General features: G+C 44.7%; 4 protein-coding genes, 1 non-coding gene and 1 pseudogene across 8 annotated transcripts in view; 4 read left to right on the forward strand and 2 right to left on the reverse strand.

Moving 5' to 3' along the window:
• Window positions 1–21,261: 21,261 nt before the first annotated feature.
• TRNAK-UUU (transfer RNA lysine (anticodon UUU)) lies at window positions 21,262–21,334 on the forward strand. Its single transcript has one exon. It is a non-coding gene; the product is annotated as a tRNA-Lys (tRNA).
• Window positions 21,335–85,124: 63,790 nt separating this feature from the next.
• Window positions 85,125–90,092, forward strand: LOC142775905 (uncharacterized). Its single transcript, XM_075878393.1, has 2 exons — window positions 85,125–87,244; window positions 87,745–90,092. The coding sequence occupies exons 1-2, from the start codon at window positions 87,017–87,019 to the stop codon at window positions 88,084–88,086; spliced, it is 570 nt and encodes a 189-aa protein (XP_075734508.1). The 5' UTR covers window positions 85,125–87,016; the 3' UTR covers window positions 88,087–90,092.
• Window positions 90,093–99,095: 9,003 nt separating this feature from the next.
• LOC119177320 (phenazine biosynthesis-like domain-containing protein) lies at window positions 99,096–120,475 on the forward strand. Of its 2 annotated transcripts, none has more exons than XM_037428786.2 (9): window positions 99,096–99,632; window positions 104,400–104,499; window positions 104,702–104,800; window positions 105,583–105,695; window positions 106,323–106,352; window positions 107,508–107,596; window positions 110,362–110,531; window positions 112,063–112,125; window positions 120,308–120,475. In XM_037428786.2, the coding sequence occupies exons 1-9, from the start codon at window positions 99,510–99,512 to the stop codon at window positions 120,421–120,423; spliced, it is 903 nt and encodes a 300-aa protein (XP_037284683.1). In that variant the 5' UTR covers window positions 99,096–99,509; the 3' UTR covers window positions 120,424–120,475. The 2 variants fall into 2 exon arrangements, with proteins under 2 accessions (XP_037284683.1, XP_075734509.1); XM_075878394.1 differs by having other exon boundaries at window positions 99,099–99,182.
• A 3,278-nt stretch (window positions 120,476–123,753) lies between these two features.
• On the reverse strand, window positions 123,754–219,716 carry LOC119177321 (NCK-interacting protein with SH3 domain). Of its 2 annotated transcripts, none has more exons than XM_037428790.2 (12): window positions 219,517–219,716; window positions 219,146–219,264; window positions 216,089–216,132; window positions 204,261–204,496; window positions 200,537–200,671; window positions 182,499–182,660; window positions 175,804–175,890; window positions 173,487–173,625; window positions 169,725–169,805; window positions 159,051–159,263; window positions 149,085–149,260; window positions 123,754–144,636 (listed from the first exon to the last, which is right to left on the reverse strand). In XM_037428790.2, the coding sequence occupies exons 1-12, from the start codon at window positions 219,703–219,705 to the stop codon at window positions 144,451–144,453; spliced, it is 1,767 nt and encodes a 588-aa protein (XP_037284687.1). In that variant the 5' UTR covers window positions 219,706–219,716; the 3' UTR covers window positions 123,754–144,450. The 2 variants fall into 2 exon arrangements, with proteins under 2 accessions (XP_037284687.1, XP_037284686.1); XM_037428789.2 differs by having other exon boundaries at window positions 219,128–219,264.
• A 34,529-nt stretch (window positions 219,717–254,245) lies between these two features.
• LOC142775162 (uncharacterized) lies at window positions 254,246–256,396 on the forward strand (annotated as a pseudogene).
• Window positions 256,397–258,787: 2,391 nt separating this feature from the next.
• The window catches only part of Inos (Inositol-3-phosphate synthase), a 79,605-nt gene continuing 50,034 nt past the window's right edge, over window positions 258,788–288,358 (reverse strand). For both annotated transcript variants that reach the window (XM_037428792.2, XM_037428791.2), the window contains 5 exons: window positions 280,150–280,436; window positions 269,982–270,288; window positions 269,546–269,772; window positions 266,549–266,872; window positions 258,788–261,993 (listed from right to left, as the gene is read on the reverse strand). In XM_037428792.2, coding sequence (XP_037284689.2) covers window positions 261,508–261,993; window positions 266,549–266,872; window positions 269,546–269,772; window positions 269,982–270,288; window positions 280,150–280,422 — 1,617 coding nt within the window. In that variant the 5' untranslated portion in view covers window positions 280,423–280,436 and the 3' untranslated portion in view covers window positions 258,788–261,507. The remainder of the gene's footprint in view (window positions 261,994–266,548; window positions 266,873–269,545; window positions 269,773–269,981; window positions 270,289–280,149; window positions 280,437–288,358) is intronic.

Genomic DNA, 288,358 nt, shown 5'->3' on the forward strand with positions numbered 1-288,358 from the left:
GAGGTAGGAAGGCTTCAGACGACGATAGATTATGCACTGATGTCACATAGGATGTATGATAAGCTCAGGGGAATGCACATAGATGAAGGTGGCTCCAGAAGTCTGGGTAGCGATCACAAACGTATCAAGCTAAGTTTTGGAAGAGGAGTGAAAGTGGGAAGGAGACAAGATGAGCAACTACAGGAAAATTTTTATCCAGAAAGGCAAATTGAAATAGCCACTAAGCAAATTGAGAAAGTAATCACGGAGGATAATAAAACAGTGTGGACATAAACGAATCTAATTAGACTTTTTGAGCTAGAGCTTGCTAAGACGCGTGACAAGTCACCCCGAAAAAGAAGACACAAACCCAAAAGTTGGTGGGATGAGGAAGTTAAGAGAGCCATAGCAAAATGTCAGGAAGCCTCTAGGGAACACAGACATGCTAAGCAGCGGCGTGAACCGACAGATGATGTTGAAAGAAAATGGGTAACCTTTCTAACCTGTAGAAGGGATGCATCCCTTCTGATCAATGAAAAGATTAGAAGGAAGGGAGCTCAGTGGCTGGCAGAAGTACATAAAAAAGATAGAAAGGCAGCTGCGAAATTTTGGAACCATCTAAACTCCCTAAGAATTGAAACGAGCCTAGAGCAGAGATTTATAACTACAGCCCAAAGTGCTAGGCTAGAATGAGACGAAGCTATTGAATATATAAGAACAAAAGTGACAGAAAAATTTCAACAAAGAATTACTTTATGCACCACAATAGACGAGGACGAATCAAGTGGTGCAATGGCTCCATTTTCACAACAAGATTGGGAAAGGGCTGAGAAAAGGGTTCCTAGTAGTACATCAACAGGCCCAGATGGCATTCCAATTAGGCTGATAAAGACATTAGGTCCGAAGTCTAAGCAGGCTTTGAGAGAGGCAGTGAGCACAATAATAATCGATGGTGAAGTTCCCGATGGATGGAAACTTAGCAGGATGAGCATGATCTATATAGGAAAGGGGGACAAAGCTGACATAAACAACTACCGTCCTATAACAGTGACATCAGTGGTCTACAGGCTGGCGATGCAGATTATAAAGGAAAGACTGCAGGCGTGGATAGAGGATGAGGGGGTGCTGGGGGAACTGCAGAATGGGTTTCGGAAATACAGGAGGTTGGAAGACAATCTGTTCTCACTGACGCAGTGCATCGAAATAGCAGAAAAGGAACACAGGCCCCTGTGGCTAGCATTTTTGGATATCAAGGGAGCATACGATAGCGTGGTTCAAGAGGAATTGTGGGGAATACTGGACACACTAGGCGTGGAACATGTAGTCACTAATCTTTTAAAGGGTATCTATAAAGGTAACAAGGTAGTTATAAAGTGGGAAAAACAGGTATCCAAGCCTGCAGAGGTAAAACGGGGGCTTAGACAGGGGTGCCCCCTGTCACCCTTATTATTCATGATGTACCTACAAGGATTAGAGGCAAAATTATAGCGAAGTGGACTGGGCTTCAACCTCTCTTTAGTAAAACAAGGAAAACTTATTGATCAGGCACTACCAGCATTAATGTACGCAGATGATATAGTGCTAATGGCCAACAACAAGGAAGATTTGCAGAGATTGATGGACATCTGCGGTAATCAGGGAGATAGGTTAGATTTTAGATTCAGTAAGGAAAAATCAGCAGTCATGATTTTCAATGACAACGAAGGTAGTGAGCTTAGAATACAGGAGGTCACGCTAGAGATAACAGATAAATACAAATATCTGGGCGTATGGATAAGCAATGGGACCGAGTATCTGAGGGAACACGAAATATACGTGACGACTAAAGGTAACAGGAATGCAGCAGTCATGAAAAATAGGGCACTGTGGAATTACAATAGGTATGATGTGAGAGGAATATGGAAAGGGGTCATGGTTCCTGGTCTGACGTTCGGCTTGCTTTAGGAGCTCACGGGAATACACCAAATCAGGGAGTTCAAGGTGATATGGGATGGACATCATTTGAGGCATGAAGCTAGCAGCAAGATAAAATTTGAGAAGCGATTGAGAGAAATGGGGGAAGAGCGTTGGGCTAGGAAGGTGTTCAGCTACTTGTACATGAAGAATGTCGATACAAAATGGAGGAAGCGAACCAGGAAGTTGACTGGTAAATACTTAGAAAACAGCAGGTGGCCAAACCAAAAAGAACTATCGGTTAAGAAGAAAGTGAAGGAAACGGAGACTGACATGTGGAGAATGGGCATGATAAAGAAGTCTGCACTAGAGATCTATCGAACGTTTAAGCAGGAAATTGCCAAGGAAAGGATCTATGATAATACTCGGGGTAGTTCTCTACTGTTTGAGGCCAGAACGGGAGTACTGCAAACCAAGACATATCAGGCCAAATACGAAGGGGTAGACACAGTATGCAGTGCGTGTGGAGAGGAAGAAGAAACTGCCGAACACTTGATATTGTTCTGTAAAGGGCTTCACCCTATAGTTCAGGATGATGGCGCAGAGTTTTTCAAAGCACTTGGGTTTAGGGACCGGGAGGGCAAAATAAACTTTAAGCGGGTAGACTTAACTAGAAGGAGGTTATCTGATTGGTGGCTAAAGTCAAGGCACGAGTGAAAATTAAACTCTTCACTGCAAAGTACGAATACTCAAACTCTTTCTTTTTTTTCCCCTTTTTTTCTTTTTCTTTTTTTCTTTTTTTCTTTTTTTTAAGGAAAAAAATATAGTTTTTGGTTCATTAGGTATTACGGCTTGGTGGCGCTAGCCACCGCCCGATCTAAAGGGTACAGCCATATCCATCCATCCATCCATCCATCCATCCATCCATCCATCCATCCATCCATCCATCCATCCATCGTCTGCTACTTTATCGCTGTTTGGACGGCGCTTAAGTAAGAATGCATTCTGTGATGAACCGCCGGCATATAGGTGACAATTTTTTTTCCCTTAGAAAGCTGATCGAGTGATCTGTTCAGTTTGGTCAAGTGTTTATTGCACACTGGTTGACCAACATGGGAATCCATACACGTATGTGATGTCGGCCTATGTGGTGTCGCGTCCGTTGAATTGCAAACCATTTCTTAATATCTTTCAATATGTTTATTTCCAAATTAATTTGATTTGTCCACATTAATCACTCACTATGAGTGTTTTGTTGGTCGAAGTATAAACACAAACGTTGAAAGTGGCTTCAGCGAACAGGTCTTGACTAGTTTCCCAATGACTAGTGCACGGCCGGGCTAGACTACACCTTTCGGTTTGGTTGCGCTGATGGCGCAACAAGCTTCCGTTAGCAGACGAAAATGCGCAGTCGTCGTGGCAAGACGTCGTCGCGGCCGTTCTGAAAGAGTTTTGCTCACAGTATATTATCGGGATTTCTTGTTGTGCTGCCGCAGAAACTTGATACTGCCTAATATTTTAGCGGTGTAAAGCAAGTACAGCATAATTACGGCTTTCTGAGCTGCCCACGATAAACGACGCTTGATAGCATAACATACGAGTATGTCCGTTAGTTGCTCGTTGGTGTACGTTCGCAATTAATTTTTAGGGGCAAAAAACACAATGTCTTGTATCTTCGCTTGTGACTGTGTTTTTCGTGCATTGAAATAAATTACAACCATGTGGCGCAATCCTGTGGCTTTTGTCTGGTTCTGTAGTCAGTTTTTTTTCATGTCAATTACATTCTTTAGCAACTTAGGCCATCAAAAAGCTGCACGTGTGACGCTTTTCTTAAGCATGTCTTCCCTCTGCTTCTTCTTGAGTTCCTCTAATGAAACCTGTTAACACAGCTGAAGCCAAAGCTTCAAGCAGAGACCGCACTTTGGGGTATCGGTGAGCACTTCGTAGTCATTACTCACGAGACTTTCTGCTGACGCATTGGGACACCATGAACACACTTTCAGCTTTTATATGTCTTCCAGAAGTTCGGTCAATTGGGCGATACCTGCATTGCCAGGCGACATGGTTACGCGATGGTGACGGCTACTAATGGTTACTGTCATTTCTTCTGTGACGGCTACACATTTCTCCATAAATAGCGCTCTCTTTTCTTTTTTGAGCACTACAAACACCCCAAGACGTCTTTTCTCGCCATTCTCAACTACTTTCGGCCAACATGCAGCAGGCAAACAAATGTTTGCTGTGTACAAAGCGAAATTATGACACCGCTCGTTACAGCACGTCGGAATTTATTTCACCGCCTTCAAGCTCAGGGCCCGGAGATAATTCTTTTCGCCGATCATATTCTGCAAAGTACCCCACTCCTATTGGGCAGCTTTCGCTTCTTTCTCGCGGGTTTTTAAAGGTAATCGGGCAAATTTGCGATATCCGTGGAACGCATATCTTCCGATAAGGTCCCCCTTTCCTCTGGTGATTTGTACCTTCTTATTATCGATGACGTGAGTGAAAGTCTTCAGCATGTCCTCGTCATGAACGTGCATATCACGCACACGTGATGAGCTAGGCAGTTTTTTATCAGCACGAGGAATAGCGTGGTTCCATACATCTCGCCGCTCAGGTACACACGGGGCACAAAAATGCCGTGGTGTCTCTCATTTCCTCTAGCCACCCGTACAGCTGGGAAAGCAACATGTGGGCATGATGAAAACACGCAACACATACAAAGCAGAACAGGGCACGTTGAAGCACGAAACTGTTCACGCAGAAAGAAGACTCCACGGAAAAAGAACGCACTGCAACATGCAGAGCCGACGGAGGTTACGGGAGTGACATGAGCGAGCATGCAGACAGTGAATTCGGATGCGACAGCAGCGCCACATTTGTCTCTGGAAGCGGCGGTACCGCGCAACATCACTCAGTTTTGCAACTTACCTAGTTCTAGAAACGTTACTTCTTACGGCCTTCGCATCAGGTAGTACATGCCTCTCGCCGCTGCTCCAAGGAAAACGCTACGACCCTGACCTTTCTTAAGCAAGATTAGAAATTAAGCAACGTAGGCTTGCTTTAGGAGGTTACGGGAATACACCAAATTAGGGAGTACAAGGTGATATGGGATACACATCATTCGAGGGCAGGGAAACTAACAGCAAGATAAAATTTGAGAAGGGATTGAGAGAAATTGGAGAGGAGCATTGGGCTAGGAAGATGTTCAGCTACTTGTACATGAGGAATGCTGATACAAATGGAGGTAGCGAACCAAAAAAAAAATGACGGGCAAATATTTAAAAAGAAGGGGGCCGAACCAATAACCACTATCGGTTAAGAGGAGGGTGAAGGAAATGTGGACCGAGATGGGGAGAATTTGCATGATTAAGAAGTCCGCACTAGATCTAGATCTATCGAATTGTTAAGCAGGAAATTGCCAAGGAAAGTATCTATGATACTTCTCGGGGTATTTGCTCTACTGTTTGAGGCCAGGACGGGAGTATTGCGAACCAAGACCTCTCGGGCCAAATACGAAGGGGTAGACATGGTATGCAGTGCGTGTGGAGAGGAGGAGGAAACTGCTGAACACTTCATAGTGTCCTGTAAAGAGCGGGACGGGAGTTCTGCAAACCATGACTAATCAGGCCAAATACGAAGGGGTAGACGTGGTATGCAGTGCGTGTGGAGAGAAGAATGAAACTGTCGAACACTTGATAATGTTTTGCAAAGGGCCCTTTACCCCCTTTAGGATGATGGCGCAGAGATTTTCAAACCACTGGCGTTTAGGGACAGGGAGGGCAAAATAGACTAGTGCGGGTCAACTTAACAAGAAGGAGGTTATCTTATTGGTGGCTAACATCAAGGCACGAGTGAAAATCCTTCACTGCAAAGTACCACTCCTCAACTTCACTATTTAAAAGAAAAAAATCTAGTTGTGGGTTCACTAAGTATTACGGCTAGGTGGCGTTAACCACCGCCCGATCTAAAGGGTACAGCCATATCAATTAATCCATCCTCCGCCGCTCCGTGCAGCGCGCTCAACGCCAGCACATGAGTTAGGGCGCGCTTGTCCACTCACCGCGAGTTGAAAAATAAGTTGCTTAATTGTTGAGGACGCACAAATGGTTTGTAGCATTGCTCAACACTGATGATGCTGGGCTTGGACCTATATAACTCTGAAGAGGGCACTTTGCTGGCAGCGTCACAAGCCCCGAAGTGCGCGCATGATCGTAGCCTTTTTGTGACAGAAAGCGCCATAACACACACCTCTCACAAGTTCGTCTGGGTACGCTGAACGCTTTCTTCAGTCTCATTCTATTGGATGCAAAAGAAACACGGCCATTTTCTTTCCTTTCTGTGCGTCTGTTGCGATTTTCTTAACCCACACGTGGTTTTTGCTTTCGCGATAATATTGGGACGCCTTTTTTGCTCCTAGTTCAGTGAAAGCGTCTTGTGAAGTTGAAGCATCTAGATCTGTTTCATTGGTCTCCGCTTTTCGCTTCCTTGATGTTTGACGTAGGGGCCAACCTCGTGCAGCAGGATCTTTGCGAGTCTTCTTTGCACTTGGAATCAAGTAGGAAGGATAGTCCTCGAAAAGAGTTGGCGCGGAGTCAGGCATACGTTATCTGGTGTGGAACGCAGGCACATAGTCTTCATCGCGCAAGTGTCTGCTGCATACAACTGTTTATGCAGACTTGTCATTGACCATGAGGTTGTCTCTCGCAAGATTCTTTTGTCACTTGGCGCAGAGCTGAGTATTGCTTGAGATTCAGTCAAAAGAAACACCGGGGCGTCTTCCCCGAACGAAACTTGTAATACGAAACCACGGAGATCGAGTGGCCGGGACGGAACGCAGCAATACACCTTCACACACCTTTTATCAATGTGCGTAATGCGCGCACTGAAGGCTGCACGACTGTCTTCTCGACTCGAGAAATCACTGTACACTGAACACTGACAAATCACCGAATAAAATGTATGTGATGTTTCGGTTCCAGCTTCATGGTTGCCAGGTTTACTTTTATCTAAAGCATTTTGCCCTCAGGGGGCACGGGGGCACTACCCTGTGTATATATTATATTAGGAGATATCAATGCGCACATAGAAGATATAGATGGAAAACTGACCCAACAGGCAAAATACTAATGGATATGTGGGAAAGGCATGATTTAGTCATTTGCAACAGCACCGAAAAATGCGAAGGGCAGATGACATGGGACGTGGGAAGGCTGCAGTCGACCATAAATTACGCAATAATGTCACATAGTATGTATGATCGGCTAAGGGTGATTAACATAGATAAATATGGGTCCAGAAGCTTAGGTAGTGATCACAAACGTATCAAGCCGAGTTTTGGAAGAAAAATAAAAATAAAACGCGGCATTACGAGCAACCACACGGTAATAGTTATTCAAAAAGGCAAATAGAAATTGCAACTAAAGAGATTGACTGAACAATCACTGAGGATACAAAAACAGAGTGGACGTACACAAATTTAACTCGATTTTTTGAGTGTGAGCTTGCTAACGTACGAGTCAAATCAACCGAGAAAAACAGACACAAACCCAAGAGCTGGTGGGATCAGGAAGTTAAGGGAGAAATGGTATGACGTCAAGAAGCCTCGAGGGAACACAGATACGCTAAATTGAGGGGTGAACCGGAAGATGATATCAAAAGAAAATGGGATAACTTTTTGAGGTGCAGAAGGGAAGCGCCCGATTTGACCAGTAACAAGATTAGAAGAAAGGGGACCCACTGGATGGCGGAAGTAAAAAAAAAGGGATAGAAAGGCTGCTGCATAGTTTTGGAACCTTCTCAATTATCTTAGTAATATTACAAGCATGAGGCAGAGGTACAAGGGGCCAGACTAGAAGGGGATGAGGCAATGGAATATACAAAAACAATGATGACAGGAAAAATTAAACACCAAGAAAACGCTGCATGCTCCGTACCAGATCAGAATGTACCAATATAAGCTCAGTGGCTCCACTGCGACAGCGAGAGATGAGAAAGGGCAGAGTAAAGAGTTCCTAATAGCACATCAACAGGCCCTGACGGCATCCCAATCATGCTAATAAATAAACTAGGACCAAACTCTAAACAACCATTAAGAGAGGCAGCGAGCAAATCAATAATGAAGGGTGAAGATCCTAATGGGTGGAAACTAAGCATGATGAGCATGATCTATAAAGAAAAGGGGGACAAAGCCGATATAAACAACTACTGTCCTATAACAGTGACACCAATAGTTAATGGCTGGTGATGCAGATAGTAAAGGAAGGACTATAGACATGGAAGGAGAATGAGGGATTGCTGGGAGAACTACAAAATGGGTTCCGTAAACGAAGGAGGTTGGAGGACAATCTGTTCTCGTTGATGCTGTGTGTTGAAATGGCGAGAAAAGAACACAGGCCCCCGTGACTGGCGTTTCTAGATATCTAGGGCCTGCCGTCGTTGAGGTCTAGATAGACAGGAGGGTGCTGAACTCTGCGTGGTGCTTTCACCCTTCCCACACAGGATTGCCCAAAAAAGTCTATTTCTCTCTCTCTCTTTTCTAGATATCAAGGGAGCTTACGATAGTGTGATTCTAGAAGACTTGTGGAGAATACTGGACATACTAGATGTGGAAGATGGAATAACTAATCTTCTAAAGAATATCTATAAAAATAACAAGGTAGTTATCAAATGGGAAGACCCGGTATTTGAACCTTTAGAGATACAATGCGGGTTTCGACAGGGATGTCCCTTGTCACCTTTGTTATTTATGCTGTATCTCCAGAGATTAGGAGCCAAATTGGAGGGGAGTCGACTCGGCTTCAGCCTATCTTTTGCCAAGCAAGGAAAACACATAGAACAGATATTAGGAGCACTGGTGTATGCAGATGATATAGTATTAATAGCCGACCACAAGGAAGATAAGCAGGCAATGATAGACATCTGTGGTAATAAGGGAGATAGGTTAAATTTGAAGTTCAGCAGAGAGAAGTCGGCAATCATGATTTTTAACGATAGCGAAGGCAGTGAGCATAAGATACAGGAAGTCCTGCTACAAAAAGTGGATAAATATAAATATTTGGGCGATATGGATAAATAACGGGGCTGAGTATCTGAGCTAGCACGAAAGTACGTAATGACCAAGGGCACCAGGAATGCAGCAGTATTGAAAAATAGGGTTCTGTGGAACTAAAGTAGGTATGTCATTGTGAGAGAGATTCGGAAAAGTGTCATGGTCTCGGGTTTGACGTTCAGCAATGTGGTCTTGTGCATAAAATCAGAAGTTCGAGCAAAATTGGAAATTAAACAACCTGGCATAGGTAGACTTGCTTTGGGAGAAACGGGAATACCCCAAATCAGGGGGTACAAGGAGACATGGGATGGACATCGTTTGAGTTCAAGGAAACTAGCAGCAAGATAGAATTTAAGGAGCGATTGAGAAAAATGGGAGAGAAGCGTTGGGCTAGGAAAGTTTTCAGTTACTTGTAGATGAAGGATGTCGATACTAAATGGAGGAAACGAACTCGAAAATTTTCAAGCAAGTATTTAGACAACAGCAGAATACCAAGCCGAAAGGAAACTTTCTGTCTCCCATTCGTGCGTTCGCTTTCTCTGGGAATCCAGTCAGTTACCCTTAAAGACCAACAGTTATTCTGCCTATGTGCTACGTGCCCAGCACATGTCTATATTCTCTTCTTGATTTAAACTATATCCTTAACACCGGCTTGGTACCTGATCTACTATGATCTCATCTTGTCTCTTAAAATTGCACCTAGCCTTTTCCTTTCCATCACCCGCTGCGTAGTCTTCTAGATAAGCTGAGCCCTCTTTCTATGCCTCCAGGTTTCTGCTCCGTAGGTAAGTACTGAAAAAATGCAGATGTTATATACTTTTCTGTTGAGGGTTAGTGGCAGATTATCATTCATGATTACTGAGTGCTTGCCGAATTTGATCCCCCCCATTCTTATTCATCTAGTTATTTCAATTTCATGGTTCGGCTCTGCGCTTACTACCTATCCTAAAGAGACGTACTCCTTTACAAATTCCAGCGTCTTTCCACCTATCGCAAAGTGTTGTTTTCTGCGGAGAGTGTTGCACATTACTTTAGCTTTGTGTATATTAACTTTTAGACCTACTTTACTGCTTTCGTGCCCAGTTCAGTTATCATGAGCTGTAATTCGTCCCCTGAGTTACTAATCAAGGCAATGTCATCAGTGAATCGCAGGTTCCTAATATACTCTCCAATAACTTTTATCCATAACTCTTCCCAATCCAGGGGCCTGAAAACATCTTGTAAACACGCGGTGAATAGCATTGTAGAGATTGTGTCTGCCTGCCTTACACCCTTATATATTAAGATCCTGTCGCTTTCTTTAGAAGCGACAGGATCCACTGTCCACTGGTGGACAGTGGATCCACTGGTGGCTGTGGATCCACTGTGTATTTATTCCAGTACGTTCATGTAGGGTTCTTAGATGACCTGATTTTGTAGTGCCTGCATTACTGTTGATGTCTCAACTGAGTGAAACGCCTTCTCATAAACTATGAGAGCTATGTAACGGGGTTGGTTGTATTCAGCGCATTTTTCTATAACCTTATTGATAGTATGAATATGTTCTATTTTGGTGTAGCCTGTACAAAATGCTATTTGTTTCTTTAGTTGATTGAACTCCTTTGTGAGCCATAATTACGTTAGCTACAATTATTTTGAATAGCTTGTAGAAAACGGATAGTAAGCTGATCGGCCAGTATTTTTTCAAGTTTCTTACATCTTCTCTCTTATGAATTAAGGTGACGTTGGCATTCTTCCAATACTCTGTAACCCTTCCTTCAATAGACGCTTCGTATATATATATATATATATATATATATATATATATATATATATATATATATATATATATATATATATATATATATATATATATATATATATATATATATGGTGGTTAATTTTTCTAACACAATTTATCCGCCACATTTATGGAGGTCTGTTGTTACCTTATCCTCCCCAGCGGCTTTGCTTCTTTGCATTTCTTATAGGAATTTCCTTACTTCTTCGATCGTTACTGGTATAATTTACAATACCTCTGAACTACTATTGTTTCCCAGGATATAATCCTGTTTTTTTTTGCTTTTGTAAAACTCCCTGTAGAATTTTTCCACCATCCCGTCTATCCTGTCCATATTGGTTATGACATTGCCTTTCTTGTTTGTCAATGCATACATCTGATTTTTACCTACGCACAAGTGTGCCTTCGGAGCTTTTAGGCTTCGGCCGCTTTTTACAGCCTGCTAAATTTTTTCTTTTTTATACTTCCTGATGTCGGCTATTTTACGCCTATTGATTACTTTGGAAAGGTCCACTAGCTCTATTTTGTCGGTTGCAGTTGATGTTTTGATAGTTTGTCTTCTTTTAATAAGGTTTTTTTGTCCCCTGAATTAGTTTGCCAGTTTTCTGGCCAGAGACTGTACTTCCGCCTTGTGTAAATATGCGGATTCGCTTAAATTAGGAAAAAATTGGGGCACCCTTATGCTTCACTTTCAAGAGTTGAATGCGATTGCAAAAACGAGACCCTAGTGCACTCTTCAAACTTTAAGTGTATACTTAGTAATAAGTTTTTTTTTACACACGCACGCCCCGCCGCGTTGGTATAGTGGCTAAGGTACTCGGCTGCTGAGTTGAAGGACGCGGAATCGAATCCCGGCCGCGGCGGCTTAATTTCCGATGGAGGCGGAAAAATTGTCGGTCCGTGTGCTCAGATTTGAGTGCACGTTATGGTGCATTCAGACGACGGATCGAATCCCGATGTGGCGGGACGGACGGCGCGTCACGTGACCTCACATCAGCGATTCCCCTCGTCCGCGACTCGTCCGCGCGGCTCGCGGATGGATGAACCCAACCTGTTTCTCACATCGGGATTCTGGCGGGGGAGAGCCGGTACTTCAGCGGGATAGCTTGGGGTCGGTGGCAACCAGTACACTTTTCGTCTGCTCGTGGCGTGTCGTCCATGGCTCGCGGACAGCTGCATGACTTGTCGGCATCATCTACGCTTGAGCATTGTTTACTTAGTTTCCGGAGCCTTTCTTCTCGGGTGATTAAATATGCAGAAACCACTTTTGGTGGTTCGGGAAATGTCGCCGCCGTCACTTAACACGCGAGATTCTTAGCCGTCATGGTGGGGAAATATTCCAACTTCTGCAACCGGCGACGTGCCGCTTCCAAAAAAAAAAAAAAAAAAAAGGCGGGAGACACGTTTAGAAGTTCTACAAGTGGGGAATAATGTAGTTGAAAGAATATCCTGCTAGCAACTCTCTTTTCTCCTGAAAGAATAACACTACTCGTTCATTTGTCACAACACGACAGACATCGCAGCCAAGCTTCGCTTGCGGGCATCCATGTTGAATACTCTCAAACCGGTCTGCTGCCAGCGGGCGCAGGTGAGCGCCGAATCTGCTGTCGAGGGTAATGCGGCTGTTTTCCCCTAGGACACCGTCCGTCGTGTGGATGCGCCTGCAGGCGGACCATCCGCGGATTAGCTGTCCGCGTCCACGACAAATCCGGATTCGGTCCGTCGTCTGAATGCACCATTAACGAAAACAGGTGGTGGAAATTTCCGGAGCCCTCCACTACGGGGTCTTTTATAATCGTATAGCGAGTTTGCTACGTAAACCACCCACACATATCAATATATTACATACTTACGCACGCAAACACACGCGCACAGTAGATTTACAAGCACGCGCGCTTGAATGGTACATAGAGGTTTTTTATCAAACGCAAGAGTCTCATGGCCTCCACGATACACGTCGCTCGCTAGCCATATCGGAGGCCATAAAAAGTGTCACAATGCCTCACAGATAGCAGCATATTATCTAGGGTTTGATGTTTGCTTGATCAATGCTTTTGAAAAGGTATATGTTTTCCTCCAGATGGACATAGTTGTCTATTTTAAGAGCTGTTTGAAAGTACTGTGTGGTTTAGCGGCGATGGCTGCACTATCCCGGCGTTTTTTGACGTAGTTTGAGGCTTCCAAATGTGCCTAAAGATCGCCGAATGGGCTCGTGTTTGTCGTGAAACCTGTCGAAGAAAATGTGTTTAAGAGGCCCTGAAACACTTGTGACAACGGGATGAATTTAGTAGAAGAGCTTATTGGCTCACGAAATCAACGCCACAAAAATTTTAGGAATCCGTCCAGCGCGAGTGGAGTTACAAATTCTTGTCGCATGCTGCATTTGCATTCTCTCTTATCTCGTCCCGAGGAAAGCGCCGAAAGCTAATCACGGGAGGGATGGCAGCTCAAACAAAAAACTATGTCACCCATGCCTCGTGACCTTGAGCACTTTTTTTCGAATGCGCGGCTCTTTCAGTGTGATCGCGCGCACACACGTGGACAGGTAGCGGCCTTCGCGGTGATCTTTGTAACGAGCTTTTTCACTCATGGACAGTTTTTCGCTGACAAGCAACAGGGCCGAGACTGCCGGCGGAATTTCATTTCTGCGGCACGAGCTCCATAACGCTCTCGCGTTAATAAAGTATCGGCCATTCCATGTACCTACTAAATCCTTCAACACACTTCCCTTCACAGAATACAAAGTCTATATTATGTAACCTTTCATGCTATGGATGCTTTTCACAGTCTACTACCGTTGTTTTTATCTCAGCTTTGCACTGTTTTAAGATAAATTTTTCCCAATATACATATTCTTCCTTTCTTTGTTTTTAAGCAAGCCTACTACATAATTGTGTATATTCTCCTTTATTTTTCTCGGTCATTTCATGATTGTCGTCTTGTCTTTTATGTTTAATATTTTTAGCAGATTTTTCGTCCCTGTGTTCTCCCTCTTCTCATTCTTTTTTTTCGGATAGTAAACTATTGTTTAATTTTATTGTTTTATTTTTGGTTGGACCTGCACAAAGACCTCATGTTTCTTCCAACGCACGGTAAATAATTGATTGAGTGATTGATTATTGGGATGACGGCTAAAGAGAGAACTTAAGATAAGGATGAAAAAAGTGTCCAGCTTGTTTCTCTTTTGTAAGACAAGCCACGCAATACGTGTGCTTAGTCACACACCACATCATGATATCGAAAACATCTGGACATTGAATTCGAAAGTTGGCTGCCGGAAGAATATAGTTTTCTTTTGCTATTTATTGCTTCATTGTGCTCTACACATGGTTTTATTTGCATTTCTCTTTGAAATTCACATGATATGTAGATCAATAAAAGCGAATATTTAACTCACCACGGTAGTCTAGTGGTCATTACGCTTCACTGCTGAACTGCAAGTCGTGTAATCGAATCGCAGCCGTGGTAACCACGTTATCGATGGAGGCGCAAACGCTTGAGGCACGTGTGCTTAAATTCAAGTGCACGTAAAACAACCCCAGGAGGTCGAAAGTGCCGGAGACTTGAGCAACGCGGTTTCTAATAATCGTATGTGTTTGAGACGCGGAACTCCAATTATTATGGAAATACAATTAACTTAGAAGGGGTAAACAATAATCCAGAAATAATAGGCCAGAAAAAAGGCACGTCCTATTTACGTCACGGGTATCTCATTTGTGGCTAATCTTGGATGTGGTATTTTCAGATAGGGGCCCGATTTCTTTCGCCGTATTATCAAGTTTATCACGCATGGCATCTTTCTTCGTTCTTCTTGTGATATCGCGCAATTTGTTCATTTTATTCGCTTCTCAAGTAAGAACGAAAATACAAAGTGTTTGCTGTAGTTATGTTTTAGTGCAAACTTCCGAGACAAGGTAGACAGAAGCCAAGCTATTACAAACTGCTTTTTGGCACGCTTCGGTGGAGGCAAAATGGTCGAAGCCGTGTACTGTTTTATGTCAAAGCACCGAAATTAACACCAGATGGTAAAAATTCCCCGAGGTGTCCCCTACGGCGTCTCTCAGAATCATATCGTAGTTTGGGGTCGTGAAACCCCAGATACTTTATTATTATTATGGAGTCTTGGTTTGGAAGACCTTTATTAGGCCCGAAGAACCGGCAGCCGACAGCTGAGATGATCGGACCAAGATGATGATGCTACGCGACAACGATGGGGATGCATGAGCCACACATGATAATGATGATAATGTACCGGTGAAGAGGATGCGTATACTAAATGCCCACATCAATTCCCCCCACGTGAAAGCGGCCAGCCTGGCCGCGGCAAGTCAAGGTGACAAAGAACGTCGCATGAAGGGCTTCATACGGGAGACATGGACGACCTCTGTAGTTCGATAACGGCGATCTGTTGGGGCTACAAGTGGCGTCACGCGATAATTCACTGGTGAAGTCTCTTCAAGAACTGTGTACGGTCCAATAAACCGAGGCTGAAATTTGTCGCACAAACCAGGTGTGCGAACAGGCGTCAAAAGGAGCACTTCGTCTCCAGGTTGGAAGAATACATCACGATGCGATTCATCATAAACTAGCTTTCTGTCTTCCTGGCGGGCTTCAGTGTTTATACGAGCTCGTTGGCGGCACTGTGCGAGTCGTGAAACGTATTCCTCTGAAGAGGATGGAGATGAATTCACTTGGCAGGTAAAGAAGGAGACGTCCAGGAAAGTAGTAGGGGAGCGTCCATAAACTAGGTAAAATGGCGAGTAGCCGGTTGTTCGCTGAATGGCCGTATTGTAGGCGAAAGTGACGAATGGGAGAACAACGTCCCAGTTTTTGTGGTCTGGTTGAATATAGGCGGCGATCATGTCAGCAAGAGTGCGGTGGAATCGCTCAGTGAGGCCGTTAGTCTGGGGATGATAACTAAAGGCAGTCTTGTGAGTTGTGCCGGAGGCCTGAAGAAGTTCGTTCACTAGTTGTGAAAGGAAGGCCCTTCCACGGTCACTGAGCAACACACGTGGAGCACCATGACGCAGTATAATGGCTCGGAGGATGAAATCGGCAATCTCAGAAGCTGAACCTGTAGTAACGGATGCCGTCTCGGCGTAGCGCGTCAAATGGTCAATGGCTGTTACTATCCACCGGTTTCCAGCAGCACTGACTGGGAGGGGGCCATAAAGATCGACGCCTACAACTTCGAATGGTGTGGCTGGGCACGGAAGAGGCTGTAGTTTACCGGCGGGAGCAGATGTTGGTAGTTTTCTACATTGGCAGGTAGTGCAGGACCCGACGTACCGAGCTACGCTAGTGGTAATGCCTGGCCAATAAAACCGACTTCGAAGGCGATCGTAGGTTTTATGGTAACCAAGGTGACCAGCAGTCGGATGGTCATGAAGTGCCCTGAGGACTTCGGAGCGAAGCGATCGGGGTAGAACGGGAACCCAGCGCTGACCGTCAGGATGGTAAATTTTGCGGTACAGCACCGAGTTGTCCAGCTTAAATTGCGAGAGCTGGCGACGGAGCCTTGCATTAGGTGGACGGGAACTGCCAGTGAGGTAGTCTATAATACGTCGACAGTATGGGTCAGCCAACTGTCGAGAAGGAAAATCGTGCGGGTCGTCCGAAGGCAGCTGGTCCATAGAGGCGAGAGAGGAAACCGCCGTAGACGTGGACTCCGAGGGCGTGTTGTGCAAATTGACGGCTGAAACCCCGAGTGGAGTCGCTGGTAGTTGGCAGCGAGAAAGAGCATCGGCGTCACTATGCTTCCTGCCACACTTGTACACGATCTCAAAATCATATTCTTGGAGGCGTAGAATCCAGCGTCCGAGGCGTCCCGACAAGTTCTTGAGTGTCGAAAGCCAACATAAAGCATGGTGGTTGGTCACAATGGTGAAATGGCGGCCATGCAGGTATGGACGAAATTTCTGTACTGACCAAACGATGGCGAGGCACTCCTGCTCGGTGATCGTGTAGTTCCTCTCGGCTGCGGAGAGGACGCGGCTGGCGTATGCAACGACTCGCTCTCGCGAAGAGTTGTCGCGTTGCAGGAGCACGGCTCCTAAACCGCGGCCGCTAGCGTCTGTGTGCAGGAAGGTCGGTGCATCATCGTGAAAATGAGCAAGTACAGGGTCGGTCGTGAGGGCACTCTTCAACCTGTCGAAAGCTGATTCACATTCCTGAGACCACTGAAAGGGCATACCGGAAGCAAGTAGCTTATGAAGTGGTGCGGCTATGGAGGCAAAGCTTTGTATGAATCGCCGAAAGTAAGAGGCGAGACCAAGGAAACTTCGCAAATCTTTTGGTTTGTCAGGGCGAGGGAAGCGAAGCACTGCAGCAGTTTTATCAGGGTCTGGGCGAATTCCGTCCTTGCTCACAATATGACCAAGTACCTTGATAGATCTGCTGGCGAAATGGCACTTTTTGGTGTTAATTTGAAGACCAGCGCCCGCAAGACAAGTCAGGACCTCGTCCAAGCGTTGCAGATGTTGAGAAAACGTCGATGAAAAGACATCAATGTCATCGAGGTAACATAGGCAAGTCTTCCACTTCAGGCCACGCAGCACGGTGTCGATCATGCGCTCAAAAGTTGCGGGCGCATTGCATAGACCGAACGGCATAACATTGAATTCGTATAGGCCGTCCGGCGTTGCAAACGCAGTTTTTTCTTTATCATCTTCGTGCATGGGGATTTGCCAATAGCCTGAACGCAAGTCGAGGCTCGAAAAGTATTCAGCACCCTGTAAGGAATCTAGGGCGTCGTCGATGCGTGGCATGGGGTATACGTCCTTTCTAGTGATCTTATTGAGTGCTCGGTAATCGACGCAAAATCGTACGGAACCGTCTTTTTTACGCACCAAAACCACTGGAGACGACCAAGGACTGGTTGAGGGTCGGATTATCTCCCGTTGCAGCATATCGTCTACGTTTTCCTCAATGATTTTTCGTTCGGCTAGGGAGACGCGGTACGGACGACGATGCACAATGGATGTTCCGTCGGTCTGAATACGATGTGCTGTAGCAGTTGTCTGACCCAGGCTGGATGAATGAACGTCAAAAGAGTTTGCATGCTTTTGCAACAAATCAAGCAGCTGCTGCTTCTGCAAGTCTGTCAAGTCCTTGTTGATGGCTGCTGTAAAGGCCGAGGAAGCAGCATGATCTCCAGGATGGCCTTTAGAGGAGGCAGGGGTAAGAGGCACGACGCACACAGGCTCCAGATCGGCAACGCAGGCGACAGTAGTGCCCCGCGGCAGTAAAATTTTATCTGGTGTGGTGTTCGTAGCAGCGAGGACAGCTGATCCATCGTTGAAGCGAGCCACACCTGATGCCAGAGCTATGCCTTTATTAAGGCAATACGGTGACGGAGTGACCAAAATGTCACCAGAGTCGACGTCGTTGGACAAAACTGTCACTAATTGATGTTCGTTTGGTGGTAACTCGATGTCTACTGCAGCGATGAGTCGAAGTGGCCTGTAGGTTTCGTCGTTGAGCAAGTGGTCCGTGTCAGTAAGATGGACGACACGTTGTGCACAGCAAATAGCCGCAGAAGCAGAGGAAAGAAAGTCCCAGCCTAAAATGAGTTCATGGGAGCACGGGGATAGCACAGCAAATTCTATATGATGAAGAATTTCGTCGATTAGTACACGGGCAGTACAGAGAGCGGAAGGGCGAATCATTGTTCCCTGGGCTGTAACCAGTGTCGGTCCATCATAAGGCGTCGTGACTTTTCGAAGACGGGCACACAAATCAGCACGAATAACAGAAAACGCAGCCCCAGTGTCCACCAAAGCATCAACGTCCACTCCCTCAACTGTGACCGCAATCATATTGTAGGGGCGCGCTGGAGGAATTGGAGTCTTGTGTTGTAATGCAGTTTGTCCTCCAAAAACTGCATCGCTTAGTTTTCCGGACGCCGATCAGAAGTAAGGGAAGCGGGCTGAAGAGGAGAAGAAGAGCGAGGGTAAGGCGACGGTGAACGGCGTCGGGTTGATCGGTGACTACTGCGCAGTTCACCCGATGCTGGCGGAGATGGAGACCGACGCGGCGGTGACGAATAACGGCGACCCTGGTACAAGGCTCCTGCGGTATAGTCCCGTTCGCGTATGTCATACCCTCGGCGCTCGTCTTGCTGGCGCTTGCGGCAAAAGCGTGCAATGTGACCACGATAGCCGCAATAATAGCACGTAGGCCGAGTCGATCGATGAGGAGGGTAGTAGCTTGCGCTAACTGCACCAGGAGAGAGAGAAGTCAGAGGGACAGGTGACGGCTCACGCGGTGGTGATGAAAAGCTCGTGGGAAAGCTTGTGGGAGGTGCGGCAGCAACCGACGCGTACGTTCGTGGCGGGGACGTCGAGCTGACGGTGTCTGGTGGTGCGGCGGCGGTGTGCGGGAACGATGGTAGAGTACGAGAGACAATGGGCTGCAGGTTGGCCATGTGGGTCATGGACGTGAGCTCTTCCCTGATGACATCCCGCAATGACGTTGAAGAAGGCTGAATGGTAGATACTGATGGTAGTGTGAATCCCATTGATTCTAATTCTTCGCGTATTATCACCCTTATCGTTTCTCGTAGGTTTGGATCAGTCGTAATACGGGCCGCGTCACTGTCCGGTTGTAGGCGCATCGACTCAAGTTCTTCGAGGCGCTGACAGGTTGTCGCAACGTCAGCAACGGTAGCCGGATTCTGGATTGCAAGGGCATTGAATGCGACGGGTCCAATGCCCTTAAGAAGCTGACGTACCTTGTCTGACTCTGTCATTGGGGTGTCAACCCGGCGGCAAAGTGAAAGGACATCCTCGATGTAGAATGTATACGACTCCCCGATGTGCTGTTTCCGAGTCGCAAGAGCTTTCCTTGCGAGAGCTGAACGGACAGCCGGTGTGCCAAAGACATGGCGAAGCTGATCTTTGAAGGCTGACCAGTCGGGGATGTCCATGAAGTGGTTGAGGAACCACGTCTTCGCGACACCCGTGAGGTAGAATGACACGTAAGCGAGTTTGTAGGTGTTATCCCACCGGTTAGCAGCGCCGACCCGTTCGAAATCGTCCAGCCATTCCTCCACATCTTCCCCGCGCATACCAGCGAAGGGATGGGGCTCACGCTGGAGGCTGTTAATGACGTGAAAAGGCGCGGCACGCGGTGGCGGAGTGGGAACGGCTGCAGCACCGACCTCTTCTTGGTGCGACATATTTCCGGACACCTGGCCCAAGCGGCGACCTGAACGTAGCTCCAGGGGGTAGAGTGGTCGAGAGGATGGCGGGGGATCCAACAGCACGCTCCACCACGTATGGAGTCTTGGTTTGGAAGACCTTTATTAGGCCCGAAGAACCGGCAGCCGACAGCTGAGATGATCGGACCAAGATGATGATGCTACGCGACAACGATGGGGATGCATGAGCCACACATGATAATGATGATAATGTACCGGTGAAGAGGATGCGTATACTAAATGCCCACATTATTAATATTGCACAAAGAAAAAAAAACAGATGTAATCCTCATAGGCATGGGTGTGATTGGGGCAGGGGGAGGCCGCCCCCCCTGGTCACCTAAGAATGGGGAGGGGCGCAAAGTGTTCCCCATACATTGACTTAACAGGGAAGGAAGCACTGCGACGAGTCGTCGCCCTTCCTGAAAGGAAAGCCTGCGCCCACCTATGCTAATCCTAGGTTCACACAAGTTAAACCACAAAAAAAAAATGAGAGAAGGCTAGTAAAGTGTTCGAAAAAGAATTCCCAGGCAACTCAAAAACACAGATTCACTGGAAATGCTCATTATGCTGAGATTTAAAATGTGATGTAAATATAGAATCTCCAATTACTCACCGGTATTTGCGTAGAAGTCAATCTCAATGGTGCGTTTCCGATGGAGGCGGAATTGTAGGCCCGTGTACTCAGACTTGGGTGCACGTTAGAGAACCCCAGGTGGTCGAAATTTCCGGAGCCCTACACTACGGCATACTTCATAATCATATGGTGGTTTTGGGACGTTACACTACACAAATCAGTGAATCAATCAAACTCAATGGAGCTGAAGGCAAAGCGATGCTGCAGTGTATAAAAAACGATATTTGAGAGCGAAACGGCAGTTTGATTCCTGCTGAATTCGAAAAGGGACATGAGATTTCATGAAATAGAATGCAAATATGTTTTAGCGAAAAACAGACTGTGTTCGCAGGGCTTCTTCAGATGCCGAGCGAACGTGGTGACGTCATCCTTGGTATGCAGCGCTGCTGAGGCGTGGCCTCCTCGCTTAGAGGTGTGCGGCACGGTCATTGTATTTGTAAGCCCAAAGATTGTTATCATGTCCTTTATAAGAACTAACGAGCGTTGATTATCAAGACAATAAAAAGCAACAGCAACAGCCATTCAAACATTCCTCTGCACAATTCGTACCTTTCTTGTGAAGCAGCAATGACCAATTCACACAAGGCAACCGAGAAGCACAGCCGAATTTTTGTACTGCAAACGCATCGACACATGCACGCCCAATCTTCTTTTGCAAACAAGCTTTCTCTCATTTTTATTTGGTTTGCCACGATGTAACGACGCAATTTTAATTTTTCGTGGCCCGGGTAGCTCAGTAGGTAGAGCGTTAGGCTTTTAACTTAGCGGTCCAGGGTTCGAGCCCTTGCTTGGGCGTCAATTTTTTCTGACTGGTATTAGTTGGTTATCTCTTTGCTTGTCTTTATAGCATGGTTTATGCCTATAGCTGGCTACCTATATACCTATATTCAGTCCAATAGGGCCAGTGGCTGCCACGTCGAGAAAGTGGGTGGGCTCTTACTATGACAGTGCGGACACTGTTGTCCACCCACTGTGCCACCTGATGAAGATTTTCAACTTGTACTAAGCTGAAAAGCGAAGATACGTAACCCCAGGGTCTCTTCATTATCGATGGCATCGAATGAAAGAGCGTATAGCGAAGGCGCGAGGGCAACGTAATCGCTGTCGTTCCCACTGTCTGCAACGGCAACATGAATCACCTCAACAGGCAATCTATCTCGGTGCAGCTCGAGGAACTGGTGCCAGGTGAAATCATCGACGTCAGAATGGAGCCCCGTAGAACATCCCATGTTTCCGCACTGCACACACTACGCGCAATGTAGCAGAGCGCGATCTGACCACCGTCCGCTCCTACCTCTCAGCAGTTACTGCAACATCGTCGCTGGCGTCATCTACGATGTTGACAAATATCCACTCCAAGCTCCGGTTTGTGCGGCCTTGTCAAGCTGGGTAATGAAGCTAACGTCATCGGTGCTTACACGTAGATTTTAAAGGCAATCAGCTTTCCGCTTTCATGCATGTGTAAAGCCAGGCCAATTCCTTCACCTTGTAAGATTTTTGGTGTCAATACTACAGCAATAAAACAACGGCATAGTATATGATCTCGATATGATGAAACAATTTATTTATTTATTTATTTATTTATTTATTTATTTGAAGATACTGCTAGCCTCACATCTGAGGCTGTTGCAGGAAAGGGAATATCTTCAAGTAGGTGTGTACGATGGTAAGGTTGAATCAGACAATGCATATGTTCTCTACATTAACTATACGAGGGCTGCTAAATGGTGGCAGTAATAAACAGCATATTAGAATGGAGATACATATTCAAAAGAACACAGTTTAAGTAGGCACTAAAATAAGTTAGGTTCGACTAGACAGTGCATATGCACTAGGCAAAAAATTATACAATTGCTACAAAAATGACAATATGACATTCAACACACTCAGTGTAAGGCCTGACAAGTACCGTATAATTCATGGGTAGCGCAATTTCCCGGCAGTAAAAAAGACACTGAGAAGTGAAACATATTATTATTGTGTAACGCAGAAATCTTGCTTGGAGATGATAATTATAAAGCATCCCCTGTTATCTTGGAGATAAAAGCTTCAGTGACGTACACTTGATAGCATCGTTTGTTAGCCCATCCCAATCTCAAATTGCTTGCAGGAAAAAAGTATACCTGAAAATGTCGTTGTGAAACCTGTATTAAGCTAAGGGCTTGGTATGTTTAGTTCGGGAACTAGTTGTATCCGAGTGTAGTAACTACGGTAGTTGTTCGCATTGATCTTCATGCTGCCATTAAGAAGAAAGAAAAGGAACTTTAGGCGAAACAGTCTGGCTCGATCTTGTATAGTGGGTAAAGTGGCTTGCTTTAATAGTTCAGTCGGAGAGTCGTGACTCACGATACTTTTTAAAGATAAACCTAAGTGCCTTTCTTTGTACACCCTCCAACTATGCTCTGTAATGTTTATGGAAGGGAAACCAACATATTAATGCACATTCCAGTGTTGATCGAATGAGTGACAAGTATGCTTGGCGTTTAGTATCTACGGATGCGCATCTAAGCGAACGTTTCAATGAGTACAAAACGGTCGGTGCTTTGTTAACAACGTATGTTACTTGCTTGTCCCATTTGAAATCTGACGAAATTATGACACCTAAATATTTATATTGTTCTACTTTCCTTAACATCTGTCCTAAATAATAGTGGAAGTTCATGGGCGTTCTTTTTTTGTCACTGTCATACAAACTGTTATATCTACGTTAGGCATCATCTACCAAGTCTGACACCACTGTGTTATATGTTCAAGGGCTCTGTTTAGAATCATCTGATCTTTGTGGCAAGTGATTTGTTTATAGATTATGTAGTCATCTGCAAACATTCTCACTGTTGCGTTACAATTGATGTGAAAATCGTTAATAAAAAGAAGAAAAAGCATAGGAGCTAGAAGGGCACCTTGTGGAACACCAGACAGCACATAGCCGTAATCCGAAGAGTGGTCTTTGTTGTGAACATACTGGCGTCTTCCAGTAAGATAACTTTTTATCCACTTGGTGATGATGTTATCTCCGAAGTAATGCGCAAGTTTCTGAAGCAACTTAGGATGGGAAAGAAGTCAAATGCTTTGGATAGATCTAAAAAAATTATATCCGTATTGCCACCTTTGTCCATTATAAGTGCTAGGTCGTGGATTGTTTCAACCAGTTGAGTAGTTGTAGACACTCCTTTCCGAAAGCCATGCTGATTCGTGACAATTAGGTTGTTTTTTTCTACGAATGATACAACGTGTTTCAGTATTAGATGTTCAAGAATTTTTCCGGCCGTACAAGAAAGCGAGATTGGTCGGTAGTTTGATGTGTTCATAAGGTCACCGGATTTGTGGATAGGAATAACCTTGGCTATTTTCCATTTCTGCGGGATTACACAAGTTTTTATTGTTTTGTTATATATGATCAGCAAGAACTTTGACATCCATTCTGTGTAGCGTATCAAAAATGCATCTGGTATGTTGTCGAGGCCACGGGATTTTTTAGGGTCTATTTCGAGTAAGAGGCAAAAAATGCCCGATTCAGTTAGGATTAAGTCGTCTAGTTTGGCAGTGTTGCATGGAAGATAACTGAGGTCGAGGTTCTTACCGTTGTCACGTGTATGTAGTAAAACAAAATAATCATTAAACTGTGTAGCCTTCAGCCGGGGTTGGGTTCCTGATCTGATATGGCTTCGAATTAAGGTATCGCCAAAACTAAGAAGGGGATTCTTTGATAAATTTACTTGAGGTTACATTCATATATTCATCCTTTGCCATTTTAAAGCAGCTTTTACTGCAAGAAAATGCTCACTTATTTTAGCCGTGCAGCCTGGTAACAATACTTTATTTGTCATTTTCCTTAATCTGGCAAGCTTTCGTTTTAGTTGTATAATTTTTCTTGTTATCCAAGGGTTTGTCTTGCGGACTGGTTTAATCTTTGTGGGAACATATTTTGATAAGCAGTGCTGAACGATTCTTTCAAAAGTTGTCCATAACTCATCTACTGAAACTGTATCATCCTGCGAGAATGAGCTAAAGGTGGAATAGGATTCATCTAGGTAGTCAAGAAGGCTCTCGTCATCGGCATTCACCCAGTCGAAAATTCGTGTACTTCCTTTATGCTTAGTCCACGCTGTGCCCAACAGCAAGAAGCATTTAGTTGCTTTGTGGTCCGATATGCCACTGACGACTTCCCATGAAATCCTGTCTTCTGCTATGCATTCGTTCACAAATATCAAGACAAGTACATTACTGCTTTTTGTTGTAACACTTGTTGGTTTTCAAATAAGTTGTCTAAGGCTAAAGTTAAAACAAAGATCAAGCAGCTCATCTGGATTATCAGTGTCAGCAGTATGATCAAGGGAATCCCATGTTACACCAGCGAAGTTGAAATCCTCCGTAAGGATTATCTTTGTAGACTGCGTGAAATGAGCTTCCATATAATTTGCTAGTACATGTAATACATCACAAGAAGCAATTGGGCCCTTGACTATTATAGGCAGTCGAATATTTAGGCGGAAATATCCAGGCTCTGAACATCGCGCCATCATAAGACATTCGGTTTTCAAACGCATTCTACTGACAACATACAGTTTCTTACTATTCGTGGGAATTATGAGCGGTGTTTTACAACATAAAAGTTAAACGCTTTAAACAGTGTGATGTAAAACGATCGCCGACAAACACTGCATGACACCGAACGATTTAGAAAAAACATTTTCTCATAACGATTTCATCCTCTAACTTTAGTTTATTAGTGAAGCAAAGTAAAAACGTCTCTAACAGATTGGCTATAGAATGTCCAAGTTTCTTCACTAGTTCACCATTTGGATGTCAGTGCGCGACATTCCAGGATATGACGCAATGAGGTCACGTCGGGTGGATGTGGAAGAAGCCGCCTAGGTGCTGACGCCGTCAAGCCATGCGGCTCAAGTAGTCGACCCGAGATAGAAGACGTGGCCGGGTTCATGACGAAGACGAAGTGCAAAGCGATGTCTGGCGCAGTCGAGAATATGCAAAACGCGAAAAATGTGCTCTGCGTGACAAATCTTAAGCGGGCATGGAAGGAGTTGCAGCTTAGCTTTAGCCGATACTTCGATCGTAATGGCGGCATGATCTCGCTCATGGCTGCCACCACCAGGAAAGTCCTGACGGCTGCAGACCATTCCGGTGTCGACTCTGCTGTATTCATGCTCTTCTCGGTGTTTCGGAGGCCCATGGCGGCTTGCAGATAGCCCCGCCTTCCGTCACTTTCTTAAGCAGGCAGAAAGCCTGCTCAAAATACTTCTCAGACGCCGAAGCCAACTTAATTGATAGCAGGACACACAAAACAATGATGATCATCATGACCCCGCAGGTATGGCACTTACCCACAAAGGGGGATGTACCAACAGCCGAATGGCAAAATACTTAAAGTAATGAACTGTGCACAAAATGGAATGCAGGCGCATTCTGCCTTCTTCGTTGCCTTTTTATTTTTCTGCTTACAAACACCAGCGCCCATAAAATATCTCATTATTTCTTCTTTTATTTCGTTGTTCCCTCAAATGTATACTTTTGAATCATCACAAACATTCTGTTTCTCAGAGAATATGTTTGTGATTGATGTTAGAATGGCCACACTTCCTAATTAGTTTCAAATGGATTGCTTTTTTCCCTTGATTGGTCCAAGGGTCAGAAAGGTGGCAGTTATGTGCGTATAATTTATAGATACATATTTATTTATACCCAGAATATGTACTCAGGAACGCTGACCAAGACGACAAAGGTGGGATAAAGAAATCTGAAGGACCAAGCGTAAGCAAAACATTACATGCGGATGACACTATTTCAGCCACAAAAAGCACGTATTACCCGAGAGTCCTTGTGTTGTATGAGAATATAAGGTGTAATCTGCGTATAGGGGAAAATCAACTAAAACAAAGCGTTTAGTGATCTCTCAGCGAAAAATAACAAAATGTTATTGTTAATGCAACAGTATAAAACTGGTATCTCTATACAAGTGTATCGCAATTACGGAAGTATAATGTAATAACGCACAAATTCCGATGCCTAATGGTCACAGCACCACACGATACACTTTCATGCATTAGAAACAACAGCACTGGTCCTTCGTGTTAATGTTACAGATCATTTGTTATTACCAGTCTTCTTAGATGTAGAATCGAGTTCAACTAGCACTGAATGATTGATTTTATTTATTTATTTATTTATTTTTTTTTCTTTATTTATAATACCCTCAGGGCCAACAAGGCATTAAAGAGGGGAGTGGGTAAATACATGAAAAATACAAATAAAGCAGTGCAATAAATACAAATAAACAATACAATAATTAAAAATAAAACAATACAATAAAAGACAGATATTATTAACATTTCTGCAGAATATTAAAAAATAGTTATTACTAAATATACAAAAACAGAAGCAATAAGCATAGGTAACAGATTTTCTTGGTTATACAATGTTAGCTAATGTTTCGTGGAAAAGTTTGAAGTCAGTAATGGTTGCGACATTCGGGGGAAGGCGGTTCCAATCATGAGATGTGCGGGGAATAAATGACTGAAAGAAAAACCTAGTGTGACATGATGCGATTCCTACCTTATTGCGATGATCAACATGGTTTGAGATGTACAGAGGCTGGAGTATCAGGTCATTATGAAGTGTAGGGTGATAGAAAATTTTATGAAACAGTGAAAGACGGGCGATTTTTCGTCGGTGAGCCAATGGAATAAGTGATAAATTATTTTTCATTGAAGTCATACTTGCAGTGCGGTTGTAGTTAGAGAGGATGAACCTAGCAGAGTTATTTTGTACTAGTTCAAGAGATGTGATGAGATTAGCATGACTGGGATCCCATATTCGAGTTTGGGGCGTATGAGAGACTTATAGAGTACTAGTTTCAAGGAAGAGGGTGCTTTGGAGAAGTTACGTCGTAAGTAGCCGAGCATGCGATTAGCATTGTTAATCACGTACTCTACATGAGTTGTCCAACTTAAGTTATTTGTGATGTGCACGCCAAGATATTTATAAGACAGGACGGAATCTAAAGGAACGTTGTTTAGGTGGTAGGTGTTATGATTCGAGTTAGTTCTTGATACGTGCATTATCTTACATTTCTTAATATTAAGTTCCATTAACCAGATATTACACCAATTAGCTATATTATTTAGGTCAGTTTGAAGTGTTTTAGTATCATCAACATTGCTGATTTCGCGGTAAATAACACAGTCATCTGCGAACAGATGTATGTTAGAAGTTATTGAAGAAGTTAGATCATTAATATATACAAGAAATAATAAAGGTCCCAACACTGAACCTTGAGGCACACCGGATTGTACTTCAGTTAGTGGTGAATGATGGTCGTTAGCAGTTACGAATTGGAAACGATTAGAGAGAAAATGTTCTATCCATTTAAGAAGGTTAGTGTCAATATTTAGCAAGCTTAGTTTTAAGAGCAGTAATTTATGGCAAACCTTGTCAAATGCTTTGCTAAAATCCAAAAAGATACTGTCAGCGCAAGATGATCGATCCAGAATTTGATGCAGATTATGAGTAAACGAAGCAAGCTGTGTCTCGCAGGAATACTGTTTTCTAAAACCATGTTGCGCTTTAGCAAAATATGAGTTAGACTCTAGAAAGTTAGCAAGGTTCGAGAAGATTACATGTTCTAATAATTTGCAGCAATTACTTGTTAGTGATATGGGTCGGTAATTAAGAGGCGAGTTTCTGGGGCCAGATTTATAGATTTGTGTGGTTTAACGTCCCAAAACCACCATATGATTATGAGAGACGCCGGAGTGGAGGGCCCTGGAAATTTCGACCGCCTGGGGTTCTTAACGTGCACCCAAATCTGAGTACACGGGCCTACAACATTTCCACCTCCATCAGAAATGTAGCCGCCACAGCCGGGACTCGATCCTGCTACGTGCGGGTCAGTAGCAGACTACCTCAGCCACCAGACCACCGTGGCAGCGGGGCACTCAACTAGCACCGATTCCAATTATTGCTAGGGCATTGCAGCTGCCTAGAAACGAACATTTTTTATTTATCTATTTATACATTTGGTGATTTATTTATTTTTCGCATACTGCCAATTATATAAAAAGTATTTCAAAAAGTACTCCAAATAAATGTATGGGAATCCCAAAAATCAAAAGAAAAATCATGCGAAAGAAGAAAACAGTGTTTTTAAATGGCAATGTTAAAGTGAAAACAAAAATCCATATAGCACATAGGAACATAATCATTGCCAAAAATGAAAAAAAAAGGTATGCAATAATATTGTAGGTGGCGGAATGAACTGAAATAAAAAAGAACCTACATTATAATGGCAGCTAGTGAAACGTTCGTAGCAGGTGGGGTGAATGCAAATTGTAATATACATTAATTGGGAGAGTGGCGAAAGGTTCGAAGTGATATGCTTGTGCATTGTCATTTTCAAGTAGGGGTAAAATTGCACTTATTTACGTGGTGTTGGTAATAGTGGAAGTCAAAGCGTTATCTTGCCTAATGGCTAGAGGGAAGAAAGGGTACCTAAAACAATCACTACGTAAACGGTATGAGTGCTTTAGTCATGATATATTGCATATGTTCAGTGGGCCAAATCTTAAGCTATCTTGCAGGAGTGGAAGTTTTAAAGAGGATAGTCTTTCTTGGGGACGTTCGACACAAAAACTTTGGTCCGTCTATCTGTACTTTTGTCTATTTGTCCACTCTTAACTGTTTTGGGCTCTCGGAACGGCAGCAGCAGATTCCCCCAAACGGCCAACCCCATCCCCAGCGCCCACCAATGTTGCTCAAGATATAGCATTCATACTTTTGCAGTTATAATTAAAAAGCAAATATTGCGCATATCTAAAACACCATAACCACATGTACATATTCTGTATGTGCATCTTTTACGACAAAAGGCATACATAAGTAATTCGTGATACCATAGCGTTGATCACGCTGCGCTGACCATGCAACGCGTGCATTAAAAAGCGAGTATATATATATTTAACGCTTTGCTATGACACGGTGCTGGCACCTACCAGTCGCCTTGCGTTCTACACCTTATCACCTCCGAGATGGGTGTGCGCCACACGCTTCGCTTTCCAAGAAAACTGCCAGATAGCACTCGTGATGCGCTCGTTTGCCTCCACTGTACGCTCAAAGCACTCCAACACAGCGCCTCCAGAATACCATTTACCAATTTTTTGCGCAGAACATTGTTGTTCTATGCTGGTAATTAACTTGTCAATGGAAACCAAGCCGTAGGAGCGTACTCCATATACTTATCGAAGGAATGTAATGTAATCTAGTAATTTAGTCTGAAGAAGTGCTTGATGATGGCGTGCAACTTTTTTTTAACATTAAGGGTCATTTGCAAGTTAGCACATATAGTTGATTGAAAAACACATTGTGGAGTATACAGTCATTTGCAAAAAGTGTTGTTCACCAGGGGAGTCTGTATATGCAATTCGTGGCGAATACCACCTCTATTGTCCGTAACACATCTATATTTTATTTCAATCTAACGGCGAGAAACCCATACATTTAGTCAAGTGCAAAATTTTGGAGACGGAAGGCTTCTTGATTTTATACATATTTATTTTTACAGTCTTATTTCTGTGAAATGCAATCAGTTGATTAATATTAATATTGCACATAGAATCGTCTGTTCCATGTTTAGACAGCTCTGATCTTTTGTCATGCAAATAAACAATTTCATCAAAATGAGCCTGTTTCAACGCTCGAATATATGATTTATTAAAGTATTAACATAATGGTAAATAACAAATTCACAGAACAGTATGGATTAGCTTACAAAAAGTTTCTAAGGTACAGAGGCTCATTCACACATCGAATGCGTAAGAACAAACATATAAACAGGAGCGCCTAAATTCGAATGGAAGAAATAATACGTGACCATACGAATCAAACCAATAGCATAGCTAACATAAAACTGAATATTTCGCCATAAAACAAATTTCCTGGTCATACAGGCCGGGAACACTGAAAATAGTAGGTGGGCCTTTTCGGATATTCTTCGTCGAGCCGATGACACTACCTCGTGAAAACGCAGCGTGCCCTGCGAGAGTTAAAAAAAAAACAAGAATGGAGCAAGGAAATGACAACAGCTTATGGGCGTCGTCAAATGTGAAGATGCTGCCCGACAGAACACATGCACAGGGCGATGGATTGACCGCAGAAAAGGATGGTGAAATATTAGAAAAGCAGCTGCTGCTAAGAGCACAATTCCCACTAAATGAAGCTAAAAAATTTCTTTTAATCACACATTTGGTTTAGGTACGACTTACCAGGTCTTAATTTTTTAAAACAAAAGCCGTCTGCGTGCCAATTACTATTATTGATGATAATATTTGTTCACCTGTTAGGTCACAAAAGCATAATTTTTAGTCAGTATTACTTATGGAGAGCCTGTTAAGTGAAAAATATCCTAGACACTTCTTACTCAATACCTTACAGCTCTATCTTATTTTGGTACTGTGCAAACCTGCAAAACAGCGAGTTGATTATACCACTCACTAAGTGTAAGTAAACTATCGTTATAAATACATACATACTAACTGTACTTTCCTGCAAATAACTTCTACTCACTTTTCCTATGAAAACTATGGCTACTTATACTTATATGCTATGGTAATTTATCATGATAAGTGAACTTAGTGCTAAACTTACTGGACATTTGTACTCTCTCTGGTTCTAAAGGTGGATAACACAAGTTGGGAAATGCCGACTAGACGATACCCACTCTGTCTCTGCACTCTGTCATTCCATCACACTGAAGCAAAAGGGAAAATACAAAGACGCTGCACCACATACCGAAAAGAAGTGTTCAGGATCCAAGCCATGTAATATAAAACATGGATACTAGAACAGGAACACTGCGTGGGAAAGCTTACTCCTTCCTCTCACCTGCTCCCCCTTCCCTTCAATATACTGAAGTACTAAAGATACGTGGGCCACTTTTTTTTTTATAGCGCACCTTTCCTATTTACATCACACCAACTGGATAGCATGTCCACTTTCAAGAACTTCGAAAGATATGACTCGGAACCTAAATTTTTCCGGATGACTCATTGATTGATTGATATGTGGGGTTTAACGTCCCAAAACCACTATATGATTATGAGAAACACCATAGTGGGGGGCTCCGGAAATTTAGACCACCTGGGGTTCTTTAACGTGCACCCTCCAGATGACTCAGCCTTTTTCAAATGTTCAGCAGAGATCAGATAATCCCTGTAATTGAAAATGCGAGAGATAGGATTTCACATGACATTAAATTACATTGATAAAGACAGCCGCAAATAATGGCTAGAAGTATGCGAGCAGATTCGGTGTGCACAACCTGTACAGTATAACCAGGGCTAATTGTTTTTTTACGAAAAAAAGACCTTAACATCTTTTAAGTATCTTGCCACAAGAGCATATTTCAATTGATTGAGTCTTTTTTTTTCTTTTTCTTTCCTTTTTTTTCAATGGTAGCAGCGAGGTTTGTCGTTCCCTCGTGTTTGCGGCGAAATGAGGACGAGGTATGGCAGGAAAACATACCCTTGGAGCTGCAAACTAGCCGGCAGATGAAACGACCAGCCCTGACTACTTCAAATTATTCCTAGTTCCTAGCATACCGCTTTTTTGTATGTTCTGTTAATTCCAAAACCTGCTTAATTGAAAGATTTCTCACGACCCCAATGACCTCGAAATAACGAAGTTTTACTGTATTGACATAAAACTTGTACGGACTGCGTGGAAGAGAAAGATGGTAACAGCAAGGCTGAGACATTTCGCCACAGTTGAGCTTCATCATTAGAGGCACCAGGAGCAGGGTAACTGAGTGCGTGTTCATGGAGACGTGTTGTGCGCGCTGCCTCCCTGGCAAATTTAAGGGTAGAATTTAAAAAAAAATCAATATGTAGCTTAGGACAACAAAATATTCAGCTGTAAACAAGGTTTATTATAATTTCAAAATAAGTATATAATTTTATAATAAACTGCACAGTTTTTATTTGTGCCATAACAATGTGTGAAGCATAGTTCGTTTAGGACAAGCTTTTTGTGCCACCAAAATTTTAAGGTTCTGCACTATTAATGGCTGATATTGATCTACATTAACGGTAGAATGAAAATAACTATCAAGAGAGTGAGTATAAGACAATTTAGTGGAGTAGAAGAAGTCGCAGCTTTGCCGCAAAGGCGAAGCAATGGACGCGATAGCAACAAATTCGAAGGTAACGCGCAGAATGGCAAGTAAATCGAAACGTTCCCCGTGTTTCTCACGCACAATTGATGCACAAAACGTACTCACAGGTCCAGATGAACGCGAATAAGTGTCTCAGTTGTTACTTTGCTGTGTCTGAAAAGTGCGCCCTTTTCGCAAGCTGAGGCTGTGCAAGGATTGCAGTAACCTTTGTGCGCCCCGTAAATCCAACAATCATTCCAATCATGCCACACGTAGTCCATGATCCTCCCCATCGGGAGATAAGGGCGCGCAAGACATCGTCTACTCCCCTCATCTATACGGGCCAATGTACGCGCTCATTGCGCCATCTTGCTGGTAATGCTGAAAACCCAGTAGTCCCCCCCCCCCCCCCCTAGATGCCAGCCAACGACTGGTAAATGGTAGATATAAATAGCTTGCCACATAAACATTGAAGGAAGTACCCTTCGGTGTCTCAGTGGTTAACGCCTCGCATTCACGGCGTGGAGGTCCCACATTCGATTTCGCACACCAGAGTATTTTTGCTGGATTTCTTCTTTTTGCATTTTCATTTATTAGATTTGTATACATATACGGTACATGAAATTGACGCCGAAGGCTAAATCAAGCGGAGAGTGTCCACATGATTTCTATCGCAATAAAATTGTAATGTGAGAGCTCTTAGAATCCTCAGAACGTACCAATCGCTTGCTTTAGGTTTGTAATAATTATACAGATGATATAAAGTGTTAAATGAGATACTTGCACACTTCACATGTTAAGGAATATGTGGACAATATCTCATTGCCATTTGACTATCATAAGTACCAAAAACATCATTTCTAAACTCAGGAAGTTTTCCAAATGTGGATCCAGAAAAAAACTAATTTTCAAGGTATAAGTCAAAGCTCATCAATGCGACAAGAATATGTATTTTAGAATCCTTTCTTCCATCGGGAGAGCTTGAAAATCAATTATTTTGAGCATGTGGCCTCAGTGAACTGTTCATGCAAATTGCAATGGCAAGCAACCAGGTGACAATCTTTAGGAGACTAGACAGTGAGCTATTTATAGTTTTTAGTAGCCACCTTACACTCTTAAAAAAAGTGAGTTTAACCCTTTGCGGTCCTCTCAGTTAGCGCACGACAACGCAACACGGCCGCAGTGGTCTGCTGTCTGGCACCGCCTGACAAATGTGTTCGTGGTTTATATTTCGTGGTTTTTTTTTTCACTGAAAGTCGCACGTATCTTTATAATACATGAAGTGCCTTCTCTTGAAGAATCAGGGAGCTTACTTTGTTGAGGTTTACTTGTCTTTACACTACGGTGCAGCACAATGTTCAGCACGGAGCCTAGAGCGTACCCACTCAAGCATGGTTCGCCGAGAAGCATGATCACGCTTTTACTGCGTGCAATTTACGGTGGTGCTTTTTGCGAAAGCGAGGACGACTGTATTGAAGGAAAGAATTACGTGCCTCCACCAGACAGTGATGACATTGATTCGACAGAAATGAGTGACGGAAATGACGACGACGGCAGTTGAGAAAACATTTTCGTTCTGCAAAACCTGAAGTAAAAACCCCAGCCGGTACCCAGAGAATCCTGTGTGTGGTATCATAAGCTGCCAAAATATCACCAAAAGAGTTACCACCTGAATGCAGGAGCGAAAAATATCGAGTCAGTTTTTCTTCCACAGTTCATGTTACTCTGTTTGATGCCAGAAACTGGGGAAATGGTATTGGACTGGTAGAGGCGGAAAGTGGGCAACAGTTTTGGACCGCAAAGGGTTAACCTACTCTCAGTTTCATTACAATTTTCAGTTTTTTTGTTGTGAAACTAGGGAAACCAAACTTACAAAAGCAAATAAAAATGAAAAATATGTAATTTTGAAAAAAAAATTGTGTTAAGAATTGCATCTCCCCTTAACAAGAGATGTGCCACACTTGCATCTCTTTAACATCAGGATAACTCAAACCTCGATATAACGAACCTAGATATAATGAATTATTGTTTATAACAACAAAGTGAAGAATGGCTCTGTCATTGATACAGTGCCACAAATGTAACTTTTTAATAAATTTTCAGATATAATGAAGTATTTTTATTGATTGATATTTGGGGTTTAACGTCTCAAAACCACCATATGATTATGAGAGACGCCGAAGTGGAGGGCTCCGAAAATTTCGACCACCTGGGGTTCTTTAACGTGCAGCCAAATCTGAGCACACGGGCCTACAACATTTTCGCCTCCCTCGGAAATTCAGCCGCCGCAGCCGGGATTCGATCCCGTGACCTGCGGGTTAGCAGCCGAGTACTTTAGCCACTAGACTACCGCGGCGGGGCATATTGAAGTATTTTCTTGACTGGTGTGATTGTAACATTGAAGTTTGAGTGTATTTCCGAAAGCAGGTTTGGAGAGCCTATTAAGCCATGCCGAACACAATCATCACTCTTCTTTTCTTTTTCCGGTCATATTTAATGTATGTATGTATGCCTAACAACAATGAGAACTGCCACGACAACCATCCTAATAAATGCAATATTAATGCCATAAAAGGGCTATTAGAGAAGCTATTGTAGGGACATCCAAATGAATTTTCCTTTGTAAAATTCTCATCTGAAATTAAGCACAGTTAAGCATATCCATTACGCTTGTCTATGTAACAAGCACCAGCGCACGCAATGAGGAAAGTGTTCAGCAATTCTAAGGCAATAGTCTGGAGATGACAATGTCTTCACAAGGCATTGTTAAATATACTTGCAATTGGGCCTCTTAAACAATGAACATGCTGCTTTGTGTTTTAGAGAAATGAACTTGTAAGTGGAAATCTGAATTCTTGGTACCAATTTTACTGCATCATTGCGTAGTCTATTAATGTAGCTCGTTCCCAGAACTTGTGGCCAGCAGATATTCAAGGCAGTCAAGTGATGGCTTGTCAAGTATGGTAGACATGAAACTTTTCGTTTTTATATTTCTGCAGATATCTTTGATGAGTTAAGTGCACAAGACCAGTGGATCGACTCCTTTAGAGGCCTCCGACTCCGTCACTGAAAGAATTTCCAGAGCACCCATTGTGGTTCACACCTCAATGCCAAGGTGCGTTGAGTGGAACCCTGTGCCACACTCACAGCTGCCGTGCCTCAAGGTAATGGTGCTTGCCAAGTGCAAAGACCTGCCTGGACAGCAGCTTACTTTTTTGCTGATAGCATGCACGCTTGTTTGTTGTACACTTGGCAGATTTGGTAGGCTTTTGCGATGCACTTACGGTGCGCACTTGAAATGCTCTTACGGTAGCACATCGCAAAAGCCAACATGAACCAAATAGTACCTTTCATTCGGTAATTGGTTGTTAATTCGAATTTAGTTATTTCAAAAACCCACTTAATTCAAAGTATTTCGGCGGTCTCATATTTTGCAATGCAAGTTTGAGCGGATAATTTGAAGAGGTGGTCAGCACAAGAACGGTCAATTCGAAAAATTTGGGTGCAGTGTGCCGACTCCCGATCCGAATTTCGCCACAAATTCGTGAAAACGGCGGCCTTATAGAGCCACCAGGCAATGTACTTAAGCAATGCTAATGGGTGGTAGCTGAAGCACCCCTGCCTCGCTACTTCCAGCACAAAATATAAAATGACTGTCTCGTGATCAGCTAAAATATGGAACTGTGGAAAACAAGACATGCTTCACTGCAATACAGCAGTGACGTGCGGCCAGCTTGTCGCATGCTTTTCGCAACGATCGCAACGTCAGCGCGTCACGATTTATCCATTCCTTCTAGAAATTTAAAGAAATAAAGGACAGTGTGAAGAAATCTGCGATATATGCAAACTTTTGAGAGCCGATTGCTCCAACAATTCACGCACTTGCACAGCTGGCGGAGGTCTTGCCTGCAACGCCTACTTCGAAAACTCCGGTGGAAAATTTCAATGATGTTTCCAGCCAAAACACATTGTGAATTTCGTCACACATCGTGACGAAATCCAAAACACATCGTGAATTTCGTTATTGAATCATCATTTCCCGAGAAAGAATAGGAGAATGATTGCATGTTTGCAATCATTCTCCTATTCGTGCGGGCTCACACAGCTACGCGCAAGCGACATGCTGCCCGTGTCACTACTGTGTTGCACGCATTTAGTTGATCACGTTTTGTTTTTTTCTGACAGCAGTTAGGCTCGGAATTCTCCCTTTTTTGCAGCAAAACTGACTAGGTATTGCTAAAAAGCATGACCCTTGGAGTCGCAAACTAGCCGGTGCAAGAAACGACCAACCTGTTAAATTTGAACAATTTTATGTTCATTGCATTGAACTTTTTGTATGTTCGGTTACTTCAAAAACCCGCTTAATTCGTTCCTCACAGTCCCAGTGACTTTGAATTAACAAGGTTTTACTGTACTTTGCCGTATGCAGCATTGTGATCTGTGCATCTTTTTGTTGTGCAATAGCTAACGCTGTCTTATGGTAGCATTATGCATTACATGTGCCTTGCAAGTGCTCTTAGGGCAATGTTTTGGGTATCTTAAGTCTTTAAATTCAGTCATAAAATACTGTTTCAACAAGCACACTTCGTAAACTTAAAGTAATTATAATATTCTGCACTTATTTAGAGCCAACATGTCATGTTTAAAGAGAACAACACAAAAAAGATAACTTGCCAACATGGAGAAGTGATACAGAGATGCTGGCAAAAATTTATTCTGAATTCACTTCCTCATTTCTGGTATTTTGTATCATTTGTACGCATTATGTATATTTATGTCCTATTCTACCCAATTCACCGCGCATTTCAGCACCGTATCTAGATAAAACACGCAGGCCAGAGTAATTCGCGGCCTAATGCGTAGCAGTGCAATGCCACTGTGAGTGTGTACACACCTTTGTGATGTTTAGGTATGGGACGATGAACCGGTATTCTGCGATCTGCCCTGCGCAGCCTTCGCGGTTTTTGAGGTGCAGATCGACATGCAGCACGCACTGGTCGTGATGGAACGTCGCGTTGAGGTGCAGTGGTCGTCGACGATGGACGAGGAGAACAGATTCTGCTGCACAAACGCGGCCAACTGCACCAGCATGCCAAACGAGATCGACGACAAGCTCATGTCCTTGTCATACGGGTGCTGAAAGGCCTCCAGGAGATTGGGAACCAACCACTGAAAAAGAGCCTTCCCGCAGGCCTTGTCGCGACTGACACTGCACCACGCATGACCAAGCTGGAAAGAAAAAAGTCCGGTACATTTTTTGTATCTTCAAGGGATGGACAACAGGCCAGAATGCGAATTTAAATCCTGGTGGGAACAGAAAAACCGTGTATAACAACGGCAGATTCGGGTGTCCTTTTCACGATCTATGGAGGATTTATATCTTCGAATCCAGGGGGGACGCGGCTTTGGGATCGCGAAAAATGGCAAAAAAAATCGATTTTTTGAAACTCAAGTTTTCAGTTTCTGGAACCCTTTTTCTATCTGGTTCCAAAATATCTACACTGAAAACCGCGCTGAAGTGCTTCGGAAAATTCGTTTCACCCGCCTAGGTAGCAAAAATGTTTCTGGAAATGGCGAGGAAACGGCGATTTTCAAAAATTTATAGCTTCGCGATGCTTGGGCCGGGAGCCGGCTTCTTGGGCTCATCGGAAAGAGAATTTCTCCGTGTTTAACTTTCTCGCCTCAGCTGGCTCCTCCCTTTAAAAACAAGCGAGCAAAAAGCAAATGTTTGAAGGTCGTTTTGAGACCCTTGATTGGCCGTGGCCGCCATGTTGCCTCAGCTCGCCTTGCCATTGGCCCGATTCTCGCTCCGGGAGACCGTCGTCTGCTGCTTGTGCGTCGCGAGGACATGGCTCTCGAAAATCGCCACATCGTGACGTGTTCACGGCTTGATAATCACTTAAGATATAACTACGCTTTAGTTACGAGCAGTAAGCGGATGCGCGATCAGGTTACCACGAGCGTCAGCGCGGTCTACGAGCGCCGCGCGTCATTGAAGTCGTCTTTAGCCCTAACTCCGCCGACTGCGGGCAGGAACGACGCGCTAGCGCATTCGTGGCGACGTGCTTCTTCGCAAACAACGAAGCTGTAAGCGGCGGCACGATCGGATTATTACGAGTGGCCGCACCAGATGCACGATCAGATTACTACGAGCGGGCGCGCGGCGGTCTACGAGTGCGGCGTGTCATCGGAGTCGGCTTTAGGCCTAACTCCGCTGACAGCGAGACTGCGGGCAGGAACGACGCGCAAGCGCACTCTTGGTGACGTGCTTCTTCGCAAGGAATGTACCACATCACTCGCTAGCTCCTCTGAATATTGTACGGGCATTTTACGCATCGGCAGCGGACAACACAGTCAAGCTCGTCACCCCCCCCCCCCCCTTAACTGCCAAGGATCGCTCGGAACAGCGGCTAGCAGTTTCGCGTGTCGTCATTCGAAAATGCGATGCCAAGTGCAGTGCGTGCCGATTTTTTGTTTTTGTAGTTACACATTTCGCGCATCGTCATCGAACGCCGCCGGCAAGTGCATTACGCGCCGGCTGCACTGTCCACGCGGCCGCGCACCCCACGGTCATATGGAATGCTGTCAGTAAGCTTTTGTGATGCGATTCAGACGTGCTTGGAGCCATGCTTGATATCGCCACGAACGTCTATGAATGTTCCGAGATTAATGAATTGCTGTAGATTAGAGTTTTCGCGACCGGCTGTAAGATGATGTGCTTCACGGCTAGAGCGGCGAAAGAGCATGTGTGAATCAGGGGCACGAATTTTTATATGCCCGTTTCGTGTCAATAATTATACTGCTAGAAATTCCCGTGCCACCAGTCTTCTGCCCATAACTTGTTATTTAGAAAGAAGGCATAGGCCGTCATGGTGTGATCCATTTTTCTGATGCAATAAACTTCTCTCCAAATGAGGGCCGAACCTCATAAGCGCGAAAATGCACGCGACAGCGACGAGCGATGCGACGTAGATCGTCTTCGCGCGATCAGTCGCTAGCGCAGGCAAACCTCATTCACGCGACGGCTTCGGCGAGCGAATTCCACTGTTGCTGGCATGAGGCCGTCTACTCGCACCAAGAAAACTGCGTAGCGAGCGGTATGCAATTTAAAAATAAGATAATTGTTGTGTAATGAAACGGAAAGTGTTTATTATTGCCTTGCAGCACTTTTTTATATGCACATGCGTAATAAACATTGCGTTATTTTTTGTTGCGCATACGTGACTCGGGCAGGGTCACGTGCACCTATGTATAGTCTTTGTCTTTTCCGGTTTTTCGCTATTGGCTGCTTGAGCCCAGCACTTCCGGGCGATGAGCGACGGTTTCCAAATCTGGAGAACCGAGCGATCGCGCGAAAATGAGCACGCGACACGTCGCGTGAACGCCCTGTTTCGTCGCTCATAGCGTCGCTCGTCGCTGTCGCGTGCATTTTCGCGCTTATGAGGTTTGGCCCTAAAAAAAAAGTTCAGTGAATATTTGTAATCTAGTACTTAATTACACTAATTACAACTCCAGCACAAAAAGTGTGTAATAATTTCAGTATATGGTTTTATTCAATTACAATCTTTTCTGTCATACCTATCACACCACTCCTTCAACCAAAGAACTTGGTTTGAAATCCATACTTGTTCTTTGTAACTCATGAAAAGGAGTAAATCATGAAAAGAAGTCAAATATCACAAGACAAACCTGAGATCACAATTTTTAGGTGTCTTAGAGACGTAAAGAAAAGTTGAAACTTTAAACGCAGCTTTCTCAATACAGTTTTTTTTTTTGACATTATGCTCAGCCCCTCCACATGGTTCAATGAAGAAATAATTTGTTTCTCGTAAAGTGTTCGTGGTATCGCTTCAAAATTTTTATGAAAGCACTGTGAGGTTAGTCTTAGTGTCTGTACCAATTTTCATCTATATCCAACGAGAAACAAAAAAGTTCATTGAAAAACGCCTGTTGAAAACTTCGACAGGCTTTTTCTCACAAGTGTGTTTTGGACATTGTGCATTGCTCGTGGAAAGAGTAGCACGAGAATGACTGGACCGATTTTGATTCTGTTTTTTCCCTGAATCCCTGAACACTGCTTGTTGGTACAGCAATCTTCAATTTCTGTTTTGTGGCCCTGTTATTTTTCTAGACGATGATTTGTCCATGCTATTGTTTCTGACAATGTGTGTCGGCAGCCATGATGATCTCTAAAAAAAAGAGAACTTATTAAAAAATTCCAAGAGTGTCATACCCTGTACCTTTCTTTTGAGTAAAGATCAACACCATTCGCAGCTTCCTGGCATGTTTTGTTGCAGCACTAGGCTTTCCACGAGCAGACCATGTAATTGGATCGTGTAGCATTGTGTAACTTGAAAACTATTGAAGCTATCATGATGAAACTGCATATTTGCCTATTCTAGACACTGATGAGTATGCATGCCAAATTTCATTGCTGTAGGTCAATAAATAAAAAAGTTTTTTTTCAATGCCACCTCCCCCCTTAAAGGTCACAAAAAGCCCACATGTCGCGCAGCTTAGTGGAAGAGCCTCGAAGCTGGATTACGGAGTTATTCACACTGCTTTACTCGGTCTGATACTTTTGGGCACACCACAGTTAGTGCTCAAAATTATTATATATTATTATCCATCTTTGCTTCATTCTGAGCTCCTTCCAAGGCAGTGGACCTGCAACACTTTTTGAGCACGGTCAGACAATGCTGCCAATCAGTAGTCGACGCTGCTGAAAATACGTGAGCCCAATACTATAGCGCAGCACAGGGCCTCGAATTCACAATAATTTCTCAGAGTCAGCTAAAGATTGCTTCCTCTCGTTTTGACAAATGACGGAACAAGCTCAAAAAAGTTACTCATCACAGCCATTGTATCAGCCATTGGCCGATTTGAGCACGGCGCGGTCGGTCGTTACTAGGCCCACCACGGGAGGCCGCGACTTGTCCATGTACGCACGTGCGATCACACGAAAAAGCTGCGCATTCAAAGAAAAAGAAAAGAGAGATAAGTGCTCAATGTCACGAGGCACACATGACGTACTTTCTTTCTCCATGTCATCCTTCCCTGTTTAATTTCCAGTGCTTTTGTCGGGACGAGAGAAGAGCGAATACGATTGCAGTGTGTGATAAATCCAACTCGGCTCGCACTGCATGGACTAAAAAATATTTTGTGGCGGTGAATTCATGAAGCAAGATGCCCCTTTACTGAATCCATTCAATGGCTACTTGAAAAAGTGTTGCAGGGTCCCTTTAAAGGCCGATACAGAATACAAATGAAATTACTGAAGAACAGAGGCTAATATATATGCGAACACATTTGCAGTGTATCTTCATCTCTGCCGAGTTTCGAAAAGTAATACTAGTCAATACCAGCTGTGAAACAAGATCACATGAACACTAAAGTCACTCACATGGTCAAGGTCAATGAAAACCAGCCTATGATAAAGCCAAGAAAATTACAGGGCATGTTAATTCTACTGTTTTAAGTAGGAGTGTGTGAATACTCGAAGTTTTGAGTGATTTTTCTCCTTATTATATTCAAGCTGAAATTTTTACTATTCGAACTTCCCAAAGACAAATGTAGTCATTGTCCAACTAAAAATGACCCCTTCAAACCTTTAGTATGCTTCACCTCAGTACATTCTTTTTTTGCGGCAAAACTGCCTTCAGCCTGAGCTACGGTCGAACTTTTCCAAGACAAATATAGCCGTCCGACTGAATGGCACGTTTTCAGATTTTTAAGCGGTTCACCACATCCGAACCGCATTGCAGCAAAGCTGCCTTTTAGGTTTGGCGAAAGTAGCAAATGTTTTGACTCAAGAAAACGCCGTTTCCAACATGGCGATGATAGATATGGCAAAGGTGGGGGGGGGGGGGGGGGCTCGATTTTGCTTTGGATTAGAAATTCGGGCAGGAAGTCCGAAAAGACGGATGAAAAAGATTTTTAGCCTCCAAAATGATAAGGCAGATTCAGAACTTCTAACTTGAAGGGAGCAACTCTTTGTCTGCCATATCAGCTGGGTTTCTACGGAAGTTAAAACAGGAGGAGAGGACGAGAAAGTAGCATCTCAGTCTTTCGCTTCTAAAGTGTTCTTGGCGACACTTTGGTTGCACCGAATCATCTACACAAATACAATTCAGCCTCTGCATTGCCTCATTCTTGATAAGACAACTATGGATACCACCCCACCAGTGCTTCATCAACCTAGCGAAAAGAAACGCTTTCATGTTGCTATATACCATGAGCAAGTACTTAGGCATCCTTTGTAATTTTCTTTCCTCGAAAATCCGATTGAAGCTACTCGAAAAAGATTCGAGAAATATTAAAATTAGAAAACCTTTCCGATTTTCCGCTGCAATTTCACATTAAACGATTCAAAAAAGATTTTAAAAATATACAAGAAATATTTTTAAAACATTCCATTCCATTTGCACTCACACTTCAACATTCGAATTTGCTTCGCCCCAAAATTTGGTGTTCACATAGCTCTACTGTAATGTTGCCATTGCAATACAGGTGTAAAGGGAATGAAAAGACAACTTGCCGCTGGCAGGAATCAAACCTGCAACGTACGAATTATGCACTCGATGCTCTTACCAAATGAGCTACGATGGTGGTGGTCCCTTCATCCAATTTGTGGGGTATTTTATGTGCATGGAAGGAGTGTTAGTACCACTCGAAGCATAGACAGCTCACATCATGCGGACACGATCGAGTAAGCCCTCGCATACAACTACCTGAAGTTTGCCGGAACAAGATTTTTGCTACAAATGAGTGGAGAGGATTTCGAAAGCTCATGTCTTTGTTTAAGACAATGTTTGTGAATACTGGCAGAAATCGAAGCCACCAAGAAAGTACACGAGATGTTAATACATCCAAACCTTATTATAACAATGTTGCATCTTACATGAAAATAAGTTTGCTATATCAAAAAATCCGTTATAAAGGTCTATTCCTAGCACTATATCTATTCCAACTTTTCTTCTTTTACTTCGTTATAACTGACTATTCGTTATATCTGGGTTCGTTATATCGATATTTGAGTGTTGTACTGTTTAAACTCTTTCAGCGAACTGGGAGCGCGGAAACATGCACAAGAGACGCAGAAGAACCACGCAGCCCGATAGCTCACACGTGCTGTGTGGCTCTTCTCTGTTTGTTGCGTGTTCCTGCGCTCCCAGTTCGCTAAACGAATACGAATTACCAACTAGGCCACCTTTCTATACTGTTTTAAGTGTACCGTAGAAATTCTGACAGAGACGTAAACAATGATGATGGTACATGGTGTTTTTTGGCGCAAGGGCCATTTGATGGCCAGAGCGCCAGTTCATGGGACAAGGAATGTGGACAATGATTGTGATTAGCGGCTGTATAAGGGCCATAAAATTCCTCGCAGTAAGGCGGGTAAAATCATACAAGTAATAAAATCATGACTATGCTGTGAAAGGTGTGCATGGTGTGAATAGGTGACAAAAGTTGGTGATAATGAAAAACGATGGTGGACATGTATGGCATTAGCACAAGTACCTCACTCGTTCATACCCTTGCGTCCAAGGGCCGTGAGGCAAGTGCTTTCCTGTGTAGCCACCGCAGCAAAAACCTCGCTGGAGAGGTCGTGCTACGGAATGCCCGGGTATATGATATGAAAACTATGAATTTCTTTTAAAAACGCTAATGATGATTTTTAACTAAAAAGGGGTTCCCTACCGACGAACATTGCAGGGTGTAAAGGTATATGTTGTCGGTAGGGTAATGGAAAGTGTTGTCTTCTTAGAGTGTCTAACTGTTTACATTGGATTAAAACATGAAGAACGGTTAATGCCCCACCACATTTATCACACAATGGTGGATCACCACCGGACAAAAGATGTGTGTGTGTCGTGCATGTGTGTCCTATCCTGAGTCTTGTTAGTGTTACCTCTGTTAGACGTGATTTTGATACTGGTGGCCAATGGCCAAGGTGTGGCTTGATAACGTGTAGTTTGTTTTGTGTGTGTGTATCCCACTTGCTCTGCCAGTAGTCCCTGAGCTTTCGTTTGAGAGACGGCTTAAGATCAAGGGCCGGGATTGATATGGGTGTAATGGCGGTGCTTTCGCGGACGGATGCAGCAAGCTGATCCGCCATGACGTTGCCTTGAATCTCAGGGTGCCCTGGCACCCAGCACACTACAACATGTTGGTTGAGTGTGTAGAGTGTGCATAAAATGGAGTAAAGTGAAACGAGGACAGGGTTTTTTTGTTTTTTAAGACTGTGCAGAGCCGTTACCACACTGAGGGAGTCTGTATAAATTACCGCTTTTTGTATTTGTAATTGTTTGATGTGTTTAGCTGCCACAAGTGTCGCGTAAGCTTCCGCTGTGAAGATACTTGTGCCTGGATGTAGAGGGCCAGCATCCGAAAAGAATGGGCCGACAGCAGCGTAGAACACAGAGGAGTTAGACTTGGAGGCATCTGTAAAGAACTCGGGACGTGTGTATTTGTGTTGAAGATCCAGGAAGTATGTTCGGATATGGGCTATAGGTGCATGTTTTGTTACTTCTAGGAAAGACACATCGCAGTCTATAGTCTGCCATTGCCACGGTGGCGGGTATACTACACGAGCCATTAAACTGTGTTCGAGTGACACTCCAGTGTCCTGTTATGAATTTGCTCTGTCGCGATGGTAGCGGTGGCGAAGAGCGGCGAGCAGTCGAGCGGGCTTCGCTGAAGCCTTAGCCCCAAGGTGAAACAGGGAGGCAATCCGTTTGGAAAACAGCAACAAAAGTAGCGTTTACTATCGCAGGTTGTCGTTTTACAGAGCCGGCCAGCACGACAACGTCGGCTGGGGCAAAATCTCCTAACATGGGGCCGGCTCGGCCTTAAATAGCGTCCTTGGTCCATTCTCTCGGACCAGTTCTCGGGCTCGGAGGGGGAGATGTAGCCATACCCGGAACTGCAAAGTGGCCCGGCGGAGGAAACGACGTTATCCCCGGACTGCACGGTTCTCCTGCACAGAAGGCGGCGCTGGGAGGGGGGGGGGGGAGACAGTTCGTCGAAACAGGGCTCGATCTCGTGAGACGTGCTGCCGAACGAGGAACATGTCGATGGCACAACAGCACCCCCGCCGCCAGACAATGCATCCGGAGTTTCGAGCAGTCAGCGCGGCTCGGAAGGAGGGATGCTGGTTGACCGTCGGTAGCCGTTCCGCTCTCTCCGCCTGTTGAGATTTCCATAGGCCTGCAGAGGTTCACTGGAACGACGGAGTCGAACACAAAGCCGAACCACTCTGGCCAAAGCAAGCACCCTCCAAATGCTGATCAAATCGCCAGACCAACAGGAACCAAATGTTTCCTCGAGATTACGCTGGGCTAACAAATAGCATCACGAGCAACGAATCTCGGGAGGAATACACAATGCGGACACACCTTTAGCTAAGTGTCAGTGCATGACACCGCTAAACCAAACAGAATTTTTTTTCTTTTTTTTGTGAGCGATTCTCGATTGTGACCCGGGCAGATTAGGGACGATCGAAGCTGCCGAGGTTAACTCAATTTGGCCCCGAATCTACAATTTAGAATACCAAGCAATCCTGAATCACGCCCATTGGCGTCGCCTGCAAGCGTCAGATTGTTAAACATAACAAAGTTTGTCATCCTACCAGCAATCATTCAATGCGCGCCGCCAACAATCATCACGACAAGAGATAACACGCTCGATAAGGTAAGAAAGTAACACTAAATTTTAAACTTGCGCGCGTTACACAAAACAAAGTGAAAATTAACCTACACTGACACGCTTACCAACACGTAATGCCAAACAAAGAAGGTATTTTAAATAGGGCTTTTACTCAGCCTTATCTGTTAAAATATTATACATTAACTGTTACCTTTGAAATATTATGAAAACAAAATTAATCAAACAAACATATCAATAATATCTGCTTCTGCGACAAAAGTAAAACTTACAAAAATTTAGATCCATTTCTTGCTCGTCGGCAGAAGACAAAACTAGAAAAAGTTGTTCTCAAAATTAAATACAAAAAATACACTTTTCGTATTAGCGAGGCGGCTTTCTCTCAAGCGAACTCTGGGGAGTCGCGCACTCCACAGCTTCTGAGGGTTGCGGTCTGGACAAAAGGACGACGCATCAACCTGTTCGCCGAACTCAGTAGCAGCGACTTTTGACCCGCAGCCGCTGAACTCGAGGAAAGGGGCATCTGCACTGCATCGTTTACGCCACCCGTTCGACCAGTAACCCTTCCTCCACGGTGGGGAACAACCGCCTTTGTTACAACTCAGGCGTGCGCGATGCTTTCCCTTGTGGTTGCCTCTACGCAGCACCAAAATTGATGAGACCAGGCGAAGATCTCGGCGTCCGAATTTTCCTGAAAGTCGGTTTTTCTTGACGCGCTTCCCGCCTAATGTCGATCCTCGTGATGGTCTGAGCTTCAAACATTTCCCAGAGGGCCCTGTCGCGATCCTACGCCTAGCCGTGAACATGGCGTCTCGACGAATGATGTCATGGCACCTAACAGCAGTTTTAGTACTCTTGGCGCCCGTCGTCTTTACCACGTTACGCTTACGCCGACGCCTCTTTCTGTCGGGACTTCTCGCAATACTGGCAGCCTCGACACACTTACTTCCAAGTGTGCTGCCTTTGACAAGTACTCCCGAAGTTCCACACTGGTTATCTAGCTTATCCTCGGGCCCGTTGCTTGCTGCCTCTGCTTGGGACAGAACGGGAGTCCCGATGCCTTTAAAAGCAACTAACTCGCCTAAAGAGCTTTCGATCGGTGGGGGTTTATCGCTGTCGTGGTTAGCCCTTGTTCTCTGCCCTTCGAAGTCAGCCTCGTGCTCTCTTTTAAGAGCTTTATTCTGTAGCGCTTTATCTCGCGCATCCTGCTCAATATTCTGTCGACAGGCGTCAACCTGTAGCGCCTTACGACTCGACTTGTCAAACTCTTTTTGATGCGATGCATCTGGATCATGTGTGCTGTGAAGCGGCTCCGTCTCTAGCGCTTCGCGATGTGCCTCGGCGTCCTTAACCGTGCGATGGGCCTCGGCCCCTAACTCCTCGCGGTGCACCTCAGCGTCATGCTCTCTCTGGTGCACTTCGGCGGCTTGTGCTTCGCGACGGGCCTCAGCCTCCATAGCTTTTCGAAATGCCTTATCTTTACGCGCTTCTCGACGCGCTTCTAGTTCTAGCGCTCTTCGGCGAGCCTCGTTTTCACGCGCCTCCAACTCCATCGCCTTACGCCGCGCCTCATCTCGCTCTCTCTGACGCACGTTGGCGTCCTGCGCTTTGCGATGGGTCTCAATTTCTAGCGCTTTGCTGCACGCTTCAGCGCTGTACTTGTATGCTCGACTTTCACAGTCGGCAGTACTCATAGCAGCAAAGTGGCGGAACAAAACGTGTTTAATCCTATCAAAGTCATGCGCTTCCTCGGCGGATAAGCACCCCAAAACGCTTGCGACTTTGCACGGAAGCAACGTGGCAAGCTTTTCCCACCATAAGTCTCGCCCAACACCAACATCGTCGCAGACCTCTTCAAAATTAACGAGAAAAGACACGATGTTCTCGTCCATTCTGAAGAGTTCAAGTCGGTATTGTGCTCGTTGCCACTTAATCGCTTCAATTTGACGATCAAGCTCCTTCATTCTGAGAGTATGCTCTCTCCTTTTGCGATTCTCTTCGGCCTTCCATTGTTCGTGCCTTTGAGCTTCTTCGGCCTTCTGCTTTTGCTCACAAATAAGCTCCCAAAACTCGTCAGCTTCCTCGGCCGTCACATTCTCTGCCCGTATCACCTCGAGAATCGCTTCCCTTGTTTTAGAGGACCCGGCGGAAATCCCCATGGCTCCACAAATTTCAAGGAGGTCCTGCACCGGGTACTGCTCCATCGCGATCTCGTCCCTCGTGATGCTCTACTACTGATATTCACCGTACTTTAAAACTAATCTCGTGGTTTAAAGTGTGTGAATATTAAATTATAACCAACAAAACAAGTCAAAACACTCTCCTAACATCTGCCTGTGCTAGAGAGGTCTGGCGAAATGAACAGTAAATGTTGGGCACTCACCCAACCAAAGTAGCCGACGATGGTCCAACTCGTGGCTGCCATCGAACAGTGTCAGGCCTTCAGGGATCCGGTCCAACTTGTCAATGTTGAGATCCGGGGTTGCTTGTCCCAGCTTGCCGAACGATGAGAACAGGGTAGCGTATCGCAGCGTAGCCAAACGCTATCACGGCGGTCGTCCTCGTGCTCGGAGATCCGATCCAACTTTTCAGCCGCCGAGATCGGGGTAGCGGGTCCCAGAGCAGCAAAACGTTGAGGACAGAGGTCTGATCCGGCGTGCCAAACGTAGGATATCGTATCCCGTAGCTGCCAACCACTGTTATGAATTTGCTCTGTCGCGATGGTAGCGGTGGCGAAGAGCGGCGAGCAGTCGAGCGGGCTTCGCTGAAGCCTTAGCCCCAAGGTGAAACAGGGAGGCAATCCGTTTGGAAAACAGCAACAAAAGTAGCGTTTACTATCGCAGGTTGTCGTTTTACAGAGCCGGCCAGCACGACAACGTCGGCTGGGGCAAAATCTCCTAACATGGGGCCGGCTCGGCCTTAAATAGCGTCCTTGGTCCATTCTCTCGGACCAGTTCTCGGGCTCGGAGGGGGAGATGTAGCCATACCCGGAACTGCAAAGTGGCCCGGCGGAGGAAACGACGTTATCCCCGGACTGCACGGTTCTCCTGCACAGAAGGCGGCGCTGGGAGGGGGGGGGGAGACAGTTCGTCGAAACAGGGCTTGATCTCGTGAGACGTGCTGCCGAACGAGGAACATGTCGATGGCACAACAGTCCTTAGATAGACCCTTCAGGTGAACTGAGAAGGGCTGCCTCATCGAAGGCCTGTTTTAAAATAGAATGGAGCTCGACAAATCATTAATAGTAGAGTATGAGGGGTGCCTCTTGTTTGCTTTCACCTTAAGGAAATATACAAAGGACATGTAAGTTTTTTGCAGATGAAGCGACCACTCATTTGACTCAACGTAAAGGCTTTCTACGGGGCTGGTGGGAAAAGCACCCGTAGAAAGGCGGATGCCCAAATGGTGCACGGGATCCAGTATCTTCAAAGCACTTTGAGTCGCAGACTGATAAACAACGGCCCCATAATCTAAGCGGGTGCGAATGAGGCTTCTATACAGGTTCATGAGGCATTTCCTGTCACTACCCCACGTAGTATGTGACAACACTTTTATAACATTCATGGCTTTTAAACATTTTGTTTTTAAATACTTTATGTGGGGTACGAAGGTCAACTTGTTGTGCAAGATTAAGCCTAGGAATTTATGCTCCGTATTGACAGACAAACGCTGACCATTCTGTTCAATGTCGGGTTCTGAGTGCATGCCTCTCTTTCGGGAGAACAAGACACACGTGCTTTTTCCTGGGTTCAGCCGGAATCCGTTTTCCTCTGCCCATTTGGAGACCTTGTTTAAACCTAACTGAACCTGCCGCTCACACATTGCTAGGTTGCATGACTTAAAGTCAAGCTGGACGTCATCGACATATGTGGAATAGAACATGTTGCGGGAGATGGACAGGTGCAAGGAATTCATTTTAATAATAAAAAGTGTACAGCTAAGTACACCACCTTGCGGTACTCCCGTTTCTTGCACAAATGTTTGCGAGAGAATATTGCCCACACGGACACGGAATTTCCGATTGGACAAGTAACTCTCGATTATGGAAAGCATTCTACCGCGCACACCCAGGTGAGACAAGTCTCTTAATATGCCAAAACGCCATGTTGTATCGTAAGCCTTCTCGATATCGAGAAAAACTGAGAGGAAGTATTGTTTGTGGACGAAAGCGTCTCGGATCTGTGCCTCGATACGTACCAGATGGTCGGTAATGGATCTACCCTCTCGAAACCCACACTGAAATTGGTCGAGCAGATTTTGTGTTTCAAGGAAATGTAAAAGTCGGTGGTTTGTCATTTTTTCAAAAAGTTTACAAAGTCAGCTGGTTAGTGCAATGGGCTTATAACTCGAAACCGAGGAAGGGTCCTTGCTCTTTTCAAAATAGGTATAACAATAGCCTCTTTCCAGGAAGCAGGGATGGTGCCTGAAATCTAGATAGCATTGTATAGAGAGAGTACAGTTTTTCGCGTTTTGATCGGCAGGTTTTTCAACATTTCATATGTGACACAATCGTAGCCTGGGGCAGAATTTCTGCAAGAGTTCAGTGATGTTTGTAGCTCAGCTAAGTTGAAAGGTTGGTTTTATGCCTCGTAATTTGTGCACTTGAATTCTAGTTTCTGCTTTTCTATCTTTGCTTTGTATCTTTGGAAAGCTTCAGTGTAGTGTGACGAGCTAGACACCTGCTCGTAGTGTGCACCGAGGAAGTTCGCTTGATCTTCCAGGCTGTCACCCTGTGTGTTTACGAGTGGGAGTGAGTGTACTTGTCTTCCTGCTACTTTACGAACCATGTTCCAGACTTTAGCCTCTTGTGTATATGAATTTATTCCTTATAAAAACTTGTGCCAGCTTTCTTTTCTGGCCTGCCGACGCGTTCTCCTGCCTCGAGACTTTATTTTCTTAAAGCTCTCAAGGTTTTCCGCTGTCGGCGAGTTCCGCAGCAACCTCCATGCCCTGTTCTGTTCCTTTCGCGCATTCTGACACTCAGTGTTTCACCATGGGACGTGTCGTTTGCCGGGCAGTCCAGATGTTTGTGGAATGCACTTGGCTGCTGCGTCAGTAAGAAAAGCCGTGAAGTTCTTCCCAGCTTCATCTATGCCTAATCCGCATATGTCGGTCCAACTTAAGTGTGTAATCTTTTGAAATTGTTCCCAGTCAGCTTTGTTTACCAACCATTTGGGAACATGTGGCGGACATTCATATATTATTTGTGTACTCAACACTAAAGGAAAATGGTCACTTCCGTATGGATTATTTATGACTTTCCACTGAAGTAATAGTACAAGTGAAGGAGATGCGATACTGAGGTATATGGAGGAGTAAGTATTGTTTGCAAGGTTATAATATGTTGCCTCTTTCCTATTCAACAGACAAGCACCTGATGAAAAGAGGAACTGTTCGATGAGACAACCTCGTGCATCACATCGACAGTCACCCCATAAACCACTGTGCGCATTCAGGTCCCCTAGAACTAGATAAGGTTCTGGTAACTCATCTATTAAAGATTGGAAATCATGTTTTTCCAGGCGGTGTTGCGGCGGTATGTATAGAGAGCAGATGGTGACGAGCTTATTCAATAGAACTGCTCGAACAGCCACTGCCTCTAGGGATGTTAGTAGTGGTAGATGACTACATGCTACTCCTCGATTAACGATAATGGCAACACCACCAGATGACGCCACAGCATCATCTCTGTCCTTTCGGAAGACAACATATTGACGCAAAAATTTTGTATTCTTGGATTTCAAGTGTGTTTCCTGTACACACAGCACTTTTGGAGAATGTTTGTGTAGAAGTTCTCGGACATCGTCGAGGTTTCGAAGTAGTCCTCTGACGTTCCATTGTATAATTTGTGTCTCCATTATGGGAATAAACAAGTGCTGTGTCTACAAAATGAGTGTGGCTGGTGTCTAAAGAGAGAAGTGACTTATCTTACAGAGCCTTTAGAAGGCCCTGTAATTACCGTTTTGTCTTTTTTACAGCGGTCGAGGGAACCCCGCCGCTCCTTTGGCGCAGTCTGCGCCGGTGCGTTGATGTGTCCATCACCTCAGGAGAGACGACAGATAATGTTGTTTTCGTTGTAGGCTTCGTCGTGACAGACGGAGCCTTTGACCTCACCGGGCTCGAGGTCGAGGGGACCTCTTTAGTTTGTGTGGTGCCCTGGCTGCTGCCAAGGTTCACAGGGGCCTTCGGTGGGGCTGTATTCAAGGAGGGTGGAGCAGCCGAGGCTGCTCCCCACATGGAGGCTTGTGGCGTTTGCCTCGGCACCCTGGGCGTGGTACAAGGCATTGCCGAAAACCGAAGTGGTGCTGACCCCCCTCGCACCACTTCTGCATACGATGTGTTCCCAGCAAAATGTGTTCGATGTGTTCCCAGCAAACGCGCTGCCGCGCTTCACGGAAGCTTATGTTCAATTTAAACTTTGTATTAATAATTTCTTTTTCCATTTTTCCAGGTCACGCATGACCTGGAATATGCAGGATGGTCACCCTCACAGTTCGCGCAATGGACTTGTAGATGGCAGTCATCGTCAGCGGTATGACCTTTGGTGCCGCATTTCGCGCAGGTAAGCTGTCCTCGGCAGCTCTGGGAGCCGTGCCCGAACCTCTGACACTTAAAGCACCGCCGCGGGTTGGGTATGTATGGTATAACTGGCAGTTTAAGATATCCTGTTGCTATTTCAGTGGGGAGGGTGCTAGATGCGAAAGCGAGTATGATGTGCTTCGTTGGGATTTCCTTATTTTCTATTCTTATTTCTATACGCTGCACCTGAATGACATTTTCCTCTTTCCAGCCTGTTAGAAGTTCATCATCAGAGAGGTCCATCAGGTCTCCATCTGATACAACACCCTTCACTGTGTTGATGGTTCGATGTGGTGTGATTGTGATAGGCTGATCTCCAAATGCTGTGAGTTTATGTAGTCTTTGGTACTGTGCGTTGTCTTTTACTTCAAGTAACACGTCACCACTGGCGGTCTTTGTGGCCTTGTAGCCTGTGCCCTGCGTTTCTATAAGGCATTTCGATACAAGGAAAGGTGAAATGTTTCTAGCTTTCTTTTCTGTACTTTCACAGTGGATAATGTGGTATTTTGGGAAGCTTTCTTTTTTGTTCGGGAGAAATTCAAGAATTGCATCGGTGTGCCACCTCTTGGAGGGGCGATTAGTGGTGACAGGGCTAGGGGTTCCCACTAATTTGATAGCTTTTTCGGCGGCCATGCCAGCCACCCACCACCGAGCCCAACAAGGGGGACGCTGCGAGACGCGAAGGAGGCGCAAGCGCCAGCCGTACATGGCCGCTATAACCTAATATATCTATCCAAGGTTGGATATTTACACTAGGTTAACCCTTGCCGCCAGGAAAAATTGGAAGTAAAATGAAGTGAGGAGAATACAGGAAAGATGTAAAGTGAGAACAAAAGACGAAGATGTAGGGAGAGAGAGATAGGAAAAGGCGACGGCCAATTTCCCCTGGGTGGGTCAGCCCAGGGGTGCCGTCTACGTGAAGCCGGGGCCAAAGGGGTGTGTTGCCTCTGCCGGGGGGCCTTAAAGGTCCAATCACCTAGCGTCGGCTCAACCCCCAGGATCCTCTTTTCCCCGGACACGGCAAAGCCACGCACGGCTAGGCGTGGGAGGGAGTAGAAACTCCCCCGTTAGCTCGGGTCCGTGGTGTCGCTACACACCAAACGCCTACTTGCGCAGGCGCCCCTGCGGGGGAGACGTAAACAAAGTAAAGGTGTTATTGTGTCACAAACGGAGCAATGAACTCATACCTGACGATATTTTGTCACCGGGCCAAACCAGACAACGCCGGGCCACTCTGTAGTGCAGTCTATGTGATAAATCGCCTACTCGTGAAGGTACTTGACCGCTTTACGGTACAACTCGCGGAAGGAAAATGTCGCATCGCCATCTACCAGCGGAGTATGTTCGCTGAAGAATGTCCGATAGGCATCCAGGAACTCGTCGTGACCTTCTCTGCCATCCGGTGGGTTCCACCAGAGTTGGAGCTTCAGCTGATCGTAGCTCGTAGGCATGCTGCATAACATCAAAGACTTTTTAAAACAACGGAGGGACCGTCTTATGGTCAGTTTCGACAAGTTTCAGTTATTTTAAAGTGCACCAAATGGGCTGAACATGAGTATCTGCATTCGACTCGCAATTCCACTGCATATCAGGTGTAGGAAGAGCAGTGTCATGCTTTGAAGCAGACAACTATCACCCCTGAGCTAACATTTCCTTCACTAATAGTTTTGAGTCGATGAAAATTGTGCCCAGTGCACAAGGTAGCAAGAAGCTAGCACTGACTAAAATTGTATGGCTTTGTTTACGTTCAACAAGAGCATCAACCTTGAGTTTCCACAGCGTAAATACACCTGTCACAGCCGAAGCGCTGCATACTCCCAAGGACGGAGCGTCATGCATGGTGCCATGCCACGCTCTGCACCCCACCGGTCACTTTGAGCGGGAACACAAAAAAAGAAACATCCCCGCCCGTACGACATCCAGCGGATGCAAGAACGAGCACAGCACCGAAAGTAGGGCAGCCGTGAAAAGAAACTGTAGAGAATACCTGTTGCCATCCCGGACCATATTGCCGCGCTGTCACTCCGCGCGGCCGCAACGTGAAGGGCCAGAAATATATTCTACGTTGAAGTTGCTGTCAACGTTCAAAAGCTCGTCCGCCGGTGCATCGAGTTTCGCAGAACCGCGCCGCATGACGTTGCAGCACATGGCGCCAACGCCATCGAGGCAACAACGCGGCTAACGTAAGGCACAGAACACCTACCAGTTTTGCGCCAGAAAGCACCTATGTCATGTAGGAAGCATTTTTCCTTGCTCCATGAACTATGCCCATGTGACGCCGACGGCCCATGCCGACGGCGCTTTGAAATGCCCCGCGCAGTGTAAATGCGAACAAAAACACACACGCACGCACACGACGTGTTTTCACTCGGGAGATGACGCTAGTTGTTTCCACGCCCATACGCGGGTTTTTTTATAGCCTTCGAGATAGTAAGCGCAAACACGCCGTGCCATAAAGCTTTTTACCATACAACACTAATAAACTCTTATACAATACTATTGTATAAACTTTTATACAATACTATTGGATAAAATTTTATGTGCCTTGCATTCCTTGTCATCTCAAAGGGCTCAGTGTGTTTGAAGCCTCCAAGATAACAAACGCAGCGTGTTTTTTCTGGGTTTCTCGCACTCCCCAACAAAATTATTGAGTATAGTATCACTACAGTGCACTAGACTTCACTATCGTATCACCTCCAAGGAGGTTCTACAGAATCTTGGAGTGGCAGTCCGGCCGCCGCCAACGAAAGCAAGTGAAGCCACCTGCGGCCATATTGCTAAAGGAAAAACAGGGCGAAACCGCCATTGACAGCAATGGAATACGCGCGTTTTGCGCGTCAGTTTGCAGTTATACAATAAAAAAAATGAGATGGAAACCAGTTTTAGGTTACACCAATAAATAATTGCCTTTTCTCGTTCATGAAACAAATTATTTCATGCGCCCATTAGCAGCTGCACGCTTTCAGATCAGTCTGTTGTCGAAGGGTGCTTCGCATATTGAGCTTTCTGGCGAACTATTTCGGGACAAAAGGGTTAGTATATATTGGGTGTTTTAAGAAATGTGCCTGCAGTTACTCAAGATCAAGGGTAACGTGACATCTGCTCGCTTTTCTTATATATGTGCTCGTGTGTGTGTCGGCAGATTACCAAAGAATATATATATATAAGGATGTTGAAATAAATCTAAAATTAGAAAAGAGAGGCAATTAAGTAAACTGGGAGTCACGAGTAATTTTTCTAGAGTTATTGAATTAACAGGCGCATCCAAAACCGCAGAACTGATGTCACGTGCAACCGACGAACTGCAGGAGACGTACCCCAAATGAACCAGTCATAGGAACAATTGCAGTGGCGTTAGTTATGCATAATATTTATCAATTTCCGTTGGCGACGTGTGTTGTCATGGTGTGACGCAGGTTCTTGTTGCTGATTTGTTTCTCCTCTGCTTAGCCTCGGAGATTTCTACTAATAAGGACAAAGCCGTTCGTTCCACAAACAACACCTAAACATTTACTGCAGAACTAAAGAAAAAACTTAACAAAAACGACAAAAATGAGTATCTGGCTAAAAGCTGGCTTCAGAAGTAAAACAAACGTCTAAAGCCCCGAAAATGTCGGCTGAAAGTCACAGCTACATGTTACAGTTCTAACGCGGTGATTCGGCGGAGCAGGGAAGACAGCAAGTTCGATCTTACCAGAACGTTGCTGCTTGAATGGTGGCGACAGCGTGTACCGATGCTTCAGCTCCCAGCAGCAGCCTTCCTTTAGCCTGGTTCGCCTCGAACTGCTAACTCTCTTGCCCTTCGGGATTGGCTTGCCCTGGGGCACACTTGTCTCGTCCTAATTGGTCCTTAAAAACTTCGTGGTGACCAGCCATTGGCCCTTGTTTCTTTTATGACTTGGATACATGCGCTCCGCGCTCTCACGCGCACCGGTCCTCGACGTCGTCGTTGTTGTTCAGGTGACGCGGCACGTGCACTCGGTCATCTTTTGATTGCGCGCACTTTTCAAGCATTCAAAATAACGCGCACCAGTCGCATCACCATCGCATCACACATAGCAAGCGCAGCCTTTAGGAGCCTAGAAACGAGGTAGCTTGATGTTTGATATAACACCACTCACTCACTTTGGCAACTTCGTCTATCGGTGTTTTGGTTTCGGTTTCGTCGGCAAGATAGAACGAATTTCGAACGTGTCTCATGTTGTTTTATACGCAATTGCTTATTTTTGTGACTACATTCTATTGAAGCTACGTCAAGGAGGTAGAAACTAACAGGTTTTTGCAGATGCGCTCAGAAATCAGGAAAAATCAAAGGTGCACTGCCAGACCGCAGTCTGGTTGTCTGCCCCGTTATGTCGAAGCAGCATTCTTCGAAGTGAATAGAACAGAGGTGGTCACCGTACGTAGCCCTCCAACTATTTATTCTAACAGCACCTTCCCAGGCAGAACGCAGCAACCATATATCTTTCGAAAACTTGCAACACGGAGAATCACGGCATGGAATCGTTATCTACGTATTTGAATTCCTCGATAAACATGGACCAAATTTGATATTCACTCGTCAAGAAAAATATGCATGCACGCCCTTATTCTTGCCTTGTAAGACAATACCAGAAAACTTGGAAATAAAAGGACATTCAGACGTCCTACTCGTTCCAATGTTTGATACGTGCAGCCACAGACGACAAGTCCTTTGTCCATAAACTTAAAACTCAGGAACAACGTCGTGTAAGCGAGCATTTAAAGCTTCAGTTACCTTCTGTACAGCTATACGCATGTATTACACGCATGCGCACCTTTGATATTGTTTCTAATTTAACAAAATACGCGAAAAAGTAGGCGATCGTGAGCGAACGAAGCGAGAATACTTACACGTAAAAAGTGGTCAGGCGTCTTCTTGACGTGATTTGTGCCACCATAAGCAACTCATGAAGTCACCATGGCCTTGTAAAATCATTAACTGCTTTACAAAAGCATGTTACGGTATCCAGCGGCCACTGTGTGGGCGGAGGTACGAAGCGCACTTTGTCGTCTGCTTCAGAGTCTTTCCTTTTCCAATTAGGCGGCGCCGGCGTCACTTATGCATATGCTTATTGGTATAGTCAACGACTCCTAGATTTCTTTTGCCTGCTGGTTTAGCGGCGGTCACTGGGGAAGCGGTGGTCTTCGGAAATATGGTGGTGACGCTACTCAAGTAGGAATGTGTTCAAAAATGTTTTTAGGTTTTTGGAGCTTATATGCAACAAAAATAACGTAAGACATTTTTAAAAGGCGTAAACGTAATTATAATTAACCCTACATAAGTGACACCATCATTCAGCAAGCAACTTTTTCAATACAAGGCGCGTCTCCGAAATTAGTAGTAAACGCCAAAATTGCTGATCTCAAAGGCCAAGTACAAAAACATTCACCCCTACGTAGGCAGCGTCTTCATAGATGACGGGCGTTTCGCGCTCATGCGGCAGGCAAGAAAAATCTAGGAGGCGTTGGTATAGTGTACTAGAATATGCTAGAATACTATACTTATAACGGCGCACCTCAGAGTTTCCCACAATACTTAATAGAGGGAACTCTGGCGCTAGTGTCTATGGGAGTTGCAACACACGGCGCTTTAACGAGCTTGGGAACGATGGGTAGTACACACATTTGACAAATTTTCGTACTTCTGGCTTGCTTCTGGCTCCGTGTGTGTTCGTGTGGCTTGGAGCTGTTTTTTCACGAAAACATAAATTAGCAAATGTTCACCGTTTGTGCTTCACAACCTTATTTTTTTTAAACCTACTATTTTGAATCAAGTCACTAAGTTCGAAAGGTTTCGTTCTTTCTTTCAAAACAAAACCGTAACCAGTAATAAACGAAGCCGCAAGTACGATTCGCCGCCCGCAAGTAGGAAGACTAGGCAAATGTGTGTGTACTGCCCCGCCGCGGTGGTCTAGTGGCTAAGGTACTCGGCTGCTGACCCGCAGGTCGCGGGTTCGATTCCCGGCTGCGGCGGCTGCATTTCCGATAGAGGCGGAAATGTTGTAGGCCCGTGTGCTCAGATTTGGGTGCACGTTAAAGAACCCCAGGTGGTCGAAATTTCCGGAGCCCTCCACTACGGCGACTCTCATAATCATATGGTGGTTTTGGGACGTTAAACCCCACATATCAATCAAATGTGTGTACTGCCCCCACGGAGAAAGGAAAGGTAAGGAAAGGGCATGCCCAGCCGGCGCAAGGCGTAAAAAATGTGGCGGAAATTACGTCACGCGCTGCCATATTCACTGGGCACAATGGCGGCGTTTTGTTATTATTGATGTAGTGAAATGTGGCACAGTTCAGGCGGTCCAGTGGCGGTGTGCGCGTTTTCATGGGCCTCGCACCTAACCGTGGCGTACTGCAGGTGTTCGACAGCATCCATTCTTTGTGCCGCATTGTTAGCTACGCGATTTTCCTCCGGTGGTGGTTGTAACCAGGTGTCTGAACTAGAAAGCACGGAACGAGCACGCGTATACGTACTCCGAATTTGCAGCGTCTGTCAAAATTATGCTGAAAAGCCATCATAGAAGATAGTGACTGTGCTCAAGAATTTGTTCAATGAATACCTTGCAGGTTAGTAACAATTATGCGGTGTTGCTTCTTATGACAATGGACGATGCATTTGCGGTCCACAGGCCCTTATGAAGACTGCAATCTAATCTTGCTTTTCATGTTCCTGTACTGTTACCACATGCTTCTGTGCATTAAAGTTCCTGTTCTGCTTCACTTAAGATGCTCCCTCTTTGCAATATTGTCTCGCTCTCCGCAATATCGTCTGTATTGTTGTAAAACTCGTTAAAATGTCTACCCTCCCTGCACAAGGTAACTAGTTGCACCTCCCTAGATGCGCGTGCTTGTGCATTCAGAAGCTGGCAAAGCCGTTCAAACGATGTTGACCAAGTGATGTCGACCTTTTCTCACGCATTCCTTCGGCTAACTTTCCCACCTTTCGCCCTAACGCGATCCTGGTCTCCGTTCTCCGTAGCTACTAGTGTGCGTGAATCACACTGGAGACGTGTTCCCACGCACTTTCGGGTGGTCTTCGCTGCTTTCGCCCTAATGAAATCATGGCCTTTGGGATATCCGTAGGAACCAGTGCGCGTCGGACAAAAGAGGGGCGAAAACAAAGAGACCGGCGTAAACTCAATGGGCTGCCACGCACACAAGCTCCACCGACGCCGACTTTACTGACATAATTACGGACCTCCGGGTTTATTGCAGGGAAGACATTTTTTCTTTTTTTATCGTTGTGTCTAGCCCACAGCCGAAATTTTATAAAGCCTAAAGAGAATTGCAAAAGGGAAAAAAAGTGATCTGAAAGAAGCTGTACGAATTTCGGTGCCTGGTTCGTCACACGGCAATGTCCGAAATATCATCTTTATTTTCAAAGAACGCATCATATAAAAAAAAAAAGCTTAACGTGCAACTTGCCGTGTTTATCGTAAACGTCGGCAGTGCAAGAGTACAACAGCCATACGCAGAGATTTCGTCAACCGTATCGCGGCAAGACAGCGTGTTGAAATCCGTTCCGTTGGTTTCGAATAGCACCGGCACACGCAGCGCGCAGGCCACGTGCTTTTTGAGACAGAGAGGGAGTCACGCCTTCTGCTTTGCATTCATATGTAAACAAGAGAGGAGAATTTGCCCAGTCAATATGGCCGACCTCCGGCTTCATCGCGGCTTCACAACGAGTGACGTCAGGGCCTCTCCTTACCTTTCCTTCCTCCGTGACTACCCATCATTCCCGTGGTCGCTGAACAATCGCAGCGCCAGTGTGCCCTCTAGTTAATTTTGGGAAACTCTAAGGGGCGCACCTTCACTCCAAAAGACAGGTGGCGTTACCTATAACCTGTTCATCTGCTACTCTTTCGCTGTTTGGACGGCGCTTAAGTAAGAATGCATTATAAAGTCATTATAAAGTCTAAGAACGAAATAGACTTTATAATGACTGCACACCCAGGAATCGTGCAGGATGTGGAAGTGGTTGGCAAAGTACGATGCAGTGACCATGCAGTGACGATGCAGTGACCAAGACCATTATGGTCTCGAATTCGCCTAGACTTGAAGAAGAAACGACAGAAACTGATACGCAAGAAGCCAATCAATGAGCTAGCACTGAGAGGGAAAGTACAGGAATTCAGAGTGTCACTGCAGAACAGGTACTCGGCTCTTAGTGAGGAAACCAACCTTAGTGTAGATACAATGAATGATAATCTGACGAGTATCATTACGGAGTGTGCAGTGGAAGTTGGAGGCAGGGTAGTTAGACAGGACACTGGCAAGCTTTCCCAGGAAACGAAGAACCTAATTAAGAAGCGTCAAATCATGAAAGTGTCAAGTAAAACAGACAAAATAGAACTGGCAGAGCTTTCGAAGTTGATTAATAGACGTAAAGTGTGCGATGTAAGAAGGTATAACATGGAGAATTGAACACGCTCTGAAAAACGGAGGAAGCGTCAAAGCACTGAAGAGGAAACTTGGGATACGCAAAAGTCGTATGTATGCACTAAGGAACAAGGAAGGCAAAATAACTACCAATAGGGATAGAATAGTTAAAATAGCGGAGGAGTCTTACAGAGATCTGTACAGTAGCTGAGACAACCACGACCTTAATACTATAAGAACTAGCAGTAACCCAGATGACAACCCACCAGTAATGATAGAAGAAGTCAGAAAAGCTTTGGAGAGCATGCAAAAAGGCAAAGCTGCTGGTGAGGATCAGGTAACATCAGATCTGCTGAAAGATGGAGGACAGATTGTGTTAGAAAAACTAGCCACCCTGTTTATGAGGTGTCTCCTGACGGGAAGGGTACCAGAGTCTTGGAAGAACGCTAACATCATCTTGATACATAAGAAAGGAGATGACAAGGACTTGAAGAATTACAGACCGATCAGCTTGCTCTCTGTAGTATACAAGCTATTTACAAAGGTAATTGCTAAGAGAGTAAAGAAAACATTACAATTTAATCAACCAAAGGAACAAGCAGGATTTCGAACAGGCTACTCAACAATTGACCACATTCATACTATCAATCAGGTAATAGAGAAATGCTCAGAGTATAACCAACCACTATACCTTCATAGATTGCGAGAAGGCGTTTGATTCAGTAGAAATATCAGCCGTCATGCAGACACATCGGAATCAGGGCATAGATGAAGTATATATAAACATTGTTGAAGAAATCTACAGGGGATCAACTGCTACCATAGTGCTTCATAAAGAAAGCAACAGAATACCAATCAAGAAGGGTGTAAGGCAGGGGGACACAATCTCCCCAATGCTATTTACCGCGTGCTTACAGGAGATTTTCAGAAGCCTAGAATGGGAACAGTTAGGGATAAGAGTTCATGGAGAATACCTTAGTAACCTGCGCTTCGCCGATGACATTGCATTGCTGAGTAACTCGGGGGACGAATTGCAACTCATGATTACGGAGTTAGACAAGGAGAGCAGAAAGGTTGGTCTTAAAATTAATCTGCAGAAAACGAAAGTAATGCACAACAACCTCGGAAAGGTGCAGCGCTTCGAGATAGGTAATAGTGCACTTGAAGTTGTAAAAGACTATGTCTACTTAGGGCAGGTAATAACCGCAGAGCCGAACCGCGAGATTGAAGTAACTAGAAGAATAAGAATGGGGTGGAGCACATTCGGCAAGCACTCTCAAATTATGACAGGTAGATTGCCACTATCCCTCAAGAGGAAGGTATATAACAGCTGTATCTTGCCGGTACTTAGCTACGGAGCAGAAACCTTGAGACTTACAAACAGGGTTCAGTTTAAATTGAGGACGACGCAGCGAGCAATGGAAAGAAAAATGGTAGGCGTAACCTTAAGAGACAAGAAAAGAGCAGAGTGGGTTAGGGGACAAACGGGGGTTAAGGATATCATAGTTGAAATAAAGAAGAGGAAATGGACATGGGCCGGGCATGTAGCGCGTAGACAGGAGAACCGCTGGTCATTAAGGGTAAATAACTGGATTCCCAGAGAAGGGAAGCGGGTTAGGGGGAGACAGAAGGTTAGGTGGGCAGATGAGATTCAGAGGTTTGCGGGTATAAATTGGCAGCAGCAAGCACAGGACCGGGTTAACTGGCGGAACATGGGAGAGGCCTTTGTCCTGCAGTGGACGTAGTCAGGCTGATGATGATGATGAAGAAGAAGAAGAAGAAGAAGAAGAAGAAGAAGAAGAAGAAGAAGAAGAAGAAGAAGAAGAAGAAGAAGAAGAAGAAGAAGAAGAAGAAGAAGAAGAAGAAGAAGAAGAAGATGATGGTGATGATGATGATGATGATGATGATGAAGAAGTAAGAATGCATTCTTTGATGAACCGCCGGCATATAGGTGACAATTTTTTTTCCTTAGAAAGCTGATCGAGTAATCTGTTCAGCGTGGTCAAGTGTTTATTGCACACTGGTCGACCAACATGGGAATTCATACACGTATGTGATGTCCGCCTATGTGGTGTCGAGTCCGTTGAATTGCAAACCATTTCTTAATATCTTTCAATATGTTTATTTGCAAATTATTTTTATTTGTCCACAATAATCACTCACTATGAGTGCTTTGTTGGTCGAAGTATGAACACAAACGTTGAAAGTGGCTTCAGCGAACAGGTCTTGACTAGTTTTCCCATGACTAGTGCACGGCGGGGCTAGACTACACCTGCGCGCATGCTTCTTACCAAAGTTTATAGAACTAGGTAAGCTGCAAAACTCCCCGCGTCAGACGACCCGTCACACGGCGCCGAGTCAACTTTCGGTTTGGTTGCGCTGACGGCGCAACAAGCTTCCGCTAGCAGGCGAAAATGGGCAGTCGTAGGGGCAAGACGCCGTGGCGGCCGTTCTGAAAGAGCTTTGCACACAGTATATTATCGGGATTTCTTGTTGTGCTGCCGCAGAAACTTGATACTGCTTAATATTTTAGTGGTGTAAGGCAAATACAGCATAATTATGGCTTTCTGAGCTGCCCACGATAAACGACGCTTGATAGCATAACATACGAGTCTGTCCGTTAGTTGCTCGTTGGTGTACGTTCGCAATTAATTTTTAGGGGCAAAAAAAAAACAATGTCTTGTATCTTCGCTTGTGACTGTGTTTTTCGTGCATTGAATTAAATTACAACCATGTGGCGCAATCCCGTGGCTTTTGTCTGGTTTTGTAGTCATTTTTTTCATGTCAATTACATTCTTTAGCAACTTAGGCCATCTAAAAACTGCACGTGTGGCGCTTTTCTTAAGCATGTCTTCCCTCTGCTTCTTCTTGAGTTACTCTAATGAAACCTGTTAACACAGCTGAAGCCAAAGCTTCAAGCAGAGACCGCACTTTGGGGTATCGGTGAGCACTTCGTAGTCATTACTCACGAGACTTTCTGCTGACGCATTGGGACACCATGAACACACTTTCAGCTTTTATATGTCTTCCAGAAGTTCGGTCAATTGGGCGATACCTGCATTGCCAGGCGACATGGTTACGCGATGGTGACGGCTACTAATGGTTACTGTCATTTCTTCTGTGACGGCTACACAATTCTCCACAAATAGCGCTCTCTTTTCTTTTTTGAGCACTACAAACACCCCAAGACGTCTTTTCTCGCCATTCTCAACTACTTTCGGCCAACATGCAGCAGGCAAACAAACGTTTGCTGTGTACAAAGCGAAATTATGACACCGCTCGTTGCAGCACGTCGGAATTTATTTCACCGCCTTCAAGCTCAGGGCTCGGAGATAATTCTTTTTCGCCGATCATATTCTGCAAAGTACCCCACTCCTATTGGGCAGCTTTCGCTTCTTTCTCGCGGGTTTTTAAAGGTAATCGGGCAAATTTGCCATATCCGTGGAACGAATATCTTCCGATAAGGTCCCCCTTTCCTCTGGTGACATGTACCTTCTTATTATCGATGACGTGAGTGAAAGTCTTCAGCATGTCCTCGTCATGAACGTGCATATCACGCACACGTGATGTGCTGGGCAGTTTTTTATCAGCACCAGTAATAGCGTGGTCCCATACATCTCGCTGCTCAGGTACACACGGGGCACAAAAATGTCGTGGTGTCTCTCATTTCCTCTAGCCACCCGTACATCCGGGAACGAAACATGTGGGCATGATGAAAACACGCAACACATACAAAAGCAGAACAGCGCCCGCTGAAGCACAAAACTGTTCGCGCAAAAAGAAGACTCCACGGATAAAGACGCACTGCAAGATGCAGAGCCGACGGAGGTTACGGGAGTGACATGAGCGAGCATGCAGTGAGTGAATACGGACGCGACAGCAGCGCCACATTTGTCTCTGGAAGCGGCGGCACCGCGCAACATCGCTCAGTTTTGCAACTTTCCTAGTTCTAGAAACGTTACTTCTGACGGCCTTCGCATCAGGTAGTACATGCCTCTAATCGCTGCTCCGAGGAAAACGCTATGACCTTGGCCTTCCTTAAGCAAGATTAGAAATTAAGCAACATAGGCTTGCTTTAGGAGCTCACGGGAATACACCAAATTAGGGAATACAAGGTGATATGGGATGGACGTCATTCGAGGGCAGGGAAACTAGCAGCAAGAGAAAACTTGAGAAGCGATTGAGAGAAATGGGCGAGGAGCATTGGGCCAGGAAGATGTTCAGCTACTTGTACATGAGGAATGTCGATACAAAATGGAGGAAGCGAACAAAAAAATGACGGACAAATATTTAAAAAGAAGGGGGCCTAACCAATAACCACTATCGGTTAAGAGGAGGGTGAAGGAAACGGGGACCGAAATGGGGAGAATTCGCATGATTAAGAAGTCCGCACTAGATCTAGATCTATCGAGTTGTTAAGCAGGAAATTGCCAAGGAAAGGATCCATGATACTTCTCGGGGCATTTTCTCTACTGTTTGAGGCCAGGACGGGAGTATTGCGAACCAAGACCTTCGGGACAAATACGAAGGAGTAGACTTGGTATGCAGTGCGTGTGGAGAGGAGGGGGAAACTACCGAATACTTCATAGTGTCCTGTAAAGAGCGGGACGGGAGTATTGCAAACCATGAGTTATCGACGAACCTATTTTTTGGGAGCAACACACTGACTACTGTGAACTGAACTTCCGAAAGCTTTAGGCATGATGAAGAAGGGTATGAATTTTGCCCAGTCCAATAGAACTGTGTAGTATACATTGCTTTGTTCATAGAGCACATGCGTTAATTTTCATCTCGCATGCGTCATTTGTCAGAGAAACCACGGTATAAGCTTATTGCAATGGACGAAAAACGCTCAACGAGTGATTGCGAAGATGCCGTGTTATGCACACACATCGTTGGATTTTAACGCAGAATTTGAATGAATTTGAAGACAATTTATGCAAAGTTGAGCTATTATCGACCATTCAGTTTCAAGTCGCTAGAACACGCATACTGTGAGAACACATTCAACTTTGCAGTACAACACTTTTTTACGTGTCTTAAAGCGCACAGAGTTAGGCATATACCGCAATTGCGCACGACTACAGTTTGCAGATAAGGAAGTCTAGTGTTTTTTCGGTGTTTAATAAGTTTCACCTGACAATTGAGAGCTTGCATGTGCTTTTGAGCGATCGGTTGTCAATACTTTTTTCATAATGCTTGTGATCGACTGGCGTTTCGCTTCATTGTTTACATAATGCATGTAGTTTCGGCCATATGAAGCCACACACACACCACTGCGCCTTGTCTCTTAAGGCCACGTAATGGGTGCATAGATAGTTCAAAAAGGTTTCCTGCCTTCTTAAGTGTTCGAAGTATGCACTAGGAACAGCATATCGCTATCTTACTTAACTCTTAAAGGCGACGCTTTAGGGTTCCCTAATTTTCTCTCCTTTTACGGCTGCATCTCATGTGCAATGCGTTGTGTTTTACGTGGTGAATAAACAAAATTTTTCGGGGTTCTCTGATTTTTCTCTCCTTTTACGGCCACATCTCATGAACAATATTTTTTGTGTTTTGTGTGGCGAATAAAACAACTTCATTTTCACTATAAACATCCTTGATTGATAGATATGTGGGGTTTAACGTCCCAAAACCACCATATGATTATGAGAGACACCGTAGAAAATAAACATCCTGCCATTTATATTATACCGAAAAGTACAGCGTAACTTCTTTGATGTGTTTCCTCATACAACAAGTGGACGAAGAATTCCGCAGTTGGATGAATTGTGTGTTGGTTCGGTCCTGGGTGAGGGAGGGGGGATGGCTTAGCCTAATAAGGTAGATCGGCCACGAATGTCAAAGAGGTATAGGTGTTGTTATGAAAAGGTAGTAAAAAAAAGGAAAGAGCTACGCGTTAAACGTATAGCTTAAACATGCGAAATATAAGAGTCGTCATCTTGGTTTTTCTTGGAACGTTATTTATAGGTTTCCCATTTATTAAAACTTGTATGTTACAAATTCAAGTGTCTTATTTAGGAAGTTTGGCCAGATTTCATCGTTTTTAAGTACAAAAACTTCTTACAATGTTATCATGGCAGTCTTTTTTATTCTCTTATAAAATTACATATGATCACTTGATGCCATATGTATTCTCGGACAGCGACATGGTGCGGACGCCCTCGAATTTCGTGACTGACTTCTCGAAGGAATCGGACTGTTTTGTTAATAACTTTCCATGAAAGGAAGCTCAGATCACTACTCAAACATTCTCGTTTTTACAAGTTTTATTTATGGCTTCCTCAGTTTCTATTCCTTTTTCTTTCACTTCACAACTTCTACTTGCGCGCAATTCCGGACCATTCCATCGCATTGATTTGAGCCAAGGCGCACCTCCACTCTTCTAGTACCCACCCGTTAAATGAATCCCAGGCATATTAACACAAATGCACTAAGTTGGAGGCGATGTTTTTGAAGGGGGCTTTTACAGGACTTTTTTATTTTCATGGAATGCCACAACATTCTGTTCCATGGTGTCTGGTTGATTACAGTCACAACATTCAGAGAATGAGCGAAAGCGGGCATGCGTGAACAAAATCTTCGTGGTGTAATTTTTCAACGAAGTTTTGTTAATAAAACTTTAGTGCTGAAACATGCGCTGTGCCATGAAAACCTAATGTGTTCAATGTTTGAGCTGCTTAGATCTGATGTTTGGGCATGTTCCTCTTGAATGCAGAATTTTCGATATTGTGTGATAATAATATATTGTCACGTAAATTGAGACGGGATATAGCTGTTCGCGAGTGTATTGGTACCGATAAACACGGAGCACAGCACGCACAGCGGGCGAGCCTGTCCACTTTTTTGTTGCCGTTTTCTGATCACTAATATGTCAGCTACGTTGCATTACCCCCGGCGATAAAAGGGCCGTCTCGGTGAATATTAGGTACGGTCTTCAGAAGGCAGGTGGTAGGGTTTCAGCCTGCTGACGTGCACTACGTCACTAGGCGTGGTTGCCGGCGGGGTGGTTTCAGATGCATGAGTGATCTCATACGAGACGTCGGTTACCTGGTGGACGATACGGTGAGGACCCACGTACTTAGATAATAATTTTTTTGATATTCCAACTCAATGAACTGGACAGCATAGGTGAACGAGAGTACTAGGTGAGAAGGAAACGTCGACATGCTGGCTGTCGTATTGGGTGGCTTGCGAAGCCGACAGTCTAGAGCGGGTGATCTGACGTGCGTGGTCGACACGAGCAATAGCGTCGCGTGCATATTCGGTTGACGGGATTGTAGTGGTCGGAAGTAGGGTGTTCAATGATAATGTCGGATCGCGGCCATAGAGCAAATAAAAGGGTGAATAACCAGAAGTGTCATGACACGAAGAATTGTACGCGAAGGTCACATGAGGTAGCGCCAGATCCCAGTCATAGTGGTCGAAGAACACATACATTGTGGGCATGTCCGTGAGGGTGCGATTTAGGCGCTCGGTGAGGCCGTTTGTCTGTGGATCGTATGAAGTTGTCAACTTGTGCTGCGTCGAGAAAGAGCGCAGGAGATCGTCGATTACTCATGAAAAAACGCGCGGCCGCGATCTGTGAGCGATTTGCGAGGAGCGCCATGGTGCAAGATTACATCGTGGAGCAAAAAGTCCGCTACGTCAGCAGCGGAGCTAATGGGGAGTACTCGAGTAATGGTATACTTATTTGCATAGTCTATAGCAACAGCAACCCACTTGTTGCCCGAGCTTGGCACAGGAAAGGGACCAAGAAGATATATACCAACGCGGTAGAAAGTTTTGGTGGGGATGGAGATTGGTTGAAGAAGTCCAGTCGGGGGCGCAGTAGGTCGCTTCCTACGTTGGTATTTATCGCAGGATGAGACGTAACCGCGAACGGACCTAGCGAGACCACGCCAAAAGAAGCGGCGACGAACATGGTCGTACGTGCGAGCTACACCCAGAAGGCCAGCTACGGGGAACGGGAGTAGCGGTGACGAAGGGGAGTGAGTGGGGAGAGGCTCGTCAGAAGGCGGCGAGTAGAAGTTGGACCGTGCAGCGGGTGGACGCCGAAAAGTGGTAGGGTGCATATCACTAGAGTAGCTCGGGCGTGGTAATAACATGCCTAGGTTGATAACAGGAAAAGCAGATAGGCTGAACATCAGGGGCTCGCCATTCCATAGGGTACCGGAAAGGCATTGTTGGAGGAGATCGGCTCGCGTTACCTGAGGAGCAATGGCGTGCTTCAGGGTCAGCCAGGAGACACGCTGATGGTAGACCGAGATTAGCAATCTCCTGCCTCACCACGGCTTGAATAAAGGCTACCGATGGCTGAAATAGTTCAGTGGCTTGTGCTGCGAAAACAGGCTGTTGAATGGGAGCTCAACAGGTAGCTTCAAGTTACCGACTAACGACTCGGGTGACGTGGTCATAGGTTGGTGGCTGGCGAGAGGCTTCACACGACGAAGTGGCGGCCGTGTTGGGCAGTCGTGTGAATCTCTACATGATACGATGGCTCTTGGTGTGTTAACCACCGCCACTCTTCTATGATTTCATCGACGCTGGCAACGTTATTGTAAACAAGCAGTTTGAAAGCATCGTCTGCAATGCCTTTGAGAAAATGCGATACCTTCTCTTCACTAAGAGCCGAGTACCTGTTCTGCAGCGACACTCTGAATTCCTGTACTTTACCTCTCAGTGCTAGCTGATTGATTGGCTTCTTGCGTATCAGTTTCTGTCGTTCCTTCTTCAAGTCTAGGTGAATTCGAGACCGTACCATTCTATGGTCACTGCATCGTACCTTGCCAATCACTTCCACATCCTGCACGATTCCAGGGTGTGCACTCATTATAAAGTCTATTTAGTTCTTATTTTCGCCATTAGGGCTCCTTCATGTCCACTTGCGGTTTCCTCGTTTTCGATAGAAGCTATTCAAAATCCGTTAATTATTGCGTTCTTCGGATTCTACTAGTAGCTCTCCTCTGCCGTTTTAGTACCGACTCCATAATCTCCTACTGCCTTGTCTCCATCCTACTACTTCTCTACCTTTGAATTAAGGCTCCCATCAGTATAGTATACTGTGTTTTTACCTACTCATCGCCGATTCCACGTCTTCATAGAAGCTTTCAACTGAAGCGTCATGATGGCTGGATGTAGGCGCGTAAGCCTGTACCACCTTCATCTTGTATCTCTTATTCAGTTTAATTACGATGCCTACCACCCTTTCATTAATGCTATAGTATTCCTCTATGTTGCCAGCTATGTTTCTGTTAATTAGGAACCCCACTCTCAGTTTTCTTCTGTCAGCCAAGCCCCGGTAGCAAAGGACGTGGCTATTCTGTAGCACCGTATAGGCCTCATCTGTCCTCCTAACCTAAGTGAGCTCTATTATATCCCATTTAACACCTTCTAGTTCCTCGAATATTACAGCTAGACTTTCTTCACTAGCTAAGGTTCTAGGGTTAAACATTTCCAAGTTCCGGTTCTAATGGCAGCTTGTCCGGATCCAGAGATTCTAAGCACCCTCTGCTGCGTTGCAGATCTGACCACCGCTGTGGTCAGTTGCTTCGCAGCTGCTGGGGACTGAGGGCCGTGAGTTATTTGACGTATGCATGTGGGAGATAGTGGCCAGATACTGCACCAGGGTGGCCAATTCTTCTCTGGTTAGGCAGTGCGTTCCCGGTGGTGGTTACTGGTGAGGCCGCACCCCAGTCCTCTTTATGCAGTTTCATCACCACGCGGATTTTTTTTATCCGGTTGGGAACTTGGGAACTGCATGGCACCGGGATTTGAACTATAAACCTTTTGCATGCGAGGCGGATGCTCTAACCACTACGCCATCGCCGCCTTACCTTAGCGTAGATACAATTAATGATAATCTGACGAGTATCATCACGGAGTGTGCAGTGGAAGTTGGAGACACCGTAGTTAGACAGGACACTGGCAAGCTTTCCCAGGAAACGAAGAACCTAATTAGGAAGCGTCATATCATGAAAGTTACAAGTACAACAGACAAAATAGAACTGGCAGAGCTTTCGAAGTTGATTAATAGGCGTAAGGTATGCGATGTAAGAAGGTATAACATGAAGAGAATCGAACACGCTCTGAAAAACGGAGGAAGTGTCAGAGCCGTGAAGAGGAAACTTAGGATAGGCAAAAATCGGATGTATGCACTAAGGGACAAAGAAGGCAAAATAAGTACAAGTATAGATAGGATAGTTAAAATAGCGGAGGAGTTTTACAGAGATCTGTAGAGTAGCCTGGACAACCACGACCTTAATACTTTAATAACTAGCAGTAACCCAGATGACACCTCACCAGTAATGATAGAATATGTCAGAAAAGCTTTGGAGAGCATGCAAAGAGGCAAAGCTGCTGATGAGGATCAGGTAACATCAGATCTGCTGAAAGATGTAGGACATATTGTGTTAGAAAAACTAGCCACCCTGTTTACAAGGTGTCTCCTGACGGGAAGAGTACCAGAGTCTTGGAAGAACCCTAACATCATCTTAATACATAAGAAAGGAGACGACAAGGACTTGAAGAATCACAGGCTGATCAGCTTGCTCTCTATAGTATACAAGCTATTTACAAAGGTAATTGCTAACAGAGTAAAGAAAACATTAGAATTCAATCAACCAAAGGAACAAGCAGGATTTCGAACAGGCTATATACTCAACAATTGACCACATTCATACTATCAATCAGGTAATAGAGAAATGCTCAGAATATAACCAACCACTATACATAGCCTTCATATTACGAGCAGCCGTTTGATTCAGTAGAAATATCAGCCGTCATGCAGACACTGCGGAATCAGGGCGTCGATGAAGTATATATAAACATCCTGGAATAAATCTACGGGGGATCAACTGCTACCATAGTGCTTCATAAAGAAAGCAACAGAATACCAATTAAGAACGGTGTAAGGCAGGGGGATACAATCTCCCCAATGCTGTTTACCGCGTGCTTGCAAGAGGTTTTCAGAAGCCTAGAATGCGAACAGTTAGGGATAAGAGTTAATGGAGTGTACCTTAGTAACCTGCGCTTCGCCGATGACATTGCATTGCTGAGTAACTCAGGGGACGAACTGCAACTCATGATTACGAAGTTAGACAAGGAGAGCAGAAAGGTGGGTCTTAAAATTAATCTGCAGAAAACGAAAGTAATGTCAACAACCTCGGAAAAGAGCAGCGCTTCGAGATAGGTAATAGTGCACTACAAGTTGTAAAAGACTATGTCTACTTAGGGCAGGTAATAACCACGGAGCCGAACCACGAGATTGAAGTAACTAGAAGAATAAGAATGGGGTGGAGCACATTTGGCAAGCACTCTCAAATTATGACAGGTAGATTGTCACTATCCCTCAAGAGGAAAGTATATAACAGCTGTATCTTGCCGGTACTTAGCTACGGAGCAGAAACCTTGAGACTTGCAAAGAGTGTTCAGCTTAAATTGAGGACGACGCAGCGAGCAATGGAAAGGAAAATGGTAGGTGTAACCTTAAGAGACAAGAATAGAGCAGAGTGGATTAGGGAACAAACGGGGGTTAAGGATATCATAGTTGAAATCAAGAAGAGGAAATGGACATGGACCGGGCATGTAGCGTGTAGACAGGATAACCGCTGGTCATCAAGGGTAACTAACTGGATTCCCAGAGAAGGGAAGCGGGTTAGGGGGAGACAGAAGGTTAGGTGGGCAGATGAGATTAAGAAGTTTGCGGGTATAAATTGGCAGCAGCAAGCACAGGACCGGGTTAACTGGCGGAACATGGGGGAGGCCTTTGTCCTGCAGTGGACGTAGTCAGGCTGATGATAATGATGATGACGATAATTATGATGATGATGATGATAATTACGATGATGATGATGATGATAAAGATGATGATACCTTCTCAGTCTCGGCCATGTGTTCGTCAACTTGGTGGCAAAGGGCGATGACTTCGTGAATATAAGCCCCGTACAATTCGGTAGACGTCTGTGCCCAAGTAGCCAACTGATTTCGCGCAGTCATCTGCCGTGCTGCGGTGTTGCAGAAAAGGCCACGAATCTTCTCTTTGAAAGTGTCCCTGCTGGTAATCTCGGCTTCGTGCGACTCGAACCACGCCCGTGGTGAACCATATTGGTGAAAAAGCACGTTGGAGAGCTTGAGTTTTGGGTCCCTTCTATAGCCCGCGTTGATTCGTTCATACACGTTAAGTCGCTTTTCAACATCGAAGCCATCCCGCCCAGAAAATACGCCAGGATCACAAGCAGGAGGTAGGACAACGTAGGTAGGAGTCACAGAAAAGGCGGGTGGTGAAGACAATGTTCCTTGAACATGTGACATGGTTGAACCCGTGACGATACGTCCAATGTAGAGCTTCGTGATGGGTATAGGGAAGATCCAGCAGCTCCAACAAAAATATCCAGTAAAATGAAAGGACACGTGACTATTGGCGAGTGTATTAACACCGATTAGGACGGAGCACAGCACACACGACGGGAAAGACTGTCCACTTTTTTGTTGTCTTCTTCGGATCGCAGATATGTTAGCTACGTAGCAATATCAAGAGAGATTTAGAACTTCAACAACTATATCTTTAAGTGACGCTGGCACTCGTCTTTCCGCCATCAATTTAATGCTCTAACGTGTGACAAGGCACGCATACCAAAATGACAAGATATACAGGCGTGAGCAAAAGTGTGCAGACCACGGGATCCGAATAAAGTTACTGTATATGCCACCTTTAGGTAGCAGAGTTGCACCACTGTTCCCCGCGTGTCGCTCACTCCGCCTGTAGGAGTTCAGCGCCCCTATTCAGCGGGCGCCATCAAATGGTCTGAGGTAGGTCATTTGCACAGCAGAGGAGCCAACTCTACGCAGACAATTGCATATGCTTCACAGATTGCGGACAGCTCAAACGTGGTTGACATCGGCTACTGTTTTTGTTCTCAGCCCGCTTCTTGGGTAGTGCAACTATGTGGTAGCAAGTGCATTCTGTGTTGAATTGTGCTACGTACAATCCCTATGTCACAGAACGAGCGCTAAAAATAGGCGCGCCGCAAATTCTTGCGGTAACGCGCGGAAGAAACGCCGCGAAGTCACAAGAAACAAAAAAAGGGAAAGAAAAAAATTGCCCGCAGCTTCCCTCGGGGGAACACTGAGGAGGATGCGGACCATATAATTGGTTAACGGGGTGTTAAAGTGCGACTTACTTGGGTCGATGGCTAAATTGGTTAACGTGGTTGTGAAATGGGGTGTTAAATTGCGACTTACTTGGGTCGATGGCTAAATTGGTTAACGTGGTTGTAGGAGGGGGTGTTAAATGAGTGAACACGTACACACGTATGCGAAAGGGCGGCGCTGGTCGAAGGGACGTCGATCATTGTGTTTGTGGATTCGTTGGAATTCATTTCACCGCGACCTTGGACGTCGACGCGCCGTACAAACCAACCGACGAGCGGCAACTGAGCGAGCGAGCGCCGACCTTGAGTATATATACAGCACGACGGCGCATGCACTGTCAGCTGTTGAATGTTCTCGAAGCGCGACGCCACATGCGCGTCCACTGGAGAATCAGGAGAATTGTAGATGTCGAACGCGGTGTGTAGAGGAGGAAAAGTGCACAGATGGTGGAGGAGTGAAGCGCGCGCGGTGTGTAGAGGAGGAAGGGATGCACAGATGGTGGAAGAGTGGGCGACGGCGCGACGGCGCATGCGCGCGCGTCAGCTGTCGAATGTTCGAGAAGCGGTGCGGACGGCGCACTACAAGGCGCGAGTATAAGATGCTCCGCATCTAAAAGAAAACAAACGGCCAAGGCTCCCCGGGCGCGCGCTCTCCCCGCAGAAGCGTGGCTTCCTCGACGAACCTCCTCACCCCACAACGGCGGCCGAGCAAGCCCGCGATTTTTCTAGAACGAAGGAGGCGTGGTCACGCCGAGATGAGTCATCCGACGCGGAGGGCAGTCGAACCGTTTCGCGCCTCTCCCCAGCCTTCGTTGCGCATCGCGCCGACGAAATGAGGAGAACTTTCTGGAAGGTGGCGCGGAACGTATTTAATCGAGCAGCCGAGACGAGAAATCAGGAGGAGACGGAAGTGAGCGCCAGAGCGCGTAGGGATTCCGCCGTGTAGTCGGCGAAGTTTTGGTCCGAAGGGACGAGGCCGGGGGTGAAGAGGATTTCCACCTGAGGGGTGACGACTCGAGCTACCGGCAAGAGTGTGTGTTTACCGCTATTGAGCGAGGACGCGTGGCAACAGCTGCGGGTGTGAAGCCGACGTGTTCCGGCGAAGAAGTTTGAAGCTTGGAGAGTGGCCTATTGAAGACGGGAGGGTTCCTGGAAGAGAAACTCCGGCGAGGTTTCCTGGAAGAGAAACTTCGAAGGTTGCGGAACGACAACAACCCGGGACTTTGAGTGAGTGATTCTCGGAAGAGTATCATCTAGACTTTGGTTCCAAGAACTTTGGACTGAATAGGTTTTCTATCTCTTTAGTCTTTAAGTGTCTTGGTTGTTCAATGCATGCGACTGCATTGTAGTGCGTATTGTTGTCCGTGTCCGTTGTTTCAAGTGTGGCTGATTGTATTGTGTAGTACGTTGATTGATTGGGTTGATTGGTGACATATTGTATGCAACTATTGTGGAGTGTGCATTTTTGTGTATTGTTTTCGATCTGCAATTATTGAGAATATAATTTGTTTGTTTATCAACTCTCGGCTCTGACTTGTTCTTTGGGCCACAGCCGGCGTCCGCTGGCGCACCAAAAAGGACCACTTCTAAATTGTCCACGCTTTCGTGGTGCGGTTCGGGGGGCCAATACTTCGGCCCTTGGAATTTGCCCGGCGATCGCCTCCCTAATTAACGGGACTGGTGTGACAAATAATTCTGGCGTCCGCGACAGGACCCTTTGGTGCACAGTGTGTCCAAAGTAGTGAGAAAGAGCCTCGAGTTGTGATAGTGCTATCGGAACGATTTTGTGTGTTGTTCAGTGTTCTCGTTAACGAGTGCAGGGGAGTGTTCCGAAAGACTGATTTAGGCAGATACTTTTTATACGCGGCAAGACTATTTGTGAGACACCATGGATCTCGAAAAGTTAGTTGCTCTTGGTGAGAAGATGGGTCTTGCTGGCGCCGAACTACGGAAATGGGTAAGCCAGAAGGAGAAGGAGGCGGTGGAGAGAGAGCGGTTGGCAGCTGAGAGGGCCAAGGAAGAAAAAGCAGCTGAGTTGGAGAGAGAGAGGTTGGCAGCTGCGAGAGAGAAGGAAGAAAGAGAGGCAAAGGAGCGACAGCTGAAGGAAGAAAGAGAGCAACAATTGAAGTTGGAGCTGGAGAGAGAAAAGTTGGCAGCTGAAAGGGCGAAGGAAGAAAGAGAGCAGCAATTGAAGTTAGAGCTGGAGAGAGAGAAGTTGGCAGCCAAAAGGGCGAGAGAGGAAAGAGAAGCGAGGGAGCGACAGCTGAAAGAAGAAAGAGAAGCGGAGATGGCTGAAAGGGAACGGCAGCGGCAGCACGAGATGGAACTCGAGCGGCTCCGTTTGCAACAGCGAAGCGAAACTCCCGTCCAAGCTAGAGTTGAAAGCAGCGAACGGGAAGATCACGGCTTCCGCTTGAACCCAAGCAAGCTGCTCGTAGCGTTTGATGAAAGGAAGGACGACCTTGACGCGTACCTTCACCGATTTGAGACGATTGCGAAGAGCCAGAATTGGCCGGAACATCAATGGGCAACTGCTTTGAGTACTTGCTTGAGTGGTGAAGCGCTCAGTGTGTACGGCAGGCTGACGCCGACCGATGCAGCCAACTACGCAAAGGTGAAAGCTGCTTTGTTGAAGCGATTTAGATTCACTGTGGAAGGATTCCGGGACAGATTTAGGAGAGGAAAGCCAGCTGATGGGGAGACGGCTACGCAGTATGCCGCCCGACTTTGCCATTATTTCGACAAATGGATTGAACTTTCAGGGACAGCGCAGGAGTACGATGAACTTAGAGAGCTCCTAATTAGAGAACAATTTCTTACTAGTTGCCACCCAAGCCTGTCGCTGTATTTGAAAGAGAGGAAGGCTGAGTCACTTGAAGGAATGCTTGAATTGGCTGATCAATTCTTGGAAGCGCAAGGTGGAACTAATTTGGCCAAGGTCAAGATGGATTGTCCCGATGATTCGAAGAAATTGGCTCCCGAAGAAAAGAAGCGTGCACCAGAGAGCATTCCGCGATGTTTTTCTGTGCAATCGAGTGGGTCATCGCGCGAAAAACTGTCGAACGATCTTTACGAGCCCTACGGCAGTAAAATGTTTTAAGTGTGGTCAGACTGGGCACAAAGCAGACGCATGTCGAAACGGAGCGAGTCAAACTCACCAGGTATCCTGTGTGCTAACAGCACCGAAATCCGATAATAATGCTGTCACCGACGGATTTGTAGAGTTGAAGAATGGGGAGAAAATTCCTATTGTGGGTGCTGTAATGTCAAAACAGCCAACCGGTGTTACGAAAGGAATGCCAACGCTGCCTGGAAAAGTTGCGGGCAAAAAGATTACGGTGTTAAGAGATACCGGCAGCTCCACTGTTATCGTGCGGAGAAACTTGGTAGGGGAAAGCGAGTTAACAGGCAGAACGAAACCGGTTTGCCTAATTGATCGCACGGTTCGGATGCTTCCCGAAGCAGAAATTGATGTCGAAACCCCGTACTTGAGCGGGAAGGTTACTGCTTTATGCATGACGACCCCCCTGTATGACCTTGTCATCGGGAACATCGACGGGGCGCGAGGGCCAAGTGATCCAGAATGTTTGGGAGAAGACCCGAAGATAGAGCCCTCGCCAACACAGCGGCCGCGAGATACAGTGGAGGAACATCCCGTGACGGATCTCACTAGAGCCCAAGGTGAAGCTGCGGCGCAAGAGACAGCGAAGGAGAAGACGATCGTGTCGAATAAGTTCGCGGGCCGAGCAACCGGACTTACGTCGGCACGACCTCAACCGACCGACAGTGTAAAGGAGACGGAGTTGGCCAGCCGGGCAAAATGTAGAGGCATGATCAAGCGGGTAAATAAACAGACAGGACCCGTCGAATGTAATGACGCGTTAATGGTGTCGGAAGAGACAACGATGGCTGAGACGACGCCTCAGATATCGTCGTTGGAAAGGGCTCGCCGAAAAAGAACGTGGAAACACAAGAAAAGATCGAGCGAGCACCGCAAGAAAGGGCGCAAGCGCCGCTCAAAGTACACAGGATAAGTGTTTAAGTCGAATCAGAATGTGTTTGGCAGTGCTGAGTGCCATATGTTGTGTTAGTGTTGTGTTATCCTGTGTCACAAGTGTCGAAGTGTCTGTGCTGTGATGTGATGTATAGTGTTGTATAATTGTTGTAAAGACAGAACCTTGTACGTTTGTATTGTTTGGAATGTGTGATGAAGCGTTGTACTCATGTACCTGCGGTTATATTACATGTGTGTGAGATTGAATGTAATGTCCAATCGTATTGAGTGATATATTGTGAATGTGAAGTGTCATGAGCGACTGATGGTGTTACAGTCTGTGAGAGTGTGTGGTGACTGTTCGCGCTCGTTTGTGTGGTTTTGAATATTATGAGATAATATTCTTAAAGTGGGGGGCAGTGTCACAGAACGAGCGCTAAAAATAGGCGCGCCGCAAATTCTTGCGGTAACGCGCGGAAGAAACGCCGCGAAGTCACAAGAAACAAAAAAAGGGAAAGAAAAAGAAAACAAACGGCCAAGGCTCCCCGGGCGCGCGCTCTCCCCGCAGAAGCGTGGCTTCCTCGACGAACCTCCTCACCCCACAACGGCGGCCGAGCAAGCCCGCGATTTTTCTAGAACGAAGGAGGCGTGGTCACGCCGAGATGAGTCATCCGACGCGGAGGGCAGTCGAACCGTTTCGCGCCTCTCCCCAGCCTTCGTTGCGCATCGCGCCGACGAAATGAGGAGAACTTTCTGGTAGGTGGCGCGGAACGTATTTAATCGAGCAGCCGAGACGAGAAATCAGGAGGAGACGGAAGTGAGCGCCAGAGCGCGTAGGGATTCCGCCGTGTAGTCGGCGAAGTTTTGGTCCGAAGGGACGAGGCCGGGGGTGAAGAGGATTTCCACCTGAGGGGTGACGACTCGAGCTACCGGCAAGAGTGTGTGTTTACCGCTATTGAGCGAGGACGCGTGGCAACAGCTGCGGGTGTGAAGCCGACGTGTTCCGGCGAAGAAGTTTGAAGCTTGGAGAGTGGCCTATTGAAGACGGGAGGGTTCCTGGAAGAGAAACTCCGGCGAGGTTTCCTGGAAGAGAAACTTCGAAGGCTGCGGAACGACAACAACGCGGGACTTTGAGTGAGTGATTCTCGGAAGAGTATCATCTAGACTTTGGTTCCAAGAACTTTGGACTGAATAGGTTTTCTATCTCTTTAGTCTTTAAGTGTCTTGGTTGTTCAATGCATGCGACTGCATTGTAATGCGTATTGTTGTCCGTGTCCGTTGTTTCAAGTGTGGCTGATTGTATTGTGTAGTACGTTGATTGATTGGGTTGATTGGTGACATATTGTATGCAACTATTGTGGAGTGTGCATTTTTGTGTATTGTTTTCGATCTGCCATTATTGAGAATATATTTTGTTTGTTTATCAACTCTCGGCTCTGACTTGTTCTTTGGGCCACAGCCGGCGTCCGCTGGCGCACCAAAAAGGACCACTTCTAAATTGTCCACGCTTTCGTGGTGCGGTTCGGGGGGCCAATACTTCGGCCCTTGGAATTTGCCCGGCGATCGCCTCCCTAATTAACGGGACTGGTGTGACACCCTATGATTGGGCGCGGGTGCACCGGGTGTTGGTTTAGAAGATTAGTGTTCGATGAAGGAGGAACAGACGCTTGGCTTCTTTTTATCCATTACCAGCACTGCAAAGCTTGCTCAATTTGTGTTACCCACAGATGCAGTAAATACGTCATACAGGCAGAACAGGTCAGCATGGGTTGGCTGCATACGTCTAAATTGGTCTCATGATTAAAATCTTAAAAATAAAGAGAGCATAGGTCAAACAAGAGTTATCCGAATGGGCTAGGTGTTGCATCAAGGACGTGAACTTAATTCAGCTTTGAAGTCTTAAGAGCAAGGAATGTTGAACACGACAGCGTTGTTGAAGAAAGATTGGCATATCTTGAGCTGTCGTGAGTCGCGATTGTAATATGAGCGTAATACGAGAGCCGTGCGTAACATGGTCATCGCATGGCCACTCTCGATTGTTATCCGGCTTGTTTGAGTAGAAGACGATAAACTATAGCTCGCTTCCTCACACAGTTAACGAATGAGTCAAACGGAACAAAAAACTAATCAAAACTGGTTCGATCACGATCAAAAGTGCAACAAAAATTTCATATCTGTAAAGGTGAACAACAGCGGTAAAGACGAAGCTAATGTATGCCCCACCGCGATGGTCTAGTGGCTAATGTACTCGGCTGCTGACTCACAGGTCGCGAGATGGAATCCCGGCTGCGGCGGCTGCATTTCCGATGGAGGCGGACATGTTGTAGGCCCATGTGCTCAGATTTGGGTGCACGATAAAAAACCCCAGGTGGTCTAAATTTTTGGAGCCCTGCACTACGGCGTCCCGCATAACCATATGGTGGTTTTGGGACATTAAACCCCACATGTCAATCAATCATAGCGAAGCTAATGTGTGATCAACTATAAATATATATCTCAACGATTCAACCATCCGACGCACTTTGTTTCATTATTACATATGAAGAGCGTAACTATAAAGCCAAGGCTTCTAGGTGTGACCGAAGAACCTAAGTTTGGCTCATATCTTCCTAAAATAGAAAAAGCAAATCAACAAATAAAGACGCAAGTACTCTGAAGCACACGCGCTGCTCCTACGCGAGTGATGACTAGCTTTCCCGCAAGACACTTAAACCCAAGCTAGCGTACATCTGCTACCTAAAATCTGCTACCTAAAAGTAGCAGATACAGTAACTCTATGGCCAAAGGTATCTACGTGCAATCTAGCGAGAAGACGCCCGCTGCGGAGTGCATGCGCATCTCGCCATATCGGTTGGCCAGTGATGTCGCTATTTTTTACGTAGTTATGGCGCTCCTAGCCAAAACGAAAACTGGTTGTCGCTTTCTTTGCTTTATCATATTGTGCTGTTTTTTTATTGCGATAACAATGATATGGACACTCTCAGCTGAATTTTGCTGCCGGCATCGCTATCACTTACCGTATGTGTACACGTATCTACATATATGAAAACGCAAGAAAGAAAATAATAATCCAGAGAAAGGCTCAGCACATGGCCTCGAACGTCGGACCTCTGAATTGTGAGTGCGCGGCACTAGCCACTGAGCCACTAAGGAGCATTCGTTTGAAAGTTTAAAGGGCAAGCAATATACATCTACTACTTACTGCTGGTAATGGGCATCTCAGGGGGAACTATCGTGTTTTCTGCATTACCAGCAAGATGGTGCAATGAGCGTGCCTCGCCACATTGTCACTACATAGGGGCGCGCGCTCTCATACCCACGCGTACTTTGCACAACGGAGAGGGGGCAGAGGGGACGCTCACTCGTGCGCTTGCTTTATCTAGCGGTTGGGACAATCGTACGCCTTGGCTAGCCTTTTGCTTTCACCGAAACAATTATGTTGTAGTTAGCGGTCGTATAAAGGTCACTACAATCGTTGCCATTCTTCGTTTGCAAAAAGGGTGCGCTTTTCAGGCACAGCAAAGTAATAGCTCAGAAGCTCATGCGTGATCAACTCCACCTGTGATGGCGTTTCGTGCGTCATTTGTACGCGAGAAACGTGGGGAGAGTTTCGATATTCCTGACATTCTACGCGTGAGCTTACCATTTCTTGCTATCACATTCACAGCTTTGCCTTTGCGGCAAATATAAAAAAAAAGCTGTGTTTTGTTCTTCTTTAAATCACCGGAAAAGCCGTTAATCGTTTCCATAAGCTTCGCTGGGGTAGAAAGGCGTTGCCTATACTCATGCTGGTTTAAAAGATGTAGTTTTCCCCCTAAAATAGGTACATAAGACTGCTTTATTACGCTCGGATAGCGTAACGCGAAGACACGTCGCTAGGGACAATAATTTATGATTTGGTGTTCGTTACCAATCTATCCGTCGTGATGACAAACATGATTTGAAAACTATGTTTCTGTCACCATGATAGCGGTAAAAGCAGCATTTACTTGATTGAAAAAACAAATAAAAAACAGGTTTACTTGTTCTGTGTTGACTGCATATTCAACTGCGCAAACGTTAGAGACAAAATAGATAATTACATCAGTAGATTGTAATAGTCATGCAGGGAAAGAGAAAACGAAACTTCATGACTGTTCCAAAGGACAAGAAATACGCGAGCACTTGGTCGCCAGTCATGTCGCTATTTCTAACGTGGATCGAGTTCTTACCAATGATCGAGTAGCTACATTGTAGCCGTAAGCTAATGCACCTGTTTGATCAATGAAGCAGAGCACCCATCTGTTTCATAAATGAGAAGCTGACCATTTATACGCCAGACGTATACTCATAAATGTTTTTGTTCCGCCTACTGCTTCATTGCAAAAAGAAGTTTTTCTGGTAGTAAACGACCAGTTACCAGTTCTCGTCATGAACAGAAAATAATATTTCTGCGTAGGTGTCCTTTTTTACGTTATTTAACACGTGCTGACTGATTCAGGAAACGCAATACAATACTCGCATCTTTGCCATTCTTCACGGGAAACCTATGCACTGCATGCTTCTATACGAATAATGGTCAGTTCCGGTAAATGAAATTCCCTTGCGGTAACTTCATTATTTCCTATTATTAGTTCCTCATTGTTTGTGGTAGTTTTTCCGTGAATTCAAGATTCAAGGATCTCCGTCACCTTCTGAGCTTCTCAATTGTCGCATGAAGCTGCAGAAAATCTGCGGTACTGCTTTTTCTTTAAATTTGTTCTACTGCTCGCTTTTTATAAGGTCTTGCCGCTTTATAGCTGTGAGAATTTCGTCGATGACACCATGACAATTCAATGTTCACAATCTCCTGCTTTCAAGCTTTGTGATATGTGGAGATAGGTTTGCACAAGGCTTACCTACTATGCACAACCGTGTAGGGATGCGACGTCATCCACTGCCGCTGCGTGCGAAGACGTTGCGGCCGGGTTCGTCGTTTTCTCCGGCACGGCGGAGAAACCACGCACGAGGCAGGATAACAACAACAACGGGTTTATTAACCCAAGATGCAGCACAGTGGGACAATCACGGGCTTGCAGGCCGTATAGGAAACTCCGCAAGACCGAGCAAGTACGCTTGCCTAGGGCGCTACGACTCCCGCACAAGGGCCGAAGTCGAATGCTCGAACGAGAAGCCGCTGCTAAGCAGCGCGTCAACCTCTCGTGGAGGCCTGAGAGCATCTGGTGGTGGTGGTAGTGGTTAGAATGAAGAGGAAAAAGGCACCTAATTTCTGCCGGCCTTCAGGCGACACGGCGCAGTGCCTTATAAGGGTGGGGGGAAGGAGGGATAAAAAGAATAGAAGGAAAATAGACCGAGAAGAAGACAGCCAAGCGAGAGAAAAAAGAAGGAGATAGGAAAGTGGGGATCCGGTCGAAGCAGTCCAAGGGCGGGGTGCCACAATGCGAGAGCTGCACGGCGTCAGGAGACCGCGGAGGGCGAACCAGTCGGCGGGAGCCACGCTGATGTCTGAGATCGCGGGGGCACAACCATCCAGCTTGATATCCTGCGAGCGAATCCAGCATCTGCCGTGACGAGCGAATCGTCGGGCGCAACACAGCTCGTAGGAGAGGAGGCTATCACGCGCGCCCAATGGGAAATGGCGCTGCGCTGTGACGGAGGCCCGCGCAGCACACCAGCGTAGCGTGCCCGGACATGCCAGCGCGGGAAGAAGCCGACGGTTGACTGGCCCAAACCAAGAGGCGCCCTGGCAGCCATCTTGGCGGATGCCGGTGCTTATGCGCGCCTGGGCTACGCTGGTGGCGCGCGTGCGGCAGCTGGGGAATGAGGCGCCAGGTAGGAGGGCACTCTCGATTCCCACAGATAATGCCGGAAAGGGAGGTTTGCACGTTAAGATCGTGGTTTAATTTTTTAGAGATGCCACCGCGTAGCCTTTCTGTGCTTCAAGGAGGAACTTCCACGCCTTTTTAACGAAGTATTCCTTGACTTCAACATCGCCTCAGTCCAGTAGCACCATTTACCCGTGTCGTAACAATGATTACACTCCGTGCACTTCTCGGTCCCGATCACTGGTAGTAATTCGTTGAAGGCCAAGCATACGCTACTTTCTTGAAAAAATGTTGCTTTCAGAATTGACCTTGACAGGTCAACATCGAAATTAAAACAAATGCAGAGGGTCGCGGGATTGAATCTCGGCTGCGGCGGCTGCACTTTCGATGGAGGCGTAAATGTTGTAGGCCCGTGTGATCAGATTTGGGTGCACGTAACGAACCCCAGGTAGTCGTAATTACAGGAGCGCTCCTCTATGGCGTCTCTCATAATCATGTGGTGGTTTTCGGACGTTAAGCCTCACATATCAACTACTCACCAAAAGAAATGCAGTGGACCCGGATGGGCAGCAATGAGAATGCAATCGATCATGAGCCTCTGCAAGGGGATCCGAAAGGGGCACTTGAACCCCCCCCCCCCTTTTTAATCAAACCATACGGTACCCACATGCAAGAGAGTGCTGCTTTAAAACACCAAAACAATTTTCACCAACCTGACAAAAGTATGAAAAGACGATGATTCAGGTAAGGCATTTCAGCTATTGTCACCGCTGCAGAATGAAAGTTTCCGTGTTATAACATTAGTAGAAAGTTCACTTTGAGAGCATTTCGTTGATAAAGTTTGTGAGTTATGTCTTTGCGTCGAGCTGTATAAATTATAGCGATTATATTGTCGGTGCAGCAGCCTATGACAGTGTCGGCGTATCCGAGGTGATGATTATGCAGAGCTAAATAAAGCCTGACGTTCGGACACTTAAAAACAGTACTATTACACAAATATTCATGCAAAGACTTTGTGCGCCATTACCATGGCCTCATTTCTGATGGTTTACTACGAAATGGTGATACGGACAACTAAACATGGTGTCCTAAGTGATGAAAGGTAACTATAATAACTGCTGGGGTTTAACGTTCAAAAACCATGCTGATTCTGAGAGATGCCGAAGTCGAGGGTTCTGATAATTTTGACCTACTAGGGTTCATTAACGTGCGCCTAAATCAGAAAACGTGGGGCTCAAGCATTTTGCCTCCCTCGAGAAGTGCGGCCACCGTGGCCTTGATTTGATTCCGCGACCTTCGGGCCAGCAGTCGAGCACCATAACCAGTTGACCACCAATGCGAGTAAAGTGGAGAAAAAAGTTGCAAACACAAGCAACGTAGAGTCGCTAGTAATATGAAGAAGAAAACAAGGTTGACGAAGAGTGACGACGTCCCATAGTTTTTGTTCATCAAAACGTGTTTTTGAAGTTATCGTTGAAGGTCACCACTGGCAGTCTTTCTCAATTTCCCATAATGGGTATGTGTCATAAATTTGAACCAAGAAACCAACGGGGAAATTCCCCATTGGCCCACTAGATGTCCTGTTGGTCCCCTTAGCGGTGCCCTCGTGGTGCGCTTTTATTGAACTACGCGCACGAAGCGCATGACCAAGAACACTGGGACTGCCTGACAAGTGTATCCGCAGAAGCCACATACAATCGACCACCCAACGCCAGCTAGCTTCAATGAGAGGTCCTCTAAAGGCTGGTGCACACCGGCGACTAGCAACGGTCGCAAAGCGACTGCGTTGGCCAGTCGCTTCTTGACCGATTTTTCAGTCGCGCGACTGCAGTCGCAAAGCTGCTTAACCAATCAGCGATGCTCAATTTTTTTTTCATTGCGCTGGCTTCCTGCCGCCAGATACAAACGAGTGCGTTCCTCTAGGTCTGTGGCACCATGGCCACCACGGAATACTTGGCTTGGAGATGGCGGGCCGCAGCAACTCGAGCAAATTGTCGAATTTACGTGGTGGCATTCGCAAGAAGCTAAACACCGTCAAAGTAAAGAGAAAATAAATTATGCACTGTCTTTTCCCCGTATTCGGAAACTTTTTTTTGTCTTGAACTTGACTTGTCAGCGCATTCAACGCAGCGTGTTTGGAAGGCGTTTGTACTTCATATGCCTTGGCAACGACTTAAGACTCCACGTTCGAGACGCATTTGTGCTGCATTGTAGGCTGTGGCAAGTCAAGAGAAATTTAAGGATGGTTTCTGAATACGTACGACTCTCGGAAATACTCCTCGTCGTGTCAGCGCAGCTCTGAAGGCAGGCGGCTTGCATGGCCGGTCAATTCCCGCGATCGAAAGGATGGTCACATCCACTATGGGCTTTTTTTTTCTTTGGAGGCATCTGTGATGCCAGCGCTGACACCATGGCACAGTGCATCAGCACCATGAAATTGTCTTGTTCTTCGCTTGAATCGAACTTGACGCTGTTGGGAACGCTGTGCGAGAACGGACTCAGCTGGCGGCGATCAGCTGATCGCGCCGGTCTCAGGAGTTCTCGCTCATAACGAGATCCGGACGTGACTCTCCGGTTTTGCGACTTCCGGTCGCTCGCATGCAGCCTCTGTCGGTGTGAACATCAGTCGCTTTTTGGTCGCCAGTCGCGAATGGTCGCGCGACCGCTGCTAGTCGCCGGTGTGCACCAGCCTTAAGGCTACGGAAGCAGCGGCAACAGGGTATGCCGTGCATTCCGGGAGAACCAGGAACATGTGGCCACGATCGAGGGAGGCTGTGTTCTGAAATGACGGGTCCCTGGGACGACAGCCAGACAACTCCGTCAGGGTACCATGCACGCGCCTTCAACGCTAGCTTCACTGCAGCACGCACCACCTCATGCCCTCGCAGCCGTCCACTGGCCCGCACCACCCAGGCAACATATTCCTGGCCGTGGCAACGCCACCTGATTGTGAGAGCATTGACTTGATGAAGTCTCTATTTTTTTACTCGATCGTAGGCCCCGCATCTCATAGAAAACCTAGTGCAGTCGCATTGTTTTTCTCTACGTAAGCTTTGCTTAATAATTGAGTAAGAAGTTTGAAGCGATTTATACAGTAAATGCGCCCATCCATCTGTGGCGTTACGTCTTCGGGAATTCCACGTGACGAGAACTGTGGTAGAGTTTCGGTTCCGGATGCAGATACGGTTTTCTGGCCGCCAGGGGGGTTCACATATGTATATATTAACATGCTTGTGCACGTAAAGGGGTTTTCTGCTTGGTTACCGGCTGCTGCATGCGTCTTGATGACCGGCGCTTCGGCGCCGGGCTCCGTATTCTAGGTGCGTCGCGTCCGACGAACGATACTACGACGCGTAGATGTCGTCTGTATCCCGCTGGTATATCGCATTTTGCCATAAAATCTGCATCTCGTTCAAAGCTCTAAATCAACGTATTCCTTGTCACCACAGGTTTTAAGAAGCTGGCACAACTATGCCGTCTTGGTTGTAGGCCTGATGAGTGGTGCGGCTTCCGCACTGGAGGTCAAACCAACCAAGTCTACGGTGAAGTCTTCCTCTGGAGCACTAGTACATGGCAAGGTTGTCATGCCCACGCCGGTAAACGTTACGGACGCAAAGGTTGCACCTCGGCATGGGCATTCCACTGGTCGCCTGCCGCAATCAAAGCGAGAGCACCAGCAGCATCCCATCCAGACGACCTTCTCCAGCGTCACCGGAACACCTTCGAGAGATCTTGGTTCACTGAGTGTTCTTACGTCATCTGTGGCGCTGCGAAATGCAGGAGGTTACTAGAGGTTCTCAATCGGAAACCTCAAAAGTCCCCGTTTCTACCTCCGAACCGAGAGCCAAATCCTGTTCTGGCCCAGGACGACGCACACAGGGAGACCGGCACATACGTTACCACGACAGCATCGTCAGAGTTCATCAGAAACGTCTCACTGGCAAGCACCTGAGCTGACCGACATGCCAAGTTCAACGCTTCGTATTCGGCCGCTAATTTGACGTAAATGCAATTATTATTATGATTTGTATGAAATATACTCGCTTTTCAAAACGATTCAGTATTTTCGAGTGCCTAGGAGCGTTATTGTCAGCCTTGTAATGCTGAATTTTCGCCTATGTTTATTCGCATCTGTTTGTATTGACTTCAGTATAATATTTATAGTCTTCTTTATTACATTGTGAGATGCATAGCCAAAAAGCCTCATGTTGAAATATCTTAGTTGTTGACGGTGCTCTGTTGTATTGTGACCTTATGGTACTGGGCAGTACAACAGTTTTACCGCACTGTCTGCAATAAAGCATGCAGTGTTTAAGTGCTTGGATGAGAAATTACAAATAATAACATATCTATCAGACCATTTTTTCAGCATTTACTGGCCGTAGTCACGCGATCCAGATAACAAGCAATGCAGTTGTACCCGCCACAGAGACTCTCTAGTGCAGTTAACAATGCGAGTGAGCTCTCGTTCGAATTGTGGTGGTGGTAGCGGTAAGAACAAGGCGCCTAAATTCTGCACACGATAGGGAGTATGGTGCAGCGCCCATTGAACCTGTATCTTGCATTTATTTGTCATTTGGTGTATATGAACAGTCGGGAGTTCACTGTATATCTACTGGTTCACCGGAATGTTTCCGTTTTTAGCGCCTTCCAAACTCTCTTTCCCTGTCTCAATTATATCTAGAACTCACCAAACAGTGCGATTACTTTTGTTGGCAAAATGTCATTTCTTGTGCAAACACAAAAGTTCTAGCAATGCATGATGTTGCAGGAAGTAGTACCCTGCGCCGTTGTGGTCGCAAGGAAAATAAAGAATACCCCAATGGTATCCCCAATCAAAATAAAATATATTATCAGCACTTGCTAAGCATCACACTTGTTCAGAGCCATCTCTGGATATTTGTGTGGCCGAGTAAACTCACCTCCGAGAAAAGCTCTCAGTAACCCTTTAAGGAAACGAATACGTTAAAGAACCCCAGGTGGTCAAAATTTCCGGAGCCCTACACTACGGCGTCTCTCATAATCAAATAGTGGTTTTGGCACGTTAAACCCCACAAATAAATCAATCAATCAATGAAGGAAACGAATGCCGCACGATTACTTTCGGCGCATCCAGGGCAGAGGCATTAGTTAAGCTAAACAATCCCTCGAAAGAGGCTGCATCCTTCTGCATTTTCACGTCGCACAAAACTGAACCGCAGTTCGACCGGGAGAAGTTCAGTCGTATCACTGAAAAAAAAAAAAACCCAGTCTCAATATTTACATGCGTCGTCACGACTAGTAAAGGAACCCGCCGTTGCGCTGTCATAAGCGATGACACTGGCCACAACATCGCCCACACATGTTACGCTCTCGTAAAGGTGCACAAGTGGCTCGAGAGTGTTGCTCCCTTGCATGCACATGTCACGTACGTCAGTGATGCTGCCCCGAGCCTTTTAAGAACAAATACCAGCTCCACGAACTTCCAGCGAGCAAATACGCCCCAGTGCATTGGCTATATATTTTTTTGCAGTGGGTCACGGCAAGAATGCTTGCGATAGAATTGGGGGTGTTTTTAAGCATCACGAAACTGGATTAATTTATATGTGGGGTTTAAGGTCCCAAAATTACGATATGAATATGAGGGATGCCGTAGTAGATGGCTCCAGAAATTTGGCCACCTGGGGTTCTTTAACGTGCACCCAAATCTGAGCAAACAGGCCTTCACTATTTCCGCCTCCATTGAAAATGCTGCCGCTGCAGCCGGGATTTGATTCCGCGACCTGCGGGTCAGCAGCCAAGTACCTTAGCCACTAGAACACCGCGGCCGGGCCATGAAACCTTACATGACATTCGCAGGTCCACCACATCAGTTATTAAATGTGCGAAAGATATGGTAGATGTCTTCAGTACAAAGCTACAGAATGCGACGCTGATTCACTTTCTAAGTGCTGACTTGAAAGCCTTCAAGGGAATTAAAACAAAGCTGTGGCAAGCTATCCGTCCCGTCAATGGCATTCAGTTGTGACACATGTGACAGTGGACGCGCGTCGCCAAGAGCACCATGATTTGCTTGTTGCAGGAACAGCCGAATCAGCAAGGAAGAAAGTGCCAGAATAGACGCTGCTTTTCAACCACGTACATCAGCAAAAGGTGCGCATAAAGCAGAGATATTCCACAGCAGTGCTTCTCCAGCTCCAAATGATTCTACGGAATGAAAAACATTAATTGCACAACGAGGTAAATATTGAAATATTTTCGAGCGACTTCCATGTCTCGTGCACAGAAACAAGAATCATTATTAGGAACAACGGCAGTCATAAATGCAAAAAAAAGAAAACATGACAATGAAGGTCACCTCTCATATAGCTCTCATTAAGGGTAAAAATGACAGCATATCCACGGGGTGAATGATGGAAAAATGGGTGAAGCTGGGTCCGCAACGAGAGGCCGCTTCGGCCTCCCGTTGTAGTACTGCAAGGTCCTCGCGGCGCGCTTCTGCATCGCGCGCCCGCATGTCGGGGTCCCTCCTTCGAGCGCGAGCCGCTGCCGCCCTGCGCGCGCGCTGCTCAGCAGCCTAGTCCATCTTCCGTCGCCGAGCCTCTGAATGTGCGCGCGGGCGATAGCGGCGCTTTTATGGTACTATATAGCGCCCCCTGACGTACGGCACCGCCGAAGAACACGTTATCGTAGTCACGCGATCGTCTCTCTCTCCTTCCATACTTGCGACGTTATTTCTTCTTTTCTACAAGTAACGCCATCTATTGTCGTGCCATTTGCATTTTTCAACGTATATTAGAAGTGCCGCCCTCTATGGCCAGTTTAAGAATTAACGAGGGGGCGGTCACCCTCAACGGAGACGCACAAGCCACGCCATAAGGAGCTTTGCCCCTAAAAGGGTCGTGAACTCGAACTCTTGTGAATGGTACCTGGATTTACACAGCTGTTCACGACGGTCACCCCGTGGGTGCCTCTAATAACACAAGGTGCCCGCCCCCCAGGCCGCACGTAACCAAAATCACAAGGTTGCTTCACCAGGAGCAAGAAACATACAACAGCTTCAGAGACGTTCGTGACTGTCAATTTTGTCTGTCTGTGACTTCTGACTCTGAATTGCTGTGCACGCAGGGGTAAATTAGCAGTTCCTTCCGAGAGCCCGTCTCGACACATTTCTAGTAGTATTACGATGAGTTTCTACGCCAGGACTCAAACTATACTACGCGAGCACACACGCATATGTACTAATTTGCACTTAAAGACAATTCTTTCGTTTTCTCGGTGAAGATGCCGTCCCTTGAGCACAATAAAAACTTGACGACCTAAAAATATTGATAATGACAGCTATTTATTGCTTGCTCGATGTGGCGGTTTTTCAGTTTACGTAATTTTTGTCAATTTTGTTTCTTTGTAACTCCGTTATCACAAAAATAATGCAACATTATTTTACAGATTAGGTTTGAGCGTGCCTTTGGGTTTAATTCTGAAGAGCTTGAAGAAAACCAGAGATTGTGTTTTTGTTATGAGTGTTCTTCAAAATTTTGCCTTTTCAGAGACATGCCCTCAGTTAAACGTTTCTACTTAAGGAATACAAAACAAAATTTTGACACCCATATTTTCAGCCAAATTGATAGATTCGGCCCTGAAACAATAACGACCACCTTCAATCCAGGCAGAAATTACGGGAAAATATTGAATATATTGTGTCTTTCACAAGCTGCCGCGTCTAGCAGCCGTGCCGTGAACTAAAGAAGGTGACGTTGGGTGGCGCCACACACATTCGAAACGGGCCAGTCAACAACGTCAGCCGTCGCCCGCGTCTCTCGACTCACTCGATTGCCACTTCAGTTCCCAAAATTGGTATGAACAGTAACAGCAGCGAACAATGCTTCCGACTGGGGCAATGCATCAGCTCTTTTGTGGAAGGTAAAAGTGGGATGAAAGGGGAGGTGGAGAAAAAGAAGAGGGGGACAATAACACGCGCATACTGCATGCTCCTCGGTGGGTGTGACGTCATGGCTCGTGAGGCCTGCGGACGATTCATCAAAAATACAACCAACTGTTGAAAAATTTGGGAAATGTATAAACTCCGTTTATCAAAAGAGTGATGTCTTTCCAAGTAGAATTTTCAAGTTTCGTCAGTTTTTCCTATTCTTGTTCAGTATCCCTTTAACATTTGACGTTACTCCCAGCAATTACGTTCTGCAAATTGTTAGCCTAGCATAGGACAATTCTCTCGAAATTTTTTGGAAGTCTGTGTTTCCACAGAGAACCACGTTCCTGTGTAGGGCCGTACGCTCCTTTAAGGTCAGTAGAAATTTGCCTGGAGACAACACCCTCGATCTCCGTTTTCTTGCCGAGCGCCCTACACCGGGCGTATACGCTGGGTGTGGGACGCTCGGTAATGTGTTTTTCAGAATACACAAATAGCGCTACAGTAGGTACATTGTAACTACGGAAGAAATAAACAGACAGAAAAGAGCGCTGTCAACAATGATTTAACAGCGGCGAGGTGTACATGTATAGGTGAAAAAAGAGAACGGGCATGCAATTAGTCCTTATTGTTTATTGCTTCCGTAGTTGCGCTGTAAATGCTTCTAGGTTGCGCTGTTCGTATATTCAGTTCTACCAACTTTCCCAAGTTTCCAAGCTTCATAATGTGTTTTCATTTTTGCAGTAATTTTTAGGGGTGTCACATCGGTCGTCTGAATGAACGCGTTTAGTTCTTCAACAGCAGTTTGTTCTGGAAAAAAAAATGTCCTACTGAGATCCTTCCGGAGACTCAGCGGCGATCACTTTGAAGCGGTTGAAGACGTTCTGGCACCAAATGTTAGTTTCTGCTTCTGCCATGCGCTTTCTTTCCTAAACATTCAAATCTTCCACACTTCGAAATTTCCGCTTGTAGGCAATGTTCTTCTTATGACACTTTAGATAATCAGCGCAAATTGTTCGCTTTGAGTTCCGCAACGTAGCCACGAATCTCAGGGGAGTGCTATACACGCACGTGCACTCACGTTCGTTGACTAGCAGAGGATTGCCGGGTTGTGGATGACGAAGGGAAGTGAAAACCCACGTTCTCTAAGGAATTCGACCATTCTGAAGTGAGCTAAGCTGTTTTCTTTTTGTGTTCTTTATTTTTAGGGAGCTGGTGAGCACGGTCGGAATTCAGATGCACCACTTGTGCCGCCTCGCACCTTCTGCGTTATCAGATTGCCACCACGCCATGGGAAGCGATAAATATCCAGCGGTATATCCTCTAGAGCCACATTCTTCATGAGATGCACGAAGGCTTGCCTTAGCAAAAGACCTTGAAAGCTATTATTGCGAAGCATATGACTCAGCATTGCGGCATGCTCAGTGGCTGGGATCCATGAGCAAGTTTTTGGGAAATGCTTAAAAAAACGTAGTTAAAATTTGCTTTTGAATACCACCTGTTCCTGTGATTTCATGACCGATCCGTCATTTATCATCATCCACAAACACTTTCATAACCTGAAAATATTGATAATCACAACTATTGCTTCCTGCTCGCTTGATGCCGCGGTTACTCTGTTTGCGTCATTTTTACCACTTTTCGTGCTTTGTAACTCCGTTCTCACAAAAATAATGGTACATGTTTTTACAGATTAAGTTAGAGCACGTGCTTTGGTGCTCTTGAATCTCTGGAAAGCTTGAATAAAATCGAAGATGGCTTTTTTTTTTTTTTGCAAACGGTCTTCAAAATATTGCATTTTCAGAGACATGTCCTCAGTCGAATGTTTCTGCTTCACGTTTGACGTCACTCTCAGCAATTACGTTCGGCAAATTTGTTGACCTAGCATGTGACAATGCTCTCGAATTTTTTGTGGGAAGTCTTACATTTATAGGCGCGGAGAGTATATATATATATATATATATATATATATATATATATATATATATATAGAGAGAGAGAGAGAGAGAGAGAGAGAGAGATTTATTGAGCAGTTTGCCAATTTCGCATTTTTTTTCGCCAGAAATTACAGTGCTAAAACTGCACTGTAATAATGGTTTTTCAAAGAAAAATATTCTTAGTATGTGGCCTGAATGTTTTACACCTACGCTACTGCATGCAGTTTTTTTTATCTCATCGAAACCTCATTTTCGCGAAATTCGAAAGAAGCAGGAACAGCTCAGAGGACACTTGCTATTTTTTTAAGAAATTCTTTTTCACTAAAGCAAAAATGGTTTTGTGGTTTGGGGAGCTCGAAAACAATGTGCGTTTTTTTTTTTTAGAATTAAAGAGGGTCGGCGGACACGCACCGACGCTCTTGTCTGACAGCCGCTAGAAATTAAACTGCAACACATATCTGAACCACCTAGTTGCCGTATTAGCACGAATAATTTGTTGTTATTTTTCGGGAATCCTCCATCACTTAGTCTCACTAACGTAAAAAAAAAAGTAGCCACTATGCACTCATCAGTTTCAAAGTAACTTATAAATTATTAGTCTGGGGAACCACAACGCATATGAATAACGATGTACTTACTACAATGCAAGAGAAAATATAATATTCTTTCGAAAAGTACCGGAAAAAATTACAACCTTTGGCCACTGTTGCACGTTTGCTCAAATATACTACGCTCAGGGTTAATAGCGAACACTAGTTCATGATGTTACAAGTAATTCGATATAAAACGCTATATGAAGAAATGCGCCCCGCATGACCGCACTATACTGCATACGAAAGCCTTAACTAAGCCGCCACAATAAAAAATAAACCGTTGCCTCACGTTTTCAAAATCTTACATGTAAATTGAACATTGAAGTTAGTAGTTGGGCCTTTATTAACAAAGAAATATTTCATTATTAGCAGGTGGTGTACAGCAAGTGGATTTTCATGTCTGAACCAACGTTTAAATATTCATGGGTTTACATTCTGATTATCAAGTAAAGTACTTTCGATGCATCCTCTTCCATTCTTCTTTTACTTTTCGTTTTTGTGTTTTTGTTTCTTCGTTTCGCCAAAGTGTATGTATGTATGTATGTATGTATGTATGTATGTATGTATGTATGTATGTATGTATGTATGTATGTATGTATGTATGTATGTATGTATGTATGTATGTATGTATGTATGTATGTATGTATGTATGTATGTATGTGTGTCACGGCACGCAATTCGGGTGAGGCCCCGCCGATCCAACATCGACGTGCGGCAGACTCGCAGGCTTCCACTTTACGCTTCGGCCTGGGACGCCTGAAAGGCCTCGAAGTGGCACATTTCAAATTTATTTGCAGGTTGGCTGACCCGTATGGGGTTGCACGTGTGGTGATGTGTGGGCCTGACCGACGCACTCATGGAGCAGACACAGAGTTTGATTACACATAAACAAGCATTTAATTAAAACAGGGGCCAAGGCAGGAGATTACAAAAATAACAGTGATGAATAACACTGATGCGCGATGGAAAGAACAGCTATGTAACAAACTATGCTCTAAAAGAACACTTCAAGAGGTACAACCAAAAGACAAACACGCGGAATATTAATAAAATAACAACAAGATGGAAATCATACAAGAGGATTACAAGGAAATAGTTACAGAATGATCATTGGTCACACCTTTGAATTTCTATGTGCGTCGCAGCGCACACAACTACGCATATCTAAAAAAAAAGCTGGTTAAAACAATTTAACAGCTTTAAAAAAGTCACAATAAAAAGTTCCATACGGACCAGGCCAGCTCTTGGTGCACGTAGGGGAGTTGACGGGTGCCGCTGAAGGTCTCGCCGGATCGGTAGACGACGAGGGTGCCCGGAATCGCAGCCGTCTCAATACGTTGCGCGGGTCACTCCATGCTCGTCGCCCACGCGAGACTCACGACACCGACGACCGCACTTGTTGCTGGCTGTACGTCAACTGCCTATTCCGATGCAGTCCAAACCTCTTCAGGGGCGTACACGTGACCCCGTCTCATCTGGGGGTAATTTTCCTTTTTTAGATTGCCGGTGCCCCTTTCGGTACAGGTGCAGGGAAGACGAGCCGGCGCCACGCTGGGTCGTTAGTCGCCGGATGTCGTCCCCCGAACACAAAAGCGCCCCTCTTTGGAAGATGGGGCCCGCGGATAATCCGAAAATTGGAGTCGTTTGTGACAATGTATGTATGTATGTATGTATGTATGTATGTATGTATGTATGTATGTATGTATGTATGTATGTAAGGCGTCATTTTCCTTGCCCGGTCATCATCGTCATTTTCCTCACCTTATTAGCCATTACGCCACACTTCTCGCGCAGCTAATGCTAATCCTAGAGGTGCGAGCAAGTGTAGAACGAGCTATATATATATATATATATATATATATATATATATATATATATATATATATATATATATATATATATATATATATATATATATATATATATATATATATATATATATATATATATACGGAAAAACGAGCCCTTAGGTATACACTTCTTTTCCTTAAGGCATGAACACACTAGCGGCGCCGCGCTCTGCCGTGCGCCGCTCGCGAGGCGCCGCTTTTCTCTCTTTCTCCCGCCGAGCGTCGAGGAATTTCTGCCGCCGACTCAATCGCTCCTTGCGCTATTTCTGCCGCCGATGGATGGATGGATGTGGCTGTACCCTTTAGATCAGGCGGCGGCTAACGCCACCTAGCCGTAATACTTAGTGAACTAACCATTACATTTATCTTTTTTTTCCTTTAAATAATGAAGTTGAGGATTCGTACTTCGCAGTGAAGGGTTTAATTTTCACTCGTGCCTTGACTTTAGCCACCAATCAGATAACCTCCTTCTAGTTAAGTCTACCCGCTTAAAGTCTATTTTGCCCTCGCTGTCCCTAAATCCCAGTGCTTTGAAAACTCTGCACCATCCTCCTGAACTATAGGGTGAAGCCCTTTACAGAACATTATCAAGTGTTCGGCAGTTTCTTCTTCCTCTCCACACGCACTGCATACTGCGTCTACCCCTTCGTATTTGGCCCGATAGTCTTGGTTGGCACTACTCCCGTCCTGGCCTCAAACAGTAAAGAACTACCCCGAGTATTATCATAGATCCTTTCCTTGGCAATCTCCTGCTTAAAAGTTCGATAGATCTCTAGTGCGGACTTCTTAATCATGCCCATTTTCCACATGTCAGTCTCCGTTTCCTTCACTTTCTTCTTAACCGATAGTTCTTTTCGGCTTGGCCACCTGCTGTTTTCTAAGTATTTACCAGTCAACTTCCTGGTTCGCTTCCTCCATTTCGTATCGACATTCTTCATGTACAAGTAGCTGAAAACCTTCCTAGCCCAACGCTCTTCCCCCATTTCTCTCAATCGCTTCTCAAATTTCATCTTGCTGCTAGCTTCTCTGCCCTCAAATGATGTCTATCCCATATCACCTTGTACTCCCTGATTTGGTGTATTCCCGTGAGCTCCTAAAGCAAGCCTACCTATTCCACGTTGCTTAATTTCTAATCTTGCTTGAACTTCTGATCTCATGCACAAGACCGCATTGCCGAACGTCAGTCCAGGAACCATCACCCCTTTCCATATTCCTCTCACAACATCATACCTATTGTAATTCCACAGTGCCCTATTTTTCATGACTACTGCATTCCTGTTACCTTTAGTCGTCACGTATATTTCGTGTTCCCTCAGATACTCGGTCCCATTGCTTATCCATACGCCCAGATATTTGTATTTACCTGTTATCTCTAGCGTGACCTCCTGTATTCTAAGCTCACTACCTTCGTTGTCATTGAAAATCATGACTGCTGATTTTTCCTTACTGAATCTAAAATCTAACCTATCTCCCTCATTACCGCAGATGTCCATCAATCTCTGCAAATCTTCCTTGTTGTTGGCCATTAGCACTATATCATCTGCGTACATTAATGCTGGTAGTGCCTGATCAATAAGTTTTCCTTGTTTGACTAAAGAGAGGTTGAAGCCCAGTCCACTTCCCTCTAAATTTGCCTCTAATCCTTGTAGTACATCGCCGCCGCCCAAGCAAAGCGCCAATCAGCGACGTGCGCGGTAGTCGCCATAGCAACGCACGGAGCTTGTTTTTTTTTTTTTTTTCCGGCTGTCATTTTTCTCACGCCGTCGTTTTTTGAAGCACGCACCATGGACACCGAACGCTTTTTAGAGGAGATTAGACACTACCCTTTCTTATACGACAAAACGATGCCCGATTACAAAGATATCGAAGCAAAAATGAACACATGGGATCTTATAGGATCTATGTTTTGATTGACAGGTAAGTGGCGATTGCGTGGCTCATTGCATGTTGAGCGCGAATGAATTGTATGTTTTATTCACTCACTTGTGCAGGAACACAGGCCATGCTGAAGTTTAAAAATATTAGAGACAGGTGGATGAAGCTCGTGTCGGAAGTCGAGGCGAACACTCGGAGCGGTGCGCCAGGCAATAATGGCAAAATTAAGTGGCCCCTGTTCTCAATTATTGACAGCATGCTGAGGCAGACACCTCACTATGCGGAAAAGTAAGTGATCAATGACGTGCCGTTTCATATTGCAGCGCACGCCGGATACCTGTTTCATGCCTTCAGTATCTCTGTACCTCCAAAGCGGATGCACCCAATATCTTCGCGGCGCATTTCGAGAGCGGCGACGCTGAAGCGACAGCAGACACGCCATCACGGTAACGTTGAGCGTTGCGCGGAGATCGTCGTCGCCTGCCATTCTTCGGACGATTGCACCGTAAAGTCGGAGAGCTCAGACCCAACGCTTCCTTGAACAGGAGGCGTTGCCAGAACGGACGACGAAAAAGCGCGCGAAATCTCGCGAGCTGCGAGACCGCTCGAGACTGTTGTCACGTGACTCCCGCAGATGTGGCCAGCGTGCCGCTTTCCACCGCTCGGCTGCGAAGACGCTCGTCATGCCGCGGCGGCACGCTTCCCGCTAGTGTGGGTTGATGAGTTAAGTGTGACTCTGGGACAAAGCGTTTCGGCGCCGCGTCTCCTTCCTATCTGACAACGGCTCCCGCTAGTGTGCTCGTACCCTTATATATATGTATATTGTTTCCTCCATCGTTGCAGTGATAGGCAGACGCAAGTCATAAACCAAGCATTCACTGCCGCCTCACTTTTTCTCTTTGGTGCCCCGATAAGCAGCAGCATGCGTCTTAGCACAGGCGATTGAGCGTATCTTTACAACCGATTCGGAACAACAAGCATTGGTCACGTTGTTCGCAGTAGGGCGATACTGCATCGTCTCGGTCACAGCAACTCTGCCTGATTCTGTACATGAGCCGGAGAATGGAAGCGGTTCTGCGCTCTTTGCGATTTCCTTTGTTCACTGTGGATGCTTTTACAAGGACTCCATTTTCGGGCAACCCGGCGGCCGTGGTGTTTCTGAAAGAAGACAGTGTACGTGCGCTTTTTTTCGATTTGTGCTTTCTTGATGAACGTACAGTCCTGGTAAAAAGTTCCCAGGTCACGCTTTCTTAGAAAAACATGGGATGGTGGCCTGGGAACTTTTGACCGCCCCTGTACATACGAAGTATCAACGCTCAAAGTTACCCTTTTTCTTAATATATTTACAACCTGCCTCTCTATACACTTTTCGTATATTGGAAACAGATGTTTCATTCAGCAATATAATTAGAAGCACTGCATAGTCAATGGGGAGCAGAATTATAATAGCGGTCTTTAAAGATTTAGTGGCTCTTCTACGCAAGGAAAGCGGAAAAATACACACCACGAAGAAAGGGAACAGGCCAAAGGGCACAATCTCTGTCGCGTCATTTCCTGTATGCTTAACAGAAGCAAACTCCAGGTGTTAGACTGGGAAAAGTTGTAAAAGCGTGGATCAATGTCGAATATCCTAGCAACTTGCTGTTTGCAGATAACATTAATTTCAGTGAAGTAGTGTTGGTAAAGACTAGCAACAAACGGGTTAGTGCTGCAGATTAACAAGCAGAAAGTAATGCTACATATAAATGGAATAGGGCTTCATAGACTCATGGTTACTAGTCAGCGCCTAAAAATTTTCAAGAGTAGGTCTATGTATGTCAATTATAGCATGAATTGAAGGCGCGAATTACTGAGCTATATGTCAATTTTAGTCGGGTGACGGTGACCTGAAAACTAAATATGAGGGAGAATAAAAACAAGTCACAGCGCATACGGCGGATATATCACCAAGTCGCGCCCAGCAGCTTACCCTAGTTCCTTAAAAAAGAAAAAGTATGACTAGTAAATGATCTTGACAATGGTCGATGGCAGAAGCATATGTTTCACATTACTAGCACCCTCCGCCACTTCATTTGAGGCAATCGGAACCTCTGGTAGGTGCTGCTGCTATAAAGCAAGGAAAATTACACGTATAAAATGGTGTTACCTGACGCAAGACCGCGGTGCAGAAAAACCTTCGTGTATCGATGCGCATAAAGAGGTAAAAAGGCGAGGGGATATAATAATGAAAATGAGCTGGAAACATTTTTGTTGTTGTTAGTGTGCGGTGGTGTTGAAAGAACAACGTATCCCTTCGTCATGGAATTTCCGATGCACTGTATGGATAAGAAATAAACGCTGCAAAATATACGGTGTTTGGTAATATGTACCTCTATGTTCCCAACTCTGTGATTAGGTCTAACTCGTTGTACTATCACGTACTATATATTTGAGCCGCAACGTGCAATCCAGGGCCGAAATGACACCTCCGAAAAAAAGGGGGAGAGGTTGGCGCTATTCGCCTATGGAGAAGCTATCGCTACATAGTGGTACAAAAAAAAAAACTTCTAAAAGCGATACGTCATTACGAAGCAGGTAGTGCAATGGGCTAATTAAAGGGGTTGGAGCTACTCGACGGGCCAACATATCATAGCTTCGCGTAGCAGATGGCGGATAACTGTGTACGCCCACCCCAGGATTTGCCTGGTGCTCTCCACTTCTCGAAAGCGTCGCTATACGGTCATGACCAACGTTACAACACGACCGCAACCACTTGCATGTAATAAATGTTCTACTTGTGACCCGCCAGTTTCAAAAAACGTGTGTGAAAGCAAGCGAACCCAAGCAATGTTTTATTTCCCCCATAGCGGTGTGAGGTCTTCTTGGGGGACCGAAAAAAAAACCAAAAAAACGAAACAAGTCTACCGAGAGGATTTAGCAACTGGTGAAACTAATTGTATGTGCATGGGGGATTATCATAATTTAGATCGCTCGTAAAAACACTTTGCAGTAAAACTAGATGTCTCACGCGCCTCTCAAAGAAAGAAGTTCCGTTTGATAAAATGACGAATGTGAGAGATTCTACTTCAAATCGGTACTCAGAATCTCGGCTGACTGTGTTCTACGCGTGTACACGAGACTCACATTTACTTTTCGAACTGAATACCGGCGCTTCAAAGTCGAAACAAGTGCAGTCTTGCATCAGAAGTGTCCTTAAGCATCAGGCAGAGAGGAGCGACACGTTGCGCGTTACTGCAGCGACACATCCTAACTGTCTGAAGTAAATTCACATTACTGAAAAGGAAGCACTTGCATTTCTGGAGGTGATTCAGAACTTCCACACGCATAAAAAGAAGCTACTAAGTTTATAGGTTTACTCTGTTCACCGAAGAACAGGCCTTCACTCATCATTTGAATATGACCCAAACTAAAGGACGTGTCGCCAATCGAGTGGACTACTTGCAGCCGTTTAATTTTACCATCACTCGGCGACCTGTACCCTTTAGAATCAATGAAGATAATTTGTCAAGAATTATGTTACAAAAAACATCGAACGATCGATCGGAAGAACTTTATGAAATAAAATGTGGAAAGGCACCGAAGAACTGATTTTTATTGAAGGTCGAAATTAAGTTCAGCCAATGCTTAATTGCAGAATATTTTGTTTGTACTACGATAGCCCAGATTCTGAACGACACCACAGATTTTTTCTTACATAAAACAAACTAGCAAATAAAGTTAAGTGACCTCACATGACGGAAGACATCAATCGGTACATTCATTATTGCCTAGCGTGTCGATCCCACAAAGTCAAATATAAGCAGACTATAAAGACGCCATGATAATATTTTGTGGTTCGAATGTGCAAGTCAGAGGTGTGCACCAAAATTTTGCTGACCTAAACAAGAAATAAAGTTAGACGTTTTCTTCTGTGGATCGATGAATGCACCACACCAGGATGGTCGTGACATGAGCAGAAAAAGAAGGTGCGAATAGTGTAATTCCTTTCCTCGAAAGAGTGATGCGTAGGACTACCTGGGTGACCATATCTGACGACGGCTTAGCGTTTAATAATAAAAAAGTAACAAGATGGGCTGTAAATTGCAACAAACCAATCAACTTCTGTGCGCCATACAATCCTGCAGCGATAGGCTTGCCGAATGGATCATACGAGACGTGAAACAGTGCAGTAGTATGAACGATGGTTTCCCTTGTAGATGAAAAGCTCTGCAAAGAGAGCTATAAAAATTTTATATCGCTCCTTTTATATGCTCCTTATCGCACAACTTTGGGTGCAGTCCATAGTTTGCTTCGGCAGGAGAAACCTCTATTCTGCAGGCAGACCGTCATTGGGAAATTTCAGAAAATCTCAAGATTGTCGAGGAGGGGAAACAAAAAATTGGCAGATCCCACGTACAGTGGGAATCAATTCAATCGACACAAATTTTAAAAACGTTGGTACGTGGCAGTGGAAAGGGTGCGCCAAAAATTTGCTGAGAAGTTAGAACCCTTGAGTTAACCTCCCCCCCCCCCCTTGTCTAAGCCCCTGGAAACAATATGTTGGGTGCAGTAACCTTTGGGTGGGGCTGGGTGGGAAGGGGGATATTATTCTAATCGACTGAGAAGAAAAAGGCGACGACTTTAGCCTTCCTGTCGTTCTAGACAAGGTTATAGGGGACCGCCTGGCTTATCACTCTTTCTATTTGCTTGTATAGAAATTTTTATTGCTTTTTCATTCCACTTGAAGTAGGCATGCTCTTTTTTTTTTTTCATGACTGCGCACTATTTAGCCTGTGCTTGTTCAACGGCATCCTTCACATACTCCTTGATTTGATGTACATGCGCGTGAGGTAAACGTAGGCTGAAGTCACCGTTCATTTTCCCGAATGCTCCCAGGTTTTTTTTTATGAAAAAAAAAAATGATTTGCCTTCAACACGAGCCAAACACACATATCTCTACAGTACGCCATCATAATGAGCTAAGGCTGCTAACTCTTGAAGGAAGCGTAAAAATTGTTCCATTTCCGAGTACCACACTCTATTAGAGAGAGAAAGACCTAGTGGTATAATTCGACAAGCGACCTATGTGCGCCTTTTATTATACTGGACATGTATTCAGTTGAAGTTTGTGAGCTATGCATAGCCGCTGTTTGGGTGGCTAGACGATGTCCGTTCCGAACGTTTCACTGCTTACATAACGAAACATTGTCCCTCAAATATACGCGAAGCTTTGTAGTGCTGTAGAATGATTAAATTAATCAAAAACGTTGTTTTGTCCAGTCTATGCGTGGCATTGAAGACAGTCCAGACCTATTTAACTGGCGCTATTTTCATGGTGTCCTTTCCTGTTTTAAGTTCATTCCATCGCATTTCGTGTGAAGCCTGTACCACTGCAGTAATAATGATATCTAGGCTTTGACGTTCCAAAACCTACATATGATTATGAGACATGCCGCAGTGGAGGGCTCCTGAAATTTTGATCACCTGGTGTTCTTTAACGTGCATTGACACCGCATAGTACACGGGCCTCAACCATTTCACCTCCATCAAAATGTGACTGCCACAGCCGGGATCAAACCCGCGACCTTCGGGCAAGCATCCGAGCACCCTAGCCCCTGTTCCACCAAGGTGTTAGGTACACATTTAAAATTAATAACGCCCTACATTGTATCGCGATGTTATTGTTACACCGCAGTGACGTATTACTGAAAATAACAGATACTAGCACAAATATCTTGGAGCACAAAGAAATGAATGTAAGTTCTCTCATGTGCGTGGGCTTCAATTACCAACCTGTGGCAAAGCGCAGAATGAAAGGAAAACAGGAAACATCTTGTACTGGGCAATATTTTGGTGGTTCGATATATACGAAACTAGTATGGACTCGTTATATCACCTTATGCGACCAAATTTATATCTTTGAAGCATAAAGCTGTTCAATGCAAACCAATTATCCTGCAGGCAATCGATGACCATCGTAAGCAGTTGATCGCTGCGGAGATGAGACACTCCGAGACTGCCTTTGTGTCCAAGCGAAACGTCCTGGATGAGTTTGAAAAATGTAAGTCAAAAAGGTGCTTTTTCAGTTTCTTTGAAATACTAGAAAAACGAGAGAAAGAAAAGTTCAACACCACGCAGAGCGCACTGTACAAGGACGACTGCTATAGACAAGACAATAAATTCCAGTTGTTAGCCCCACAATGTTGTGTGTTTTACATACACGTGTCTTCTGCTATACACGTGCATCACCTGTTCTATTTCAGCGTCTTGCTTCAACCTCCGCTGGTTTACACCCAAAAACGAAGTGCCACTGTGCGGCCACGCAACACTAGCGACGGCAGCCGCCATCTTTGCTGAGTGGGGTTCGTTTATTCATTATATGGTCAATGAACATAGATGTAAAACAGTCATTCTATATTATGCTGTGTTGTCAAACAGAGTTACAGCGAAAAAATAAATAGATCAGAATACAATTACTTCTCCATTTCAACACGTTGCTCATTATGGCAACCACAAAGAAAAACATAAAAAGTACTACTGCGCCAATTTCTATACGGTTGTCGCTTTTTGTCGAGTCTTTGTGTACAAAAGCAGCTAACTCATACCGCTAAACATTAGCTGCAGCTAAACATAAAGTTATAAGTTTGCCTACGCCTATCACACCCGAAACGCGCTGAACGAAAATGTCTCAAAATGCATATCTGTCTATAAGAACACTTTGTGGTGGCGCTAAACCTTATTAACATGTATAAAAATAATATCGCATGTGCTTAAAATTTATGCGTAACACAATAGCACAACATAAAGTCTATGAGAATACACTGCATGTCACTTATTTAGGAAAATCTGTACCAGTGCAATACTTTTGTCAACGGCACTCATGAACGCAAGATAAGCAAGACTTAATTCATGTGAAGAATAATAATAGTCACAGAAAATTCATGCGAAATACTGCTTAATTACCATAGTACAGGCTCTAAAAAAGAAACCTTCGTACATCACGTATTCGCACATCATTGGGCTGCGACATTTAAATGAAACAACGTTCAATATCACGCAGGTTCATACGTATTGCCCTCATCTGGCCTGAACGACGCCGGGATATTAGTCGTCCAAATGTTGCTTACGAAGTGATCCTTTGCAGGAAATGCGTCTCCGGAACTGCAGTTCCACACCAAGAGCGGTGTGCTGAAAGCCTCAAGGGAGCCAAATGGTATCTTCGTCCTTGATTTGCCAGCAAGGTCTTCGGTGGCAGTGGTGTGTCTCCACGAATGCATCACAACGAATGGCTTGTCGTTGTTGATTATTCTCTTGCTTGATTCACTTTTTTTGGTCACGATAGAATAAAAGATTTTGCATCAGACGCATTGTACAGATAAAGCTTTGTTGGATGCATTGACAATAATGTCCACAGTCAAAAGTTTTCTTTTTTGAGTGAGTAACAAAAACAGCGAACCGATTATAGCAGATGGTGTCACAGAAACTTCAAAAAATGACAGTTTTAGCAAATGCAGTCAACGCGGGGACGGGGATATAAAGGGTGAACAATGTGAGTGGTCGATGATTAAATTTATTAGCGTGTAAGAGATATGCGCGAACCCAGAAAATATATGAACACATTATATTTAGTGTTGGCGAAATCACTCTGACCTTACTGCTCACTCCGACTAATTACTAACCAATTAGATGCGCACGTGCATAAACAGGGAATCTGCATGCGTGTACATCTCTTGAAATACCTAACGAATACTTCGGTGCATCCGGAATGGCTTTTCGTGTCTTTTTCTACCAGAGTTGATATGCGAGTGGCAGTGCAAACATTGCCCTTTTTCTTTCCTATTCCGCATGTCACCACCACTCACGCGGCCGCTCCTGCGCTGATAGCAAGAGGAAGATTACCGGAACCTTCTGGATGTGAGCATAATCACTTTGACATTGTCGCATTGTCGCCAAAGCCATCGGGTTATGGAAATGTATATGCACCATGTTAATAAACTAAACACCTTTATGTGAGTGATAACAAATGTGTTCTTAGAGCCTGCATCTATATATATATATATATATATATATATATATATATATATATATATATATATATATATATATATATATATATATATATATATATATATATATGTATATATATATATATATTAAACACGAACATCTTCAATTTAATTATTTAGTTATAGAAACTTGTTTCGTGGTAGTGGCACAAGAGAGCAGGTACATTCAGCCAGGAAACTCCGGAACGAAAGAAAACAGGAGAGAAAAGGGAAAGGCAGGGACACCAACCAGTTTATCATAACCGGTATGCTACCCTACACAGGGGAGAGAAATAAGGAATGGTGGTTTAAAATAAGAGTAATGAAAGAGAAAGGAAGCACGCGCGCATGCACACACAACGTCACAGAGAAGAACCGCAGCTGTGTACAGTGTGCGGTATTATTATAAGCCCGCAGCTGCTCGTGCAAGCGTGTCATTCATAGAATTTTTAACAGTGCCTTGGTTGCTGCAATTCTCGATAACGTTTCGGGATGGCGTTAGCGGATAATTATTAACGACATTTGTCTATTGTCAAGACGCGCAAGAGTGATTGCGAGCGATCGTCTCTGCACAGCGTAGCAAGGACAGTCGCAGAAGATAATCTGCAAAATCTCCTCAATACTGCAGACGTTCCAAAGAGCGATGTCGGTCATCCGAAAAAAAAAAAGTGTGTGAAAGCCACTTCTAATCATAACTGGCATAGAAGAGTAGCTTTCCTTTGGCGGAGTCCAGGTGGTACTGGAACTTTACGCGGTGTCGCTGATAGTTTTGACAATATACTTGCGTTGAGCGTGGAGTTCGCGATGTCATTTATGATCTTTTGGAGTATGACCGACACATCAGACTTTGAAATGGGCATGGCCTCTTCTTTAGTAAGATGAAATTATGTAAATACTGTGTTGATCATTGTATTTACCACGCACGCGTTTTTCGTATAGGGTCAGTAGGAAATCATACAAAAATGGCAACATATGTCTCTATAACCGTATAGTTTATTTATACGGAGTACCCATTATTTCGCAGGCCGTGGTCGGTGACACCCCCGTGGCCGAAGTGCTCTACTCGGCCGATGCGAAGAAGCTCGTTGTGCGTCTAAAAGACTCCTGCACCAGGTAAATGGCCAGCCAACCACCACGACAATCTAGTGGTTATGGCACTTGACTGCTGAACCAAAGGTTGCGGGATAGAATGACGGCCCCAGTTCGATGGAGGCAGAAGGCGAAATGCATGCGAATTTGGATTCAGGTTCCCGTTAAAAAACCGCAGGTTGTTGAAATTGCTGGAGCTATCCACTGCGTTGTCTCTGATAATAATATCGTGGATTTGGGACGTAAAGCATTAACTATCATTATATAACTTTCTTCTAGCCCTAGCTTCAGCCGCAGCAGTGTACTCATTATAGGTACAACTGCATACATACGTTATGCAAAATCAACCAATAATTGAATATTCAAATTATGTTGGAACGTGAGTTCACAAGCTACACATGTGCAACAGTCCCCCCACCCCTCTCCATGCTTACAGGTTCCAGAAGAGTGAAAGTAATTTTGCCGGAACTTCCTTGTAATTGATCGCTTCAAACAACAACAGTATCTCCTTTCCCAAGATAATATATGCGTTACAGCGCATTCGCTTTCTCTCTAGTTTCTCACTAAAGAAAAAGCTCCTAGTGATCACGCCTGCAGTCTCCCAGTTCCTGCCTAAGCTTTCTAGATTTTTAAACAACGGCATGCATTTACTCGTTCATATGGTAGCATGAAACAAAAAAGAACGCAATACACGCAGAATCGGTCTGTACCCATGTTTCTTTCACGCTCACTAATCTCAAGTGCTTCCTGTTTTCATGCAGTACTTATTTTCTTGTTAATAATTATTATTGGTACCACTGTCTAATATGACGCCGTAATGTTTCTGGTGGAGCAGCCGTTGAAAGGAAAGGTGCAAAAGATTCAGTGGAATTAGACAAAATTACGTAGTCCTGCGCTGCACTGCTATATATATAGATAAAGGATATAAGGGATAAGGGACTAGATTACTAGCGTCATTACTTTGTCCTTGACGCAAATTATAAGTAGAAGAGCCTGTCGGTACATAGCTTGGAAAATCCGTGAAGCTATACGTGAACAATGCGTTGCATGCACATTACTCGACGATCACACATGCCAGAAAGTGTGCTCACCGAATTTTCTCCTCTTGTGTGCGCGTCCTTCAAGGCTGGGTTTGTCAATGCGTGCATGTAATTCCGCTGGATGTCACACTCGAATATTCTCTGTTGCCTTCTGCAATGGTAAGTGGACACATTTCGTGGCAGAGGTTCTTCCAAAGGCAAGAAGCAGCGCACGTCATTAAAAAATAGGCACGCAATGTACGTTTAATAACATCACGATTTTCAAAAGACTTTGATCTATTAGCGGTTTATGTAAATAATAAGTTTATAAGGTTTGGAGTGGACGTTGATCGAGTTTAAACCAATGCAGTAGAAGAAGCGATAAACGCACCAGGAGGATGAGGGACACGCAAGTTCACAATAGAATGTTGTCAGGTTTAAGTTCGTGCGTTATAAAATATAAAATTGTTATATTTATAGTATAAATTGATGCATTTTAAGTGCCTACCCAACGCGCGAAATTGCGTTAAACTAAAATTATATATAAGTCAATAAACCTAAAGAATCCATGTTCGAAAGTGGTAGTAAAATGTTGGATGTGCTCTGAAATGACCCTGAAGCCACTAGTGATTGAGTTGTACTGCTGGCAAGGAAAATGATGAAAACTTTCTTATTAACAAACTTGTGATGTAGTAACACCGGTCGACTGGAATAAGCAGCGAAATGCCAAATTGTCGCTGAAGTAGAACGCTATTTATGGACGACACGAATTTTAGTGAACGGGTTCCTTCCAGAGTAGCATATATAGACTTTCGTTCATTTCCTGGGGACGCTCTAAACGAGTATGGTTTGTTGGCTCCCGAATCGGTAAGTGGGTACATTTCATGGCAAAGGTGCTGCCAAGGATAATGCCAAACGCGTCATGCAAGTAAGGAGATCACAATGTTTCGTGTGCCTTTATGTCTCTCTACAATTTCAATAGATTATACAATTATTCTAGTTATCTTGTGGTTCTATTTTCTTGTCATAAAGATGAGAAGTATAACACTACAACATGAATCACTCACACACTCCCTCACGCACTCGCTGACTCTCTAATGCATCTCCCCCTCCCCCACACAATAGCTTGAAGGGTTTGATTCTTGGCCAAGGCGGCCACTTTACGCCTTTTGATAGGCATGCAGTGCAAAAGCACACGTACTTTTTTTAGGCGCATGTTGAGAAATCCCAGGCACTCAAGATTTATGTGGGGCCCTTTACTAAAGCGTGCCTGTTAATCACATCGTAGTTTTGGCATGGGAAGCTCCAGAATTTCTTTTCTTTCTTTAGAAAAAAATATTGCGCATATGATAATCTGCGCACACAATGCGAACACTGCTAATGGGTGCGCTTGTGTGAAACGATGAGGATATTAGGTACGAAAAGGGACACTGTGGAACGTCAGCTCTACAGCGGGACGCTATTTTTCGTAAGGGAGTGTGTTAGTGAGACAGTTCTATCATCTTGAGCAAGGGGAATGACAGGTTGTCCGAATGATTAAAATGCTAAGGGAGTTGAAGTTTCGGCCAAAGTCATTTTTTACATCATGTTTTCTTTACTACCCTGCATGTGGTTGTTTGCACAGGAAACCTTAATCTGTAACATTTCAACAATTTTCCATTTGTACTATTGACATACAGTGCTTGCGCCAGCTTCTGTTAACCTTCTCATTTATTTGCACTACCACAGCATGCATGGAAGAGCAAGCGCAAAATACATGTGGTCGCGCAGGTCCACCCTTGAAGCCCTGAGCCCGAACCCCGAGAGAATGCTGCGCTCCGAGAGTGGCGGCGGAGTGCTAGGCGTCGCGGTCACTCTTCGCGGAGGCAGTCTTGACGATTACGACTTCGTTTCTCGTTACTTCAGTCCCTGGAACGGCATCCCCGAAGACCCCGTCACCGGTAAGTGTCTCAGCTCTGGCGTAAATGGACACTAAATTAAAATGACAATTTACGTCAAAGTAAAAGCTCAATGTATGACAACGTCTAAAATGAGGATATTATCAAGAAGAGTGCCCTACTTACCGAGAAATTAAGGTAAATGCACGAGAACACGTGTACCGTAGTAGGACATTCTCAAAATGATCCTGATTACGTCAGAGTTGCAGCCTATATTTAATCACTAGTATTCGAACTAGCTGCACTGAACAAACAACCTTCCGTGCATCAATAAATGTAATAAAATTCTGCTTGTTCACTTCTGCTTGATTCATGGACCGCTGGACGTTACTACTGGGAATGACGCGAGTGGTTCGAAAGTTAAATCTTCGCCTGGTAAAACTAAAAACTCTTGATCTTGGGAAAGTAACGACACTTTCCTCCACGCGCGCGTTTCCTCCTCTATTTTCCTCGCCCGCTTGGCATGCGCGCGGCCCGCTGAGCCATTTTTTGCGGAAGCTGCGGCGAGTGTGCCGCAGAATTTAATGGAGGCGGTTTATTTGCGGCAGCTTGCGCACCACAGTAGTGCTGAAATTTTTTAATGGTGATAATAAAATTAAGAATACTGAGGCAACCGTTTATTAAAAAATAAGCTTCTTCCAAAGGTCGTATAAGTGGGGCATGCTGATTAAATAAAAGTTTTTATGAGGAGTTCTACAATGCGGATGCTTTTCTGCCGTGATAACATGCTGTATGTTTTGCATCTGATGTAGTTAAACTTGTGGAATGTCCGTCTGAGTTCGGATTTTTTCTCGTGCTTGTGCGCCAGTATACGACACAGGTACTTACAGCGTCACATATTGCAATGACTTCGCGGATGCTGGATCGTTTAGCCTTGTGTTTATCTTCTCGCCGTGAAAGTAGCTTTACGCAGTGGTTTCCAAACTGAAAAAGAGCTTTAAGCAAAGTCAATACGATTAAATGTCGCCAAGAGCGACTCATCCACCATATTTACAGAAACACAAGAAAAGATTAATCAGAGCTGTGTTTTCACGTTTGTTTTTTCAAAAAAAAACTAGCGATCGGGTTACTTGTGAGTGGAAAAACTCTGCACCAGGATTGACATCATACTGTGCGCGTCCATAGCGACCAAAAAATCCTATCCGTACTGACTTCTCCTGGTCAGACGTACTCATGTGACACTGATATAAAACATAATATAGTATTTATTGGGGAATAGAAGACATATGCTAATGCAGGCGTGACCAAAACAGTTATGGCCATGGTCTCTGTGCAGTGCTATAGCTTTTTCACCGTGCTATAGCTTTGCCCGGCCACTCCCCTCCCCGAAAAATGTAAAAGCTACGCTCCGGCTTTTCGATATAAACTACAATCATCGCTTGCCTGCATTACTTTCACGTCTTCTGCTTGAATCTGCAAACCTTCTTTGTTTGAGTGGCCTTGAATTATTTAGCGGGCGGAGGTGTTGAGTAGTTATCATCAAAGCTGTCCGACCAGAACATGTCAACCACGTTTTCCCCTCCTAAATCTGCAGGGTCTGCTCACGCTGTTCTGGGACCCTACTGGGCAGCTGTTCTGGGAAAAGAAAAGCTGAATGGTACGTGCACCTATCCACGCTTTCGGCTAACTCACGTGTCGTATTGCGCCTTATGAATCGAAACAGTTTCCTTAATACGAAGCTAAAGTTTCAATTATGTTGCGTAAGTTAGGTCAAATTGAAGGAGTTAGAACTTATCTGCTAGTAAGCTCTCTCTACTGTCTCTTATGACCTTCTAGCGATTAATGAACTTTACATGTGAAGAGCGAGGGCGTATAAGGTTAGATTATTATTTTGGGCCGTAGACTTTCGAAAAATTACCTACAGTAAGAGACACGTTGTTACTGTGAAACTCAAAGCATGCGGAGCACTGGTTATCTTATTTAGAGAACTTCACTTACAAGCAAAGTTCACTACTGTACTGTACGGTACTTAATCTACTCATGAAATATTCATGAAGTTGCTGAAAGTTTTAAACGCCAGTACGGTAAAGATAAATGGCCTTAAATATTTTAAACACGCGAAGGTCATTAAAAAAAGGGAGGATGGCAAAGATAAGTTGCGTCTGGCAATGGCGAATGAAGTGTCGTTTAAGCTGTATTCATGCGACGGACATGATTGCGGACAGATCAGTCACGTGACAGATTACGTGATTGGGATCCATCCGCAGCCATCATACACACGACAGGGTAGAGTTCACGCTACAAACGAGCATTTAGGTATTGCTACCCGAGGATCCCAATAGCGATTTGGGCTTCCTTCGTTTCACGAATCGTTCAGTGCCAACTAAAGCGGGGACGCGGAAAAGGGTGATGCATGGTGACCTAGTACGCAATCCCCAGGGTCGAATCGCGATTTCGTCCGTCGTGTGAATACAGCTCTATGGGCATGATATCGAATAATCTCGAACGTCTACACTTAGGATATTTGATTGATATGTGGGGTTTAATGTCCCAAAACCCCCCTATGGTTATGAGAAACGCCGTAGTGGAGGGCTCCGGAAATTTTGACCACCTGGGGTTCTTTAACATGCACCCAAATCTGAGCACATGGGCCTACAACATTTCTGCCTCGATCAGAAATGCAGCCGCCGCAGCCGGGATTCGATCCCGCGACCTGCGGGTCAGCAGCCGAGTACCTTAGCCACTAGACCACCGTGGCGGGGCTTGGGATAAATCATTCCATGATGCAAACCAGTACGTGGCAAGCGATCGTACATACTTATATCCTGAAAAACCCTAAAAACAACTAAAGCAAATTATCATTTATTTATATCATTAATTGTTAGGTAAGACCATGTATCTTCGTCATTAAAAGCCAAACACGAAGCCATAAAGAGTCCTGCAGGCCATCGACTACTTTATAATTCTTTCCCTTTGGACTATGAGTGGCTTATTAGAGAAATCTATGAAGCCTACACTATGAGTATATATTACTCCCGAAAAGACACGTGATTTTTCTAAACGCTAACCATACAGCATTTTGAATATTTTGTCATAGCCAAAATAACCAACGTTGGAACAAAAATAAAGAAACCATTACGTCTTGAAACTGTGACTTTTTTCACATCTTTTTTTTTGCTCGTGCGAACTCCGCAAAGTCGAAGTGGACTAGCCCCTCACGCACTCAAATGCTTTTTTTTTTATTCACGCGAACACTGCGAAGAGACAAAGTCGGTGCGATTCGCGTCTTTGAAAACGCCTTTTAAACATGAGGCAAGGACCCTTCATATTTCATTTCTTCTTTTGTGCAACGCAATTCAAACTCGGCTAATAAAATATAGCATTAAGATAAGCGCAATCTAAATTTTCATGATGTTGGTTTGCACCATAGCGCCATATTGGAGCGCACAGGCAGACTCGCACTACTGCCCTTTGCGAATTACATTATGCAACGTAGGTATTGCGGCCACTGCGGAAAGCCTCGACAAGTCCATTTGCCGGCTAGGTGCTCTCACAACCAACCACTTCAACCATCAACGCGTGCATGCGCATTAAAAAAGAGAGAATTTGTGCGACTTTAAAAAAAAGTCTGTTCCGATCGCCACTATGGAGTAGCAATGAATGCGATAGCAACAACTTGGAATGTGACGCTGAGAACGGCAAGCTGATTGAAAAGTACAGCGCACTGCTCTCGCAAAAATGACGCACGAAAACAACATACACAGGACGAGAGCAAACTAGCAACGTTTACTGCTCGACACTTAACGCGCTGTTTAGACAAAAACTTCGCACGAAACGTAATCACAAGTACACATGAGTGCAAACTAAGTGTCCCAGTTCTTATACTTTCTTGTGTATGAAAAGCACGTTCTTTTCACAAACGGGGCCTGTGCAGCGAAATGAAGCGACCTTTGTGGGCCAGGCAACTAACGCATTCGTTTCGGTGAAAGCCGAAGGCACACGATTCTCCCCATTAAACGCGCGTGCACAAGCATTTAACCCCCCCCCCCCTCTCATTCGCGGGAAAAAGTACGCGTGGGAGATAAGCGCGCGTTGGCCCATCATGAAGAGTTAGGTGCCGAGCACGGGCGGCTTTTTATACGCGAAACCTGTGTAGCGCTGTCCCTCCATCCGCACCACTCCCCTCGCCACAGGTGTCGGAGCGGCGCCAAGTAGCTCACGCCTTCCTAGCAGTGTGCAGTGACGCCTCTCTACCTCGCCTTCCGCACGCTCGCCGCCTGTCAGCTCTCTCTCTCTCCTCCCCCTCTTCAACGCTCGAGTCCACTCCTCACGTGGGCATCATCTCAACCATAAAGCCCGCTTTACTCACCCGCGCCACCTTTCTTTATCTGTCGGTGAGAAGAAGCCGTGAGCCGGCGGGTGCGAGTGCCTCGAGATTCTCACGGCGCCGGCAATGTTGACCACGCGCCACTGCTTGCCGCGCGATCGCGCCGACGGGCGGGACGCCGTCACGGAATGCTTCCTTCTAGTGTGCGCGTACTTTTCCCGTTTGTCGCCGGCGTTGCGAAGGTTAGTGAAGCCAATCGTGCTCGTGAATGGCGACGTCCACATCAACGAGGCGCGAGCCAGGGAAACCAAACGCAAGTGTTGGCAGAGGAAGGCCAGCGACACCAACAAGGTGCGAGTCGAGAACACCGATCGCATTCGAGAATACAGATGACGTGTGAGTAACACCGATGAGACGTGAGCCAAGGAAGCCGAGAGCAAGCGTCTTCAACGCGTCCCGCCTCCCATGCCTTTGCGTTTCAAACAAACGTTTACTCGAGTAAATGCTACACCAAGTTTCGGCTCAAACCGTCCTTCCAGTACCCGCGTCGACGCCCGTTTCAACCAGGTCAACGTCGTGCCCACAGCTGCTTCTTCGCATTCCATCAAGGTTGCCTTAGGGTAGAGTATCCATAGTTTTATTTTCTTTGTTGATTTTCAATATAAATAGATACGTACAGATATACGGTGAATGTCGGCGGCGGCAACGGCGAAAAACCAGCCGAAACTTTATATAATCACCATCTCAATAATAGTACGGTACTAGATTTTCTAGGCGCTCACCTAGAAAATCTAGTGCCTCGATCATACCGTATTTCATACGCTGAAACATTGCATGTTGTGATGTGGGGTCTCGATGTGACGAGCGCTCCACACTCTTGGAGTGAACGGACACAGCAGACACGGTCGGAACAAACCAAAGCAACAGAGACATTTATTTAACTACAATCAGAAACGACGATATCATCAGCCGAATTACTATACCATCAATCGTGATCGACACGCTAAGACATCCTTACAGAATATTAACTAACACTCAACAACATGACAAACAAGGCGTTGTCGCTAACGCCTGACTCGCCACAATGGCCCCTGGCAGACGGCCCGCGGTGCCGTGCACCTAGGTCTCACTGCGAGAGACAACCGCCCGCGTCAAACGCCACCAGCGAAAGAGGCCAGCTAATTTCTATTGCGCCACCACCAAGGCTTGCCGCCAGGTGTCACCGCCAGCACTACGCACTAACCATGATGATGATGGTTGTGACAAATGGTTGGATAGATGGATGGATTTATCCGGATGTGCCCTTTAAATCGGGCGGTGGCTCACGCCACCTAGCCATAAAGTTAAGTACCATTACTGTGTGTTGAGGATTGATTTTCACTCGCGCCTCGATTGTAGCCACCAATCAGTTAGCCTCCTCCGGGTTATTTCAACCCATTTAAAGTCTATTTTGCCTTCACTGTCCCTAAACTTCATTGCTTAGAAAAATTCGGCGCCATTATCATCGACTATAGGGCAGAGCCCTTTACAGAACATTATCAAATGTTCAGCCGTTTCCTCCTCCTCTCCATACGCACTACATACCGTGTCTGTGGCTTCGTATTTTGCTCGGTACTTCCTGGTCTGTAATACTCCCATTCTAGCCTCAAAGAGCAGAGAACTACCCCGAGAATTATCATAGACCTTTCCTTTGCAATTTCCTGCTTAAAGGTTCGATAGGTCTCCAGTGATAATTTCATAAGCATTCCCATTTTCCACATGTACCTCTCTGTTTCCTTCACCTTCTTCTTAACCGATGTTTCCTTTTGGCTTGGTATTCTGCCGTTGTCTAAATATTTGCTTGACAATTTTCGAGTTGGCTTTTTCCATTTAGTATCAACATTCTATATGTACAAGTAGCTGAAAGCTTTCCTAGCCCAATGCTCCTCTCCAATTTTTCTCAATCGCTCCTCAAATTTTATCTTGCTGCTAGCTTCCCTGCACTCAAACAATGTCCATCCCATGTCTCCCTGTACCCCCTGATTTGGGGTACTCCCGTGTGCTCCCAAAGCAAGCCTACCTATTCTACATTGCTTAATTTCCAATCTTGCTCGAACTTGTGATATCATGCACAAGACCACATTACCGAACGTCGAACCCGGGACTATGACACCTTTCCAAATCCATCTCACGTCATACCTATTGTAATTCCACACTGCCCTATTTTTCATTACAGCTGCATTCCTGCTGCCCTTAGTCATTGTGTATCTTTCGTGCTCCTTTAAATACTCAACCCCATTATTTATCCATACGCTCAAATATTTGTATTTATCCACGATTTCTAGCGTGACTTCCAGTATCTTATGCTCACTACTTTTGTTATCATTAAAAATCATGATTGCTGATTTTTCCCTGTTGAACTTCAAATTTAACCTATCTCCTTCATTGCACAGATGTCTATCAATCTCTGCAGATCTTCCTTGTTGTCAGCTATTAATACTATATCATCTGCATACATCAATGCTGGTAATGACTGTTCAATGTGTTTTTCTTGCTTGGAAAAAGAGAGGCTGAAGCCGAGTCGACTCCTCTCTAATTTGGCTTCTAGTTCTGGAGATACAGCATAAATAACAAAGGTGACAAGGAACGTCCCTGTCGAAGCCCGGGTTGTATCTCTGTAGGTTCAGATACCTGCTCTTCCCATTTGACAGCTGCCTTGTTACTTTTATAGATATCTTTTAGAAGATTAGCTAATCCATCTTCAACATCTAGTGTGTCCAATATTCCCCACAAGTCTTCTTGAATCACACTATCACAAACTTCCTTAATATCTAGAAATGCCAGCCACAGAAGCCTGTGTTTTTTTTCCGCTATTTCAATACACTGCATCAATGCAAACAAGTTGTCCTCCAACCTCCTTCGTTTACAGAACCCATTTTGTAGTTCTCTCAGCACCCCCTCATTTTCAACCATGTCTGTAGGAGGCTTCCCGACGTCTTACTATGGCTCTCTTAACTTCCTCGTCCCACCAGCTCTTGGGTTTGTGTCTGCTTTACTATCTGCATCAACAGCCTGTAAACTACTGATGTCACTGTTATAGGACAGTAGTTGTTTATATCAGCTTTGTCCCCCTTTCCTTTATAGATCATGCTCATCCTGCTTTGTTTCCACCCGTTGGGAGCTTCACCCTCTATTATTGCTTTGCTCGCTGCCTCTCTAAATGTTTGCTAAGTGTTTGGTCCTAGCTTTTGTATTAACATAACAGGGATGTCATCAGGGCCTGTTGATGTGCTATAATAGGAACTCTTTTCTCTGCCCTTTCCCATTATTGTTGTCTCTGTGGAGCCACTGAGCTAACTGGTCCATCCTCCTCTGGTACAGAGCATGCAGTGCTTTCTTGGTGTTTAAATTTTTCTATCATCATTGTTTTTATATATTCCATTGCCTCATCCCCTTCTAGTCTGATCCCTTGAACTCTAGTTATAAACCTCTGTTTCATGCTTGTCTTAATTATTACTCAGAGAATTGAGATTGTTCCAAAACTTTGCAGCTGCCTCTCTATCCTTTTTGTTTACTTCCACCATCCATTGGGTCCCCTTTCTTCTAATCTTTTCACTGATCAAATCAGATGCTTCCCTTCTGCAGCTCAAAACGTTATCTCATTTCCTTTTGACATCATCTTCCGATTCAACCCTCTGTTTGACCTACCTGTGTTCCCTGGAGGCTTCTTGATGTCTTACTATGGCTCTCTTAACTTCCTCATCCCACCAGCTCTTGGGTTTGCGTCTGCTTGTCCCAGTTGATTTGATTCATACCTTAGCAAGCTCTAACTCAAACAATCGAGTTAGATTTATGTACGTCCACTCTGTTTTAGTATCCTCGGTGATTATTTTCTCAATATCTTTAGTTGCTATTTCTATTTGCCTTTCTGAATAAATATTACCGTGTGGTTGCTCGTAATGCCGCCTTTCCAATTTCATTTCTCTTCCAAAACTCAGCTTGATATGTTTGTGATCACTACCTAAGCTTCTGGGCCCATATTTATCTATGTTCATTACCCTTAGCCAATGATACAACCTATGTGACATTATTGCATAATCTATCATCGACTGCACCCTTCCCACCTCCCAAACCAAATCCCACAAGCACAACGCTACCTATCGCTCAATAGTTGTGATCCCGAAATACAGCTTCTGTTTGGGACACACGTGCCACGCGGCGCAAACAACTTTACAGGGGGTGTCAAAACCCCCACAATGTTCAGTAAAGTATACTTTACTGAACATTCAATGTATCAACGTATGAGATACGGAACTAATGTGACATCTGTCGTGGTAGAGAGGATGTGCTTGAGGGGACCGTGTTTGAGTCTGCAGTGTCAGCTTGGTTTCAGCTGTTCTAGCTCTCGGCACTACTCCATATTTTCTTGTCTCACAGAAGTGATTGCAATGCTGCACTCAATGCTATGAAGCAGGCGTGCTCCCAACAAAGCAGCCACAATATTAACACCCCCAGATCAATCGGGCCACGACAGACGTAAAAGATTGACAACAGCTATTTAATATTAGTTGAATGTACTGAACGTAGTTGAAGGTTTGAGAGCATTGGGTATGCACTTGTGCAACAGAATAATCCACAATAATATATACAGATAGATCAGGTGGCACTGTTTATATTTTCATAAATAGGCAAAAGGAATGACGTCTGAACGAGAAAAGATAGCTGCTTCTAGCTCAACTGGTCATCCTGTTAGTGGCCAGTTGAGTTTTAACTGGAACCGACTGCTAACTGGAACCAGTTGCAACAGGAATCAACAGGGACCAGTTAAGTTGTAACTCGTACCAGTTGCTAACTGGAACTAGTTAGTTCCCAACTGAGACCAACTGATAGCAGTTAATACCAATTTTCACATGGAGATATGTCAAATTGTATAAGTGCTCCAAGCAGTATCTAAATTACTGCTTGGAAACGCGGCTAGGCCTAACTCCGCTCACGACGCCGATGTATACGCGACGTATTCGAACTTTGCAAACAAAAACATCGTGCTAAGGCACATCTGAAAGCAAAGAAGCCCCTATGTGCTTCGTTTCAAAAAACAAATCGAATCGTCTGCTGGCTGCTTGAAACTGTCGATGACCATTTTGTGCATAAGGGACACGAGCGACCGCTCGGAGCACCGGTCCATGGAAGTGGCTACAAGTTTCAGACGTAGGCATCTCAAAATGCAAGCACCCAATTTATCGTCACTATGTAAATTTTTTGTTATTATATATCATTATATTTATTTTGCAGAAGTTGGAATACTTCCAATAGTAAAAATTTCAGTGTGAATAGAATCATGCAACGCTATTCGAAAAATATTCGGAAGCTCGAATGAATATTCGCCCACCCTTAGTAAAAATCAAGTAAACATATGTCCTTGGAAAGAGCTATATCGGAGGACTCTGTTAATCAGCCCTTTTGTGTGTAATGAGTTGCGGTTGCATATGTGCAGCTGTAGCTCATACGCTAGCACTAATTTTTTATCACACAGCTCGCCAAGCTTCAGCACGTGGTGGCGACCTTTATCTACGCATCCCAGCTGGTGGACAGCGACTTCAAGTTGGAGGACATGCTTCCGTGGTTCTCCGAGGAGAACTACTCGTGTGAGCTATATGTACGGCCTTGGCGAAAAGACTGAAATACAGACATTTTGCAACAACGTGGTCATGCTTTCTTTCTCAAGTTACCTTGTGAAACTTTAAAAGGCCCCTTGATTGATTAAACTTGGCTATCATTAAACATGTCTTATGCACATGCAGAAATAAGGTCAGCACCAGAAATAAGGTCAGAACTCACCCCTTAAAACCTGTCCTTAACTTTCTAGAATAGATAGGTGCATTGCACATGCACAGTATTTTTTTAACCCCCACCTAAACACAGCCACTCTGGCTGGAAATTAATCTTCTACTTTATGTTTTGTACTATAACGCCATAGTCATTAAAAAAGCATGGTAGGCAAAGGTTTGATGCAACTCATGCAGTACTCAGCCCAATAACAAATGCTTGTGCTTAATTAGCTTGCTCATGGTGAATTCCTCGAAAGATCACAAAACGTTGTATATTTGATGTCTACGATTTCCCCGATGATTTTTTATATCATGCTCATATGACTGAATCACACAAAATCACAATTTGTAGCGAGAACTACTGCCAACAAGCTTTGAGTAATTGACACATTTTAAACGCTGTTGATCGCATATGGTTTGAAAATACAGAATTTTGAGCCAAAACCAAACCTCTTGGCAACTGTTTTCTAGAACATCATCATCTTTCCTGAAAAGACCTTGCCTGTTATCTTATCCTTTCACTTCTGGCTTAGCATGACATGAGATATATAGAGAAAATACACTGATCTGCATCCGAAAATAATTTGTCCCAACCAAGCAGATAAAAGAAAATGAGGGCACGACTGGAAAGGCTGACGGATATCGAACACAGAGCAAAGCTGTAAACTACTCAGATGCTGTTAATTCAAATGGTCGTTTTCTTTGCAGAACAATTTCCACTAACTGAAATGCCTTACACTTATTTTGCAAGCATCATAAAAGAAAAAAATGTGTTACTGTATTATCTTGTAACAAGAAATGCCCTTTTGCTGCCTTTACCCAGTGGCAACAACACTCTGAAAACACGTTTTAAAATTAGAAATTTTGTTCTGATGAATATGATACGTGTTTTTCCAGAATAACATTGAGCAGTGCTCTGAGATCAGTTCGAATAATTTTGACTAAGATTGAAAGGTGTTCTTTTACAATGTTTTCAACTGACCAACCTTTTTTCATGTTTCGATAGTAAAATTCAGTACGTCAAATATTACTAGACACAACACAAATGTATATGCTTATTATTCACATAGAGACTTATTCGTGTCCGAAATCAACAAAGTTTCAAGAACGCTGCATTTCTAGAGAATTTTTAAAAACATTTAGATTGCTCAGACTGAATATCTTATCAGCAATTTTTTCTTTACTAGTATTTGTCCAACGAATAAACCTATTTGTAATATTTAGCTTGTGTCACTGTTAGCAATGTCTCGAAAAAGTTGCAGTTTTACCTCAAGGGTGAAGCAATGAATGCAGTAGAAACAGATTGAGGCTGGCACCTAGCTCTTATGAATCCTATGTCACACAACAGTACAAAACGCTGGCGTAAGAAAATATGGCCCCTCCACGTGTTGAGAGCGCAGCATGAATAAGGAGATACGAGCGACCCACTCATGGCTGCCTGCCGAGATAGCACGCCAACAATGGCATCCGCGCCAGTAGGTCAGAGTTGCTGCTCAAGGAGCCCCCCCCACTACCTCGTGTCTTTTCATACGGGCGGGGAGATCTTACTGCATGCACCCTATGAGCGACGCAGATGGGCTGGCTTATTTGCTCTCTGCTTCAGACGCGTCGCCCCTGCTCGTGCGCTGTTACCCGTGGGTAGAATGTGCAATGCACTGGGGGATCTCATCGATTTCGACTTTATATGAGACATGACAATTATGGAAACAATCTGTCGAGACTGTCCATATAATTGATATCGCAATAATATACGAAAACATACTCTTTGTAAAATCACTGTCATCTGGTGACACTTGTCAATTTTTCCTGTGTTGAAAAATTTTCCATTGTGATAGCAATTACATATATGGACACTCTCTGCTGGATTTTGCTGTCAACGTCGGTGTCACTCACTGTATATATATATATATATATATATATGAAAAGGCAAGAAATAAAAAAAAAACCAGAAAAAGACTCCGGCGTGCGGAATCGAACTTGGGACCTTTGAGACGAGAGTGCGAAACGTTAACCACTGAGCTACGAAAAGCACGTCCCTCAATGTTCAAACGGCCAGCTATTTATATCTACCACTTACCCCTGGTGAAAGGCATCTCGGGGGGGGGGGGGGGGGCAACTATTGTGTTTTCATCATTACCAGCAAGATGGCGCAATAAGCGTGCCTTGCCACACCATCACAACTCAGTGGCACGCACTCTCATCTCCTACGCGTACTTTGCCCCGCAGAGAGGAGGGGGTAGACGCTCGATGGTGCATACTTGTGGTGGGGAGGATCGCACATCTTGGCTGGCCTTTGGGTTTTCCCAAAACGATTCTGTTGAAGTTACCAGGTGCACAAATGTTACTGCAATCGTTACACAGTCTCCATTTGTGAAAAGAGTGCCTTTTTCAGGCACAGTGAAGTAACCAACTGAGACGCTTATTCGTGTTCTTCTGTACCTGTGAGTACGTTTCGTGCGTTTATTAGGCGTAAGAAATGCAAGCCCCGTTTCGATCTGCTTGCCATTCTGTGCGTGACCTTCTAATTTGTTGCTATCGCGTTCATTGCTTTGCCATTGCAGCAAAGCTGTGACATTTCCTCATGTGAAAAAATATTTGTGATATCACGCTATTCTGTCATTTGGGCATGATATACAATATTATCAGGAAAATCGGGCACATCAAATGTACGAAGTTTTGTGATTTTTCGAGGAATCGACCATATTCATCGCAAATATTCACCTCACCAGCTCTCTAAAAGAGAAGTGCATCATTGCATATTTGCCACCAAATTGTATATGAAAGAAAATTACATATGTGTGGCATTTTATTAAATGAACATCTACACTCAATAAAATGGTTAGGTAAAACTTACTTTGAACACATAGTATGCACACTTGGCACATGAAACAAACATATGAAAGCAAGCTATGCAATAGATGAGTGAACATTTGACATGTATAATTTTGGGTGCATGCACCACCTCTTTTCCAATCTTGCCAAAAGAAAATTGGAGAGAAAAAAAATGCTGTTTCCGAAGTACTTGATTTTCTGGGAACCTTGCTACGAAACATTGAATCATGTACAAGGACTTACAGCAACTAGACAAAGTGTCATGAAATACCACATAATACAATATCTCAGGTAGCAACATGATACCTACAACTTTGAATATCTTTCTAATAAATACTCTTTATTGCAGCACTTTACTACACTGTAAAACGGATATAGTGATGAGTGTGCCAATACACAAGGCTTGACATGAACACTTGTAGACTGATTACTGGTGAACTGAACATAATATGAACACCCAAAAAAAAGCAGACCGTTCAAATAGTGTTACTCAAATGACAGGCAAATTGCATAATAAATGAGCAGCACACTTGTGCAACATCACTGCTTGGGATATCCATGGTGATTTACACGCAACCACTCACACAAGATATACCAGAAGACTAGAATAAAGCATCACATACTCTTTTTCCAACAAAAGCCTCCTAAAAGTGAGTAAGGCATCCATCATTCATTCATGCTGCAAGAAAAAGTGCTTTTATATGTCAGTACTAAAGAACAAATCAGTAGGAATCAGAAAGCAAATGATTGATTTTAGTCAATAGTGGCACTATCATAAAAAATCTTTGGGCTAAAGCTACATATTTTGAGATTTAGAATACTGCAAATTTTATACATGGGTGTTTAGGCTTCTATGGGGATTATAGTTAGGTAATTTACAGCATGAGAAATGCATTTTGTAAGGTACTGTAAAAAGCTAACTACATAAGCCACATAAAACTGAAAAGCCATGACATGACAAAAATGCATAACAGTAAAAATATAAATGTCCAAATAGCATTAAAAAATGAAGGTAGTCATTCATATACACTGTGAAGAGAAAGAAAAGAAACCAAGTTCTTCAGATATGTTAGCACAGTACCTACAAGAAAAGTGGAAGTAGACTGCAGCCTTATCACGAGAAAGGTGTAATAATAAGAGTGGTATATTGATAGGTATGTGGGGTTTAACATCCTAAAGCCACCAGATGATTATGAGAGACGCCGCAGTGGAGGACTCCGGAAATTTTGACCACCTGCGGTTGTTTAACGTGTACCCAAATCTGAGGACACGGGCCTACAGCATTTCCGCCTGCATCGAAAATGCGGCCACCGAAAATCCCGCGACCTGCAGGTCAGCAGCCGAGTACCTTAGCCACTAGACCAGCGCGGCGGGGGCTAAGAGTGGTATAGATGTTGTAGTTCTTCAGTGCTCACTTGAACAGCATTTAATAAATTTGACTTTATGGCAACGACAAACTACAAAGCGGTATGCCAGTTCACAATAACCTGTTATTTGCACAGTGGCATGCCATCGCAGGTAATTATGTATCTGCCAATTACACAGTGGCATAATATTTCACAATTACCTGTGTGCCACTACACAGTGGCACACAGTTAAACAGTGGCAATGCCATATCACAATTACAAAAACTTTATGAAACACAGTGTGTGACCACAACGTGCTCGAATTCACAGCACCTAATGTATGCACATATAGTCTGAGCTTCTTGCAGAAAATCCAGATAACCTAAACAAATTAGTGAGCTCTATAAGAGCATCAGGATATTTACTTTGGCCAGTTCCACTAGGCTTTCGTCATGTTCACAAAGGTATCATCATATTCATAAAGCAGCTATGCATCATAGCAGAACAAGTATCTGAATGCAGGTGAAGAGCCTGGTCTGTGTACACACTAGATACTAGTCAGTGTACACTAGTTAGCTGCAGCAGTGTTTCCCAGAAGTAACGTCACATACTCTCACCTACAGCATCTTTCTGCAGCAATGCTGCAGTTGTGCCACCACAGGCAAGCTTTATTATTCACCAAAAATATGAGAAGTGGTACGCGTAACATCATTATTTCATGCCAAGCATAACCAAAATGACAATTTTAAAATTATGAAAAAGCAACGACAATAAATGCCATAAATAATAAAATTATTCTACTCATACCTGTCAGACAAAATGTCCAACACCTTAGTTCCTTCACGAAAAGAGTGCTCGAAATTCGAGCTGATCTAGGCGTGCTACAATGACACAAAAGAAGACGTGCCAAGTGGTGTGAAAAAGCAATTACATTATTCCACAGACTAGGCATAGTTTAATGAAACCACATGTTAGGTACAATAATTGGCCGAAAAGTGAGCATATCCAATAACGAATTTCATCACAGGTCTTTAAAAGCTTTTTCTATTCTCTATGAAATGAGCTTGAGAGGCATGTAAAGTAAAACGGCTCAATTTTCCATTCTGTGCATTATTAAGTAGTGTGGCTGCTGTAAACTCTACTTTTCATGGATTCAAAATTAAATGCAATATTTGCACAGGAAAAAAGGTATTAAAGTCAATCGACTTGTATTTAACAGTCCTAAGCAGTCTGAAAGGTAGCACGTCTGTGCAATACAAAAACAACACCGAAACTTCATCTAGTACCCATACTCTACACACGGTATACATGCTTATTTTTAATTTCTTGGCTGTTCTATTTTGGTACTATGACTGATGCCAACACCAGATGTGTCTGCAATGCTGGGCTAGGATGGGCTGACTGAGGTCACTGTTGCCCCTAGGTCTTCACTGAACTGTCTAAGTGGGATAATGTGGAAAGAATAAAAAGTTGGGCAAAGATACGAACAAAAAAAAAGTACAAGAGTTGGGTTAAAACTGGCTAGGCTTTATCTGCCTGGACGATTTCATAACACGAGACAATCTCTTGCACCAATTGATAGCAGAGTATAGATGTAGCTTTCATACACAAGTATGACAAGCGAAATTTTATGCTTTTAGCTGCTTAATGAAAACGAGAGTAAGTGAACATTCAGTGTTGTTAACCCTAATGATAAATATTGATTACTAAATCTAGTGGCTACAATAAAAAATTCTATATTCACAACAAGTGTAGAGGAATGCAAGATAAGTTTATGAAGCCTGATGATAAGGCCCTATGAGCTTAGCAAGCCTGCTTTCTTCTATTATGTCAGTCCTCACTATTCCCTTCCCTGAAAGATCCACAAGCCAATTCTCCCAGGCCAATCACTCGCCTCACCCCTTCCCAGTTGGCATGACACACTATCAACATTAAGCTAGTGTTGTGATCCTTCTGGCACAGCAAGATAGAACATCAGAGCTGAAGTTTTGCTAATGTGGGCTGCACAGTGCTAGTATCACATAAATTGAATAGATGGCGACTTGAATCATGGCGCAAGCACAGATGCACTGAAGGTTGCATGGTGGTGTCAATGACACTCTTGTGCGCTAGCCTCACAAAGATGAATGAGGTGACAAAGGTGCCCTTGCTATGACTGCACATTTTGCCAATTGATCCAGGTAGTCTTATGTGAAAAAGACAAAGGAAGTGACTTTACTGCCTTTTTTTTTTTCAATGCAGTTGTGTTGGCTGAGGTGCCTCCTATGTTTTCCTTACTTTATGACCACATTACAATGTCAAGCGGTCTCAGTGATAGTACACAGTTTTATGAACTTTTGGCACACCTGAAGTACAGAAAATTATTACCGCTAACAAAGTGACAGTGTTAAAAAAGTGCTTGGAAGGGTGCTTTCAACCACAATGGAACACTATATCACTCGGCTTGTGCGTTAGCTATTGAACACCGGAATCCAGCCCAAGTGGGCAAAGCCTATGTCAATCTAATAAATTCATCACTACTGCAGCTAAATTGATAAAATAATGCCTAAAAACAAGTGGAAACCTGCAAGGGGGCATCCTCTCTCATCGATAAAGGCATGCTAGCAAGATTTTCAAAGAAAAGCAGGAAACACAAGACAAACTAAGCAAACAAACCACCAATAGTTGTGATTTAATACGTGGGGTTTAACATCCCAAACTATCAATACGTAGTTGTGTCAATCTTACTTGCTTGTTTTGCCCTGAATCTCACTCAGTTTCGATAATACAAAAATAAGCTAACCCATTTCCTCCCTCCTCAAACCAAGCCGTTGCAGCATTTCATTTACACTTGAAAAGAGGATCACACATGCACATATGCACAAAAATGTACAAAGCTTGGATATGACATTTTACAGCACGTCACACGGACACTAATGCCGCAATCTTATAAAATAAGTAAATATGAACAAAAATGAAAGTTCATTTCTTTACCTGAAATTATCACAGGGCTGATAAATGTTGTAACTGTGTGCAAACGAGTGGCTAAGGAAAGTGCACTGACACTACCAGAATTAATGTGAGAGTTTCTAGCACTTGTTGTAGTAGCTATGTAACCGTGCCCACGTGTGTGTAGGTAGCACATAAATTTTAAAATATGCCTGTACTTGTTACATGACCAAGTTTTGATTAATGGAATTCAATGATTAAAAATAAAACGAGTATCAGGAGAGATCCTGGATGGCAGTTTTCCAGGTTAGTTTGGACTACCAGAGGCTCTGAAATGTGTACCAAAAGTCTTGCATGTGAATATGCCTGTATTCTGCTCTCCATGCCCCATGAACTTGTGTTGGGAAGCGGAATCCTGCTACCATTGAGATACTGCAGAGTGTGAACAGATCAAATTACAACATTGTTCTAAATGTGATCTGATGCCAACCTATCCAACAGGGTTGCTCTTTAGTTAATACCATGTTTTAATAAATAAATTAACCTGGTTCACCAAGCATGCTGTTGCCATTATATAGTATGTAAAAATAAACAATGCTGTTCCTTGAGAGAAAGTGTGGTCTGTTTGTTTTTGCCATAATTTGTTGCAATAACACAAGGTACCATTTTGTGATTAGGCTGATAGGGGTACATGTGGGTTGATGGGACCCAAGTATATAAATGGTTCGCTTGGCTGGGACCTTCTACAGTGCCTGTAGATATGTCCAGAACATTGATTGATATGTGGGGTTTAACGTCCCAAAACCACCATATGATTATGAGAGACGCCGTAGTGGAGGGCTCCGGAAATTTTGACCACCTGGGGTTCTTTAACGTGCACCCAAATCTGAGTACACGGGCCTACAACATTTCCGCCTCCATCGGAAATGCAGCCGCCGCAGCCGGGATTCGAACCCGCGACCTGCGGGTCAGCAGCTATGTCCAGAACAGCACCCCAAGCAGTGTATATTGTGCGGCAGTTATGATACAATATTGAAGTATGAGGCATGAAATTAGGTCAGAAAGTAGGAGAAGAATATTTTACAGTCATAAATAAAACTAACATATAGATAGTTATCGAATGTATTAATACAACAACACCCCTTCCTATGGAGTCTAAGTGCCTACTAAACTTAAAGTCCTATTCAACCAATCATTGAGCTTATCAGTAAATAGAAACACCGGACTACACATTTTATTACAGGGAATATGATGAATAAACTCTGCCATCTAAAACTGACATGTATTAGTCTGCCTGTACGTCAAAGTCTGCCTTATAAACATGGCTCCGAGCTAGACGCAACATGGTGCAAGAGATGGCACAAGTGTATCATGCATGCTTACATTTTTTCCCCTTTGACCATAAAATTTACTCATGTTTACTTGAGTACTCTGCATTAAAATGTTTTTTTTTCATATTTTAGGGCCCCAAGAAGACAGTGCACATGTTATGTCAAAATTTCCAAAATAAGTCCTCAGTAACATCTATGAAGGACACAGCAATCGATGCATCCATTCTAACCTCATTCCATAAATATTAATTGAGAAATACGCCAACTATAATCTAAATAAATACTAACTCTTTGAGAAAAAGGCAGCAAGTGCCTTTATGGCTAACACAGAGGATTCATATCTGTCAATAAAGAGCTCTGCCATGATAGAAAAGGTTGCTGCAAGAACCAGCTCATTTAGGCTGAGGCATTTTGCATCTACAGCAAGTGGAATCCTTTCTGCCAGTCGTGCATTGGGCATGGCTGTGATTGACTCTGAACACCTCATAATAATTGTTGGGGTTTAACAACCAAAAACGACCATATGATTATGAGAGAAGCTGTAGTAGAGGGCTCCCAAAATTTCGACTACCTGGGGTTATTTAACTGTACTGGGTGTGGCACTGACACACCCTCATTTGAGGGAAATTGGCTTGCAGAGATGTCAAGACACAGGTGATGCACTTATAGGATAGGCTCAACGGGTGCGATCCACTCAGAGGCAAGAGTGAAAACACACACACGCGCACACACACACACAACGCCAGTTTTTTTCGACACATTACTTGCCTCTCCAAGCTGCCTTGCAAGTGGCACTGCTGTTATCTCTTATTACGATGCTGTGGGGCAGTGCAGAATGTGCCGAAATATGTCATGGCACAAATTATGCAGGTATGGTAACTTAGAACGCTTTGCTCTAAAGGTTAAAAAAATTGAAGATAAACATAACCTTGGCAGCATTGTTTAGTGAAGGAAAGTCTTGTGTAGTTTGAATGTAGCCCACCATATCCATATGAACAAATCAACACTTTTTAATTAGCTCCGACCATTCTTTTTTTAATATCCAAGGAAACATACAAGATGACCACAGCAGTCTCAATTTTTACCAGTTATTGCGTATTCATCAGCCTGTCTAAAACATGTAAAGCTTGATCATAGTACCATCAACGTGACTGAAACATGATGCAGACATGCTTTCATGAAACAAAATTTTGCCCAATGGGCATTCATGTTACAGGCTGCACATGAAAAACATGCTTTAGGCAACTCCCATGTCCAACCAACACTATGGTAGCAAATGGCATGGCTACACCACATAGGATCCAATGCTGATACGAAATGTTTTTGGTACTGGCCTGCCTTTTGCTCGAGTTCATGCTGTAGAAAATGGTTTGAAACAGACTATAGGTTTAATGACTTTTGTTGTGACACCTGACCAGCTGAGGCTCATTACTGAAGTGGTATATTAATTTTAATCTAATTTTTGAAATAGCAGCAAATGAGGTCTAAAATAAAATTCAAAGTAACTGTAGATATGAATATAATGAAAGGAAGGCATAGGGTTACCTCTTTATTTATATATAGGGCTGCCTTGATTCGAAGCCAAACAATCTCACCTTTAATGCTTGGTAGGAAAAAGAAAAGATATTTCTGTGAATGCACAGCCGTTCCATTGGCTTTACCCATCAGAAATCAGCTGAAACGTGGAAGTGCGCAGCAGTCTTATCCCACTAGATAGCAATGTAGAGATTCTATAGATGATGCAAGTCTGATGTATTTCGTCATTGTGGAAAGGAAAAAGAATTCCATCGCAGCAATGATGGCAGTGTGTAGGTGATTCAGAACAAACACTTTCTCCCAGTGTGCATGTACTAACAGATAATTATTTGCGCATTCCGATGCCTAGCATACAGTCCATGAAACTGCATTTACATTACACCAAATAACACCTTCAGCATGCATGCCAAAAGGTAGGTGACATAGACAAATATGGTAGTAGTCTCAAGTGACAATTCTGGGATATATAATTATTTTTGAAATATTTTGTATAGCTCAGCATCAAACATGTCAGTGTATATGGCACACAACTTTTCTTGTGCTGTGCCAAGCTTACCATTATCCCATAGTATCAGCACCTATGCACCAACATATTTGGTGCCAAGTTTTGCAAAACGAAAAGTTTTTCACTAAATCCCTGAATGAGAACATTTGAGTATACTACTTCAGTGAATCAGCAGAACTCTAACTACATAGATCTTTGAGATATTAGTGAACAGGGGGTGTGTGCTGGAGCTGACATTTCAACAAGTGGACTTTCCTTTTTAAAGTCTGGAACTTAAAAAAGACATGCCCACAAGTCAAAACTGTAGCAAAATTATGTAGCTGGTCTAACAACCATGAAGCCGGCATTAGTTATAAAATATCGGAGGTTCCATCAATAAACTACTTGTTCAGGGTCTCTTGTGTCCGCCTATCGACGCATGGTGTCAGAAGTACAAGCCAAGTGTCCAGCCAGCTGAAACCCCACCATGGAAGCGTTGCCGCCGCCTGAGTGTCTGGTGCATTCCAAAGCTCCAGCAGAAAACTGGACGACATTCTGCCAATGAATGGAGCTGTATTTCAAGGCTACAACAACGACACCGAATTGGACGACGGCCCAGAAAGTAGCAATCTTTCTTCACGTTGCAGGTCAGGAAGCAATCAATGTTTTTAACACCTTTCTACTGACGAATGAGCAACGTGAAGACTATGATGCTACTGTGCAGAAGTTTGCAGAATACTGCAGTTCAAAATGAAATGAAACATACAAACGCTATGTCTTAAAAATACACGTGCAACTTGAGGACGAGTCATTTAAGCAATTCTTGAGGGATGTTCAGCTGAAGTCCCAGTATTGAAACTTTGTAGAGCTAAAGAATTCAATGGTTTGAGACCAACTGGTGTGCAGCATGAAAGACAACAAATTGAGAGTAAGACTTCTGCGAGAGTGGAACCTCATGCTAGAAAAAGAAATCGAGTGCTGTAAAACAGCCGAAATTGTTGAAAGCCAAAACCAAGCTTGGGAACACAGCTCAGCTCAGCTCAATGTTGTATGGAAAAAAGAACATGAACCAAAGAGCTCATCAAAGAAAAAGAATGCCTGTACTGTGGACAAAAACATACCTCAAGAATGTGCCCAGCTAGGGGCAAAATGTGCGGCGTCTGCCACAAAAAGAATTATTTTGCAGCTTGGTGCAAGGCATGAAAGAGTGTTCAGCAAATCGAGTATCACAATGCGCAACACGAACAAACCAACGAATCCGATGACGAGTTTCAAGTTCTAGTGGTGAGCGTCAAGGATATATCAAGAAACTTGGAATGGTAAGTCGCCACAAAGCTAGCTAACCATGATGCAACGCTAAAGGTGGACACAGGCAAGCAGGCCAACCTTCTTCCTCACTCTATGGTTCGCAAGCTGGGCAAGAAAGCAACCACTCGACCTTCAGCAATGTTATTGACAGGCTACGACGGTGGCATAATCAAGCATTTTGGAGTCGTCACTTTGCTGCTAAGAATCACTGATTTGCAAGCCAACGGACTTTTTCGTCGCTAAGAAAGGTAAGCAAGCCCTGTTGGGGCTGGACATTTGTGAACGCTTCGGTCTGATTTCAAGGGCACAGTGCCTGCAGGTTCAAGGGTATCTGGAGTACAGGACCATAAGAGAATTTCCATGACTGTTTTGCACTCTGGGATGCTTGAAGGAAACCTGCAGCCTATGCCTGAGAAGGGTCAACGCCAGTTGCGTTGCTAGCGTTTCAGGTTCCACACTCCATTCGAGAGCCACAGCGAGCTGAACTTGCACGCATGAAATGACATGGCATCATTAAAAAGGTAGAGGAGCCCTCTGACTGGGTAAGTCTTCTAATCATTGTCCTCAAAAAGAACAGTGGTTGGCACATTTGCATGGACCCTCGGCATGTTAATCGTTGCTTACAGGGGCCCTCTAACACTTTTCAACCTCCCATTTTTTACTCGTGGACTGCATAGACTGACGCACGGACAAATTAGTACAACAAGAATGGCAGCGACAGCGGCACGCAGTACGAAGTTATTCAATTTAAAATATTCAAAATACAAGAAAAAAATTTCTACCCTCGACTCGAATTTCGCGGGGTGACATGACCAAATTTCACTCTCTGCTGTGACGTTGCAGGGGACCTCCAATGACATAGGCTGAAAGCTCCTACATAGAGGAAGCTCGTACACCATTGTTGCCTGTTCAGTCAAACTGTTTATGACCCTGTTGCTACAGCAACAGGCAACATGGTGCCTGGCGATGCCATTTTGTTTAGGCGGTCGTAGTTGGGTGAGGCTGGTAAAAATGAACCTCCCCGACTTGTCAGAACTCGAGCAGGTCCTTTTGCGTCGGAGCGAGGCTTTACGCATCCTGTGATAGGCTGCGCTCATTTCCACCCGCGTAGTTCTAGCGAGCGCCACTGTGCGCCAACGCAGTCGGCAGCAATGAGGTGACACAATCAAAATACTAAATGATTTGATATCGGTGCTTAGACCTATGCTAAAATTATACTCGTCTATGCAAAGCACATACAAGAAATAGGTGCTTCAAAAGTGTTGGAGGGCCCCTTTATAACAGGAGTACTATCAACTCCCCTCCCAAGATGAAATTGAGTCAGAGCTGGCGGAACCCAAAGTGTTCAGCAAACTAGACGCTAAATGTGGATTATACGAGATTCTGCTTGACAAAGCGTCGTCAGAAATTTGCACATTCGGAACTCCGTATGGATGCTACCATTTTCTAAAGCTCCCGTTCAGAACACGAACGGCAAGTGAAGAGTTTCAGATGGCAATGAATAACATGGTCAATGGACATTCTGTCGCATTTTAAATCTGCTAAATACCACTATATATAAAAAATGAAGCAAAAATCGAAGAATAAATTTTACTCTACGTACCTACTCCACATCTGCTACCAGAAAAAAGTAATGAAACCAATATGCAAATCAACATGACACTAACAAGATGGGGGGAGAGGGGGCAGTAATAAAAAGTCCTTTAGTTTTACAGACCAATCATTAAAGAAGAAGTTTAAATCAACAGAAAACTCCTACCCTATCAACTGACAGGGAAGCAAGACCTCCAAGACAGCTCCATTAAGCTACACATCACAAGATTCGTCACTGGAGATTAACTAAATCAAACATGTTAGCAGCAAGATCAACATTGCACACCAAACTAAGAGTTTTTTTTTTTTTTTTGTCTAGTTCGACTGGGAGTGGAGTCTGCTTCTCCTACACAATCTTCCCCCTCAAAATTTCACATGGCTCTGCTCTGTTAATTTTTCTTTTCTAACTGGCATTGCCTGCCATATTTTATGGTGTGGGCCAAAGATTTGTTTGTTCTTACCTTACAATAAAGAATTTAAGAATTTTAGATGGATTAAAAGGAACGCGCGTCTACATTGACAATGTGCTTGTCTGGGGCAGAATGCAGGAAGAACATAACAAGCATCTCCGGGGAGTTTTAAAGGCAGTGCAAGCCTTCAACCATGAAACATGCATTTTCAGTGCTGAGGAAGTATACTTTCTGAGTGACCTAATTTCGAAAGATTTCACCAAACCAGATGCACAGTTGGTCAAGTGCTTTGCTAACATGCCACTGCAAGCTTCGAAGCAAGGAGTGCGAAACCTGCTAGGTGCTGCAAATTATTTTAGCAGGTTTATACTAAACTTGTCTGAGAGGACTAGGAACTTATGCGTACTGCTATAACGCGATCATTCGTTTGGATGAGTGCACATGATAAAGAATTGAAAGAATTGTGTGACCTGTAATCAACTGGGCCTGTGCTCGTGCTTTTTGATCCATCAAAACCATTGAAAGTAACTGCGTACTCTTCTAGCTTTGCGCTAGGCCCTGCCCTTCTAAAGCTTCATAACAAGAACTGGTGTCCAGTTGCCTATGCTTCAGGGTCCTTATCAGACGCAGAGTCAAGATATGCCCAAATATAAAAAGAAGCACTTGGAATAACAAACGCATGTGAAAGATTCCGTGATTTCATAATTGGCTTCTACACGATAGTTGAAATAGATCACCGACCCTTGCTTGCAGTTGCCCACAAGAACTTGCAAGACATGCCACCTCACTTACAGTGTTTTTTCTTGTTTTAAATGCTTCACATCGATCACATTCTTGCAGCTGCTAACCGATCCCTCGGGATGTTAAATCGTAATCTGCGTCGTGCTCCTACGCATGTGAAAAAACTGGCGTATATTACCCTTATCCGCCCGAAAATTGACTATGCTTCAGCCATATGGGATCCGGATCAAGCATACATCATTGATTACAGAATCCCTGTAGAACCATGCTGCTCGTTTCATTTGTTCTGACTACTCTCGTTTCACAAGTGTCATAGCCTTAAGAGCTTGTTCTGGTCTTGTCAACCTTTCTCTTCGTTGAAAACTTGCTCGCTTATCTCTTTTTCATAAAATCTATCGTCATCCATTGCTTCATGACGATCTTTTTCAGCTGCCCTTATCAAACTTTCCTCGCCGCGATCACCCTTTGAAGGTCAGACACATCACATGCCGCACCTCATTATTCACTAAATCGTTCATATTAAAAACCATCAGTGAATGGAACCAGCTGCCTCGAACTACCGCAATAGAACGAAACACTTCAAAATTTAATGAACTTTAAAAAATTGCTAACGAAGTTGAGCGTTTCGTGCTGTTCTCAATACCTCACTTCATTTTCTTTTTGTGGTCAATCATTATGTAACTATGTTATTTTTAGTTATGTTTCCACTTATTTCTTTTTCTATATTTCCAACAGACGTCGGGTTATTGTGTTGCTTTTTTCATTATGCATATGATATGTTTTTATGCTTGCAAACTTTTTTTTTTAATGTGTATTCATTGCATTAATTTCTTCTACCCCCCCCCCCATGTAATACCCTCCCAGTGAGGGCCTTTTTAGGGGTTTCTTGAAATAAAAAAATTAATAAATTTGACATTTCGCTACAGTACATTTCTGGAAAGGACTTTCCAGGAATGTACTGTTCGGATGGCTGACACTCTGTCCATAATAGCAGACAGCGACGACAGTGCAAATGAACATAACACTGATGACGTCCCAATCCATGCGACCTCAGTGCTGCACAGCCTCGAAAACCCAGCGATGATGAACCGCCCAGCAAAAGAGACAAAGGCAGACAACGAACTAATGAGAGTGATCGAGGCTTTGGAAAGTGGCCAAGGAGCTATAGGGCCTTTAGCACCTTTCAAAGAGGAGCTGATAGGCATTAGTGGCATACTCCTTAGAGAATCAAAGGTCGTAATTCCAAAGAAGCTCACAAGAGAGATGCTACAACATGTTCATGAAGAGCACTTGGAGATAGCCAAATGCAAAGGTATGGCAAGGCTACTGATGTTCTGGTGGCATGTGTGTGCAAATAGCAGAAATGGTACAGAAATGTCCAACGTGCCAACGATTTGCTTACCGGCAGCCTGATGAACCACTGTTACCAATGGGCCATTCCCCCTTCTCTACCTTAGATCCGTGGAGGAGTTGACCTCTTTCAACACGCCAGTAAAACATACCTTGTGGTATATTATGCGTACTCCAACTACCCTGAATGGTAGCTTTTTTCACAAACTATGAGCCGCCATGCAATTGATCAACTTGTACTGATCTTTACGTGCCCCGGCATTCCACTCTAAGTATGCACAGATGGCAACCCACAGTTTGTTTCACATGAATTTGGCTCCTCTGCCAGAAAATGTGAGTTCAGGCACATAATTTCCGGGGTTCCCTCGTTCAAATGGCCTAGCAGAAAAGGGAGGCGACTAATGAAGCACCTGCTCAAAAAGACTTTGTTTGCGAAAGAAGATTCATGGATTGGTTTTCTAAATTACAGGATGGCACTAATGGAAGATGGGAAAGCACTGTGTGAGCTGCTGATGGGCAGAAAGCTGAGGGGATGACTGCCAGATTTTGCTGAATGTCGGGCTCCTGAGGTCAAGAAACACACACAAGAAAGACGATCAAAGCATCCGCTTCCACCATTAAGCAAGAAGGATCAAGTAAGAATTTTAGGAAAAGATGGCTGGACTACAAAAGCGTCGGTCAAAAAACCGCTTGTAGAAGATGGAGGTTGCCTTCGTCAAAATCGCCAACACTTGCTGAAGACCCCAGAAGATTTTAGCAAACGTCATACATATAAAGACGACTGGGAAGATGTTGCAGCAGCCCAGCCAGAAAATATGTGGTGTGCTCCATACCCGGGCGAGCCACAAAGTGGACAATGACAGGACAGCGGCCACTTTGAATTTTCACCAGAACATGACTTCGTGGTCTTTATCAGCCTCACAGAAAGCAGAAATGCGTCAGGGACTCCTTCGGAACTCTCCGTGGCAATAGGGCCCTTAGGCTCAGCGATCGAGGATGACCAGCCACCCTTCAGCGAAAAAACTGGTGTTCGCCGTAGTGCGAGGTCTAGAAAAGGGCCCTCTCGTCTCGCCTACGGAAAAGACTTGGAGCAGGTTCCTTAATTTCATATTGTTTTGTTTTTGTGTACCTATACAGGAACAGAAATGTATCAGAATTGTGTAGCTGGTCTAACAACAATGAACCAGGCATTAGATATAAAAGATCAGACGCTACATCAATAAACTACTTTTGTTCTGAGTCTCTTGTGTCCGCCTATCAGTTCCGGTACACACACCCTGTTTATGAATTTCTCATCGGAAGCTTCAATCTTCCCCTTCTTGCTTTTTTTTCTAATACATAACGCTTTGGGTTTCACATTGGTCTTAGTCTTACTGTGTTATCATGAACTGAAACACAAAAGTTCCAACTAGTTGAAGTTTCAGGGCTACTGGTTTGCTAAGTTCAGGAAGTATTTGCTAGAGTGTATGTACTTGGCCCATACTTGCATGCTAACCAAACTGTGGTGAAAAAAGACTAAATACCAATGCGAAAGTACTGCATCAACCAGTTCACATACGATTGTCATCATCGTGCCATTCACACCCCATGCCATATGCAGTGGTTGACTCTCACTGTTTAATTGTGGATGGAAGGCAAGTGCATAATGTATATCACAAAAGCCTTTTCTATCCAACGATTATCAGATCAATGGCATTTCACTATAAAATATGGGATATGCTTTAACTGCATTCAGTACTAGAAAACAAGAAGATACCTAGATTAGAGAACCAACTTTCCTTCTAAGAGTTGCCTTAAGAGCAGCACTAATATATGGAATGCACCAGCCAAATAATCAGTGCAGTCTCATACTAACACAACAAACCTTCAGTTTCGAAAATCAGCAATCTAACAAAAAATTTCACATGTTCGTTGTCAATGTTGAGTGAACTGCACTAGCTCTTCACATACGTGAGACCGATAATCAGCTGGATTACTCTAATCGACAGTCATGAACTGCATGATAAAAAGCCAGGAGATGTCACATGAACAACAGTTTCACTAAATAACTTTATAAATAATTCCTTTTGGAGGAATTGAAGCCAAACTCTAAATTCATATCTATCTAGTAGAAATCTTGTTCTGAGCATGAGTAATGAGAAATATGTCCCACAAATCCACGAAGAAATGCGTTAATTTACCACTGAACACCTGTCGCTGATAGTTTTGCATAGTACTGATATGATGAACATATTTCTTGTGAATCTGGGACCATCACAGTGCAGTTTTAGTACATGTCTGCCTCCTTATGTAATTAAGCCAATGTTAGAGATATGCATTATGCATAGCATGTAATCACTAACCTATCTTTCAACTAAAAGAAATGCGTGCTATTTATGAGTACACATTAGCGGTGTACAAAAACTGGGTGAAGTGCACAGTGGCATCACAAGTCAGACTGGCTCTTGTGAAAGACAGTTCTAGGTGCACTATCGTTGTGCTTAAAGAGAAGTTGGACAGCTTCATAAAACGAAAAGCAGAACAATTTTTAATTTTTGGTAATCCTACAAATCTGCAATTGATTTCGAGGTTGACTCTTAAAGACTAGCCAACGTATGGCTCGGCCAGGGCAGTAATGTTAGAGACTACACAATTGCTTTTGAAACTGTGCAAAGCCACTGTTGCATGACAGAAATTGGCTAAGTGTAAAATTTTATTCTGACTCCTAAAATGTCATAGAAACAGGAAAAATTAGTTCATTCTACTGCAAAGAAGCTAATAAAGTTCGAACTTTGACAAATATTCTGCAAAAAAAAAGGTTTAATTACTACTGATGTTTAACAGCAGAATGCTATTGCTATCAACTATTTCCCCAATTTGTATGTAGTTGTATAATAAATGGCTGATCTAGCTACAGACTGGAAAGCTTCACCTGCGGTTATTCTATAAAAGTTATGTTTTTTATTTCATAATAATATGAGATTTATAGACATTAAAGGTATGATGTCGGCACTAAACGTATTAGTGAAGTGATCTTTCAGTGTAGCCCCTTTAAGATATGCATATTTCAAGCAACAAGCCATTTTTTGATTCTTAAAAATATACTACTGAAAGCAATACCACAAGGCACTGCATCACATAAATGAAAGCAAATCTGAACTTGTATTTCAAATGGTTACTAATAGCAGCAACATAGGGTAATTCATAATCAACTGTCTGACATTGAATGACTGGATGTCTGAACTGCAATATTGTAATGGCGATTCAATGTTGAATAGTCTATTTGTAGTCCAGTTTGCCACAATGTAAGTATGGCACTCGTGTGTGAAACCATGTTGCGATTAAAATTTTCAAGGAAAAGAAGAGGTATGAACATTACCATATTTACTTGCGTAATCCTCACACTCGCATAATTCTCGCACCCCTTACATCGCCCAAGAAAAATACGATTTTTTTTTCCTCGAGTAATTATCGCACCTCCGAAAGCTGCCGCAATAAAGTCGTCTGCTCGTTCCAGCCACTGATGATGATAGCGCGAGCTATCTGGCGCCATCTCTTAAGCACCAAGCATACTATTGCACGGAGAATCAATTCAATCCAAGCCAAGCCGAAGTGGCCAGTGCACGGTGCGGCGTGTTTTGTTTGTTGTGTCAGTAATCTTGGCACGTTACGAGGCGATACTGAAGCTACACGGCTGCTTCAAGTTGCAAGTGATGGATCATGCACTAAACAACAGCAACAGGGCCGCCGGTAGGCCCTTCGGAGCCTACGAGTTTCGTGTTCGCTACTGGTGATGTCAGCTGAAAGCCACCAAGACGCGTTGGGTCTGTCGCGTGCCTAAAACCGGGATTGATGGTAAACTTTATTTCTTCAGAAGAAAACTGCGGACGATTTTGTTAAATAGCCATCAGTCCAATACTGACATCCTACGCTTATCTTTTGAGGGCTTCTGTTCTGCGACAAACGCTACCGCTACGCCCGCAACGCCCACAAGCTTTGCGTGCGGTATTCGAATTCTCGACTATTTGCTTCCACTTTTTGTGTCTCAAATAAATCTTGTCTTGTGTTGAACCTCTGCTTTTATTGTTGAGGTAAGTTCTAATTAGTACTTCTTAAAGCTTGCTGTAAGTTGCTGGTGTGAAAATCCCGATTTGCGGCCACTTTCGTTTTCTTTTTCGCTCTTTACCTTTTCGTGGAAAGTTTTCCCCGCGTAATTCTCGCACCCCCGACTTTGCATCGGTTTTCCGGCAAAAAAAGTGCGAGGATTATGCGAGTAAATACGGTAAATGGTAAAACTATATGCTTGCAAGAGGTATTTTGACAAAATCTAAGAGGTCTTCTACAACTACTAGTACTACAAATGGATAAGCACCATCTTATACTTTGCTGTAAAGATATATAGCAAGAAAAGCTTCAAATTCCATGGCTTTGTATGCACATAGTCACTACTGGGTAACATATATACTATTTTTCTTGATTTCAAAGTTATCATGAGTGCATTAATTGGTCACAACTGATGCAGATATAGTACAAAGGGATATAGTAAAGAGAAAAATGCATGCATAGACAAAAAAAAAAGAGGAAATGCTGTTGGACAGATAAAACAATATCTACGATTTCCCACTCTGAAATGTTCTAACATAAGTTTTTTTTTGTCACACATCAAAGATAAAGCTGCACAATACCTCATACTACTTATGAATTGCCTTCTCTAACCAAGACCTACAAATCAAACAACCATGTGGTTCTCAGAGCAGGTATGAGTGTTCCGTTGGGCAAGTCGGTACATAGCTTTAACGAAACCATTGTGGAGCAAACTGACTGCAAATAATTGAAAAAACAAAAAGACAGCAGGCCCCTATCCTGTCTTCTTGGTTTATTTTTGTTTTTTACAGCAAAGCTGTTTTGGTCACACTGGCTTGTACTGCCAGTGTGGCCTTAATGAAATCTACTTTACAACTTCCTGATCTGGCCACTAGAAGAACAGTTTTTCATCTGTCACTCTTCCAAAAATTTTCTTCCGTAATCAAGCACTTAGAAAGGAATTAATCGAAAGCCTGCATATTTTTCATCTCGTGTTGACCACCTGAATAAAGTAGCCATTCCCTTTTGCCGCACCAGCTATTTATGGAATCTTTTCTTTCAAAGACAGGCAGGGATTGGAACCGCCTTCCCCCCTCCATTGCTGCCACTAAGGATCAAGGGCTGGTCAATTCAGCAGTTTCAAAACACTTTATGGTGCGACTGTAGGCTACTGTTCCCTGCCTACTCTTGTCTTTTTTTTTGTACTTTTTCCCTATTACGATTTGTATTTCCTTCAATGCTGTTATTTCAAGTTTTGCCGCTTTCATATTGTGCCCACCCCCTGTGTAACACCCTCTGTGTCTTGAGGGTATACTAATAAATAAATAAATAGATAAATAAACTATAGCGGTAGTTTATGGCATAGTAGTTGCTCGCCACCGCCGGTGTCCGAAATCCATATTAGGCAAAATGAGGTAAAACTAACTAAATAAAAAATACCAAGGACAGAACAGAATTTGAACATGGACTCCCTGTGTGAATACTGTGCCTGCCAACTACATTGCAAAGTGACCCTAGACGGGCTTCATGTCTGGCAAGGAATTGCGTTAATACTATTTGTAATAAAGCATTTTAGAACATCAAAGGAACAATGAGGCTTCACACAATGTGAATTGTGTAACAAGTAAGTGATCAAATTCTCTAACCCATTACAAAAGCCTCAGGCAAAATTCTTCATCATCATCAACAACAGCACCAACAAAATACACATAATTTCTACACACAAAGCCATAAAGACATAATTTCTACACATAATACATATAAAGAATGACGAAGAGCAGCATAGTGCACAAAAATTATAATGAATAATGGCATATTGAGTACTCTGCAAGGGTGCTTGTAGCAGTTACCTAAAGAGTCTTAAAAAAAAGTGGGGGACCCTTAAAAGGACCCTCAAGAGAAACAATGACTTGGTTTAGATTGACAAAGTACACTATCAGAAGTCTAATGTCATGTTTCACTATCATAAGTTCATTATTAGTGGAGAAAATCAACGTTGAAGTTTCCTTCTTAAATTTTGTGCCCAAATCTCCGTGCGTGAAATCAGAAATTTCAAAATGTATTGTTGGTATTTTCGCGACATTGGTGCGATTAAATTTTCTGAAACTTCTTATGCTGGGTCTATAGCACCCACAGATGACAATGTACTTCATTTCTATCGATTATAAGCTACGTAGGATTCAGTAGACACTTTCAAAATTTATGACGTTACGGTGTTTGGTGGGGCAATATCAAGGTGGAGTCTCCCCCTGCATTTTCTATTCGTGCATTTTCTCACTTACCAAGCATCGGGATGTGCTAGGAGTGGTGTTTTCAGGACAGTGAATTTGTACTTCACTAATATAGTTGAACCATTATATAAAAGGCCTACTCCTGGCAACAATTCTTTTCTTTTATATGAAATGTCCCTTATAAGCAAGTTACCATGTATGCATGTTCTTATGAACTGGTATTTTACTGTAGGCACACTGGTGTCTCTTATATCAGTGTCTCTTGTAAAGGAGTTCGAGTGTACGCGAAAAATCGTTTTGCTCTTTAGTGTCCCTTCAAGCTTCGCCTTTACGAACTCAACACGATAGTGATACCCTGTTTTTAATGCGTACTTCAAACCCTTTGTTATTCCAGAAATTGTGGATTACTACAATGTAATCAATAAAGCTGAAAGCGACTTGTGTCAGTGAAGCTTCTGCACACGGCTGCATTCTGTGTAATAAGTAGCATGCTTTAACCCACGAGAAATTATTCACATGAAATGTTTTTGAACTTTTTATGCACCCACTAAGTGGTCTTAACGGAATACTTGCAGCAACTTGTCTGCTCTAAGTAATAAGGGAGGGGCAGCTTTAAACCATTAAGTCGTTATAATGACCATATGTTCTCACAACTGATCGCTTGTATCACGCAATATTACATGCGTACTTTTCTAAAGCCTGTATGCAGGACACGTGTGTTTGTAATGCATGAAAGTTATTCCACTGCATTTCCTGGCAGAGGATGTTATTTTCACTGTACTTGCAAGCAGACATGCAGCTGTGTTGTAGAACACTTGCCTGCCACGCAAATGACCTGGATTCGATCCTCACTCAGATTCAAATATTTTAGATAATTTTTTATTTGCATCACACAGAAGAAGCTAATTTTTGGCTTACAACTAACAATGTCAATGCCAACACCTAAATTTCTGCAAAACAACCTCTTTAACGCTCTCGCCTTATAAGGCTCTAGAAAGGCCGCTTTTCGAGCTTTCATGGTGACTATGCTGTGCATAAATTGCAGGCTTGGCAGTTTTTTTTTCCTTGTTTCTCAGTTTGTGCGACAATTTTTTCGTTAATAAGATATGAGGCATGGCTATAATGCAAGAGACTTGCTCGAGTATTTTACCAAATTTAAGTAGGCCAGTTAAACAATGAACATGCCATAAACTAAACACACAAAGCCTGCCACACGCAACACCATCATAAAAAAAAAGAGAACAAACTGAAAGCACCAAACTTGAAGCTCCTGCATTACCGCACACTGCACAATATTCTCTCAATTTTTTTGACCAATCAGTTCACTCATTAAAGAGAAAACATCCCTGCATCAAATATTAAAAAAAAGAAAAGTATAAATAAATTGGAAATTGTGGAAAGGGCAGATAGGGGTAGGTTCTGACAATGTTTGGTCCCTCAAAAAAATAATAATATCATTAAAAATAAATAAATAAATAAAATAAAAGCAGCCCAGTTGAAAAAAGAACAGAAGAAAGAGCATTTAGGTGAAAGTTCTGGTACAAGCACTTACTGACTGCGTGCAATGCATAACAAAGGACATGAAGGACAATCCAACTATGTTAAAACAAACGAAAAGTTGGGGCCCATAAAATTGCAGCCCCAACAATAGGCTTGCCAAAAGACTTCGAAGATGCCCTGCAAAGTGGTTGGTGGCTCAGTCTGTACGAAACCACTGAGGCCAGTTCATCTGAATGCGACGCACGATTTCCTTTTCTTCAGCTGATGACTCATCATGTGTGAGTGCACCCTCAAAACAGCGACGAAGCTCTGCTTGACGATGACCTTCATATTGTGTAGAACCAAGTAGATGCTCCACCAAGGAAAGATACAGAAGTCTTCGCTGCAAGAGAGAAAGGCATGTTTACAATTGATTGATTGATTGATTAATATGTGGTGTTTTAACAATCCAAAACCACTATATAATTATGAGAGACGCCATAGTGGAGGGCTCCAGAAATTTCAACAACCTGGGTTTCTTTCATGTGCACCAAAGTCTGAGCACACGGGCCTACAGCATTTTTGCCTCCATAGAAAATGGCAAGTCTACAACATTACCTTTCTATAACATAAACAAGACAGTGCCATGCCTATATTATTGCTGTATTTCAACAAATGTGTAAGAAAAAGAAAAAAAGAATTTACAAAAGCAAATAGCATGAGGGCACAGTTCTCACTAGTGATGACTTATCTTCCCGTGAATGAAGTGGCAGGTCTGTTAAGGGACTCATTTCTTTGTTAAACACAACCAAATGAATCCAACAAGGAATTAAGCCTAAAAAGCATAGGTGAGATTATTGGATTTTTTTTTTTGAACTGCAGTGCTGTAGACGACATACATTGAAATGAATTGAAGTGGGCAAGAAGTTCGGGAGCACACTAAAGCTTTGATTTCAAAAACGGATTCATTAGCGAATTCCGGCCCTGTTCGCATTACCTTTTCAAGCGCTAGCCTAGCTTTGCTTCTTGGTGGACACCTCAATCATGCTGCATGGACAGAAATGTGTGTGTGCATAACAGTGGCTGTTTCAAGCTATTCTAGAATGCTCATTGAAAGTACAGTTGAGAAAATCCCACTACACATATGCAAGGCAACATATGCCTACTTGCACCCCTTCACACTTAGTTGATGCTAGTGCTAATAATGATGATTACGCACATCTCAGTGCTATGAAATGGATGGGCGTATAAACCCCTCGATAATTGTACAATTTCTATGTCTCGACGCCTACTGCAATTCTACCCTTCTGCCAATCCATATTACACGCTTTAATGACGCCTCACATTACATGGAATTAGTATAGTGCTTTTTTTTTTTTTTAAAACAGTTTGAACCATGGGAGTGGCTCTGTGGTAGAAAAGATGCTTGCCCCACAGAAGTCTCATGTTCGATTCCCACTCGAACAGAAGACTTGTATTATATATTTATTTGCATCTATATCGAATTTTCGCTGACATGCTACGCTGATGTTTCGCTCACAACCAATGATGCCAATGCCGGCACTGGAATTTCTGCTAAACAAGCTTTTCAACACTTTCACGTTAAAACACCTTTTCTGTTTGTGTGGCCCGAGCCCACGACCTTCGAATTATGCATCCGATGCTCTACCAATAGAGCCATGATAGAGCATGTTTCCCCATCTACTTTGCTGTGCCTTTCTATGAGTATAATCCTTTGGAGGGTTAGCAAGCAAAAATTGTATCCAAAGCGGCGAGTGCGGAACACTCTATTTGCCAGAGGGCGTCACATGGTACATGATCTTTGCAGGAGGTGGCAGCTGACCAATAAATCCTCGCATGCAATGTAAAAGCATCACATCTACTGGCACAAGGCACTCCCTATGAAACAATGAAATTAGGGAAATTCTTCATGCGCTTGTTTATTTCTTGACACCACCACATGAATGCAACACACAATTACTAAAGCATGTAATTCAAAGATTACGGATTCAGGCACTACCGACGAAAAGAGTGTTCTTTCGTCTACTTCAGATTTCAATTCACGGTTTAATTACTATGCTACAGTTCAAAGAAAAAAAATACGAATAATGTTCTCTGTGCTTTCTTTGGCATGATTGTCTGTTAGAATCGATTGCTTATATTTTCCCAATGAGCATTTTTTTTACTCTTAAGTATTATCGCACAGAGCAAAATATTCAAGAAAAAGGTTTTTTTAGGGCAACACCAGCGATTGGCCAACAAACCTGTCCAGCATAAGATCCCCATGCCCATGGCCTGCGTGAAACACTATTACTATAGAAGTGTTCCAGCCTCTCTACTGTAATTGTGCCCTCTTTGAACTGGGCCATAATAGAAGGGACGTACTCACTAGTGCCAGTAGCTAGGGTGGGAGTGTTTGTGTGTTTCTGGTGAAAGAAGGAGAGCCTGGCCGACGAAAAGAAACAGCAGTGGCCGGCAAACCTTTAAAGTTGTGTGGGCGTTCCTTTTTCTTCGGCGTGTTATATAAATAAGCTTGTGTTGTTTAAACACCGGGTTTTGTTTTACTGTAGTTTATTCATTTTAGGCTACGGCTAGGCAGTTCATCAGGAGATTTCTGCGATGATAAAACTTTGAAGACTGGTCAGAAATCCAGGGTCTCCCAGCCCAATCAGGAGAGATGGCAAGAATGAATAAAGAACAGCAAGACCAAGGTGGGATTTCTGTCTGCCCTTATGCAAGTTTTTAACAATATCTTTTGAATTATTGGATGTGATTTAGGCAAGCATAGATTTATTGCAGGCAAAGCCAGCATGTTGTCTAGAGATATACTAGAACTTGGCTTTCAAGGCTGCACTGTGAGAGAAGGAAGGGGGCCAAAAAGAAAGAACGATGAGGAGACCAGGAAGTAGAGATGAATGTACACAACAACATCACATATTGCACCACATTTCCTGGTACATAGGATGCATATTTTTTCTAAAGTTTTCACCGGTGCATTTTATACAAAGCTATGTGCTTCTTACATATGCAAGAAGTCATGCAATCTTGAGTTACCAATGAATGTGTATATATTTTATTTGCAAGTATGATAAACTTTGCAAGGCAGTGTTCGTGAAGAGATGTTTATGTATTTAATCTTGTTATAACAATGAACCGAATCTAGTCTCAGATGGATACTTGCTGATGAAGCAGTATGGTGACCAAGGAGATTATTTTGCTATTTCGAACTGTTCCCTCTTAAATCAGGCATTAAACCCTCAAAACTGATGCAATAAAAAAAATAGGGCAACCTACTGCTTGTTAGTTACATCCCTCAGGACTAATAATAAAGCTTGATAAACCAACCAGAATGTTTTATTGTAATATTGTAGTGACCACAATCAACCAGCCACAAAAATTATTGCAATAGTTTGTTGGCATCATCATCAGTTTCCTTGTGAGACTTCTCAGCTGTCCAGAACTATAGTTGCGGCTTCCAGCTTCTCGTTGCCATTTACCTTTTGTATGTTTGTATTCTGATATTAAATATGCAGTGCATTCGTTGCTTAAGTATTCCTTCCAAGGCTTATAATGCCGTATAGGAAATTGATTGATATGTGGGGTTTAACGTCCCAAAACCACTATATGATTATGAGAGACGCCGTAGTGGAGGGCTCCGGAAATTTAGACCACCTGGGGTTCTTTAACGTGCACCCAAATCTGAGCACACGGGCCTACAACATTTCCGCCTCCATCGGAAAATGCCGTGTAGGAAAAGCCAGCAATATGCTTCAAGGTGCTTACAACACCACGTGAGAGTTACTCATAGGCCAACAATGGCAACACAGAGATGCTGCCTACTGAAGCATCAGAACGTTTGGCAGCGCACTGGAGGATGCGGCTTTGACTGAAGTAAAATATAATATTGGTTTTATACGCCTTAGAATAGCGTTATTTACAAGTTTTATCCTGCTGCTTATGCATATTAAATGCCATGCGGGACTATACATTTTGCAATGAATGTAGTTAGCCTGCGCCATGATGTTTTATCACGTTGAAATCATGATGACAGAGCTAGACGTAAGTGAGTCTTACACAGAGGTGTGTCTTATATATCATTCTTTCCTGCACAAATCTTGAAAAGTAGGGTGTGTGTCTTATTCAAAGGTGCTGGTTATATACTGGAAAATACGGCACAGTGGTCTAAATTTCCTATGATGGCCTCCAAGACCCAAATCCTTTAAATGATCCAAAGCAGCATTTGTGGCTGTTATTGCTGCCATGAGATCGCCTTACAGACCCGAGTAGTACACACTCATAATGCTGGCTGGCATTCTAATGCCTCAAGTGTATGTCTCTTTGAGATAAGCAGGCCAATCACAAATAACATGCTGCAGGATTTCAGGCACCTGGCAATGACCTACATGTTCACATATCATATTTGTTTATCACATCTTCAATGAACAAAGGCAATGTAAAAACAAATTCAGGGGTCTGAGGTATCAACATGAGAGAAGGGAACAAAAGAATGAGCCAGAAGGTGACATAATAATGAAGTACTGAGGAGCTTAATGTTGGTGCTAAATTTCTTGGTACCATTGCTAATACAAAATTCTACTGGAGATGCACAGCCAAGCATACTCAAATGTTTTGAAACAAACACAGCTGATGACTTCCTAAGCAAGAACTAATTGTCAACTATGCATTTGAGAACAAAGAAGCCAATAGCAAACAATAGAAAAAGCTTGCATTGTCTGGTAGAGTGCGCTTTTTTTTTGGCCTTATGCATTCTATGCAAAGGCTGTTTCACGCTGATCCAGCCAAAATGTGCATGCAAAATGCAGGTCTACAGTGTGCCAATCTATAGCGTACCTTATCACCAGGTGGCAGGTCACTTAGCTGTCTGGCTACAATGTCCACCAAGACAGCAACATCATTCAAGTAGAAAAGTTCTGCTGTTGTGCTGTCAGAAAAGAGCTCAGCAAGCATCTTCAACACTGAATTAGGAACTCCAGTAACCTCATGTGTTAGCACTCGAGCAGGGTCATCTGCAGACATCAAGAAAACAAAAAAATGCAAACTATGCTCCTTGTGCAGGCAATATCGTATCAGAAAGGTCAAATAGCTTAAACGAATAGTGATGGCCTTTGAAGGGGCTGAGCAACACTTTTTCAACACAGTCAGAAAATGCTGCTACTGCTGAGAATATGCGAGCCAAATGTTATAGCGCAGCACGCAGCCTGGCTTTCACAAGTACAGTAGAACCATTTTACATGAGACACAGATGCAAGAGGCACATGGGGTATAAAAGACACCAGTGTGCCTACACTAAAATAGGCGTTGAATGGAAAATGACATGTGGTCCCCTGCTTATAAGAGGCATCTTATATAAGAGACAAGAATAGCTCCCCAGTGTGTGTCTATTATAAAGTGGTTCAGCTGCAATTCTCCAAGTCAGTTATACATTGTTCTCTCTTCTCTCAAAAAGTAATGCCATAAACCCATAGTCCATGGCCATAGGCTGATTTCAGCATAGTGAGCTTTCACTGCCACTGCAACATGCTGCGACGTGCCTGTGTGCACACTCGAAATCACACTGAAAATAAGCTGCATGCTTCAAGAAGAAAAAAAAGGAGAGAGAAGAAAGAATGTGGATGTAGCTTTCTGCCCAATTGTCATCCCCCTCCTAAATGGCCTTTAGCATGCTTGCTCATATGAAAGAAGAGAGAAAGCACTTGAAGAGTGAGATAAACTTTTGTGCTCTCCTTGTATTTGATGGATTCTAAAAATTTTGTGGCAGTTAATTCATGAGGTAATAGTCTCACTTATTGAAACCATTTAATGGTTACTTGGTAAAAGTGTTACAGGGCCTCTTTAAGGGCACCGTGAGGCAAATTGAGAATTTAATTTTAACTGCTGTGGTAGCACAGATACCAGAGTCCTCAAGATGCTTCAATTCTAATAACAATGTTTGCAACAGAGTTTAATACTGTAATCTGTTCCACATAAGTGTCTTCCTTGCTAATTAACCAGTATGAAACAGCGATTTTTGGTCATGAACGCTAGCAGATATCTTCTTAATTTTCAATGGCTGACAAGCCAGTACAAGCCTCATTTGTTTATTGTTTACATAAAAAGCTTATTTTTAACAATTAGTAATAGCAGTTAAAAATGTCACATATGACATAAAAATCCATTCTAGTTCTTGAGATGGACTATTCTCCTGGGTGGAAGGTACAGAGTGAAGGCACAGATGTTTGTTGCATGTTGTAAATGCTTTGTCTCTTGTCTCATATCAAAGAGTGTGCTCAAAAATAAGCAGGGAGGGATGGCATGGGGTTAGGAAGCTACATCGCGTACAAATCACAACTTGGTGCACTTTTTTTTTTTCAAATGCACAGTCTACATTCAGTGTGATCGTGAGCACGCAGGTGAGCAACTGGGGGCACCCAGCAGCGACCACATTAACTAAAATCCCGTAATATCTCAAGCAAGCCCCCCCCCCCCCCCCCCCCTGCATTAAAAGACAAACCTGAATTGGAGGGGGAGGGGTCCTTGCTCGGTCACCGGTGAAAATTTATGTTGGCGGCGGCGAAAGAGCCTTCAAGAAGAATGCACACCTGTGCTTCTAAGGAAATGCTTTACCGAATATGCATGCAATACTGCTTTTACAAAACTGTATGAAATCTTCATGTGTATTTCACGTGTTATGACAAGGCTTGTGCGAATATTTGAATGCTACGAATATTCGGGCAAACATTACTGTACTAGTTGAATTCACTTCGCTTCTAATTTAAATTACAAAGATTTCGAAGTATTCGAAAGGAATGCATGTGTAAATGTATAATAAGGTGGCAGTTCCACTAGCGTCATCTTGCCAGTAATGCCGAAAACGACCCAAGACGCTGCCACTAAGTCGGGAATAGAAGGACAACGATTCAGAGGTCGAACTCCCGAACTTGTGCTGGCCCGTCACACTGGATTAGGAGACGGAAAGTAGGCTGTCACAGTTTGGAGAAATGAGGCATTCAGCTGGGGCTCTTTTTCCCTTCCCTTCAACACCTCTATTTTTGCCTCTAAATCCCGTGCGCACTTGTCCTCGCCCCCTGCGGCGCCGTGCCTTTCATGCGAGGAACAATGGCACTTCAAATCGCTCAAGTTTACTTTTGGTTTGCAGGCTGTCGACCAGTCCTGCCTCAGTGACCAGCTGCCCTCCATGACAATGAGTGCCGCAATGCGCGGCTGGTTTCCAAATTCTCTGGCGTGAGTCACATCACAATCGAACCATGAGACATTCTATGGTATACATGTGTAAATTATCCCTCGCTGTACCTTACTTCTGCCTCATTCAATGATGGCCATCTTTCAGTTGTGATAATGTTCAGACAGACAGTGGTCATCATAAAGAAATCACCTTTTCTTTTTATCTTTTTGTGTGTAGTTTCTCCAGTTAGCAGCCACTCATTCCTATCACTCTCTACTACGCCACCAATGATAACTGTCTCTCGAAGAAGATCCCTCAACTGAAACACACACGGGAAAGGGCAGGGATAAAAAGGTAACAGAGTAAGGAAAACACGCAAAAGGGGGAGGGGGACTGCCCTGCCACCCTTATGACACCCAAACTTGTGCAGATGCCCCAAACTGGTTGAGGAGGGAGCGTGAAAAGTGCCACGATCTGGTGAAATGAAGTGCTGAGAAGGGGCTTTTTTTTTTTGTTGTTGCTTTCAAGGCCAAACCTCTCTTCTTCTCTAGAAATCGCCACTCACTTTTCCTCTACTGAGAATTTCACACTGCAAACCACTCACGTAGGCTGCCTGGCCAGCTAGCTACCCTCCGTGACAAATAGTGCCGGAATGCAACGTTCAGTGACGACCTCTATCGCGGATGTTACATCACAAACGAACCATAAGACGTTACATTCTTCCGTGCGCATGTGTAAATGATCCCCTCTGTCCCTGTCCTTTACTCTTACCTCATTTACTGATGGCCCCTATTCAGTCACATTCTGAGCTAAGCAGCGCTCATCACATCAAACTGTGGATTTTCTTTTCTCTATTTTCTACCACCCTCTATCCTGTAACACACCCCGACACAAATGATCTATTCACTAAAGATTTATTTCTTTAGAGAAAAAATTGAGGCAGCCAAAAACATGTAAATAGAATGCCATATTTATGAAGTAATCACCAGGTCTATATATATATATATATATATATATATATATATATATATATATATATATATAGCGAAAGTGGCACCATAGCACACAGGAAGCAGCACGCTTGATGCATGGCAGCATGTTTTTCCGGGTTACATATATTTACAACAGTTTGGAAAACATTATGGCAGCACCTTGGAAGCCTTCATCACCAGAAATATGCAAAGTAAAAAAAAAAACACGCTTGGGCGCGTCTTATTTTCTTGGTATTCCTGCAGCTACTCGGAAAATAATGTAGTCAACTCGGCCTTTTTTCTCCGCTGAAGCTTACGATGGCATGAAAATTCTAGCTTTCAAGGATGTTTTGGAGCAGTTTGGAACAATCTTTAAAAGTTTTTATGCTTCCGGAGAAGCTTGGCGCAAGAAAACGGAAATGTATAAGAAATGCACAATATGCACATCTGTCTCGTCCCTGCCAGATGTTACTTAGCCAACATTACCTGACACTTGAAACTTGACCCATACCTCGCATTCTTTCATCTTCCACCCACACTTGTATTTCTTTTATAAGTTTTAGTGAAAAAGCTACAGGACTACAGTCGAAACCCACAATAACAAAATCGCCGGGGAAACTGAAAAATTTAGTTTTCGCAAAAATTTCATTGCCGTGAGTATGAGAATAAAAACAGTGATATGGCCAGCAGAACGAAAATTTATTGCCAGATGTCGGTCCACTTACTGTGCCGACTCTTGCCATGCAACAACTTCAAAGCTCTCCCTTCGCACTGGAAAAAGTGGTCCATTGCTACGTCGTCGTCATGTGTGCCGAAGAAGGAGCAAAGGTTGTCCAGCACATCCAAAACAACCCATGGGTTGGGTTTCTCCGCGTGTGCCTCTTCTTGGTCCTCGGTGTCGTCAGCTTCGTGCACGCTTTCGATAATGGCCTTGTTGGTCACTTCCTCGTACACGACTACGTAATCATCGGCGTGAACGAACGCATCAACGGTGAGTTTATCTGGGATGTCGATGGCTCGAAGTTCCCCCCAGGCGTTGGTCAGGGATAGAGGCACTGCACCACCACCACTCTCGCCGTCAAGTGTGCCTTCGTCCAAATCTTCGTCTGGAGAGGCCGAAGCGCAATCCGTACATGATGCTTGCACGGTGGTACTGAAGCCCGTGTGCTTGAAGCAGTTCTCAATCAGCGACGGGGATGTTGCAACCCATGCGGCGGCCACCATCTCAAAAGCCACGCACAAGTTGACTTCGGTGGGACGCTTGTGGCGGAGGTTGAGCAGCAGACATGGGATCAACCTTTCCCTGTAGGCGCATTTGAAGCTCCGAATTATGCCTCGGTCGAGAGGCTGCAGAACGAAAGTGCAGTTCGGTGGAAAAAAAACCAAGCGCACGTTCGTGAGCTCCATCTCGTCGATGTGGTGGGCGCTACAGTTGTCTAAAAAAAGGGCCACCGACCTGCCTGCCTTGTGCATGTCGGCATTGAACGCCTCGACCCAGCTGGAAAAAAGAGCGAGAGACATCCACGCCTTCTTGTTTGCGGTGTACTGAACGGGTAGCGAGCGGCGGTTTCCTTTAAAGACCGGGGCTTCTCGCTCCAGCCGATGACAAGGAGTGGCCGCTTGTCTGTGCCATCCATAGTGCAGCACAACAAAATGGTAACGCATTGCTTGCTGTGCTTGCCCCCGTGGCACTTCTGGCCTTTCAAGTCCAGAGTCTTTGACGGGAGCATCTGAAAGAACAGCCCCATCTCGTCCGCGTTGTATACGTCGCAAAGCTCGTACTGGTTCAGTACTTCTTTGTTGGTCAGCAGCCATGACGAAGTTGTTACCGGGTCAACGCTTGCGACTTCTCCGGAAATCGCCTTGGACACGATGTCATGCTGGGCTTCAAAGCGATCCTACCAGCCAACGCTCGCTCGAAACTGGTCGTGCCCGAGGATGCTGGCAAAGTCCAGTGCCTTCTGCTGTAGAATTTTTCCTGACAGTGGCACTCTGTTGGCACGCTGTTCACAAAACCACGCGAAGACCACTTTATCGACGCCCAGAAAGGCCGCCACAGCCACTGTCTTGTTCTGCGCACGTGCGTCATTATCAAGCACAGCGAGAATGGCATCTTTGCCCTTCAATATGGTCGAAAGCGAGCTGCACACAATTCCATACTCTTCGGCAATATCCTTCTTCTTCCTACAATTTTCAACTTCGGCAATGATGGCAGCCTTATCGTGAAGCGACAGAAACTTCCGCTCTTTGGCGGGTGGGGACATCTTAGCAAGAGCCGATGTGCCGGTAGCCACTTACAGTACTTTCACGCAAATAGACACACACAACAAAACCCGCGGCGCTCACGTGTGTGAGGCTATGGAAGTGACGAAATGACGGAAACAATGCAGAATGGGATTGTGTCGCCACCTAACGGTGTCGCTGCAAGGCTGCTTAACATGATGATGATATTGTTACTGTTCTTTTTTTTTTCCCCGCGGTCAACAGAGATTCCGCTTCCGGCGTCAAGCTTTTCTCAGGCGCCATTGTAACCTCATCTCCATTTCGCCACCAGTTCCAGTCTTCTCTTCGTCATTTTGATTTATTCCAACTGTTGGTGTTGCTTCGGCCTGTTGAGCTCATCCGACGGCGCCATCTGCACTCCAGCATGATCATTTGCCATCACCTGCTGTAGTGTGGCCAGGCATGTTGCCGGACACAGACCCCATCGCCGATTTAAGGGGGCAGACTGCTCTTTGGGAACAAAAAGTGACAAAAAAATTCATTTTTTAAAATTGACATATTTGGCTACTGCAAGTATTTTTCTATCTCTCTGCAAATTTTCACGCACCAGGAAATAGTAATTTTTTGTAATGTCATTTTAACTGTCCAGATTCTTGGTGCTGTTAACATTCAGAACCTGCAAAAAAATGGGGAATCGACTTAAAGGCTTCTTTATATTTCGCCAGCCCCTTTGTCTAAAGCTCTACTACCAATTTATGAACGCCTTCATGAGGATTGCAAAACATGCGCACCATGATTGTTGCTTTTTGAAAAAACTGTGTTTTCAGTTTTTTCCATTTTTCTCGAAAAAGTAAATTTGTGACTATTCAATTTTGACGCCTCAATATCTCTGCAGCTAGGGCAGGTACAACAATAATTCTCTTTGCAGTGGAAACCTGTATGTGTGTAGAATGCAAGTATGGGAGCAGAATTTAAAGCACATGCCTTTTAATTATTTACTAATCAAAATTGTAACACAATTCCAACTGCTTTTGAAAATTTATAGTTCATTTTGCTGCAAAATAACCAATAAAGGCCTAAAAACAAAAACCTCTTCCATACTTTCACTCTATAGTCACTAGTCTATGTTGGCATATCCTAAATATCACTTTTAATTAAGCACTTTTTTTTCTATGGTGGCCTTAAACAATAGGGGGTGAACTTAAGTTATCTCAGGAACAAAGGGAGTTACAGGAAATCTAATTAAATATTTGAAATCAGCAGAAAAAACTGCATAACCCTGTGCAGTTTTATCAATATCACTGAAAAAATAAACAAAACATGTCTAAGACCAGTCTGCCCCCTTAAGTAAACAAAAATGGCGGTACTCATGCTAGCGCGGCAAAAGCAGACGTTTACAGATTTTGAGTGCGCATGACACGCACATGAGCATATTTTCGATAGTTAACCTTTGATAGGAGGGTAAAATAAGGCCCGCACCATGGTAGAAAATTCGTTAATGTGGGATCGCTGTCGAAAAACATTTCGTTTCCTTGAGATACATAGTACATGGGCTTCTATGAATGTTTGCCGAGGATCCGGAAATATTTCATTGCCGCGGGGATTTCGTAATCGTGAGGTTTCATTATCGCGGGTTTCGACTGTATCTCCATTTTCTGATAGCTTACAAGTCTTCATTCCACATTAATGACGAGCTCTGGAGGTGCTGCCCAGCTTTTGCCTAATTTGCCCGTGAATTTGGCATAAGCCCCTGAAATTGCACTGCTAGAAAGCAAGTGCAGCTGCGGACTGCATTGATCATGAAAGTGGTACTTCCATATCTGGCAGCTTATAGCCATAATAGGATAATGAAACTGGAAAAATAATAGGTTCTTTATTTCATTCCCATCTAGTTCCAATTTTGTAAGAACTTTCCTTTGCGTGCAACAGCGTCTCTGCTTACTTTAGCATCCAATAAGCGCTAGTAGCAAGAAAAACAATCCAAAGCCAAACAGCATTCCAGGGCAGCATCAAAAAATGAAACAGCCTATATTTTTTCAAGTGCCCAACTTCAGAAAACTTGAAAGAGTATGGAAGAAAGAGTCAGAAGGGGAGCCAGCACAGCGCTATAGCTAGTTGCCTAATGCAGTGGGGAAATGAGCTGTGCAAAGTTTGTAAAACCCCATTTCAAAAATGAAATTTTGAGTCACTTGAATGTTGTTATAGGTTGGTTTAACTGTGTCCCCTTTTGATATAACAATGTTCAAGTGTAGCAGAATAAAGTTTTGTGATTAGCAGCGTACTTGCAACTCAGTCATCATATTATGGTAAGAATGGCTGTACATTAGTTGAAAACAACTTGATCCACTTGTGGCACTACTATTTCATTTGTGTTTCCTTTAGTCATAAGAAATATTCCTAAAATACGAATGTAGTCATCACATACGTCATAAAATCCTGGCAGCAATAAAAAAATTTGAGATTTATTTAGCCATATCAACGATTTTCCAATACTTAGTTATATCAAATGTCAAATTTATTACAAGAATGTCCCATGTACCTTACCGTATAAACCGGACTTTAGGTCATGTGGGAATATAGGTCGACTCCCCAAGTTCAGGTTACCGAAAAAAAAAAAAGGAAAACAACCCAAAATTGCCGAACGACATTCATTTGCGAATTGGGCGCACCACACCCCGATCGTTGGAGCTCCCCCCAACCACCATCGCAACTGTTCTAATTTGTCAGACCAGGCACCACTGTTTTCTGAAGACGAGAGTTCGTGGCTGGCCGCCTCCCACAGTGCATTGTCTTCCGTGCCATACAGCGAGTTGCTAATGGAACATTTCTTAAAAGCATTTTCCACCATGAAATCTGGCAAGGAACGCCACGCGAAAAGCACCCAGCCACAAACAGTCGCAAGCGAAGCCTCTGTAGGCGGCCTGTCGATGTCTTTGGGTTGTCGCTGGACATCCACTTTTGGTACTCCAGCCGCACTCGGTCCTTCAACGGCTTGTTTAGCACAATGTCGATCGGTTGGAGGGTGGACGTCATACCACCTGGTATCATGGTGAGGTCCGTTTTTCCATCGCCCAGTGCGCGCTTCACAGCGTCAGTTAAGTTACCACAAAACGCATTTAACACCAGCATGCTGCAAAGATGCAGCAGTGTACCTGGCTGACGGTTCCAGACTACTCATATCCATTCGAGCATCATGGCCTCGTCTATGTATCCCTTTTTGTTGACGTGAACGACAACACCGGGGGGGAACACTTCCTTCGGCATTGTCTTATGTTTGAAAATGATGAAGGGCGGAAGCTTTCTAGCATCTGCCATGCATGCCAGCATGACGGTGAAGTGCGAGTGCTCGTTGCTAGTGGACAACAGCTTCATATCCTCGGCGCCGCCCTGCATGACCATGGTCGATGAAGGCATGTCAAATTACACAGGGGTCTCATCGGCATTGTCAATCTGCCCCATCATGTAGTTGTTCTGCTCCCGAAGCCGGTTCACGAAGCCCTGAAAGTTTATAAGCTTGCCCTCGAACTTGTCTGGAAACTTCTGACAGATGGATGTGCGCCACCGGAAAGAAAATTCTTTGCGTCTCATGAATCGACGCACCCAAGAGTTTGGAACATGAAACTCTTCTCTTGTGAGCCCAGCTTCGTGAGCGAGTTCCACAGCTTTCTTGCGAATGGTATACACGATTACTGGCAGCGAGCATGCATGAACTTCTCACACAAAGTTCCCTAGCGTATCCTCCAGCTGCGGATGAAGCGCACTTCGCCCACGAAATGACATTTTCAGAGGATTGCACATATGCAGCTTCCCTTTCTGCACCCTCCAATAGTGCGCACTTTTTTCTGATACACCAAAGCGGCGCTGAGCATCCATATTCCCATTCGCTTCTGCCAACTCAGCAACCTCTAGTTTAAACTCAGCTGAGTACTGCCTTCTCGTACCACTACTCATATTCAGTGAATGAAAAAAAAGACCACTAAAAATGAAACACAATGTCAAGCGGAGCGAGAAGTTAGAACAGATCGGAGGCAAATCACGAACACACAAAAAACAGACAAGAGAGAAAAAAAAAACACCCTGCTATTGGATTTGAATGTGAATATGGCCGTGTCCAGCTTCTCATGCACATGCAAGCCACATGTTGCCAGACAGCGGTGCACTGTCGGCTAGACACCGCTATATAAGAAGAGAGGTGACCTTAGCTTGTTGTTTTATTGAAAATATCTATACTTATATTCTGGTTTATACGGTACTTGCAAAACATTAAAGTGTAATTTCCTTACAATATGTGCAAATACAGTTTTTTCTTTTTACTTGTCGTATGGGCTACAAACATGCTAGAAGTATGTGCATGAAAATGCAAGGACACAGAAACTGTCCTTTTAGATTGTGCCACCTACACCAAGGTGGCTGTGGCAGTGCAGGGCACAGAAGACTCACCTTCTCGGTTGACCAGAAGCATGAGCCGTTCAGTTAGAGCCCGGGCATCCTTGCGGGTTGCCAGCGTCCGAAGAACAAAGTTGCCCGCTTCAGACTGAAGATGCAGATTGAGAGAGAGTAGTGTGCCCAGTGAAAGTTCTGCTACTTCTTCCTCTATTTCAGCAGATTCGATTGTGTCCAGCAGAAATCTCACAAACTGTTCACCCACATGCTCTGCACGAAAAGTCAGGAAAGTTAATTAAAGGTCAAATATCAGTAGAGATGCCCACACCTTAATGTACTAAACTTGATAAATTTGTCAACAAGAGACCAGTATTCCACACATCTTGCAAGGCCTACCTAGTGTCTCAAATTTTGATGCCACACTCAATCCCCACACTACTTTCTCAGTAAGGAGTCCTTTTATGATCACTTGGAACATACCTGTTGTAGTCTACACATGAAATGTTTTACTGATGTTCAGTTTGCTTTTAGCCAGAATCATTGTTTGATCACTGAAACTGCATTAAAATATACTTTTGAGACTGGTATGAAATGTGCCTAGCTTTAAAGATTGCCGACTCCTCATATTTTTTTAACAAAGCTTTAAAATACACTTTGGGATAATTATCAGTAATGAAATGTTACTCCTTTCTTGCTCCAGTATTAGCCTTCTATTTGCTGGTGTTACTGTACTGAAAACTGAAACCATCAAGCTTCCCAGAGCTATGTCTATAATGTTTGCCTCTCAACAGCCTCTAAACAGCTCCACGTTATCGGAATGCAATTGGATGACGGTTTGGACAACGAGAAAACGGTAACTGTAGAGAAATAATCAGTTATTAAAAAAAAGTTTTCAATTACATTATTAACCCCTTCAAACGTCACCTATTAGGAACTATCTGTAGATACGTCAAATTGTCACAGCATGATTTTAAAACCCTCAATATTCTATAACAACAAGAATACTTTTATTATTTGTGTGTTTTCTAGCAGTTAATTGAAATTAAGCTTCAATTAAATATCTACTTATCCTGATGACATTTATGTTTGGTTCTTGCATATATAGAATCAAATCCCAGAGTAGATACATAGGGCAAATTGGTTTCTGGTTTTGTTGATATTTAGAAGAGAAAAAATATATATTTCAAGGTGGCTCCAGGGAAACGCCATGTCGTACGACTCGTCGACCATGCTTTGCTTTCGGAAAAGCGATTATATGCAATATTACGGTGAAAAGTGAAGTTAAATGAAGACACGTTTATTAGGCAGGAGGCTCATTTTATCTAAACCTCATTGTATCTTGCACTTTTTAGCCCCTAGTTGACACAACTAGCAAAAACAGGTGATGCACACAATTGTGTACAAAGCGTCTGAAAGGGTTAAAGCCTGCAGTTACCCTTTCACATGTAAAGCATAATCTATTTTTTTCTTTCTTATAAAATCACCATTTCACCTTCAATGTGCTTTTATGCAATATGTACAATTTGAATCTAATTTGTTTTTTGGTCCCTTATTTAGTGTGTAGGAATGATATTCTAGATCTAGAGTAACTAGAGCTGTAAGAATTTTTTTTTAACATAAAGCCCAACCTGTGTACTATCACTAAGTGCTGAGAGCAGAATTTGAGTTTAATGCATGTATCTTTTTTAATGAGTCCTTCTTTTTAATGGCAGCTATCGTACCAACATTGAGTTTTGATTGTTTGCAGAATGATTAGTAATAATACAATTTAAAAACTGTCTACAGCACTGTACTTATTACATAATATAGTATCTATCTATACAATAATATTCTTTTTCTACTGAGCTGTGCTTTTTCTACCATCTATAGTAACAAAAGAATGACAGCTCTGTTCTTCTGAACTTGTTGAACAACAAGGAAAATTGTTACGTACCTGAAATCAATACAAAAAGCTTAACAAGTTTTAGTTTTATCAGGTTTGGCCTTAAAGCATAAAAGATTTCTCTACAACCAATGGCTATTAACGATTGGTTTTCACCTGAATATCATAGTACATGTCACTTTGTGCCCCTACAAGCAGGCAAGTGGAGGCACTGCTTATCAATGACATGGCAAATTTTGTAGTACTCCAGCCTTTTAGATGTGTGAGTCATGATGAAAACCTTAACAACTAAACATACTAAAGCAATTGTGATGGGCATGCATTTTTGCATGCCCATCATAATTGATCGTGAAAATCAAGATAACCTACAGAATGTTGTAAATATCTAGAGCCATGGTGCTAGCTACTATTTCTCTTTTCCACTCTTTACTTGATGGTGTAACACACATGATGATTTTGCAATCATTTGGAAGTTTAGTTCGTTTGAACTGCAATAATAAATTAATATTTTTTGATGCAACCATGATCTGCAGGCACACAGCTAGGATATTTTTTTTTCCAGGAGTTCCAAAACTCCACCAGTGCGCACCAAGACCTTTCAAGCACTACTCACCCCCTACCCCACCACACTTACTCACACTTACAAGAAACATACTGTTAAGTTAGGTGAGCAGAATGCTCAATTAAATATAGCATTTAACATATGCTTTCATTCTGATGCTTAATATGCTTTGACATATTGCAGAAATACAGGGTAGATGGCTAGCTAAACAAATAAAATACAGTTCCATTTTTTAATGCACTACACAAATGCAAAAATCAAGCTGCTCGGAATATCATGCAAACACCCAAGACAAGCAACAATATCCAACGACAGTGAGGTCTAAAGCTCTACTATGAGTTTTCTATTCAATGTTACTATGGATGTGGTTACAGATTTAGTGGATGAAAAATTATGTATTGAGAAGACATCATTGCAATTCCAGCACACCATTCTCCTATACCTACATGTTTTTGACAGTTGATAAATTGTGCAGTTCTACAGGCCATATTAAATGAGGCAAGCTGTAAGGAAGACACTATATTCCATTCTGTCTACACAAGGTTCTACAAAGTGCTGCTAAACCTAGTAAAGTGCTGCTAAACCTAGTAAAGCAAGTGGTTTTACACTTTGAGCTCATAAAAGCATTGCCACTGCACCAAGTATCGAACCTGTGCTCTTCCACTCAGCTTTGCCATGACAAAGCTACAGAGATATCACGACAGGTGCTGCATAGCAGTCGTAAATACATGTGTAACTATTACAGCAAATCCCCGTATTGAGATACAGATGCACGTTGAACTGCCCCAGCTAGACAAAATTAAAATAAAATCTCCCAGCGTGCCTCATAATTGCATTCACGTTTCAGCATGTGAAATTCCACATCCAAACCACATCAAACCGCAACCAGTTTTGGCCCAATAAAAGATAAATTAGGTAAATGAAATGACATCCAAAAAATATTTATGAGCTACCATACCTGTAAACTAATTGATTGATTGATTTGTGGGGTTTAACCTCCCAAAACCACCATATGATTATGAGAGACGCTACCTGTAAGCTAACAAACAGCAGAGGATGGAATAAATTATTACATAAGTTGTTTTTCGAAGACGTTGTGCAACACTTTTTCATGTAGGCATGGCATAATGAATTAACTAAAGAAGCTTACTACTTTACGAATCCACTTTTATAATCTGTCCAGCACAATCAGAGTTACAATAATTTGTCACACGCTGCAATTGCATTCACTGTTCTTTCGTCCCGACGAAAGTGCTCAAAGCTAGGCAAAGGGGATGGCACGGGGAAATAAATACTTCACGCATGCCTCGTGATCTTGAGCACTTTTTTTTTTTCTTCGAATACGCGGCTTTTCAGTGTGATCGTGTGCGTGCATAGACAAATCGTGGCTTTTTTCAGTGACCTGAGTAACGACTAAGTGCGCCATGCTCAAATCAATTAATGGCTGATACAATGACTGTGACAAGTCATTTTTAAGCCTGTATCGTCATTTGTTGAGAAAAGAGAAAACCATTTGTAGCTGACTTTGAGAATTTATTGTGAATTTCAGGATGCGTGCTGCTCTATGATATATAGCTCGCGCTTTCTTGGCAATCTTTACTACCATCGACAGTGTTTTCTGACCATGCTAAAAGTGTTGCAGGGCCTCTTTAATTCATGAATTTTACATGTTTTTTACAGCAAGTGGTAGTGTGTCCCAAAAAATGAGGGATAAGCAATGTACGTCGCCTGCTCTGGGTAAAATGATTTTCTTATTTATTAGGGAACGTAGGACTTCAAAACTTTTTTTACTATCCTGATCAATTCTGACGGAACTTGCAGAGATTATGAATGCTTGTAAGCTAATTTAAAATAATCAATCACTTTTCTTTCTATGATAAGTAGTTTCCAAGATATCACATACTGCTACTTCTTCGTTTAAGGCCTAATGAGCTAATTAACCATAACCTACACAGCAATGTAAAACCCAGAGAATCTATCTAAGATGTTCATAGTGTGTTGTAAAGTATGAACCATTGATTTAGGCCATTTCCTAGCAAAGTTACGAGCTGGTTGAACCAGCTTTAATTTAGAACATTTTTCTCATGAAAGTAATATATGACAAAATGTACCTTACAATGCATATCATCTGAAAAATATATTGCTACTAGCCATTGATTTACTAAAAGGTAGGGTGCACAGAAAGGTTGCAAATAGATGTACAAAGACGTCAGGAACGTGCAAAGGCTCTCAGTGAGAACTTAGGCAAGGCATGTTTTAAATTGGGTGACAAAGACGGAACAAATGGAGGAACACATATACAAACATAAGCATAGAATTTACAACGAGTGGGAAATGCTCCGCCTATGTGTGTGTGAATGTGTTCCTCCCTTCGTCTGGTCTTCATCGTGCAGTTTAAAGCATAAGCGAAAACTTGTCTTTTTGGCTGATTTTTGGTCTTAAAAGTGCCACACACCCCCTTAAAAATGTCGTGAACGAACCCTCAAGCTTGGTGAGAAAACACATCCTGCAGATAATAAACAATAGTGCTATGAACATCTAAGCCATGCAGTTTTGCAGGGTGAAGAGAGTGTATAAGTGAAGTGCAAAGTTGTCAATTTCTTAAAGGGCCCCTCCCCAGCCTCTTAAAATACAAAAAACAAGTGCATTATCCTCTCTTGGTGTTTATCGTTTTTCTGGCACACTGTGTGCTGCAAGAACAGTGATTCCTGTGATGTCTATATCATACAAACTCTCGAGAGGTTCATATATGCGAAACATCAGGTGTGCATTGTCTTCTGCACTGATTTGCCATGCACTCGCCCATCCGTTCTTTGTTGTCTCACATGACTATCAGGCGCAGTCAACTGAATTCACAAGCTGAGCTAACAGCATGTATTTGGCAAGAGGGAAATCTTGATAGCTTCAATGCTTAGTGCCGATATTGTAGATGCACTTTCAAGAAATAAGTGACAAGGAAGAGATATCACCTGTAGGAAGAATAGCGAAAGTGACAAGGACATCACTCCCTCGTCTTTAAACGCGGGGCGGTGAAGGGCTCTTCAAGCACCCTCTTTTCATACCTAGGCTTATGCCCACTCTCTTCAGGGCCTCTGGCACCTGCTGCTTGATGTTGACAAGTAGATAGCAAGCTGTTGGCAAAGCTGACTGAAATCAAGAGTGGTGTTTGATTCCATTTTACTTCTTACTACAGAGTATCGCCACGGTGCAGCACTCCATAGTCTCCTAACATTACCCAGTGGGCCACACTACCTCACAGAAGTCGCAACAGGAGAAACCAATTGGGTTTCATCACGTGCGCTGACGTAACTTCTTTCCTCCATGCCACTCCTCCCTGCTTAGCGTCTAGTGCTCGTCAAGATGAAAGATGAAAAAAAAAAAACAAAAAAACAACTTCAAGACCAGGACAAACTCCTGCAACTATGTGTTTTTGAGAATTTTGTTTGGCAATAGACTGGTAAGGCCATAAACTTTGATACTGAGTTCATTCAATGATTATTCTGAAAAGTGGTTTATGCCCTTTTAATGCAAACGTGGTGACATTCATATTTACTAGAGAACATTGTGGCAATGAGTTATCACATTGTGAATGATTGCTTAAGTTAAAACTGTTTTTTTAAGCAATCCAAAAAAGTCAAATTATAATGCAACATTTCTTTTTCTTGCAGGCATTGTCATAAAAAAGTGGAGCATCACACTTTTGCAGTTTATTAAGACATAATCTGATGTGGCACACCTGTCAGTGGTCATATTTCTACTGAGCCTGTTACCATGCCTTTATAATTTTCACATGCTGATGTGTGTAGGAATTATACAGTCGATTCCGCATATATAAAACGCGGATACAGTGCAGTCCACTTATAACGATACCACATATAACGATATATCGGTTATAACGATGGGTCGACTTAACAGTCTCATTTTATGCATTGGGGCTATGGGGGAAAAAACCATAAACGATATGTTATCCACCGCATATCGGATACAACGATGAAAAGTTTGCCGTGGACGGCATGTTTCATTCAGAATAATCGTAACATTTAGATCGATAAGTTCTTCTGAAACGAACTATGCCGAGACAAGACGAAAAGTTAGCGTAGGCGAGTACGTATCTGCCGCCACTGCAGGACAGCGCCGGCAGCGCGTCCCGGCCGTTCAAAAAGCCGAGGAGAGCATCGCGACTTGGCGCGACGCGCTACAGATGGCGCCAGCTGTGTCACGTTTTGCGCCTCGCCGCGCGTCGACCGCGGAGAGGCTGAGAGAATTTAAAAAAAAAAAATGCGAAAAGCAAAGCGCCGCGCTCCGCGGCTCCCCGCCTTCTACAACGGCGAGCCGGCAAGCTACTCGTAGCTTGCCGAACGAAAGCGGGAAAGAGAGAGAAAATAAAAAAAGCGAAAAGCAAAGCGGCGCGGCGGCATGGGGGCGGGGCCTCGTTGGCATTCCGGCTGTGTACCTCTGGCTGTGCTTTCTTCCTCCCACTGCTCCCACCCCGTCGGTCAGTCTCTCTTCCTCAGCGAACCCGTGATGCGTTCTTCGGCGTAAGAAATAAAGTCTTGTTTTTGACATCCTACTATCTACAATATTTATTAATTGGTGAAAATAGCAAAATGAAGCCTGGAGCTACAAAAGGTACGTCCGGCGACGATTTTTTGGCGGCAGTCCAGATATAACGATCACCGGTTATAACGATCATATTTTTAGGTTTTCTCGATATCGTTATAAGTGGACTGCACTTTTATATCGAATTATTGCCTACATCAAACAGTTGAAAAATCCCCTTGAATTTCCCATGCAAAAGTACGGGACTGGTGCACTCATATATTGAACTCCCACACAGCAGAACATCCATTATATTGAACACTGTGCTGCGCAGAAGCTCCGAGAGTGCATTTTTGCCAACAAATAGCGATTGTTTTTCGGTCGCGTTTTAACACGTTGCAATCCCTTCCAACGCGTAGGTGATCAAAAACAACCATCGCGTTGATCTGGTTTGTTGCGTGAGGCTTGTGAGTGCACTGGTATGCTTTATGTGCCATCAGCATGTTTTAACGTGCGGGCATAGTGTTCTTCGATAAACCGATCGCGGAGGGCATAAAAATGAGCATGCAAAGTGACTCGGCGATCTCGTTGCAATGCCCGCATTACCTGCCTGGTGTGTTTGCACACGTTGGCATGTGGGCCTGAAAAGCATCGCTTTAGAAATGTGCAACCTCGTGGTGTATTTTGGTGTTTCCGGCTTAAGAACGCGTATTTCGGAGGCTACATTTTTTTTCTAGCTTTTCACGCCAGAACAGCAGCTGCTTGCTGTAAAGCCACAAGTGACATCGCCATCGCCAACATGTCGATGATAAGGGCTTGCTCTTTTATTTGTAAACAGCGTTGTCTTCTGTGGCTTGTGGACTGGTTGGCTCGTTCCTGATATCCTCATTTGGGAGTCGAACTGAACTTTGACCCACTCGTAGCAATAAAATTTAAGACTGCTGCTTGGAGCAACGTTGCATAAGGCACCGGCGTAAACTGTTTTGCGCTTTGGTGCCAGGTGCAGACTTCAAGTATGTCGTGATCGCTGACAACTGCTTGCAATGCCTCGTGTTTTCGAGCACCATCTCGAACAGCAAGTGACTTCATCCGTGCAGATGAAGTAGCTGTTTCTGCCAGTATTGATGCAAAGATCTTAGTTGATGTCAGTGCTGGCTGCAGAGATATACAACCTGTGCGGTTTCCGCTGCTAAGCAACCTTTTTACCCCACTAATGAGCCTGCATCAGTGTTCAGCACCAATCAACGCTGATATTGAAGATGATTGGAACTTGGCGGCGCACAAGAAGCCAGACAAGTTTACAGGCTATTTTTATGCGAAATTAAGCGGGGTAACTTGCAAATTTCACACCTTGTTCTTTATTATACTGCGAGTGAATCATGTTAGTGCTTGTTACAATTTCCAAGAACTGTTTTAAGGGCTGGAAAGTCTTAATAGAAGCCCTATATACGCATATTTTATATTTCGAATTATCAATATATTGAACTACCGGAATTACTCGAATCTAACGTGCACCTTTTTTCCGGTTAAGCGAGTTCATAAATTGCATGCGCGTTAGAATCTAGTACGAAAAAAAAAATGAATACTGTCACTCTATTGCCATCGGCATTTCAAAAATGGCCGCCCCCTACGTGCATCGGCATGGCGCGTCAGCCATTTCTGTCATTGTGTTTCCCATGTGCGGCACTTCGTACATGTGCTGAGGAGTTCATCATCTTGTAGTGCATTAACATTGACGGCATGGAAGGGCCGACTCCAACGACTCAACAAGTGCACCATGATGCTGCTCTTAAAAGAAAAGTGATCGCGTGTGTAGAACCAGACGAAAATCGGGCCGCATCGCGGTCGTTCAGAGTTCCCGAAACGTGCGTGCGGGACTGGCAGAAACAAAAGCAGAAGATTGTCGACAGCAAAGCTTCACGTAAAGGCTTCAGTAGACCACAGCAGGGTTGGTTTCCGCAAATTGAAGAGCTGGTCGCCGAGTATGTGCTTGAGCAGCGAGCGGCACAGCGGCGCGTGACGACAGAACTGCTCTAAGTGCGGGCTATGCAGTTAACCTTAGAAGAAGGGGTAACGCGGAGCCAGTTCAAAGCGAGCAGGTGCTGGCTAACAAACTGTATGAAGAGGAAAGGTTTTTCCCTCCGAAGGCGAACGGGCATATGCGAAAAGTTGCCGGAGGAGTACGAAGAAAAGCTTCACAGTTTTCAGAGGTTCATCCTAAACTTGGGGCACAACAACGGCTACCTGCTTGGGCAAAACGGGAATGCCGATCAGACGCCTCTTTACTTCGACATGCCTGGCACCACAATCGTCGAGAAGAAGAGGGCGAAGTAAGTTCGCGTGCTGACATCGGGCCACGAAAAGCTAGAGTGACGGCCATGCTCTGTTGGACGTCAGAAGGGCACAAGCTCCCCCGTACCTGATATTTAAACAGAGGACGCTCCCGAAAGAAGTCGTTTTCCCGAGTGGTGTGATCGTGCCGGCCAACGAGAAAGGTTGGATGACGACGGACCTGGTCGCCGATTGGATCCATCACGTCTGGCGGAAGCGGCCTGGCGCCGGTTTGCGCCTACGAGTGATGCTCGTGCTCGACGCGTTCAGGCGCCATCTCGACCAGCGGATTAAGGACAAGCTCGCTGCGTGCAATACGGACCTTGTAGTTTTACCTGGTGTCATGACGTCACAACTTCAACTGCTAGATGTCTGCCTGAACAAGCCGGTGAAGGACAAGATTCGGGCACTTTACACCAACTGGCTGATGAATGGACGACATGATTTCACGCCAGGCAACAGGACGAAGTTGCCTGGCGTGAAACAACAAGACTTCGCTACAAGACTTCGCTGCATGGGTGAAGGACGCGTGGTGTGCAACACCATCAGCCATGGTGATTAAGGCATTCAAGAAATGTGGCATCTCGAACGCCATGGACGGTACCGAGGATGAGATGCTTTAGGACGTTGACAGCGATAAGGAGTTGCCCGACAGCAACGAGGACTGACCTATTACGCTACTTAACGCCGCCGTAGTGGTCACAGTTTTAGCTGCAGAGCCGGCTGTTTGACTTTGTGTTTTATCTTTCGAAATTTCAGTGCGTCAAAATCCAAATGCTTAGTCTCCATATGCGAAGGTTGACTCCTACGGACTTTTTTTTTTTTCTTCTTTTCTCTTCTGTCGCAGAGAATGGGTGAGCGTTACAATCGATGTCTTACTTTTTTTTTTTCGTCATGGAAACTGGGTGCGCGTTACAATCAAGGGCGCGGTAGAGTCGAGTAAATACAGTATTTCGTCATGCCCTTTGAGGTCAATATATCCGGGATCGACTGTACTACACTTACGCAGAAGCAATCATCATTAATAGACCTGTACTTGCACATGTTGCAAAGGTGGAAAATTTTTTGCAACACATCATGGTGCCAGCCCCACTGCAAGTTTAGCAGGTAAAAGTAACTTTACCATTACGGAAAGTTATTCTGGGTTGTTTTACCCAAAAGGCACACAAAAATCACTACGGTGTTACAAGCATTAAGCCAAGTTTCTATAGAAACTGGGCTGAAGATTTGCCACAAAAATGCTTGAGTGATCATGTAGCAGACCTGATGTGGATACTACATGTTACTGAAGCCATAGTATATACTGTATGCTCCAAAGTTGTTCCAAGGCCCTTGTGTAATCAGATATCTTTGATGGACGTACTTAAATGCATTCCAGCATTATAAAATAAACAAATGTAAGATAAACAGGACATACCATAGACACTATTTGGTGGTTTCTCTCCAGTAGAAAAAATGACAGTGAGGAGAAGAGCTGTATACTTCATTCTTTCTATGTCTGTAACACAGTAACCAGAAAAAAAGTAAGGAAAGTGTGACAAATGAAACAGTGAAGCACAGATCACTTAATTTAAAGACTATCTGAGGAGAGTGAATTAGGGGGTTCTCTAAGTATGTGTAAATGTACAATCACTTCACAATCAAAGTAAAAAAGATGCTACTAAGAAGTTCTTCACAATTTTTGGAAGTCAAGACTTACAATGCAAACTCTCTTCTGCATCTACTTTATTGAAAAGCATTGCACCCTGTTCAGAAATTGATTCAACACACTAAAGTTCACTTCTTAAACTTATATATCACACAATGTCTGCCACTCTGTCCAAGAACGCACTAGAAAGCATTGAGTATACTTCTCAAATAAGTGGCATCATGTTTCATCTTGTACATTACAAACTTCATTACGACAAAGTGCTTGCTGTAAATCGTTGCCTCAGATTTTCATTACTTTGTTCTAGTGTAGATGTATGTAAGTGTGCATACCACTAGTTTCAACTTTAAAAATCTCATCACTGCTATAAATTAGGGGTCTGTGAATACCTGAAGGCTCCAGATAAGTAAAATAGCGTAATTTTCAATTCGATATTCAAATCTTGCCAGTTTTCACAAATGTGCAATTAATGATGCAAATATCTGCTTCAATCATCACCACAGTATTAAATATTTCAATAAATTTGATTCTGATCCTTCCATTCACATTTTACTTGAATTAAAAAAAATGACTGCTATTTGCATACACCTGGGTTGAAATGGTTACATGGGTGCCAGTGATAAAACTACTGAATCCGGTGTGGTGTAGTACTGGCTTGTAACCTAGAAAACTTGAGGAAACAGTACACATAATCAAAATGCAAACTTAAGAAGTTGAAAGTGACCTGTGCCACTGAAGGGCGCGCAGAAATTCAAGATTTAGTGATGAATACCATTTTCTGCTGTGATTTCTAACAGCTTCATGTTAGCAGAACTAGTCCGGTCAAAAAAATTTTTTTTATGGCAACTATATTAGCTGCCACTCTGTTACATGTCCAAATGAGTTTGGCTGTGCACACAAATGAATGGGCGCTTGGACCAGTCAGCCATGAACAACAGCATTTTTGCCAAGTTTGTCTAAGTGTTTACAAAGTGATACAGTACTACAGAGAACTGTAATATTATAGTGAGGAAGTAGGTGTTACCGAACATCCACAGTGCTACCTAGAATGCAAGTGACATGCTTTTTGCAATACTGTGCAATACCCATATAATACAAAGCAGGCAAATACATACCTGATTAAAAATAAAATTTCTAGACCCAATGCAGCAGTGAAACAGTGAACAATATCTAATAGGCAACTATTAATTAAGATGTAGACAGCATTACAAAGACATTTCCAATCCTTCTCATCCGTGAATTCTTACTATGCAAAACCTTTCCAGCTGTGAAAGAAAAATTGCTTGAATTTATTTCTGCTCGCTAAACGAACAAGTTTCAGCTGTAATCAGTGGTACAAATTTCAAGTCGTACTAATACCTCACGTGACCTAGTAAGTTTCGTGAAAGCACTATTCTACTTTATCATACAGTTTACCTGTGGTTCGCTTCTTATAAATGCTGCGTTACCGCAAGTGCAACTTAGTCTGGGCATTATTCTGCAAAAAGCTCAAATTTAGGAAAAAACCCGAATAATGAGCACTTCAATCACATAAAAATTTTGATGTGATATAAATGGACACACAGTGATATACTATCCTTTGTCATTAGGGTATTTGAATAAGACACTAAAGTCAAATAACAATGTTCGTCAGAGTGACATTTTAAATGACAATATTATCAAGAACAGTGCCCTACTTACCAAGTAATTAAGGTAAATACATGAGAACAGATGCACCACAGTAGGACATTCTCAAAATGATCCCTATGACGTCAGAGTTACAGCTTACAATTAATAACTAGTAATCCAACTAGCTGCACGAAATAAAAAAAACCTTCCATGCATCAAAAAACATAATAAAATGCTGCTTGTTCGTTTCTGTTTGATTCATGGAAAAAAGAACCACCGAACGTTTTTTATGGGGAATTGCGTGAGTGGTTCAAAAGTTCAGTTTTCGCTTGGTTAAACTGGACAGGTCGTGCTATCTACCATGGGGCCCAGTTGAATCGAGCACGTCTGCCACCGCAGAGCCAATGGCAGAAAAGTGTTAATGGCTGTTGTTGCTGCTGACGCTCCCGCTGCTTTCATTTTGCTGCTACTAGTGTCGCGCAGCCGCACAGTAAAGCCGGGTAACACAATGCACAGCAATAGCGACATGAGACGTTCTGTTTGAGGCGGGTAAATTAAAGTGCGCTAACCCTATGCAGTCCATTAAAACGCAATTTTATTTCAAAGTAAGCCCTTCATTGGCATAACAATAACACTACGAGGCTTCTAGACTGCTATTTCAACAATCAACGTCAACTTAATAGTTGCCTTTAGTGTCCCTTTAAAACATAGCCAAGACTCAATCTAATGAACATGGGCATTATAACAAGTTATTGGACATACCGTAGTTACTCGCATAATCCTCTCACTTTTTTTGCCGTAAAAACGATGCAAAGTTGGGGGGTTCGAGAATTACGGGGGGAAAACTTTCCACGAAAACGTACAGAGCGAAAAAGAAAACAAAGTGGCCGCAAATCGAGATTCTCACACCAGCAATTAACAGCAAGCTTTAAGAAGTACTAATTAAAACTTATCTCAACAAGAAAAAATAAAAACAGAGGTTCAACACAAGGCAAGATTTATTTGAGAGACGAAAAGTGGAAGCAAATGGTCGAGAATTAGAATGCCATACACAAAGCTTGTGGGCGTTGCGGGCGTAGCGGTATGGTTCGTCGCACAACAGGAGCCCTCAAAAGGTAAGCGTAGGACGTCAATATTGGGCTGATAGCTATTTAACAGAATCGTACGCAGTTTCCTTCTGAAGAAATAAAGTTTACCATCAATCCCAGCTTTAGGCATACGGCAGGCCTAATGCGTCTTGGTGGCTTTCAGCTGCCGTCACCAATAGCGAACACAAAACTCGTAGACAAATGGCGGCCCTGTTGCCGTTGTTTAGTGCATGATTTATCACTTGCAACTTGAAGCAGCCATGTAGCTTCAGTATCGCCCCATAACGTGTCAAAATTACCGACACAACATACAAAACACCGCAACGCGCAGTGGCCACTTCGGCTTGGCTTAGATTGAATTGAAAATCTGTTCAATGGTACACTTGATGCTTAAGAGATGGCGCGCGCTATCATCATCTCTGGCTGGAACGAGCAGACGACTTTATTGCTGCAGTTTTTGGGGGTGCGATAATTAGTCGAAGAAAAAAAGAAATCGTATTTTTGTTGGGCGATGTGGGGGGTGCGAGAATTATGCGAGTGCGAGGATTACGCGAGTAATTATGGTAATGAAGTGAATACAAGGTGTTTCAGACGTAACAAACTGTAGGTTGGCTGTGAAAAAATTAAATACATATTGCCAATATTAGCGTGTAATGAATATATAAGCTTACAATGAACATTGCACACGAACTTCTATGTAGTTTGTGACAATACTTGTTACATCATCATGTGCAGCAAGGCAAAATGCTGTTTGTCAGCTTTTCATGCCCGACATTATGTGTCAAGTTTGGTAATATACAAGTGGCAAATAGCGATTAAAAAGGTGTTTTCTGACCATCAGTGTTTGATTGAAGGTCTCGTGCCAGCTCCATGGGTAGCACTGAATGCAACAGCAGTGAGACCACCTGTAGGTCCAGCTCACACAGGGTTAGGAACACTCTCAGCATCCACACACGCAATGAAGCTCGTGGTTCCTGCAAACACCTACCTGTCAGTTCAAAAGGGAAGGAGTCGAGCCTCATAGGTAGCTTTGATACATATGTATCACAGAGGCCCTGGGCATGCACTTAGCCATAAATCATTAGCCAGCTAAATCATACAGCTACTTGAAACTAAACCGCCAATGCATACATTTTACTCCGAGAGAGAGAAAGCAAATTTATTCGAAGGCCGAGAGTGGCCAGTATTGCTTGCTTTAAAGGGGTGCCGACACAAAAAGTTTGGCCTCACGTTTTTTTTTTTTTTTTGCTGCAACGTGTTATTGGAAGCCTGTTAGTCAAAACATGGTACATCATTTGAAGCAGCGTGCGACAGTTATTACAGTCGAAACCCGCTATAACGAAACTGACGGGGCGCAAAAAAAAATTTTGTTGAAGTGAAAATTTCATTCTAGCGAAATAGAAAAAAATATATCTGAGCTGAGCTAGCAAAACAAAGGAACGTTCATTTTCAAAATTAAAAAAATGTCCGCTGCCTAATGTCCGCTGCTTCCTATTCTTTCCTAGCAGCGTCACGATGTGATTCTCACCCATGCATAGCAAGGCCATGGTAAAAAGCCTGCTGAAACAACGCCTAAAACCACTTTCGTGAATGAACTATACAGTTGCATTAACACGTTAACACCAGCTGATGTCCGCCGTCAAAAGTATCCGACAACGCCGAGATGGAGGCTGGGTATCGTGGAACGGGGACTTTTGCATTATTCTATGCCATTCTTACCATTCGTTGATTGGGGCTAGCCGATTTTGTTGATAATGCAGATGAACAGCCGCTCTGATTAGTTACCACACTGGCCAAGCGCGAACATAATGATAAGCATCGGAAAAGGCATAGTGTCGCGGTAGTACCCAGCAGCTGCGAGAAGGAAATCATGAACTGAGCAACTGAGCTTCAGCTTCGGATCTTCTATGGCTCAAAAGCAAGCCAGTGGTAAAACAAAAGCAGGGCAGTCTCATTGCCATCGCTATCAAGCAATGGCGGCGCCCATGCTTGCTGAACAGCGATAGTATAGCGGCGGTTTCTGGTGGTGCCAACACGCGTTTCAGACTTCGTTGACGCATTTTAAGGCTCTGAAAATGTATCTAAATGTTAAAGGTTGGGTTTGCTGCATAGCAATAAGTATCCGAGCCAGGAATTGCATCGTAAAATTTCGTTGAAGCGGGACAATCGAAGAAAAAGAGTTCGTTGTGGTGACAATATTTATGCATTGAATCCTATAGACTGTTGAAGGGGAAATCGTGAATTGTTCATTGTAGTGGAAATTTCGTTGAAAGGCGTTCGTTGTAGCAAAGTTCGACTGTATTTACAGGCTTCTCATTACCGACCAGTGTCAGTTTCTATTTGAGAGAGCTCCAAAACAACGAGCCGCTGAGTGCAACTATCACCACCTAACATGTGAAACTTCCAACCCCGTCAGCACACAGAAATGTGATGCACTGCCACAAGGTTCACTTCAAGAAATCTTTTCAAACATGAACTGGGACAGCGGCGTCGCCAAACACAAAACTTTCAATGCGTGCGTCACAACTCACGAGCAGCTGTCAAGTAACAGTCCGCTGGATCAAATGTGGCAAAAAAAAAAAAAGGCACCTATGATGTCCTGATAACTTGTTGCAGCATGGTCACATGAAGGAGAGAGGGGGGTCACCAAGCGTCACCTTTAATGGCGTCAATAGCATGAGCAAGTCAATTACTCACACAAACTTCAAAATTACTTTGAAATATCTTCCAAGCTATATTCACTATTGTTATTTTGCAGATTATATACACATGTCCACGGCAATCGATCCCACAGGCTATCTTGAACAAGAAATTTTGTGTCAGTACTTTTTTAAAGTGTGCCAGTTTGATGAAGCCCATCCAATGGCATTACATGTTGATTGATAAGTGGCGTTGAACGTCCCAAAACAACCATATGATTATGAGAGATGCCGTAGTGGAGGGCTCCGAAAATTTTTACCATATGGGGTTCTTTAACGTCCACCCGAATCCGAGCACACGGGCTTACAGCATTTTCGCCTCCATCGAAAATGCAGCCACCGCAGCCGGGATTCGATCCCGTGACTTGCAAGTCAGCAGCCGAGTACCTTAGCCACTAGACCACTGCGGCGGGACTGACATTACATGTTCTGTACACCTAGATGAACACTTACCATTTGATAGTAGAGTGCTAAAGTTGAGACATAGTCATAATCATCTGCTTGCAAAACTGATCGGGAGACTCTAGGATCCGCATCAACCTGCAAAATATAATATGAGAAGCATTAAAATCAGCAAAAGCTTTACAAGAGCTACTTCGTTGACTAAAAAAAACAAAAAACAGCCCAAACTTTTTGTGCACCAATGCAAGGCCTACAAAGATAGATAAAAAAAATTACAAGAGAAATGAAAAATTATGTGTCAGCCAATGTGCCCATCTGAAAGAAGACCTTTCCCACTTCTCATAAATTGATAATTTCAACAGATGATTTGATCTCAGCTTTCATAAACATATGAATGCTGATCCACAGAATGATTGTAATCAGGATGCAGATTGTGAAATAACGAGTTTTCATTCCATAGTAATGTTTCGATGTATGGTCACACCACAGGGTTCCTCACAAGAAAGGGTTTAGTCGTGTCCAGTGCTATGTAGTTCGTGAACATACTCAAGAAAAAATAAATGAAAAATATGGGGCGAAAACAGTCATATGTAGATCACGTGTTTGATACCCCTAGTCTACAGGACCGAGTCGCCACGAGTTATGAATGCTCTCATTTTCCTCAACTACACATGCTCACCTTCAGCAGCCACACACTCAAAGTGTCACGTTTCAATCTCGTATGACTGCACAATGCAGTTGAGCCCACATATAACGGCCCCACTTAAAAAGAACTTGCGCTTAAAACGAACAATATCCGCATGACCGTGAAAATATACATTGTTTCAATGGCATAAAATCGCACTTACAACGAACGTCGTCGATCGATTACAGCGAACGGAGTCGGTGCTCTGCTGACTTCCCGGGAAACTACTTTCGACAATGGATCAGGCATCGGCGAGGTGCCCATAGATTCTTGTTGTTAAACGCCGACCCTGCCTTCACCCCCCTTTTCATCGGTTAATTGAAACAGTGGTTATTGGTCCCCTACGGTTAAACGGCACAAACTCTTAAACACAGCATATACACGCTCATGCCAAAGGTAGTCTGATAACCATGGCAACACCTCGAGATCGAGAAAAGCCAATCCAGTAGCCATTCTTGCTTGTGGCTGTGGGAGCAGAGTCGGAGGTGCGTTAGGCCTATTTGTGCGGCTAAGGGCGGTGGATCACGGTGTTATTTCAGCTCGATGGAAAGGAAGTGGCCACACTATGCACTCTCGCTTGAAAAAAAGCTGCAAATTCTTCAGGAGCTCGATCGACGCGGCTTGCCGAAGATGGAACTGGTGAAAAAATGCATCCTGAAATCGACGCTGTCGCGGATCTGGAAAGACAGAGAAATGATTGAAGGCACTGTTAAGAACGGGACCTTCACATCTAAACGGACGTGGATGCGGACGGCGCCTTATGAACAACTAGAAAAAGTTATTTTTCTGTGGTTCAGGCGTGCACGGAGTTCCAATTTGCCCATAAGGGATTGATTCTCAAGCACAAAGCTCGAGAGATCCCCATGCAAATGGGTGTTAAGAACTTTGTCTTAAGCGACGGATGGCTCAGCCGCATCATAACACGCCATGGCTTAGTCTTTAAAGGAATTTCAGGTGAGAATGGTGCAGTCAACAGGGACATTTGCACTGACTGGCAACAGAGGCGGCTTAAGAAAATTTTGACGAGCTTTGAACCACGAGACGTTTTCACCGTCGATGAGATGGGTCTTTTTTATAAGGCACTTCCATCAAAAACTCTCATCTTCAAAGGCGAAGCCTGAAGTGGAGGAAAACACAGTAAAGACCGCATCACTGTGCTGGTGGGTGCAAACATGGCAGGAGATGAAAAATTGAAGCTGTTGGTTATAGGAAAATGAAGGCAACCACGTTGTTTCAAAGGGGTTTGACACCTTCCTGTTGCGTACCACGGGAACGCAAAAGCGTGGATGACCATGGCCATTTTCGAAAACTGGCTCCGGGAGGAAGACGCAAAATTTACAAGGCAAGGCAGGAAGGTTGTCTTCATCATGAATAATTGCCCAGCCCACAGTCAGGTTCAAGGACTCCAAGTTATCACTCTGGTGTTCTTGCCAGCCAATGCAACGGCAGTGATCCAGCTGATCGATCAAGGGTTTATTCAGAACATCAAAGTTTATTACAGCAGACAATTGCTCCATCAAATGCCGCTTAAAGCAGGCAGCGGGAAATTCTACAGCACAGATTTATTGGCCGCCATCCACATTTTGGCTTGTGCTTGGGAGCAAGTGAAGGCAACAACAATACACAGATGCTTTCACCATGCTGGCTTTCAAACGCAAGAAAGCAGTACTTGATGAAGGAGAAAGCCCTGCTGATTCCGACATTGAGACACTATTCAGTCAGGTCGTGCCCTCTGCCCCTTTCACGCTGCAGGACTACGAATCAATTGATAAAAATGTTCCCACCTGTCATGAAGAGACGACTGTGGAGGAAATGATTGCCGAAGTGCAAGAGGAGGATCAACCTTCCAGCGATGAATGTGATGACAATACTGCCAATGAAGTGGTGCCACCAGACTGATCAGCTAAAGAGGCTGCTGAACTTCTTCAGCACTATTTGGAGCATTAAGCTTGTCCAGAATTTCTACCAAGTTTGTCAGACATGGGTGCGTACCCTGAGAAAAAACAAATCAATCTTGCCAAACAAACCACCCTTCACTCCTTTTTTTTTTTTCTCTTACTCATCCTCATGAGTAAGGAAAGGTTTGTGCAAATAGAATAAAGGTCTTGGTTCACTAAATAAGTGTACTTTACTTAAATGAAAATTCTGACAAATGAAACAGTTTTATGGATCCCCTTCGAGTTCCGTTTAAGAGGAGTCGACTGTACTTGTATACAATGCAGTGATGCTACTGGCTTAGGCTTCTTTGGAGTAGCCTTTGGAGCAGGCAAATATGTGTTTCGGAGCAGCAAAACTGACTTTAAGAGCAGGCATTGCTAGAAGCAATATTGAGACACATACCGTACTGCATTTATGACCGACAAATAAAAGCATGATGTGCTGCATGCTATTCAAGAATAATAAAAATATAAAACAACACAGAATGAAAAATAACATTGATGGCTAACCTGACTGTATTTAGACAAGGTGAATGATAAAATATAGTACCATAGCATTTTATTATAAAATGACTGAAGATGACATGATTATTACCAATGAGCTTGTACACACTTGCACGTAAAACCTTACACAAACCTATGTGATGGCAACTATATGCAAAAGGTATATCATCAATAGAAATAGAAGAAAATACATATTGAGTGTTGAACTCGTCGACCAGATGCTAATTAAAATACAACCCGAAACCATCAGAAACTGCATAGCATACTTTGAATCTTTTGCATAAAATTGCGTGGATGTTTCAGAGTCTGAATAGTTTTGGATACCGGGACACTGCCATATCAGTCGAAGAGTAAGAAATTAAGTGCCATCCCAAGCCCAAAAAAAGTCGCTGAACTTGCTTGCCATACAATCACCAAGCAGAACATTTCCTGGACTAGTGACCTTCACAGTTGGCTGGGTTGCCTTTGGTCGCTGCAGCACACGTGATGCGTTTTGGAAGCATTTCGTGGCAGTCTCGGTGTTCACCCAGCAACATGCATGCCAGCGACACAAATATCCGCAAATAAATCAAATGTTGGTTTTCGTACAACCAACTTTTCAGACATGCTTGAAAATTCAGATGTTCTCGCAGCACTGTCACAAAACCCATAGACGTCAGGGTATAAGAAAGTCTGAAATTTAGGACACTGAAGCCTTTCGGCATATGATTTTCCCGATTTCTACTCACATTTTAGGTATGAAACAGTAATAATTGAAGCTGCCGCCTCTCCTGCATCTATCATCTCGCAGGTTTGCAACAGCACTTTTGTGATTAAATCTGTTTGCCAATGTAGCAATGTCCGAAAGCCAGCTTTGCCACAATGCTCAAGTGCTACGGAATGAAGTAACAGAAACTCTTAGAAGGCTGCTATCACAGCGCAGTGCAGCGAAGTATTTATGGAACAGCACCGGGAAGGCTCGGACATGTGATTCTGGCAAGGCGACAAACGTACCAGTACGACTTAATTGCCGACATACCTTCATGGTAAGCATCTTCAGCTAACTACTCGGTAGTGCATGTGGCCTAGCGCAGTTGTAAGCATACTGTACACTTTAATAGGCAACAACCCAAAAGCGTCATGCCACCGCTTGGGCTGCCTCTGTGTATGAGGCCACTCAGCACATGTGCACTGCCTTCATGAACGAGAGCAGCTCACCATCGCCACGTCTGTCAGCAGTAAGGAGCGGTCAGGAATAGAGTGGACATCAAGAACACTTTCATGCATACGGTACAGCAAGTTCCCGGCAGTGACAGCGTCAGCTAAGTTGGCAATGTGCTGCGCACAACTAGGAACGTTCGGCTTCAAGCGGCGAAAAACGCAGAAAGTCGGCGAAGATTTTCGTATAGTGGTGCATCATTTGCATACACACACACACAGCGGAAACAAATGAACAAGTCGTCTGCTCTTTTACCACAGCCCTTGTGTTCAGTGTCATCGTTTCCAGACACTCCATGCAGGGTAGCCGTTAAATCAGTAACGGCTGTTTTGCACACCTTGCTGATACCGTCGGTGCTCATCACGAACCACAAATTTGCAATTGACGATTGGCATTTAATTAAGAAGTGTTTGCAGCAGGTCCTGCATGAATTCGTGAGAACCTGGGCACGCACTAAAATGCCGAATAAGGGTACTGACTGGAAGGCATCGTACAGTTTTAGCTGAGTGCATGGAACAGCTATGGGAATGAATGGCTGGCAGGCTGCGTTCACTGAGCTGCGGCGAACGCCCATTTAAATCTCTCTTTGAAAGCTATTTCTGACATGGCTGTGACAATTTGACCAGAATAGTGAAATAAAAAAGCATGAATTCTTTTTTTTTTGACGGCCCAACTTTTCAGATGATTTCGGAGACCCTAAGTAGTTTAAATAGCCAGAAGTATTGCAGCTACATCACAATAGCAATGTTTGGCCCAGTTTGGATTGGCTTGGCTCGGATGGTGTCGTACGCAGGTGCACCACGATGTCGTTCTTAATGGAGAAACCTCAGGTACCTAGTTTTGCTTCTGAAAGTTAGGAGAACACCGTAGAGTGCAGGTTGGCACATACTTGCTAAATTTGGAGGAAATGTCGCAGGATGTAGGAGCCAAAGAATTCGGGCACAGTTTGGCACAAGTAGTGCAGTGGTAGTACTACAGAATTGCTGCTATGAAACAAATGCGCTCATTTAGGGGCCCACAAATGTGTAGTAGTGCTAATCTGTAAAGCTTACCAAAAATAATATATGGATTGTTACCGTAATTACTCGAATCTAACGCGCAACTTTTTTCCGGTTAAGCGAGTTCATAAATCGCATGCGTGTTAGAATAGAGTACGAACAAAAAAATTACGGTCAATCTATTGCCATCGGCAAATCCGAAATGGCCGCCCCCTTCGTGCGTCGGCGTGGCGCGTCGGCCATTTCTGCCTATGTGTTTCCCATGTGCGGCACTTCGTACGTGTGCTGAGGAGTTCGTCATCTAGTAGTGCATTAGCATCGACGGCGTAGAAGGGCCGACTCCAAAAACTCGAGTGCACCACGATGCCGCTTTTAAAAGAAAAGTCATCGCGTGTGCAGAAACGGACAGAAATCGGGCCGCATCGCGGTCGTTCGGAGTTCCCGAACCGTGCGTGCGGGACCGGCGGAAACAAAAGCAGAAAATTGTCGACAGCAAAACTTCACGCAAAGGCTTCTGTGGACCACAGCAGGGTCGGTTTCCGCAAATTGAAGAGCTGCTCGGCGAGTATGTGCTTGAGCAGCGAGCGGCACAGCGGCCCGTGACGACAGAACTGCTCCAAGTGCGGGCTATGCAATTAGTCTTAGAAAAAGGTCTAATGCGGAGCCAGTTTAAAGCGAGCAGGTGCTGGCTAAGTAACTTTATGAAGAGGAAAGGCTTTTTCCTCCGAAGGGGAACATGCATATGCGAAAAGTTTTGCGAAGGAGTACGATGAAAAGCTTCACAGTTTTCAGAGGTTCGTCCTAAACTTGCGGCGCAACAACGGCTACCTGCTTGGGCAAATCGGGAATGCCGATCAGACGCCTCTTTACTTCGACATGCCTGGCACCACAACCGTCGAGAAGAAGAGGGTGAAGCAAGTTCGCGTGCTGACATAGGTCCACGGTAAAACTACAGTGACGGCAATGCTCTGTTACACGTCAGATGGGCACAAGCTTCGCCCGTACCTATTTAAATGGAAGACGCTCCCGAAAGAGTCGTTTTTTCGAGTGGTGTGATCGTGCGGGCCAGCGAGAGAAATGGGTGCGCGTTGCAATTGATGTCTTACGTTTTTGTTTTTTTTTTTGCGGTGGAAATCGGGTGCGCGTTACAATCGAAGGCGCGGTAGAATCGAGTAAATACGGTACTTTCCGAAGCCACGATATGATTTCATCACAAGAAAAAGCGCGAGCTCACGAGACTAGACAGACAGCTCCCATGTGCCCACGTTGTATCTTAGATGAAGCCATGCCAACCAGCTCAGATTTATACCATTTTAAAGTACACAACATAATTATATGCGGAAGAATCGGGAAATTTCAACCACCTGGTTTTCTTTAACGTGCACTGACATCGTACAGTACATAGCCTTCTATGTAAAGCTCACCAAGATGGTGTACAGCTCTTCTAGAAGACCAAGAATGAGTGCCTCATCCTCATGAATTGGCCAACTGCGTTGCTGGTCATCATTCTTACAGTGCCATAGCCTCCGAAAAATCAGCTGGAGTCGATCCCCATCTTGGCTGGACACCAATGGTTTCTCACACTCCTGCAATAAAATGATGAGAGCATCAGTAAGTCGAAACCCATTATAACAAAGTCACACTGTACACAAAAAATTTCTTTTTGTCATAAAATATTCATTATTTAAAAAAATATTTGCTAACAAGCATAGATGCAAACATCAGGAAAAAGAAAAGAAAAAAAGAACACAATCAGGGGTCTATTCTCAGATTATAATTTTTAGTAACAGTGTTGCTTTGTGTGTTACAGAATCTGAAGTGTTCAATAAATGATTCAACTACTTTCCAGTGATGTCATGTTACACTGGCATTTGGCGTTTTCGAATGTGTAACAATAGACGTGTGAATGCCTTGCATGAGTGCAGAGCAGCTCGAGTGCGTCGTTTTCGTGAGTCCCCACCGCGGTTGAATTCCGGCAGCGACGGCTGCATTTTCAATGAAGACGAAAATGATGTAGGCCCGTGTGCTCAGATTAGGGTGCACGTTAAAGAACCCCAGGTAGTCGTAATTTCCAGAGCGCTCCACTACAGTGTCTCTCATAATCATATGGTGGTTTTGTGACGTTGAACCCCACGTATCAATCAATCAATTAATCGATCAATCATTTTGGTGTGTACTGTGGCTAAGCTTGGCTCTGGCTGCCTCAGATATAAAAAGTGTCAAGCTTTGAATTTTTGTTGTGTTATGGTGTAAAGTGCAGCATAATTTTGAAAGGAGTACTGACATGAATTTTAAATATTTTTCATTGTAATTTTAAATAAGAACAAAGGTTTCAAGAGCCGAAAAAGACAACTGTGGTGTCTGGAAAAGTAGTGCATATATAAAAAGACACTTTCAGTTTGGATATTGAGGGGGTAGCTTCTCCGTGATGTCAGCATGATGTCACAGGGAGACAGCAATTCGCGACATGCTAGCAGCAAATCTGCCGTCATCATCATCATCAGCCTGACTACGTTCACTGCAGGACAAAGGCCTCTCCCATGTTTCGCCAGTTAACCCGGTCCTGTGCTTGCTGCTGCCAATTTATACCCGCAAACTTCTCAATCTCATCTGCCCACCTAACCTTCTGTCTCCCCCTAACCCGCTTCCCTACTCTGGGAATCCAGTTAGTTACCCTTAATGACCAGCGGTTATCCTGTCTACATGCTACATGCCCGGCCCATGTCCATTTCTTCTTCTTTATTTCAACTATGATATCCTTAACCCCCGTTTGTCCCCTAATCCACTCTGCTCTCTTCTTGTCTCTTTAGGTTACACCTACCATTTTTCTTTCCATTGCTCGCTGCGTCGTCCTCAATTTAAGCTGAACCCTCTGTGTAAGTCTCCAGGTTTCTGCTCCGTAGCTAAGTACCGGCAAGATACAGCTGTTATATACCTTCCTCTTGAGGGATAGTGGCAATCTACCTGTCATAATTTGAAAGTGCTTGCCGAATGTGCTCCACCCCATTCTTATTCTTCTAGTTACTTCAATCTCGTGGTTAGGCTCTGCGGTTATTACCTGCCCTAAGTAGACATAGTCTTTTACAACTTCAAGTGCACTATTACCTATCTCGAAGTGCTGCTCCTTTCCGAGGTTGTTGTACATTACTTTCGTTTTCTAAAGATTAATTTTAAGACCCACCTTTCTGCTCTCCTTGTCTAACTCCGTAATCATGAGTTGCAATTCGTCCCCTGAGTTACTCAGCAATGCAATGTCATCAACGAAGCGCAAGTTACTAAGGTATTCTCCATTAACTTTTATCCTTAACTGTTCCCATTCTAGGCTTCTGAAAACCTCCTGTAAGCAGGCGGCAAATAGCATTGGGGAGATTGTGTCCCCCTGCCTTACACCCTTCTTGATTGGTATTCTGTTGCTTTCTTTATGAAGCGCTATGGTAGCAGTTGATCCCCTGTAGATTTCTTAAAGAATGTTTATATATACTTCATCTATGCCCTGATTCCGCAGTGTCTGCATGACGGCTGATATTTCTACTGAATCAAACGCCTTCTCGTAATCTATGAAGGCTATGTATAGTGGTTGGTTATACTTTGAGCATTTCTCTATTACCTGATTGATAGTATGAATGTGGTCAATTGTTGAGTAGCCTGTTCGAAATCCTGCTTGTTCCTCTGGTTGATTGAATTCTAATGTTTTCTTTACTCTGTTAGCAATTACCTTTGTAAATAGCTTGTATACTACAGAGAGCAAGCTGATCGGCCTGTAATTCTTCAAGTCCTTGTCATCTCCTTTCTTATGTATTAAGATGATGTTAGCGTTCTTCCAAGACTCTGGTACCCTTCCCGTCAGGAGACACCTCGTAAACAGGGTGGCTAGTTTTTCTAACACAATCTGTCCTCCATATTTCAGCAGGTCTGATGTTACCTGATCCTCACCAGCAGCTTTGCCTCTTTGCATGCTCTCCAAAGCTTTTCTGACTTCTTCTATCATTACTGGTGGGGTGTCATCTGGGTTACTGCTAGTTCTTATAGTATTAAGGTTGTGGTTGTCTCGGCTACTGTACAGATCTCTGTAAAACTCCTCCGCTATTTTAACTATCCTATCCATATTGGTAGTTATTTTGCCTTCTTTGTCTCTTAGTGCATACATTCGACTTTTGCCTATCCCAAGTTTCCTTTTCACTGCTTTGACGCTTCCTCCGTTTTTCAGAGCGTGTTGAATTCTCTCCATGTTATACCTTCTTACATCGCATACCTTACGCCTATTAATCAACTTCGAAAGCTTCGCCAGTTCTATTTTGTCTGTTGTACTTGGACTTTCATGACTTGACGCTTCTTAATTAGGTTCTTCGTTTCCTGGGAAAGCTTGCCAGTGTCCTGTCTAACTACCCTGCCTCCAAGTTCCACTGCACACTCCGTAATGATACTCGTCAGTCAGATTATCATTCATTGTATCTACGCTAAGGTTGGTTTCTTCACTAAGAGCCGAGTACCTGTTCTGCAGCGACACTCTGAATTCCTGTACTTTCCCTCTCAGTGCTAGCTCATTGATTGGCTTCTTGCGTATCAGTTTCTGTCGTTCCTTCTTCAAGTCTAGGCGAATTCGAGACCGTACCATTCTATGGTCACTGCATCGTACCTTGCCAACCACTTCCACATCCTTCACGATTCCTGGGTGTGCAGTCATTATAAAGTCTATTTCGTTCTTATTTTCGCCATTAGGGCTCCTCCATGTCCACTTGCGGTTTTCTCATTTTCGGTAGAAGGTATTCAAAATCCGCAAATTATTGCGTTCTGCGAATTCTACTAGTAGCTCTCCTCTGGCGTTTCTAGTGCCGATGCCATAATCTCCTACTGCCTGGTCTCCAGCCTGCTTCTTCCCTACCTTTGCATTAAAGTCGCCCATCACTATAGTATACTGTGTTTTTACCTTACTCATTGCCGATTCCACGTCTTCATAGAAGCTTTCAACTGAAGCATCATCATGGCTGGATGTAGGCGCGTAAGCCTGTACTACCTTCATCTTGTATCTTTTATTCAGTTTAATTACAATACCTACCACCCTTTCATTAATGCTATAGTATTCCTCTATGTTGCCAGCTATGTTTCTGTGAATTAGGAACCCCACTCCCAGTTCTCTTCTGTCTGCCAAGCCCCGATAGCAAAGGACGTGCCCATTCCGTAGCACAGTATAGGCCTCATCTGTCCTCCTAACCTCATTGAGCCCTATTATATCCCATTTAACACCCTCTAGCTCCTCGAATAGTACAGCTAGACTTCCTTCACTAGATAAGGTTCTAGCGTTAAATGTTGCCAAGTTCAGGTTCCAATGGCGGCCTGTCCGGATCCAGAGATTCTTAGTACCCTCTGCTGCGTTGCAGATCTGACCGCGGCCGTGGTCAGTTGCTTCGCAGCTGCTGGGGACCGAGGGCCGTGAGTTATTTGACGTATGCATGTGGGAGGTAGTGGCCAGATACTGCACCAGGGTGGCCAATCCTTCTCTGGTGAGGGAGTGCGTTCCCGGCGGTGGTTACCGGTGAGGCCGCACCTCAGGCCTCTTAATGCAGTTCCATCAACACGCGGATTTTTTTTTTTTGATCCGGTTGGGAACTGCACGGCAACGGGATTTGAACCACGGACCTCTTGCATGCGAGGCGGATGCTCTAACCACTACGCCATCGCCACTGAGATAATGCAAACTACAGGTGCCCAACGTGGCCTCCATTTCTCGCTGAAATTAGCACAACTCACACTAAGAACATTTTGAAGCTGGTCAGGCACTTCAGCACAGCATAGCACAATTTCGGTAAACTTCATGGTTGTGGCACAGCTTGGCACAAAAATCTGCCGTCAAGTCGTGGTGAACATGAACAGCAATGAGTGCATTGTCTCCAGTGACTCCAAAAGCGACTTCTGTAATTTAAGGGGGGAGGCTACCATCGGATACCAACTTTTTTGTTTATAGAGATATCTTAATGAAATTTTCAGGATAGACTTATAGCAAAAGCATTAGAAGAACTACAAAATTTCATCAAGTTATGTTCACTGGTTTTGAAGTTACAGCAGAATATCAGGGTAGTGCACATGGTTCTCTTATTCCAGGCCTGGAGAACTTTCAAAAGGTGCTGGAACTGTGAAATTAACTATGATGATTCCTAGATTGATACTCCAGGGGGTAACAGAGCCCTTTTTTAAATTTCCTTGCTGAAAAGTTTTAGCAGACCATCAAACCTTGTGTTCGTGATTAGGATATTATCAATCAAATTTTGATTAAATATAATAAATAACACAAACAATATATTGAAAAAATGGGCTTGTCACCCCCTCAGAAATTTATTCATGTACATAATAAAAAAGACTTATGGAAATCCAATGAGTGGTTCCAGAGATATGGCTGGAATAAGCAGCCTCACTAGCCAAAAAAGTCATTTTGAGAAAACGACGTTTGAAAGTTTTGAGCACATAGGCAGTTCTAAAATGAACCTGCAGCGTAACTGGAGGTGTCCTTTGGCACTCTCTTTCTTTGCCGCCTTTCCATCTTCTCTAGGAATCGCTTCTTAGCCTTTTTCAAGCACAGAGAATCTTTCTCGGCTGCCCGTTGAATGGCCAGGTGGCCAGGTGTTAGCCCCACTGATGAAGCTAGCTCTTGGGTGGCTCTGTAGCAGCCAGCATTGTATCTTAGCACTGCATCATGCAGTGCTGTCTCCACAGCAATCAGTGACGCATGCTGCTCTTTGGGCATCAGGGACCACAGCACAGAGTGAAAGGACTCTGATGCATTCTGCGTCTTTGCTCCCAGGCAGCGTTGCAGAAGAGAAGCCTGTGAGAGCCTCTCATAAATGGGTAGAAGTGCATCTGCAACATAGCGTGGCAGCTTGTACGAATGCTTCGGAGGTGGAACACCGGTAATCTTGCTGGCATTGTGACGACACCAGGAGTCTGCACCCTCTGGGCACAAGTCGTGGTGCGGCTCCTCATCCGTCGACGTCACATGGTGGTACGATGCCATCACTGCCCGCCGCATTGCAGCCACATCATCGGAATTGTTCCGTAGGGCCCAGCCATAATAATCTGTCAACTTGTCGATGAGGGCCTTTGTCAGCCTGCCCATCCCTCCCAAAGCCTTGTCACTTTTCTGCACAAGGTTGCGAAGTGCAGTCCCCATCCTCTTCTGAACGTGGTTCAGGCATTCCTCTTTTGAAATGGGGACCAGTCCATAAACATTTTCTTGTACAAGGGCAGAGAAGGTGGCACTATCTCCATCAGACACGAGCGTTGTGCAACGGAGGTTGTGCTTCGACAGTGAGCGTGAAAAGAGGATGATAGCTGCCTCAACCTCCATTCTCCCCGATTTAGAGTCGGTGTTTTTCTGGCACACGTGATTCTCCAGCCAGCATGCATAGTCTGCGTCTCTAGGCTTTGGCCCTACTTGGCAACCAAGGCACTGATTAGACAGAACAACGGCGTCCAAGATAAGGCCCGTATGGTATTCGATAATTGCCCCGACTCCAATATGGGATGTGTGCCCACGCTTGTGCCATGTTCCATCATAACAAACTGTTATATCCCTGGTGAAATATTGATCCATTTCTTTGTAAGTGGCTTTTACAGCAGAAGCAGATTCTGCATAGAAATTTTCTATGCATTGTGTCTGCGGTTCCCTGAATTTCTTCAGGTGCTTCTGAAAGGTCTTGTGATGGAGGCCACGATGGCACACGTTCATCGCTGCCCAAAAGTCGTTGAGAGCTGTTTGTTCCTTGCCTATTTGTTTTGTTGCCATAATGGCTCTTACATTCACGTCAAAGGCCTTTGTGTCATCCTGACGAGATGAACTCCATGAGCTTGAAACTACTCCACAATGCAAGCATACTAGCTCAAGCTCTGCAGCAAGTCCAAGTTGGGTGCCTCCTCGTACCTTCATCCCAATCGCGGTGCACCGGTGGCACGGGGTCCGAGATAGCAGGTCATCTAGGGCATCCATTTGCACAAGGAAAAATTTTTCGCCTTCACTTGTAGCGGTGGCAGCTTCAAGATCGCGCTCCATTGCCTGAAATTTCCGCTCCGTCGCTGGCATAGCGCCAAGTTCTCTTTGCACAGCAGCGCGTTGTTGATCCGCCGCCTCTTTCTCCTCGCACGTCAGGAAACTTGTTCGCAAATGCACAGTTGACGACGCGATCGCACTCGAGGCCGATGAAAGAGAAGATGCGGAAGCCACTGTCGATGAGCTTGAGACACCAGGCGCACTTGTAATGACAAATTCTTGCACCGGCGGAGCAGGAGTCCCGTTGCTAGGCGCGTCGATGCGACCACTCTCTTGCGTAGATGAAGCAGAAGCTGCCCCACAGGTACCGTCGGCGCGATCACCGTCGGCGCACGTGCGAGCGGAGAGCCTCGCCGCGCGGACAAGCTTCATAGCTCGCTTCCTTGCACCGAACGATTGTAGCGTCTTCTTTTTCGTTGGGTGCATCGTGAGCGAACACAACAACGGTCTCGTATAGACGGTTGAAAATCGTCTCGTAAAGACGGTTGAAAATCGTTTCGAAGACAGTTGAAACGTGGAGAGTATGCGAACGGCTGCAATGATACACGGAAGCGAGCGGAACACAAAGACGCCGGACAGAGAAGCAGCAGACGAGCGGCCGCATCGGCCGCATTATGCGCAAGAGCGCTACGTCATCGCGCGCAGCAGCCAATGGCAGTCGCGGGCTCCCCCGCGTCCTTGGGGAGCGCGCGCTTCGCCCAATCCCAGCTGCGCGCCTCAGCCCCGGGAAACTTGAAAGCTCTCGCGAGCCCTCCAATCATGAGCGGCTTGCTCCTCTCCTGCGCTGCCGCCGGCGACGCAGGTGGCGGGGAAAGAAAGAGCAAGAATTCACAAACAAAACACCAAAATGGCGGCGCTCCGTCGAGCGGTCGAGAAACTGCGATCACGCCAAGTTGGGGTATTTTGAGCGCTCGCGCGCCGCTCGAGGGCCGCCGCGGCATGTTCTAAACTTTATTTCAAATGGTTTCGCGACGAATTAGACGTTGATATTTACAGAAAAGGTAGTTTATGACACATACTGCCCGAATATGTGGTTTGCCAAAAATCGACTTTTTCGCGATTTTTCGGTTTTCAAAGGCCGCGTCCCCCCTTAAGCTGCATGCAAGATGCAGAGTTCACAAACTTTCCACTGTCTTGACTTGCTGGCATAATGTCTATTGTGGTGGGGCTGGCCTGCTGATGCCTGCAAAAATAACTTTAAATGTAGGGTTTAACGTCCTAAAACCACCATATGATTATGAGAGACACCGTAGTGGAGGGCTCCGGAAATTTCGACCACCTGGGGTTCTTTAACGTGCACCCAAATCTGAACACACAGGCCTACAAAAATCAAAGATAATATTTTATACGTGTTAGCTGACCCCGGTGGGAGAGAGTGTTAACACTGCATAGAAAGGAGACAAAAAATGTCTGTTTCACCATGTCTCAAATCGTGTCAGTACTCCTTTAAAGAGCACATGATTGCATGAAATGCAGTTTAGCTGAGAGCTTTATCAGCTTACTCAGAGTTTAGTTGTGGTGTTTGTATGGCTGCCAATTCATCGCAGCAACATTTCTCAGCATCCGCAACATCCTCTCAACATCTCAAAATATTGTTGGTATGGGCGAGCAATACATAGTTCATATTGCTTGCAAATTAAAACTGCAATAAAACACATACTCACAAAGCAACAATCAATAAAAACACAAGGTAAGCTCACAGAAAGTTTTAGCAAAACAAATTCTGTACACCTTCACCACAGAAGAATACTAGAACCTACCGGCCATGCCCCTGAAACTCTAGACATTAGCTCCTGTCAATGGTGAAAAGGAGTGTTCATTCAATCACGCATGTCAAGAGTCCTAAAGAGCACTGTCACATAAAAGTGACATTGCATAAAACACTAGATGGCACCATGAATTTACTGGTTTAGCTCACCACACCAATTTGTGTGCATTGAATCCAAGTGTTTGGCAGTATTTCTAAAAGTGACCATCACAAAATACAGCCCAGGTACCGTAATTACTCAAATCTAACGCGCACCTTTTTTCCGGTTAAGCGAGTTCATAAATCGCATGCGCGTTAGAATCGAGTTCGAACAAAAAAATTATGGTCAATCTATTGCCATCGGCAAATCCAAAATGGCCGCCCCCTACGTGCGTCGGCATGGCGCGTCGGCCATTTCTGCCTATGTGTTTCCCATGTGCGGCACTTCGTACGTGTGCTGAAGAGTTTGTCATCTAGTAGTGCATTACCATCGACGGCGTGGAAGGGCCGACTCCAAAAACTCGAGTGCACCACGATGCCGCTTTTAAAAGAAAAGTCATCGCGTGTGCAGAAACGGACGGAAATCGGGCAGCATCGCGGTCATTCGGAGTTCCCGAAACGTGCGTGCGGGACCCGCGGAAACAAAAGCAGAAGATTGTCGACAGCAAAGCTTCACGCAAAGGCTTCAGTGGACCGCAGCAGGGTCGGTTTCTGCAAATTAAAGAGCTGCTCGGCGAGTATGTGCTTGAGCAGCGAGCGGCACAGCGGCCCGTGACGACAGAACTGCTCCAAGTGCGGGCTATGCAATTAGTCTTACAAAAAGGTCTAATGCGGAGCCAGTTTAAAGTGAGCAGGTGCTGGCTAACTAACTTTATGAAGAGGAAAGGCTTTTTCCTCCGAAGGGGAACATGCATATGCGAAAAGTTTTGTGGAGGAGTACGATGAAAAGCTTCAAAGTTTTCAGAGGTTCGTCCTAAACTTTCGGCGCAACAACGGCTACCTGCTTGGGCAAATCGGGAATGCCGATCAGACGCCTCTTTACTTCGACATGCCTGGCACCACAACCGTCGAGAAGAAAGGGGCGAAGCAAGTTCGCGTGCTGACATCGGTCCACGGTAAAACTACAGTGACGGCAATGCTCTGTTACACGTCAGATGGGCACAAGCTTCGCCCGTGCCTCAAATTTAAATGGAAGACGCTCCCGGAAGGAGTCGTTTTTTCGAGTGGTGTGATCGTGCGGGCCAGCGAGAAAAATGGGTGCGGGTTGCAATCGATGTCTTAGGTTTTTTTTTTTTTTGCGGTGGAAATCGGGTGCGCGTTACAATCGAGGGCGCGGTAGAATTGAGTAAATACGGTACATGAAAAAACAAACACATGCAAAGTGCCCTGACTGGGCAGCTAAAAAAAAAAAAAAGTCGTGGATTTCGATCAGCCATTGACATCTTCCAATGATGATTGATCAAAGCATCAGAATAATAAAGCCATACAGATCGAAACAATAGAACATACAGAACAATAAAACCATACAATCAGAGTTGCCAAATCGGATTAGCAAGTTGGCTAGCAAATTATTTCCCAACCAACCTAGGCTACAGTCTAATCATACATGCCACTGACCAGTGATGCCAACCAACCCTAACAACTTATCCAAAGACATAGGATTTCTGGAACCAACTTGGAAATTTGGTGCAATTGTGGTAATATCTAGGCATTTTTTTCTAGGAAGTAGTATTAAATGCCGTATCCATACAGCTGAAGCCATATTTTATATAATTATTCATTTCAATTGCATCTATTACACCCTTTATTATTACCTGCGACATTCGCTACTGTTAGCATCAGTCTAGATACAAGTGCATGAAAAAATGTTTCTACGGGCAAAAAAAAAAAAGAAATGAATATTCAAAGCCCATTTGATCAAAATTCATGCTATGTTGAACTTTATTAATTGAAATGCCAGCTTGACATTGACTTATTGCAAATTTTCAACAAACTTTTGTTCAAATGAGTTCAGAACATCCATCCTTGTTTCATTGAATACAGTCTTCATTCCACATTAACTCTCAATTAAGAAGAGAAATAAACAACTCTTGATACCAATTTTTAAAAAAATCTTGCTCTCACATGAAAAATTCATAACTTAAAACTGCATATTGTATTAAAAAAATCATTACATAATTGAAATCAGCACATAAACATACATAAGCCATAAACATTTAATAAAAACTGCTAAAAAATAAAAGACATGTTTACGAAGCAGGGTCCCCTAAATCCTAAACCAGCCCTTGAGCTAGGTGAAAAAAAAAAAAAAAAAACAGATCCTATAAACAGCAAACATTGCTATGACCAACTTAGCTAAATTTTGTAATTATGTGCAGAACCAAGAGTTCACAAGCAATACAGTCTAGCCCGCTTATAACAAACCTGAGCCTGACGCGACATCCGTTCGCTGTATCCCGAAGTTCGTAGTAAATGAAACCCAGCTTTTAAAAACGTTGCGAGTGAAAACACAAACTTTTTTTGCCCAAAAAGTCCGTGATGCACGTACTTCGAAAAGCAGAAGCGACAAGGGCAGTCTCGAGTTCATTTAAAACGGCAGGGTGCTCGTTCGCCGAGGCCCGTGGCATAAGCTGCATGAGGCACTGGCTCCAAAGTATCGTCATTCTCAGAATACGATTCCTCCAAATCGCTCTCGCTGTATCCCGAAGTTCGTAGTAAATGAAACTCAGCTTTTAAAAATGTTGCGAGTGAAAACACAAACTTTTTTTGCCCAAAAAGTCCGTGATGCACGTACTTCAAAAAGCAGAAGCGATAAGGGCAGTCTTGAGTTCATTTAAAACGGCAGGGTGCTCGTTCGCCGAGGCCCGTGGCATAAGCTGCATGAGGCACTGGCTCCAAAGTATCGTCATTGTCGGAATACGATTCCTCCAAACCGCTCTCGCCACATACCGTATTTACTCGCATAATCGGCGCACTCGCATAATAGGCGCACCCCTAGTTTGGTCGCGGAAAATTCGATTTTTTTAAAATTCCGCGCATAATAGGCGCACCCCGAACTTGGCCGTGATCAGAAACGATTCTACCCCCCAGTGGTACAGTTGGAACGCGGTCCCCGTACCCTGAAGAAAAAAAGAAGGCAAATCGACGAGCAAATAAAAAAAATTCGAAGTGCAACGACCTAACCAACGTATTGTCGAAATAAAACATGAAAAAAAAAAAGCGTCCATGAGCGAAAAAAAAAAACGGCTGTTCCATCAATTACTGATACCCCCCAAATCGCCGCGCTTTTTGGAGGTCACGTGTACAATGCCGGGGGCTCGATCGCCATCACCACCATCAGAGAAAAAGAAAGAAACGCCATTTTGCAAGCGGTGTGCGTATGTTGTGGTCGTGTATTGAACTTTGGTTCCACCATGGGGAAGTACGCGAGCTACACGGCTGGGTTTAAACTGAAGGCAGTGCAGTACGCGCTGGAGCACGGCAACCGGGCTGCAAGCAGGCATTTCGGCGTTGAAGAAACCAGTATTCGGTACTGGAGGGACCAAGAAGAAAAACTTAAGGCGACGAAGAAGACACGACGGGCTTTCCGCGGTGCCAAGACCGGCAGGTATCCGAACGTCGAAGAGCAACTGGTCCGGCATATACGGGAGCTACGACAAGACGGCTGTGCTATGTCGTTGGATATTGTACAGACTGAGGCGCGCAGAATAGCCCGAGCAGGGCATCGAAGCAAAAGAGTTCAAAGCCAGTTCCGGATGGACAACTCGTTTCATGCGGCGCCATGGCCTCGCACTGCGAAGGCGGACCACCTTGTGCCAGCGCTTGCCCGCAGCATATGAGGACAAAGTGGTGGACTTCCACAGTTTTGTTATAAAGCTCCGACAGCAGAAAGACTTCATTTTGTCCCAGATCGGCAACGCTGATCAGACCCCCCTTTGCTTTGATATGCCGTGGAACACGACAGTGGAGGAGAAAGGTGCACGGAGCGTCATCGTCAGAACGTCTGGCGCTGATAAACAACGATGCACCGTAATGCTGGCGGTGACAGCGGATGGGCGTAAGCTACCGCCTTACGTTATTTTTAATCGTAAGACGCTCCCAAAGGCAAAATTCCCTCAAGGCATCTACGTCAGAGTCCAGGAAAAAGGCTGGATGAGCGCGGAACTCATGGTGGATTGGGTGAAAACAGTCTGGGGTCGGCGGCCGGGTGGTCTGTTGTTGCCGTCCATGCTTGTCCTGGACAGTTTTCGTGGGCACCTAGTAGACCGCGTACGAGATGAGCTAAAGGAGCTGCGCACAGATCTGGCAGTGATTCCGGGCGGCCTCACATCGATACTGCAGCCTTTGGACGTGTCCTTGAATAAACCTTTCAAGGACAATGTTCGAAGGCTGTACACCACCTGGATGGCTGGAGGACAACATCAGCTGACTACAGGTGGTAAGATTAAGAGGCCGCCTGTGGAAATGCTGTGCGCTTGGATCGTGGAAGCGTGGCAGGCGATCTCCGACGAAGTCGTCAGGAAAAGCTTCAAGAAGACGGGTATCTCGAACGCACTGGATGCGAGTGAGGATGACATGTTGTGGGGTGCGGATGATTCGGACACCGAAAACGAATCCCCGCTCGGCGAGGATGAATGTGTCATCTCCGACTCGGACTCTGAATAGGGGAAACGAGGAACAGCTACGACTTTTGTGTAAATAAATTTTACGTGTGTGTGTGCAGTTGACGGCTCTCGCCTGTTCATTAAAAGGTACGTAGGTATGTTTGTTTTATGCTGAATTAATTGGTAAACGATAAAGTCGCCTTTTACTTGACAAGTGTGCAGATTTAAAGCGCGAAAACCGAGTTGAAAAAATTTTCGAAAATTTTACCCCGCGTAATTGGCGCACCCCTAACTTTGAGCCAGATTTTCTGAAAAAAAAAGTGCGCCTATTATGCGAGTAAATACGGTACTTCATTTAGAACGCCCTAATCCATGCACAGTTCCACAGTGTCGGCATCATTATCGGCCAAAATTGAATCGTCGCAACAGATGTTTCACCCGCTCTCTTAGGTCGAAGTCGACGACACGCTGCCACAAATCGCTGCCAGAGTGATCCTGTTCTGAAGCTTCAGGCTCGGCATCGGGCCCGACGACGAAGTAGGCCTTGCGAAAACAGTTTCGCGCGCATGTAGCCGTCATCGCCACCCACGAAATATTCGCCATCTCCACAGCTGAATGCCGGAACCCCCAAAGCAGCAAGTTGGCTGCCAGGCTGCCAGATCGTCAACAGCTATGAGCAAGCGCTCTGTAACGCGGCACCTAATGCGCGGATTACGCTCAAGCCAAGCGGTCACACTTTCGACATTTTGTTGAGCAGCAGGAAAAAGCGTGATAGTCCTCCCGTCTGCCATCATGACCACACATGCACACCAAGAGCGAGCAAGACGCGCTAACGCGAAACACATGCCAGAACGCGTGGAACAGCTCTGGGCCCGTTTCTAGTCTGAAAACGAAACTAATTCCGGCCAGCGTGGCTGGCGTCGTGGAGCGGTGAAGACGAGCGAAGGGGTTTTGATCAAGAGAGGAGAGCAGATTTGCGAGAGAAGGGCAAGCAGTTGCGATAGAGAGGGGAGGATGCGACGGGAGGGCGACCTTGAAAACCAAAACACATGGGACGGAGACAGGTTGGGTAGCTTGCTTGAAAGGTCCGGGAAACGCGCAACTCCCACGTAGAAAAACTTGAGAAAGAGTTTTTAAACTTGAAATTTGCACCGGCAGGTTTGGGCAGCCTCACCAATTTTTATATTTTGCGATTCATTCCACGCAAATTAAGAGCCGCTTTTGCGCTTCGCCACGCCTGCGGAGAGCATGCTGAGTCGAGTGCGAAGTGAGAGAGAAGTCCTAAACACAAAACGAATTGCAAGTTATCAGAGTCGGTGGGGTAGCGTATGCGCGTGCACTAGACGCAGACGATCAGATAAAGTTGGTGGCCGAGGATGTTGGCAAATGGTCTAGTCACTCCAGGCCGGCGACGTCAATGACAGTACCGGCGATCAAAAACAGGGTAGATGGCCGAATGGTCTTCAAAAGATTGGTGGCAGTATGAAAACACGGGCCTCGTCTGGCCATGGGGGGCGTGCTCAGAGTAGCGGGGAGACAACAACGGAGGGGTGTGTAACAAAAAGCGGTCGGTGAAAGCGGCAACTAGAGGGGCGCAGAGGCAAGGTCAGCGTTTAACAATAAGAATGTATGGGCACCTCGCCGATGCCTGATCCGTGGTCAAAAGTGTTTCCTGGGAAGTCAGCAGAGCGCCGACTCTGTTCACAATAACCGATCAGCAGCTCTTGGAGACGTTCGTTGTAAGTGTGATTTTGTGCCACTGAACCTATGTATATTTTCACTGTCATGCGGATTTTGTTCGTTTTAAGCGAAAGTTTGTTTTAAGTGGGGACGTTATATGTGGGCTCGACTGTAATATAACGTTGTAACTTCCTGGAGTGATCTTTCTTAATAGGAGATCTGTCCTCACTCTCTTCGAAGCTGCTGGCATTAGCTCTGTTTTATGACTTCAGAAATTGCTCAGAGTGTGGAAGCAGGGCACAACACTTTAGAGCAGAGCTGGGAGCAGCGAAACGACTCTTCTAAAGCACTTCTGAAGCAGCAAACATGTTCTTAAGCAGCTTTGGCACAACAAATAACTCTTTTGTAGTGGCATCACAACAAGAAATCTGCTGTTTAGTAGAAGAAAGAGCAAACTTTGACACAATCGCCATCCAAAAAAGACTTAAATTAGCTGACTTACTTCAAAAAATACAAATGCTAACAGAAAAATCTTTACGTGACAAGGTGCGATTCCTGTGAAAGATTCTATGAACTTCATGCGAAGCTACTGAAGTAATAGTACAAGTTCTAGTAACAATCAGGATGAAAGCACAACACAATAGCTATAAAAATCCATGTATTAGGAGGCATGAGATACAGTGAACTCCCTTTAAGACGAACTCGAAGGGACCATGAATAATTGTTCGTCTTATCAGATGTTCGTTTTATCAGAAGCACCCCCGAAAAAAGAAAAAGAATGAGGCAAGCGAAGCAAACAAAGCGCATGGAATAGAAAACGTGCGATCACAGGCTCGGCGCAGAGAATGAACTCGTTTCCTCGGCGATGGCGGCGGCAGCGACGGCGAGGTCGGAGAGGGAGAACATCCACGTGGAGAGAGCTGTGGCTGTACGACGCGAGCTCACATGTTCCCGCTGAGAAACAGCATTGGTCATGAGAGCCGCTTTCTTCGCGAATAGGGAGTCTCGGTCGTCATTTTGTTTTTTTACTTTTTCCCCTGCTTGCTTCTTCGCGGCTGATAGCTGATCTCAAAACTCTCTCGCTCTGCGGGTCGAAGTGCGGGTAATGCGCGGGCCATTCTTTTGTCGCTGCCTCCCTCCCTCCGCCGTGGCGCGAATTCACTTCGCGTCGTTGCTGCTTTTGTATTTTCTTTCCCTCCGGCCGCGGGAATACCCCCCCAAAATTGCCATAATTCCTCTGTAGAATCGCCTCGGTCTCCCGGTCTCCGCGAAAGTGTTCGTCTTAACAGAAGAGCAGGTGCAACGCTGTTCGTCTTAAGCGGATTTTTTTTGCATTGGGTCAATGGAAAACCAAACAAACGTTCTCACGTTGTTCGGCATAAGCGAGAATTCGTCTTAAACGAGTTCGTCTCAACGGGAGTTCACTGTAATAGAAAAAAATTCAGTAGTAGTTGTTACACACCAATAGTGACCAATACTGATGCAACTCATGTCTTCAATGCAGCTTAAATTAAGCACATTCAAGGTAGCTTAAAGTGACCTTCATCCCTTCATATGCTGAAAAAAAAAAAAAAAAATTCTTTATTCGGTCTAGCACACCTGGCAGGTTAGAGTTCACATCGCCAAGCAGAATGTTCCAACTCTAAAGTTTATCTATGTCTTTTGCTGTACACGCCTCAGTGATTAATACAGTAGACCAGTGGTTCTCAAAGGGGGGTCCACAAAGCCAATTCTATGATCCGCGAAACCTCAACCGCAACTTTGTCATATTAAAATTGTGAGCAATCAGGCTCATTATACTGAGGTTAAAAATATTTAGTGTTCTATAACATGAAGTTATAAATCGGGAAATACATCATTATATTGGCATATTTGTTCAATAAAAATTCATTGTACTAAAGAGGTTCAGCTGTATCAAAGTTTGACAATCCCAAAAGGTTCCGTTGAAAAGAGTTTAAAGGCATGACCACATCGAACCCACAAAGAACTGATGTATAGTACTCATGAATCGAAACAGGACAATTTAGGGCCAGTAATACACATAGTACACATGCTTCATGATTACGGAGTTAGACAAGGAGAGCAGAAAAGTAGGCCTTAAAATTAATCTGCAGAAAACGAAAGTAATGTACAACAACCTCGGAAGAGAACAGCACTTTGAGATAGGTAATAGTGCACTTGAAGTTGTAAAAGACTATGTCTACTTAGAACAGGTAATAACCGTGAAACCAAACCACGAGACTGATTTGATTGATTTGTGGGGTTTAACGTCCCAAAACCACCATATGATTATGAGAGACGCCGTAGTGGAGGGCTCCGGAAATTTCGACCACCTGGGGTTCTTTAACGTGCACCAAAATCTGACCACACGGGCCTACAACAATTCCGCCTACATCGGAAATGCAGCCGCCACAGCCGGGATTCAATCCTGCGACCGGCAGGTCAGCAGCCGAGTACCTTAGCCACTAGACCACAGCGGCGGGGCCAAACCACGAGACTGAAGTAACTGTAAGAATAAGAATGGGGTGGAGCAACTTTGGCAAGCATTCCCAAATCATGACAGGTAGATTGCCACTATCCCTCTAGAGGAAGGTATATAACAGCTGCATCTTGCCAGTACTTAGCTACGAGCGGAAACCTGGAGACTTACAAAGAGGGTTCGACTTAAATTGAAGACAATGCAGTGAGCAATGGAAAGGAAAATGGTAGGTGTAACCTTAGGAGACAAGAAAAGAGCAGAGTGGATTAGAGAACAAACCGGGGTGAAGGATATCATAGTTGAAATCAAGAAGAGAAAATGGACATGGGCCGGGCATATAGCATGTGGAAAGGATAACTGCTGGTCATTAGGGGAACTAAATGGATTCCCAGAGAAGGCAAGCGGGTTAGGGGGAGACAGAAGGTTAGCTGGGAAGATGAGATTAAGAAGTTTGCGGGTATAAATTGGCAGCAGCAAACACAGGACCGGGTTAACTGGTGGAACATGGGAGAGGCCTTTGTCCTGCAGTGGACGTAGTCAGGCTGATGATGATGATGATGAATACACACAGTACTTTCGTTTCCACCATCTTAAGTTCAGATCATATTGGTGTATTTTGAACTCGAACCTGTAGATCAGAGCCAAACTTATCGTTAATGATCATATTCATTCCTAAATGACTTGGTTTTTTTAAGAAATTGTGCACACCAGTCATTATGTTAAAAAATGTGGTGTCTCATTCGATTCCATGATAACTTTGAATGTTCTTTCGGCCTGTGAAGTTATGGTTTCCTGCTGAATTTAACAATGCCAGTAGAGGATAAAAAACACAGAGAAAAATTTTATTGACCTGCTTAGACCCTTTCATTAGATTAAGCAGCAAAATGAGAAGCTATAGAAAAAAGTAGTGAGACCTCAGCTTTGAGTACGCTTTCCAGAAGCGCTTCCCAAGGACAGGATGAGCCTGGCAAGGATGTAGAAAGGCAACGAAGCACAGCCAACACAGCCACTCGTGAAAGGCTATGGCTCAGCTGAGTCTGGCTTCGAACCTGCAGACACAAGCACTGCAATGATTACTCAGCCATTAACAATGCCTAGAAACTGACAGTTTTCTGTTGATAATGGCAATTGACAAATGCCTATGATCTAGTAGCACAGCAAAAAGGGACATATAAACATTACAGAAAAAAAGTAACACATTAAAATTACAATTACTTCAAAAAACATAACCTTCTTAAAGGTTAGACAATTATGTACCATCACTGGTAGCTACACCAAGAAATAAAGTGACAAATTTGTTATAAATAATATATTACTCCTACACTGCTCTTCTCAAAACCTATATTTTACACTACAAATGTACAGTAAATAACACGTGCTAGCCTGACTACATTACTGCATCCTCTACAGCCATTCCCACTTAGATTACGTTCAGCGAGAGTTGCCCTTCCTTATTTTCATCAACCATCTTACCATTTTTAATACTGGAAAACATCAGCAGTAACATGTAAACACAAGCTGATGCTACAGGAAGGGCACTGCTGTAATGCACGTAAACACCTTGCATACAAGATAATGTTAACTCTTTGTGAGATGAAAATAAATCTGCCAATGATTTCTGCTTTTCCTTTTCCAAAATTAAAAGCGCCACATGTAGCAACCCTCAAAAAAAAATATTTTTCATGAAAAGATATAAGAAAAACAAGTGTCCAACTGATCATTTCAGGCCACAAGCACTTGGGCCACAAGCAAAGGTGGGACACACATAGTTTATATGCCCACCTTGGGCTTCATCTTTTGATTCTCTGAGCTGATTATGGCTGTTTATGAAAGAGCTCAAAGCATTAAATGGGCTTAAAGTGGCCCTTGCCAAATGCTACAAACTCTAGGCCTTTTTGTTGCATCATCATCGATTGCCATTAGCACCTTTTTGTGTAATATTGATGTAATGTACAACAAATGTGTAATGTACAACACGTCTGTGTAATAATACTCATGGAACACACTCTTTCATCTTGTTTCAGTCGTTTAGTATTCTAACGAAGCATAAAATGTGAATTAAAATTAGTAAACTGAAGTTCAGCGTCTTTTGAAGTGTCTACACACAAACAATGTGAAAGGTACTTGCTAGGCATAATCTTTACATGACAAAGCTGAAAACATTTGTTTTCTGCTGTTTTATGCATAAAAACGATATAATTGCATAGTATGGGACTCAGAATTAATTTTAACCACCTGAGGTTATTTATGAGCAGAAGGGCATTCTTCCCATTTCAACCCCCATCAAAACACAGCCACTGTGGCTGGGGTTCGAACACACACCCTGCTGCAGCTCTTCCCGTGAAGTTATGACAAATGTACCAGAATACCATTAAACCTGCTAGTATAATGCATCTTTTTCTTAAACATTTTTCAGCAAAAAATTTGAACAGCACAAAAAAATACAGACAGATGAAAAGAGAGTTGATGCAGACAAGTGCTGTTCCCGTGCTGTTAAAATTTTCTAGACGAACTGCCAACTCGCCCTAACACTGACGTTAAATGGTTATACTTTTTGCCACAGATTTTGTTTTAGACATCACGATAAAATTTCTAGGTATGTTTTTCCTGTCCTTTTCTATTAATAATTAATATGGACGAGCTTTGTTTCGCATTTGAAATACTTCGAAGAACTTTCTGCTGGGAAGCTTGAAAGATGCACAAGTCATGCCACAGAAATTTAAATAACCAAAAAAGCACAAGCGATGCATTAGAAGCTTATATACTACAGCTATTCATGCTCATGTCTGCACTCACGGCATTGCTATGCAAGTTGTAGTCCACTTGGTCCATTATTTGAGCCACAAAGCATGCAGCTGGTCATAAAAAAAATAGAGACCTCAGCATCTAGGAGCTAGACTAAACTCAATACAAATTAGTATAAGTTTTGTAAAAAGTGTAATGAAGTATTAGTAAACAATAAAGAGAATAGCTAAGCTATAACACCAAAAACTAATTTCATACAGTAATATGTAGCTCAGTGTATAAACAGGCAATCATTCCTACACAACGATGGGCACTCAAAGAAAGGTTCACAGCTGTTTTCACTGAGCAGCAGTGGTAAACCTTCCGTGGACTTTAAAAAGGTGACACTCTTCATGACTGAGACCCCCTGCCTTCCCCCCTGGTCATTTTGCATTTTGCTGTTTCTTATGTAGATGAGGGCTCCCACCTTGGTACTGTTCTAGATCTGGCTATTCATTCTGCTAAAGTCTGCAAAAGCACTAGGCGCCATAAAATGCATAATAATAAGTGCTTCAATAACTGGATTTTAGGCCCGTGTGCTCAGATTTGGGTGCACGTTAAAGAACCCCAGGTGATCGAAATTTCCGGAGCCCTCTACTACGGCGTCTCTCATAATCATATAGTGGTTTTGGGACGTTAAACCCCACTTATCAATCAATCAATCAATGACTGGATTTTATAAAAAATATATATGACGATGATTAGCAGATAAGACACAAAAGAAATATTTCAAACTTAAAGGGCCCGTAAACCACCTCCAATATTTTTTCAAGCATTTCAAGTAAACGCAGGCATCGTGTGCAGAATGCCGTCGCGATCAATGAATCTGCGTGTGGCAGCACTACAAGCCGCCGGCGTGCCACAAATTTCAAGAAACAATCCTTTCTCCTTTTCGGGCCTTTCACGCCTCCGCGTGGCGCACCATGCCACATCTCTGGCTCACCGAGCCAAATATGCCAAATATGCTATCGAGCAAGAGCCTACGACTTCCAGTCAGTCTGCAAGCAGCTGTCCGCGCTGCTTGTTGTTCGCCGTGTTGCCTGCGTTCGTGTAACACGTGCAGGGCACAGCGTGCCCTCGTACAGGTCCATCGCGTTGGCAATTCTTTGAAGGCATGTGCGCAACTCTGCTAGGTTCCATACTCCATGATTATGGCAGCCACAGCTTGCCAACAAGCATGCATCTGACGGAGTCGACGGTTAAAGTCGCGGCGAATGGGAGGTGTGCTCGGCGAGAAAAAAAAGCAGCGTGGGAGAGGATACCAGCGGAGGAAAGCGCAGAAGAGAGCGAACGGAGGGATCGTCGCGGTTCCGATAATCAAGCGCGTGTAACTCCGCTATTACTGCACCGTTTTGAAAAATTCTCACGGCTTCATGTTCATCGTACACTTGCGCACAAGTTCCCTACAACAACTGAATTTCGACCTCTGAGTCGTATACGGGGCCTTTAAGGGTTTTGTCGCAAAAGAAAAAAGTTAAATTTAGATTCAGGATATGTGGACTGTCTATTATGCTAATGTCTACAAATGCACCACATTCCTGAAAATAGCGAAAGTTATATGAGAGTGTGTGCATGCGTGTTGATGGTTCAGAGCATGCTGCAGTATCATGTATGCTGCGGCATGCTCTGAACCACCAACACGAGGAGTGAAGGCTGATACTGGAGGTAGCATGCGAGAATTACTGGTTCACATCTAACCGTTACTCACTGTTGATGCTTCATCAAATTTGCATTTGCTCCTAGATTCGGCTTTGCAAGTTTTTGAATGAATGAAAGCACTAGTCATGAGTGACAGGTCTAAAAGATAAGATAATCATTCCATTAATTTATTTAATGAAACAAAAAATAACTGACTTGTTCAATCAATTCTGCAGCCAAGGTTGGCAGGTGAGGATCCTCTACAGCGGCAGTCAATGAGGCAGATCGCTTGCTTGGCTGGGAACGAGGGCTTGGTTCCAAAGAACAGAGGTCAGCACCAGCAAGATTTTCTGAGATCCAGTCTGAGTTGATTCGCGAGTACTCTTCCTGTAGAAAGTCACTAGGGGACTGGTGGCCCAAAGCAGTCTCTCGTGGAGTGTCCCGCAGTGGTCCTATTAGCAGAAGAATGGCACCCACTATTTTAGTACACCTACATTATTTAAGAACACAAAATCTGAGAGAAATTTGGAAGCATGTGTTTAAAATTCAATTGTTTTTTTTTTTATGTACAACGATATAATCATGAGGTCAGCTACACTGGGGGGGGGGGGGGGGGGTCCAGATCAATTTTCTATCTGGGGTTTTTTCACATGCACCTAGACCTAAGTACATAGGTGTTCTTGCATTTGAACTGATAGAAATGCAGTTGTTATGGCTGGGAATCAAGCCAATGTTCTTGAGCTTAGTAGCACAACATCATACAATTTAACTGCTGAATTTTGAGAGAATAACACTACAGCAAGCACAATTCATTTATAGGACCTATCATGATTTATATTCCCAGTCATGCCCAGAAGAAAAACTTATTGCAATTAATGACATTTCTGGTACTACCTTCCATCTGTTGATTATCGATAGCAAAGGGACATACCCTGCCATCTACTGCATTATAGAGCGTGTAGGCTGCTCACTTCACTCAACGGAGCAATGTGTTGCGGTAACTTCCAACTACAAAATATTTCGCATAAGGGCATGCAAGACCTATTGAGAATAAACAAACTCTCCCACCATGTATAGCTTTTAGTCTTCTTTAGATCTCTGTCAAATCGGTTTACATTTAAGGTATAACAAATGCGCCCTAACCTGTGAGTATTGCTTTATGCTGGTGGTCATTTTTGTAACTGCTTTTGAAAAAAAAAATTCCACTGGCTCCATAGTCTGAGAACACTGTCACATTGCGCCACAAGCCAATAAAAGCAAGCACGTGGGTTGATAATGTGTTCAATCTGTCACACCAATAGGTATGAAAAAAGTACATCAGTTTCCTGCGATTTCACATAAGGTCAGCAGCAAAGTGACTATGCAGTTCGTGCAGCAGATAAAATATGCATACAAATGCCAAGCACTTCCTTAAGTGGCACTGGTAAAAAATGGTATCTTGAACACTGAGTTAGTGCCCACCATTTACTTATAATCAGGCATGCGTTATTAGCTCATACTTGCCAATTTATCAAATAGCAGTGCAGCGAGATAAGTGCCATAGGGTCTAGCGCATGCCCATTGATATGAAGGAACTTAACATTGCTGCATATGAACAGAGCTTCTGCATTTCTACTAGGCTGCATATGCCCACAGACATACAGTCTCAGATCCAGTAGCCAAACTTAGGTCTTGCCCCATAAAGCAGAGCAGGCCATTCATGCATGCTGCACCGCATTGTATGGCACTATACTCCAATAAAATTTTCGCTACAGGGGGAACTAAAGAGTGAGCACAATCTACTACCTTCTCCTCCCTGTTAGCTCTATTGTTTCCTTAACAGCACTAAGGTGCCTTGCACTGAGCCCAAATACAATTTCTTGTATCACGTCCTCAACAAGCCATATGCTGCGAAAGTCTTAGTGCATGTAACCAACATCAAGGCACAAGTTCTGCTCTCAAAAAAGGTCGAGTGTTCAATAATGTACAAAATTTAAACATTAAGAAATGAAATGCCCTATTGAGAAAATGAGGGCAAGGGAAGATTTGGTGTGTACATGCCTTATGTACTAAGCTTCTTTCTATCGCATCGTGCAACACTCCCCTCAACTGTTTCCTTACTCCATGCTGAAATTCGGAACTTTTATCCACATGCTTAACAGCACAACACTTCAGTTGGTACAGGCAACAACGATGCCCGTGCATTCATATTCAAGCCACAATGAAATGTTGCAACGCAAAATGACAAGTCAACTTGATAAAAGATCAAATCCCCATATCATAAATGGCTGACTGCTAACAAGCCCACGAAGCAAATAGCATCCATAAATAGAAAAATAAGGGCCCCATTTTCGTATACTTGCACGTGCTGGGTTTTTCGTGTGACACTACCACCAAAATCTGTGAGTTATAAAAGCTTCATCTAATTATGTGTTTCCTATTGAATAGCTCCCCAATGGCCAATAAAAGAAGCGGTGAAGCCCTCTGAGAACACCCCCCCCCCCACACACACACAACTCCCGGCACGCACGCGTGCAGGGCCGGAGCACAGGAGAGATAGACACGTGGGGAGGTGATGTCACCATCAGGGTCGAGCTGCCACCTGGCGAGCAACTTTGAGTCGGGCCACCTGCATTGCTTTGTCATCTCAGCTTGTTTACTTTGCGGTTGTGCCTTATTTCTTCTGCAATCTGCTGCTTAGCAAGGCATGAGTTTTGCCATAGATGGATGAAAGAACTTTATTAAGGTCCTATAGGTCGTGCTAGTATCCTAGAACGAAGCGGGCTGCTTCTACCTTGGGACCGAAAGACATAGCCTTTCAGCCTCTTTGCGGGCCCATTGGACTGCCCACAATTATCCCTCTACATGAGCAAAACTGCGTCCCATCGTTCTTTAGTATTTTTCTTGTCGCTGCATAACGCGGAGCAATGCCAGAGCATATAAGCAAGATCCATGGTGTCGTGGCATTTATCGCATGTTGTAGGAACACAAAATTGATTGATTGATATGTGGGGTTTAACGTCCCAAAACCACTATATGATTATGAGAGACGTCGTAGTGGAGGGCTCAAGAAAATTTAGACCACCTGGGGTTCTTTAACGTGCACCCAAATCTGAGCATACGGGCCTACAACATTTCCGCCTCCATCAAAAATGCAGCCGCCGCAGCCGGGATTTGAACCCGCGCCCTGCGGGTCAGCAGCCGAGTACCTTAGCCACTAGACCACCGCGGCGGGGCGAACACAAAATTCCTGATAAATTCTGTTTATTAACAGCAGGTTTAGATAGGTGCTTGTTTGTAATTGCCTTAGCGTAATGGCTTGAGCTCTGTTCAGTTTACTGCCAGTTCGTAGGAATTTCTTGCCATCACACTGTTCTCTACTGATTAGAAATTTTCGCCATCCGACATTCACTAGTGCTCGTGCAAGGTTGAAGTGGGCTCGCGATGCCGAGTTACTATGCGGCATATGGCTGCCGCAGCACTTACGGTTGCGATGAGGTCGCTTTTCACAAGTTTTCTCGGGATATGAAGATAGCTGCTAAATGGGCCACTGCAGTTAAATAAAATTATTTCAAACCTACAAGATGAAGCGTGCTGTGGCGGTCGCAAATCTGCCAAATTTCGAGGCAGCAGCACTCCTCCTCTTTCCCCATTTGCACGCAGTGTGTGCGTGGCACCAATGGCGAAAACAAGTATAAAAATATATCAGTACGCATAATCGAAATCAGCTATTCTACACGACAGTCGCACGCTTCTAGCGTAGCTAATATACCATTTGCATTTTAACACATCATCACTCTAGTAATGGGCAGAATTTAGAAAAAGCGACGGTATTATAAGAAACAGAACTGCAATATATGAGCCAAACTAGTCTTGTGCAATTTTCAGTGCAGTTCAGAGCACATATCACCAATATCACCACTGCGACAAGACCGGCACTTGTCAGGTTTTTTAGGGGCGAAGCTCCTAAAAGCGGCACTCGTTCATCCTTCGTAGTCGTAGTGTGTAACGAGTGTTGATTGATTGATATGTGGGGTTTAACGTCCCAAAACTACCATATGATTATGAGAGACGCTGTAGTGGAGGGCTCCGGAAATTTCGACCACCTGGGGTTCTTTAACGTGCACCCAAATCTGAGCACACGAGCCTACAACATTTCTGCCTCCATCGGAAATGCAGCCGCCGCAGCCGGGATTCGAACCCGCGACCTGCGGGTCAGCAGCCGATTACCTTAGCCACTAGACCACCGCGGCGGGGCTGTGTAACAAGTGTTTAACAAGTGTTACATTTTGACCGACAAGGTGGTGCTGGTGGGAGATTTCTCCTATACTTTGTTGAACAATAAAAAGTTCGCGACGTGGGCGTTAACTAAAAGCCGAATGCTCCTGTCTCTCATTCCTCATTAGCAGCCATTGGCATGTACATTGAGCACTATCTGACAAGAAAGGGTTGCTACGTTATACTCACTGGGTGTAACCTATTTAGTTTTATAAAGGTTTAGCGAGCGTTGAGCCGCAGTGCCATGAATACAATGAACTAGTATATACCATGAACTCGAGGTGGTTAAAAATTGGAAGTAGATACGAAGCGCAAGCCGTAAGAAAGTAAAAGCCGAATTCTTCTGTCTCTCATTTCCCATTAGCAGCCATTGGCATGTACATTGCGCACTATCTGACAGGAAAAGGTTGCTACGTTATACTCGCTGGGCGTAACCTCCTTGGTTTTAGAAAGGTTTAGCGAGCGTTGGGCCGCAGTGCCATGAATACAGTGAACTAGTATATACCATGAACTCGAGGTGGTTAAAGGTGGGAAGTAGACTCGAAGCGCAAGCCGTAAGAAAGTATGCGTGTGCCACCTCTCGTTTAGTCCTTGAAATGTCCGCTGGATGGCGGTGCTTCTATATGGGGAATATATGATGAAAAGATGCGAGATGGTGGTACTTGGAGTGTTGAATAGATAGACGAATGGACACACAGACAGATGGATGGATGGACGCATGAACGGACACAGGGACGGTTGCACGAACAGACGCACGCACGGACGGGTGGATAGACGCATGAACGGTCACACAGACGGACGCACGGATGGACGGAAGTAAGAACGAATGGACGGACGAATGCTTCGCCCCACTCTCCATCATTCACTCCGTGAATATGCTGCCATTTGTTTTTGTTTTTTTCTCACGGTAGCATATTGATTTATCGCACGCACCTTGTTTGCAGCGAAGTACGATACTGACTGCATTAACAGCGCTGAACTCTGAGCTGTGAAATCCAGGAACAGCTGATGTTTCTGCGCGCAGCCCGCACTTAGCGCAAACCATACCAATACACAGCCAACAGCAAGTGCCGATGCTGCTGTTTTTTATCGAATCTTATATCCACTGATAAGCGCATCATTTGTCAGTTTACAACAGTGAAATTAAGCACTGGCATGCAACTTATATCAACCAGTCTATGTTTCCAACACAGGTGAAGGTGACTGGTTGAAACTTGCTTTTCTGTGCCACTTCAGTCGTCGCCCTTATTGGCTCAAACATGTATGTATGTATACAGCGAACTCCGTCTGACTTTCACAGTTTGCCATACTTACAACAACTACAACCGAATTTAACAGATCAACATGGCATTGACTGCCGCGGAGCGCAGTTAGCTGTCCTCACCTTCATGACAGTGAAGTCATGGAGCTTCGACCAATCACAGCTGCGGCGAGACTAGCGATGGCGCCCATGGTCCCTGTTGCTTGTTTTCGAAAAAATAAAGTTATTTGCGTTGGTTTATGCAAACTTCCAACTTGATTTTTGAGTTTGCCACATGAAATTACGTATATTTTTTTAAGTGCTTAAGTGTCCCTTTAATTTTGATTACATGAGGCCCACCTGAACCACTTGACATAATTTTTCTCATATTCTGAACCATCAAAATGCAGCCACCACTCTTGTGTCTTGACATAGTGTGGACACCATAACGACAGCGTAATCACAAATGATACATTACTATATTTTTTCTGCTTGGGCATGACTGTCAATGTAAGCAATATACGGTGGCAGCAAGGCTTCATAAAAAACTTGTGTCATGACTTATTTGGTTAACATTAAAGATGTGACAGTAGTGGGATTAGCCAAGAAATAGGAAACATTGAGTAAGGGTGTCATAGATATTTCGAAAAGCAAAAGTTGTCCCCTTGAGAAGTGCACTAAATTAAAAAAAAACCCAATAAAATTCTTTTCCACGGTTCTCTTTGATTCGATGGACACTTTCAGCTTTGGGTCACCTTCAATGGATAACATTTCTTTCACAAAATTTCCTCCCCTTTGAGAATATCCACAGAACTCATTTGTTGTATTTCAAGATGTCAATGTTGTATTACTATGCTAAAAAATAACACATCACATTTATCAAGACAAAAGGCACTAACAAGAAAAGGACTACTGCATTCAATGTTGAATCATTTGTGGCATATTAAGTGTTCTGCACATAACTTTCCTGGAGGATGATTTGTACATATATGTTGAAGTAGTAATTTTAAGACCGAGCTGCTGAACTCTTGTATTACGTTGAGAAAATGGGCACATTTTTATTGGTCTCACAGAAGACATTTTTAATCCTCAAATATGACCCTAGCACACATTCCAGAACAGTAAATCGTAGCACAGCCCAATAAAATGCTGTTTTAAAAAATTATGCGACAAAGCAAGCAGTTTTATCATTTTGTGGTCTTGCATAATTAAAGTGTTACCAATCTAAGAGTAGATGATGACTCTAAAGCAGTTTTGGTTTCTTATGGGATGTTACAGGCCTTTTCGGTTATTCTCTCATACACCCTCTGTGTACTCGCTCACTCTGAACAAAATTCAATCATCATCCTGCTCCTAGCCTCGTTTGCATTGTTTATATGACCTCTAACTCTATATGCCCTTTGTCGTGTCTGCAGAGTGGACCTGTTCTTGACACAATGCATTAAACACAATAACATTTTAAATATCTCTTTATGTGGCCCCTTGAAAAAGAAGTACTCATGTAAAAACACTTAAAGGGCCACTCACTAGGCCCCATACCGAATTTTAGTTAGACAGTGGATGTAATTGGGTGCCCTATGAAAAACATTTTGCCACAAAAAGTTTTCGAATCGGTTCATCACGAGCGGAGAAAACGGGTTTTTTGAAGCGGCGTGAAACGAATATGAGAGGAGGCGAACTCGAAGCACTTGCCGCTCTTCGCAAGCCAAATCTCTTCCCCACCCTCTCCAGCACCCGACCATGAGATGATGTGCGCATGAAGTGCCCAAACAAGTCCAACCCCCGAGAACGCGAGCAGCGTTGCTTTGTTGACCAGCGTTATTTTGTAGTCTTCTGCCTGTTTCTGCGGGATGGTTCGGAAACACTAGCTTAGACGTGGTAGGGTAGACGAGCACAATGAGTGCGCGAATGCGTAGGAGCGTTCCACAGCGGTCGTCTGCTCAATGCGCTGACCGCGGGGACACGAACGCATGCGAAACGCTGGCAATTAGCCTCGCATCTCGTAGCATTTCACGGGAAAAAAATAAAAGAAAAGCGTGCACAATTTTTTATTGCGTCTCATTATTTATTTCATGTTTTATTAATCTCTTAAAGCAACAAATACATAAACTAAGCATGTTGTGTTTAATTATTTTTGCCATGCCACGTGGTATACTGTTGACAACGTCAGAGCAGACTCGTCTACGTAGAGGACCAACGTCACTGCATTGCCGTGTACGTAGGGCCATTCCTACGCCTACGTCATGCCCTCATTCTCTACGCGTGCGCCAGCAGAGGGAAGGGGCAGCAGCTTTCATCTTGAAATTTGGCCCATTTCCGCGGCGCGTAGCGTTGCAAAGTTTGGCAGACGTGATCATGAACGCCTTGTCTACGCACTGCGCTTGTCAGCTCAAAATTGTCAAACCTAGTGAGTGGCCCTTTAAAGGACTTTGGATTACACTTTTCGAAGATGAACAACTTAGAAACAGGCTCAGACAAAAATTTATGTGCAGCAGAGCTCTATTCTTTTGATAGATAGAGAAATTACAAACAAGTAACTGCTTAACCGCTTGTGCCTTGCAGTGAAACGTTCCCCCCCCCCCCCCCCCTTTTTTTTTTGCCTGAAGCACATGTACAAAATAGTTTGTCTTTCCTACAAAACTGTGGTCCTCTCAAACACATTTTGCAGGTTCATCTATTTATGATCTTCTGGGGTTAGTGCCGCATTTCTAGCATAGGGTTCATTGAGAGAACATCTTTATCGTCAAGCTCAAGTAGCTTGTAAAGCAAGCTCCAATCGGTAGGAACGTTATTCAAAGCAGACGATTAATTCTAGCCTCTGCCCCACCAGCACATTTATTAACAAAGCAACAGCAGCAGTGAATCCTTTAGTCTTACTGAATCAGCTTGCCCAAAGTGCCTCCAGCCAAACAACATTTCAGGTGGTCACTGGTCACAAGACAACCAAACGTTTCTAGCTGCCCATGTAGGTTACATCAAATGACCAGTAAACATCATGACGTGAACTGAAATGCTCCTTTGATAACACATCCACAGTCATGGAGCAAGAACATTTGAGGAGGTGAAACTCCACTCGCTTGGACATCCGAATAACGACAAGGAATCGGGCACAGCAATGAGATGCCCCTCTGTCAAGAGAGTCCCCAAATGCAGAAGGTGCACCACACACTGTCCGATTAAGTTCAACAGTTCAGGGACATTTAGAACTGAGTCACTACTTTCATTTTACATGCAAGTGGGTCTATATCTTGGGCCTGCTTGCTGGCTTTCAATTCCGCAAATCAATGAGAGAAAAGGCATAACCATACAGGTAAATAACCCACATAAAATGTTTTCTAAAATGTGAGCACAGTAATTTTTTATAACATGAAATCTACACCTTACAAGTACCACATTTTCCACCAAATGATGGGACTTCTGCATGCCATTGGGTTAATATTATTGTTCTTATTACTGCTTACTTTTCATAATTTTGATGAATAGCCACTACTGGGAACCTCTAGTTTCTGCAATATTATCACTTCGGGTGTTTGACGATCAAAGGGATGCAACTAAGTTACAAAGTGCACTGAGGATGTATGGATGGATGAACTGATATGGCTGTACCCTTCAGATTGGGCGGCAGCTAACGCCACCTAGCCGTAATACTTAGTGAACCAAAAAATAGATGTATCGTTTTTTTTTCCTTTAAATAGTGAAGTTAAGGACTGGTACTTTGTAGTAAAGGGTTTAATTTTCACTCGTGCATTGATTTTAGCCACCAATCAAATAACCTCCTTCTAGTTAATTCTACCCGCTCAAAGTCTATTTTACCCTCCCTGAACTTAAACGCCAGTGCTTTGAAAAACTCTTTACCATCATCCTGAACTATATGGTGAGGCCCTTTACAGAACATTAGCAAGTGTTCGGCAGTTTAGTCCTCCTTTCCACACGCACTGCATACCGTGTCTATCCCTTCGTACTTGGTCCGATATGTCTTGGTTTGCAATACTCCCGTCCTGGCCTCAAACAGTAGAGAACTACCCGGAGTATTACCACAGATCCTTTCCTTGCCAATTTCCTGCTTAAAAGTTCGATAGACCTCTAGTGCAGTCTTTTTAATCATGCCAATTCTCTACATGTCGGTCTCCGTTGCCTTCACTTTCTTCTTAATCGATAGTTCTTTTTGGTTTGGCCACCTGCTCTTTTCTAAGTATTTACCCGTCAATTTTCTGGTTCACTTCATCCATTTTGTATCAACAATCCTCATGTACAAGTAGCTGAAAACCTTCTTAGCCCAATGCTCCTCCCCCATTTCTCTCAATCGCTTCTCAAATTTTACCTTGCTGCTAGCTTCCCTAACCTCGAATGATGTCCATCCTATGTCACCTCGTACTCCCTTATTTGGTGTATTCCTGTGCGCTCATAAAGCAAGCCTACCTATTCCTCATTGCTTAATTTCTAGTCTTGCTTGCACTTTGCACTTTGGCTATTTCTGCCATCTGTGGGCCAATTTTCAAGCTCACCGTAATAACATTATCTCTCCATGTCACTCCAACATCAGCGGTTCTCACAAATGTAGTCAGGAGTCATGAGTTTTCGAGCCTTTTCTTGGTATTGCCCAATCCTATTCTTCAAAAATCATCATTTAACTTGGGAACATTAATGGCAATGACCTTACCCCTGCAAAATCCATAGTTACCTATGAGGTGCTGCTAGACACAATGGCACCCCATCATACTTAGTCACTGATGATAATCCTGGAAAGCACTCGCCTTTGTCGAGGTGTGAAAAGTATACACAGACGGAGAGCGAGAAGGCAGCGAGTTACCAGAGTAATGCAAAGGCCCGAGAGAGCAGTAAAGGAAGACAGCCTGCAGATCGGGACAGCTTCCCCTTCAAAGGCCACCTATGCACGCATATGTACAACGAGCAAGCGAGGGACTTGTGGATGCAGCAGACTTTGTCTGCTCAAGAATTACTACTATAATAGCTCATTTCAAACCCTGTACAACCTATATTTAGGCCAGTATCTATTCACAACTGCAGCTAAAATGTCTGACACCTTTAATTATTCACATTACAGACGGCAATTGGAGAAAGTTTACAACAGACAAGATGGTATCGCAATCATTACGCATCCTGCCCATAGTAAAACATCTAATGTCAATACACCGTCACCTGCCATGCAGTGGCAAAAATCACATTCCCTTCTGGACACTGTCAGGTTAGCATCCCATTCTGTGGTGGCCTAGCAGATTCTCCTCAAATACCTTTTTTTTTTTTCAGTGTCCATGGCAGCAAATATGTGATTGATACGTGGGGTTTAACGTCCCGAAACCACCACATGATTATGAGAGACACTATAGTGGAGGGCTCCGGAAATTTTGACCACCTGGAGGTCCTTAACATGCACCCAAATCTGAGCACATGGGCCCACAAAATGTTTGCCTCTATCAAAATGCAGCCGCCGCAGCCAGGATTTGATCCCGCGACATGCGGGTCAGCAGTTGAGTATCTTAGCCACTAGACCACAGCGGCAGAGCGGTAACGGATATGTGGCAACTTTACTTATGCAACATGAGAGGAACAATGCAAGTGATTCAAAAACAAACACGAACACAATAACTGCAATAATTATGATATCAATAATAAATTTCATTATGAAGGTTTTATAAGTTATCTCCACAAGTTTACAAAAATGTTCATCATTCCTCAACTCAGTTGTGATCTTTTTTTAGCAGTCTGAGATGCAGTAGATTTTAGTACAATAGAATATAGATTTTTTCAATTTCCATCATTTGCTCACAACTTATACTTTCCATAGCGCTCACAATCAGCATCTACAAAATAGAAATCAAGCAAAGGATATTGCACAATGAAGCTCCTCATGTGGCAAATATGTAGTAGCGCACGGAATGGCAGACCTTAACGCATGTCAAACTCTAATGCTTGATTGACTGACAACCTGTACGTTCGGTGGAACAGGCGAATAACGCATAAAGCTGGTGCTTAGGCCAAGTCCTTCACAACACAATAAGGTCTCCTCTTCGTGAAACCATTCATTATCATCACAGATGAAATGTTAATGCTGTGTTATGCACTAAACCTGTTCAGCTGTATTCATTCGGAATTATAATGATACCTTTAGGCAGGTCGTGGGATCGAATCCCGGCCGTGGCGGCTGCATTTCCAATGGAGGCGGAAATGTTGTAGGCCCGTGTGCTCAGTTTTGGATGCACGTTAAAGAACCCCAGGTGGTCGAAATTTTTGGAGTCTTCCACTACGGCATCTCTCACAATCATATGGCGATTTTGGGATGTTAAACCCCACATATCCAATCAATGATACCTTTAGTTACAACCAGCAAATGATAAAGGCATCAATGGCTCAAGACACACTGTTTTCTAATTTGGTCTACAGGGCGCAAGCAACCACGTTATAGTAGGAAAGTGAAAGAGAAGTGGAAAATGCACTACAGCAGCGTGCAATGCTCTTGCCTGAGGGTAGAGTCAGGAAAAATAAACACATGCAGCTGATACTAAGTTCAGGGACAGCAATGACTAACCTTCACATGTACTTCGCAAACTCTCTTTCAGATGATGCAGTCGTCTGAAAAAGAGAGAGTTATTTTAATGGAGAGCTGGAGAAGTTTGCCTGGCTTTCAGGGTTGCCACTGGTGGCTACTTTTCACCAAATTGGCAAACTTGAGAGGCCCGTGGTAACCTGAAATTATGAATGGCGACATGGCGAACTTTTGGCGATTATCAGCTTAGGTGTCAACCGAGTTATGCATTGTATACTCAGTGTCTTCAAAAGGATGGGTGACAACATTTTTTCTATTTTAGATAGTTTTAGACCCTCCTGTAGAAGGCACAACTTAGTACGTTTGTCCTGTTTATTGTGTGTATCTCCTGCTTCACCTAGATACTGGAGGAACTGGGGCGTCTGTCAACAAACTCCCAGCAAAATTTACATCAGTAGACTGCTTCGCGAGGTGGTGGTGTTATAATGCGTTTTTTCAAGGCTTTAAGGGCTTTAAGGGCTTTAAGTTTGTTGAAAGTTTCGCTTCTGAAGTGACTAAGTGAGGGTGCATGTTCCGAACACAGCTCCAACTGTCCTGAACAGCTTGTCGACTACTTCACTGCTGTAGTATCACCTAATTTGGTGTGTAGAGTTTAAATTTGATATTAACGTACTATATGGGTGGGCCAAAAAGTCGGGTTTCTTTGGACACCCTTCTAAAACTGCGGTGAGGCGAATTGTAGTGCAAGCATGACCACGCAAAAAGCACAATGCAGGCATTGCAAGAGTTACGCAATACTTTCAAGTTTATTTTCGTTGCTTTGTAATCAAGTTTTTCGATTATTGGACTCATAATTCCACAGCAGCAAAATTCTCTAAATCAGCAGGAGGGCTATGCGCGGTGTCCCTCTCTTGCTGTCGCGACTGCTTCATCCTGTATTCGCAACAACTGGAACGATCATAAACTTCTCTTCTGAGGCAATAGCACTCAGGGGCACTGCTAGTGCATATATGCCCTTTCTGAGTTTTCCCATGGTGAAGTGGGCGATGTGACTGGCAGTGAAAAGCATCAGTATGATTTAGGGTTTTTGGGCTATATATAAATAGGAATTTCGATTATTAGGCATGCCATACATATGTAGAGTGGCAACTTTTTTGGCGAAATTTGAAGAAAAATGGCATTTTTTGGCAACATTTTGCTTATCGTGTGGCGAATTTTTCTCAAAAATCAGTGGCAACCCTGCTAGCTTTTCACCTGACATGCTATTCCAGGTAACAGACAAAATGCTTGTAATACAGGTGAGGCTGTTTTTTGTTTGTTTTTATTATTTAAAATCACGAGTTACAGTTGTATCATTGCACAACTGTATACATAGTGTTCATGTGATGTTACTTCCACCGTTGTCGCCCTCTCCCGCCATGCCCGGGTACCTCCCTGTGTACCTACGGCAGTTCGCGTGCTGCAGCGTGGTTTGTTGGGGGCTCGTCATCTGTTGCTGTGTACGATGTTGAAAGGGAAGCATTGTGGTCTTTTGTTGTCGTACTTTAACAAGCTCATTGGATCGGGAAGGCCTCGTTTGTTTACTCAATACAAGAGCAGAAAATCAAGATGTGCGACACGTATACCACGCAGCCACCGCGTACACCGGCTGCCCGCCACGACCTATGAGGGCCCATTATCTCGCTTTCACTACCAATGCCACAAATTGCGCGGCCCAAGAACAAGTGAAAGGCCAAAGTCTCTCGAGTCGCAATTTTAAGAGTGGATGAGCGAAGCGCAGCAGCTCCCATCGAAAACGAGTCATGCAGAGCTAGGCAAGTTTACAAGAGATATAATATTAATATATTGCTGCAGCCCACACCACCAAATAGCAGTGTCCCCCCCCCCCTCCCCCCAAGTGTTTTAAACAGTGCTGATATTGAGACTCGTTGATTGAAATTTGTGGAAACAGTCGAGGAAAATATTACGTAAGGCAGATAGACACTTCGCGTGATGCGTGCCGCAGTAATGCCGACCATCACTTTTTTTTTTCGCGTGTGTTTTGACGCCTTTTTTACCTTGTATTTTACTTTTTTTGTATGCTGATGTACAGTAGAGTCCCTGAAAATGATGGAGACCGTGTTGGGGAATTACTTGACTAATTTTTCAAAATCCTGACCCCCCAACTCGGACCGATCAGCTATACTTCAAAGTGAACTAATATTGTTTTGCTTCCATTTTCACAGTTTGTTTCAATGCAATACCTGAATTCCCGCGATCGCCATCACGATTTTAACCGCCTCCCTGACACGCTGATTGTGCCAGCAGTGGTCGCGGACAAGTTTGTAAGTACAGTATCTCGGTAAGCTATCTCTGTTTGCAGGTAAGTGCTTGGCTTTGGCACTTACCTGGTATGAAGTTACACCTGAAGACGCAAATATCACGGAGTTTCTTCAAGTAGTTTTTTGTAAATCCTTGCCTGCCAAACACGCCGATAACTTTTCGGAAAATTGCAATGTGCGTTCTCAATTTTAGGTAATAACTTTCGGCGAAGAAACACCCTGAAGCTCTGCTCCCTCTTCGGGGACTACTAAATCAACTTGCCTCACTAGCAGCCCTCAAACTTGCATCGTGAGGCAAAACTAAACGGGCGCAAGCACGAGGAGACAGCACGGCAGCGGTAGGCGACAGAGTCTGTAGGTACCCGGGCATGTCGGTGGCGCATTTCGGAAGTGACGAAGGGGCGCTGCGTGACGCACGTGCACACTATGTATACTTGAACAAACATTATTTGTATAAGCTATCAAATAACTTGCTTCTGTCAATATTGCAACGCTCTAAATAGTTACTTGTCTTTTCACTACCATTTCACAACGTAGCAAATAATAAATGTGCAGTGATGTGCCAAGTGGGAATGTGTAATTCTGATCTGTGGGGAGCATTTACTGAATTACCACGACAAGGTGCATGTTCGAAGCCCGAATGCTCACTTTGAATAAACGACATTATACAGGATAATTAAGCACTCAAGCGTACACGTGTGACCTCAGCGCATCAAATAAGCAGCAGTCAAGAAGTGAAGAGTGAGAAGATGGAACTTACAAAAGAGCGTTACTGTACCTAAGCGCTTTCCTCTGCAAGCTCATAAAACTAGTATTTCCTTCGTCCAGGCTTGCTGTGCTGTTCTGAAGTGCTTCGAGTGCTTTTTCCACAAGCTCCAGAAACTCTTCTCGATCGCTCTGTGGAGTGTGCAGTGCAAAAGTTTCAGCCCAAGAAGTGGTCAACAACTCAACGGACACAACTGGCTCAAGTCATACAAGCTCGAAATCATTAATAATAAAACACTTCTATTGTTCAAACTCCAAATCATGTAATGCCTCAATTAAACAAAGCGGTGCGCACTGTTTGAAAGAACATCAATAGAACAGAAAAAAAGAAAACGCGTTTCTATTGCAGAGAGTCAAATATTATGATAGTTAAAAAAAAAGTACCTCTTCTCGGAGGATGTAGGTGACCGGAACAAATCCAGCGATTCCTTTCTCGCTCACAGCATAGTACCAGTTTGGATCCTTGCATAGTTGCTCAATAACAATAAACTTTTCGTCTTGTTTAAAGCTCAACAGCCTCTTGTCTTTGCTGTCGAAGTCGTACAAAGATTTCGCCTGATAGGCAGACGCCATTGCATATGTGTGATGACAGGGTTGAGCACTGAGCCGGCGGTGGTTCGCCCACTTTAGACAAACGTACAGGGCGCCACGAAAATTTGAACAAATGTCTTATAAAACATTATTGATCTAAAAAGCATGCCTGAGTTTGAAATAATGAAGTGTACTTTTTATTCCTTTGAATATTAACTGTAGATAGTCATAAAGTTTGGTCTGGGTAGGTGTTTTGTGGTATGGTGCTCTGGCCACGCTAGACGCGTTGGCCATTTTTTTATTGGGGACACGGAGAAACTTTCTCCGTGATTGGGGACGACCACAGACCTTTCTTTCCTCCGTGGGGGACGACATATGTTGGAGATCAGCATGGAGGAAGGAAAGGGAATCAGGTTATTCCTTCCTCTATGTTGGGGATTGTTGCACTGTCGCAGAACCGTCTCCTAGCGTCTCCAGCGGCTGCATAACATGAGGTTAAGCAGCTGAGCCGCAGTTACAGTGTACTTGAAGGGGGCAATGAAGTAAACGAGGCGGCCGCGCCGTATCTCGGCTGATTCTCGGGCGGGTGACAGTAGCGGCGGCGCTGTAATCGCATGGCACTGAAGATCTCAACAGCGTATGCATTGGGAGAACGTGCGCCGTAGCCTGCGAAAGCGCGCATTTGCTCGTTTTTAGAGCGTTTAATGAGTTCCTGAGCCTTCATCAGAGTATGCACACCTGATAAGCGCCATAATGCACGAGTCAATAAGTAGGCACGCCGAAATTCCTTCGAGACATTCACTGTTTCTTGAGCCTGCCAACAACAACAACAACAAAAAAAGTACAAACGGCATTTGCACGAATCCGCCTAGCTTCTCACTCAAGCAGCGCGTTATGCTGCGCTACATCTTAAAGGGCTACTGGCGAACTACAAAGAGATAAGTATCAAAAGTGCGATTAAATCATTCGGCTGTTTTATCGGCAGTTTCTATATCTAGAGTACTGTTCTCCACATGCGCTCGATTGTTTCATGAAAAACCCGGGTATAAGTAACGTTGTCCCAACATTTATATCGGTGACGACTCAGTTATATCATGCCAGTTTTGCCGAAGATAATAATTAATGCTCTCTGAAATGCTTTCTTGTTCTAACCGCATGCTTTCGCGCTCACTTTGCTTCGTTTATGCAAGCAAGCTCCAGGAGGCCGAGCGAGGGAGCCGAGCTGACGGAGTGCCTGTACCTCCTAGTCAAGAACTGTATGCAAAAGGGGTTATCGTAAATATATTAAAAAGTACCAGTGGTATATTTATTGCCCGTTTGTTTATTTGTGTAAGTTTACTGAAACCAGTTCTCATTTTGTATCGACAGCTTAAATTGCGCTGCTTTCTAAATATTCTTTTGGCGTAACGCCATTGCAAGCCAGCAAATTTGTGATGATGTTTACTATTATAGGTGTTGTTCTTATTAAGTGTCAAAAGCGTAGGCAGGCAGCGGTGCAGTTTGTTTTGAAAAATTTAGCTTGTATATGTACGCAGTAAACACACACACACACACACACACACACACACACACACACACACACACACACACACACACACACACACACACACACACACACACACACACACACACACACACACACACACACACACACACACACACACACACACACACACACACACACACACACACAAAGGGCGCGAGAAAGGAATTGAGAAGAGGAGCAGGATGCCTAGGCTACCTGCTGGTGACTATAAGGTGTTCATTACGCCCAGAGGAGGACTATATGCGTGGCTCATCTCGGCCCGACGGAAAACAACAGGTGCATCTACAAAGCAGCTGGCATACCATTCGAGGATAGAGAGTACGAAATCTTTGCTTCTCTTCTCGATTCGGCCGAGCTCTTGGGTTTCGGTTTTCGTCTTGCCCGTATTCCCAGCATCAGCATTGGTGCCATCGCGTTCGCCATCGACGCCGCGTTCCTTGTTTTTGTCTTCGCTGCGACGGCGTCGCCTTTTGACAGTGTGCCATCCCTTTTATCTGCGGACAGAAACTGCAAAGTCAAGTATAAGTAGCCCTTCATCGTCCCAACAAGATTCAGAACATCTTGGTGGTGAGCACTCCTGATCCGAATAGGGCTGACCAGTACAGACGAATCAAGCAGATCAATGGCAGACGCAAGGTGCGCGAAGGGGCGGCGTACGAGACAGCACCCGAGGATACATCCAAGGGAGTCATCAGAGGGATTACTCTAGAGAAAACGCCAGAAAATATTATACCGGCTCTTGTTACGGCTAAAAACCCCATAGTCATCACTGCAAAAAGGCTGGGAAACACCACGAATGTCATAGTGCTCTTCAGCGGCAACTGGGTCCCGACTACCATGTGCTACGCCGGGGTCATCACACGCTGTGAGCTCTATCGGAAACAAATGGACTTTTGCAGACAGTGTAACAGGATCAGCCACAAGGGTGATGTCTGCCCCAACCCGACGGATAGACTCTACCCTGGGTGCGGTGCCTTCAATCCACACAGAGACCACACGTGCAAACCCAAATGCCGGATGTGCGGGAAGGATCATGCGACCGCGGACAGAAGCTGCAAAGTCAAGTATAAGAAGCCCTTCATCGTCAAGCAAAGACAGTGGGCCAAAACACACACACACACAAAAAACCCTAGAGACAAGTGACTTCTCCAGCAAAGGAAAAATCCTGCTCGATGTCGAGATCGAGGGGATGATGAGGGACGGGGTCCACTTCTACAGGCTCCACCCCTGTCTGGTCGTGGCCCAGGTCCGGATCAAAGTCAAGGGATTCGCCATACACGGTGAGCTGGGCGGATAAAGTACGCGGTCCGTAACCGGCTGAGACTGGGGAGTCAAACACACCAATGATGAACTCGAGAAGCTCAAAGCAGAAAATACCCAAATGAGAGAAATGATCGCACAGTTAAAATGCCAAAATTGAACAGTTTCGTGAGAGGGTACAACCAGGAAATTCGAAAAATCCACTCCTGCCATGGTAGCGAATAGCGAAATTCCAATAGGTGAGGATCGCATAGAGGTAACAACCCCCCCCCCCCCCGCTCAAACGATTGATTGATTGATTGATATGTGGGGTTTAACGTCCCAAAAGCACCTTATGATTATGAGAGACGCCGTAGTGGAGGGCTCCGGAAATTTCGACCACCTGGGGTTCTTTAACGTCCACCCATCCCCCCGCTCAAACGAAAGGCCAAACGTCGAAAGATAATAGCATCGCAAGTCCCCAGTCGAATCTCGCTGAACAGGAAAGATTAGATAATATTGAGAAGGTAGATCAAATACTAGCCACGATACAATCGTTAGTTGAGGCCACGACCAAAGCGTAAATTGATATTGCAGCACTCACCACCAGAGTCGAAACCGTAGAGCGATACACTGATAGTGCAATAACAACACGTACTCTACATGTAGGAGTCAATGTGCAACCACAGCAACAGCACTCCTCGTATAATCCAAACGCGGCGACACCGATAGCTATTATTACTTTTACCCCTCCGTCACACGCGACTTAAGGCATGGGCAGACGAGGTAAGGGACAGTTCAAAATCTGGCAATAGAATTGTAGAGAATACGGGATTAAGAACATACGTTCTCGAACACTATATTAAGCAGGGCAATAAACCGGACGTTCTTTTGCTCCAGGAAACGCATGGGCTTGCCAAGCCGGTGGGTTACCAATCCACAAGCACCGGACGGGGTGACAATGATAGAATTCTCAAGACATTAGTTAGCAGAGAACTAACGGTCGAAACCCATGACCTCGGTGTAGAACATGATTACATAATGACAGAAGTAATTCCTCGAAATTCTAGGGTGACAAGTATTTTTATATTAAACGTATATAGCAATCCGTCAAATCGGCGACAATAATTCAATAATCTCTTCAGGAAAGCGGTTGTGGTAGCGGGAGACGCTCCGCTTTTAGTGGGCGGAGACTTCAACGCTTCACACGAAGCTTGGGGCTATGGCTTGACCTCCCCTGAGGGTAAATATCTATGGCAAAGCATACAAAACGAGAACGTTAATCACTGAGCTCAGTGCAAACACGCAAATAGGTACGCGTGCCCAAAGGGACACGATGCCGGATCTCACCATGACTAAAAACGCCTTAGGTGGGACGTGGCATAACACTTTCGACGATCTGGGTAGTGATCATAGAATTCTTGTGACGACCATACCACGCGAGAATGACGCAACTCGGTCATCCAATCGAACGAAACGGCTTGTTGACTGGGACAAATTCAGAGCGATAAGACGACAGTCGTTTTCCTCGCCAACATCGGACATAAAGAGCTGTTGCGAAAGTGTAATAAGGAGCATTGTTGCCGGCCTCTAGTCATCACCCAACCTATTCTTACACTGTGCTTGAATCCGTGTCAACTCTGTAAGGCACGCGGAAATCTCTTCGCATTTCGCTAGCATCGTTGGGTTTTCGCCTTTCTAAGGGCCGCATATTCCTTCTTTACTTTCATTTGTAATGTTCTTCGGTGGCTTCCTTGAAGTAGTGTTGAAACGCGTTTATGCAAACATGGTGTATGATCCATGCTTTTTAGCTGCAGACGCTTGTCGGTTTGCGCGCAAGGCGCGTTTCATGGCAACGCCGACATCCACCACATGTGGCACTTTTCGTATGCGGAAAACGCGGCGTGCGTTTTCAACTTTAAGTGCTGGAGTGCAATTTCCGCGTTCTTTGACTAACAAATTTAGGTTTTCTATGCATTGTCAGTTGCTTCAAGAAGGCGTTTTTTTCTCTGATCGTCCTCCCGCCGATAAATATCCACAGCCGTCAGAAATCTGATAAAGGCCACCGTCACGCGTGGTTGTTTTCTCGCCGCCACTCAAGCTCAACTATATATGTAGATGTCCTCTCGCCCGGCATTGCAGCTCGCTACGATGACTAGGGCTGCCTATGTCATCGCTGCGAAACGCATGCATGTCCCTGTAGATGTGGCGTGGGACCGCGCAGTGGTCAAAGGATCTGAGGGGGTCCAAACACACTTGACAATAAAGTATTTCAGTCTGGTTTTCAAGATTTTCAAGACCCTAGATTGGAAAGAGTTAGGAATAAGACTTAATGGAGAGTATCTTAGTAACCTGCGATTCGCTGATGGCATTGCCTTGATGAGTAACTGAGGGGACGAATTACAGCTCATGATTACAAAACTGGACACAGAAAGCAGAAAAGTAGGTCTGAAAATAAATACGCACAAAACTAAAGTAATGTGTGACAGTCTCGGCCGAAAACAGCACTTTTCGATAGGTAGAAAGACGCTGGAAGTTGTAAAAAAATATGTCTACTTAGAACAGTTAGTAACCACGGAGCCGAAACACGAGAGCCAAATAACTAGAAAATAAAAATAAAGTGGATCACATTCGGCAAGCATTCTCAAATCATGAATGGTAATCTCCCACTAACCTTCAAGAGGAAAGTATGTAAAAGCTGCATCTTGCCAGTACATACCTACGGAGCAGAAACCCGGAGGCTTATAAAGAGGGTTCAGCTTAAACTTAGGACGGTGCAGCGAGAGATGAAAAGGAAAATGATATGTGTAACCTTAGGAGACAAGAAGAGAGCAGAGTGGGTCAGAGAACAAACCAGGGGTAAGGATATCATAGTTGAAATTAAGAAGAAATGTGCATGGGCCGGGCATGTAGCACGTAAAATGGATAGCCGCTGGCCGTTAAAGGGAATGTCTACCGTCGTCCATTGCTCTTCTGTTTCGTGTCGCAATAAGAAGCGTACCATGTGAAGTGTCTAACCTTGAAGCGGTTTCTGTGAAAAGTGCGTAGAAATTTTTAAAACAGCATTTTTTTCTCCGCGTTCAGTCTCCTTCCATCAGCGGGATGAATGCACACAACATTGGTCGGTGCCGGTGGAAGTCGAAATGTGAAATCCTGCGCGATTTTTGCAGCATTCATCAAGTTTTGTTTATTAATAAAATCAACACCTTTGTGGTTCTTTTAGGCAGGCACACACATTTTAGTTGTTCTCATGAGCAGCGGCGGACGCCGTGCTCGCGTTTCTCCGCCGTTTGCAGGCAGGCAAGCGATGGATGGATGGACGGATGGATATGGCTACAGTGCACTAGAAGGGGGCAGTGGGCTCACTCTCTGGCGGATGGTATGCAGAGGGGTGGCTTCAGAAATGTCACACGTTTGTGGTTCTCTGGTCTCACGAGCGGCGGCGCTGGCATCGCCATCAATGGAAGAAGTTTGGGAGGGACGTTGCGGCTGAGTCGGTTGTGAGCTGGTCAAGTCCTGCAGAGCAACACAGTTTGAGCCACGTTGTGTGGCTGTGGACATTGTTGCGCCGAGTTTTCGCCGTCAGCTTTGAGCGTTACGCACCACGCAAGATGACAGTATGCTTTATAGTTCTTACTGTAACCATGCCGCGACAACGGCAAAACCTCTGTTAGGCGCTTGGGTGTCTAACAGGCAACGTGTTCGTGAAGAGTAAGCAGGACATGTCATTAATTGGCGTCCTGAAGGATGAAAACAGGCCGAGAGAATGCGAGAAGAACCCGCACAGAGCGGACAAGCTTCTGGAAGACACCAACGCAGTTTGCGAACTCCACTTGCAACCGCGTCTGTGCATATTATTGATGGAAAAATAGTGCGCATACCTCACTCATTATCCACGCCGAGGCTGTTTTCAACTTTTTCAGCTGACCAACTTTTGTGACCGAGGAGGCCTCTTTCATCCCTCAAGTCAGCTGTACAGCTTCATAAAAAAGCTCGAGGATATTTTCACAGAATGTTTTTGCCAGAGTAAGCTACACTCTGACAGCATTATGGGCATGCAGGCAATTGTTCAGGGCAGACTCTCGATTGAAGTTGGTTGCAGTGTGCGCGCAGCTACCCTCACAGTGAAAGTAATTACTTTTTACGTTGTCACACGTCTTCATTCAATGTGAAAGGAGTGAACACTGACAATTAGGCAGGGAAGCGGCAGAGGGCCAAGTAGCTGAAGATGAGCCGTCACACATGAAGTGAATGAGATGTGTAAATCAGTGGCTAGATGGTGTACTTCAGTTCTTGCAAATGAGAGCTTCATGTCAGGAGCAGAAGCTTCGTGTGTATCTTTATTTAGTTTTTCACTATGCCGCTCTACGTATGCCTAACATACGTGTATCTGCATAATTATGATTATTAATAACCCCCAGAAAACTGTTGTGCCATGGTCTACAACTGAAGCAGAACGAAAATGATTTAAGCACTACAATTTCACTTTATAATAAAGGCGCAAACTTAGCCAGCACGCCTGCATGTTAAAGCTTTTCTAGGAAGTGAACGTGCACCGTTTTCTAATTATGTCGTGAAGGGCGGGCATAATCTTGTTGCGAATTCTTTTTAGGTTCGGTCTTCACAGCATGAACCGTACGTTTGGTCACTGTATCAAACCATATAATTTGTGGGATGCATCATCCTTTTCGACGAGGTGTTATATTCGAGGAAACACGATTTGGCCTGAACAAATTTAGTGCTTATCAGGAATACTCAACAAACTCAAGCACACACCCTCCGAAGACCCCCCCCCCCCCCCCCACACACACACACAAAAAGCGTTAACTGCGTCGCACTAGAAAGGAGAATGCACAGACTGCGCTGGCTGCCATCGGACTAATTTTCGGGAAGCTGTATCGCAAAAGAAAAGGAAAACACTGCGAAGTGAAGGCACCACAAGCTCTTAATATAATCATAAGGCAGTCAAATCATGCAAGTTTATTACAAATATCGAATAAATGCACGTTCCAACTTTTACGAGCGGCCATCGGCTAGCAGCTTCGGCAGGTGAAGCTTCCATTGAAGATGCCTGTGGCGCCATCTCTCTTATGTGACGCCAAAAGCGTCAGAGTACCTGCTGAGTAAGCCCACTGCCCTTTTCTAGTACACTGTAATATGGCTGTACCCTTTAGATCTGGCGGTGGCTAGCGCCACAAACAAGCCGTAATACCTAATGAACCAAAAAACTAGATTTATTTTTTCCCTTAAAATAGTGAGGTTGAGGATTCGTACTTTGGAGTGAAGAGTTTCATTTTCACTCGTGCCTTAACTTTAGCCACCAATCAGATAACCTCCTTCTAACTAATTCTACCCGCTTAAAGTCTAGTTTGCCCTCCCTGTCCCTAAACTCCAGTGCTTTGGAAAACTCTGCGCCATCGTTCTGAACTATAGGGTGAAGTCCTTTACAGAACATTATCAAGTGTTCGGCAATTTCTTCTTCCTCTCCACACGCACTGCATACCGCGTCTACCTCTTCGTATTTGGCCCGATATGTCTTGGTTCGCAATACTCCCGTCCTCGCCTCAAACAGTAGAAAACTACCCCGAGTATTATCATAGATTTTTTCCTTGGTAATTTTCTGCTTAAAAGTTTGATAGATCTCTAGTGCGGACTTCTTAACCATGCCAATTCTCCACATATCAGTCTCAGCTTCCTTCACCTTCTTCTTAACCGATAATTCTTTTTGGTTTGGCGCCCTGCTATTTTCTAAGTATTTACCCGTCGATTTTCTTGTTCGCGTCCTTCATTTTGTATCGACATTCTTTATGTACAAGTAGCTGACTACCTTACTAGCCCAACGCTCCTCCCCCATTTCTCTCAAGCACTTCTCAAATTTTATCTTGCTGCTAGCTTCCCTGCCCTCAAATGATGTCCATCCCATATCACCTTGTACTCCCTGATTTGGTGTATTCCTGTGAGCTCCTAAGGCAAGCCTACCTATTCCACGTTGCCTAATTTCTAATCTTGCTTCAACTTCTGATCTCATGCACAAGACCGCATTGCCGAACGTCAGACCAGGAACCATGACCCCTTTCCATATTCTTCTCACAACATCATACCTATTGTAATTCCACAGTGCCCTGTTTTTCATTACCACTGCATTCCTGTTATTTTTAGTCGTCACGTATATTTCGTGTCCCTTAGGTACTCGGCCCCATTGCTTATCTATACGCCGAGATATTTCTATTGATCTGTTATCTCTAGCGTGACCTCCTGTATTGTAAGCTCACTACCTTCATTGTCATTAAAAATCATGCCTGCTGATTTTTCCTTACTGAATCTAAAATCTAACCTACATCCCTCATTACCGCAGATGTCCACCAATCTCTGCAAATATTTCTTGTTGTCGGCCATTAGCACAATATTATCTGCGTACATCAAGGCTGGTATTGCCTGTTCAATGAGTTTGTTTGATGAAAGAGAGGTGGAAGCCCAGTCCACTTCCCTCTAATTTGGCCTCTAATCTTTGTAGGTACATCATGAATAATAATGGTGACAGGGGACACCCCTGCCTAAGCCCCCATTTGGCCTCCGCAGGCTTGGATACCTGTTTTCCTCACTTGATAATTACATTGTTACCTTTATAGATATCCTTTAAAAGATTATAGACTAGATCTTCCACGCCTAGTGTGTCCAGTATTCCTCACAATTCCTCTTGAACCACGCTATCGTACGCTCCCTTGATATCCAAAAATGCTAGCCACAGGGGCCTGTGTTCCTTTTCTGCTACTTCGATGCACTGCGTCAGTGAGAACAGATTGTCTTCCAACCTCCTGTGTTTCCGAAACCCATTTTGGAGTTCCCACAGCACCCCCTCATCCTCTACACATGCCTGCAGTCTTTCCTTTATAATCTGCATCGCCAGCCTGTAGACCACTGAGGTCACTGTTATAGGACGGTAGTTGTTTATGTCAGCTTTGTCTCCCCTTTTCTTTATAGATCATGCTCATCCTGTTAAGTTTCTATCCATCAGGAACTTCTCCATTAATTATCATTTTGCTCACTGCCTCTCTCAAAGCCTGCTTAGACTACGGACCGAATGTCTTTATCAGCATATTTGGAATGCCATCTGGGCCTGTTCATGTATTACTAGAAACCCTTTTCTCAGCCCTTTCCCACTCTCATTGTGAAAATGGAGCCATCGCGCCGCTTGATTCATCCTTGTCTATTGTGGTGGATAAAGCACTTCTTTGTTGAAATTTTCCTGTTACCCTTGTTCTTATATATTCAATAGCTTCGTCTCCTTCTAGCCTAGTACCTTGAGCGGTAGTTATAAACCTCTGCTCTAGGCTCGTCTCATTTCTTAGTGAGCTTAGATGGTTCCAAAATTTCGCAGCTGCCTTTCTATCTTTTTATGTATTTCAGCCAGCCACTGAGCTTCCTTTCTTCTAATCTTTTCATTGATCAGAAGGGGTGCATCTTTTCTACAGCTTAGAAAGATTTACCATTTTCTTTCAACATTATTTGTCGGTTCACCCCGCTGCTTAGCATGTATGTGTTCCCTAGAGGCTTCCTGACGTTTTGCTATGGCTCTCTTAACTTCCTCATCCCACCAACTTTTGGGGTTGTGTCTTCTTTACCGGGGTGACTTGTTACGTGCCTTAGCAAGCTCTAGCTCTAACAGTCTAATTAGATTTGTGTATGACCACACTGTTTTATTATCCTTAATGATTACTTCCTCAATTTGTTTAGTGGCTATTTCAATTTGCCTTTCTGAATAAAAATTTTCCTGTAGTTGCTCATCTTGTCTCTTTCCCACTTTCAATGCTCTTCCAAAACTTAGCTTGAAACGTTTGTGATCACTACCCAGACTTCACTTCCCACCTTCATCTCACTACCCACCTCATGATCACTACCCACCTTCATCTATGTGCATTCCCCTGAGCTTATCATACATCCTATGTGACATCAGTGCGTAATCTATCGTCGACTGCAGCCTTCCTACCTACCATGTTATCTGCCCTTCACACTTATCGGTACTGTTGCAAATGATCAAATCAAGCCTTTCACACATATGCATGATCGTTTTGCCTGTCCGGTCGGTATACCCATCGATATCTTCTATGTGCGCATTCATATCTCCTAGAATAAATATCTCGCACTCTCCTTCTAACTCCTGAATGTCATTTGATATACACTCTACCATTGCCTGGTTTTCCTCTCTGGCCTTTGCTCTCGTCCACAAGTACACGAAACCAAGGAGTGTCATTTGCCCTGCCACTTTTCCTTTTAGCCATAAATGTTTCTTGCACTCCTGCTTGACCCTTCGCCAGTCTGTACGTTTATGAATGAATGCCCCAATACCACCCCCATTTCTGCTGTCTTCTGTTCTATTAAAATATTCCCACGCGTAGTCCGCATTGTTAGGAGGTTGTTCCATGTCCCTGAGATGTGTTTCTATAAAATAGTATACCATCGGCTTCTCCTCCCTTAGCTGTTCTTCTATCTCGTCCAACTTCAGCCTGTTCCTACCACCCTGCATGTTAATATACCCTATGTCTGAATTGGCTCGGCGCTCGTGGCTACGTCTATTTCTGCCCCGGACTCTACCTATCTTAGATACTGGTGCCACTTTGGAATCGTATCTGTCCATACCACCTGTCACCCCGATGGGCCCGCTTGCCCCCCAAAAAAGCTACTGCGCGTCTTGCAAGTCGCCAGCCCACCTAATGACCTAGCCGCCCATCGAAGTGAATTCTGTCTCGTTGAAAACCACCTCACCTATGCACCTCTCTGTTTATTTCCACCACATCAAAGCCTTTCTCTCGACTCATCCGCCATACTTCTTGCGAACACACCACCGGCAGCGCCACTGGGCGGCTATTTGCATGCGTGAGAAAAAAAGGAAATATTACACTCTGGCGCAATCTAAAACATAAAACAGCCTCAAGTTCATAAAATACAATTCCAAGTTATACGTGCTTGTTTCTAAGCAAACTAAGTCTTCCTGCAAGGATTTCTTGTCCAGCCAATAGACTGTTAAGATTGACCACATTCGCGGTTGGGTGACACTAGTGGTCACTTCTAATCTACTTTCAACATCAAGTTAAAAATATAATTCATTTTTTTCTGGCATGAAAGCATGCTCGTTGCCGCCGATGTGATGAGCGATTTTTTCATTTGCGCCACAATCAGAATTTTTTTCCGAGTGGTACACAGTCTTTTTAGGAGTAACTGACTGGACTCCCAGAGAAGGCAAATGCACGAGGGGATACAGAAAGTTGGGTGGACCGATGACATTAAAAAGTTCGTTGGTATAACGTGACATTGGAAAGTACAGAACCGGGTTGATTGGCGGAACATGGAAGAGGCCTTTGCCCTGGAGTGGGCGTAGCCAGGCTGATGATGATGCAGTGATGTCAAAATCCCCACTCATATTTTGTGTGATGGTAATTACGAGATATTGACAACCAGTATTTACTTTAGTATAATGCCGTCTACCGAATAAAAACGGTGCAAAATGGCTTTGTACCTACATTGAGGAATAAGAATTTGTCAGCATTTGAGAACATGTTCCACTTTTTGCACCAGTCTGAAACTTTCGTGAAGGCTTTGTCGAGTGACGTTTAATCAGCTTGAGATTTAAACATGTTGTAAAGGACGCAGTGGTCCTAAAAAGTTTCATTTTGACATCGCTGGGTATTTCATTTGCAATATCATTTATATAGGTGAGGAATAATATTGAGTGCAAAACTGACCCTTGCGGCACCCCTGAAGTTACGTAAAGCGTCCCTGAGCAATACTTAGCGACCTAGTCGTGTTGATATTTATTAACAAATATGCCCGAATGAAGTAAATCAGTTTGCTTTTAATTACAATGGTGCACAGTTGGTGCAATAGGTTGTTTGTCGAAAACCTTTACGTAGTCCAAAATGTAGCATTTATCTTTGCTGTTAATCGTGAGTGAAAAATTTTGACATACAGTAAAAGCAACTGTGTCTCGGTTGACAAACCACACTGAAGCCCATGCTTAGCGTAGAATAGCGAACAATTTTATCAAAATGTGGCCAAGCCTCGGCAAATTATATGTTCAAGTATTTCAAAGCTTCTTGAGGTAAAAAAAATAATAGGTTGTGATTAGATTCACGCAAGCGATCAGTTGACTTCTGTGTTTCATTTCGTTTTCATATAACTTACCCTCAAGGCCACATGGCATAATAGAGGGGAGTGGTTACAAGTGGACAAGAAACAAAATTCAGCAAAGAAATAAGCTAGTCAACAAACGAAAGCTCCTCATTATATAACGTTGGCTGCGTAAGGACCACGTCCTCAATACAGTGTGAATGCCTCTTTCTTACTTTTGTCTCTCCCCTTCTCCCTTCCCCATTGCAGGATAGAAAACCGGATACTTGCTTTCCAGTTAACGTTTTTTTTCCTTTCTTCATACCATATATCTCTCTCTACACTATGAGCACAATACATAATAATACATAACATAATACATTGTACAGTTCGCAATACACAATAATGGGTAATTTTTTACGGAAGAGAAAGTTATTATTAATAGTTACTTCGTCCTCGGGTAGGTGACTCCAATATGCTGATGTACGAGGTATGATAATGATCGATAAAAACACTGGGAGTTGCATAATGCGATGCCCACTTTATGACGGTGGTCGATACGATGGCATACGTAATAAGGTTTAAGAATTAGTTGGTCATGAAAGGTTTTAATGAGAAAATAATTTGTGAAATGTGGCCAAACAGGATATTTTATGACGGGATGCAAGTGGAGAGGGGCCTAGGTCGGATTTCATTAAATTTATACTGGCAATGCGATTAATGTAACAGGATGAAATGGATAAAGTTATTCTCTACAAGTTCTAGTGGAGCGATCAAGTTATCGTGGTAGGGATACCACACAGAAGAGGCATATTTGAGTTCAGATCTTACTAATGTGTTATATAAGAGCTGATGGTGCTATCGAAAAGTTAGGACGTATGTAGCCTAACATGCTATTGCCATTATTAGTAATGTATTTGAGGTGAGAGAAATATGATTATCCACCAGTCTGACGGAAGAGAACACGTTGTAAGATGCGTTGGCTAAAAACGCATTATTAATGACGAACAAGTAATGCGAAGTTCACTCTGCGCAACATTCAAAAAGACTGTATGAATGTTATGGGGACCGCCAGCTTTTTTAGCGTCAATATTATGATGCAACCTAAAAATACTTTCTTGGTGTACAACAAGGCCTTGCATAGATGAAATATACCATCTGGCTTAGTAACAACAACGGTATTTTTCAGTATCGGTTGCCTCGTCAAAGACTGCCCTTGCATCAAGGAGGAGCCCATGGTTCTGAAGCAAATGGCACGAGACGACTCGACGCACAGGGAGGCAGCCGTAGTAAATCGGCGTCTGCATCGATATCGGCGCCATCGCTCGTCCTCAAAGAAGTCACATGCTCAAAAATTAGTGCCCACTCCGTTGCGACATCACTCAGTCGCGCCGTGAATGGACCCAACGCGTCCACGAAGGAAGCGAACAAGCATTTTGCTTAAGATGAATGGCCTACGCTTGCAACCCGCTTCCTTGCCAAGAAACCTCGGCAGGTCGTCATCCAATCAGATCATTCTCCAATCATGGATAATACACCAAAAACAGACGGCCATGTCATTTGGGTGCTGCGTTCCCCATTGGAAGCCATCTTATCGATGTTGGTGGACACGAAGACAGCTTCTGCTCGAAGCGCCTTTAAAGTTCTGGACTCCCTTAGCCCAGTTCCTGAATCCGTCAAAAAAGTCACAGTTTCACCAAAAGAGCGAAGCAATGAATGCAATTGCAACATATAGTCGAATGTTTTACGAAGCAAGGCGAGCATTTTAGGAGCATTATTAGTTGTAGTAAACATGCTTGCTAAGTAACGGAGTTTCCTGCGACGCGGCCACAGTAAATGACAACAACAAGGCTCGTGCGTATAGTAACGGCGTTGATACAAGAAGTGGGTCGGTTAGTCAACTCATTTCGATTTCACGTAACTCTACAAAACGCTGGTGTAAGAGAACACGGCCGCTCCGGATAGACTTTTGGCACCGTTTTTTTAAGTTGAGAGTGCAGCCCCTAGAAGCTCCGGCTCGCTGTGGGGGCGTAAGGCCTGCGCTGATCGTTGCCGGTTTTCGGTCGAGCGTCGTCAGCCAGGGAAACTTGCCAGTACCCTGAGCGCAGATAGAGAGAAGAAAAAAAATTGGCTCTGTGAAGGCTGTCAATCGCGTCATCGATGCGTGGCAGTGGATAAACATCCTCGCGAGTGATCTTATTGAGCCGTCTATAGTCCACACAGAACCGCACTGAACCGTCTTTCTTCGCACCAAGAATAGCAGGCGGTGCCCATGGACTGTCTGAGGGCCAAGTGACGTCACGTTGGAGCATATCGTCAACCTGCTCGTTATTTACCCGACGTTCAGCAGGCGACACGCGATGTGGACGTTGCCGTGATGGTGGATGGGCACTAGTGTCGGTGCGATGTGTAACAGCGGACATGCGACCGAGAGAACTTCGCCCGACATCGAAAAAAGAACGATATTCTTGCAACAGGTCCAGAAGCTGTGAACGCTGTACCGTCGTAAGGTTGTCAGCAATGAAGGGGCCAGATACATCAGCATATGACGGATCAAAAGAGGAAACAGCACTGATGGTACGCGAACTGGGACAACGCGAGTCATCGGATACGTCCAGGACTTGTGCGTCGTCGACTGATTCCACTCTGCCGAGACATTCTCCTCGAAGCAAGGTAACAATGTACGGAGATGGGTTGGTTACAAAAATAGCGGTGTTGCCCTGGGTGACTTGCACGGTCGTGAAAGGTTCTAAAAACCCTTTCCTACTACAAACACGATCGGATGGCGAAAAGAGTCTAGTTGTGTCGGAGATACCGGCGCCATGGACCGACACAGCCGTCGTTGATTTTGGAAGCACTGTTGTGTCGTCTTTCATGAGAATCTTGCTCAGTGTCGAGGGACTGTCTCCTGGCGTCAAGTGCGAGAAGGGTGAGAGTTCAATTTTGGCGGAGGCACAATGAATGACGGCGTCGTGGTGGGAGAGAAACTTCCACCCCAGGATGACGTCATGAGAGAATGCAGGAATGATGATGAATTGGGCGACATATACAGAACGTCCTGAATAACAATGCGAGCTGTGCACTATGGTGTAGAATGAATATCATGCAAACTAGCGGTACGGAGGGACAACTCAGAAAGTGGCGTTGCCAATTTTCGAAGTAAGTGGCAAAGTTTAGTACCAGTGTCATTAAGAGCCAATGCACAAACACCGTCCAAAAGCACGTAAACGACATTTGAGGGGGCTGCGTTGAACACTTTCACATCGCGATAGCGTCACAGTCGTTGCCTCGAGGACAAACACGACTAGTTTTTCTGATAGTTATAGCGCGAGAACAGAACGACAACTAAGATACAAGAAGGACACTTGTGCTCTTTGTCATCGTTCTGTTCTCGCGCTAAAACTATCATCATGTCATACCAATCAGCCCAAAGTGCCACACTTCTAGTTTTTCCGCTCATGAGCTGCCGAACATGGCCTCATGGGGGACCGGGAACGACGTCGTGGAGACGGCGACCTACGAGGAGACGGAGCTGGCCGAGACGGCGGTGGCATTGTCGGCGGTTCGTCGGAATAGAGACGGCTGAGCTGGCCAGCAACAGGCGAAATGGGGGCGGCTGTTCACGAGGGCATGTGCTACGTAGTCGGCGTAACCGCAGGCAAAGCAGATGGGCCGGTTGTTGGGAGCGCGCCATCGATTCGCCGGGATATGTCTCACCCATGTAAGAGCCGATGGACGGAACGGTGGCTGAAAAGGCTGGGCAGGCTGAAGCTGAGGCTGAGGGGTTACATTAACATACGTCGCGGGCATAGCCGCTGCAAAGGACGGACGTCGAGTGGCAGCTTCGGCGTAAGTCAGAGGATGGGTGCTGGAACGATTTGGGGCGGCCCATAGTGACCACTTGGGCGTAACTCAGGGGCGCAGGAGCCGGAGGTTGTTGGGGGTGGTGTGCAGGCATGACTTCCGCTATTTCCTCTCAATCACTTGGCGGATGGGAGAGAGAAGAATAATTGCCGATTGTTGAACAGCCGGTGGGTGGGCAAAGGGCAGGAGGGAGAATTGGCATGCGATTTCCTCACGTATGAAGGACTTGAGGTCTGCAAGCAACGCCACCAGGTCACAGCTGGCTTCCAAGCCAGCAAGTGTTGCTGCTTGTGGTGAGGAGCGACGGGTCATTGAACGCTGCCGGCGGAGCTCTTCGTAGCTCTGGCTCAGTTTGATGACTTCAGCCACTGTGCCAGGGGTTTTGGCTTGCAGCATCGTGAAGGCATCATCGTCAATGCCTTTCATGACGTTTCGAATCTAGACATACTCAGATATGTTGTGGTTGGATTTGTTGCACAAGTCCAGGACATCTTCAATATAGCTGGTGAATGACTTACCAGCCATCTGAGCACGTTCACGTAAGCGCTGCTCGGGGTGACCGAAAACGTTAATTACAGCGTTTCGGCAGGGCGGCCGAAAACGTTGAATACAGCGGTTTTAAAATCGGACTAGGTTGCAAAATCAGACGCGTAGTTGTTGTACCACAAACTCGCTACGCCCGCAAGGTAGAACACCAAGTTCGTCAACTTGCCGTCCTCGGCCCATTTGTTGGGGGCACTCACGCGTTCGTAAATGGCGAGCCAGTTCTCCACATCGGTGCCATCGGAGCCAGTGAAGATGAGTGGATCGCGAATCCTGGGGCCACCGGGACAAGGGGGTGGCATGGGAGGAGGTGTTTGCGGAGAGGCGTCGTGGGTCAAGGTAGATGACAGGGTACGTGATCAAAGCTCCAAGGGCATCAAAGAGAATGCAGCACTCTCCACAAATTAGTTGTAGTGTTTATTAGCCGGCAACCAGCGATCATACGCTATGGTGACAATCACGGCCAAACACGGACTCACAGCGCGAGTGGCGTCCTTTTTCCCAGAAAAAAAAGTTCAAGTGGTCCAATGGAAAAAATACCAATTGACATCAATTGGTTTTCAACTCATTGGAATTTCGCCACCAGTTTGAAACGTACCAATTGTAGAGAGGAAGAAGAATATGCACCGCAGTGGGTCACGCCTTTAGCGAGAGCAGCCAAGCGCGAGCGTTTTCCCCGAGTGTTGTGATTCCTGGGTCCATTGCTGCCGCCGCTTTCCGCATCAATAGACCTGCTGTGCAAGCACTACTTGCGCCAATAAACCCCGTTTCAGAGTGGTGGAGGTACGGGGTAACTCAACCTGGAACTCCGCAACAGGAAACTACCTGCCATCCCAGAAATGGCTGAAGAAAACACCCAGCAATGTACGACCCAGCCTCCGATGGTCATCGTGCCCACTGCGCTACGCGTGCGCGATCCACCTTTTTTCGACGGTACCGATGAGCAAGACGTAGAAGATTGGCTGTTGACATTTGAAAAGGTAGGCGCAAGCAACAAGTGGGACGACACATCGAAGCTGCAATATGTACCCTTTTACCTGAAAGAGGTAGCGAGTCTCTGGTTTAACAACCGCCACTCGGAATTTGCCACTTGGGGTGCTTTTAAGCTGCGCATTACCGATGTATTCGGTCGCCCCGAGGTACGCAAGCTCCGTGCCGAACACCGTCTACGGCGACGTGCACAGCTTCAGGGGAAAGGCTTCACAAGCTACATTGAGGATGTGCTCGACTTGTGCAAGTGCCTTGACCCTTCAATGATCGAAGCAGACAAGATCGAACACATCTTGAAGGGGATAGACGACGACGCCTTCTAGATGCAGCTGGCCAAGGGCCCTCGTACCGTGTCCGAACTCGCCACTCTTTGCCAGAGCTTCGAGGAGTTGCGCAAACAACAGGTCATGACACGGCGGCCAGCGGCTACCGATGAAACTCTCGTGGCAAAGACCCTAGGTGGAGACCACAACACAATCATCGCGGAAATCAAACGATATGTGCGCGAGGAGGTGGCCCGACAACTTTCGTGTCTGTCGTATCAACCGGTAACGGAACCCTCATCTGAGCGTCTCGCGCCCGCCATCAGACAGGTAATACAGGCGCAGGTCTCTAAGGCACTGCCGTCCGTCTCTCAGACAACACCTGTCACCGCGCCATTGACTTACGCTGCTGTTGCTGCTACTCCACCACGACCTCCACTTCGGCCGACTCCCTAGCCTCTACGAGTACCAACGACGCCATTTCCAGCAACACAATAGCGCTATAACGAAAACCCTTGGCGCACAGTTGACAATCGTCTGATCTTGGTTACGCATGCGGATATCCAGGTCACGTGGCGCGCTTCTGTCGCCGGCGCTTCGCAACGGGCCCGGCTGCAGCTCCGAGGTACTCTGACGACCCTTTCCCGGCCCCGTACAACGCGCAACGAGAAGTGCCCCGTCGATGCGACCGACAATCAGTGCAACGCGACCCGTCCCCATCCGAACTAGACCACCACCATGCTGCCGACTACCGACCATTCAGTCCCCGTCGCTCATCCTCACCACGCCGCTATACCGTTCTCCGTCCCCGCTGCGTCACCGACCGAACTACGCAGAGACGGAAAACTGACTGCCGCAGCTCCGGAGGCGCTAGCTGCGAAATCGTCGCATCGTAGAAGTCCTCGCCCGTCCTCCACAAACGTTCTGGAACTGTTTGTTGAAGGTCTATGAGCTCTTGCGCTTGTTGACACGGGTGCCACCGTATCTGTGATGAGCCAAAAACTCTGCCGTTCGATACGAAAAGTAACGACGATGCCTTCCGACGTATCGCTGAATACCGCGAGTGCGCAACCTATTCGACCAGTCGGAGCATGTACGGCGAGAGTAATCATTCAGGACGTCCTGTATCACATCCAGTTTCTTGTGTTGGCCACTTGTTCCCACGACGTGATACTTGGATGGGATTTTTTTTGACGCCACCATGCCGTAATTGACTGCCCTCGCGCGCAGGTGGAATTTTCTGCGTTTTCTGATGCGCCATCTACCGACAATGAGCTCACACAACTTGGCAAGCTTCTTGTTGCTTCCGACATAGATGTTCCCTCTCTTAGTGCCATCGTTGTCCCCGTCAATCGCACTGAATTGTCCGGCTCTACCGTGGTGTTCTCCGCATCTGACGTTTTCAGTCGCCGCCACGGTACGTCGCCATACGCCATTCTGCCACCTCACCAAGATACTTGCGGAATCGTCATTTGCAATCCTAGCTCATGCCCTGTCACCTTAAGAGTTCACGAAACACTGGGCTATGTTCATCCTGTTGATGACAATGTTATTGTGCCTATTGAGTCCCACGACCCTGGCCAGCAACTTCAACTGAACGCTGTTACTCCTCCTTTTACGCGGGATGACTACTCCTCGGATATCTTCGATCGTTCCATCGACAGCCAGCTTCCTCTGGATCAACGAAACCAGCTAACAACCCTTCTGCATGAATTTCGTGATTCATTTGACCTTCCTCAAAAGGCACTGAGTCAAACTAACACCGTCGCTCACACAATCTACACTGGAACGCACCCTCCTTTGCGGCAACGCCCCTACCGCGTATCACCCAAGGAACGAAGTGTAATTGCAGAGCACGTGAACTATATGCTTCAGCGTGCTGTCATCAAGCCATCTTCTAGCCCCTGGTCTTCACCTGTTGTGCTAGTGAAGAAAAAAGACGGTTCAATCGGATTTTATGTCGACTACCGGCTACTGAACAAAATTACACGAAAAGATGTGTACCCTCTTCCCCGCATCGACGACGCTATCGATTACCTACAAGGTGCCGAATTCTTTTCTTCACTGGACTAACGTTCAGGTTACTGGCAGGTTCCAATGGCAGAGTGTGACCGTACCAAAACAGTGTTCGTTACGCCGGATGGCCTATACGAATTCACGGTTATGCCATTCGGTCTGTGCAATGCACCTGCAACGTTTGAATGAATGATGGACAGCATTTTACGCGGCCTTAAATGGCAGATATGCTTATGTTACCTTGATGATGTTATCGTGTTTTCTCCTGATTTCCCTACCCATGTCGACCGTCTGCGTACAATTCTACAGTGCCTCACCAAGGCAAACCTCCAGCTTAACCGAAAGAAGTGCCGCTTCGGGGCTCGCCAACTTACTATAATTGGTCACGGTGTGTCAAAGGATGGAATTTGCCCCGACCCGGACAAACTTCGAGCCGTAGCCAACTTTCCGAAACCGACTTCACTCAAAGAACTTAGGAGCTTCATCGGCTTGTGCTCGTATTTTCGCCCTTTCATCCACAACTTTGCATCAATAATAACCCCCCTTACGCAACTACTGAATGGTCTAGCTAATCTTTCTAACTGGACCCCGGCATGTGACGAAGCCTTCCTTACACTGCACCGCCTGCTTACGTCGCCAACCATTCTACGCCATTACGACCCAAGTGCCCCCCCCCCCCCTGAAGTGCACACCGCCAGTGGCATTGGTCTGGGAGCAGTACTCGCGCAACGAAAGCCTGGTATTCCAGAGTACGTCGTCGCATATGCAAGCCACGCACTCACGAAAGCAGAAATGTATTACTCCGTAACTGAAAAAGAATGTCTCGCAATCGTTTGGGTGTTAAGCAAGTTTCGTCCTAAATTTTACGAACAGAGTTTCGACGTTGTGACAGACCACCACGCACTTTGTTGGTTGGCGTCGCTAAAATATCCTTCAGGTCGCCTTGGACGTTGGGCTCTTCGCCTACAAAAATTCGCCATTCGTGTCGTCTGCCGCCCAGGACGAAAACATTCTGATGCGGACGCCCTCTCACGATCACCAGTGAGATCCAGCGCAGACCTGCATCCGGACGCCAACTTTCCCATAGCTTCCATTTCCGTCTTAAGCATGTCGTCTGAACAGCGGAAAGACCCATGGATAAAATCGCTCGTTAACATTCTTTCCAACTCCTCAACGTCTGCGTACCCACGCGCTCTTCGCCGCCAAGCCACACATATCGAAATACAGGATGCGCAACTATACCGCAGAAACTACCACGCGGATGGTCGTAAATGGCTCTTGGTTATACCACACCACATGCGATCTGATGTCTGTGCGTATTTTCACGCCGACCCACAAAGTGTTCAAGCTGGTGTGTTAAAAACATATCACCGGGTCCGCCAGCGTTACTACTGGCGTGGTATGTACACCTTTGTACAAAAATACATTTGGTCCTGTTCATTATGCCAACGACGAAAGACAGCGGCCCATTCACCCGGATTATTACAGCCTCTACCGTGTCTGGCTCGCCTTTTCGACCGCGTTGGAATCGATCTATATGGTCCCCTTCCGTACACTGCCACTGGAAATCGATGGATCGTTGTCGCGGTCGACCATCTGACGGGGTATGCTGAAACAGCTCCACTACCTACGGCTGGTGCACGTTACGTAGCCAATTGCGTCTTGCGACGCTTCGTACTGCGTCATGGGGCACCACGTGAACTACTGAGTGATCGAGGCCGTGTCTTTTTATCTGAAGTTGTACAACAACTCCTTCGGGCATGCCGCACGGTGCACCGCACCTCTACAGCCTACCACCCGCAGACCAACGGTCTAACTGAGCGCTTCAACCGAACGCTAGGAGACATGCTCGCCATGTATGTCAATTCCGACCAATCAAACTGGGATGTTATTATTCCATTTGTGACTTATGCGTACAACACCGCGACGCAGTCAACCACAGGCTTCTCGCCTTTCTTTCTTTTATATGGGCGTGAGCCATGCTCCACCCTTGACACCATTTTGCCGTATCGTTGCGACGTCTCAGAGTTCAACCCTCTCTCTGAAATTGTGCACCACGCTGAAGAGTGTCGTCAGTTGGCCCGATCATTCACCTCGGACAAGCAAGCACTTGAAAAAGACCGCCAAGACCGCGACCAGCTAGTCGAGACTTTTGCCGTGGGCTAGCTCGTCTGGCTACGGCTGCCCTTCCACTCCCCAGGTCTGTCCTCTAAGTTTGGTCCCAAGTTTCACGGTCCTTATCGCGTGGTCGAACGTCGATCTCATGTCACATACGTGATCGGGCCGGTTACGCCATCTACAGACAGGCGACGCCTTGGTCGTGAGACTGTCCTCGTGAGTCGTCTCAAGCCCTATCACGACCCACTCCTACTCTCGTCACCTTGACTTGCCAGGACGGTTCGTCTTCGTCGCAAGGGTATTGTAGAGAGGAAGAAGATTATGTGCCGCAGTGGGTCACGCCTTTAGCGAGAGGAGCCAAGCGCGAGCGTTTGCCCCGAGGGCTGTGATTCCTGGTCCGTTGCTGCCGCCCGCTTTCCGCATCAATAGACTTGCTGTGCAAGTACTAATTGCGCCAATAAACCCCGTTTCACAATGATATATCATAGGTGAACCAGTTCATATCCAATTGGTTATAACCATTCAGACAGAACTGGTGGCTGATTAGTTGACCAATTGATGTAGGTGGGTGACCAATTGGTCATCCAACTGAAGCTCATTGGGGCCCAAATGGCTAACCAGTTAAAGTGAACTGGTGTAGAACTGGTAATCCAGTTAATCGTAAATTGTTCCCCAGTTGAATATAGGTGGCCTTCAATTGGTTAACCAAGTTGAATAGGTGTAGTCATCCAATTTAAGGTAGCTGGCGTCTAAATTATTTGCCAGTTGAGGTGAACTAGTGTCCAACTAGACGGCCAGTCTAAGGTACATGGTGTTCAATCGGTTGAGCAATTGAATAGGTGTGGTCATCCAATTGAAGGTAACTGGTGCTCGACTGGTCAGCCAGTTGAATTAGGCTGGTTACCAACTGGTCAACTGGCTGAGCGCAAATGGTCATCCATTTAAAGCAATCTGGTGCTCAACACAGAGCCTTTATTAGACAACAATAGTTCTGCGAAAATGTCGCATGCAGAGGGAGCTTTGTAGTAAAACTCCCCATTTCTGCTACTGAGGGTATTTGTAGTCAAACTGCTGCCTGTTCTGCTGCAGCTTCTGGAAAGGAGGTCACTAGTGCTCAGTGTTTTTTCTTTGTTCCGAGTTGCAACGGGAAGCATGCAGGCAGGCTGTGCTAAAGAAAAAAATATAAGACAGAGAAAAATGAGCTACATGGCTGAAGTAAAGTGGTTAATACACTAGTCTTAAACGCTGTAACTGAACGCCTTGGCACTTTCCAGATCGGGTAGTTCGAGATACTCCACACGTGGAGAATTCGTCCTAAGCGATCATGCATGCCAACATCGACAGTGCAATTCGGAGCGCGTCATTCGAGTGTTCCAGACGAGTGTGGTTACCTCTGCATGAAGGATGGAAATGTTATCGATGTAACAAGGCTTACCGCGTAGAGTAGCTCCCACACTTCATGCCTGCTACGCCCGTGCACCATGTCCGCTGCAGTCGCGAGCCAACACTAGTCAGGGTAACGAACAAAGTGTGCAAAAGGTGCTAATAATACACCAGGTAAGGTGGTTCAAAAACAAAATACTTGCCTTGATTGTGAAGAAATGGGGCTGATTCAATGGATAATGCTAACATGATCATTGCAAAGACGCTGGATATAAACACGCTGGTAAAGCTTATGACTTGTGTTCGCTGCGGTGGTGCGCTGCTGATGACGATGCTGATGGCACATGCCGCCACGCTTGCACTGTGAGCGCATGTACTTTATGAAAGCATAAAAACATGACTATTGCTTTGGTCAAAAAACAAAACAAAATTTTGTAATAAGAAATTATATTTTTAAAGTTTATTTTGACCTTACTTTATTGCTTGGAATGCAGCGTTTTCGGAAGGGTTGTTAGTACTAAACCAATGCTTGCTCAGCCGTTTTCTCATTGTGTTCTCTTATGAATAAACTGCGGCGGCTGCTCGCGGGATAAAGATGTCAAGGGGCAAAAAAAAAATGTACAGCAGTATTGTAGTAAGGTGTTTTATGATATAAAAATAGTTACAAAATTTTTACCACTTTCACTGATTGCCGATTTCACAGAACTTGCACATGGCACTCCGTAGGTTCAACCAGTTGAAAAGAACTGGTTTTAGCAGGTCAGCCAGTTGATTACTGATTTCTATTAGGTGAACCAGTTTAACACTTACAACATGAACTCTTTACAACTAGAATGTTTCCAATAAAGGGTCTTTTCTAATTGGAAAGTTTTCCAATTTGGTTGTGCTCATCCGATTGGACCAACAAGCATTCTAATTGGCAGGCCAATTGCGATCCACTGTTCCAATGGTTTGCCAATTGGGATGTGTGCAACCAATTTGACCGACAAGCATTCCAATTGGGAGACCAATGGGAAACTGGTGGGCCTATTAGAGTGACCAATCGTAACTGGGTGGTCCAATTGGTCCTCCACATTGAAGCATCACATCCCAATTGCTTTCCAATTCATTCCATTTAGGACCAATTGCTAGGAACTGGTATGACCCATTGGACCAATTCTCTTTTTTTGACTGGGTTGGGTAGCCCCACTAGAAGGTACTCGAGAGTTCAACCCATTTCAGAGTTCGGAGGCTTCGCTACATTACATATACATATACGCGAATGACGGCGGCGACAGCAAAAAGCGGCCTAGGCGGTCCATATAACTGCTATCGCAATGATAGAAATATGGCTACCCACACCTAATCCTTCCGTGAAGAAGTCAAGGCAGCGTCGGTCATCCCGTGGAACGCCGGAGGGCTGAAAGCACGTCTTTCAGATTTTAGTTAGTTTGTGTATACTAACTTGATTCCACTCATCATAATTTGTGAGCCCAATTCGCCGAAATCAACCAGGCTGTTGGGTACGAGACCGTCCCATTTTCAACAAATGGCGCGTCTAGCAAAATAATCGTTTTTGTTCGTCGTGAACTCACCTATGTTGGGTCAACCAGTGCACCTCATGACGAAAATCAATATGTATGCATAACTTTTGAAAACAAACAACTTAACGTTTAATCTAATAGGCGTGTATAGCATATCCCCTTCAAGCAACTTTGATTATAGAAGATTAGCGGATATATTGAGTGTTTGCCTTGCACCATGGTTCATCTTATGATATATCAATGCACACCAGCCTACCTGGGGAAGTACTAGGACAAATGCAAAAAGACGGGGATTAGCAAACATGACTAACAGCCATTGCCTTGCTTTGCTGAACGAGGGAAGCCCCACCGTTCTTTGAGGCGTGGCATATGGCAGCTGCTTCAATCTTGCTTTCGTCTCCAGCTCTCTCACCAGATAAGTAAAGTAGCGTGGGGTTATTAGAAACATGAGATGCGATCACATACCCATCTGCCTTACATCAAAGGCTTGTAGTCATATGGTCCACAAAAGACAATTCGAGCAATTGACTGGAGCACCTTTAAATCTGACATGAAACATGCGTGCAGCGAGAGTCTAAGATCTGGGTTGGAGGAAATAATTAGCAGTAAAAGAAAAAACACCTCTCGTACGTAGATAATGACCTCTCCCACGCTAAACGATTTTCACATAGACAAGTAGCCAGATCAACCGGACCACTCAGCAACACCGCCTGCGCTCTTTGATGTATCTCTATATGCCAAGCGGACTTCAGTGATGAGAGGCCACACTGCTTTATCGTGTGTGCTTAGGTGTGGCATTTACAAAATCGTATTCTTTCCGCATTGAAATGATTGACTGGAATGCCAGTAGTTGGGTGGAGACGCTACACCACACACTGCGTGACTGTCTGGTCTACAATGTGTAGAGACAATCACTGGTATCCATTATAGCACGCCTTGACAATAGACGAATGTCTGTTGCATCTATAAATCGGCAAAGCTTGTATAGTTCACTCAGGCTCACTCATAAAATATATTTTGAGTTTCAGAATGACTCGAACTAGGCTCACGAAAATTTCCCTGAGTCGGACTCACTCGGACTCACACTCACGAAAAAATTATTCAGCTGGTCTCACTGGGACTTAGACTCACGAAAATATTACTCACCAAGACTCAGTATGATTCAGACTCACGGCTCAATATGAGTCAGAATGAGTACAAGTGAGTCAACTCATGGGTGCGTAAGCAAAAAATTAGCTGCTTCGATTGGGATGTCAATGGTTTTTAAAACCAATATCTCACGTAATCATGTGCTCCTCTTGGTGTCGTTTGGCAAAGCATCCTCGAAAAAAATTTCTGAGGGCTTCCAAACCGGTAAAGTCACTTTTCTTGAAATAAATGGCATCATGAGAAATAATAATGAATATATTTTCTGGAAGAGTTAGTGGGGGCATGTAAAGACACCCCCTCCTACGTAATTCACGCCTCTAAATAATAAATATTGAAATGGTGTATGAACGACACTCTATTAGAATACTTGTGAGTATACGTGAGAAGAAATGTGAATCTAGGTAAGGCTGGTAGTAGAGCTGAAGATCTCTAGATATAACTTTAAGCTGGCAAAAGAACGTGAAACATACTCAGACTCACTCAAAATATATATATTTGCGTTTTGGACTCACTCAGACTCAAACTCGCCAAAATTTTCCTGAGCCGAACTCACTCGAACTCACACTCATGAAAATTTTCTTCACCCGGACTCACTAAGACTGAGACTCACGGCTTGATTTGAGTCTGAGTGAGTCCTAGTCAGTCGGCTGATGTGCGAGTTCACGGACGTATGGTTGAATCTGTTCTATCTTGTCGTCAACAAAAGACATTGCACTTGAAATTGACCAAGAAACAACGGAGATTTTTGAGGAAGACGGACCCGATAAGCCGCTGTGAGAGTGATGTCACGTTATCCATATAACACCAAGCCAGATTATTGAACTCCTCCTGACTAGGTGCTTGTGCACGCGCTGTGCGATGTGCTATCTCTCTGTCCCCTTCCTCTTCTTCTTTCAATCTCCCCCATCTTTTTCCGACGTGTAGAGAGAGAGAGAGACAGAACGAATGTAGGAAAGGTAGGGAGGTTAACTAGATTATGCATCCAGTTTGCTACCCTACACATGGAGAGGGGGAGGGGGGAGTAATTGAGAGAGAGAGAGAGAAGGATAGGCACATGTCACATAACACACACAATGCCGAGTTTCACAGGCGGTCCCTCAATGAAGTTGCTGACAAGCATCTCAGGAGGGCTCGTGTGGCTTTCTCTGCTGATGTGCTGCGCGACCAGGCTCCTAAGATCTTTGCTTCATTAAATGGCCGGTCATCGAGTCTATTCAAGGCACACTGGAGAGTCCGGCGATCTTCATCAAATTGGCCACAGTGGCACAAGAGATTTTCAATAGTCTCTATACAGTTGCAGCTTTCCCACATGGATGAATCCGCCATGCCAATGCGATGGCTGAATGACTTAGTAAACGCTACCCCAGTCCACAGCCGGCACAGCATTGTAGCGTCACGTCGAGAAATCTTGGATGGCAGTTGTTTCTGACGTAATGACTTAAGATTCGTAGGGGGATGATTGGAGTTAAGTGGAGAATTCCAGTGCGCAAGCGTGGCATTATGCGCAATGTGACGAAGTTCTCTAGCTGCGTCTACTCTTGACAAGGGTATTAACAATGTGGGTGCTCCATCGTGGGCACATCGGGCAGCATCGTTGGCGAGGTGGTTACCACTGATGCCACAGTAGCCCGGCAACCATTGTAAAACAATGTCATGCCCTTAATCAGCAGCGCGATGACAAATTTCATTAATACGATACACCATCTGGTGGTAGTTTCCACGTTGTAGACTTCGCACGCATTGAAGGGCTGCCTTGGAGTCGCAGAAAATGGCCCATCTACTAGGGGATTCTTACGTAACAAACTCCACAGCAGCTTGAAGAGCGGCGAGCTCGGATCCCGTAGATGTCATGATGTGTGATGTCTTGAATTTGACGGTGATTGATCGAGATGGTATGACAAAGGCACCTGCCGAACTTCGCAAAACCGAACCGTCCGTGTAAACATGAATTCGGTTAGCATACGACAAATGCAAGAGGTCCAGTGAGATCTGCTTGAGGGCTGCAGATGACAGGCTTGCCTTTTTAGATATCCCCGGCACTTCAAGGTGTACAGTTGGTCTTTTCATGCACCACTCTGGAGATAGTGGTACGGTTGCAGGTGAGAATCTCCACGAGATGGAATTCTGGTTAGCCCCAACAACTTTGGAAAACGCTGCCTTTGGTCTTTCTAGTGGCAAGCTAGCAAGGTGGTGGTTAGGCACTCTGGATATGTGACGGATATGTGTCCGGAGTGTGTCGACAGTTATATATGTCGTGATCGAATGGTCTTTAGCAATACCAATTGTTGCTAACGTATTAGCGCACCGAGGTAGCCCCAAGCATGTGCGGAGGACTTGGTCTTGAATGCTTTGCAGGACCCTGATGTTAGTTTTTCCGGCGTTGGAAATCACGGGCGTGCTATACCGCAAATATCCCAAAAAGAGCGCTCTGTACAGCTAAAGCATAGATGACACTGATGTGCCCCACGTTTTACCAGCGAGAAATCTCATCACGTGTGTGATAGAGCTGAGCTTCTTCTTCAAGTGCGAGATGTGAGCACTCCACGAGAGATCTCTGTCGATAATGACGCCCAGGAATCGGTGACGTCTCATATACGAAAGGTTCACGTTGTCGATAGAAACAGGATAACAGATCATGGGCTTGCGGGTAAAAGGGACTAAGGCGCACTTCTCGGTGGAAATTGTGAGGCCTCGAGCATGGAGGTACGTCGACGTTATTCTAGCTGCTTTCTGGAGCCGTGCGCGTACCTGTAGTCGTGTCACTGCTGAAGCCCACATACATATATCATCAGCGTATGTAGAGATATTGACTGATCGAGGTAGGCTTTGTACAAGGCCAATAATTGTGAGGTTAAACAGCGTAGGGCTGAGAACCCCGCCTTGTGGAACGCCACGAGCGGTGTAATGTTCAACAGTGTGGCCTTTCGCAGTAAGCACGAAGAAGGATCTCCTCTGTAGGTAGCTCCGAATCCATCGAAACATTTCTCCACCGATTCCAATGTTCGCCAAGACATCTAGGATGGCATCGTGCGTTACTTTGTCATATGCACCTTTCACATCGAGGAACATTGCAACCGAGATGCGCTTGAGGTATTTCTGTTGTTGCACAGAGGTTACGAGGTCGATGACATTATCAATAGAAGAGCGGCCTCTTCGAAAACCAGCCATGGCCTCTGGGTATATATTATAGCGTTCAAGGTACCACTCGAGGCGTGTCAGAACCATTCTTTCCATTATTTTCCCCACGCAGCTGGATAGCGCAATGGGTCAATATGATGCCAGATCAAGCGGCGACTTTCCAGATTTGAGGATTGGTACCAAGCGGCTGGATTTCCACCTTTCTGGAACGACGCCATCGTTCCATGACTGGTTGTAGCATTTTAGTAGCTGGTCTCGGCCGCGTCTTCCAAGATGGCACAAAGCAGCGTAAGTAATACCGTCCGGCCCAGGTGACGATGAACATCTGCAGGTGGCTAGAGCTGCGTCCAGTTCCTCGAGTGAGAAAAGCATATTCAGTTCAGAAACTCGTGCTACGGGAACATCCCCGAGAACTTCGTCACTCATGGTAACCACATTGCTCGCAATCCCCACGCAGAAATCTTCAGCAACGTCAACCTGCAGGCGGCCTTGATGGAGAGCCAATGTGCTGAATGGACTTTGTTGTGGAGTCGAGCCAAGACCACGCATTGTCCTCCATATATGGGACATAGGCTTGCGAGAATCGAGTGATTCACAAAATTTCTTCCACCGTTGGTCCTCCAGCTTGTTCATTCAACGTTAGATTTTCTTTTGTAGACGTCGAGCGTCTCTGAGGTCATGAATCGAATTAGTGCGCCTGTACCTCCTCTCCGCTCGCCTACGAATCGTTCGTAGTCGTTCCAGTTCCATATCAAATTCTGTACGCTTTGATGTGTATTTAAAGGCGCATGTAACCTCTTCCATCACATTTTTCATTACCTCCTCGAGGCCGCACGCGATATCATCGCATGCCTCTTCCACCTTTGCCTTGTACATTTTCCAATTAACTCTTCTGTTAGTTGATGAGGAGGAAGTTCCAAAACCTGTGACCTTCAGATACGTTGGAATATGATCACTGCCATGAGTCTCAATATCAGTGAACCGTCGCACTTGTTGGGCGAATTGCCGTGACACCAATTCAAGATCCAAGCAACTGCTATATCTCGAACCACGCAAATACGTTGGACTGCCGTAATTCATAACGTTAAGTTCGTGGCGTAAGGCGAATTCAGTAAGTTTCCGGCCTCTGGAATCGATCTTTGTGCTCCCCCAAAGCAAGTGATGAGCATTAAAATCACCAATAACAATCCAAGGTCCAGGTGTAGCGGTCAAGATGTCATGTAGTCTTTCACCATCGAACTGACCAAATGGTGAGATGTATGCGCCGATAAGTGTGAAGGCTACCTTCTTCTTTGCAACGCGGAGGCATACGTATTGATTTCCGTTATGGGGTTGCACCAAATGTGGAATGTAGGTTAAATCTGTGCGGATATATATAATTACTTTGCTGGGCTCACCACAAGTCGATGAAGTGAAGGCTTCGTAGCCCGAAAGCTTTATCGCTTTTGACAAATTTGGTTCACATATTACTAATATAGGAAATCTGTTGCGAAAAACGTAATGTCGAAAACATGAGATCCGTGATTTAAGTCCTCTGGCATTTCACTGTAAAACTGTCGCACTACGTACTTCGTCTCGGAATGAAGGCAGTGAACGAGCCATTTTGTCTATGCGAAGTTGGTAAGCACTGGACTCAGGGCATCCAATACTTGCACTGCGCATCGTGCTGTAGGCGTGTTCGTGTTGCCTATAAGCGTGCGAATGGCATTGATGAGAGATTAATCATTGTCGAAATTTCTCGGTCACGCTCTGTCGCCTAATCTTGGTGAGATGCAGAAAGTGGTGCTACCGGTGCACGTTCCAGTTTTTCTGCAGGGGTTATTCTTGAAAGTGGTGGCCATGCTTCTTCCAGAGCCTCCTTTTCAGGGGCAGCATTCTCAGTGCACGTGTTCCTTCTGTCCGGCGGTGGTGGTGAAGCCGATTCAACGAAAGGAGGCTTTACAGAAGACTTGATGCTGTGGGCAGGCTTTCTAGATGAACGTCGGTGACGAGAACAATGTCGCCTGACGACAGCAACCGCTTCTCAGTGAGTCAAACGGTCCCTCACCATTTTCTTCAAAACCGAAATCTCCTGCCTTATTTTCGGACACTCTTTTGATGTGGCGTCGTGGGGCCCTTGGCAATTCGGGCATTTATAGGTATTAGCTTTACAGTTGTCGGCAGAGTGTGGTGCACCACAACGAGAACATGTTGTAGGATTTCCACAGACGGCGCTCACATGACCAAATTTCTGACATTTCCGGCACTGAAGCGGCTTAGGGACAAATGGCCGCACAGCATGTCGGAAATGACCCACCTTAACATGTGTCGGTAGGCAATCACTCTTAAAGTCTATCTTCACACATCTCGACTTTCCTAGGCGTCACACCTGTAGTATTTGGGGCCCATCATTAGCAGGCTTAATAAGAATCGGCAAACCTTCGTTCGAGATGGTCACATCGATGTCATATATGACGCCTGTAGTTGCCTGATTTCCTAGCGGAATGATAGTGTGAACATTCATGCCGCCAAGGACGCTAACTTTGCTCAGTGAATCTAACGCTGACGCTTGAGCAACGTCCACTGCTACAACATTTTTCCGGGGATTCACTCTGATGTCCTTAATACTGTTCGGTACCAGTGCCTCGAGCTCTGAAGATACAGCTTGCCTGTTCAGCAGTCTCATGTTGATGGATGGTTGCGTAGGCAAGAATAGGATGGTGTACCTCGGCGGGCTTTGCGGGGCCCTCCCAGCAGATGCGTCCATGGATGCCCTGAGCATCCTCCGCTTTGCTTTCTGGCTCATGACGGTCACGTATTCCTCGTCGGAGCTGTCGACGCTCCCAGCAGTGTCAATGAGGGTAGCCTCGTGGTCACTGGAAAGGCAGTTTCGCTTCCTTGAGGCTGCCAGCGCTATCGCCGGCCACTCAGGTGGGCGTGCAGATGAGTCCACTTCCATCGCCACCGAAAAGGGAACTACGTTCCCTGTATAACTGCGAAAATAAGTGAAAAGTCTGAAGATGAACGGCAAACACTCAGCTACAGCAACACTTCGTCTTCTCCGACGTGTAAGGTAGCAAAGTGGCTATTCTGGACAGGTTGACCTCCCCACCTTCCCTTCTCCCTCATTCTATTCTCTCTTCAGTATCAATTATAAGCTCATCAGTTACTGCTTTAGCCTCTGAGACTTGACATTCATTAATACTACTGGATTTGCTGCAACCTATACACCTCCAAAAATTTCCTGGTGTTCCTATAGGGAGCTGACTAAAACGGTTGTAAAAAAGAGCTTCTTAGCTTTCTTTATCTCAGTTTTCAGCGCTGAGCTTAATTTGCTCGTGGCAAGTCTTGTGGCTGGCATTGCACTCTCAGAAATATAGGTGTATCTTGGAAGTAGTTCTGCCACTCAACAATAACCATGATCTGGCTTGCGCACGTTTTCTTTCGTGAAAATGTCGCGCTGGCCACTTTCCGCTCAAGAATTTCATGTCGCACTGATAACGCGTGCGCCATTTGTACTGTGAACTAACGGAACCATGTTGATAACGCGTGGAAAGTACTCGAAGTAGATGACGAATATTGTTGCGTGGCAGAAGTACTCTCCAAATACTGAATTTTTTTAGAGTGTAGCGTCTGATTCTTTTATGCTTTATTTTCATGCGGATTATCTGTCTCGTAACCCAGAGGCCCTGCTTCTTATTCTGAATCTTGTCACGAATAAATATGGCAATGACATGCAAACAGTTTGAATTTGCACCACGATCCTTTCACGTTTTCATCAAAAGCATTTCTAAATAGTCTATACACTGGACCCTCTGAAGTCTTTCCCGACAATCAATGCCTTATTTCTGCTGTAACACTTATGAAAGGACAAACTATACCAAATGCCAACTCATGGTCAGAGTATTCGGATTTGTAGGCTTCTTTTGGTGGTGTGCCTAAGTAAAAAAATAAAGTGCTGGAATTCGGATGTAAGAAAATATACTTCAATTTTTTGAAAACTTAAAGGTCGGATATATACATAGGCACATGAATTGGTTGTGAAAGGTCCTTATTTGATGTCCTTGGAATGTCCTGACTATCAGGTAACCAAAAATATTACGCATTTCAGTGAGCGCCGTTGTTTGGGAAGCACATGCAAGCCGCCTAGACACAGGCTGTCCTGGTGCGTTTCAGCACAGTATGTTTTGCCTACTGACTCCACGTACCAGCAATAGTTATGATGACGTGTGTTTAGGACATGGTGTAGTAGTTTAGGGGCTTGTAGACGACGTAGCCACTGGGAGATCCATTAGGCATCTTGGTATGGTTGTAGGACGCGTGCATTATCTTGGGAACTGCATTAGAGTTTGTTTCATTGGGCTACTCGCAAGCTGAAGCTGTCAAAATCTCTGCTCAATACACCGCTGGAAAGGTTGTGGAGTAACGGTACATGTTAGCAATATATCAGCCTTTGTCTCAGTGACACCGTAGAAAGTATGCCTACCTGAAATGAATGCTGTCGGATACCCTAAAAATGACGTACTTACTTTAAGAATATCTATACAAAGTAAAACTTTTCGGCTGATGCTGACAGTTTATTAGTGAGGTAAGAACATAAAGCTAAAATTACACAGCTGTAACTTTATCATTAAGAATTGTCGCGTATCAGCGCTTGCATTACTTTACTACAATTATGTTTGTTTAGGAGTACGCTAATGTTTTGTTTTCTTCGCGTTCAACAATGTGTACGCGACTGCCTCAAATCTTCTAAGTTTTGTTTTATTTCTTTCTTTTTTGCGTGTGTTGTGCCGTGCGAGTGTCCGTTGGTCACTCGAGGGGGCCGTCCTCCTTGTTTACGGGCAGCAGCGATCGGCGAGTCTTCCAGACCTGCGGGCGCCGGGTCAGCACAAAGGCGGCGGCCCGCTTTAATGCACCTTGCCAGTTCGGGTGCAAGAAGAGAGAAACATGTCCCTTTGTGCATCCGTGGCCTGTGGGACGTTCGACTCTGTTTCCCCGAATGGCTAAGCGACGGACCTCTACCACTGACTTCGTGGAACAATTTGTGCACGTGCGTGTATGTGTGTGTGTGGTGCGTGCGCGTTTGTGTCAGCGTGCGCGTATGTGTACTCGGATCTGTGGTCGACAGAGGAGAGCGAGAAAGCGCGGGAAGAGCCAGAGACGCAGCGAGAACGGCGAGCAGCGAACAAGAGTCTGCGAATTGCGAGCGACTAGAGCGGTTGTGCGATGTGCAGAATTGAACGGTTGCGCGAGTAATCATTGTAACCTAGTTTTTTTTAATTAAATACAGCCTTATTTTGTTTTCATTTTCTTAACAGTGCGTGAGTCGTGTGTTGTGTCTTCTATCAATTTTCACCTTTTTACGGCCATACCGGCGACACCCTAATTTTTACCAAAAGCGGGATAGAGGACGCTAACATTCATCAGAAGTGGGATTTGACCGATTTTAGAAAACGTTCGGAACGAGTTTGAAAAACCTTAGCGAGGAGTGCGATTGCGTCAGTGCGAGAACAAAGCAATGGTGGACTTCCAGTGAGCGTGCACTTCCAGAGAGCTAACATCAGCCATGCTGGACGGATCATCGCCGGGGGAGAGTGGTCACCGTGATGACGACGACTGTGCTGAGCTCACCAAGCGGGAACTTTTCGACGCTTTGCGCGAGAAAGACCGCTTGTTGGCGGACCTGCTGCGGCGGCTGCCTCAGCCCGAGTCGTCGGGGGCTCCACACCAGGCGGCCAACAACACGTTTCAGGTGATGCCCGATTTGAGCAGAAATATTCCAGACTTTTCCGGTGATGGTTGCGCGTCAGCAGCCCGGGAATGGATGGAAAGTTTGCGCCAGACGGCTACGCTTCACCGGTGGCCAACGCCATTCCTGCTCGAAACTGCCAAGTGTCACCTGGTCGGCGCCGCAAAAGATTGGTACCGTTCGAGAGCTGCCGAAATTTCATCGTGGGACGATTTCGAGCGGATGTTCGGGCGGACTTTCTACAGTCAGACACGGGCGGCGGAGCGATGGAGGCGTATGCAAGAGCGAATGCAGCAGCGAAATGAGAACAGTGCTGCGTACTTCCACGAGAAGGTGCGCCTTTGCAGAGAGGCGCACTTGGATTTCTGTGATACGAGGGAGCAGGTGCTGACCGGTCTCCGATCGCGGGAGTTATGCACGATGCTTCTGGGAAGGTCGCATGAAGACGCGGATGACCTGTTGCACGACATTCAGGAATTTGAGAGGATCGACCGCGAGCGACGAGAACGCTTCGGGACAGCGGCTGAGCGAAGAGCGACAAGCGATGCACCTCGTATGCAACCTGCACCGAAGGCACCGCTGCAGGGAGCGTCCGGGTACGACAGGCGGGACCAGCGACCACCTATCACAAATCAGAACGGTGAGCGAAAATGTTATAATTGTTTCAAATTCGGACACATTTCGCGGGATTGCCCAGAGGAAAGACGAATTGAAAAATGTCTAAAATGTGGGAAGACTGGGCATACCCAAAAACACTGCCAAGCAAAAGGCCCCAGAAATGAGACCAACGCTGTCTCTGGAGAGAAAATTGATCCTGGCGTGCTTTTGAAGCCCGTTAAATGGAATGGCAATGAGACTTTGATTGGCATGATAGACACAGGCAGTTCCGGTTGCTTACTGCGCGAATCAGCGGCGGTGCGGTGCGGAGCGGAAGTACTGGAAGATGCGACAGCTCTGTATGGTTTCGGCAGCCATGGAGTTCCAGCTGCTCGTGCGATTGGCAGGTGACGGGCCGACTTGCTGATAGATGGCGTCGTTGGCAAGAATATACAGATACTTGTTGTACCCGACGAGGCCCAGTCGGTCGATTTGCTTGTCGGTCGCACGTTTACCGAACTGCCATATGTGACCTACGCTAGGCTGGGCGGCAGCTTGCAATTCTGGCATAGAGACGAGTGCCCATTCTCACATCTCGAACCCTTCGTTTCATGTCCGAAATTACGTTTGAAAACTGCTGAAGAGACCCCACTGCAGGCCAATGTTATAAATTGGGTGAGACTGTCATCGCAGTCTAACGTCACTGGTGCAGTGCTATTCAACAACTGTGGGTGCGAAATTCTTGTTGACATGGAGGACGGAGAGGTTACTGTGCCGGTGTTTACGAGCGGAAATGATGACGTGGTTCTACGTAAAGGACAAAGACTTGGCCACGCGACAGAGGTGGACATCCCGGGTTGCGAGATGAAGGAAATAAATGAGTGCAGAAAGAAGTGCAGCGCGGCGAAGCCACAACAAATTCTGGTTACGGAGGCGCGACGGCCGATTGGGTGCGAGGAAATTAAAATGGGCCCCTCTGTAACAGAGGAGCAGCGTCGTGAGCTCGCGTGCCTCCTAAATGAGTGCCGGGATTGTTTCGCCGCCAATTTCAGCGAACTTGGCTGCACATCTGCCCTTTCGATGGACATACAGGAGATACTTGGTAGCGCACCCGTGGCTGTTCGGCCCTACCGCACGAATGCAGCAAAGCGAGAGGCTATACATGACATCGTCGGAGAGCGAAAAAAAGAGGGAATCGGAACTGAGACACATTCCGAGTATGCGAGCCCAGTCATTACTACATTGATGGTCGATACAGAGCAGCGAGATTGGGACGAAAAGCTCAGTGAGGCAGAGTGCAGCTTGAACAACGCTGTAAACAAGACGACCGGGAAGACTCCCTTCGAGATGTTACACGGTTATCGACCGGAATTTTACAGCGTGGCACTGAAGCGCTTGGTTGAATCTAAAGTGTCAGAGTGGGAGGAGCCCGGCGGGCTGCGCGAACGTGTACGGCAGCGCCTCATGAGCGAGCAGAAGAAGATGAAGGTCGCTTACGACAAGCGCCACTTCCCGGCTAAAATGTACGGTGTCGGTGACGTGGTCTTCATGACGAGGGCTCCAGAACAGACGGAAAAGCCTGCCAAAGCCCAGCCAAAATATAGGGGCCCCCTTGTAATCACGGCAGTGTTGCCAGCTGACACGTATCGAGTTGCCGACCTTGACGAAACAAGGGCGAGCCGCTTCGCGACCACTGCGCACGTGTCGCAGTTGAATTGCTGGACAACGACCAATCCGCATTCACACCTTGATGACGACGGAGAGTCTGCGGAGGAGTCGGACGCCCCCGAATGTGAGGTGCAGCGACTGAGACGTTCGGCCCGTAGCTGCGCCAAGGCCCATCCCTATGCGAGTGCGCCATAGTTGCGTTGGCGTCTGTTGAGAACTTCAGTGTGTGCCGGGATTTACCGAGTGAACTGCGCGTACTGAAACAGTTGTTTTTTTTTCTTGTCTTCTTTGACGAAGGAAACAATTCTGTTTGTGTATTGGCGTGTGGGTTTGTTTATGATTTTTTTCCATTAACGAGGACGTTAATGACTGTCAGGACGACCGAGTGTACGCGACTGCCTCAAATCTTCTAAGTTTTGTTTTATTTCTTTCTTTTTTGCGTGTGTTGTGCCGTGCGAGTGTCCGTTGGTCACTCGAGGGGGCCGTCCTCCTTGTTTACGGGCAGCAGCGATCGGCGAGTCTTCCAGACCTGCGGGCGCCGGGTCAGCACAAAGGCGGCGGCCCGCTTTAATGCACCTTGCCAGTTCGGGTGCAAGAAGAGAGAAACATGTCCCTTTGTGCATCCGTGGCCTGTGGGACGTTCGACTCTGTTTCTCCGAATGGCTAAGCGACGGACCTCTACCACTGACTTCGTGGAACAATTTGTGCACGTGCGTGTATGTGTGGTGCGTGCGCGTTTGTGTCAGCGTGCGCGTATGTGTACTCGGATCTGTGGTCGACAGAGGAGAGCGAGAAAGCGCGGGAAGAGCCAGAGACGCAGCGAGAACGGCGAGCGAACAAGAGTCTGCGAATTGCGAGCGACTAGAGCGGTTGTGCGATGTGCGGAATTGAACGGTTGCGCGAGTAATCATTGTAACCTAGTTTTTTTTAGTTAAATACAGCCTTATTTTGTTTTCATTTTCTTAACAGTGCGTGAGTCGTGTGTTGTGTCTTCTATCAATTTTCACCTTTTTACGGCCATACCGGCGACACCCTAATTTTTACCAAAAGCGGGATAGAGGACGCTAACAAATGGGACAAAGTTTTATGACTATGACATTTCAGAACAATATCTCGTACGTGTATATGCAACACAAAGTGCTGTGAATGACCAAATATTTAAGTACCGCTTATTAGCAGCCACTTTAGAGTTGTGCCGTACCATGGAAAAGATGCCCTTTTACTGTGGCACCGCTCTCAAAAACGAGGCAAGTGATGTGTTAGTTATTGTACTTTATTCATCACAATATTGGATATTGTACAAACAGGAACACATCAGACCCATGACTATTTCACATGAAACAGGTTCAGCTCATTTCTTAACTCGTCCAACATGTTACAGAACAACAGTATAAAAACATTTCTTGTCGATACAAACTGCATACCACTAAAAACATTCGACGAAGCCACCAGTATTGTACGGTGGAAAATCCACAGTCACACAGTGTGGCGTTACCCACAATGCAGACACCATTTCTCACAAACATTGCAGCACAGTAGTCACCAAGACCGACGCGTGCACAAAGAACTGAAGGTGGTTTCTTGATACAACCTGTTTTTAGTCTCAAAAAGGTCGCATTTTCGTGCAGCAAATTTCAAGAAACAATCGCTTTGACTAACGTCATGTGGTGCATATGATATATAAAGTGCGATAAAAGGCAACGATAAAACAAGATACACTAAGGTCAATCCGTGCATAAAAGAGATACTAGTACAACATCTGAAACATGAGCAAACATTTCACTAGCGCACGCGCTGCGTTCAAGTACAGGGCAGTTGTATAGCGATGGTCAAGGGACGACACAGCGCCAAATACGCAAACTGTGACATTGTCCGTTTCTCACAGGAGCTGTTGGGCCTTAACGAAGCAGCGTTTTGGAACGCAGCGATCGCTGGACATGAGCTTGCAAGCCACAGCTCGCGAATGCATGTATTGCCGAGAAAGCTCCAACTCTGGCGGAGCGGAAAGCTGCGTTGCTCATTGCCAAGCAACTCCTAGAGCCACCGGGACACCACAAAGCGTGTAAGAACGAAAAAAAGTGCATAAAGGTGACGTGATCAGATTAGAACGCATGGATTATGGTAGAAGTGCAAATAGTCGCCGCCAACAGGGTGCGGCCGAGTGTTATTGCAAGTTTAAAAGTGATGGAAGTGGCACATTTCATGCTGCAATGAAATGTCTTTTACTGCTAAAAAAAACGCCTCGCACAGGTACATGAGCGAGTTTTCACGTTGTGAATTAAAACTTGCTGATTTGAAATTTTGATGTATTGAATAAAGCTACATGACCTCTCGCATCTATATATCTATAACATACTACAGGCACACAGGTACATAAGAGGGAAATAAGGGAATAGAAAAACTTGGCTTCTTTTCCCGCAGTGAACTGCTCTGTCTTATACGGGGAAGCATAAGACGCAATGCCCTAGATTGCTGCCAAACCCTGTCATCCACACAGAGGTCAGCTATACACAGGCCTTCGCAATACGGCCCGCTGAACAAACCTTACTGCCTGCGAAGGCACACTTATATAACCTATAGCGATACGACTCTCCGCCAAAAGTACGTAGCCAACGCAGAGCATGTGTCTTCATCTATTCATGTTATCTATTGAAAAACAAGCTATCGCCATGTTAAAGCTTATTCACATCAGTGACTCACAGCAGTCACGATCGCAACTAGCCCCAAACGGTCACTGTTGTCGAAGGACGACTGCTTTGTGTCAGTCGCGCACTGTTTCTTTAAAAAAATAATTTGAACTACTGCGATTGCAAATGATTTGCATGAACCAGACACATTAGAGCAGGATGCCTGCTTGTTTTACGATATGATGCTGGTGCGAACCGGCGTGAACGAAACTTATCACGAGGAAATTTGGTGTGGTGACGGGCTGGCCTCGCATGCCGGCGTGAAATCGCTCGCACGGCTTCTGCTAATCGCCAGTGTGAATGAACGCATAGCGGGACGAGGACAAAAAAAAGAGATAAAGGCTTCAAAGAACAAGTTGAGTATATTTTTGATAAACAGAGCATGCAAAGAAAACGCCTAAAAAAAGGCAGGGTGGTGGGCTGTTCTGTTGTCACCATCTCGCATGAACTCGCCCAGCTATTCCTATAAACTTGAGTACATTCAACAATACACGCGCGCATGCAAAAAAGAAAGAAAAAATAAAAAAAATAAAGAGAGCAGCAATAAAAATAGAAAGAAAAGCGCAATTTCAAAAGCTGTTTTATCTATAAGAAATTAATGTAGCTATATACGATCAAAAACTCAGCTTCTATCAGTGCTCCGATTATTCATTCGCACCAAAGCACGATTAGGAATGACTGCGCTTACAATGTTAAAAAAACTTCCGAGATAACGACTCTCTGTGCTCGCTACGTGTATGGGAGCGCGCACGTCTGTATATATAACGGGAGGGGAAAGTGATAAGCCTTAATACTTGTTTGTCCTGACGACTACGATCATGCAACGCGCAGTAGAAAGCATTACTCATGAGAGGCAGCCTTTGTTTCAAATCAGGGCAAAACGTGCTGTAATTATGAAAGCACTTTAACCACCAGTGACTTGTTCCTGCAGATAGCTATTCAGCCAGGATCTTAACGTAGCAATAAACAGGAAGTGATATGAAATCGCAGTACATATTTGCTACATTGCCAAAATAATTAGACGTATGATAGCGGTGCATTGCCACGCGAAAAAATTGCACGTTGCGTTTTTAGGGCCCCCAAAACCACCAATGGCTGCTTTTCATTCGCGTTTTTTTTTAAGCCCGTGTTGGCGTTCGACGAACTAGCCAATAGCTGAACAGCGGCTCGCTCAGCATTCGACAATGCAGTGCCTGCCTCTTAAAAACCGTAGTTGTAAGTTCTTCCCGTGAGATCTGCAGGTCTCCGACAGTGGCTATGGCTGGCACGAGTATGGGCGAGCAGCCGCTCAGGCGATGGTGCGCACCTCATGCGGCGAACGCGCCTGCTTCTTGGAGCCGGACTCTTCGGGCACCAGGGCGCTCTTTGAGCGCTCCCAGACAGACGCATCGCTCGCCTTGAATTCAAGGTTCATGAAATGGCAAGGAGCCAGGCCTAGGCAAGCGCGCAAAACGTTGACAATGCAGCAGCGCTGCTTGAAGAGTGCGTTGACAACGGGCGCGCCAGGAGGCACGGCGGGCGCCTTGCAGAGGTACGACAGCAGAGAGAGTACGCTGTGGAAGCCCTGGAACTTGTTGCCGGCCACGCTGAACTCGATGCGTTCGCACAGCTCGGCCAGAACGAACAGGTCTATGATGAGGGGCGCTGCCAGTAGTGAATCCTCGCACGTGTTGTGCACCACTATGGTGTTGTGGCCGCCCATCATGATCTCACTTGTGTACTCATCCATAGCACGCTTGCTATCGCCCACGTATGGCACATACTTGATGACCACCTGTGATGCAACCGGAAATAAAGAAGTCATTCACCAAGTAAATCGTGAATATTATTTCCATACAACCGAGCTGACGCTCTCTTCACAACACAACGCTTCCTATTAAGTGCAAAAAAGGTAATTAATGTTAGCACTGTGAAAGAGGAAACCAGGTTGAAGTACCAATATACGGTTCCGTCATAATTCATGAGCGCAACTTCTCGCTGGAAGTTACATTGGAGGAAGCACTTCTGCAGTTTGCAGAACAGGGTGTTCAGTCAGAGTAGAATTTCTAATGCGGAGATAGCCTCATGGTAAGTTTCCGATCATGTAAATTCGAACGTGGTGATCAGTTTTAATGGCCAATATGAAGAAACATGATGCCTGCAAGCTCTAAGTCACCTTAAAGAGATAATATTTTCAGGCCAGAAAAGACGCTTTGTATGATGCAACGCGTAAGGCGGCACGTCGTATTCGCAGTTAACGTGCACAATGTCGAACGCGAAACGAGAAATGCGAGCACATTTGCCCAGATAACTGCGACGTTGACGTGATTAAAATCGCAAGAAGTGAGCAAATGCATCACTTCGCTTTTCTCTCTATTAGGATATGCGACCCGCCCCGGTGGTCTATAATGGTCATGGTGCTGATTGCACATCCGAAGATTGTGGTGCCGGATTCCGTACGCGGCGGCCGCGTTTCCGGTGGAGGCGAAAATGCATGCGGCCTGCATAGTTATATGATCGAAATTTTTGGTGCCCTCCTCTACGGCGTCCTCCATAATCGTAACCTGGTTTTGGGACGTAAAACTCAAACAATTCTTATTGTTGTTCAAAATGGTAATGCGCACCAGTACTAGACAAAAGACAAACAATAGGACGTGAATGCTAAAAAAAAAAAACGCTAGACAAATACAGAGGAGAGGTCGAGTACTCTCGCTTATCTGTTGTCTATTATTAGCGCTCCTTATCATTATAAATAAAATGTTCCCACTTTCCTAACTAGCAACATCATTGTATTAATGCGATAGCGTTAAAGAGTTGGTTTTGCGGGAATTCCGGCGTCAGCCTCGGTGGTTGTGAGAGAAGAGTTATCATCTTGCGCGTTACCAAAAAATCGGGAAACATGCGAATAAAATAAAAAGAAATTCTGTACTCGAGTCGGGAGCGAACCATGGTCATTACTGTGGCAAGTGGGTGCTCTACCACACAGCCACGCGTCTGCTTGGGAATGCATTGCAAATAACTTCCTCTGCTTGGAAATGCAGTGAAAGTAACTTTCACGCTTTACAAACACGCGCCCGACATGTGTGTACATGATTCACCCTACAACATGAACTATTGCAGTATTATTGCGTAGTACAAGCGTACATTACCATTGGTGTCAGACTGTGTTACTATAATAATGACTTCATGGTTTAAAGCCCGTCACTCACTACAAAAAAGCGCACCTATTACTGCACGTATTCTCTGAGGCCCAGTTGTGATTGCATGACAAGTTCGAAAAGATTTCATGCACTAAACCCCGTAATCACAAACGCTCATCAACTTGACTTCCACCCTTCCCTTGATAGAGTTGAGCACTGTGCCACCGCTCGGCTGAAAATGACGCTGCGCTACTCAAGAATCGCAGCCGATTATCGCTGATATGCAGTGACTTGCCGTGCCTAGAGACGGCGCTCCCATCGGCTTTCTCAAGTGAAGGTGAAGCGTTGAGTGAAGGGACGTTCTAGAATACCGGGGTAAGTCTTTTGAACTACGCGCTAACAAATATCGCTATCACGTTTACCTCTTAAAGGCGAAGCTTAACGGTCCCCTATTTTTTTTTTATCTTTGAGATGTGCGAGCTGCACAGCGCACACGAAGTGACTGTCCGTCTCGACTTGCTCGGTCTTGCTGGCACTGGAGATGACTTGCAAGATAGGGCATATGTGCCAGCTTTTGCAAGTGTCACCGCGCCGCGCAACGGCCTGACCAGTGAAGGAGACGCAGGTTTAGCCTGCAACAACGGTAGCAAGTGTCTCCGGCCAATTATTCTAGGTGGCATTGCCCCGGCTCAGACGTGTTTACCACTTCCTGCCCTCACATAGACGATGCAGCACCCTCGAGAACACTACCATCATCACCTGCCCGCGCGTGCGCAGACTGTGCTTTGAATGCCTTCTCTCGGGGGCCAGAGCATACAGTGCACCGTGCGCGATAGGCTTTTATCGCGCTTATATTTTACGCGAAACACCCAACCACAGACATTTTTTCGCTTTCAGTGTACCTATCATTGTCATAGAAAAACAAGGAAGGAAGGTATAACAGTTTGATTTTCTAAAAATTGAGTGGACATGAAATCTGCTAGGGATGCAAAAAAATTCCTAGTTTCCCATAATCGAGAGCAGCGTAACCATGAAATGGCTATACCGGCAAAACAGACCGCAACACACCATAGCGTTAACGGCAAGCGTGTTCATGCAGTTAGGCGCCATCTTTTGAAGGAGATGGCGCAGAACTCACGGATAGCTTACATTGGAAAAAACGCCGGTAATCCTTCTTAAGCGCCAAAAAGATGAGTCAAGCGTATTGTGTTCTGTTCCTAGCTGTGGAACATCGCTATTCAAAACTGCAAAAAAAAAATGCAGCGTACTGGAAGTACACCTTCAGTGAAATCGGCATCAAATACTAGGAAAAAGTCGGAACCAATATTTTTGTAACAAATTTGGGCAGCAACTATAGCGTATATATTCTGAGGTCCTGTACAAAGGGCTGGGCGCCGCCCCACCGCGGTGGTCTAGTGGCTAAGGTACTCGGCTGCTGACCCGCAGGGCGCGGGTTCGAATCCCGGCTGCGGCGGCTGCATTTCCGATGGAGGCGGAAATGTTGTAGGCCCGTGTGCTCAGATTTGGGTGCACGTTAAAGAACCCCAGGTGGTCTAAATTCCCGGAGCCCTCCACTACGGCGTCTCTCATAATCATATAGTGGTTTTGGGACGTTAAACCCCACATATCAATCAATCAATCAAAGGGCTGGGCGCCAGAAACTGCGTTTTCGTAACTTTCGACTTAGTTGCCGTATGATCTCTGTTCTTCCACCATTGCCTGGATGTTCTCGTACAAGTGCCCGGATGACTGCTCTGGCTTTTGGCTTAAAGCCCCTAAAGGTTGTCGACGACGGTAAAAACATTGCAGGCTTACAATTACGTACATTAGAGATAATGCCGGTACAGCACAACGGCATCTGCAGGGGCCACAATATTTAAACTACCAGCACCTGAACTACAAGGAAAAAACTTCCGACACATTTATGACATGGACGCATAAGAAAGTTCACTGACACCCCTGGTGCACAATATGCAGTGTGTTAGCTTTATAGTGTTCTGAACATGGCACATGAATGAAATATAATGCATGGCACAGACTGAATAAAATATAATGTGTCATAAATGTTTGTTATATACAACATAAACTTGCTTTTTGTGTTTCCGTTTTGCACAGTTTACCAGTGCTGACGTCATCGTTATTTGGTGAAACCGTTTTGTTTCAACCAACCTGGATTGGGATAATCAGGGTGAACCGTGAAAGTGCCTCAGACAGACTGGCCGACGTTTTGACAGAGGACCTATCTTTGTCAAAGGCGCCTTGTCCTTCTTGGCGTATTAGTTTTATGGGCGTTAGTAGTGACATCATCAACTGTTGGTGGCACGTGTTCCAGTTGGTAATTCGTCACTAATAACCCCCTTAAAGCTAACGCTCCAAAGATGGCAAGGCTTGCCCCGTCGAGGTTCTGTAGTGGCTAAAGTACTCGGCTGCTGACTCGCAGGTCGCGGGATCGAATCCCGCCTGCAGTGGCTGCATTTTCGATGCAGGCGGAAATGTTGCAGACCGGTGTGCTGAGATTTGGGTGCACGTTTTTAAAGAACTCCAGGTGGTCAGAATTTCCTGAGCCCTCCACTACGGAGTCTCTCATAATCAAATCGTGGTTTTGGGACGTTAAACCCCACAAATAAATCGATCAAATCAAGATGGCAAGGCGCCTCTGAAAAAGATGTCTTCCTATCGAAACATCGGCCAGCCTGTCTGAAGCACTTCCACTGTTCACCCGGATTACACCCCTACGAGTTTTTATTTGTCGGCTCCCATCTTGATTTTAGCCAACCTAGAAGCACATTTCCCCGAATAACAAGTTTTCCCGCGTTCCCCCCCCCCCCCCCCTGATACAAGTATTTCAACAATGCTATATTGCAGAGATTGCCACAAAATGTTTTCAATTGGTGTGTGCACGAGTGTCGCGATCCTGTGCCCCGCGACCAGCGTGGTTCCTCGTTTCGGACAACACAGTCTGTGTAAATGGCCACGGCGCGGCGCCACATACCGGTAGCTTTGTGAAGCTAGCAGAGGCACGCTGGTCACATATAGCTGCACTTTATCGACACAAAATTCACGTAAGATGGATTGAAAGCTCGCGCCCTCTACGTCCATGTGATACCGAAGTAGCGGAAGTTAAGCATAGTGAGCCGTAGCCTGCATAATACAACACACTAAGCGAAATTGGGTAAAACAATGAATCTGATTCAGCATTTCACTACTTACGCAATGATCTGGCTTCTCGCCCGGGGCATAAAGGATTGAGTTGCTGTCAACCATGTCGTCAACAACATTGCTTTTGCTGATTTCTTTGGATCGAAATTGGGCCGGAGCCGACAAGTTCTTGCCGTCATTGTTGCCTAGGTGGTTGTAGCTGACGATGGAGACTGGCTTGATGCCGGCTGACACCAGGAAGTCCACGAGCACGGACTTAAGTTTTGTCTGGCCAGATTTAAAGTCATCCCCAGCCAAGAAGACCTGGCGCTGCCTGGCCAGCTCCTGAAGTCCTGGTACGAGAGTATTCTGAGGGGACCCGTTGATGTAGGTGCACTGCGAGTCGAAAAAAAAAAAAACATGTTTCACTCGCAACACGGTTAATTCTATATCAGTAATGGCAGGAGAGTGTCCATGGGAGCGCTGAAGTCATTAGCGTAGCCAGGGGGGGGGGGGGGGGGACTTTGGTATTAAACCCCCCTCGCCTAGCGAAAGTTTCTTATTTTGTGGGTGTATATTGCCTGACCATGGTGCAGTCATTAACTTCTCAGCTGGTGCGGTTCGGAGCAAGCTTTCGTGAGCCTATTTCCTTCGTCTGCAAGCCTCATATAACCTGCGAAGCCGCTAAATTATGTCCCAGTGTTCCGGATTGTATACATGCGCGCACACATACAAACGCACGCAGTACATCAAAGAGGGCGGGGGATTGGAAGTGCCCCTAGTCCTTCAAAAAGATGTGCCTCACTGAGACACCACGGAGAATGAGCACCAGCCTGGTGATATTCCAAACAAAGTGCATGTGTGCTTCAACAAGAAATTAGGAGTAGGCATTAGCTAATGTTTCGAAAATCAACTCAAACAAACGATGCATGGCGGCATCAACGTTGTGCGTAATGTACACACACACACACACACACACACACACACACACACACACACACACACACACACACACACACACACACACACACACACACACACACACACACACACACACACACACACACACACACACACACACACACACACACACACACATATATATATATATATATATATATCTGCTAACGGCAAGTTATCTTTTCACCCACTTTTCTTTCTTCAAATTTACATTACACTTGGATCTAATAACTTCCCCTAGACATTCATTGGCATCACTGTCTGTTAGATCTCATTACTATTGTGTCAAAACACCAAAAAACGAGCCCTTAAAGATGCACTTCTTTATCTTATTCATTAACGAGGGTCTCGTACTGGCAGACTTGGTGCCGTTAGGTTGTATACGAGAGATTGTTGGTCACCTGCCAGCTCGTATTAAGTTGACGCGCTACGTGACGCCAAACAGGCTCATAAGAGGGTGTTCCACACTCGCCGCCATGGCTACAGATTGCGCTGACTGGCACTCCCACGTTTAAATTCACATATAAACCCGATAAAGTGACTGAGGTGGGGGGGGGGGGGGAGGGTAGCCGCCAAGGTAGCTCAGTGGTAGAACATTGAACATCTTATTGGAAGGTCGCAGGTGCGGTTCCTGCTCACGGCAAGTTATCTTTTCACCCACTTTTCTTTCTTCAAATTTACATTACAATTGAATCTAATAACTTCCCTTATACATTACTTGGCATCATTGTCAGTTAGATCTAATTATTATTGTGTCAAAACACAGAAAAACGAGACGACCCTTTAAGTATGCACTTCCTTATATATCGAACTCTACTGCAACGAACGCCGTTTCAACGAGATTTCCGCTACAACAAAAAATTCACGATTCCCCGTGAGGTGTCAATGCCTTAGTATCGTCGTAACAACGAACACTTTTTCTTCGATCGTCCCACTTCAATGAAATTTCACGATGCCATTCCAGGTTCAGATACTTATATGCTATGCAGTAAACCGAATATTTAATATTTCGATGCATTTTCAGAGCCTGAAAATGTGTAAACGAAGTCTAGAACACCCGTTGGCACCACCAGAAACCACCGCTATACCACCGCTGTTCAGCAAGAATAGGCACCGCCATTGCTAGATAGTGACGACAATGAGACTGTCCTGCTTTTGTTTTGCCATTGGCTTGCCTTTGAGCAGAGACGATCCGAAGCTGAAGCTCAGTCGCTCAGTTCATGATTTCCTTCGGGCAGCTGCTGGGTGCAACCGCGGCACGATGCCTTTTCCGATGCTTATCTTTATGTTCGCGCTTGGTCAGTGTGGTAACTAATCAGAGTGGCTGTTCGTCCGCGTTATCAATAAAATCAGCTAGCCGCAAGTGATGAATGATAAGAATGGCGTAGAATAATGCAAAAGTCGCCGCTCCACGATACCCAGCCTCCATCACGGCGTTGTCGGATACTTTTGACGGCGTACAGCTGCTCGTGTTAACGTGTTAACGTGTTAATGCAACTGTTGGGTTCGTTAACGAAAGCAGTTTTATGCGTTGTTTCAGCGTGCTTTTCACCATGGCCTCGCTATGCATGGGTAAGAGAGAATCACGTCGTGACGCTGCTGGGAAAGAATAGGAAGCAGCGGCAATTTTTTTGAGTTTTGAGAATAAACGTTCCTTTGTTTTACTAGCTCAGATCAGATATAGTTTTTTAGATTTCACTACAACGGAATTTTTGCTTCAGCGAAGTTTTTCTGCACCCCCTCAGTTTCGTTGTATATATATATATATATATATATATATATATATATATATATATATATATATATATATATATATATATATATATATATATATATATATATATATATATATTTACAGCGCTCTTTGTTTGACCCTACTGACCTAAGATTCCAAACCAAAATGTTATATTGTGGCCACCAGTACTATTTTTTAAGTCGATACTCTTCAGCTGCCCCGCTAGATATCTGTAACCTAAATATTCGATTTCCACAACTTCCACATATCACCTTCCATAACTTCCCACTTCAGAAAATTCGGAATTTCTCGAAGCCTCTAATAACGAGCTCCATGAAACAGTCAGTAAGAAAGTAAAGAGCATGTATCCTTACCCCTTCGAGGACAGCGGCTACAGCAAAGATTGTCGATGGAGACACTTCAGGATGGTTCTTTTGAATGGCGTCAAGAAGGTTTTCAGCCGTGTCATGGACGCCGTCAGTGACGTCGCAGTAGCGCTCCGTGTTGGCAGTCCACAGTACGATAGTCCTGTCCACTTTGCTCGATGCAATGAAGTCACGGATGTCAGCCTGGATGTGTTCTAGTTGTTGCTGTTTGTTTCCTGTTGAATATGAAAATAAATAGTTGTCAAATGAACAGATTGTTTCATTAAAATTCGCGTTGAATATTATCATGCTCGCTATGACGAGCACAATGAGCATTTGCACCTTCCAGTAAACAGTGCTGAAACCAAGTAGCGTGTTCCGTGATAAACTTTGGACTTCAGCGGCTTATGGATGAACCAGAACAAGTAGCTGCAGATTTGCTTACCTGCTATAATATTGTCGGCGCGGTCCTCCTGGTTGGCGGCAACAAAGGTTGGGTCAAAAATACCAGGTCGAGGATGCATCTTCTTCATGTGGGGCGCCAGCTGATCTTGAAGCTGCACATCGAGCACTTTGGCCCTGCGCATTGCCTCGGCCATGTTTAGGCTAGAAATATCCCAGCCATCAAAGACCACATCATTCGGATTCACCATGGGCAACAGGTCCTTCAACGGAACGTGCACCTCTCCCTGTGGACCGTTCCCCAAGCTGACTGTAGACGCTTGCGTGATGGACCCGTAGTAGTTGGCATACTGAAAATACGAAAACGGTAAGTTGAAGACAAACACAAGCCGCCTATATTGTATGCACTTCGTGAAGGTGCGCAATTGTGCAGTTCTTTAAACCTTGTTCACAGTATCTGTCACCTCAATAAATTTAACAAAAAATAGATTTAATAGGTACAAAACTCACAACGCTTTTTGTCACCCGTCACAGTAACTTAAGTACTATTTTGTTACGCTGCTGCATGCGAGGTCACATGCGCTGATTCGGCAGCGGCTGCCGCATCAGATCATTGTTTCGGAACATGAAAACACCAGAATTTAGGCAGCTGCGCAGTAACTGTAAAGTTAAGTGGTTCTGTCGTCTCTACAAAATGTTCTCGACTGCATTCGTCATGACCTCTCTTTAGTATATTTTTTTTTCGCTTGAGAACGGTTGAGCATGCCTTTTCAATTCCGTGTTTGGACAATTTGTATACCACGTCTTCCAATAACGACCATAAGGCCGTAATTGTTGATTTAAATGTTGCTTGTAAGCATACGACCAACGTTTAAGACTGTGCTGAATTTTGAATGCGCCGACGACACTTCTATTTTCGCTAAACTTGCAACATGCTTTGACGATTTCTTATCGAGTAGTGACCACTGCAGTATTGATAAGTTGACTAACCATTTTTACAGTATAATTAATGAATGTATAGGGCAGTTTGTTCCTCACAAGAGCATAAAACGTCATGTCAAACACCCTTGGTATACCAGGTCAATTATACAGCTTAAACGTCGTATTAAGCGACTGCGAAAGCGACGGAGGGTTCACAATAATGACGGGGAGTCCCAAATTAACTTGCTTAAATCTGAACTAAAAGCTAAAATGAGTGATGCCAGAAAGTTTTACTTTAATACCACGTTAAGCTCTTTTATGAAAAATAATCCCATTAAGTTTTGGAAATCTATCAATCCTACCATGGCCTGTCCGTCAACCTTCATGATAGATGATGTGTCCTGCTCTGATTCATCCAAAATTTCTGAAGCCTTTAATAAGTATTTCCAAACTGTATTTGGAGGTGACAATGGAACGACCCCTGACATTCGTAGCAGCCAGGAAATAGATTCGTTTCCAGCAATTGAAATTATCTACACTGGCGTTCTTAACCTTCTGTTGAATATCGACACTACTAAAGGTGCTGGGCCAGATGGCATATGAAACATGTTTTTGAAGCGTTACGCAGAATGGAATGCTCGTTATTTATCAGTAATTTTTGTTAAATCATTAGAAACAGGTATTGTGCCGACCGTTTGGAAAATCGCCAATGTAATTCCTGTGTTTGAATCGGGTAATAAGCAACTCATTTCTAACTACAGGCCTATTTCATTAACGCGTACCTGTTGCAAGTTTTTAGAGCACATAATTCATAAACATGTACTTCAGCACCTCACTGATAACAACTTATTGTCCCGTAATCAGCATGGTTTCCGCTCTGGTTTTTCTACAACTACACAGCTCATTGAATTCACTCACGACATCGCTTCGGCTCTTAATACTCGAGGACAGGTTGACGCCGTATTCATAGATTATAGAAAAGCATTTGAGTAGTATGTCACAAAAAACTTCTTACTAGACTCAGAAGTATTATTAACGATGACAAAATAATAGGCTGGATATTTGATTGGCTACGTTTGAGGTCACAATTTGTTACGTTTGAGCATGCGCAGTCATCGTCGTGTGCAGTCACTTCCGGGGTTCCACAGGGCTCGGTGCTTGGGCCCCTATTGTTCATTATTTATATAAATGATGTCACACAGGTCCGTAAGGACACACCAGTGAAGCTGCGATTGTACGCTGACGACTGCGTTTTATATACTAGCGTAAATAATGCTCATGACCAAGATGCTCTGAACAAAGTATTTTTGTCCTTTTGTGGTTGGAGCGCCACGTGGCAAATGAACATTAATTACCAAAAAACTGTTCAAATGACATTTACTAATAAAAAACAGCCGCTAAGGTTTAGTTATAGTTACAATGGACACTACCTAAACTCTGTTAATACATTCAAATATCTTGGTGTTACCTACGCTCAAAACCTAAAGTGGCACCATCACATTGAAACAATTTGCGCTAGAGCACTTCGAAAACTGGGATACATAAAACGAACACTCAAGCACTCTACCAAGGACTGCAAATTAACGGCGTATAAATCGCTCGTCCGACCATTGCTAGAGTATGTAGGGTGACCAACCTAGCGGTATGGTCACCCTATACTGCACTTGACATAAATATGCTCGAGGGCATACAGAAAAAAGCAATACGATTTATATTTGGCCGGTATGACCGCAATTTTTCTCCCTCATCTCACGCATGCTCATTGTCGTTAGAACCCCTTGCTTTCCGACGCACACTTGACCGTATCACTCTGCTACATAAGATTGTACGCAGCCGCAGTTGCATTGCAGCACCGATTACTTTTTGTGATTCAGCACGACGAACCACGCGCCGATCTCACCCACTCAACATCGTTCCCTTCCAGCCATTTGTAAATTGCTTTAAGCATTTCTTTTTTCCAGCCGTTGTTGAGATTTGGAACAACCTAGATGGTTCCCTACGCGAAAAACCAATTGAAATGTTTTTGAAAGAACTGCCTAACCATATTTTGTAATATGTTTTAAATGCTTTGTATGTTTCTTTGGTATTGCTTAATGTATGTTCGTTCCTTTTCCTAATGTACCCACTCCTGCTATGTCTTGTGTATCGAGACAGCAGTATCTGTAAATAAATAAATAAAATAAATAAATAAATAAGCTCATCATCCCTTAGCAGATTTTGACAGTGTTTACTACAGAGCATACATAGTTATTATTCGGCAAAATTGAAATAGATTGTCCTCTAAGGCGACTGTAGATTTAACGTAGCAAGTTTCAAAAATTTGTTGAAAAAAATGGGGCTAAAATTCGAAAAAACCAAAAAGTATTAAAATATTTACATCATGCTGTCATTATGGGCACGGATTTCAGTGCGTAATTTTAAAAAACTGACATTACGATCCCCATTTTCTATTCTGTTAGCAAACCTTTGATGGTGAAATTAACGAAAGTGAAGTTTTCCCATAATAATTCATCAATCTGAGTCTATTTACTGTTTCAACTTAGTTTCTTTTTAAGAACAGAAGAAAAATACTTTTTTCAATGCTTTGTGTATCACCGGAACACTATATCTACAACAGCACCACGTTTGTGAGCGAGATGTATATTATTTGGTCTCCCTAAACCAACAAAATGAAAAAGCAATACGCTATGTAGCATTCTCTTCACGATAGCGCACAATGTTAACACACATTTGCTAAATATTTTGTACGAAAGTGTACTAGGACGACTGACCAGACGCTGTGTGCCTGCTCTGTCTAGACTTATAAATTCGTTGATGAAGTCGTGAAATTGTAATATTTACTCAGACGGCCTTCCAAGGTGAACGCATCGTAACACTTTTCGGCCCTAACTTATAAATAGTCGGCTCTCTGAGTTTGGGGCTATTTAACTTCTTAGAAAAAGTTTTTTTAGAAAACAATAACTTGTATTGAGTGTATGCCACATGCGAAACAGCACGCACTCAAGCAACAGGTTCAAAGGCGAAATATTCGAGGGTTATATCTAATGGATGTATAATTAGATGCCTTAAAGGGCCCGTAAACCACCCAGAGTTCAAAATTCAGTAGGGGTGGGCAAATAGTGCAGGAGTGTACGACGAACACGGAGCCATAAGAATTTTTCTAAATGGTGCAGTAATAGCGGAGTTAGACGTGTTCGATTATTGAAACCGCTACGATCACTCCATTTGCTCTCTGCTGTGCTCCCCTCCGCTGGTATCTTCTCCGAAACCACCTCGCCCTCTCGTCGAGTGCCCCTCCCATGCCCCTCTCCACGGAGGAAGGAAAGGTAGGAGAGGCCCCGACGTCACTCTTTGTGAAGCCGCGATGAAGCCGGAAGTCGGCCATATTGGCTGGGCAAATTCTCTTCGCTTGTTTACATCCGAATGTAAAGCAGAAGGCACGACTCTCTCTCCGGCTCGGAAAGCACGTGAGCTGCGCAGCGCGTGCGTCGTGACGATCCGAAACTAATGGAACGGGGCTCATGGATGGATGGATATGGCTGTACCCTTTAGATCGGGCGGTGGCTAGTGCCACCAAGCCGTAATATTTAGTAAACCAAAAACTAGATGTATCTTTTTTTGCCTTTAAATAGTGAAGTTCAGGACTGGTACTTTGCAGTAAAGGGTTTAATTTTCACTTGTGCATTGATTTTAGCCGCCAATCAGATAACCTCCTTCTAGTTAATTCTACCCGCTTAAAGTCTATCTTGCCCTCCCTGTCCTTAAACCCCAGAGATTTGAAAAACTCTGCGCCATCATTCTGAACTATATGGTGAGGCCCTTGACAGAACATTATCAAGAGTTCGGCAGTTTAGTCCTCCTTTCCACATGCACTGCATACCATGTCTACCCCTTCGTACTTGGCCCGATATGTCTTAATTCGCAATACTCCCGTCCTGGCCTCAGACAGTAGAGAACTACCCGAGTGTTATCATAGATCCTTTCCTTGGCAATTTCCTGCTTAAAAGCTCGATAGAGCTCTAGTGCGGACTTCTTAATCATGCCAATTCTCCATATATCGGTCTCAGCTTCCTACACCTTCTTCTTAACCGATAATTCTTTTTGGTTTGGCCCCCTGCTGTTTACTAAGTATTTACCAGTCAATTTTCTGGTTCGCTTCCTCCATTTTGTATCGACAATTTTCATGTACAAGCAGCTGAATACCTTCCTAGCCCAACGCTCCTCCCCCATTTCTCTCAATTGCTTCTCAAAATTTATTTTGCTGCTAGCTTCCCTGCCCTCAAATGATGCCCATCCCATATCACCTTGTACTCCCTGATTTGGTGTATTCCCATGAGCTCCTAAGGCAAGCCTACATATTCCACGTTGCTTAATTTCTAGTTTTGCTTGAACTTCTTATCTCATGCACAAGACCGCATTGCCGAACGTCAGACCAGGAACCATGACCCCTTTCCATATTCCTCTCAACACTCTGGGCCAGCGCGACACCTTCGGCGAAATCATTTCGTCCGAGTATTAACAGCAAGTAACAGCTCTCACCGACAACGAAGCAAGTACAAGAGAACGCGCGCTAGATGCACTGACAACGCTGAGTGTTTTCACATCATTAATTCAGCAACTGCACAGACAACACGATCGGTCGTTCGCCTTTTACGGTTGCATTGCGCCACGTGGCCGACTCAGCGCCCGGCCACTGTGTCCATGTTCCGCGTGAAACTCACCGGCGTAAGAATTCTGCGACCATGGTGACTTTGAGCACGGTGCAAATGACACTTGAACGCGGTTGCTGTTACGTTGAGATTACATGCAATGCTGGTGGAGAGTATACGAAGCAGAGCCGAAAAGGTGTTTTAATACGCTCATGCAAGTTGTTACTGTACACACAGAACACGAAACTACGTATGTGCGCATGGTCCTCATTGCTTCTTGCTGGGCTCAACAGCGTCGTCCGTTGTCACAAGCAGGAGCACTGCCCAACCGTCACTGACCAACAAGGCGTTCGTCGTCGTTCCGCTTCGTCATGGTGCTTAACGCAATTTTGCTGAACACTAATTGCTTCATCAGCGTCATCCGCCGACGACACATGAATATGCACTCGTTCTACGCACTGTTGAAACTCCGAGATGGAGAAAAAAATTTGTAAACGTTGCTAAGAGTACAGTAACTGCCAGGAGAACACTGCGTAACCAATAACGCGGTGCAGAGCACGGATATTGTCTGCCACGGCTCAGCACCAGACCTGGGGAGGCACACATGCTGCCGCCAGCCGCGGCCGCTCACTGTTGGACCAGCTTCACTGCGCAACACGTAACCATAGCAACGCCGCCATTGTGCAGTGAATATGGCCACCATGATGTCATTTGCTCCACACTTTTCATGTAGCGCTCCGGCTGGGCATGCCCTCTCCTACCTTTCCTTCCTCCGTGCCCCTCTCAATATCGCGTGGCATACGTCATCGCTGACGCGCTGCTTGAAACACTGTCTACTTCCGGTTGCCGCCACTCCGGCCGTCGACTCTGTTAGTTGCGTTGCAGCTGCGTGCTTGTTGGCAAACCATGGCTGCCGTAATAGTGCATGCATGGTCTCTGCGTTATGCGCACGCCTTCAAAAGATCGCCAACGCGATGGACCAGTACTGGGACACGCCATGCCCCGTACGTGTTGCACGCACGCGGGCAACACGACGAACAACAAGAAGCAGCGCGGACAGCTGCAGAGCTTGCAGACTGACTGGAAGTCGTAGGCTCTTGCATGATGACTAATCACAGCATATTGGGCTCGGTGCGTCAGAGATATAAAACGGTGCGTCACGCGGAGGCCCGAAAGGCCCGGAAATATATGGAGGGATTGTTCTTTGGTATTTGTGGCATGCCGGCGGCTCGTAGCGCTGCCACATGTAGAATCGTTGATCACGACGGAATTCTGCATCCAATGCGTGCGTTTACTTGAAATATTTAAAAAAAACGAAGCATGTCTGAGGTGGTTTACGGGTCCTCTAAAGGGGCCTTGTCACACCTTTTCAGCCTGGTCAGAAAGCGCTTCCCCCGAGGCTTCGGAAAACATGGGAGCCGACCATTAAATCGCATTACGGGGTCAGGTCTTTACAATTCTCAAAGTTAGTTAGAAATAATTTCTTTTTCTCTTGATGAATGATGCAAACAACCCAAATGACCGCGCCATATACCCAAAGCCCACGGCCACTGGCTGCCATTATGAGCTGCATAGTTAGCGTGGCCGCCTCGGGACGCCACCATATACCAAAGCTCGAGCTAGTGATCACAGCGTGTTCGAAGGAAAAAAAAAAGTGTCCAAGGTCATAACGCGTGCTAATGATGAAACGCGTATCCTTGCCCTCTTGTTATTCCCCACTCCATGCGTTCTTTCAGCACTCTCGCTAGCACGAAAGGAGAGGGAAAGCGCTTCAAGCGTGCAACAAATCGCCATAACTCTGCTGGTACGTGGATGATTCTAAACAGTTTGGGCCGGTTTATTCGTTAGGCATTAGGCTACTTTAATGACGCCATTCGACGACTACTTGTAAAAGTGTTGCTTGTCCGATAGACACCCGAACGTCTGTGAGCGACGTATCGGCACGGTTAGGCGAACATCCGTTGTATCGCTGAATTCACAAGGATACCAGCGAATGAAACGCCCGACGCTGAAGGTTATCCCGTAATAAGCACGCCTGTGGCCCGTTTGGCCACAACTATGAAGGTTATGGTGCACTAAAAGGGATTCATTTTGGGAAGTATGCATTGCGTTAGCACTCTTCCTGGAACAGGTCACGTGTTTAGTGGTTTGAGAGTCGAGCACACGGCATCAAAGAACTACAGTGCAGTAATGTACATTGAAAATGAAATGACTGAACGAACACCGCGAGCGAGTGGTGGCGCCGCGCAAACACCAGATCATGACTCAAGAACAAGATAGAGACCGCCGCGGAAATGCAGACAGGTACAGACTATGTCTGCTTTCTGAATGACTATGTCTGCACTATGCCAAAATGAGCGAACCTGCAGAAGCAACTGTAGTCATAGCGTAGTAATAGGCACACCGTGTGTTCGTAACTACTCAAACTATGCAAATATGTTGTTTCAATTCGTGACACTGCTCAAAGTATACGGCATAAACAGATATTCACCGACTGTATAGCACGAAATCGATCGTCACGATAAGTGAGCTTACTACGGTGGTCTACTGGTTATGATGCCCGGCTGCTGGCCTGCAGGTCGCGGGATCGAATCACGGCGGCCGCATTTTCGACGAAGGCGAGAATGCTTCAGGCCCGTGTATCTAAATTTAGGTGCACGTTAAATAACCCCAGGTTGTCGAAATTTCTGAAGCCCTCGACGTCTTTCAAAATATATTTGGGACGTTAAACCTTAGCCATTATATATTCCACAATGCATGAGATCTGCCGCAATTTTCTATATTTATTATAGAATCAACAACACGTTTTGATGACACTGATACACGTTAGAACAAACGTTACAAAATGCCCTTGAGTTGCTTTACGTGCATTGAATACGAAAGCTCTGTGTGTGTTGCCTCTGTCGACATGCATGCCCCATGACCTCCTCACTTGGTCTGTGACCTTGTAACTACAGGTCCTTGCTCATGAGGTTATGCCACATTCTCTTAGTCATGAACTCAAGTGGGCCAAAGTAAATTTTGTAGGTGGGCCACGTCATCCCAATTTCGGGGGATGGACCGCAGAACTTTTTTTAAAAGTAAGCCTAACTCAGCTTTTTTTTTTGGGGGGGGGCTGAACCGGGTTTGCTTTGACACTGAAAACTGATGCAATCATTTGTTGCCTGCTTGTCGCGCCCTTTTATCATCATCCCTCGGTTAGGTTGCTTTTGGTACTATCGGATGTCGACACCACATTTCCCGCTTCATGGAGATAGATGAGTTTAACGTTGTAAAACCACCATATGATTATGAGATACACCGTTATAGTGGAGGGCTCCGGAAATTAGGATCACCTGTGGTACTTCAACATGCACCCAAATCTGAGTACGCGGGCCTACGGCATTTTTGCCCTCATCGAAAATGCAGCTGCCGCAGCCAGGATTCGATCCCGCGACCTGCGCGTCAAGAGCCGAGTACCTTGGCCATAAGACAACTGTGGTGGGGCTCCGCTTTATGGGGCACATGACTTTTTCGCATTGAAAACTTCGTAATTAAAACGACGGAAGTGTACGGATAAAGGTAGGCGCATTACATCAGCCATAATTTATTGACAAAGGCGTGCACGTACACAACTTTGTAACAGCGGTTTTCTTGTTTTAGTTCATGTTTTCCTGGATGCGGGGCGCCATCATCAGTTTTCAGCAATCACTCCGTCATTTCGGCTCAGCTCGTTAACTACTCTGAGTGCTGAGACATTTTCTTTCGTATTTGATATCTCGAGCACTGTGGCATATTTATATCTCGTGCGGCATCAATCATTTCTGATAAAATCACGTAGTCATCGAAAGCACGGCCTGTCATTACAAGTAACAGCGGGATAAGGGGAGGTTGGCGTCGTACACGCAAGCACACAAGAAAAGTATGATCTGAGAAAAACGTGATACTCTCAGATGTGAACGCATCTAAATTTGTTACTTGCGAGGCTATATGTATATTGCACTATCAAGCCTTGGCATGTGGTGATCAATTTAATTTCATTATCTGTTTGAAATCATAGCTTTTTGGCATATCGATCGATACAAAAAAATAAAAAAAAGTAATTCTCGTCACTGATGCAACATCTTGCAGTCGTGCACGGGCTCAGCTGCACATATTATTTCTTTTCATTTTTAATCTCGAAAGGTTGCCCTTGAAACTGTAAAACAAGGCATAGATACACATACCAATTTGCTTCGTGTGTAGACAGAGGAGCGCTCATAACACCCTCACATGGTGTGTGTCCTCCCGAAATAAACAACGTGAATGCTCGAGCATGGAGTGTGCATTGCACGCCTGTGTGCATCAAGAACCACGACGGTACTGTAATTTTTCGCTACTTAACCTACGGTGAACCACCCATGCTGGAAGCGCCTTTTTTCGTTTGCTATAAGAAATGTGGGAGATTGTACTAGATAAGTTTTTTTTACGTAAAATCTGTTTATACACTGGGGATATACTATATACACAATAAAATGGCATACGATGTGAACGTTGCCGCGTCACAGCATATAGGCATAATGGTTCTGACGATTCTTTTACAAGCTAATTTCACTGAAATGAGTCTATGCGAGGTCGGCATAAGCTGCTCTCTGTCAGCCCACATCACGCGATATCGCTTACCTGGATTTTGTCCTTAGTTCTCCAAGACAGGCCCAGCTTGTTGGCAAGCGTGGCGGCCACCACGGTGGTGCCGTTGTTGCCTCCCATGCCGACCAGCATGACGCCCAGCCGGGGCACGTTCCTCTTGGTGCGAAACGTCATGCGGACGTCGCGCGGTCGTACGCGGCACACGTTGCCCTCGACCATGGCCTCGGACATCGAGTACACGTAGTCAGCTTCAATCAGGTCCGCCGTGTAGCGCACCGTCGGGCTGTCAATCTCCACTTTCACCATCTCGGATGCACAATCTGCTCCGCCCGGACATACAAGCCCCGTGTTAATTAAAGTACTTGAGCCCACCAATCGCACACTGCCGCTTACTGCAGACTCGCTTAACGGGAAGAGGGCCCGGTGCCACAAAGATACGTGGACCTTCACTTCTTTTTAAATGGCATCGTGGTAAGGAGCACCGCTCCCGGTCTCAACGAGACTGCCCCACAATTAGTATTTCGGCAAGTGATTTCGAAAGATTCGAGCAAGCATGAAATGTCCAAGCTTTTCACGACTGACAGTTAACCACTCGCGACATCTGCCACACGTGTTGTAGAATAAACGGCCACTTTCCTGTTTGTTCAGCGCACTACCAAAAATGGCTGAGGCTTGTGCAAATCAGGAGGAAAATATTAATGCGTGTATACAGAAGCTGTTAACAAGCCGGTTAATCCACAGACATAGTATTCGAAGCTGGTGCAGATGTACCTTGTATGAGGCACATTGCAAGAGAATTTCATACCTGCTCCATACTGCGCTTTGTCTTTTGCAAGTGCGGTCTCTAGATGGCTGAGTTAAGATTCATTGCATGTTACATGCTGACACGAAGGCACCACATAGCAAGCAAAAGCAGTGATCGAGCATAACGTTCGATGTTACTTAGCGTGAAAGTAGTCTGCACATTCACGGAGCAAAACGTTCTTTTTAAAAGCCATATCACAACAAGTGGAATTCACAAAGGTTCTCGTGGCTAAACACATAATTTAGAGCTATTTGTGCTATCGTCTAAATGCTAATGCCAGTACAAGTTTAGAGATATTCAGTTGTGCCACAAAGAAAGCAAATCAGAATGGCTCCATGTAGGTTTTGTTTAAGAACAATGGCCACCCTGTCAAGTTAAAGGAGTTTAACATAATTAAAGATTATTAGGTGATGTTTGACGTTAGAAGTGTCAGCTACGCAATGCTTGTTATAACGTCATTGGAGAACGTCTCCATACAGAAGTCTTTCATACGTTGTTATGCGCAGAGACTGATAGCGCCCAAAACAACTTCACTATAAGTGCGGCAATTCATCGAATGGCTCATATACGAATGATGTTAGTACCAAAAGTAGCGAAAATGCAAATCATGCGTATACATTCCGGTTCGGTATACTGGGTGCACGCATTTGGTAAAAGCATTGCCATGCAAGTTGTGTAATGGTGCTAGCCGCCACTGCGCAGACTCGCAAAATACTGCCCTATATAAACCTGCCACTGTCAGACTGGCACATTAAGATTCTCGGACCACTGCAGTAATATTCGAAAACTAAAAAAAAGTTTCGCTACACGAATTGCAGAACAAAGTATCTCTGACGCGCGTTCTTCATATAATAACAGCCGACGATATTCAAGCGAGCTGCTAAGACATTCCGCAGAAGAGTGTCCAGCTACAGCCAGAGCATCGAAAACAGAGAGTTTTAGGTTTTGCGCACCCAAATTTAGGGAGCGCAAACCGCCGGGTGTACAAAAAAAAAACGCTAATCAGTATAGTATCCAAACGAACATAAGGAAAGGGTGGGGCTGTCGGTGTACGAAAAGGGCTGTTCAGGTACCCAAAGTCGTTTTCGGCACGCAAAATCTAGAACTCTCTAATTGCGGAAATGCGGATATCGAGCGCAAGTTTCATTCCTATACCAGCATACGTCCCAGTACACAAAGTTATTAAAAGATTTTGCTTAGCCTCTCTAATGAAGACCTCTCGAGTCGCGCATACGCTGGGAGCGAATGTTAGGAGTGCAACTTGTGCTTGACAACGCGTCATCACTGCAGGATCGGTTCGGTAAAAATATCGCAAAGAAATAAACCATGTAATGATAGTGCGACAGGGCTTCATGCGTTATGGTTGCTTGCTACGTTAAAAAAACTACATTGACAGGAAAGCTGTCTGAATAGATTCGCAACTTGCTCAAAGTTTTGACATACCACGTTGTCCACTTGAAATGATCCACTTGCGGTCGATGACTTGGATGGCACGCACCAGTGATGTTTAAGAGCGTTTTAAGTGTTGCATGAGTGTTATTGTAAGTTTTTTTTGTTTGTTTTACGTGACCATGTGGCTTTTTGACATGCGACCACATTACCTCATATGACCCATGTGACAACGTAAATGTGTTTGGAGACATGAAGGCCACGGCGAAAGGAAATAATAACGGGGGGCGGGGGGGGGTATGTAATTGTGCCTGATTTGCATTTTATTTCACCCTCTGCGTATGCAATTGTCACGCAAGTAAACTCTAAGTACATCATGTGCTTTTTTGGGGTCGTTATAAGTCCTTTCAAGCCCGTGGCCCATACGCCCACGGTTTTCATGCGTAGACAGCTATACAAGTTTTGGTTGAAAAGCGCGTAGTTAGTTTCCTAGAGTATATGCGTATAGCCACTGTATTGGCCATTCCGAGGCGTTTATTTTAACGTTATCAAACACTTTGGGAAAATTACTGAAAAACCACATACTAGTCATAAATAAGAACGGTTGATGCAATATTTTAAATAAACGCTCTCGTGGCGAGCCTGATTTCCCGAAACACGAAAGAATTGCATATTAAAAAAAGTCATAGCATTTGCATACCAAACGGTGGTTTGAATATGCCATGTTGGGTAGGGTTTAGGCTGATGGTTACGATAGTAGAAACCTTCGCAGACGTATCGTGTTGTGCAACAGGCTTGTGTGAGAGAAAGTAGAAATGCTTTCCGAATGAACAGGCGCTTTAGAAAAGTCGATATCATCCTGTTAAGCATCTGTGCAGCCAAATTTCGAGCAGGTGTTATTTTACACGTGTTAGGCTCCCAAACCACGGCAGCAGGTTTTATGTAGGTGCAGCAGTCCTGCTTACTCAAAAAGCTTAAAAAAGAGTCGATCATCGTGAGATGCGCATTAGTCGAGACCCTGGACGAATATAGTTACAGAGAATGCGTATAACTCGATATGCTGGTGGTTCACCACAGTGGCACCATTGCGGTGACTTAATTACTGAGCTTTCCGCCATTGTGGGTGAAGTGTGCTACTGCGAAGAAAGGGGTTTTCACGCCATTGTCAGAGTCCCCAAGTGACATGTGTAATGGAGCAAAGCATTTAGCCTTCAATGGCATATCTTAAGTGTATTGCAGTTTTCTCATGTTCTTCTTTAGAATGCACAAGTAAGCTACTTCATATTTCATGGCGAATGACATTACAAGTCACGTTATCACAAGAAAAACACATTTTTATGCAGTACATGTCTAGCATGGTCTACAGAAGTTTAGTCCTGACATAATGGCGAATGAGTATTTTTAATCTTCACTCTTACAAAGACACAGGAAAAAAAGAGTTGACACCGAAATCGTTCTCTCATCACGTAACCTCTCAATTTTCGGCTTTATTGCTGCGGGCTAAAATTGGGAAAAATCTAGAATCTCAGAAGAGTTAAATCATGTACCGCATTATGCGTGCTCATGCTTAATAACAAAGCCCACTCGTTTTATCACTCGCAAATCGCTCAGCAGCAACACCCACACTTTTTCTTGAAGGCCACTACAGCACAGAGATAACCTGGAGGACATTTCAAGTGCTGCTTCGTAAAAGGTCACTTGTTCAATACTGTTGAACATACCAACCACGTTTGGAATCCGCAATGCTGTTGCCATGGGAAGTATTTTGTGCCCAGTTTTTTGTACTTTCCCCTATTTTATTAACACAGTCTATAAAGACATGTTGCCGAACAAAACCTACAGGCTGCGCTATAATAACTTGTACGCACATATTTGTTCCCGTGCGCACGTAACGCAGTGTTTCTAAAAGATAACCACGTAACGGCTTGAAAAATTCTTTGTGGCTATCAAGGGTAGGTCACCCTACGGCGACGAGCGCACTGCTTGATCACACAGGCAGATGTCTAAAAAGAAGCCACAATAGACCGTTTTCCGCAGCTAGTTTGTCTATGCAAAACTAGATGGCGCCACCGCACCGAAGTGCTACGGCCTTCTCCTCGGTGGCGCGGCCACGATGCGGCGTGTGGCGGACGTTGCCCTGCAGCCTACGGCGAGAAACGGTGGTGGTAGTGATCCTTGAAGAAAGAAAAATGCACCTAATTTTTGTCAGCCATAAGGCGACACAGCGCAGTGCCCAAGAGAAAAAAGAAAAAAAAAGAAAGAAACGGGTGGCGCGGACTATGCGCTGCGCCCGCTTTCCTCGCCTTTAACCGAGGAATGGCGGCGGCTAATCGGCCGGCTATCGGCGATGGTGAAGAAGTGGAAAAGAGAAGGCCATTAGATTATGTGTTCAAACGTGGCAACACCCGTTCGCCGCTGCGAAAAACCGTCTCTAGTGATTGTGAGTTAATATTTGTTCAAACTACGTTGGCAATGTGGTCTTCAACGTGCGTCGGTTGCAGGTGGCAGGCGGCAGACGAAAAGTCAAGAAACGTTTTTTTTTCTTTTTGTGGCGGCTTAATAGCAGGAGTAAATAAGACTTGAAGGACAGATGCTCACACACAAAAGACGTTTATTTGAAAGTTCACGAAAGCGTGAACTCGCGCATGTGCACTAAAACACATCCTGAGATGTAGCTGTGCAGATTGATTGATTGATATGTGGGGTTTAACGTCCCAAAACCACCATACGATTATGAGAGACGCCGTAGTGGAGGGCTCCGGAAATTTCGACCACCTGGGGTTCTTTAACGTGCACCCAAATCTGAGCACACGGGCCTACAACATTTCCGCCTCCATCGGAAAATAGCTGTGCAGAGCCAGCGGGATTTATTCAAAAAGTCTATGATATAACCAGAGACTGCATCCTGTATTTACCACATAATAGCTCGAAACATAGGTCTGTGCACGGTTTCTTTTTTTAAACACGAAAGTGTTTTATGGCGGCGTCCACCACGTCTCCACTGACGTACTTCCCTCACGGAAGTGACGTCGAAAGATATATATATATATATATTTATATTGTAAAAATACAGAAAGCAAGCATATGCCGCGCGGACTGAAACAAGCGACCCTGTGGTTTTCTCAGCACACAGCAGCACTAACCACTACGCCACAGAGCATACGTTGTCTGGCATGCTAACGACAAGCCATTTGTATACTCCACAAATCGTTTGGCAGTCTTCAGAGCTTCGAAACTTTAGCGCGTTTTCGATATCAGTGGCGAGATGGCGCGACAGGCTCGCGTTGGGCGCGCTGTAAAGGTCGTCGCCATAACGAAGCGCCGACTCCACGAAGCGTGGTCTTTCCTGCACGCGCACTTATCAGACTGGTTATTAGGAAGAGGACGAAGGTCACTTCACACGCTGCCACTGCCGCGTTTACGAAAGGAGCGCGCTGCAGACACACTACACAGGAAGAATTGTGAGAGTTGTTCGCACTTGTTTTTTGTATCTTGTGCACTCGTTTAGCGCGTCGTTCTTTCTGTTTCTGTCTGAACAGCACGCTTCAAGTATCGAGCTGTGACAGTTGTTAGTCCGTGCTCGTCTTGTGTACGCTAATTTCATACGGGCTTCTGCTTGAGGTGTGTGCTGCAAGCTTCGAGTTGCTTGCTGTTGCCAACCCGATTTTGTACTTTGTTGCTGTTTCTGAAACAATGCACAATAAACGCTCAACTACCTCTGTAAAGACCTGTTTTGCTTTCGTGTTATACCGATTCTTACATAGGGGGACCATTTACGTTTTTTTTTTCGCTCAGCGCTCAGACCAGCCTGCTTATCTTCTGGGTGGAAAGATCATTGGTCAAGAAGCGGCTGTGAACCCACAGCAGTAGATTGTAAGATAAGGCGTTGATCTGCTAAGCTCGAAGGCGCAGGTTAGATTCTCCACAGCAGCCGGATCGCAATGAGCGCGACACATTTCCCTCTCATCGCTTTCGTGTATTCAGAATTTGGAGCTCGTTAAGGACCTCAGGTGGTCGAAATTCATCCGGAGTCCTCCCCTACGCCGTCGCGGTTCCAGAACGTGAAACCACCAGAGTTATTCCCAAGGAGCAATGAACACGGAATTCGCTCCATGTTTTTGGCTAGATTGTGCCATACAGTGTGCACACTCGTCATGGTGGTGGTGAAACTTTATCTGCAATCTTTTTTTAGTTGCCGCTTGTCATGAGCGTTCGCAGAGTGTTAGAGTGCGTCTGTCCTGTAACGTGTCTTATCACTCCCGCTACCAGACCGCGCATCTTTTACAGTATGTTACACCAACTGATCCTGCAGACAATCATTTCAAACTCTCAACTTTAGTTTTTGCCACCAAAGCGACCACAAAAGCAATACTGCTTTTTTTCTTTTGTGTTTTTTAGAGTGGTTCTCCACCTAACACACGCCTCCCGTCTCCCTTTTTCTCCCCCTGCAAAAAAAAGTCTAGAAAAAGAAACGAACGCTGTTTAAATTATCCTTTTTTCAGCATCGAGCTGAGTCTATAGAGTTTTATACATTTATAATTAAGCGCGCGTGTGCATGTCAGTGTTGGTGTAGTAACTGCACTCGCGCTTTTCTTAGCAGGAACAAGAGCTTGATTCGGGCAAGTTGTTCATCGTGGTTGTATTGTAGTAGAGCTCTTTTCTGTCTATCTGGTCCCTTCTTAGAGTTGCCGCACTGTCACTATACAGTATAATCCTTAGCCGGATTTTTTTTCTCCCGATTTTTTAAAGGCGATTGGCCATTCTATGGCATGATAATTGTGTTGGTGGGTAACATCTGCACGACATTATGTCGAGGAGGCAATATGCGTGTGCGGCGCCATTGCATTTGTTTAACTACTCAAGTGATGGCGTGCGTTCCTAATTTAAACATTGGTTCTTATGCGTATAACAGTGTACGCTGTTAGTGTTGAAACAAATGAAAAAGTGGTAACATGATAATCATTAACAGGAATGTAACTTCCTACTATATAATTAGAGAAAAACAAAACCAAGCTTGTTTTTCAGTGATCTGTATTGGTGACGCTACCATTTTCAGTTTGTTTGGTGACACATTGTTTAGGTAACGCACACCAGCGAGTGAAGCTGTTCATCACACAAGGGAACAAAATGCGCAACAATCAATGCTGCAAGTTTTTCAACCAGTCGTTTTGTGATCGATAGTGACAGTTGGGTCTCACTTGCAATAATACAGGGCACATGGTTTCCGTGGGTGAATCAGCTTTATGTCAGGCAAACGGGTATGGCGGGAAACAACACAGACCACTTACAGAATGAACTTTTTGTACCTCGTATTGCAACAAAGCGTCTATTTTTGTTGCGTGAAGAACCTACTATTTTGTTTTAAGTGTTCACGCAGTTTTCAGGACTACAACAGCTGTAAATGGGCTGTGTTCGTCGAACAAAATGCACTCGCTGAGCATCGACTCATATTCAGAGCCTTTGATGTTACAGACCCATTTTTCTCAGAGAGCAGCATCGAGTCGTTATTATTTACAAACTGAAACTTGAACCCCCTGTGACACACATTCGTACCAAATGGAAAGTATGTGGAAATAAGATTAAAAAAAGAACAGACATCGGCACTAAGTGCTTCGACATTATGACCATGGACGACTTTAATGCATGCACACTTCACACTAACAAGTATCCTGCAATGAACAGGTTACGCTTAAAATGATCAAAAGTTGTAATTACGAAAATGTTTACTTGCGACAACCCTATTCGGGAGCTTGAGCGAGGAGCGGGTGGGGAGGGGTACAGTTCGTAGAGTGGCAGGGCACCTATTGCTCTTGAGCGAATGACTAGTTTTGAGCACATGTTTTTTTTATCACCCCTAGGTGGTCGAAGCCACGATTGAACTTTAAGAGACACCATTCATTGTGTCTGTCATATCGTTTATTCATTTAGTCATGCTTGTACAGCAAGCGCTGCAAGTAATAAATGCATAGGTGATATAATATTTTAACAGACTTTCGTCACTCTACCGCGGAAAAGAAAGCTTACCTAAGCTTGGCGATAACACTAACT

The sequence above is a fragment of the Rhipicephalus microplus genome, chromosome X (genome assembly GCF_043290135.1).
Source record: "Rhipicephalus microplus isolate Deutch F79 chromosome X, USDA_Rmic, whole genome shotgun sequence".
In the NCBI taxonomy this organism is placed as follows: domain Eukaryota; kingdom Metazoa; phylum Arthropoda; class Arachnida; order Ixodida; family Ixodidae; genus Rhipicephalus; species Rhipicephalus microplus.

Coding starts and splice junctions, on each gene's coding strand:
- LOC119177321 (XM_037428789.2), bottom strand. CDS start 219,705: ATGGCGTCTGCCTATCAGGCGAAATCTTTGTACGACTTCGACAGCAAA. Junction 182,661..200,536: donor AAAGCGTACTCAAAGCTGAG/GTCTCACTACTT, acceptor ATTTTATTGCAG/GAGTGTGAGAAACCATTGGT. Junction 149,261..159,050: donor GCTTCTGGTCAACCGAGAAG/GTGAGTCTTCTG, acceptor TGATGTCTGCAG/ATGACCCTGCTCGAGTGCTA.
- LOC119177320 (XM_037428786.2), top strand. CDS start 99,510: ATGAGCCGGAGAATGGAAGCGGTTCTGCGCTCTTTGCGATTTCCTTTG. Junction 105,696..106,322: donor CAAGGTCTTCGGTGGCAGTG/GTGTGTCTCCAC, acceptor CTGCGCTGATAG/CAAGAGGAAGATTACCGGAA. Junction 106,353..107,507: donor ATTACCGGAACCTTCTGGAT/GTGAGCATAATC, acceptor ATTATTTCGCAG/GCCGTGGTCGGTGACACCCC.
- LOC142775905 (XM_075878393.1), top strand. CDS start 87,017: ATGCCGTGCATTCCGGGAGAACCAGGAACATGTGGCCACGATCGAGGG. Junction 87,245..87,744: donor CGTGGCAACGCCACCTGATT/GTGAGAGCATTG, acceptor TTGTCACCACAG/GTTTTAAGAAGCTGGCACAA.